This window comes from Mercenaria mercenaria, chromosome 7, assembly GCF_021730395.1.
Source record: "Mercenaria mercenaria strain notata chromosome 7, MADL_Memer_1, whole genome shotgun sequence".
NCBI lineage: Eukaryota > Metazoa > Mollusca > Bivalvia > Venerida > Veneridae > Mercenaria > Mercenaria mercenaria.
In genome coordinates, this window is record NC_069367.1 from 32,544,625 (window position 1) to 32,829,054 (window position 284,430).

Here is a 284,430-nt window from a genome sequence, read left to right on the forward strand (position 1 = left end):
GTTACTTAAGAATCAAAGATATAAAATGTGACAAGACAATATAGGCACTATTGCGCGTAACTAAAAAAACGGTCTAAAATATCAGTTATCATTTCGATCAGATCGAATATGAACTGATTAGCAACTATGTCTTAGACGGTGATAAAATGAATTTGTATCCGAACAAATAAAAGCCTATTAGCATTATTTACAAATGAATAAAAGTCTACGTTGTAAAATATTGTGGCAGGTTTTGGCACAAAAACGTATCATTTCAGGTTTGGAAAATAGAAACTTCAGTTTATCTGATTTTGATAGTGTTACAAAAGTGTCATCCACATTTTTTGCTTTCTCAAACAGATCATGTCTAATATCTTCATAGATAAGACAGTCAAGTAATACATGGCTCTCGTCTTCAATAGTGTCACAGAAAGGACACTTCCGGTCATGTACTCCCAAGCCTTCATAACGCCCAGTTTCTATACGGATCGGCGCCACACCACAACGGAACTTGCTAAATGCGGCACGGTGACGCGGAGACATGATAAGGCGACAATACATATCTGTCCCGTATTCGGTTTTAAAAAGCCGATATGTACGCAACTTATTTGCGCCCCGACCTGAAGGACCTGTTACACTATCTACCGACTCAATCCAAGAAGATTTAAATTTATCCATTAACAGTAATTCAATTCTGTTGACTAAAGTTTGCTTTGGAATTACATTTATGATAGTACAATACTCATGTAAACCAATTTTTTTAAGCATATCATAAACGTTATAGAACCAATTTCTACAAGATCGTGTTGCACTGGTTGAGGCCCAAAGTGCAATTCGTTTATTGAGTCTTGTATCCGGCATCAAAGAGATTCTAGCCAAATAAAGAGAAATGGATTTCCACTGTCTTACATCTGGGGTTATCCAGCCCATTTCACCGGCAACCGCAACGTTTGGCGTATATCTACTCACACCCAAAAAGAACCTCATGGCACGATACTGAACTGCGTTTATGCATGAGTAGGAACGATGACCCCAGATAGCAGAGCCATAACTTATGGTTGGCCAAACAGTTGTGTCAAACAGATGAGTAAAAACATTATATGGAAGGCCACCTACAGCTTTACATTTGGCAATGAGAAGGCCTAGTGCTCGACTTGCACTTTGGGCAACAATTTTGGCCGTTACATTGTAATCTAGATGTTCGTTCAGCATTAAGCCTAGATACATATATCTATCTACAATATTTAAAACATTTTCACCACATTTAAAAATAACATTCGTTTTAATAAACAGATGTGTGTCGAAAATGTACAATTTGACTCTTAACACAATTAATATACATATCATTAGTGTTACACCAATCGTTCAGTGCGTTTATAAGACACTGTAAATCTGTTTCACTTTTAGCCAACAGAACAATATCATCTGCATATAACAATGCACAAATTTTCTCAGAATCAAATTCTATTCCAAGATCAAAAGATTTTAAATATATAACCAAGTCTTTTATGTGCAAATTAAACAATAGGGGTGATAAAATACAACCCTGACGTAAACCAGAACTTACAGTGAACCAGTATGTGTGTCTAGAGTTTACTCTTACACAAGAATATACAGATGAATAGAGTGATTGTACTGCTCTCAACATATAACCTTTAATACCAATATCATACAATTTTTTTCTATAAAAGATCACGATTTATATAGTCATATGCTTTCTTAAAGTCGATAAATGCACAAAATGTCGATTGCTTATGTTTATTTCTAGTCTCAATAATATTTGTCAGTGTTGAAAGATGATCAATGGTGCTACGTTTCTTTCTAAAACCATTCTGTTCATCTACTATGATATATTCATTTTCTGCCCAGGTACTAAGCCTATCATTTAAAATATAACAATATAATTTATATACAGAGCAAGATAATGAGATACCTCTATAAGACAAAGGATTTCTCGGATCCATTGAAGCAGACTTTGGAACGGGATTTATAACACTCTTACCCCATATAGTTGGAATTTTACCAGTTTTGAAACAGATGTTAAATAAAGCGTGTAAAAATACAACAGCTGTATCATTTTGCAAAGCCTCAGTAGGGATGCTATCAATCCCACAAGCTTTTCCCCGTTTACCAGCATCTATTGCCTTTTTCACTTCAAAAATAGATATATCGTTATTAAAACAAAGCGAATTGTCAAACACATTATTAAGTATACTCAAATCTCTATTTACAGTATTTGGATTATTAAGCAATGAACAGAATTCAATTTTCCATTTATGCAAAACGTCACCAGTATCAGATGATATAGCGCCATTATCAAGTACAACCTCATCAGGAACAGCTTTTTTTAGAAGCATGCCCAACCCCAGTCTTTCCAATTGACTTCCAAAAACATGACTTATCGACATTACATTCATCCAACAATTCCTGTTGCATGTTGTACCAGTAAAGTCGCTTTGCCCTTTGTACCTTTGTATCAAACTACTTTCGAAGTTTAACATAAATAGCTTTCAACTTAGTCTTATCAGCTCTATTATTACAATCAAGCCAACATTTTTCTGCACGAGATAAGTTAAACCACAAATCAGATAAAGTGGTAGTCCACCAAGGTTTACCAGGGCGACGTTTTCTTGTATTATTACCAATTAAAATACGTTTATATGGTATATTTGTGTACATAGCATTTTTCAATATATCACACCATTTATCAAATGCAATATCTACATCAGATTGACAATGCAAACCCTGTTCAAGGTTATCAATTGTATTATAAACTTCTGACAAAACATCCGGATTGCTCAAAAAAGAACTGTTAAAATATGATCTATCAAACTTATCATATACATTCTCGTTTTGACTAAAGTCCTCTTTCGGAGTGGTTATAATAGAAACATTGCATAAAAACTTCCATGATAAAAGTGAATGGTCTGGTATACATGATGGTGATAAACTACTGATGCCACCACAATTTGTCATGACATCAGACGTCAATGTAACACAAAAATCAGAATACAAATTTAAAGCATCCTGTGGTACAATGCAATAATCGACGACAGAGGCTCCCTTTGTAGATACAGATGTAAAATCATTTTTTGTAAAATTTCTGCCATTTAAAATACACATGTTTGAACTGACCAAAAAGTCTATAAAAATTTCTCCGTAGGCATTCACTGTAAAATCTTTAACATCTCTTGTTGTAGTCAAGTAATCAATTCTGTCATGTGACTGGAATAATGGTAAGGGAATTAAGGAGGTAACGTAAGTTTGTCTCTTGTAAGTCACAATTTTTTTGTCTCTGAGACAACAACTTACCTCTGCAACTAAACAAATTATTTAATATTAATCTACAAAGGCATGTCCTGTTTAGTACAAGTTTAACACATGGACTCAAATTGTTCTTTTTTTTTGTTGCTGTAGGTGGGTGGGGAGTGCACACAGTTTCCGCATTATCCTTCCGTCCATCCGTTCTGAAATCTTTGTCCAAGGGATTAAGCCCAAATTTACAGAAATGTTTCACTATGAAGTGAAATTGCGTGTAATATCAGCGCAGGAATATACCTACCCTTTTAAGGAGTTACGGGCTTTTGAAATTTTACCGAAAGTTGTATATTTTGCGACACTAATTTATACCTTGTCCGGATACTCCTTCTACAGATTTAAAGAGACCTTACAAAAACTAACAGAAATGTTGTGCTTTTTTATATAAAGTGAACTTGCGTAAATCATGAGGACTTGAATATACCATGCCTGGGTTAGGAGTTGCGGCCCTTGAAATACGTACATAATTAGGTATATTGCTGAATACTTATATAAGCCATGTCAGAATAACTCATCTTACAATTTTCACAAAGGATCGGAGTCTAAACTTACATATAACTTAAGAAGTGGCAAATCATTAGTGTGGTTTGCTATTTACTCTCATTCTGTTCTCGTCAATGAAAATCATATATATTTGAGGCAAAAAAAAGAACACTATATTACCAAAATAAAGACCTAAATATTGAAATGACGTATAAACTCTGTGAAATGTCATATTACTTCTGTTTTCGGCGAGAGAAAATAACGCAAAATTGTCTTAAAATCCGTGTCACTTTGCACAGAAATAGTTACAAAGATCAGTGAGAAATTATTTCTCCGTTAGACTGAAGTCCGAAGTCTATAAAGATTTTGAATGGCAAACTTTGATGCTTCTCTGTTGTGTTGCCATCACTTATAAAATATGAAATCTAATAAAACACGAAAGACGTTATCAAAAATTATTATCAAATGATAGTCTATCAAAAATTATTCGTTATAAAAACTAAACAAAATAGTGTTTGTTTTGTTTGTTTATGTTGGGTTTAACGCCGTTTTTCAACAATATTTCAGTCATGTTACGGCGGGCAGTTAACCTAACCAGTGTATCTGGATTCTGTACCAGTAAAAACCTGTTCTCCGCAAGTAACTGCCAACTTCCCCACATGAATTATATGAGGTGGAGAACGAATGATTTCGGACACAAGGTCTTTTATCAAATCGTCACGGAGAACATACGCTCCGCCCGGGGATCGAGTTCACGACCCCGCGATCCGTAGACCAACGCTCTCCCTACTGAGCTAAGCGCGCCACTCTGACAAGATAGTTTATACACTGACATGATAGCATATACTTATACTCATATATATGTGTGATAGCATCGCATTTCCACACGATAACACGGTAATTAACAAGACATAATAGGAGCATGAGAGGATATTACAATAAGTAGAGAAGATACCTTGTATTCATCTAAACTAATAGAGCTCTGGGGCCGTATTCATAAAGCATCTTAAGTATAAGTTTTGACTTAAGTTGAAGGTTTTACTTAAGTTTGTGGTGATTTCAGCTTAAGTCTAAGTAAAAAACTTAAGTCCTATTCATAAAACAGCTTAAACTTAAGATACGTAAGAAATGACTTAAGTCAGAAAACAAAATGGCTTCGTAAGTACGATTAAAGTGTTGTGTTTTTTTTTCAGATAAAAGCACTTTAAACATAATGGTGCATGTTGTATCTGTATGAAATTAATGGGATTTTTTTATGTTTTCGTCCACAATAAAAGCCAAGAATTACTTATTAAGTTGTTTTATGAATAACAAATATACTTAAGTAAAATAAATTTCTTACCTAAGTAATACTTAAGTAAATAATCAATTTCTTATACTTATACTTAAGATGCTTTATGAATACGGAACCTGGTGTTCGATAAAAATAAGCACATCGATGATATTATATCAGTAGCACTGTAGACCACGACGGCATTACCGAAGTACCAGTTTGTACTCTTATTGTCTTACGGGGACTCTTGAAAACAATATCTCACAAGTTTGACGTCGTTTACAGGACAAAGTTAAACATCTAAATAGGTATCGGTACAATGAATAGAAATGTTTAAAAGATAAGCGGGTCATATTTCAATGGGATAATAACACGATTTATCCTCCATCGATTCTGTTTAACCATGCAATTTTAGTTTACAATTACAACAAAAACAGCTGGCACCGGCTACAAAGAAAAACAACTAAAGATTAGGGTTTGCGTGCGAAGCAATACGTTATAAGACAGGGTGATATGCAAAAAAGGTATAAAGATGAAAATATAAACATCACAAACTGAACACAATGGATCACATGACGTATATTACGGTAAACTAGACGTGTAAAATCAATATGGTTTCCTGGTATGACATATTTGATTTTTCTTAATTTATTTCTGATATCATAAACTAAAGAGATGATCTAATAATTTCCTTGATCCTAAAATATCAAACTTATATTCCCAAAGTCTTAGTTACTTAACCGGAAATGCAATAAACAAGGATTATCTGTAATTCGGAAATCTAATGAATATTAGAATGAAAATGCAAAATTTATATACATATATTTTTTTCTGCGTGAACTTACTCTTACCTAATTGGTAAAGTATAAGGAAGAAACATTCAAATCAGGTACACGTATCTATTAACGAAACGCCGTATTCCAATTTTGATAATGTGGTAATGTGGATCTGTTGATTTTTTTTTGTTTCATAAATATGTAACAAGTAAAATAATTATGTTTATTTTTCGAAAAACGACTTAAGGTATTGGACCCGTAATAGAGTATCTCCTTTTTGAAGAGTATTCAATTCCTACCATAAACCTAATTTGACTGCAATTTTCAGGGGGGCGTAGGTTCAAACCCCACTGGGACCAAATTTTTTTTCTCCATGTTTTCCTTTTTTTCTAGTAGGTTTTTACTTCTTTCAAGACTAATTATGGATGTATTGTACAAAAGTGGAAAATTTTCATTTTATAAGCGAGTTTTTGCTGTTCAATGTGAATTTACCTCTGAATCAGGAGGGGTAGAGTTAGACATCTTTAAAAATACTGAGTTACGTGCGGTAAAAGTTCTCTATTTTGCCTTCATTCTTTAGATTACATATTGTGGAAGAAATGCAGGTAGGTTTTACTACTGCCCCAAGGTTATTTTTGAATGAATTGAGCAAAATTCAAAACAGACCCACCGGATTCGACCTTAATTTTTCAATGTTGAGTTAGAATTCTGTCTCATTAAATCTGTTTACTTGAGGCACCCTAGACAAAAATGGTTTTTAAGGTTTTATTTTGTGTTTTATAATTGTTTAACAATAGTTTGATGTTTCTTTTATCAAAATTAATGTTGTAATGAATTCTCTGCAAACGTTTTAGATATTGGCCATCACATTGAATTTTGTCTCTTCCTGAGCGTGAGGAAATACCATAAATTATACAAAATTTACAAAAAACGGCACGGTAAAAGTTGTTTAAAATTTGCAACACAGTGTGAAACATGGTCAACTTTAAGAATATACCAAGCAAATGCCATTTTTAAAACATTACTATTAGGGGTCCAATACCTTAATTAACGCCACGTCACATGTATATTACTTGGCGCCATACAGGTCCGAGGAAAAAGTACTTCCAATATTTGATCTACCGTTTTATAAAAAAAGACATAAAACAGATATATAACAGACTTTGCACAATTTCGATAATGCATATAGCGAGACTTACCTCAGATATATATGTTTCTGACATTTGTTATCATAAGTCCATACAACGAGAAGGTCAGATAAATAATTGTAGCACGAAATCTAAAGCATTTTACAAAAGCAATAATAGTTACGATCGAACGTTGGGAAACACGACAACGAATCAAAGTGTTCACCAACATGCATCACCCCTCACGCCCTAGCTCGTCCAAAAGCAGAATTTTGTAATATCGGTACATTGAATTGGATCTATGATTCCTAAGAACAAGGATACTCCAAACCAGTCCAGGGGCGTACCTAGGCATACGCCTATACGCCTGTGTGTACAATTCAAAGTCGGCACCATGAAAATTAAAAGACTTGAAACCCTAAAACTGCAATCAAATGTAAAGCCTAAGGATGTTAGTTGGTTCTTTCGAACAATATCATCTGAAATTATTTTTTGTTTTTGAAATATTAGATTCTTTTGTGACTTTTTTTTAATAATCGTGAATTAGAGAAACATAAAAGGTTAGTTTAGATTTCCTGGAAGAGGAGAGCACAGCATACAGCGAGAGAAGAAGCATGCCACAAATAGAAACACGCACGCACGCACGCATGCAAGCACGTACACAAACTGACAACGAGGACAAAAACGAACAGATAAAGGAACACATTAGACACTTCCAATGAACGGCCAATGACGACACATTTGAACGATTCATTTATTTATTTTTTCCTTCTTTTCATTTACTGCTTACAAAGAAGCAATTTTACAGATGAAAGCTGGTTTTACTGACGGTGTTTTTTTCTGTATATTATATTTGCAGTTCTCATAATGATCAATTTGCATCAGTGGAAGCAATATTGTTGTAACCATAGCACAAAAGTGGGAAAAAACCTCGAATGGTGAGGACGGACATAACAATTGATGGCAAACTTAAGTAGAAACATTCGAACAATAAAAGTAAAGCAAGTGTCTAATTGACAAGAGTGGCATGATGACCCTTAATCAATCACCCGAATTTTGTATGTTTGCTTGAACCAATTTCTTTGCCAAAGCTGCAAAAACAAAAATCTAGGTGAGTAGGTCATGGTAAAGATTATTCAAGACAATACTGAAATCTATTATGAAATTATACAAGTGGTTCAAATCTCCTTTCTGTAGCTTAAAACTGAAAGTAGGTCAGTAGGTCAGGGTTAAGAATTTTAAAGATAAGTATTGATATCTGTATAAAAAAATATACACGTTGTCCAAACTTCTATGCTGTACATTCAAAACAAGAAAGTAGGTTAGTGGGTCACGGTTAAGACAATTAATTTAGAAGATGAGTAAGGACATCTGTATCAAACATCATACTTGGGATCCAGATTTCTTTGCCATTGCTCAAAAAAAACGAATAAGTCTGTGTAAAACAAGTGACAACCCGGACGTGGTATATATTGACCCTAGGGTCATGATTTGAAAACTCTTGGTAGATAACCACTGGAGCATATCATATACAAAATACCTAGGCTCTTGCTTATGGTTTCAGGAAAGCATTTTTGAAGTTTTTTTCCCCTATATAAGCCATTGGCCCTGGGGCGCAGTCAATTTTGACCCCAGGGTCATGATTTGAATAACTTGATAGTTGACCACTACCAAATATCTAAGGTCTGGGCCTTATGATTCTGGACAAGAAGATTTTAAAAGATTTTTCATATATAAGTCAATGTAGAGCATTGGGCGTGTCCAGTATTGACCCCAGGGCCATAATTCAACAATCTTGGTAGAGAACCACTAGAGCATGTCACATACTAAATATCTAAGCTCCGGACTTTATGGTTTAAGATGATTGTTTTTAAAACTTTTCCCTATACAAGTCTATTTAAACCATGTGCTCCCACACCCGGGGCGGGATCAGTTTTGATCCAGAAGGATAATTTGAACAATCGTGGTAAAGGACTACTACGCGATGCTACATACCAAATATACCAGCCTTAGGTCATGTGTTTTTTTTTACATGAACATTTTCAAAGTTTTCCCTATATCAGTTTCTATATAAACCATGTGACCCCAGAGCGGGACCGTTTTTAACCCTAAGGATTAATTTCAATAATTTTGGTAGAGGACCACTAGATGATGCTAAAAACCAAACCCTAGGACCTCTGGATTTGGACAATAAGATTTTTAGAGCTTTTCTTTTCGGTTGCCATGACAACCATAGTTCTGTATTGAATTCAATTCTTACAATAGCTCACCCCGAGCAATATGTTCTCAGGTGAGCTAAAAAAAAAAGACACCACGTGCGGCTTTTCGAGCATACAAAGATGCGAGGGGGTGGGGGGGATATAAGCTACATACCATATCTCAAAGTTTAATTTGTTTGTTTGTTTGTTTTGGCTAAACGCCGTTTTGCAACATTATTTCAGTCATGTTACGTCGGGCTGTTAACCTTACCAGTGTTCCTGGATTCTGTACCAGTACAAACCTGTTCTCCCCAAGTAACTTCCAACTTCCCCACATGAATCAGAGGTGGAGGACAAATGATTTTAGATACAATGTCATCACGGAGAACATAAGCCCCACCCGAAGATCGAACTCACGACATCGCGATCCGCAGACCGGCGCTCTCCCTATTGAGTTAAGTGGGCGGATTCTAACTTTTACCAGATTCAAATTTTTTATTTGAAAATATGAACTATTATTAACAGTACTATGAAAAAGGTTTGTAATAAGACAAAATGCATGTATAGCTAAGCAAAGTATAAATATTTATTACTAGTACAAAAAGTCTAGCCACTGATTTATATTTTACATATACAATGTATGTATACTTATTGGATGTTTTAGATTTAGAGCACCACTTCAGTGGGGTGGGGGTGGGGGGCATTTTGCCACAAACTCCAAGTTGCGATACTCTGTCAAAAGAGATGTTATTGTGCATATCATGTGAGGAAGCCATCCAGCTAGCTTACAGAAGGTTGGTGGTTCTACCTAGGTGCCCGCCCGTGATGAAATAATGCACGGAGGGGCACCTGGTGTCTTCCTCCACGATCAAATCTAGAAAGTTCCAATATGACCTAAAATTGCGCCGGTGCGTCATTATACCCAACAAATTTATTGTGAATGCATATTTCATGGCAACGACCGAGCGTACGTTTTCTACAAAAATACCACTATATTATAGCACTATGTATGTCCATTAAACCTCAATGTACAATGGGCGAGTCGTAAATTTTATTTGCATAAAAACATGACATCCGTCTCACTCTGCTGTTCAATTTTCAAATGACATAGCTTTAATTGGTAAATTAAGAGCGCATGATCAGCTTATGTGTTGAGTAAGATAAAAGTTACGCTAAATAAAACACTCTTGGCGTGATATTGAATTAATTGGTTGCAATTAAATCTATCAATCTATATCCAAATCTTGATACCGCGAAATACCATTTAGAAATTTTACGCAGTTTGCCAACATCTGATTTTGTTTATGTAAACTTAATTAAAAAAGGTATGTTTCGCTAGAGAAAACTGGAAATATTTGCAGTGTGTGGATCAAAAACTTGTCAAAATGCAGATGCAGAAGTCATGCATTAAATTAAACATTGACGAAGATTTCAAAAACGATAACAACAAAAACTAGTATATCCTTAATGTGTGAGTACTGCATATGCAGTCTTCACATTGTAGAGGATATTAATACAAACAAACGAATAAATGATAATAACAGTTTTGCACACGATTCGAATATGCAATTTGTTCATTTGTGTAACAGTTGGGATTAGGTAAGAGTTTAGATGTAGTTATCCTAATAGACACATGTTAAGTCCCTTTGGCGATACACAATATGCCTGTGTGGATCTTGGCAGTTGCACAATGAAATATATCATGGAATGACAGTGTTTCGATGATGCAAATATTTTGAAACATAACTAAGTATCTACTGTTATTGTTGATTTAAAGCTTTTGTGTGCATGAGTGTATTGTACAGCAGCTTTTTCAACTTTCTAAGTCTGGCTTAATTCATTTTGCTATTTATCGTTGTATCGAAGAAATTCAAGGGGAAATCTGCGGAATAGATATTAAATATTTTAAAATCTTAGATTATGTTATTAATGGATACTAGTACGGGCCAAGTATTGTGACAGAGCGATTGAGATACTGAAGCACACACTTTCCAGGGTAAAGTTACATAGGACTCTATACAAAAAAATGGTTATATTCCTCAAAAATACGAGGGTCCTGCAAAATACTCAGTCATTGGGTTAAGATTTCTTAAGTGCTACGTTTTATCAAAATTATTTTTATTACAAACCTTCAAAATATTCCCTCTTTTACCGAAACACATTTTTGTACCCCTTTTACCGAAAAGCAGATAAACTGTCTTTCTTTGGTAACTGTTTGAGACACTGATAAATAACGTTTTCAAGAGAACGTCTGGACTTACATTTCTTTCCAGAAAGCATTTTCTCCAGTCTTGAAAATAAACAAGAGGGTCAAGATGGCCCTAGGTCGCTCACCTGAGAAACACACCATAACAGTGTAAACATGTTTGACCTAGTAATTTCATGGAAACAAATATTCCGGCCAATTTGAATTAAGATTGGAGCAAAAATGTGGTCTCTTGAGTTTAAACAAGTATTTTCTTAGAATATGACCTAGTGACCTAGTTTTTGACCCAAGATGACCCATATTCAAATCTGACCTAGATTTTATCAAGGCATTCATTCTGACCAAATTTCATGAAGATCACTTGAAAAATACAGTCTCTATTGCATACACAAGGTTTTTCTTTGATTTGAACTATGACCTACTTTTTGACCCCAGATGACCCATATTCAAACTTGACCTAGATTTCATCAAGGCAATCATTCTGACATAATTTTATGAAGATCAATTGAAAAATACAGCTTCTATCGCATACACAAGGTTTTTCCTTGATTTGACCTAGTGACCTAGTTTTTGACCCTAGATGACCCATATTCAAACTTGACCTGGATTTTATCAAGGCAATCATTCTGACCAAATTTCATATGGATCAATTGAAAAATACAGCCTCTATTGCATACACAAGGTTTTTCTTTGATTTGATATAGTGACCTACTTCTTGACCCCAGATAATCCATATTTAAACTCAGCCTAGATTTCATCAAGGCAATCATTCTGACCATATTTCATGAAAATCAATTGAAAAATACAGACTCTATCGCATATACAAGGCTTTTCCTTGATTTGACCTAGTTTTTGACCCCAGATGACCCATTTTCGAACTCGGCCTAGATTGCATCAAGGTAATCATTCAGACCAATATTCATGAAGATCAATTGAAAAATACAGCCTCTACACACACAAGGTTTTTCCTTGATTTGACCTAGTGACCTAGTTTTTGAACCTAGATGACCCATTTTCAAACTCGGCCTAGATTTCATCAAGGTAATCATTCTGACCAAAACTCATGAAGATCAGTTGAAAAATACAGCCTCTATCGCATACAAAAGGTTTTTCTTTGATTTGACCTAGTGACCTAGTTTTTGACCCCAGATGACCCATTTTCGAACTTGGCCTAGATTTCATCAAGGTTATCATTCTGACAAAAGTTCATGAAGATCAGTTGAAAAATACAGCCTCTATCGCATACACAATCTAAATGTTGACAGACGACAGACGACAGTCGACAGACAGACGCCGGACATCGAGCGATCACAAAAACTCACCTGAGCATTGCTCAGGTGAGCTAAAAAGTCAGAGGGGCTAAGGTCAGGTGAATAAGGCGGTTGGATTACAACTTCCACCTTTTCAGAAGCCAAAAATGTCTTAACAACCTCGCACTTGTGAGAGGGGGCGTTGTCGTGTATAAGATAGACTCCTGACATCCCCTGTTTGGACATTTCTTATTATAACACTATTTCACTTTCTTCAGTACAGAGTTTTTGTACAATCGTCCAGTGGCTGTATAACCAGACGGACAAGGCATTTGAACGACTGGCCCACTCGAATAGAAGAATATTGCCTACAACACCTTTTTCGAACTTACGACTCTCTTGGCAATACAGGGACGTTTTTGATCTTTTCGCTTATATTGCTTATTATCAGCTCTTCTCTGTGGCTCAAACGTGTGTACCCAGGTTTTGTCCCCTGATAGCAAGTTCGAAATAACCCAACATTCACATCCTTTGTGTGTTTTAAAAAGTTCCCGGGCACATTTGTGGCGTTGTTTCTTTTGCTCCTCAGTGAGCAAATGAGGTACCCACCTAGCGCAAACCTTTCTCAGGTCAAAACGCTTTTTCAGAATTGTTTATACACTGTCTTCTGATATGCAAGTACAATTTGCCATATCTTTCACCGACAATCGCGCACCCTGCTCGGCCACAGCTTTTACAGCAGAGATGTTTGCCTTGGTAACAGAGGTTTTAAAGCAGCATGCCTCCAGGTTTGGCTAAAAATTAATCTTTCTTTCGAATTGAAGTTTGGTCATATTATTAACATTAGAATAAGAATGTTTGTTTCTAACATATTTTTAAAGTTCCAAATCAAGAAAAAAAGATGACCGCGTCGGGAAGCGAACCCCGGATGCCGCGGCAATAGAGACATTTTCCCGTCGTCATAACCAATAGCGCTATAGCTGAAGTAGTGAACAATGACTTCTAAATATAGATATTTATAATGAAGACAGTTTACCTGGAGTAAAAGCGTGACAAACGCTTTTTCGATTTTCATAGCAAAAGGTAGTAAGAACAGCAAATTCTCATGTGTTTCCGTAACATAAAGTTTGTCAGTAATTAAGTTTTAAAGCCTTCTTAAGAAATATAGCATTTATTTCAAGATATCTAAAAAAATATTTGTTGTTGTCGAACGATCTGGAGGCATGCTGCTTTAAGCCTACCAGAAAGGGAATTACCTTCGACAGATATTTCCCCCAGCTTTAAAAGCTAAACTGAGTACACTGAAATGGACTGATGTCCATATATACCACACAGTTCATCTGCTTTAATCTATACCAAGCCTAATGCGGCATTTAATATACCTGCATAACCTTTTTGTCCATTTTACACACTGGATAACCGGCTGGAAATGTAACCCAGCTGGAAATGTAACCCAGCTGTAAATCGGTTGGTAAAGTTTTTCATTTATTTCTATTAAAACGAAACCAATTCTTGCAAATAAACTTGACAGTTTTGTCAAGGAATGACCATGGCTTACATTTACAATTACTGGGCCAAAAACGATCGTTATGTTTTGAGAAATTCGCTAACAATTTCTTCAGTTTGAAAAATCGAGCAAAAATCCAAAGTTTTGCGCAAATTGTTTTGTTTATGAACAACCTGTGAAAACTTTTGTCATCTGGTTTAACAGATGTGTCCTTTCGGAACACCTGTGTGAAGTTTCCGGATTCTACGTTATTTTTGAAAAAGTATATTAGCCGTTAAATAGGCATGGTCGAGAAAAAAAAGACTGTCGAAAACGGCCGCTGTATTTGAAATAGGCAGTCGTTGAAGTCAGCTGTCGGCTATCGAGAATACAGCTGTATAAAACTAATAAAAAACGCTGTCTTTAGTAGACATGTTACTTATTGCCCCGTTTTGATGTCTCATCTTTCATTGTTAACATTGTATCTGTATCAGTCAGTAAATCTTTTGTATTATTTATTATTATGCCATTCGAGTAAATTGGTTATTTCAGTCTAATTTTTTTTTTTGTTTTTGATTTCATTATCATTGTCCTTTTGGTTTAGAGTCTAGAAGTTGCTTTGTTCCTTTCTTCCATCCGTCCGTCCACCCGCAGTATCTTGTCCGGGCTCTGATTCTACATGCATGGACTGATTTTTAAGTATTTATTTTTAAATTTCAAAAATGTGTTACCGATAATACAAGTATTAATGAGGCCCATTCATTAATGGGCCTCCAATGTCAGTATAACAAAAAAAACTTTAACACAGAGCTATAGATAAGTATTTTGTGTCAGGCTGGCAATTCCTACATGCATATTCAAAATTTCAAATATATTGTGTCGTATAGTAGAACTTTTATTTTCATAAGGTTTTATTTGATAGCTGACTGTGTAAGATCGTAAACAAGCAAAGAAGAGTTCCGATCTACCTTGTTATATGTTAATTAAAGCTACATGTGACTGCCATGTTAAGACATAACTGATTAAACAGTCATGTGACATTTTGCAAAGTTCTGCTTATTTAGATTTGAAACAATCGTTTTCAATTGTTTGCCTCTATACATCAAAAACTTGCAGTTTTAGATCATGAATAAACTGGTATTTGTTGAAAAGGTATTTATGAATAAAACAAAAAGGCAGGAGCCATTAAATAATTATGTATGAGCAAATAAGATTATACTCCTATCAAGCACCGCACTAAGAACACTTTTCAAAACAAGAACGGGCATTTGAGATTCACTAAAGATACTGAATTCTTCAAACGAAATTCAAAGGACTGACGACCAGAAGCAATCATTTGCACTTGTAAAACCCGAGGTGAAATTACTTTCTGTAGTAGCCCGGATGCACCTGTAGTGGTTTTCCTCCACCATCAAAAGCTGGCAAAATGGCAATATGTACTATATTGCTTCGGTGTAACTGCAAAAAATATATGGTTGGCTTTCGCATGGCGGAAAAATGGCAAGAACGCGTGAACTAGGTTAAAATTCAGCCCGGGTGTGAATGAATATAGTCCCAAGGCCTCTTGAAATGAAAGTGCCATTTTAAAAATTAATTACGTTTTCGTCAAATCACTGTCAGTAATAATTTTTACATACAAAAGTATTCAAAATCATCGGAGTTAATGGATAGTCTATAAATGTTAACATCCGAGTTCAACGACAGCACTAGCGGCCGTTTTCGACAGTCTTTTTTCTCGACCATGCCTATTTAACGGCTTATATACTTTTTCAGGAATAACGTAGAACCCGGAAACTTTACACAGGTGTTCCGAAAGGACACATCTGTTAAACCAGATGACAAAAGTTTTCACAGGCCGTTCATAAACAAAACAATTTGCGCAAAACTTTGGATTTTTGCTCGATTTTTTCAAACTGAAGAAATTGTTAGCGAATATCTCAAAACGTAACAATCGTATTTGGCCCATAAATTGCAAATGTAAGCCATGGTCATTCCTTGACAAAACTGTCAAGTTGATTTGCAAGAATTGATTTCGTTTTAACAGAAATAAATAAAAAACTTTACCTACCAATTTACAGCTGGGTTACATTTCCAGCGGGCGTCAGGATAGCCGGTTATCCCACTGGCACCAGACCAGAAAGAAAATGCCTCTGTACATTTTATATCCTACCCCTAGGTATTCTATAAGAACCATGGTCATGAACGGGAATATATACTTTCCCATTTCAATCGTATATTGCTCACTTAAAACGCGCAGATCGGTGAATGCGTACCTAGTATATTGAACAAGCGATAATTTATCTTCCATCGTGCACCAGTCACATTGTCTCAATATTCCATGATGCAGAGATGCGCCACATATTTTATGCTTTCGTCAACGTTACAGAAAAAACTTGCGTGAACTCCCCTAATGAACATCCGGTCTAGAGGTCACAGCAGTGTGCACATGTTAGGCGAAATGTAAACAAACAAAAACAGAATGCAAAATATTCACAGTTATACAATAAAACTCGAAATGATGAATGAAATTCATGTTGTATGTGATTTTGAATTTGAAATCATACATTGGTAAACATCTGTTCTGTTTATTTAATTGATTTTGCACATTTATCCTGCATATACACATTTTAGCATACACGTGTAGTAAAATGACGATTGACATACATTTTCACATCAGCCAATCAGAATGGTTTTGTAATCTAGAACGGAACTTCACCAGGGAAGTTCAAGCATGTTTTTTGAGTAACGTTGAAAAACTGTAAAATACGCGTTGTTTTTCTAAGACAGGAAGTATCGAAGAAATGTGACCGGTACAGAATGGAAGATAAATTATCGCGTGTTTAATATCCATAGTACACATTTACCGAACTGCGTGTTTTAGTTGTGAAATGCGCGATTGAAATGGGTTAGTATATTTTCCCGTTCACGACCATGGTTCTTATAGAATACCTAGGGGTAGGATATAAAATGTACAGAGGCATTTTCTTTCTGGTCTGGTGCCAGTGGGTTATCCAGTGTGATTTTACAATGTGACAAGTAAATTGGTCAGTGTATATGACTGCATGTATTTCAGTTTGAAATAACTTGGTCATTTGAAAAGCAATTTGCAAGAAATAAACGGATATCGTTAGCTATTGGACACGCCTTTTCCAGTGCAATGAAGCGTTTTAAAAATACCTGGGATAAAACTACGAAAGCCCATAAGTGACAGACCTTTTTGCAGGACCCTCGTATCCGGGGCATCTCAAGCTTCAATTTTAGACGTAGTACATTGTGACAAACAAAATATGATAACGCTGTGCGCTTTGGAATATATTCAACATTTTAATGGGGAGGTCCCAAAACCCAATTTGCCTGGAGATGGAGACCCCCTCCCTCACCTAACCCATACACGCAGCGTCACTGCTTGGTTCGTAGTAAATAAGTTGTGTTAATAGGATCGGTATCATACTTATTCTTGTCAAATACTGATGAAATTCAAATATTGTTTTCTTTTTTTTTCTTTATCCATTACAGCTACAACCTAGGAATTGTATGATTTTTAGGTAACTATTTAAAGATTTCAGATATCTGAGTGTGCTTATTGACTTCAAGCCTTATTCTAAATCGGGAAATGCCAATTAAATTCAAGATAATTGCATATCAGACTTCACAACAATGATCTTAATGTGTACGTCAAACGATTACACGTGGGGTTAGTTAAGGCTTGGTTTTAATGTATTTGACGTAAGCTTTATTGATTGACAGGAAGCGGATCCTACGTATCCGCTGTAAACTCATTAAGCATATCCTTATATGCTATTTATATTAATACCTAAACAGTTTTATCAGTGAAAAAGACAACATTTCTACAGCATTTTTGTTGCCTTTCCCACACGCGAGATCCGCAAAAATACTAACAAACTGATCTGGTATGTTGCGGTGGTGTATGGTTCGTATAAATTCTCTATAACGTCATAATACGATCTTGTATCCTCTAGGAAAAATTCAATTACATCTCTTAAGGTTTAGCAGTATATCGCAAAACATCAGTAAATTTAGTAAATGAACAGCATATTGACACACAACTTATCTGTCCAATACATGTTTTACTATTCTGTCCCACAGAGTTGGATACTTAAAATATTCTAAATGAGTTGTCCCCCATTAAATAAGAATGCCGTTTGTAAGGAAATAAATGTAAACAATTGTCAAAAACGATGTTTTACATAGTTATGTAACATGTAACAGCTTTTAAAAAATGGTGAGTTTTAAAGGCGCTGAACTGTCCAGAAGTGTGGCCCCTTCATGCAGTCCCTTTCCGGAATTCAATACATATATGAGTAAATTGACAATGGTTTTGTAGAATAATATAAATGTTTTATACGCTGTTAAATTTTCATGTAAAACAATGCTTTCTTTCTATGATTTGATGACGTTCGAACTTTTTTCTCCGAAACATGGACCTATACCTTAATGCACATTATCTCGATAAATTCATTGTATATGCAAGATCCAATCAGCTTTCAGTGAAAGAATATATTGCTTCTCTGGTCCCAGTCAGTTAAACAAGAGGGCAATGAAGGCCCTGTATCGCTCACCTGACCTATTGACCTAAAGATCATCGAGATCAACATTCTGACCAAGTTTCATTAAGATATGGTCTGAAATGTAGCCTCTAAAGTGCTTACTAGCCTTTCCTTTGATTTGACCCGGTGACCTTGTTTTTGGACCCCACATGACCCAGATTCAAACTTGACCTAAATATCATCAAGATAAACATTCTGATTAAGTTTCATGAAGATACATTCATAAATAAGGCCTCAAGGGTGTTAACAAGCTTTTTCTTTGATTTGACCTGGTGACCAAGTTTTTGGCCCCACCTGACCCAGATTTAAACTTAACCTATAGATCATCAAGATTATTATTCTGACCAAGTTTCATTAAGATATGTTTATGAATGTGGCCACTACAGTGTAAACAAGCTTTTCCTTTTATTTGACCTGGTGACCTGATTTTTGGCCCCAGATAACCCAGTATCAAAATCTTCTAAGATTTTATTGAGAGTAACATTCTGACCAAGTTTCATTCAGATTGGGCTAAAATTGTGACCTCTAGAGTGTTAACAAACTTTTCCTTTGATTTAACCTGGTGACCTAGTTTTTGACCCCACCTAACCTAGATTTAAACTTGACCTATAGATCATCAAGATAAACATTCTGATTAAGTTTCATTAAGATATAGTCATAAATGTGGCCCCTAGCGTGTTAACTAGCTTTTCCTTTGATTTGACCAGGTGACCTAGTTTTCAACTCTACATGACCCAGATTCAAATTAGATCTTGAAATCACCAAGTTTAACATTCTGACTAAGTTTCATGAAGATATAGTTATAAATGTGACCTCTAAAATGTTAACTAGCTTTTCCCTTTGATTTGACCTAGTGACCCAGTTCTTGACCCCGGATGACCCAATGTCCAGCTTGTCCAAGATTTTATTGAGGGTAACATTCTAAGTTTCATTAAGATTGGGCCAAAATAGTGACCTCTAGAGTGAGTGTTAACAAGCTTTTCTTTTGATTTGACCTGGTGACCTAGCTTTTGACCCCAGATGACCCAAAATCGGACTCGTCAAAAATTTTATTGAGGGTAACATTTTGATTAAGTTTCATTAAGATTAGGTCAAAATTGTGACCTCTGGAGTGTTAACAGTCAAATTGTTGAAGACGGACGGACGGGCGGACGGACAACGACGGACACAGGGCGATCACAAAAGCTCACATTGAGCACTTTGCGCTCAGGTGAGCTAAAAAGACTAAACTGACACTGCCGAATGTCTAAAATAAAGCCTCCTAACATAGCCTGACCATAACTGATATAATGTAGGCGGATCGAAAGTATCTTTCTTTATAGCTGCGCAAGTTAAAATGAAGTGCTGCATTTTTTGCACAGTAATTAATACACTAACCCTGGGCGAGGCGTATGTTCTCCGTGACGATTTGATAAGACCTTGTGTCTGAAATCATTTGTCCTCAACCTCTGATTCGTGTTGGGGTGGGGTGGGGGAGTTTGCAATTACTTGCGGAGAACAGGTTTGTACTGGTACAGAGTCCAGAAACGCTAGTTAGGTTAACTGCCCGCCGTCACATAATTAACTAAAATACCGTTGAAAAACGGCGTTAAGCCCAAAAACAAACAAACATCATCAAAGTGGTACAATGACTTGATTAATAAAATCTGTCATGCTTTAAATGTACAAAACGGATAGAAATATCCGTCCCGAGGTCACCTGCGCATTCGGCGGTAACCAGTCATGCACTTTTAGTATCTACATGTTTATCAGACAAATTAATTCTTTGAGACATATGCACAATGCTGAAGTTGGTCGTTGATTTGCATGTTTTAAAAACTGGTCTGTATACTCGATGATGTCATAAGTAAGGAATATCCATCTTATTAATTTATCTACTCCATAACGTTCATGATTTATAATAGCCACATTGGTTCATCGCGACTGATGAATCGGTCAGTTTGCAAAACAGTTGTACAAAGAAGTGGAATCTTAGCTGGCATTAAAAAGATGAAACCATATTATTATTTACAACTTTTGAATACCTGAAAGAAGCAAACACATTTTGCAGCTTCAGCTACTGCGCTATTGTTTTGCGAATACAGTTTTTATAAGTACATAGTAAGCTATATTGTTTATTGAAGCACAGAGAAACTTGAATATGCTTTGTGACTGTTGTTTGTAAACCTATAGTTAAAATATAGTTAAATTTCATATATTTTGAAGTATAACTAAATAAAACTATATCCAAAGCTCCTAGTTAAAAAGGCGTTTCAAAGAAAATACATATATCATTTACGAAGAAAGGTCATTGATAAGTATTTCACAAGACCTCTTTGGCGAAGCATAAACACTAGAACCACAACCGTATTATTTTCGTATGATCTAACGAGAAATTAAAGAAGACCAATCTTGCATTATATATAGTTCTATTTCAACAGTTGAAAATATCATGCTGATTGTCATACTGTTCTGACAGAGTTGTGTTGTCTTGAGTTCATGCAATATATTATTTTAAACTGCGAGGATTTTCCCTTAAAAATGTGAATTTCTTCTAACTGCATCCGTTAGTATTTGTGACAAATGCTATGTAAAATGAAACGTATTTGATAAACTGTTAGAACCAAAACGGCCGAAATACTGCATAATATCATATATATATATTAACATTGCAAGTAAACGATACGCAATGACTTCAAAAATGATAGCATGTTTCACTGGTAACGGGATATAAACATTTGAACCAATTCTAAAATGTTATAAGTTTTGTCAGTGTCCTTAATTCGCGTGATTCAAGTTTAAAATAGATTGTAAATCAAAAGTGTAAAAGGTTTCCAATGCCAGAGCTGTTTTACAGGCATTCTTCCGTTGCTAGGTTACAATTGAAAAACGTAGGAAGTGTTCATGAAGATATAATTATTCCGGTGACGTTTAAAAACACATTTTAAACAATGTAAATTAATATAAACTGGAGACTTCGAAACAAAATCCGTTATTATTTGGTGTCTGTATAGATATATCTAATTAAAAAAAATGAATTAGTCAACAAATCTTTCGAACGCGTCTTACATAGTTATTCCTACGAATGAAGTTGGCAAAATTAAACAAAAGCAGCGTGGATATGTCTTAAATACTTTAAATTGAAATGGCAACGTTTATGTGCTATTTATATGCTGTGACTGATCCAGGAAAATAATGAGGCTGACATATACCTTGAATACCTGCTACCTCTAAGACAGGAGGACCTGTAATTGTCTATCATTTTAGCACTTGTTGTTTGATTAAACCGCAGTTTACTTACTTTTATGTCAATGTAAGCTTTGGATGTATGTCTGAAAAGTTTGAAACATTTTTCGCCCTAAGATCGAATGCAAAAGGGCAGTACATGTCGTGCTAATAGGTCTTACAATAACCTCTATAGAAAACGAAACGTAATAGATATGTTTAATAAGAACGAACATGGAAAACTAATGAATGTTTAAATCTTATCTCGAAATGATTGTTAATTTGTATGCGAAGCCATACTGATTATTTGGAACTACTTTAAAACTATTTAAGGACTGGTTCATTTATTTTAAATTAATTAAAATATATCCGTTCAACATTACATAAGGATCACGTTTGTCACTTGTTAATACCAACGCGGTGATATTGAGTTTTTGTTGTATATTTTTCAATATACTTATATATTCAAACAAGACTAAAAAGGTAAGAGAGGACGTCTGGAAGCTCTTAACACAGCAAACATAGTCACAATCGCATATCGCAAGGCAGGCCAACTACAAATAGACAAATATATACTGTAGTGGAAATAGTTTTGCTTCAAATATCAATCAAAATGTACAGTGAAGTTACAAGTCAAAAAGTACAGTGAAATTATATTTATATGAAAGATATAAAATTGACTATAGAGTAAAAATGAGGGAGGGTAAAAGGGTAAGTAAAATATGGGGACATAAAAAGGGAGGAGTGAAGGGGGAAGTAGTAACACCAACATACAGGACGATTTTATAACATATAAATCGAAACGGTCCATAAGCAATTTGAAAATGCAGTATTTTTGAGGTCGATTTGAAGTTTATGTTTGATACCTTTTGTAACAGTGGTGTAAAAACAAACCGAATATATATATATTAATCTCGATAGAGTTATACCATGCAATTTCGACCTTACCATGTAAGTCGTGCGACTAAGCAATGAACAGCTTTTTGAAACATTGATTGCAAAGTGTATGAAAAGGTCTATCAACAAATACTAGCAGAATGACATAAAATATGCTCATTTCGCTAAATGTTGAGGAGCTGTTTTGTGTACACAAAATTTTACTTGTGTACATAGTTTCAATTGCCTTTACTTTTGAACGCGTAAATATATTCCTTAGGCTGTGACAAGCATCATTTAGGCAAACAGACTGTATATTTTTGTACATGATTATGGTTTGTCATATGCCTTCATCTAGAATCAAAGTCAGGAGTTTCTAATATTGTACGAGTGATGCTGAAATTTGATAAGCTTGAACATGCTTATACATGTGATAAGGAGACGTTTTCCTGATAAAGTCTGTAAACTTATTATTGATCGCGGCTGATGACGATCATTTTGAATAGGACAAGTATATGCGCGCTGGGGAAAATATTTCATGATTGACCTGTGAATTCTTTACTTGTGGGTGAAACAGGTCTCATAAGCGTAAATACGACTAGCTTCTACTGATTATAAAACATACCGTACGATTTGTTGTGAATTAACTGTTGTTGTACTTTTAGTAGTTCAACCGCCACCCTTGTTTAAGAGCAACATTTGAAAAACACGTTTTTTTTTTCATCCTCAAGTAATAAGTAAGTAGACTCGCCCAGTTTAATCAATCTAGACGCATAATCTAACTATACATAGAGCGCTTACTTCACCCGATTTACATTCGGAACATTTTCAAGCGTTTCGGGCTTTATCGTATGTTTAACAAGGGATTTTTGAACCGTCCAAAGATGTTGGAAATGTTTGTCTCATTGTTTATTTTTTTTTAATAAAAATGTTACTGCTTTCATTGTCTACCACTTTTTTTCCACCCTTGCCTGAAAAAACAGTAATGAGTTTGTACACTGTTCAGACAATTGTGCTCTGTTGAAATTTAACCAAACACAAGTTTACCTGCATAAACAGAAAGCATAATATGTCACCATGCGCGGATCCAGAGGGGGGGGGGGGGGGGGGGACCGGGGGTCCGGACCACCTCTGGAAAATCTTTAAAAAAGGAAAGAAGACAAGAAGGAAAGAAAATGTTTTTCGAAAAAGGCGACATTAGGACTGCATGTAAAGTATATACGGCTGCTGCTACATACGACCCCGACATAATTTATATTATTTATCTAAAAGAAACTAAGAATTTTACCTTCAAGAAAGCTTGATTTTATCATTTTCCCAAATTTAACAGGTTAGTCCATAAAACTGTCCCAGAATGCAAAAAATGAAGTGCTAAATTTCAAAATTTCCAGGGTGTGGGGGGGGGGGGGCAGGGGATCGGACCCCCTCTGAGAAAATTGGCTGTGTCCGTGCATGGTCACTATACCTGTCCAGTACTGGACATTATGGTAAACGCTTCTTTCCTGCACAAATGACAATTTCGCAACTTCTATCCGGTTTGTACAAATTTCTGGCCGCGATAAACCATTTGACTTGTGTTTCATTTTGAAAGGGTTTAGTTAATAGTCAAACTGAATACAGGCAAAATAGAGGAAACGAAATTGAGCACAAATAATTGAGATGAATTTTTATAGGGAGAATTGTTTATTGATACTCCCTTGTACACAAAGATCAATAAATATTTATGATTACTTTTCTTTTACAATCCAGAAGTTAAAACAGGTCTAACATCACATAGTGGAGATATCCGTGTCTCATTCACAGACACTTTGGGTCAGGGCACCTTCCCCAACCCTCCTCCTCCCCTGCCAACTGTTAGCCAGTATGTTTAAGCATTTGTAACACGCACTGAGCGTAGGTGATGATCATAAAACAGGTTTTGTTTTTCAGCGTGTTTTAAAAATGCACTTTTTTACCGTCAGTGCTCTTTCAAACTGAAGATTTGCATCTGTGAAACTGACACTGGGAACACTCGACCACCGCTTTTACCGCGCGTGTCATAAACCGAGTACAAAATTAGTACATTTTTTTGTATCACTTTCTATGATTTAAGTCCAAATTTGGTACCCGCCTACGATTTGCGTAGTATAAAGCAGGGATAAGTCCGCAGTGAAGTGTTCCATACAGGTAAAATTGATCAGTTTATGATAGTTATTGAGTGGTCTTATTGACACATATCTAGGTTATTGATATGTGATCTTTCATTCATTAATATGTGAATTTTCCAAATAACTACAAACTTCACAGGAACCTTTAAACTGGTGAAAAAAAATCGTTTTACCCATTTCCCCGCACAAATATTGGGTTGCTTTGTGGCCAGTCAATGTAGGTGGTTTAACGATTTTCAGTCATTAATATATGCGTTTCGGTGATATACTTCCTAGTGACTGTACAGTTTGATAACAGTTTGTAGATTGGATTTACAGTGCACAGCAGGTGTAGTTTTGACAAAATTCGCAGTTTCATACCGTTCAGTTTTTGTTTTTCGTTTGCTACAACTAAATAACACAAAAAGAAAACGATCCGTGCCACTGCAAAGAAATATGCCGGTTCGTAAAGAATCAATGGAAAATAACTTCTAAACCGCAATAAGTACTTCAAAAAAGGAAGGAATGTATAGAGCAGACAATTGGGTAATACCAGTTCTTTTAATTCTTTTCGGCATAAATGGAAGCCTAGTCTCGTTCGTGGGATATGTGACTTACCAAGAAAGGGAATCACTGCATTTAAATAAGGCAAGTATAACCGAATTTCCAGTGCCTTGTGAAGACCTCTCATTGAGTGCGGACGAAGATTGTCTAACGTTTGATGTGAAGAAAGGCGATTTGAGAACTTTCATAGATCACGCAGGAAAATACATATGTAGCAAAGACAACGCAACAGAAACCGTTCAAACGGTAATGCATTTTTAAGTTTATAATTTTGTCATATGAATGCAATTGCAGTAAAACCGTGAAGCTTGAAACAGAAAGTTTCTTACCAAGAATGTGCTCACAAAATACTTGGAATTTGAAATAACGATTTTTTTGTGAATATTCTTAATTTGTGCTATTTTATCATTTGATAAGTGCATTATCATTAGATGAACTAACGTAGAAGAAAAGCGTATCATTCTTCCAGTAGAATATTAAAAACATAAAAATGTCCATGCCGTCATAAACGGGAAAAGAAAATCCTGATACTTAAGACATATTTACGAAATTGAAATGAAATAAATTTTGAACAGGTGGGATATGTTCAGCATTTGTTGCAAATTTCCAAATTTACCGCTAAGTTATCTACAATGAACAGGAAGCTTATAACATAAGGCACTTTTAAAAAAAATCAAAATACTTTTTAAGTATATATTTTCAGTCATATTACGGTAGTTTCTGTTTCAAAAGTTGGATAAAGGTAGCCTTAAGCGGGATTAGTTTTATAAAAAAAAGATTACCGGTACTGTGCTAACATGCTTCATCAGATACGATTTATTTCAAAAGTAAAATCAGGTGTATAATGTTATCCTTAAATTTTATAGATAACCTAGTGTAGTAACTAATTCATTATCGGAAACGTGTCGAGACTTAAATAGACTTCCTGTGAACCGAAATTGAACACGTGGCAACGTGAATAAAAGTCGGAGAGCTTACCACTAATCCACCAAGTCATTTATTGATTAGATTGGATTTTTAATTATGTAGATATTTTAAGGGTACAAATAATACGAAAGCGCCTGAACATGTTGGCGAAGATTAATAAGTGCCAGCTCAATACTTACGAATAATGAGACACATTATTATAAAGGTTGTTCAAATTTAAAATCATACACCAGTCGTTGCAACCATAAAAGTGTTAGCTAAGTTCTATTGTTAAAAAAAGTTTTTTAAAAGTTTTTTTTTTCGAAACATTACACAAATATTTAATCACTGAAACATCGATCTTTATAAAAAAATATTACAATATATAACAACAGATCTTACTTAAAGTGGCTCAGAAAACTCTTGATTAAAAAAAATGTCATATAAAGAATCCAATAAAATCTAATGAAAATATTAAAAGCTTAACACATTTTCACAAAATTCTAATGTAAAACTTAGTTTATAAAGTTTATACAAAGTAATGGCTAAAGGACAAGCAGGTCAATGATTACCCTTAAAAATAACATGCCATTATTACGGCAATATGTCTTCTCCTCATTTTTTTGTGCTTACAATATGTATTAGACTGGCATCAGTAGTTAGAGTCATTTAAAATAAATATCTGCTTTATAATCTTCTTTATATATACATATAATCAATTTACAGTGACTCTTATCTCTGACTCTAACATAATTCTAGAGAGAAAATGGTTTTCTGAGATAATTTCATCGTCCATATGTAGAAAGAAATAAACAGTATTACAGATTAAATGTACTTGATCTCAACAGACTTTGTTAGTTTAAGTCTGTATTTGATAGCCTGATAGTAAACGTAACAATATGTAGAAATAGCAAAGCAAAACTATAATACCTTACAATGACTATAACTTATCTATATTGTAGCTTGAATCCATAAGCAGATGTAACTTACATAACCTATAACGTATCTGTAACGTACATTTACATTTGATTTTTATTCAGGTTGTAGAAAGGGAAGCCAGATTTCGATTAGCAAAAGGTAAATGCGTTTGTCTCTTTGTCGTCATTCTTTTTAAAATTGATAATTACAGAATGAAATTACATATGATAATATCGTATGATCGTTTATCTGATAATGCATATTGCGCAAAATGATACTACCATGCTCGTAGATATACTTGTAGTAAAGTGTCTTTATATGCGAATCATAATATTTAGAATACTCATTAGCTTTATCTTTATCGCTTAAATTGTTTAGACACAGTTTTTGTTCCCGGCGTACATGGAATATTCATGGATGGTCTGTCAAGGATGGCTTGGAAACGTTAGGCTGTATACAGCAATATATGTCAATAAGGTGATACGATACATTTGAAATGGTTGTTTGTTTGTTTGTTTGTTTGTTTTGGGTTTTAAGACGTTTTTCAACAGTCATGTAACGGCGGGCAGTTAACCTAACCAGTGTTCCTGGATTCTGTACCAGTACAAACCTGTTCCCCGCAAGTAACTGCCAACTTCCCCACATGAATCAGAGGTGAAAGACGAATGATTTCAGACACAATGTCTTTTATCAAATCGTCACGCAGAACATACGCCCGCCCGAGGATCGAACTCACGACCCCGCGATCTGTAGACGCTCTCCGTATTGAGCTAAGCGAGCGGGTCAAATTTGAAATGTTTAAATGTAAAAGGCAAGGTACTATAAATTATATCTTTTAACCTATGTGATGTGTGTGAGAATGATGTCAGATTAGGTACTTTTCTTATATTATTTATGATAAACGGTTATTATCCATTCGAACAAGATGTGGTGACTACTGATCCAGCACTCAAATATTCTCGTTAATCCAATAATGGAATCACTTAGGTTTTCAAAATACAACAAAATTCTTATTTAAATGAAACAGTTGATGTTTCATGTATGCGTGCATTTTGCATGTCCTGTCAGAGTGTCAGAGTGGTACACGTTTATAAATGAATTTCATATTCTACAATTAGGTTTAGATGAGCAATATCTTTCCTGTGGAAATGAAAGCTTAGCGGAGAAGTCTGGATATCTGACCGTGTTCTTCTCAGAAATATCAAAACATCAAAACCTTTCAGGTATTGTCGTTATGAATCTTTTATGTTCAAAGATCTTTATGTTGCTCACTTTGTTGATCACGTACAATTAAAACTCGTACACAAGTCCATTAGATTTAAAAAAAAAACCCAGAAACATCGAGTTCTTCCAATTTATTTATATTTTCTTAGCAACAATGTAAGAAAAAATGTATTAGTAGTGTGCGTATAAAAGCACTCAAAGAATTCATATTTCGTACACTTTAAAAGGTAATTTAATTTTTCGAACCTGAAAACTTTAATTCAGGAGCGCATTCTAAAAAGAAAACAAGTAAAAGATGTTGTTTTTGAAATCTATACAAATTTTTAAAAGAGAATGGAAATAAGTATTGGTTAAAGCTGGGAAGACAGCTAAATTATTTTCCATTTTGTGATATGTAGGAAAAGATTTCACTCATATTTTTCTTTCACCGTTAGTTCTTGTTTAGTTATATAGCTATACAGTTATAAAATCGGCAGAATGTTTCTGGATAATAGAGCCTAATAAAAGTTTGTTATTTTACAAAAGAGCAAAACAGGAATAGTCTGATTCTTTATTGAGAATAAAGTCTTCATGGTTAATTCAATAAAACATTGTGTGTATATAAAGCCTTTTTTTTATAGTTTTTAAGAGATGACTTAAGGATTAATCAAAAATTATTCGGTTCGTTTGAATGCACATGATACTATATACAAAAAAACTTAAATGGCTGTATTAGTATAACTTAAGACAATTAAAACATCTAAGAAAAACAATGTTGTACTTTTAACAACAGAATTCACAACAGAACTGACATAACATTTCAGGTGTAAGTTCTGATACAAAACTTCGCTGGAATCAACATTCAGCAAACTGTCATATTGACCCTTCAGTGTATTATGACAAAGGGGAGGTGATCACACCAGAAGGAAGGACATACTTTGTGTACGCATCTGCACATTTCAACATCAGCCGACAAGGAGAAAATGGGATCAAGAATTTTGGAAGACCGCGAAAATTTTCAATCCGAATTTGCAAGAGCGTGTACGGATATGAGCAAACATTACTTGGAAGAAGAGCATTGTTCAACACGACCAAAACGGAAAATGTTGTGTCAAGTTTACGCATCGGAAGCCATTTGGAATTGTCACGAAATGATAAAATTTATGTCCGTGTTAGTAACGCAGATATGATGATACATAATTCAACAGGAAATAACTTTGGACTTTTCCCATTATAGATTTCTGCTTGTGAGTATGCTTTTTAGTTTATGGTTTGAATTTCAAGAAAAATGTTTGCCGTGAATGTTTCCTAAACATGAGAGGTATTGAATGTGCCATAACGTTTACAGATGATAGAGCGGAAGTCTAGTTGATGGAATAGAAAGAAGTTCGAGCTAGCCATACTGCTAGAGATGTTATGCAGAATGATGACCAGTGTCCTTATTCATCAGCGTTTTAAGCCTGAGATTTGACTTAGATTTTAAAAGTAAAAACAATCGAATTGCCATAACTTCCTTCGTAATAACGGTATACTGCAGAAACTGTGCGTACCTTTTTTTTGAGTTGATGCCATATTCGTGCTAAGTATCATTAAATTAAATATAGGACAAAAAAAGTTTAGCACTTTAAAGTCTAAGTCTATTTTTTTTTTACTTTAAACGTTAATGGAAGATAGATAACTGGAGATTTGTTTAACAGATTTTGTAAACGCTACGTTAGGAAAAAGGCAGGTATGAAGCTGCTTCACAGTCAGTTGAAAGATTTAGTGTGCCCCATCCTAATCTCAGGTCATACGTATGTGTTAAAGTATTGACATTAAGGTGTTAAAGAGGAGAGTACCGGCTTAAAGTATACATTGCGGAGAATTGAAAGATCGTTTTGATTCACAAAGAAAAGAACTGGGAATATGAAGAGCATTAAATAGACAGTAGGTGTCGAATGCAACTCGGGCTTTGTTCTTCCAGGACAGTCCTTATCGGTCTTACAGTGTACAGAGAATTACGGTTGGAGCATTAAATTGCGACGTAAAATTAGTGAGTTATTAATTTCAACAGAAGCACGAAATTCAAGAGCAAGCGGATAGAAAGCTATATAACATTTGTAACTATCAATTGAGGTGGGCATGGATACAGTTTGATTTTGTTTCCATTGTTGAACTTATCTTTTCATCGTTACTTGTGGGGTTTATTTCATCACTAGTTCATTGCTACATTCAATTAAAGCTGATTCACACCATATCCTGAAGATTATAAATGATAAAATCTCTCAGAAGGTCATTTGCAAAGATAGAATCCAACCAAGCAAAATAATAGCAGACTCGGTTTGACAGAGTTAAAAACACATTCGACTTGACACACGTAACCATTACATCTCAATACAAACAGTTTGGTCAGCGATTTCATGTAAGTATAACTGTGATACAAAATGGGATTTCGATGATTTTTATGATTCAACTATGTTTGTCAACATCTTCTGAGAAACTTCAGCAGATTTTTGGATTCTTTCTGTAGGCTTGCTAAAAGGTATTATGTTTAACATCTTTTTTGTCAAACACATTGTCTAATTAAACATTTAAAACTGTGTATAAAGCAACTGGTATTAAGCATATCATCAATTTACCTGTTTTTCCTCTTCAAAGCTTAAAAACTCAGTAATTTATATCATTTACATTGCAAAAAGAGCGATTTAAGATGACGAATATTACCTGATTGACAGTTGATTTGATACTTGGTTTAAACACCAAGTTAAATACTGACCCAGATTCAGTTTCGGGATACGTCTTCAAAAATAAGTTTTTATATCCAGGCATACACTCGGCTTTATATGTTCCTATGCTTTTTTTCTACATGTATCTGAACTAACTAAACCTTTTGTTAAATACTATGAATATAAACCAAGACGAAATAACGTAAATGATATGTTCTGAACATAAGAGATTCACCTGGCGGGGATTACTTTTATTTACATGTCCCGTGGCTTTGGAACATGGTGGGGGTAAGAGTGAGGTGGGGTAAGAGTGAGGTTTGGTTCACACCAAAAACCAGTTTAAGCTCCCCAGTGTTGTTTTTGTCGCTGACCGTTCCAAGGCGGTGCTCACTGTGTCGTTTTGTCCTCGTGTGATTGCTTTATATATATGTGTGTGTGTGTTTGTAGTATGCACATCTGCGTGTTGTGAGTTTCGTTTTTGGGAGACTGCGATTTTGGAACGTGGCATTCCCTGTTTGATATTTATCCAAGCTGTTTTAATATTAACTTAAAATTGAATTGCTGTTTCCTCTCACGTTTCTACAAAAGCAAAAAAACGTGACACAGAAATAAGTTTACAATATTTTACAGAAATATTTCAATTATTTAAAGAATATATGCCTTAACCATAATTTTACTATGGTTAGTTTCAAGAAATGCAATATCTGCAGTCAAATGCATAAAAAAGTAAGTGATTATCAATAATTATTTCTCTGATTTTAAAACTTCTGAGCTTTGTATACTTTGCTTTAAATTCTTTTCTGATTTTTGTCAGACATTACAATTTATTGCATATATTAGTTGTATATGTATAATATATATAATCATTATATAAGCAACTCGTAAGGCCAATGGAATTAAAAGTGAGATGAAAACATTGGTTGAAGGGCTATTCAGACGTGATTCAAGACATCAGTGAAAGTACACCAAAAACACTATAAGAAATAAAACAATAGCAATAGAAAAATATATATGTTTGTTGCTAGCAAAGTGTGTATTGTAACTGTATCGATTTTGTTCAAATTTAGGTTTGTGAAATAAAGCATTTGAATGACTAAACTTTCTCATATTTCTTTTGAACATTTAATGCCACATAACAAAGGCGTTTCAGTGACTTGTGAAACAACAAAGAGTTCACATGGAATTAAAATTTCATCTTTGTTGATTTCAATCTAGCAATATGATATTTCCTTTGTTACATTAATGCCCTTGTGTTTTGCAGATGACAAATAAATTGCCTTTAGTCTAAATGAAAATGAAAGCAACAATTAGTGAGTGTAATTGCGCATTTGAATTACAAGCGGTATCCTGCATATGGTAAATTCATTATTGCATAATAGCGTCCGTATAAAATAATGCTTAGTCACTCGAATTTCTGTGCTAAAACGACTAAAACCATTATAAAGTTTGCTTTCAAGTCACATTGACTATTGCCTTTCTAGCTTTCTATCGTTGAAAAAGACCCAATATGCTAATGCCCACATGATTTTAGGGCCGTCCACAAGCCAGCTGGAAGGATGGCGTTTCAATGCGTTGCCTCACTGTGTTTTCTTTTATTTGTTCCGATCTTCCTCATTGTTTATATGTTTTACTATGTTCATACATTTTTGCGTATGTATTATGTACACATCTATGAACTGCTATAGGGTCGTGTTCTTATAAACAGGTTTTTCCCCACAGGACATGTAATACATGTATTGTTATTCTTCTAACACGAGGTCACGAACAAAAGCTCGAGCCCAGAATATTTAGGGATAAGTGATTGAAAGTCAACGGCCTAAACTACTCGACCACGGACCACTGATATCGAGATTTAGCAATATAACTTAATACTATTACTCCATCAGTCACAATATATGTTGAATCTAAATTCACGCGATTATCTCTTGGAAAAGAAACAAAACTTGACTAAACTAAATTTAAAATGTTTTGAGAAAGCTGTGACAAAATGCAATTATAATAAACGGTTCATTTCTCTTCATTTCATAATCATTGCCATCTGTTAAAGCAGTTTTCTCAAATACATGACAAACTTTAAGTCACCCTAACTTATTTTCTGGGAGAATAAATGATCATTAAAGAAAGCCAATCGTCCGTTGCGTTAAGTGACAAAGCATCTACAGCAGCACCCAATAGATAGTAAAATTTTGATATAGAGTATCACAGCAGCAAAGACAGTGACATTTAATATATAGTGAAAACAGGTTTATTCGGTGGGATATAATATTGAGGACCCAAAATTATGATGCAATTATCTCGAGTACTCAACATATCATCATGAATCAAAATAACTCGACTTGTAATCTTGAGCGCAGGTCATACTAATTTGCGCGTTTCATGCAATGCCTCGTGCGTCCGACTCCTCATCCTCTGTGCTGAAGAAAAAAAACAAACACAAAGCATAATACTTGACACAAACCACAAAAGTTCGTGGGCTTTACGTACAACACGATAAGCTGTTGCATTGTGGCAAAGGCATTAGTGACAAGATTCTGATCCTGCTAGGATCCGTTGTGATGTGATCAGTTATGTAGCCACCAGCTAATCATAGAATGAATTATATTTTAATACGCGCCTGTTTCTTAGCATTAAAGATTAAAGAACTGCATCCAAGAAGTTAAAATATACGTGGTAAAGGCATAACTAACCCATTCAAAAGTGGTTACTTTATTAGAAAACAAACAATTTTCCTTTAAAAGAGATGCACAATATGACAGTGCTCGAATAAATATGTCGAGAGCTTAAAAGATACTAAATCGAGGCGAGGCGACTAAATGTGAAGCCCAATTGATATTTTAATCGTTTAAAAGTAAGTATGTGTTTTAAATCATAAAACGCACAAATGAACAAACGAAACTAGTATTCGGAGGTTCATACAAAATACAGATCTACGGTTTAATCAAGTGTAATGCTTTTATAAACGTGTATATCTTTCCCGTTCAATGCAAGTACAGTTTCCAAGTATGAGGACACGCATTAAATGGTTATATATTTGTGTAAATGCCACGAACGTGGTATCTTTGAAAACGTAAGCGAATCTTGCTTCCCGGCAGAAATCCACGAAAATCATTGATCTATCAGGTTCACAAACAGTTCTTCATCAGATTCTCACAATTCTTTCTAATAGTAACAAGGTCGGTATGAATAATGATTTCTCCACCAAGTAAAATTACAGAAACCCTAGAAAAGTGAAAAATGAATAAAAATATGATACCTAGGACTTAATCATCATATAAATTATGTGCAAAAATGCTATCTACGACCACGTTGACTGTACTATTATTACAAAAATTATTACATTATTTCCTCCTTTTCAAATTTAATCTATAGTGTTATTCATCGCTGGAACATTAACAAACAGAACATCGGCCTTTATGATGAAATCACTATATTTTGGTAAAGTATTGCTCTTTCCCCATATCGGTTTCTACTAGAAGGTGGTTTATTTTATTAGCCATTATACATTTGTTCCTTTTGAAACAAAAACACTGAGATGCCATATTCAAAACAAACATTAAACAAATAGGTCCGTATGCTTGCTATTGAGATATTTGCCCATGATTAAAGTAATCCGCTCATTTAAAGCTGGTTTTAGGACATTATTAAACGTGTCAGATGTTTTGATATCTAAAGAATGTAACTTTAGAAAGGTAGTAACGTTGCCATTGTAATTGTTTTACGCATGGGTAACCATTAATTCATAAAACGGTTTTCATTTCCGTACGCCGAATCCAGGCTTTATTTTACGTTATCCGGATAAATGATGTTCCTCCATCACTTTCGGTATGTCAAACGTGCAGAACTACCTTAAAGAGGTGGCTAAGACAAATATTCAATTTGCTCTATATCTGTTTTAAATATCGTACAAGAAAGACAAATATTAGAAAATGTGCAAGTTTTGTTTTGGTAATATCCTTTGAGATCATATAATGGTATATAAAGTTACAAAGACATTAATCAAATCGTTGTTATGACGTCTATGTTAAAATTGATAGTATTACCATAACGAAATAGAATCTGTTATCCGGATATTAAAAGGACAATGCGACAAGATATTTTAATAATGATACAAACATGTGCATACAGTAAAAGGCTGAGTTAACGAGACCTGCAAAAACTCCTTAGTCTCACCTTTATATTGAATTAGATGGGAATTTGTCCATTAGATTTACATATCACTTGGCCCTTGTCTTTGTCCTCTGTTCCTTTTAATTAGTTTTAAAATAAATTTTAGTGAAACCTTTAATTCTAAATCAACTTCTTTCGGCGAATGTTATGCAAAGCATCAGAATTCTACTTGCATGTATTATGATTCAGAATGGTTTGTTAAGGTTAAAATTCAGTTGCGGGAAGGGAACCATGAAATGAAAGTTAAAAAGAATATCTGCAAGTAAATGCAGACGTGGTATGTTCAATCATCAAGTCATATAATCTATTGCACTTCAACCTTTTTATTTTGACTTGTCACAAAATAGTTAATTAAGATGACTTTCATTTTCTATTCCATGAAGCCTCTAGTGCCGGTATCAGCCACCTTTTAATATCGGGTATTAGTTACAAATAAACTAAGCAGGTAATATAACATACTACAAATGCTTTCTTTATGTAAAATTTTGAAAGTTTTGTTAATAAAATCTGTAAAAAGATCCTTTAGAAGCATAGAATGCAACCCTGCAAAATAATAGCAGACTCGATTCAATTGAGTCTGTTCATGACCTCTCACGCCCGACCCCTCCCCCACCCCGCTCTCCGACACCGGCTTAAGCGGAACTCTATTACACATATACTGAATGGACTCCATGATCCCAAAGGGCCAGGAAATATAACAACACTGAATCCAAGTACGGGAAGACATTTTATAGCCGCCACACGGCACTTTTGTCAATTTATTAGTTCTCAAGGTTCATTCACACAGAAGAATCATCGTTAAAACATACGGGATTCTATATCAACCTTTTAGAGGAATATTCTGTCTTTTGTGAGGATTTATCACCGAGTCCATATGAGGAAATCGACACATTTAAAGCAAAGAAAAACAGATTCAAATACGTTTTGTATAACAGTATTACAGTAAATACGTTTGCAGTTACACTAACCGTAAACTGGTTGTAGAAAAGGTAGATAATGAGTATGAGTATTACATTTAAAATTTACAAAGTATTGAAAAAAATATGTGGAATCCTTATTTCTTAAATATGAGGTCACATAAGGAGGAATGCGACCTATAGAACTTGCCTCGAAATACGTGAATACCACTTGAGCAATTCATTCTGTCAATTAAAAGTTTTTGAAGTTTTTCTTCTTTTCTCTGTTTTGTAAATCTTTTGAATGAAGTACAGAGAGGACATTACTAGGATGCTACAACAAGGTTTGGTCAAGATCTATCAACTGGTTCATGAGGAAAAGTCTTTGAAAATTCTCTGTTTTTACATTAGTATTCCCTAAATGGCGCCGACTACCCCCATTAAAAATATGGGAGAATACCTCATAATGATGGTATAGACTATGTTTGATGAAGATCCACCAAGCGGTTGATGTTAAGAAGTTATTTAAAGGTATTTCTATTCATAAAATTAAATGACCCCTTAAAGGGGCAGATGTGAAGAAAGTTGGGAGAGGCTCTACAGTTTAGGTTAAATTCTGATAAATTAAATTCTTACGCCACCAGGAAGGTGTTTTACATATCCAATTATCGCCTGGATAACACAAAAGTCAGTGTGAAAACTTTTGGTTGCCAAAATGTTCTTTTCTTAATAGAAAGTTCTTGTTATATCCGTCTTGAAAAGGGTGATAACTTGGTGGCGTAATTAACACGTCCGTCTACTACACGGTTATTCGTATTCGCATTTAAAATTGTAAGAAAGTGTTGAAGTCAGGGAAAACCAAAACCTTTCAAAAACTCAAAAATGTCCTGTCAAATTGGTGGTATAACTTTAGGCATGTCTTCGTCTAGTGCATAGAATATTCTTAACGCTGCCTACCGCAGGTTATCTCAAAGTCATTCAAAGTTTAAATATATACATGTATATTTCGAACAGTCAGAAGTGTTTTAAAGATATATAAAGTGCAATTCATTATTTGGTCGAATCTATGTAAGACAACATACAAACAGAAAAGAGAGCAGTATACCTGAAAACATGGGGCAAAACATCACATCAAACAAATCCGACCACTTGCGAACTGACACTGTATAGAAAGACGGTTATCAATCATTCCTCCTACTTCAAATTGGTATAATATCGCAGAAAAAAATCTTGTTTTGGATCAGTCTTTTAGAAAGAAAAAGATTCTATTTCTTTGCAATGATAAAGTCAGTTGCGTGTTGGAGTAGCTTTGTAAGACAGTCAAGTATTGAGACAGAAACCTTAGAATAATTGTGAGTACGAGAATCTTTAATGCACAGACATGCATGTCATTGTGCAGAAACGAATCTGATAAATACTCAGAAAGACATGTTATGATGTTCAAAATATCCAATAATTGGCATGCTTTATCTAATCACGTTCAGAACATGATGCAACCGAAGCCTTATAAAACCTTCAAACATGGCCGTATCAAACATTGTTGAGTGTAATTAAAGGTAACCCATGTAAAGGAAATTTATGTCCATCGTTAATAAATGTAGTAAATAAATACGGCAATGCATATGAAACTTTGATTTTTTAAAGAAAGAAATATGATAAATACGGAAAAGAAAATGGTAGGCTAAGGGTATATGGTTTCTGCAACCACTGACATTTCAAAAGCAAAGTAGATGAGTTCTCAACATGACGTCACGAGCAGAGCTGAAGCCAACGGCGATGGAAGAAAAATGTTCCGTTACTCAACCAAGGAGGCCCAAGAAGCTGTCTATATTACTGGCCTTTGTGGAGTCAGAAATTTTCAAATTTGTCATTCAAGCCACCTTTTATTTAAATACAAAATTGTGAGGATAAAATAAAAACAAAGACGTTCACTTAAAAAAATATTTGAATAACGCCTGTTGAGACACAAGCTGTTGAACACGATTCTCTTTGTTTGCGACACATGTTAACATCAACAGCTTTATAACAAGATCCAAGATTTCATTACTTTAATTTGAATCTTGTTGACAGATGGTGTTTACTTTCGTTTCCTTCTTCTAAATTAAAAAACAAAAAAAAAACAAATTGACATGTCATTCTATTTTTCAAATTCATTTAACAAGGTAGATTATTTTAGATTAAACCTTGTCAAAAGGTTATTTACAATGGACAACATTTTGAATTAATGATATGTTAGAAAAGCTTACAAATATGTTCGAAGAGTAAAACGCAGGAATATCACTTACATAAAATAGCAATAGGTGCATTTATAGTTTTATTTACATAGTTTCTGCCGCTCAATGTCTTAGTGTTCAAGTTTCAGTCAGAAGAAGCACCATCAAAAATACTGGATACTTTAGAAAACTTTTAGAGGAATATTTTGTCTTCTGTGAGGATTTATCACTTAGCCCATACGAAAGTTCTGACACATTTATCGTGAAGAAAAACAAATTCAAATACATTTTGTGTAATGATAAATAAATTTTCCGTAACACGAACCTTACACTAGTTGTGGAAAAGGTATCTTATTAATAACGAAATAGTTCTTATTAGACCTTTCTAACGTAAACGTAATTACGAAACGGAATACTGAATTCGTAAAATTTTAGGCTAACTTGTGGTCTAGGGGAGACAATTTCATCCAATAGTAATGCAATAGTATCTCCCTTAGACCATTATTTGCAAATAACATTTACGGATTCAGTAATCCGTTTCCGATTTACGTTTACGTTAGAAAGGTCTATTACAGGTCTTTACTTCTTACTTAGATACATTTATCTTTAAAACATGTTTTCAGAGAATTTTCGAAATATTAAAAGTATACCCGATATTTTCAAAGTGAAAAATATCAAATACATTTTATTTCAGTGCAAAGGTACTATAAAATGAGTGAATTTAGTCAGAACATGACATAAAATGAAAACTTGTTTTATATGAACTCGAAGACCATCAGACAGTTCCGAACCTTTCATTGTTGAGTGTGGAAGGGATGTTCGTCTTCTCCATCCTAGCCAAGCGAATGACGATCTACATGATAGGGAACGATTATATCGACACCTCTGTACAGAAAGGAGGAATTCCTTGATTCTCTGGTTGTGTCGAGAATACCAGCGCACTGACACAACTGCTACATGAGGCGAGAATCAATCAAAATGACCTTACAGTAGTATGGGTTAATCTAGCTAACGCCTATGGCTCCATACCCCACCAACTAATTAAGCTGGCACTATAGCACTTCCATGTCCCACAGCACACTAGCAACTTGATCATGAGCTACTTCAACAACATTCATCTAAGGTTCTCGTGCAACAGGTTCACAATAGATTGGATTCCACTCGAGAAGGGGATTGTCACAGGATGCAACATCTCTGTCATCTTGTTCGTTACCCGAGCAGCAGAGAGGGAATCAAGAGGCCCACAGACAAACACTGGGATTCGTCTCCCATCCAATGACTGTCACTACAGAAACACATATTCATGCGAGATGGATCCTACAAGCACTTGACGAGACGGTGTTATGGGTGCGGATGCCGTTTAAACCAGGAAAGTCGAGGTGTTTGGTAGTTACGAAGGGGAAAGTATCGGACAAGTTCGTCAACAACTCAGTTAAATGTTTGGGAAAGTGGTTTGATTCCACGCTCAAGGACAACACCCAAAGTCAAGACAGGTTAAAACAACAGGTTGAAGAAGGGCTGAGGAGGTCAGTGGGGTCAGAACTCCCCGAGAAGTACAAAGCATGGATTTTCAGCATGGTCTCCTGGCTAGACTTATCTGGCCATTAATGGTCAACCTAATCCCTATCAGCATAGTCGATGCGTTGGATCAGTCGGTTAGCAAGCATCTAAGGAGGTGGCTAGGCCTGCCACCATCATTCACCAGTATAGGCTTATACAGCCGGTCAACAAAACTGCAGATGCCATTCAACTTCCTGGTCGGGGAGTACAAAGTTGCTAAGACACGCCTGCTGCTGACACTCGGGGACTCAACTGACGAGGTGCAGGTATAGAAGTTAGAACTAGGAGGAAGTGGTCAGTGAGCCAAGCAGTGGAACAAGCTTAAAGTAATCTCAAACACTAGGACATAGTAGGATCAACAAACACGGGCAGTAAAGGACTTGGTACCAAGCACCATCAACGATGGAGGGAGTCTGATAAAGTGGAGAGAAGATTAATGGTACTGAAAAAACTAAGGAGAGCAGAAGAGGAGACAAGGTCACCAAGATAAGTCCAACTTTGACCAAAAGGGGATTGGATGAAGTGGAACTTACCAGAGAGGAAGATTGACTGGCAGGAGCTGTGGAGATACGAGCTACTTCAACTGAGTTTCCTTCTTCGATCTGTATACGACATGTTGCCCTCTCCGACAAATTTGAAGCTGTGGAAGTTATCGGAAGATTCCAGCTGCCCACTGTGCGGGAACATAGGATCATTACGCCATATGATGTCATTGTATAACACCGCACTTTCTTAAGGTCGGTATAGATGGCGCCACGATCATTACTTTGCGAGATGGCAGACATTCTGGAGAAAGAGAAGAAGGAAGAGAGACTCCTAAATCGGACAGGACCACAATTTATCAACTTTGTGAAAGAAGGAGAGAAGAAATCTTCAAAATTAATAAGTACCGGCATTCTATATGAATCCAAGAACTGGGAATTGTTGGTAGACCTTGGGAAGAAGCTAAAGTTCCCTTAGGAAGTCAGCCACACATCTTTACGGCCAGACATAGTTATGTGGTCCAGGTCTCCGAAGTTAGTGGTATTGGTGGAACTTACTGTCCTTTGGGAGGAGAGAGCAGATGAAGCGTACGAGCTCAAGAAGAGAAAATACCAAGATCTTGCGCACACCTGTAGAGATAGAGGTTGGAAGACTTTGGTCTTCCCAGTAGAAGTTGGATGCAGAGGATTTCCACCACAGTCAGTGTGGAGAATGCTAGGAGCAGTGGACATTAAAGGAAGAGCCCGAAAGACCGCAGCCCATGCACTTAGAAAAGCTGCAGTGCAGAGAGAGAGCGTCAAGTTGGCTCCGGCTACGACGCATCTTGTAGTGACTGATCAACACTCCCTGCCCCGCTATCTAGACGGTGTTTCGAGATAAGGGGCGAAACATCCGGTGACAGATGCAGACTCGGCTGACAACGTCTACATTTAGCAGTATAGACTGTATTTACACAACATGCCCCTTTTTATACTAAGAAAATTTTGGTAAACGTTTGAATTTTAGCTTGTATATCATATGTTGAATATTTGGATTTATGTTGCATTTGTGCATAATAAATCTGCTTATGGACCCCTGCAAATCTGTCCAATATTGGAGGGTCGTAACGACAACGGTTATATCATAGCGTTTATTCGTGTGAGAACATTGGTTGCTTCCCTTGGCATTATGAAACAAGAGCGCCGCCAAGCGGGGCAATATACGCCCGAAGGCTTACATTATAGGATGGGAGCAAAATTTTAAGAACTTGACTGTTTTAGCCCCAAAGGACTGGAACAACAAAAGGAAAACTTCAAAAAACAAATCTAAGTCCACAAAAAAAAATATTCAAAGTCTACAAAAAATCCTTATCAGGTAAAGGTATGTAAAATACACCTTAAAATTGGAGGTAATGTCCATGTTGTACCACAGAAAAGTGGTCTCGGTTTTTCCCTACGGCCAATAATAAAAAAGTTTTAAAAAAAGCTATTTATAGTAACATAAAAGGGAAGTAATTCAAAAAAAATTATTGTAAGTATAAAAAAAAAGAGATCTGCCAAATAAAAACAAAAGCACTGCAATGCAGAGCAATACACACAAAGCAAAGTCATATATGAACCCTGACCCTTAAGTGTGACCTTGACCTTGAAGCGAGTCATTCGGAACATGCGCTCTGCACATTGTTACAATGTGGTGAACATTTCTGCCAAGTTTCTTTGAAATCCTTCTAGCAGTTCAAGAGTTACAGAGCGGACACGAAACAAACTGATATGACTTTTGACCCCTAAGTGTGACCTTGACCTTGAAGCAAGTCATCCGGAACATGCTCTCTGCACGTCGTCTTGGTGTGGTTAACATTTGTGTCAAGTTTCTTTGAAATCATTCAAGGGGTTCAAGAGTTACAGAGCGGACACGAAACAAACTGATATGACTTTTGACTCCTAAGTGTGACCTTGACCTTGAAGCGAGACATCCAAAACATGCGCTCTGCACATCGTCTCGGTGTGGTGAACATTTGTGTAAAGTTTCCTTGAAATCCTTCAAGGGGTTCAAGAGTTACAGAGCGGACACGAAATTGCTAACGGACAGACGGACAGACGGACGGACAGACGGACACCAGCGTCACAACATAATACGTCCCTTCGGGCGTATAAAAAGCGTGAATTTCGTTCTTTGGATTCGAAACGTTTGCTCTGCTATTTCAATTCTTGTTAGCGGCAGAGCAACATAAAATTTCACCGAATTTATCTTGACCATAAATGCTGACCACGTGTTCTCCAGTCAAATTGGAAAATCAAAATAGATCGACTTAACAGCAGGTAAAAGTGCAGATTGTTTCGGAGCGATGAATTACCCACAACTGCAGTAGACACACAGAGCAAACTTCGCAACCTAGGCACAAGTTTTCGGCAGTTGCGGATCCAGCAGCCATCGTGATCCTCGGAATGATAGACTAAAGTGCTTCTACACCGTTTGCAGCTCTTAGGCTCAAAAGAATCACCCGGTGAGTTGTTTTCTTTAACTTCATTAAACGTTAGAAGACTGTCATACTCTATACACAGTACACTGGCGTAGCTCCATGTAGGAACCGTACATGAAAGAATGCACAGAACATGACAAGTGTTTGTAATCAAAATTTATTCGTTCGGCCAGAGATATGAAAACATGTTTCCCTCTCATTTGCTAGAATAGATCATTGTACCGTCTAGCTTGCATACTTTAATATGCTCTTGTAAATCTCGGAGGTATTTTTCCCGACTTTCACGTAGTACTACTTTTGAAAAATGTAAAGAAAAACAAGAGCTGTCACTAATGGTAACAAATGACCCCACAGCGCCTTGACCTTTGACCTGGTGACCTTGACCTTTGACCAGGTGATCCCAAAGTCAACAGGGGTCGTGTACTCAATAAGTACTATCAGCATGTGAAGTTTGAAGGTCCTGGGCGTAGTGGTTCGCGAGTAAAGCGCCTTCATGCAAAAAGTTAACGTTGTGACGAACGAACGAACGAACGAATGAACTAACGGACGGACAGTTGAAAACTATTATGCCTCCCTTCGGGAGTTATATCAGCTCTCTGACCTGGTTATTGTTTTCTCTATTCGTTAATCTAATTTTAGCAGATATGGATATACAAGTGTCTTTTGTTCTTTTTTCGAATGCTCAAAGTAAATATTTTTATCCGTCTGTCTATTTTACGATATACCAATAAAAGATGTTGTTCTTTGTTTTGTATAAATTCAGCTACTTCAGATCAATTTGAATACAGTTCCTAGATTTTCACTCGTTCTTGGGCCTATTTTCCACAAGGTAGCCATAAATTTGCTTCCTGAAAACGAAAAGAAAAAAGGAGCTGAATAGTATGCAGTAAAATGCGGGTCGGCTGAAGTCGGGTGCCTTCGTGTTGCTGCGTTTCGGAAGGTGCACCGCTGGATAGACGCCCCACTTTAGTTTTAAAGCAAACTATTCAAAAACATGTAAATATCAGCATGAACGGTGTCTTGTTTTGTGCAGGATGCATTCTGCGGGTGGAGTAATGCCCATTTGACGCCCGGTTTAGGCGCAAATGCGCTAAAAATGGGAAAATCGAGATCTGTTAATTGATACGAATATCTGGCTATTAGCTTTACAGATCTTATCTACACATGATATTGGCATTTCAGAAAGGTGCCCCAGATACACAAGCATCGCAACTTCAGGCGTTGCCCCTTCTGGAGCAGTCGTAAAATATTAGATCAATACCGCATATTACGTCCTGTGTGCGGCATGTTAAATTTATACTTTCAGCGCCATTGGCTATATAGCTCATGGTACCTGTGATTGTCTAGTCGGGATGCAGCGTCGGTTGAAGTCGATCGAAATCAGAATGAGCATGCCTGTGGGTCGCAGTTCCCATCTATTACAGAGAAAGTTATGTGTTACAGAAAAGGCAAGTATCTTGTATATATATCTTTTGATACAGGTAAAGAAACTTGTTTAATTTTTCGTTCGCCACAATGAACTTGTTAACATTTTGCTCCTTCGTAGTTTATAGCAGGTCAATTTCGGTAGGTGCATTATTAAATAAGTATGCCCACAGGCAGAATGTCGAGCCTGCCTGCTGTCAAGTGTGACCTTGGCCTTGGACCTAGGGACCGGGTTCTTGCGCAGTACACTCTGTCTCATAATGGTGAACATTCATGCCAAGTTACATCAAGATCCCACCATGCATGAAGAAGAAATGCTCCGGACAAACTTCAACTTGACCTTTGACCTCTGGCTGTGACCTTGACCTTTGATATAGGAACATGGGATTTGCGCATGATACGCCTTCTCATTGAGATATTCAGGCTAAATGTGAACAAGATTGGTCCATGCATGTCAAAGTTATGGTCCGGACAAAATCGGATGGACGCACGGACGGACGCACACACGCACGAACGCACGCATGCACGCACTTACACTGAACCGCCAAAGTGACGATTATATCGAGCTCACCGCAAGCGGGCTCGACGAAAATGACCTTAAGCTGTAAAGTTGGCTGTTATGATATGCAATGTTGAAATGTCTGTAGTGCCAAAATGTATGCACTGTTCATTATAGTTCATTATTCGTTATAGTGGGTTACGTGTATATTTATTTGCAGACTAACAAGTATTTTTATGTGGATTTGACTTGAAATATTATGTCCAGCAGTCATTCTTTTCTCCGACTCTGAACCATATGTGGAGGTTGTCAGATAAGCGTGCAGTCATTCATTTTCTCTACATCTGTTCTATACGTGGAAGTTTTGTCAAGTACAGCTAAAGTATAAATGGTACAGAATCAAGGAATACTGACCGTCTCACTTCAATTAAATAAGCAGTGAATACAAGTCACGTTCACTTGTAGGAGTGCTTGTGGTCTAACCATCACACTGGTTATTCGGGTACCTACTCGTGTGAGCGATACCGCCCTCGTGTGATTTATGTACATGTTGGTGAACAGGAAATTCACACCTTTAACAGGTTATTATTCCGTATTTAACTGAAGATTTGAAAAGTTTTAGTATTGAATGTGTAAGATCATACCTTAACTATATCCATGTCAAATATCTGTCTAATATAATCTGAATAACTGTGAAAAAAATACGTTTTTTTTGCTGCCAAAATGAAGATATTTTAAGGCGATGGTATATATTTTCACGATTGATGGTATTATTTCGGATTATATGAGGAAATGTTTGTAAGGAAAATGAAAAACAGTCATTCTATGTGTTATCCTTTACTTTCATTTCACAAAAGCTAGAATCACAGTAAAATTAAACCGATTTTTTCGAAGACAGTGTGTAGAAATAAAGATACCTCTGACGATGTACCATGGTACCATCCTCGTTGTTTCTTTCAATCGAGCGGATACCGTCCTCGTTATTGAAATGAGCATTACATTGAGGCAGACCCATTTTCTAATTAAGCGATAACATGCAATGACCAGCCAAGATAAAGATAAAACGTTGGTATTTTATGCCCTCCAGCTATTGTAAGCAGCCTATCCGGAGAAAAATTTCTCACATCGCTTCAAATTCGCTATCAACTTAGTATCAAGATCCATCTACATAGACACATTCTTATGTGTATTTTCAATTGAATATTGCTTCCGTACATTTTGTCTTGTTATCTAAGTTGTTACGGGGTATAAAATGTTCATAGCAAAAACAAAATTGAATTTGTTCAGAAATTCTATGATTTTTGTCAAATATTTTATTGCGATCGACCCATGTTTCTAAGCTTCCTTTTCAGAAATAAAGCCAGTAATTCGGTCGAAAATGTTTTTCGTCAAGAGTAGTCGAAAGAAGCCAGTAGTAAACAGATCCTAATTTCTGCATGTTTTGTTTTTTTTGAAAATTCGCATGGAACAAGTGCTTTAATCACACATTTTACTGCAAGAATACATCATGCTTGCATGAAATAAGATGGTTTATGTTTATAGGCCTACACTCCACACTGCAAGTTTTGCGGATCGAAACCGAAAGTAGGGGTTTATTGTGCGGACATTAGCATATTTTAGGGTAGCAGACCACAACTGACTGGCATTTTACTAGGAACTATTACACTCCCTCTTTATTTTCATCGTTACCTTAAGTTATGATATAACTTTCATGAAAAATAGGTGTTGGAAAAAGTGATGTTCTATTAACAGGCGCGTAGGTAGGGCATTCTTCATAGTACGCAGAGGTAATGCGTATGGGTCTTGGTATCCTCCCCATAATAGTTTTTCATCTGAGAACCGCAAATGGTGCATTTTGTATTTGAAGCTAAACATTGCACGAAAACCTTATTCGTTCTTATTCGTTCTTATTCGTTTATATAAAATGTATTATTTTACTAGGTATGCGTGTAATATTGCACGTGCAGTTTGTGGTTCATTGATCCATGTTATATGTGTGCAGTATTCAAAACAGATGGTTGGTGGTAACACTCTTTCAAAACATCATTATGATTGGATAACAAGAGATGTGTGTATAAGTATATATTCGAGAGTTGTTTTGCCATAACTCCAAACTGAATACTAGTCAACAAAGACATGCTAAGTTTCATGATATTGTTACAAATGTACCAAATAAGAAACTGATGCCTTGCATAGGGAAAATATTTCGGCGAATGTCATCGACGTCTGCATTATGTCAACTTCGTTAAAATGTATTATTATCTTTTCTTCAACTAAAACAGTATTCTGCAAAATGTTTCTTACTCCTTTTAAATTATTTTGCAGTTTGCCATCGTGACCTTGCGCTTAGCGCTTCATGCATCTCTTTCTCTGGCGAGCTGTAGGATAAAGCGCGAGATAGCGATGGTGAAGCCATCGTGATTTCGCGCTGTGAACACTTTGCGTATTGTGAAGCGTAAAGTGCGAAATCACGATGGTGAAGCTAAACATCACGCTGGTGAAGCGAAAAATTTCGAGAAAAAAACAAACAAACAAAAAAGCTTTGTCATTTTGATCTCGCGCTTCGGGTATCGCCTTCCAATGACAAAGAAGCGTGAAAGACGAAGCGCGAGATCACAACGGCGAAGTGCGAAACTATGAAAATTTCAGGCTTTAACATTAGCAACTGGGCAGATTTCGTACCAACAATATTGAATCATAAAACAAGTATTTAAACGTAGCGGGATTGTTGATATAATATTATCTAAACGACATCTAAAACCAAGGTTTACACTGAAATCTTGTTTTGATGATTTTTAAAAATGTTGTTTAAGGTCTTTCGAAATATTATACATATAATTTAGTTACGTTATACGCATTGAAAATATTAAATCACCAATTACATAGAAAGAGCACATTTATCTCACTGTGAATTGCTTGTCAAATACTGTAATGTCGTATGACTTGTACCGGAGTCAATAGCGTAAGATTAAACTAGGTGTAATGAATGGATTTCTATTGAATTTTATTTTCTATGGAATAATAGTTGATAATTTCATACACTTAAGTACAATTATAACATATATCTATAATATCAAAGGCTGAGCCTGAAGCTATTATATCTTTTTTATATTTATATACCCGTACAATAGTTTCGCGCTCAGCTCAAGATTAAGTAAATATTATGCGAGACAAATTACGTCTGCAGTGTTATACAAAAAGTCGTATTCAAAAGCTTTTAGCCTTGAAAATGTAATTTTTTCCGATTTCTCAACCAACATTTTATTAATTGTTAACACTGTATTATAATTTTGTTATAAAAAATTCCTCCTAGACAGCGTATGATTGTAATATTTCACATGGTCAGGATTATTACAAAATAAGCAATCAGATAGTAGGATTATGAGATAAATTGCAAAACTGTACCTAAATTGTTATAAAACTACAAAGACAATTGGTGAATTTCAATGCACGTTAAATCAATTAATCATAAAAATACGTTTGCTATACAAATACATGTAATGTCTATAAGAAACAGGTTCGCTTTAATTTCATTACAAACTCAGGTTATAACGAAAACGCACTTGCTTGTCCCGATGAGTTCGCTAAAACCGGAGTTTACTGTACTTCAAACACAATATGAAGTAAGCAATGGTAGTGTATGAAGTCATCTCCGTTGCATGACACTAGCCAATTAATTGTGTATGGTTGCCGGATTTTCACTACGCAACTGCGTATTTGCGTAAAGGTAGCTACGCGCTTGATTAAGGTAGGTAAAGAGGACATGAAGTTTAGTAGGTTTGCAGGTTTGTCGAACAATTCAAGCATCGAGAAATTTGCTTATCATTAAAATGTTGAAAATCAGAGCTAAAAGGATGGGAAATGAAAAAAAAAAAGAAAACGACGAGAAATTTTGGTGAACTGGGTCCACCCTATGCTTTTTGTAGGTAACATTTTGTACATCATTTCAAAGTTATTACAGCTCGTCTGATACTTAAACTTTAACAAAATATCATCTTACCTGTCTTATCGTCTGTTGCTAATTCTGTATTGCAAATGGTGATTATGAATCTAAAGGGAGTTAATTAAAGTATATACAAACCAATCTGCTCTTATATTGTGCCTTAAGTTTGTAGATTACAAGATTAATAGTTATTATTATTAATAGTAAACAAAAAAAGAAACTGTATACTTTACAGGTTCATGTTGAGACCCCATCAGAAAATGTAAATTATTGTTCTTGGATTTCATATGTAAAAGAACTTTTAGAACAAGTTGGATTTGCTGAATACTGGTTGAATCAATCAGTATTTTCACCAGTGTATTTCCGCAATATTGTACAACAGAGGTTGAAGGCCAGTTTATTTAATCTTGGAATGAAAACAATTTTGCAAGTTTCCAGAAAATGCTTGTGTTACAGAATATTTATAACAACCTTTGAGTTTGAAAAATATTTTTAAGTTTTACCAACAAATCTCGCAATATCCCTGTGTCATTTCCGATGTAGGAACAATTTGTTTCGAGTTGAAAGAGGGATATTTTTAATATTGAGCTCAATAACAGGACTTGTTATCTGTGTAATAATACATCTTCAGGAGATAAATTTCATTACATTATAGAATGTCCGTACTTAAATTTAGACAGGGTAAAATATATATGTAGTTACTTTCAACAGTCAAATGTAATGTCATTTCAACGTTTATTTCATAGTAATGATAGTTCTCTTCTTTTTAAGTTAGCATTGTTTGTACAGAAAAGACTTCAAATGTTTTGGGAGGAATAGGTTTTTGTCACTGGCAGTTATTTGCTGGCCAGTTAAAACACTGTTTTCAAACCTGGTTAATTCTAAATGTACACCGTCTTTTATCTTTAAGCTTACAAAATATTTGTATCAGATCTATTATGACCGTAAAACTACTGTTTTATTTTATGTAGACCCTTTAAATGTTTGTTTTGTTAAATTTGTTGTTATTATAATACTGATGCCCGTATGGGTCCAGTTATAAAGAAAATCTTGAAATCTTGAATCTCACAGATTTTCTCCCTTGACGTACATTTAACGTTTACAACCGCTGTGAGGAGTGTGTGAACAAACATTAAAAAGAGATTGGGGCTGAAAACCAGACTTCCATATCTGCTTCGTTTTCTTCAGTTAGTCACCTGTAAGACACTTATACAGTAGTGTATATTGTATGCACTTGTAAATAAGTCGCATACTTAATGGAGGGTGCACCTATGATTACAAGATATTGTAAAAACACTGTTCGTCCTTTTTGCCGAGGTCCTTCGCCCTTGGTTTATATTGGTTTAAGAGGCTTTATATATCCCTTAATCACTGTTCAGGTAGCCTGGACGTAGTATGTCGGCTTAGTGTCACATTTATAGATCTTCACTTACATGCTTAAAGAATTTGAGCAAATCACTGAGTGAGTAAAGCGCACACGTCAGTGACTTGTTTACCCTTAGTCAGTGTAAAAAAGTATCAGTATACCGCACTGAGTCAATAAAGCGCACAAGTCAGTGACTTGTTTACCCCGAGTCAGTGTAAAAAGTATCAGTAAACCGCACTGAGTCAATAAAGCGCACACGTAATTAACTTGTTTACCCTGATTCAGTGTAAAAAATATCAGTAAAGCGCACAAGTCAATGACTTGTTTACCCTGAGTCAGTGTAAAAAAGTTTCAGTAAACTGCACTGAGTCAGTAAAGCGCACAAGTAAGTAACTTGTTTACCCTGAGTCAGTGTAAAAAAATATCAGTAAAGCGCACAAATCAGTGACTTGTTTACCCTTAGTCATTGTAAAAAAGTTTCAGTAAACTGCACTGAGTCAGTAAAGCGCACAAGTAAGTAACTTGTTTACCCTGAGTCAGTTTAAAAAAATATCAGTAAAGCGCACAAGTCAGTGACTTGTTTATCCTTAGTCAGTGTAAAAAGTATCAGTAAACCGCACTGAGTCAGTAAAGCGCACAAGTAAGTAACTTGTTTACCCTGAGTCAGTGTAAAACAATATCAGTAAAGCGCACAAGTCATTGACTTGTTTACCCTGAGCCAGTGTAAAAAGTATCAGTAAACCGCACTGAGTCAACAAAGCGCACTAGCCAGTGACTTGTTTACCCTGGGTCAGTGTAAAAAAGTATCAATAAAGCGCACAAGTCAGTGACTTGTTTACCCTTAGTCAGTGTAAAATGTATCAGTAAACCGCACTGAGTCAGTAAAGCGCACAAGTAAGTAATTTGTTTACCCTGAGTCAGTGTAAAACAATATCAGTAAGGCGCACAAGTCAGTGACTTGTTTACCCCGAGTCAGTGTAAAAAAGTATCAGTAAACCGCACTGAGTCAATAAAGCGTACTAGCCAGTGACTTGTTTACCCTGGGTCAGTGTAAAAAAGTATCAATAAAGCGCACAAGTCAGTGACTTGTTTACCCTTAGTCAGTGTAAAAAAGTGTCAGTTAAGCGCACTGAGACAGTTAAGCACACAAGTCAGTGACTTGTTTACCCTTAGTCAATGTAAAAACGTATCAGTAAAGCGCACTGAGTCAGTAAAGCGCACAAGTCAGTGACCTGTTTACACTGAGTCAGTAAAACGCACAAGTCAGTGACCGGTTTATACTGAGTCAGTAAATCCCAAAAGTCAGTGACCTCTAACGACTGGGTTTGCAAAGTTTGCTTGACCCCCTTGAAGTGTCCCTATAGTTTTCTGCTTTGTTTTGAACTATCCTTTGGATCGAGTACTTGTCTTTAGTGGTGCAAATGAATATTTAGTAAATATTTCAGCATATCACTATTTTCCCAAACATTTATGTATATCTCGGTGTGGCGATCCGTGATACCTAACAGAGCAAAAGAATGAAATAAAATAAAATAAGATAAGAAAAAAAAGTGCGCCTATTTGTAAACATATATTTGGTACTCTTGCATTCATGGTACACATATTCATCGCATGGTATTTGAATGTCGTGAATTTACATTCTAAACTATCTCTCTCATTCGTTATATTTTGGGGCAATTATTATTTTATGTCGACAGTTAATATGTACATATATGTTTATAAAATAATATTTTTAGTGGCTCTTCAGCACACATAAGTGCTTTTCAGGTATAGTACCTGGCAGGGGGTGGGGGCGGGGGGGGGGGGGGGGGGGGTAATGAATAACTACAAAAATGCATTCGGTTTTAACTAATTATGGAATGTGTATCCTCAAGGCAAGTTTCCCCATGCAGTCATTGCTCGGGATAATTGATTTTTTTCGCTGGGATACAAATTATATTGATTCATTTATTCTTGTTCTTTATCAGTTTTCACTTTTATGGTAAATGAAATTAAGTAATTTCCAGCATATATGTTGAGTTGTATGTATAGTGTATTCATTTTAAACATTATATCACCTTACCATCTGCCATGATAAATCTGTAAATGAAGTCGCGGCCATTTACCACTTAATTGTGTTTTAGTTTTCATTTATACTGATGAAATAGTTGTGTCATGTATGACGGGTGTATTGTGTTGGACGCTTACTCACGTGCCATTTCAGTGTTGAAATAATAATTTCTTATTAATTATTACTCTTTTCTTTCTCTAAATAATGGTTTGTGATTTTGCGTTTACCAGATTGCTGCCTTCGTACCTGATTATATATGGTCCATTGATAAAATAAAAATGGCATATACAGTATAACCTCTGTTAAAGACACCCTCGAAGGTTAAAAACCCCTCTTCGAAATCAGATAATTTCTTTCCTATTGTACGCACGCCTTAGTTCAATAATCCATCAACTGATCGCGTACAAAGTGTACAATAAAACACTTTTGTTACAGATCAGCATAGTTTCTGTGTTCACAAGTTGCGGTTCTAACCAGATGCCCGCTCGTGCCTGAAATAATGCACTTGGAGTCTTCCTCTGCTGTAAAAAGCTTGATTTCAAGTCGCCAAATGACTTCTAATCGTGTCGGCGTGACGTTAAACACAACAATAGCAGCAACATTCATTTGTACATATATGTACATGTACATGTGCTCAGTCGGCATGCACATGTATACATTACATTTTCAGCTTTTGATACGGTGAGTTCAATAGATGACCGCGTTCTTTGAATGTGGCATTTCCTGCTGACTCTTGTTTTATCGGTGGATAGTATGGACCTCTCTAACTGTTTCTAACATCTTTGGTAAAATCATATAGATGTCTGCTTAACATGTACTCTCTTTACTAGATCTAATAATGTTAGAAAACTGTTTATCAAACCTACGTTAACATTTTATCTCGAGCGCTCGTGGTAACAAAGCTACGGGAAATAATCAGCCTACTAAATGAGTGCGTGTCCTAAACATATCACCGTACTTATATTGTGTCATTATTGATACACAAAAACAAATATCTATAAGAAATTTATTTATATCATTCTTTCGACAAAGTTTTTTTTAGCCAATTTATTCTTTTACTTAGATAACTGCAGCAAGAATAGGAAAATCAGATTTTAAGAACACCATCAGTGAATATATTTATTGGTACTTGTGCATTATATACAAAAGTTTCGAACAGAGTTTGATTACCACCCTGAAACACACGGCAATGGAGGTCCCTAATCGAACAATAAATTAACGAATCCGACTCGTAATTATTGCATTTTGTTCTTAATAGTTTAACGTTTAAATGTACCCGTGATCCATTAATTACAATTTAATGGATCAGTCGTAGGTTATAAGATTGTGGCACAATTTGCGTGCAGACGTTTTACAAATCATGTTACCGGTATTTTGCACGATTGACTGGTTCTTTTCGAGACACAATAATATTTATTGAGAACAACAAGATGAGATTACAATAAGATTACACGTTTCGCATGCCATTAACACTGATGAATGTAAACAGTTAAAAGATAATCGATTGAACACTACATTAAATGAAACATGATATCATTCATTGTGTTATTACCACATACTACTATTAAAGCCGCCATATTTATAAAAATTGGTTACAATTTGTTTTTCCGTGTCGTCGAATGTTGTAGAAGAATTTACAATCGGATATTTGAAATGCATCCTGAAAAAAAAGCCAAACAAACATTACTCTTCTGCAAAAAAAATCTTAACTTGTAACTGTCGTCTCTGTAGTGGTATGGAAACGAGAGCGGGTGTTCAATAAATTCCCGGAAAAGTGCTGTCATTCCTTCATGTATCACCAAAACTCAACGAGGCTGTTATATAATGTAGGTTAGGGAATACGTAGTTGATATGTCAAAATCTTATTTTCTTAGGACAATAATTAGGTAAATCATTGTTCAGTGTCCTTTTTCATCAACACGATGGATATGTCATATGAAGAGTATAAACATTTTATTTGTTCTTAGGAAGAGGTAGGAAAAGCATTTAATGGTTAGAAACAATCACGAGCTGTATTGATTAATTGTGTGTGATGATGACATTGCCTTAATAGCATTCTGCCGTTGCCATAGAGACGATAAACAAGTTGTATGCTAGTTATGAAATCTGTTATTTAAATATTCACATTTGATATGTTCCACTTTATCATATCTTTAACTTTTAGCAAAATAGGGCAGAAATAAATATATTAGAACACTTTTCCAGGTAGTTTTGAACACCCTCGAACGCATATACTGCAGTTACTGTAAACTGTATAGACAGTAAAGATAACTTTTATTTCTTAACCATCCTTTAAGCGGTCGACTAACTTTAGCATTGTAAAACAATGAAATTTCCTGATCAAATAAAAGGAAGTCGATCATGAACAAAAATTGAACATAAAGTAAACGAACATAATTTTATCACTGCCATATTAAACATCCGTAATATGGTGCTTAAATCAGATTTTCTTAAAAAAAACCCCCAAAAAACAACAACAAATCATTGCATATGTGCTACAAGGAACCTTTTGGTCTGCTAAATCCGTAGTAATTCATTTGTAAATGAATGCCCGTTCTTATTATGACCAATTTCTAACACCTCAGGTTAGTTTTAGCCCCGGTCGTCTGTAGCTCGGCTATTCAATTTCAGCATTTATGAATTTTACACAAAGTGCTCTTACAAATGCAAAAACTATTATGATATGTAACCAATTGAATACAAGTGCCAATAAATACATTTATGACCCTTACTGGGAACGAAAACTCAACACGTTGGTTGTTGTTAAATTTATGAAACATGACGGAGATAATCTTTTAAGAGCAAGAAAATATTTTTTTGCATTAAAACAGTCGGTAAAACCTATAGGTAAGGGAGATCACTGTGTAGAAGATCGAAGAAAAGAACTATTATTTTATTTGCTCGATTTCTTTATTTTCTAAAGCATTAACTTCAAATACATGTGCGGCATTATTGTTAATGTAACACATATTTTAATGCACAACAACCGAAATTTTCTTTTATAAAACATTCACTAAAACACACTGTGCCGTAAAAAGGCGCATAATGCCACTTTAAGTATAAATGTTTAAACACCAAGAGCGACATATTAATCTAAGTGTAATATTTAATGTCTCTAAATATATAACAAGTTTCAGTTTCTTATGATCATTTTGCACTAGTGTAAAAACTATTAAACCGTAATTTATTTAAATTGCGTATCTGATAAGAAAATATATAAAGTTACTTATTGCAATGCACAGTTTACACCTGACAATCTTTCGTTTACAGTACAAATGCGTGCAATCTGTAATCAAAATTGTATACAACAGGATCATGGTGTATATAATATTGTCAAAGTGATAATAGTGCTGACGGTTTTGTTAATTTTGCTTCTGTCACTAAATATATTAGTTTTTAAATTTCAAGCAGAAGAGGCTCATTTTAAAGACACTGGAGACTACATTACACACTTGGATCATTATCCAGTATTTTGTGACGAGTTGTCACTTAGTCCATATGAGGATTATGACACTTTTAATGTAAAGAAAAATCAATTCAGATACTTTTTGTATAAAAATAGATACGTTTGCAGCTGCACAAACTTGACGAAAACTGTAGAAAAGGTAATTATAAAAAGTGTTTTAACAAATATTTCTTAAAATAGTATGACCGATTTATAAATGGTATCTTTTATTGATATAGCTCTATTACCCGTTAAATCTATCATATTTGTATGCACTGTTCTATTATATAATTCAATTTTTCAGTTATAGTCCTTTTGATGACGTCATTTATTTCAAAGACGAGGTGGCAAGATGACAACTTTGTACATGTGTTATCATATTATGTTTCTGCTGCTTATACCATCATTCTGTTTATCTTTGATAAGATTTTAATTTGAGAGTGTCAGATCTTTAATTTTTTATTCGCTCTTTATTCATTTGTGCTTTTGATAACGAAAATAACCATAAAACGTCCAATTATGTCATTCGTTAAGTTTTATATACAAGGCATAAAATACCACATTTAATGTTTTCAACGTTTTGTCGTCTTCAGGGTTTCCATTTTATCTCCAGGAGCCACAAGTAAGGAATCATTTTACTTTAAGGATTTCTTTTGCAGATTGTAGAGCGGAAATCAAGACTAAGACTATCAAAAGGTATCTATTTAATGATTTGGAGTCTGAAAGTTTAATAGCCACTGATCATCATTAACATTAAAATGCATTTGAATTATATGGAATTAAAATGATAATAGAACAAACTGAACGACACAGAGCGCATAATTTCATTTCTATAATCAATAAAATGCTTTTTGAGAGTACCTTTTCGTAGTACCTATTTACCGTCATAGTACGAACGGATATAGAAACAGTAACACTTCCAAAATTGAACTCATCTGGGTTGAATATTGAAAGCATATATTTTTCAGGACAAGTACAACAACCCTATTTACAATGCGGGATCGAAAGTCTAAGAGAGTCCTCCGGTTATCTGAGCGCCTCTTTTATAAAATTTGCAAGTCACCAAACATTCAAAGGTAAATATAGATGAAGTGTTAAATGAAGAAATATCAAAATATTTTGACACAGTATTCAAACCGTGCTTAAACATTATTAAGCATCTCTAATAATAAAAAATATTAAATTTACAGAACAGGTTTTTGTCAAAACGAAGGTAACTGTCATTCCTGCTGCTATGTCCTTTTACAGGTGGCATGTGCAGTATATAGTTCTTCATTTCAATAAACATTTGCAGCTAAAATATACAATATGCCGAGTTTCCGTTCCATTTATCAGGCCTAAGAAATTCTGTGTTGCTAGGAATCCGGCCCTTCCTGCTGAACCCCATCACCATCCAACGACCCTAATATTTATTACAACTTTACAATTTTTTTTGTTGTTGCCGTTTCGTGAATTAGGAAACCGTTGCGTTTTAATTAGTAATCATTCGGATACCCTGAGCTATTTTTCAAAACTGTGCAATCCATATTGAGAACGCGTTTTAAAACAAGCGTCCGTGGATCGCATCAAATCAGCAAATTACCGACATTCGTCTTAAATGTTTTTGGTGGAGAGATGCATCCACTCCAATGGATATGAGATGGTTCAGGGCGCTCAATGCCAGCACCTCATTAGATAAAAAGTCGACGTTAGATGCCACGTAAACGATATGTTGGAGGTATCGCTCGCAATGCACGAAGGTTTGTGTAGAAATGGGTGGGGTATAATAAACATATTAAAAATATCTTTGAAGGTCTTAGAATTCAAGTGTTAGCTATCTTCGTGACTGTGATTTTAGATACATGCAGAACATACAGAATTATAATCTTAATTCACATGTACTTCTAATTGCATGGTTTATCCGTGCACTTGAGCTCTAAGAAAAGAAACAACACGATTATATATATTTATTATGTACTCTCTTTGCAAAAAGATAAAATATGTAGTTTAAAGATACATATTTGATCACAAAGGCATGTCATCTTAGGCATTCGCGACTGGCTCTGTCGTTTGAACTCGACAAAAGAAGAACAAAATGTTCAAAACCCATTCTACTTAGCTTTTATTGGACCGTTCCCCGAAACACAATTTTATTTCTGGCCTCTGTTAAACGCGAAAGCAATTTTCATTTTAAATTATAATATATTAACCATCTCAGATAAAGCAAATAACATATTTGAGCATGTACAAGAAAAGGTACAAAATAGTATATAATACTAAGTCTTTGTCTTTGGGTATATGCTCCCTCATAGAAATATTTAAACTCTTGAAATGAGTTACACATGTATAGATATACAATATAAAGTAATGTTCACTCCACCAACATAAATACAATCTTCTTGAAAAAAACAGGCTTTGACATTTTTACCTAATTCAATCACATTTGTATTGAAGGGCACGGAAGAAATGTCAAAATTCGTTGGGACAATCACCCGGAAAATGCGTTCATATCGAAACAGCTCGATTTCCAAAATGGCGAACTGAAAGTTCCGGAAGCTCGATTTTACTTTATTTATGCGACAGTATCAATGAACATAAGCGGTACCGACAGCCAAAACGGCCAGATTTGCAGATTCTATATACGGATATGCGCCAAAAGACGCGGGCACGAGCGTATACTGCTGCAAAGAAAGGCGATTTACAACACCACAGACAACAATGCTGTTTCGACCCTTAACGTCGGAAGCCATGTTTTCCTGGCAAGAGATGAAACTATTTTCGTACGAGTGTCAGAGGCAAGTCGCCTGATTTCAAAATCTGCGACAAACGTTTTTGGTATCATTCCGTTGAGGTAGTACTGTGGTTATGAACAACACTAGAAATATTTAATAACTAACATAAAACTTGAAACATTTGTCCAGGTCTTCCTCAATAAGGTTCGTGTTGCTGTTTTATGTATCTTGCTTTAATCGTCAAATTGTTCACGATAAGGTAAACATCTGCTATTATTATACAGCCAGTCTTAGAGATATGAAATTATGTCTTTTATTCACGTTTTCGTTGCTACTGAAATGTGTTATTTTTTCCCGATGTTTATGCAAGAACTAGAAACTTATATATTGAATAGTTTCTTTTAATTATGTTTACGATTAAAGATATATTTTAAAATGTAGTGACAATATTAATCAAGAAGCGGCAAATTATATTTCACTTTAACAGTGTGGAATTTTGACTTCTCTTTACTAAGCCGAAGACTTTTATCTTTTTTTTACTGGCTTTCAAACTCACAGATAGAATTGTGTTCATTGGACACGGATGCCACCTTATAATGTGCCAGTTTTGGTACAGGCCATCTTCACATGAAGGATGTTTGATTAAAAGTTTAATGCAAATTGTAATCAGATAAGACTGAGCAACACTGAATCCATTCTTTCAAAAAGTGTAAGAGTGAGGAGTTGAACACATAAAATTTCTTCACAAGGGCCTATTTTGTGAAACTAAGTCACAGAGAAAAGTCAATCATTTGTGATCATTATCACATGAATTTCCTCCATCCGTGCAACATCAAGCATACCCATTCAAAAGAGTCAGAGGACTTCGACACGCGGATTTTTTTCTATATTCTATATACAAAGTAGCAAAACTATCATAGGGTCATAACTGCAGTAAAAATAGTCACAAAAAGTCCCTCCCTTTATTATCATCTGCACATCAAGCTTGTTCATCTATGAAAGTTTGAAGCAAAACAAGCTGATAGTATTGGAGGAGTTAGACACACAAGATTTTTTTATAGTCTGTATAGCAAAACTATCAGAGGGTCATAAGTGAAGTTAAAAAATCACAGAAAAAAATCTTTCCTCTATTTAAAAAGCAGTTAACTGTTTTGTAGTCAATTAAATATGTATAAAATCCTAAATAGCGTTGGTGACGTCATTGAAAGTTGATACAAGACAGATGGAATTAAGCTGTTAACGTTAGTGATGCTACTGAAATTTGATGTTAATAGATGGAAGACAGCTATACCTTTCCATACATATAAAATATTGGTTTATCATTTAGAAAATCAATGTTAATAATTGCAATATATTTGGAAAGCAATTAGTAGTTTTAATGCATTCAGTACCACATTTATGGCCATTTCGTTGCACATCAAGCTTGTTCATCTGTGAAACTTTGAGCCAAAGCAGGTGGATAGTATGGGAGGAGTTGGATAGCACATGATTTCGGGACGTAAATACGGACGGACGGACGGACGAACGTATATATTGGACGAACAGACAGCAGCAAAGCTATATGCACCCATATAAATGTCAGGGAATAACAGGGACAATATATAAGAAACAATATTATCTATGGATTTAATAGAAAAAAATCGTAATTTAAAACCACAGTCCTCTCAAGATTTATGTTAAGTTCTCCGAATTTCGTTACTTAGAAATTGTTGGTTTTTGTAGGGGTTTAACGTCACATCGACACAGTTGAAGGCCGTATGGCAACTTCAAAGCTTTTCATGGAGGATAAAGATCACAGGTTTCTTGCATACCAGACGGGGATTTCCGGTATTTTTACCGGTGGTGGAAAAATCCATCTTACACTCCTACACCCCGGGGTGTAAGATCGCTCTCTCGGTTTAAATGATGTATTACGAACTACACATATGTAGAAGATTTATGTAGTTTTTATATTTAATTTAAAAAAAAAAAAACGGAATAGAAATCCAATACCTTGACAGTTCCTCTTTGTTCCTGAAAGTATATTTCTCGATTAAAAAAAATGTTATTTTATCAAAAATACATAATGTTACGCTGAAACTGATGAAACAAACCGGAACTAAACATTGTTATTTGTCTTTGAAACGTCATGGCGTCTTTCCTGTTTACGGACGTTGCTTTCCCGCGCTTTGTTTAAATACGCTGCTATAGGAAATAGTTCTAAAAAGAAAGCCGTCCGATTGATTTTATTTTCATTATAATTTTTTGATATCGGTATGCAAGAAAAAGATTCTGTCACTGGTTATAGGTGCAGATGGGAATATCTTGGGTAACTGTTTAGGCGGTAACTCGGCTGGAGCCTCGTTACCGCCTCAACAGTTACCCTCGAGGCCTGAAATTCCCATCTGCACCTACAACCAGGGAAAGAATCATATAATCTTACGAGCAACACGGGTGGGCACCTGGGTAGAACCCTCTTTCGTAAGCCCTCACATGAAAAATGTCTACGCCCTAAGCGAGGCTCGAATCCCCATCGATGAGGGACAAGTAATTTAAAATAAGCGAATTTAACCACTCGGCCACGGAAACCCCTACTTAAAATGGGATCAAAAAGAAACTTTACTTGGCTCAGTATGTTTAAGTAGTTTAATTGATTAAAACTTCCTTTCATTTGATTCAAACATGTCTTGCGGTCATATGCCTCTAGCAGTTCTATTCTAACACTGAGAACTAAAGAAAACTCATCAAAATTAACGCTCAAAATAATCGACGTTATAACCATACAAAATGTATATCATATGTGTGACCTAACGCTAGTTTCAATGTAGCTCAGTGGTTTTATCGACGGCCAGCCCTGTATACGGTTGAAGTACACTGGAGAAACGTAACAAGCACCCGGCAACAGCAACAGCAATGTAAAAGTATCGGACACGTATTTCTACATATGATTTGTCGTTTTCGTACGAATAGACGCTTTCCTTAATAATTTACAAGTGGAATAAATGCATGAAGATCATTTCGAAATGTCACGCATAAATTCCCAGGCTGATAAGCTGCACTTGTGATGTTTGTGTCAGCATGAGCGTGATCTGACATATGCCTACATGCAAATGTTATTTGTTTTACCGACAAAGATCAAATAAAATAAACAACAGCCACAAAGTATAAACACGCGCTGAAGATAAACAGCCTGTTGAGACAGCGGTTAATAATAATTTGATAAATGATGACACATGACTAGAAGCAACGTTGCAGATATAGTTGAAAAATCGAAACAACGAGATCTTATTCAGATTTATTCATGCCGAGTCAAGAATTCCACGTAAGATCAAATTCGAAATGAATTATGTACGGTGTTCCGTTAGGGCCAGCGCTTGCTCCCTGTGAACGCGAAGCGCGAAGGTACGACGGTACGATGGCGAAGCGCGACAGTACGATGGTGACAACACGACAGTGCGATGGTGAAGCGCGACAGTACGATGGCGAAGCACGACACTACGATGGTGACAGTCCGTCGTACTGTCGCACTTCACCATCGTACTGTCGCGCTTCACCATCGTAGTGTCGCGCTTCGCCATCTCACTGTCGCGCTTCACCATCGTAGTGTCACCATCGTACTGTCGCGCTTCGCCATCGCACTGTCGCGATTCACCATCGTAGTGTCACCATCGTAGTGTCGCGCTTCACCATCGTACTGTCGCGCTTCGCCATCGCACTGTCGCGCTTCACCATCGTAGTGTCACCATCGTACTGTCGCGCTTCGCCATCGTACTGTCGCGTTTCACTATCTTTTCTCTGTTGTCTTAAACTCTGTATTGTATAGTATTGTCAACTCTGTCCAATGATCAAATAATTGGACGGGTATTATTGAAATGAATATCACCAGACCTGATGTTATTCAAATGAAAATTCCTCGGCTGAGTGTCACTTAAATGAATATCATCTGGCATGATGATATTAAAAAATATCATACCTTAAGATTGTTTAAAATGTATTATTCCAAAATAGGTTCCGTTGATCTATGGCTATTTTACTTTGTTTACTTGAGGGATAACAAAAACGAATATCACCCAACCGCGTGTTATTTATGAACAAAATACCATTGTATTCAAAATTAACCTCCAGAGCCGGATCCAGTATTTTTTTACTGGGGGCGGGGTGGGGTGGGGGGGGGGGGGGCACCAGTCTTGAACGCATTAAAACGTCACCGCAGAGGCGCATAACAAGGTATTGGAGAGGGTGCCTTTATACCAATGTTAGGGATTCAGGGGTCTTCCCCTGGAATATTTTTTTGAAATACAGGGATGAAATGGTATCCTCAGGTGCATTTATTAGTGGGTGTACTCTTCTCATATTAGGGGAGCGTTGGGATCAGGGGGCTATTCCCCTGGAAATTTTTGAAATACAGGCATAAAATGGTGTCCTCTGGGGCATTTTTAGGTCTAAACTTTGAGATATTGTAGGGGTATGTTACTCCCCTCTTGATTTGGTGGACAGGGGTGCTCTCCCCCTGGACAATTTTGAAATGAAGGTATGAAATGGTGGCCTCTGGTGTGTTTCTGGGTCTAAATTTTGAGCGAAAAAATATTCCTCTGCCAAAATAGTAGGGTGCATCTCTGATGAGTATTGGTCACTTCTCAGCCAACTGGGGGATGGGAGGGGGGGGGGGGGGGCACGGGCCCCCTCGGCCCGGCACTGGATCCGAGCCTGTCCTCTCTGTGGAAAAATAAATGTTAATGTATTTACATGTAATTAATTGTTTTGTGAGAAAATGTTGTTTAATCAGCTCATATATTTCAAGCCATGAAACTTTAAAAGTATATATTGTCAGCTAAAAATAATACAAATACACTGTTGTATACATTTTGCTTATAAAGCTTTTGGCTATGTTTTATGCAAAAGTGTTAATTAGGTCTGGAATACAGTTGTTTGTTTCCGCTTACCCGACCGACTTGCCTTTTTACCACTGACCCTATAGTTTTAATTGAAGAAACGTATTAAATAAAAAAGTAGATTTATGTTAAAAAAGATTATTAGTAAGTATATCCAAAGCACGTCCCTCCGTCTGACCGTACAATTCTGAACATTAAAGTCGGCCCTTAAGTAAACAGAGAAAAGTTGGTGAAGCGCGACAGTACGATGGCGAAGGGCGACAGTACGATGGTGACACTACGATGGTGAAGCACGACAGTGCGATGGCGAAGCGCGACAGTACGATGGTGAAGCGCGACAGTACGATGGCGAAGCGTGACAGTGCGATGTTGACACTACGATGGTGAAGTGCGACAGTGCGATGGCGAAGCGCGACAGTACGATGGTGACACTACGATGGTGAAGCGCGACAGTACGATGGCGAAGTGCGACAGTACGACGGACTGTCACCATCGTAGTGTCGCGCTTCGCCATCGTACTGTCGCGCTTCGCCATCGCACTGTCGTGTTGTCACCATCGTACTGTCGCGCTTCGTCATCGTACTGTCACGCTTCGCCATCGTACCGTCGTACCTTCGCGCTTCGCGTTCACAGGGAGCAAGCGCTGGCCCTAACGGAACACCGTAATTATGAGTATCTTTGTTATATATAAAGCACTCTTCAAGTGTCAGTTTTATTGTGTCAAAGTAAATACTACACAATATTTTATCTCCTTTTATGTTCAAGGTCGTAAGAGATAGCTAATGAAATTTGTAAATTATTTAGACAGTGAAAAGGTAGTAAAATGACAGAATCGGAATATAATGAGCCTTTAAGGGAAACGAAAATGGTACGGCGAGCGTTTATAGCATGGACGCTCGATTGTCGCTACTCGTTTGAAAGATCATTATAAAGAATAATAAAAAGAAAACACGCGCCTACGAATAAAGTGTGAATGAAATAATACCTGTTTAAACAGATGTCGAATATTTTCTGATTCATTGTTAGCTCAAAATACTTGTATATAAAATCCAGTTTCATACAAGTAACAATACGTCTGAATTTATCAAGTAGCCCAGCTAATATTTCATTTTATTATACCTCAATTTTATCTACAATGGTAAAATCCCATTACCAGAAAAACAGATATTTTGACTATCAGAAACATTTTCAACATTTTTGACACGTGACCAAGCCGGAGTGACTGTCAGGTCATGTGACCACACTGATATTTTGAATGTCATATAAGGGCAAATAACTGCTTCAGGTTTTTAGTCAAATGATTGCCTCCCTTGTACACAATGTCATATAGTAATGACGTCACTATATTAACTGTGTACACAGGCGATTACCGCACTTAAGATGAAACTGTTTAATTAAATGAATTAAACACATTTTTTTAAAAAAAAATTGTGCTTAATTTTGTTCGGTATAATAAAATAAATATCATATGGCAGCGTGTGTGACATTGATATTGTCAACCCTCGAAACAGAATGTCACCACTCGGCTTTCGCCTCGGGTGACATTCTGTCCTCGGGTTGATAATATCAAAGTCACACACGCTGCCATATGATATTTATATATTGTCAGGGTACAACATTCTTCCTATGTGATAATTAAAGTTGAGGTTACTTGATTGTACGGATCTGAACTAAGACACTTTACAAACTTTAGGTTATAAATGAACTGCATTATGTGATATATAATAAAGAATGATTTTGGTTACATAAATTGTAAAAAGTATGCTTTTAAAGATTGTCAGTCAGATCAAGTATTATTGTTCTGTGAATTTAAGTGTTAAGAATACGGAAGAGCATTAGTGCCAGGTGTATGTTATTTATTAACTCGAAATTCCAAGTTATTAAGTCGAAATGTCGAGTTAATTATATCGAAATTTCGAGTTACTAAGTCGAAATTTCGAGTTACTAAGTTAATATCTCGAAATTCCGAGTTACGTATCTTGAAATTTCGAGTTACTAAGTCGAAATTTCGAGTTACTAACTCGAAATTTCGAGTTACTAACTATAATTGTTTACGTTAATGTATAGGTCCTTGCCAAGGTTCGGTACCTGGTGTATCTGTTGGGTAGCCCTACAGGGTCATATGGCAGCGTTTGCTCATCGAAAATATCACTTTTTAAACCATGTTTCTTTATTTATTGATTTTGTTGGGTGTAACGTCGCACCGACACAGGCGACGTTGGAGGAAGACCTCAGGTGCCTAAACCATGCTTAAGTCTGAAAGGTTTTCAACCTAGTTTGAGCCCATATATCAATGGAATATAGTTTAATATAGTTTGAAATCTGGAGTAGCTCTAGAGGCTATGGTAGGTCATACATTGATGTATGGTAGTATATGTTCAAGTCCCTACATGTTCGGTACAATATATGGATGTGTATAAAGATGATTACACTTTGAAGAGTCAAAAGTCGTCCATTACATTTTTGGCCTTTGACAGACGGACAGACGTTCAAATTTTGCGGATAAAAGGGCAAGATAGTAACTCGAAATTTGGAGTTGATAAGTCGAAATTTCGAGTTAATAAAAAAACGCACCTGGCACTAATGCTCTTCCGTATAAGAACGTTTGTTACACAAACTTAAATAAATCCGCTTTTTTGCATAGCGTGTAGAAATATGAATATTTATATAATTTTTTATAACATTTTGAAATAAGCAATGATATAAAATTTTCAATAATGACTTGTTTAAAAAAGACACCATGGCAACTAAATCAAGAATTCACGAAAACCAGGAGTCTAAAACCTTAATCTTTTTCACCATTTTTTTTAGGTAAAAAGGGCCATAATTCGTAAAAAAAAACGGTAACAGGGTTACTGTACTCATCTAATTGTACATAGTTTCAAAGCGATGCTCTTAAAGTATTAACAATTTTACCTAAATGAAAAACGTACAGTAACGGATAAAGTTCTGACAAAAAGCATCAGAAGTTCTCGTTCTGGTCTTCTCAGTAACAAAACGGTGGTTGATAAATTTAGAAAGTTTCTACACCATATCTCTTAAACTATACGTAAAGATGGACCTTAATAAAAAAAATACCAAGAGGTACCGATTTTCAATGCACAAGTAGCCAAAATTTTCAATTTACCCCAAATTTTAGTTACGTTTACTATGACTTTGATAAAGTGTGGTTCTACTTTCTTCTTACAATAATAACAGACAAGTCGTCATCACTGCGGTTTGAACTGATGCTTATCTAAAACGGGTTCTGAGAAAAATGCCCACTGCGTCCCTTTGTTTTATTTTTCAAAACGAGGCTTTTTATTTGGAATACAGTATCGTAACATGATTGGAATAGAACATTTTTATTGCATCCGAAGTTGTTTACGATTCATTTCAGAATATTTTTGAAACCATTTATCAGAACACATACTTCGATGCATGGGCATATAGTTTGTTTAACTACCGTGACTTGTTTATGGTACCATTATATAGTTTTACTACGTGGCAACAACACAATATGCCGTCCATCTATGACCTCCCCAGATAATCTTACTGGTTCTTCAATATTCGTAGGCATACTTCCTTGTCGCGAATTATACGAAGACATTTCTTTAAATCTCCATGGAACACAAAAGGCCAGTGAGCCGTCGACAATAAATTGCTGTTTTTTTTACTCAAGCAGCGTGTTATTTAATCACGAGTGAAGTCCGAAAAGAAGAACAGCTGGCTCGGTATTTTTGCTTGTCTTTGTCACTGCAAAACATATGGGATACTTTCATTGGTTATAGGAGCAGTTAGGAACATCCAGCTCACAGGCAACTGTTTACGGCAGTAACGAGGCTGTGCATACCATATTCAATAAACTATAGTAAAAACAAAATCAAACGAATGACTTTCTTTTTGAACTAATTACATATAGCAGTGTATTTAAACAAAGGGCGGGAAATCAATGTCCGTAAACAGGAATCGCGTCAGGACGTTTTAAAGACAAATAACATTGATTAGTACTCGTTCATCACCTGCAGCGTAATGTTATGTATTTTTGATAAAATAACGTGTAAATGAAACCACCCTCTAGCGCAAAGTTAAGCAGAACTCAATATTTGCATAAGTTACAAATACAAAAATACAATCTAGAGACATCCGCAGATATCTTCATATGGCAGTGTACGTGGAACCTCAAATGATACATTGAGTTTTATCTATTAAAACAAGCCGAATGCTTCCAAGTTGAAATAATGGGCTAGTCCGTAACTAGATAACAATGTCTGCTATAAGTTTGCTTGGTTGCGTTTTTCCTTCCTTCGTCATTTTAAAAGTACACCAGGGCGTATGTATATCTTTAATATCATAATCCTGACTGAGATGTATGTTTATGAAGAACACTGTCTATGCATCACACGTTCCTTCCCGATAAAATATAATTATGGACGAGAATTGATGTATGATCAGGCCCGCTTAAGAAAACTCAGTCAAACACTTACCAAACCTCTCCGAAGTAGAACAGGATTCAAGAGCATTAATATATTTATCTCCATAAATGCTGCACATTATTGGAAACCCAAAGTCATTTTATTGTTCAAGCCAACGATATAACGTTTACGTAACGCATGGGAATGATGCCAGTTGTTGCAGAAACAAATAAGTAATGTGCAATATTCAGAACTGCTAACCGAGTATCAAGTCACGGTTATTATCTTTTTATGAATATATATGGGCAACTACATGTAACGTTTGAACTGCTTACGTTATGCAACAAATGCTTGTCACACAGCTTAAAAGACGACATAAAGTTCATTGTGATATAAGAGTAAATAATATCATTTCAATATATACACAACAAAAACAAATCTACGCTTTAGATTTGCACCCAGATAGCAATTTGCGCAGAAATATTTATTTGAAGGTTATTTTACGATGAATAAGATAGTTATATCAAGGTTATCATGATTCAAGGTCAGCTGGCACATGCTGGTATTTAACCCATTGCATTGAAGACGCTTACAAAACGTTCAACTACCCTTTATTATTATTTTAGTAATGTAATCAAATAAAGTGAAAAAATAGGCACAAAATTTAAACATCAATGTTGCAATTTGAAAGGAAATAAAACATGTATTTGTTAGAGAAAGTTTTACTGAAAATTATGTTTGAAAAATGTTAAAATGTTACCTATTATATATCATGCATAAAAAATATGTCGTTACAAAACCTTTGCGAAATAAAGTTGACAGAGAATTCAGTCTTTCAACGTTCAGAAGTTAAAAGTTTATAACATTTGGCAGTTTCAGGCGGTTAAGTGAAGATACAACAAAAAATCACATTTCTAAGGAAACAAAACATCTACTACATCTAATTACCCTGTATAGTGAGAGTGAAATACAAAATATATTTTAAGTATTATTTGATGTAATTCAAACATTATTTGTTAAATGAAATAAAATACGGTCACCAAAATTAAAAAAAAAAAATGGGTCATTAAACGACAGTACTCGTTATTGTCCAGTGAGGACAAATATTAGTACATTCATAAATATATGTATTGTATTAAAAATAAAGCATGGCATTCTTGACCGGTAATTTAAATACACCATGTTTAATAAATTTTATGACAGACAATTGTCTCACTGATAATAAAACATTCTGATGAGTTAAACAAGTGTGAAATCCCAAACCTACAAATCAACGTTTAGATGTTTTTAACCATATAACAATTGCAATATATCAGATTTAAAACATTGATTATCTATATATAGATCATTTACACCATTAAGATAGCTATTTCGTCAAGGTTTAACCTTGACATAATAAAGTGGAAATCCAATATAACATTTATATTTATATCAGCAAGTAATCTATAAAATGGCGGACCAGGAAAATGATTTTGTTAAGGAAAAAATGTTGTGTAATATGGAGAAAACGAACGTCGAAAAAATGTCTTGGAAATCGAATGCGGTATGTATAGCATTTAATATTTGAATTGTCATTTTTACTTACTATATCGTTAATGAATAACGTGTAATTTATATTTTTAGATTCATATTGTTGACATAGAATTTATTCATTATACATATATATTGTAATAAGTGCATCATCTCAAATGTAAGTATGCATACAGTAATCGGAACGACCGTCTGTCTATCCGTCCGTTCCCACGGTTTCTGAACGATAACAGTAGAAAGCTTTGGCGCACGAAATTCAAAATTTTATACAGGTTGATCTTGAGCGACAGATGATCCCTATAGATTTTTAGGTCGGTTACTAAGGGCAAAGTCGCAATGACCTCGAGCTGAAATTATCGAGGCTGGTACTCTCGACCAGCAGATGACCCCTATAGATTTTAAGGACAGTTGTTCAAAGGTCATGGTTGTAGTGACCATGAGCAGAAAATCAGTTTCTGATCGATAACTTAAGAACGCTTGCGTGTAGAAATCTCAGACTTGGTAGGGATGTTGCTCGTTATATGACCTCTCTAGATTTTGAGGCTGGTTGCACAATTGTTGCTCTGATCTTGAAGTTGTTTTCAGATCAATAACGCAAGAATACTAGTACTTCTACTTAAGGACCTTAAACTTCCTAGGCAGATTGGTCGTGACCAGCAGATGATTTTGCGGTTGGTTACAAAATGGTTGCAGTGACCTTGAGCTTAAGATTGCTTTCTGATATATAACTCAAGATCACTTGAACTCGGAACTCCATTGATTAAGAGTCATCACAGGCAGATGAAACCATTTGAGGAAGGTAGCCCAAAGGTCCGGATTATGTTGATCTGGAGCTGCAAAAGAGGTTTCTTGTTGATAAGTGAAGCATTCTTCATCTCAGAAACCTCAAACTTAAAAGACAGGTGGCAGGGAACAGATGTTTCCTATCATTTTTCAGGTCAGTAGGTCAGTGGTCTAAATTATGTCCACCTTGAGCTAAACCACGTTGTTGCAATTATGTATATTTTCAACATTTTTCATACATAATTCATATGGCACCTTTCAAACGATGTATATCTGATTTTTTTGTTCAGTTTTTAATAGATTAGGTCTGCTTCGGGGCATACGTTGTACATATTATTGAGTATTCATTTTATTAAAAATAAATAATTTTCATGTAGGAAAAGAAGACTTCAAAACAGACAACAAAATATTTGGTTGTCATCCTAATATTGCTGAATATTGGGCTGATGATGTCATTGATAATCCTTGTTGTGAAATGGCGAGTAACTAGACAGATTGCACTTGAACCACGTGAACAAACGATGTGTCTTGCGTGTAAGGAATTGGGTCTGCTCAGTGAAGAACTACCAGAGGAAGTGAAAGGGAAAATATCGAGAACACAAAGGGAACAGTCAGAGGAATGGGTTTGCTGCGGATACACAAGCAGCATTCTGGACTGGATGGTGTCTGAGGTACATGTGTCATAATGATCAAGCTAAAATTCATTTAAATTATATTTTTACTGCTTGACACAAAATCAGTCATAGGTTTGTCATGAGTTTCAGTTTTGAATTGCAAGATATAATCCTCATTAGATATCCTGGTAGTACATAAAGAATTCCATTATGATGTATTATCGGCAAATAAACAAAGCGAAAATGAAATTTCATTACTTTTTTATGTCATTAATAAATGAAATTTAAAAGAATCCTACCATAAACTGTTGGTTTAAGGATTAATTTCAATCTAATCAGGATACTTAAAATGCTTCTCTTGCCATCTTAAGATGTCTTTTTATTGATATGATACACAATTTGATTATTATCATTTTTTTTATTTAAAGAGAGATGAAAGAAAACAGAAAGGGGGACCAAACCGTAAAAATGTAAAATTAGAACATAACCCCTGCTAAGTTTCAAATTTCGTTTTGTTACCATAGCCTCTAGCTAACAATATTCAATACATTTTACTACCGAATTACCAATAGCACACTGTTTCAAAATCACTGATAAGCATAATTATTTACTTTTTTAGTTGTAACATTTTTCTTGTTTCTCTTTTAAAGAAGTGAGAATATTAAATTTTTGACTCAAAGCTTGAAACACAAAACTATTTAATTCATTTGAGTAAAAATGCTTGATGTCGACCAATAACCAAATTACTTACTTAATTATCTCTATCAATTTTAGGCAATAGAAAGTAAAGACACAGGAGTTAAGTCAAGTAAGTGTTGATTTAGACATTATTTATACAATTTTGAAGTTATGCTAATATCAAAGAGCTTCAGGGCTACAATTTGTTTTGTAAACTTCAAAGAACTCCTTTGTACATTTTTAAATTTATATATTTACTAGTATTTATTTGGGTTTTACGGCGCACTAACACAGTATAGGTTTTATGGCGAGCCAGAACCACATGGGACCATTTTTAAATTAGAAGAAAAGATGCAGCTTTTTATACCTGATACATATGCCTTTTCTGTGTATTAAAACAATCTCTTTCGCAGGTTTATATCCCTTAGTATCGAAAGAATGCAAACATACAACAAAAGTTCTTCCTTCTGCTCAAATGAATGGAATATCCATGTTTGAAATGGAGAATGAAGGTGTGTATAAATTATTATTAATATCTTTCCAAAAGTTATTTCTGCGAATTTTGTAAAACAAAACGTTGTATATGACAAGGCAGTCTGAAATACAGCTAAATCCCCCGCCACTGTGATGGATAGTGAAAGGGTAAACCTTTATTTAACCTTGAACTGTGCCTTGACCTTGAACGGACATGGTGAGGTAATCATTTGACCCAAGTTCCTTGAAAATCCTTCAATGGTTTAGGAGATACAAAACTCAAACCTTTGACCTTGCGTTGTGACCTTGACCTTGAGTTGGCATGGCTGACTCATGAGTTCTTGATGAGGTGATCATTTGACCAAAGTGTGATGAAATTCCTTCAATGGGTTTCGGAATACAGAGTAGACACAAAATGGAAGGCTCAAACCTTTGACCCTAAGTTGTGACCTTGACCTTGAACCGGCATGGCTGACTCGTCAGTTCTGCACATCGTCTTGATGAGGTGATCATATGACCCAACTTTTATAAATTCCTTCTAGGGTTTTAGGAGATATAGAGCGGACACGAAATAGAAGGCTAAAACTTTGACCTTGAGTTATGACCTTGACCTTGAGCCGACATCGCCTTGGATAGGTGAGCATTTTATCCAGGTTTCATATGCATCCTTCAAGGGCATTAGGAGATCAGAGCGGACACAAAATGGAAGGCTCAAACCTTTGACCCGGAATTTTGACCTTGACCTTGAGCCAACATGGCTGACTCATAAGTTCTGCACATTGCCTTCATGAGGTGATCATTTGACCAAAGTATGATTAAAATCCTTCAAGGGATTTAGGAGATACAGAGCGGACACAAAATTGAAGGCTCAAACCTTTGACCTTGAGTTGTGACCTTTAGCCAACATAGCTGACTTATAAGCTCAGCACATCGTCTTGATGAGGTGATTATTTGATCCAAGTTTCATGATTATCCTTCTAGGGTTTTAGGAGATATAGAGAGGACACGAAATGGAAGGCTCAAACATTTGACCTTGAGTTGTGACCTTGACCTTGAGCCGACATGGCTGACTTGTCAGTTTTACACATTGTCTTGATGAGGTTATTATTTGACCCAAGTTTCATGATTATCCTTCAAGGCGTTTAGGAGATACCGAGCGGACACGAAATGGAAGACTCAACCCTTTGACCTTTAGTTGTGACATTGACCTTGAACCGACATGACTGACTCATGGGTTCTGCACAACGTCTTGATGAGGTTATCATTCGAAAATCCTTCAAGGAGATACAGAGCGGACACGAAATATTACGGAAGGACGGAAGACAGAAGGACGGAGGAACGGAAGGACGGACGGAGACTATTCCTATAACCCCCACCACTCGTGGCGGGGATTAAATATATATTATATAATTCTTGATATATTTAAAAATCTATACCTTTTAAAAGTTCATTCGCTTTCTATATGAAATGTTTACTTTTCTTTTAGGTGTAGGAGATATAATTCGCTGGCAAACATCCGAGTCATTTCTGAAAGGTGGTATCACCTACAAGGATGGAAAACTGACAATAAAGGAGCCAGGCTACTATTATGTATTTTCACAAATTATGTTTAGAAATGTTCAGAAAACCACGCCAACTGTGGTCACATACGAAGAAAACCCTACACGTCTAGACCACTACATGCACCACTATTCCAGGAAGGATGGAACTACGCGAAAGATCCTCGAAGCCTCAAAGTCACTGTGTGAAATGCCCTCTGCAAATGATAAAACCACAAGTACTATAGGAGCTGTGTTTTACTTGGAGGAACACGACGAGATATTTGTGAACACTTCGTACCCAAAAAGCCTGGTACCAAGCCAGGAGGGGAATCATTTCGGGTTGTATCTGACCTAAATGCAACAAAAGAATAATGCATCAAGATATGAAAGAAATATATAAATCTGTAATTTCTTTGTATGCGTGATGTCAAGTATTTTTAGAAATATGGTTTGTGTTTTTTTATGTGGAAGAAACCTTAAAGGCCTAGATCCTCTATTATATAAGTGTCCCCCCCCACCCGCAATCCAATATACAACTCCCATTTTATCTGCTGATTATCAGCAATTATGTAATAGTAACTGATTAGAGGGCAATTAGCACAGCAAGGGTCCCAACTAGACCAAGAAGATGTGTGCAGTGGAGTTGAAAGAAATTAATTTTCCTTCAGTGAATGTGGAATAATGATAATTATTATTATTTTGATATTATATAGATAATAATTTTTATTATTTTAATGTTATATTGATGATAATAATAGTAATAATAATAATAATTATTACTATTAATAATAATAATAATAATAATTATTATTATTATTATTATCTAATATTACATATTAAATAATAAAACATACAGTAATAACATTGAAATTAATAATGATAATAAAACACGGTTTAGTGAAAACTCAGTTCTTTGTGTTGACAAACAATATTTTCCAATATCATAAAATGGTCATAAGGATAAAAGTGATCCTTCCATTATATTTATATAGAATACTTATAAAAAGAATGGGAAAATGATTTTCTCGTATTCATGCAATCACCATTATTTGAATATAATACTACTGGGTATATTGTGTTCCATCTACTCTGAATATTCAATTTCAGTAAGTTGCAAAAAGTATACTTTTTTTTATGCATTACTTTGTAACACGGAAATGCACATTTGGTTTTCAAGTTTAGACAAATGTTATTAACAGTATTCTGCAAGCTTTAGATGAGTGAAAGTCATATTTTTCTGAAATATCACAATTCTCCAGACACAATTTGAAAAAATAAAAACGTAGTACTACTTATTTCCTAAAGAGTTATTTCCTATTAAAGTAAGTTTCTCGTTATTTTATTATTGTATAAATAAGTTTCTTATTATTTTATTATTGTGTTTGATCAACATAAGAAATGCAAAAAAAAAAGAGTATAACTTGAAAAGTTAACAATATTTATTGAATAAATTACACTATTTCCCCTTCTCACTAACTGATACACTTGTAAGATAGACTGACTCTCCAAAAAAACAATGACCCTTGTTTATTGGAACCATACTGTGATAGTCATTAGCCCCCAACTGTGCTGGTGAAGACAGAAATCCCTTGGCCCACTGTCAAGATCTAGGCCTGAACAACATTGAAATCTGTTTTACTTAAACTGACATAAAGAAATACCGAGAAGGGGTGTGGAGCGGCAGGCAAAATACTTTTTTATCGTAAAAGGATACCTTTATATTGTTTTTGTTTTGATAATCATTTTAACATATTTCTGCCATTAAAATATCTACAAATACTAGATGTTTACTGTCTTGCACTTCTAAAATGTGTGGCCCAATCCATTGTCTTTCAAAAAGAATGATTTTGCTTTTGCATGTATCACTTTGTATGGCGTACTCGATGTTGTGCTGTGCTGCAGGTGCAGAAGGAATAAAATGTTTTAAAGCAATTCATTTTATGCACCCAAAACTATTCTTTTTCTTTTGTTTTAAAATACCATTGATATAACTATAAATAAAGTTTTATCGACAAGAGACATTGAATTACATGGATTTAAAAAATAACACTTTATTTAGTTTAATAACATTTTTTACTGAGAATGTTCAGTTAAATTTTAAAATAAACGACTAACTGATTATGACCGAAATGCATGGAAAATAATGGAAAATCATTTGTATAGATAATATAATCTCAACATGATTTTTTTTGTATCTTAAGTGTTGAAACAAAACAGTTTACTTTGTAAATCAATTTCATTTAAAATACAAATGAGAAAGATATCGCATGTAAAAGAATTGCACATAGCACGAATGCTAAATGGATGAATAAGATATTTTCGTTCTTTTTATCTGTTTTTAAAAGATATTTGAAATATAAAGACAGTACTATGATATGTAACCCCTGTCTAGGATTTCAATATTTTTACGAAAACAAAGAGCATAATTAGGTTGGGTTAACTAATTGTATAATCACTTAAGGTATTGGAACCCTAATAGTAATGTTTAAAACATGGCATTTGCTTTGTATATTCTTAAATTTGAGTTGCAATTTTTAAACAACTTTTACCGTGCCGTTTTTTATAAAAAAAAATGTAAAATATATGGATTTCCTCAAGCTATAGAAGTAATCAAATTTCACAGTGATGGCCACTATCCAGAACGTTTTCAGAAAATTCATTATATTTAACCTACGCCCCCTAAAAATTGCAGTCAAAGTAGGTCATGAACAATTTAACATTGGTTTGATCATATATAACGGCAATAAATTAAAGTTGGGAGTCCTCTAAATATTTAATTACCAGCACTATATATGAAAGGCATTGCGATTAAATATATGACTTTCTTTGTACTTGTTCTTATGCTTCTGTCATCATAATTGGTACTTCAAAATATTATGGACAAAATGCAGGAATCAGTTCACAAGGCGCATTAATCTCCCTTTATTCAGTCACATATGCAGTTACCTTTAAATGATATGAATATGCATGTGCAATGTGACCTAGTTTGTGCTAAAACGCATATCATCTCCGAAAATAGCTACCCAGTTAGGTGCAAAGTAAAACTCTAAAATGGCAAAAACTGCGAATAGAAACTCGTCATTCTGTTGTTTTTAAGTCACTTCAATGTTAAATAATGTGTAGATTTGTTCATGAATTCAACAGTTTATTATTTATTATGTGTCATGACACGCTAAAATAAACAAGATACATGTTTGATTGTGTAAATATTGGGAAACCTGTATAAAATGCCACTTCTTGCGTTATCCCTAATTATATACATTTTAGGGTTTCCATTCAATAAGTGTTTTATAACATGATAACAGAATTAATTGTTATGGTATTATTCTTAAAATGTTGACTTATTAGCCGAGTTGATATTTGTTAAATACAGGCCCGTCATATAGAACGAAGTATGGACCGGCGATTTATATAACGAGTCATGTTATAACTTTAAATATTCTGAAATGACATTTATAATTTGTTCCTTATACTAAATACATTTAAATACAAGTAATAGAAAGTAAAACCATTATTCGAGTGGCCCCTCCGCCTTCTGTTTTGTATCATGGTCCGCCAATATGAACAACGCATTCGGCTACTGATTTTGATTGACAAGTTAACATTCCATTTAAAGCGTTGGTACTATCACGTGACAAGCGTACTCTAACTGAAATAGAGAACGGTTTCAGAAAGTTCAACATTGGCCACGCCTCTTCATCAGCTGAAAAATATTACAGATAGAAGTTAACAGTTATAATGACAGGTTAACCATGGTACAATTGTGAAAGGCTTATGTGTAGACATAAGCATAATGTAAAACATATATAGAACAAAAGGAGATCGAGATATTTTTATCGTATTAACGCAAAAAGCATATTTCCACGAGTGAAAATTTAAACTAGCTGTCCATGAGTGTGCACTTTTTATCTCAGTCTTTTTTTATCTTGTTTTATATATGATGTGTGATCTGGTACAAATAACTAAATTTCAGCCGAAATAGTGGATCTGAATTTATTTATTAGGCTTAAAACATTTTCTGATGTTATACGATATAAATGTATTTGGAAATTATTTTCGAAGTAAAATAAGCTCTCTCTATTATAATTCAATCATCACTGGTAATTGAATATTTATCAATAATTAGTTAGGTAGGACTATCCTGCGATTGCTGATTTCTGCCATTTTCGCGTTTTCACACCGCGATCCAGCCGAGCGAAAACACGAGGACTAACAAGTAATCAAAGCACTGAGAGTACTGATGGGGCGGTGCATTTCAGCTGTTTTTGTAACATTCTTAGATGAAAGTCAAATATTGAGATAGGAACCTGTGGTTTGCGCAAGAGACTTTGTCTGACTGACGATGACACTCATGCCAAATATAAGATAGATTGCATGATAAAATGTGAAACACCACATTTTATCAATTATATTCAAAGAGTTTAATAAATTCAACGTGGATAGTCACAAATGTAAGATGAATTCTTTTTATCACATGTTAGCCTTTCTTGTCGAAACACCAAATATTCGACTTTCTTCTGCTATATAAACAAGTCAATTTGATCGACGTCGCCTATACTATAAATGACGTCAATGTCAAAGCTTTATTACAATAGTGTAGTATTGTTTTTATTTAATGGCTGTATTACACTCCTGCAACGTCAAATATGTAATAAATAGAGAATATTAGGTTACTGTCATATAAATTTAAATTTATTAAGCGAGTCAGAGAAAATATAAACAAGAGGGCTATGAAGGCCCTGTATCGCTCACCTGAGCTATTGACCTAAAGATTATCAAAATTTACATTCTGACCAAGTTTCATTAAAGGTGGATAATCAGATTTTGGCCATGTAACGGATTTGTTCGAAACTTTAGCATCTGATCATTTACACTCATTTATGTTCACTTAACACTTAATACAAATTAGATTTTTACTGGACATGCTGGAGGTATTTTTAAAATTTCATTTTCCTGTCCTGGTTGCCCAACCAAGATAGAGTTATTTTATCATAAGTATAAATTTGATAAACATACTTTGCCTAAGGAAATGTATAAATATTAGACATATTGTAATATATTTGTAAAATATTTGCATTAAAAATTATGTATTTAGATGGAATTCATTAGAAACGCAAGTTTGAAAAATTATTATTACCTCCCTTTGCCTATCTTGGTTTTAACCAAGATAGATTGGAAATATATGAATTCAGAAGCTACACACAGCTTTTAAACTTGCATTTTGGTTCAGATTGTTCAATAGTTGATATGTCTATCAAATGCAAACGTAAAACTAGATATTGTATCGAAATAAAATGAATTACTCAGCTTTTTAAATACTTTTATATTAAAGGGGAGTAATTACAAATTTTTATAAAAACTAATAAAACATACATTTCTAATAGGAATCTAACTCTATGTAATGGGTCTTTTTGTTCCTTAAATAAATCTCTACCAGAATATAAAAAAAGTAAAAAATGGCATTAAATGTTGTTTAAATGTGATTGACCACCTTTAAGATATGGTCATAAATGCGGTCTCTAAAGTGTAAACTAGCTTTTCCTTTGATTTGACCCGGTGACCCAGTTTTTGACCTGACATGGCCCAAGTTCGAGCTTGACCTGAAGATCACCAAGATTAACATTCCGACCAAGTTTCATGAAGATACAGTCATAAATGTGGTCTCAACAAGCTTTTCCTTTGATTTGATCTAGTGACTGAGTTTTTTACTCCACCTGACCCAAATTTGCACTTGACATAAAGATCATCAAAATTAATATTCTGACCAAGTTTCATTAAGATATCTTCATAAATGTGGCCTCTTTAGTGTAAATTAGCTTTTCCTTTGATTTGACCTGGTGATCTAGTTTTTTTTATTCTAGATGACCTAGATACAAACTGGACCTTACGATCTTTAAGATCAACATTCTGACCAAGTTTCATGAAGATATAGTCATAGATGTGGCCTCTACAGTGTTAACAAGCTTTCCCTTTAATTTGAACTAGTGACCTAGTTTTGACCCAAGATAACCTGATATCAAACTCGTCAAAGACTTTCTTGAGGGTAACATACTGGCCAAGTTTCATTAAGATTGGGCCCAAATTGTGACCTCTGGAGTGTAAACAAGCTTTTCCTTTAATTTGAACTGGTGACCTAGATTTTGACCCCGGATGACCCAACTCTTCCAAGATTTTATTGAGGGTTCCATTCTGACCAAGTTTCATTAAGATTGGGCCAAACATTTGACCTCTAGAGTGTTTACAAGCTTTCCCTTTGATCTGACCTGGTGACCTAGTTTTAGAGCTAAGATGACCCAATCAAGAACTCATCAAAAGTTTTATTAAGGGTAACATTCTGACTAAGTTTCATTGAGACTTGCTCAAAAGTGTGAAAAATTTCTGCGTGATAACTGTTCAGATTGGGAAAAAATGCCATTTATGGAATGATGTTGTTAGTGTAAAATAACTTATGGTGTTTTCCTAAAGGTTGAGGGCAACTACGGCGCTATTTAAATCATATGACATTTAAAACGGTTATTTATTTTCAAAAGATATTTGAATAACGAAACATTAATATCGTCAGCATTTCGAAACTTTTTTGATTTTTTAATATCTAAAAATGAACGACATTATTAAGAATTAACAAGAGCGCCGCCAAGCGGGGCAATATACGCCCGAAGGCTTACATCATAGGATGGGAGCAAAATTTTAAGAACCTGACTGTTGTAGCCCCAAAGGACTGGAACAACAAAAGGAAAACTTCAAAAAACAAATCTAAGTCCACAAAAAAAATATTCAAAGTCTACAAAAAATCCTTATCAGGTACAGGTATGTAAAAATACACCTTAAAATTGGAGGTACCATCCATCTTGTACCACAGAAAAGTGGTCTCGGTTTTTCCCTACGACCAATAATAAAAAAATTTCAAAATAAGCTATTTATAGTAACATAAAAGGGAAGTAATTAAAAAAAAATATTGTAAGTACAAAAAAGAGATCTGCCAAATAAAAACAAGAGCACTGCAATGCAGAGCAATATGCACAAAGCAAAGTCATATATGACCTTTGACCCTTAAGTGTGACCTTGACCTTGAAGTGAGTCATCCGGAACATGCACTCTGCACATCGTTACAATGTGGTGAACATTTCTGCCAAGTTTCTTTCAAATCCTTCCAGCAGTTCAAGAGTTACAGAGCGGACAGGAAAAAGACTGATATGACTTTTGACCCCTAAGTGTGACCTTGACCTTGAAGCAAGTCATCCGGATCATGCGCTCTGCACGTCGCCTTGGTGTGGTGAACAATTGTGTCAGGTTTCTTTGAAATCCTTCAAGGGGTTCAAGAGTTACAACGCGGACACGAAACACACTGATATGACCTTTGACTCCTAAGTGTGACCTTGACCTTGAAGCGAGACATCCAAAACATGCGCTCTGCACATCGTCTCGGTGTGGTGAACATTTGTGTAAAGTTTCCTTGAAATCCTTCAAGGGGTTCAAGAGTTACAGAGCGGACAAGAAATTGCTAACGGACAGACGGACGGACAGACGGACACCAGCGTCATAACATAATACGTCCCTTCGGGCGTATAAAAATTCTAATCCAATACACAAACAATGTAAAATTATTTTTTTTGCCCACCACCAGATAAACAGGTGTTGATGCGTGACGTCAGGGTGATCAGTATCCTATTTGATAATGAAAAACTGTGGCTACAAACAACAGCTGATTTCTTTCTTAATTAAGATTTAATTCGACATGGAAAAGGTTGTGAAACCAAAAATCGGTCATGTGGTGTACGGAATACCTAAGTTATTATCGATTCCGAAAATGGCAAATCAACAGGATACAGTTAATTGGAGTGGTATTTGTTGCACAAACAATTTGTTTTTCAGTGTACACTAATAGAATGAGGTCCAACTGATTGGATACCAATTTGTAAAAATGTGGTTGGTTGGTTGGGTTTAACGTCGCACCGACACATTATAGGTCATATGGCGACTTTCCAGCTTTGATGGTGGAGGAAGACCCCAGGTGGCGCTCCGTGCATTATTTCATCACGAGTGGGCACCTGGGTAGAACCACCGACCTTCCGTAAGCCAGCTGGATGGCTTCCTCACATGAAGAATTCAACGCCCCAAGTGAGGCTCGAACCCACATCGATGAGGGGCAAGTGATTTGAAGTCTGCGACCTTAACCACTCGGCCACGGAGGCCCCCTGTAAAAATGTGCGTTTTGTAATATTATTAAACCGAATGTGACTGGAGCCGTACACCTGTTGACTTTCAAAGAACAACTACCTTTGACGATGTAATTTAATGCTCGTTCATGATCATCATCAAATACATTCGACTACCCAGGGGTGGCAAATTCAATTGTCCGTATTGCCCAGGTTGTCCCAAAGCTTGTACGGACGAGGCTAATTTGACTAGAATTTACTATATAACTTCTATACGGACAAGTACAAAATAGCAACTGACAAAAAGGACAAACAAGTCAAAATCAGATTTTGCCACCCCTGCTACCTTGCATAGAAATCTGAAGATTAATACATCAAACTGTTACAGTGTACGAAATTCAGATTTGAATCCACTAGCCCGTTCGGGCTACCAGATTGGAAATTTTCCAAGCCCGACACCAATTTCACTAGCCCGAACTTTAATACCTTAAAATACATATTTTTTGCACCATATAACATTTTGTTTTACAGACATCTCTATGCATGTTTGAAGTAATAAAAAAGACATACAGTACATGTTTGCCATGTTTTTGAAAAAATTAACTCTAAATACTCCAGTCCAGATCAGCATCGTCAGAGTCCAAAAGCATCGGACATGACACTCCTTGCCAAAACAAAATCTAAACTGTTACGCCCGATTTTTTAGGATCCGCACTCGCCAATTACTGCAACTCGGACTGTTGACAATTTGCAAGATATAATAACGAGTGCTGAATACACATTTACACACGCGCTGATAGCATAATTTAAGCTCCGCCTACTGCAGGTACTTGTGAGATTTTCGCGAGAAGTATGAAAGCTAATCAAATTATCCTTTACGCTAGAGGTGATTGTATTCAGCCAGTTAGCGCTACGGTTACGTCTTTGACACTGTGTTTGATTGTCAACACATGAGAGTGCAAATCCAACAATAATTCCATTTATAAGCGTTTCTCAGTCTGGATGCAGTACTCGTTTAATTAGCATGATTTTTTAAACAAATTAGGAAAATTCGGTAGCCTGGTCGGGCTTGTACCTGTGGAAAATCAATAGTCCTAGCTGAAATTTGGTAGCCACGGGCTGTCGGACTACCGCGAATTTCGAACACTGCGGCGTTATCTATCTATTTACAGTGGTTGGGAAAGAAATTTTTGAAATGTGAAAATCCCCCTTGGCCCTAAAATCAATGGGGGATGTTCAAACTCCATGGGGCTTTTTATTTCAATGAAAAGTATCGACTAGAAAATAAGAAAAAAATATGAATTACTAAAATATATTTGGTTAAGAAAAGAGACAGCATGGTGGCCTGTAAAGTCCACATACGACAGCACAGCATACAATTATGACAATTGTAGTTTACTTATATAATATTAACAAAATCTGGCGCAAACACGTACAGTACACTTTTCTAAAAAATTCTCTACTTTCACTTTCACTTATAAAATATTGTTACAGTTCAACATACCATAATTTTTTTTATAAAGAAATACAGAAATGAGAACGAAATGCGATTTATTTATATTCAAAATCTTATTCTTTCTGTTGCTACTGTTGTGACAAATGAAATGTCAAACTTAAATAACAGCGATGAACGTCGGCCATTTCTTTGACACCAGTAAGTCGTGCAACAGTGGTCTTTTTCATCATGCTTTGCTCTTTTCATTTCAAATGCAAATCAAAGACAAACTTATCGTGGCAATACTAATAAATATACATTTCTTACGATACCAAGCCGAAAATAAATTCACATTTTTTACTGGTGAAAATCGTCAACACATTTCTTATTTTTATAATTTCTCAGCAACTACAGAACACAGAAAGGCCAACCAATGACGTAGCAATTTTTCTAACGAAAATTTTGATTGGATTGCTGCATTCAGTCATAACTGGAAACACCTCGGAACGTGATATAAATTGCATAGGTATCCCTGGAAAGTACCGCTACGACGCATCAATGACTCAGTCTCGATTCGATTCTATTAATAGTCCATTGCACGTCCCCTTGTCAACAATTGTAAAGTCGTCGTGCGGTATATTTTTACCGATTTGTGTGATTTCTATTGTTCTTTTTCTGCTGGGATTTTCGCGCATTTTATTGGAATTTCAATGGGTTATTTTTTGACTGAATGTGTGAAATCGCGCATCGCGCCCTCCTTTCCCAACCACTGTATTTATACTGCATTACCCCTCTTTACGAGTATTATGTGCAGCTGCGCGCCTGTACAAGAAATTTAAAAGTAGAACTGACAGTAGAATACTAGAATACACAAACAGCTAAATTATTGAATAGAGCTTTTGAAATAAATCAAAAATATTATAAAATAAGAGTAGTCCAAAATATTAGATGTGTACATGCTCATTTTACCTTCAACATTCATTAGGCCTAAAAAAATTCTTTGTTTCCGGTAACATGCTCAAAACAATTAGGGTAGGTAGGTCGGAAATTTTTTTTTTTTTTGGATTTTTTTTTTATTAATTTTGATTTGCTGCCATGCAAAATTTTGTCCGAAGTTCAGTTGTTTACCGAATTATCCATCTTCACCAAGCAAACAAATGACGTGACTTATACACACGCCATAAGTTAACGCCGCTTGACAAAACAAATAGGCAACCCGTATCCTTGATGATTTTATTCAATAACACTCCATTCCAGATGCAATATCTTCCTAGATTGAATTGCAGAAAGCTAAAATCCTGAACAAATGCTAACATGAATCACTTTCCCTTTCCTCAAGCGTTTCCGTTATAAAAACTTTTATGTAGTAATTGCAAATACGGTATGCATACACTATATACATTTGTACCATGGTCTCACGAACCTAATAAAAGTCCAGTTTTTAATAATAATCGCGTAGATATGTTTTTTTACAGTTATTCGAAAGAACAAGATGGCGTCGTTTTAAGAAAAATCCGCCAGGCTACAAGTCACTGACTTGTATATTTTAGACAATTCAGATTAAAACCAAGTGGGGTTTTCCCTCATGACGTCAGAGTGTAAAAATAGTCTGGTTTACCTGCCCCTCCTTCACTGTCGTACTAAAATACATAGTACGACGGGAACCAGACAAGTCTAAAATAGCCGCAATATAGGTCATATTCATCCGCTTTGTAGGTGCTCTTCTTTATGAGAGGATGTAGAAAGTGGATGCGCTTTGCCGTTTTGCACTAAGAAGTGACGGGCTTTCATTTTCCCGTCTTAATTCCATTGGAGGCGGAGCTTACGCACCGCCCCAAAAATGGCGGGGGCGCGGGGCGAAAACTCGCTATTTAGCGTGGGTGCGGAGCAATAACTCGTTGTTTAGCGGGGTCGCGCGGCGAGATTTAGTAACTGGTATATCGAGGGCGCAGGGCGAATACACGATAATTATCGCTGCTAAAACGTCGAGTTTATTATTGTATTATTTTGTGATATGGACGCACATGCCACTATGATAAACATTTTTTTTTCTATCTTATCTTACATAAAACTATGAAACTATTGATAAAAATGACGTAACGAAATTCTTGAAAATCGCACTATTTTTACTTCTACAGATAGAGACAGCAAACACAAGGTACATGGCAAAGTTATAAATATTGCAGCAAAATCGCGCAGTTATCAATAATACGCCGCATGATGTAGTGTAAACTTCGTAACAAGCCGTTAGTATTCAAAATGGAAAATGGGGTAAAGCTTGGAGTAACAATTACTATTGCTGGGGTTGTAGTAGGTCTGGTGGTTATTCTTGCGCTTGTCACAACAATGCCTGACCTACCTACGACCACGCAAAATGACCAACTATGTTTGCCCAATGAATCTGGAAATTTATCATGTGGATCTTCAACAGAACTACTGCACAACTACCTGCAGAGAGTGAGTATATATTTCATAATACCTGACATATATAATTTCATTACTACATCTCTAGGGCACATATTTGTAGTTCGAGAGGCTCTTAAATCAGCATTTTTAAGTTTCTGTTTCGGTATCTATTTATTAAACCACAAGTCGTACTTGACCTAGACAGTAGATAATCGTTGTAGATGAGTCATATCTTTATTTTCGTCGAATATGACCAAGCAGGAAGTAAATCGGGCACATGTAGGAAACGCTAAGAGGTATACTGACCTAGATCTAGACGTAGCGTAATTGGGCTATTTACAAAATAAATCGTTATACTGATAAAGGCTTTGCTAATATTGAGGTTAAATGTCTAAACTCTATGTGATATCATCATAATTATTTCAATAACACAGTTGATATAGATCGTTAGAAATATTAGCTAAATCTTTAAATGTAAATACTGGTTTATTGCACTACATTGCAAATCAAATGACATGCATTTGATATTCTTATTAAATGAATCTGTTTGAAGTATATTACTAAGTCTTTTGCTTCTCAGGAACATACCTAAGAAAACCGAGCTTACTATCATTTTGTCAAGTTACGTTCTATGCTTTCAAAGGATGTTCTTACAGATATTATTTACGTTCTATGCTTTCAAAGGGTGTTCTTATAGATATTATTTGATATTTTCTTTGTTCTGTCTTGGGCGAAATCATATTTTGTTTAAGTGCCTCTAATTTAAACGAGAATAAGAGCTTCAGATCATGAAAAACTGATATTTTATATTTTCTTTATTTTAGACTGTCACTATCAATGAACAATAGAAATTACTATATTAAGGGAAAATGTTTATTAAAGTGTCATTTATTTAATTATCATGATTTTTCTCTATTTACCATGGCTGTTCTATACTTTCTTGTTTTATAGTACAGAAAAGTCAGAACATGTTACATGTTTGACACCTTCAATTTACAGATATTTCATTCTCAGGGATTTTTTTGCTCAATTAATCTAGGCTGTTCTGGACTTTCCTTTTAGAATACAGACATACCAGAATATGTTACATGTTCGGTACCGACGCAAACGTTGATATGTTTGATAAACTAAGCAGCTAAACTCCAAGGAAAAATTCTTCAAGATATTTGAAACAAGAACTCGGCTAATTACTGCTCATTTAAAACAAATCAGTTTGGTAGCAGAAACAGTTTGGATGTAAGACCTGGAGAAAGTTTTTATGAACTGATTACAATAATTTGCGATTATTAGTTTTTGTGATCAATATACCTTTTACTAAACATTTTTTAACTCAGAGGTTTAGAAATTCAAATTACAAATTTGGAGAAAGAAAATCTTAATGTTGTGTTTTATATTGTATAAAAAAGTTTTAGATAAAAGAAACATCAAAATATTTTTGTGATACCATAAGAGTGGCGCATGTGTGTAAAGTCGGATCATGGAAGATTGTTTTCTAATTCCTAGATATAACTATGAGCAGATAAAGCTGCTCCAGAAAAATAAAAAAGAAATAACGCATTCCGAAAGCTGTTATTATTATAATTATTATATTTAAAAGAACACACACCAATATCGTAAGATTTATCTATATGTTCAATATATTTTCACTATATTTGAAAGTTGGTAATTTCAGATTATTTCCTCCAAGTACGACGAGATCCAGAAAGAAGAAGAAGATCGTCAACAGAAGATTCTGGATGAAAACAGAGTTCGGCTAATGAGCATCTACGACAAGGCGTACTGGGAAATGAAACCGGCTGCCAAGCTTACGGGGATGAAGCAACCTGAACTAAGACCAAGTAATATTATTTCTATAATGATGTTATACCTCTACGTTTAGAATAACCTGTTAGGTGCCAAATTCAATGTTCTGATTAACCACACATTGGTTATTTTGCATTAAGGCAGTGGCTGTTGTTTTAGCATACAGCCTAATGTGAACAGTATTTCGTTTAAAGGGTAGACTAATATGTTAGACTAATAAAATAATAGTGTTATCTTGCGTTTTAAACATTTAAGGACACCAATTAAAAGAACTTTGACAACTATTTGCTAAATTAATTCCTTTATTAATCTTTGAGAAATGCTATCACTTACTATTGTTTTATGGTTTGGAAGTAATATGCGCAATGTTATGATTGTGGCTCGGCAACCTATCCTTGCAATATGCACAGTAAAACAAAATTTGTATTTGTTTTGCTTTACAGATGATATTGGGGCAGAAATGACTCCAGTAAGAGCATGGCGCCATGGAAGAGAACTGTACGGCACGGACGGTTTTGAAAGATACGGAATACTGTACAGAAACGGGCGTTTAGTAGTACCAGTATCTGGCACGTACCTCGTATACTCCTATCTTGACATGTTCGAGCCTTGCGATCCTTCTACCGGTAAACCGAATAACAACAATGGTAGAAGTAAAGCAATAAAGCACGGGATTTTCAAATTTAATATTCTCGATGGGGAAGAAAATGAAATAGTTTCGAGCGTGCAACCGCATCAGGTTTCAAGTAACCGATTATTCAATTCATACAGTAGTTACATTTCTTCCCTCGCAAACCTCAAAGCTGGCGATGAATTATTGGTAAAAGTCAGCAATTTAACCTATCTAAGATACACGAGAGGTAACTCTTTTGGCGTTAATTTGATATAAACTTGATTTTTGCAAAAACAGTAAAGGTTTTAAAAGAATGAAATAAAAGGCGATTTGATTCATTCTTTCCTTGGTGCAGGTTGACAAACTAGCCCAAATATCCAAATCGGGGCCAAATTGTCAATTGGTTAACGGAAAATGTTGAATAAGGTGCCAATGTTTAAGTTAATATGTAATGTTTATAAAATGGATAGATATGAAAATATCTACATATTATGTATTTTAAATTTCTTCTGTTGATCTTAAAAATAAGGCGCTCATGCAGCTTCGCATTGTATATCTTGATTTTATCAAGATTTCGACCACAGCTCAAAACATTATCAGAAACATAGGGTGTGCTTTAACAAGTAAGTTTGAATTTTAGATAGATTTCTCCCAGAAAGAAGGCTCTTAGTCCAGTATTCGGCGCTCAGTAAGATCGGATATATTACATGATAGAGCGCCATTAAATGCAAGTTTATACACAATAGTACGCAAAAGACACGTGCCTATCCAAAAATGAACTATTGTTGAAAACGGCCCCGTATAGAATTGGCAAGCGTTGTTTGTCCAAATTAAATCGCGACCAAATTTCTCAAGAAGAGACTTGCCGAAGGCAATAAAAGAACAGAGGTTTGTGAACAGAAATAAAGCTTTAAAAGCCGCCTTCGCCAGTATTGGCTGTTTGGATTGATAAATGAAAAAAAGTGCTGAATGGAATGGTAGTTACATGGATTTCTATTAACTTCAATTAGCAGTATCAAGTTTCGAAAATTGCATAAAACTTTCTATCCATTGCTTGAAATGTTAACATTACTGTCCGATTTCTTTATCTGGCGAATATGACTCAGGTTTTTATCATATCGTGTACATTAGTGTTCGTGATTTTACAATATTGTCACATTTTATAACCGATTCGGAGTGATAAACATATTAAAAAACATGAACCTGCCATCATAGCATTTCGATTCTGATATGTCTTTTATGTAGGCAAGTGGAAGCAATAGGGAAGGACTATTTCTAGACGCATGTATGATGTCAAATATGATAGGTCGACGTCACGTCCACGTAATCGTGTTTTAACAATTATTTAAACACGGGAGTAAAGACATCCCTCGAAATTATTTAGGAGTGCGTAGACGTCTAGTTAGTTATTATGCGCACCTAAATAATCGATTTAGGTAGTGTGAAAATTTAGCGTTACACCGCTCTGTTGTGCATTTCGATCCTGAAAAATGTCTTTTATATAAAGCAATCAATCAGATATGGTAGCACTCTTTCTTGGTGCATGTATGGCGCTAAATAATATGTCAGTGTGACTTCAATATCCATATTCTTTTTCATGTTTGTTTATTATAGAATAGTATACAGATAAAGCAAGAAAGAGCTTTACAGATAATAATTTGAAATTTGTTGAACTTTCTTAACTTGGTCAAATTCCTGACGCTAGGTCTAATCAAGAATTTTAGGATTGTATCTGGCAAAATAACGTTAGTTGATCAAAAAGAATTCCTTAATAACGCATGCTTTCCTTTCTTTTTTATTACTTTAACTCTGAAACATGCAGTTATTTTCAAAAAATATAACTCGATCCGATAACAAAATGTTATTTACGTTAATAAAAACGAATATTTTCTATTGTTTGTATGTTTAATAAAAATTTATATGAATATTGTTTTAAATAAATGTAAGTATTTTAGAAGATAAACATGAAAAAATGTTAATCAATATTTATTTTGTACGCACATGGTTATGTAAATGTTGAGTTCTGCTTAATCCGTGGCTAGAGGGCGTGGGCGGTAGCATGCATTTCCACTACCGTCCATGAACAGGCTCAATCAAACCAAGTCAGTAACATTTTCATGTTTCTCGTGTTGAGCGATCTATTGAGTTTCCATATTTTCTATTCCTTAATTCATCAATAGTCATACTAAATACAATAGAATTATTCTTTCGTATACAAAAGTTACACATATACATTGATTCAAATTTGGTTAGAACAAATGAAAGACAAAATCTTTTTCATTTTCATTTAAAGCTGTAAAAAAGAAATTTGTCGTTTTTTGCTTGAAAAGAACCTTTGCATTTTTGATAGAAATATAATTATTCTTCTTTATGTTCAGTAACTTGTCTTTTGTATATTGTTTGGTGTATTTAACATGCTTTTTTGTTTGTTTGTTTATTTACTCTGTAATATTGTCTGTGCTTATACATATATATATATCCCTTTTTACCCTTTAAGTTTTAGCTTTGGGGAGGTAGCGTTCATTGACCATTGTTCCTTAATGTCAGCACGTTTTTAATTATAGGTTTTATATAATATTTTAGATTTCAGTTCAAGTTTTTGCTATGCATATGCTGTGCGTATTAAATCGTTTTCTATAATATACATTCTGTAAAAGTGTACCAGAACAATTTTTTTATATTATTATACTTTCTTTAAAAGCAGAATGTTCTTGGTTACAAGCCCGGTGACTTTATCGTTTTTTTTCTACCCTGTTATGGTTTTATCCCTTTTGTTGTTATATTTCATCTTTTTTTTGCCATACATATTACTCACATTGCGTTTTATATCAAACTATATTAAAACTCTTTGTGCGCGTAGGGGACAACCAGACTTATAAGCAGACTGTAACAGCAGAGTTTGATAAGTCTGCTTTTGAAAAGTATAATAAAGTGCAGCATCTATGATGCCTTTTGGCACTGCAACTGATCGTTTTTTTAAAAAAAAAAAATGTAACAAAGATCTGGGAGCTGTACATCATCATTTACATCATTAGATATATTCATTAAATTATGATATAGAAAATACTCCTTAAATGTATTTAACAATATGAAATATCTATATTTATGCATGTATGATTCTAGGGACAGCCATACAGTTACAGTGATTTGTAAGAAAATAAATCTTCCACTTTTTTAATGTTAATATACATTAATACTATGTTTAATTATACAAATATTAAGAAATTTATACTGTGTTTAACTATAAACTACAATAACATCGTATTATTCTAAACCTTTTATATAGTACAGTAATTACATGAACTTGTTAATTTTATATATACATAAACTATATGTAATAATATATAAATATTTTATATGACAGCGTGTGTGACATTGATATTGTCAACCCGAGGGCAGAATGTCACTCGAGGCGAAAGCCGATAGGTGACATTCTGTTTCGAGGGTTGACAATATCAATGCCACACACACTGTCATATGATATTTATTTTATTATACCGAACAAAATTAAGCACATAAAATGTTTTTAAAATGTTTTTAATTCATTTAATTCAACAGTTTCATCTTTAGCGCGGTAATCGCCTGTGTACATTTTGAATAATGACGTCATTACAATATGACATTGTGTGCAAGGGAGGCAATCATTTGGCTAAAAAATTGAAGCAGTTATTTCCCCTTATATGACATTCAAAATATCAGCGCGGTCGCATGACCTGACAGTCACTTTCGCTTCGTCACGTGTCAAAAAGGTTGAAAATGTTTCTGATTTACCAAAATAAATTACCCGATAATTTGAAAAATACTGCAATGCCATTGGACAAAAATTAATTTCAAACACTAAGTTGTGACAAAGTAAATGGGTAGAATGAATTAAGATGGAATATTCTTGATCAACACCAAATATAGGAGGATGTGGACGACGTCCTATTGATACAAGAAATTATGACTTTGTTGGTAAATGAATACATAGTGCACATATTTTTTTTTTCAACCCGATTCTTTTTCTTTCTTTTTTTAGTTTTATTAATACAATTTACTTTTTGATTCAAGATTGGACTAACATTACTTTTAACATGTTTAATGATTACTAATATTAAAAAACCCCAAAAAACAATATGTATCTCGTCTTCAAACTCCTGTATTATTCACCATCACACAGATTTTGGTTGATATATTTTATTATAAAGTTGAGGTCAGCAGTATGTGTTTTTACAGAGATGTATAGAATGATACTGACCGAGGACGCAGTCCGAGGTCAATATCATTTTTACAGGTCCGTAATAACACATATTGACCGGAACGTAAGTCTATAATTGTTGTATTATTTGCCCTTCTCAAATACATTCATTTGACTGGCTCATATTTCATACATATGAGAAAATGTGATATAGTCATTATCACTTATGCAGGTCAATATCGCTTTTTGCGGACCCGCGCGTGCACTTATTTCGACCAATCAAATTAGCACATTTGAGAAGGGTAAATAATGTAAAGAAATAAATACATGTTTAGTTAATATACTAATATTAAATTATTAGATATTTCAGATATTGCTAAAAAAAGCCTTTGGGTATTTAACATAAACATATTCATTTTTAGAATCAGATATTTACACAGAGATTTCCAACAAAAATAACACTTCTTGTACTTGAAATTAAAATAATCGTACATATCTTGAACTGATATATAATTTGATTACATGTATATCTGGGCCATCCAAATGAATAAGATATCCAAGAAAATTCCGTTTACTTATTTGAATAATCAGAGTGTGATGTGACAGGGAAATTAATCACGAACTAAATCTGTACATAAGTTTTTAAAGAATATGTTAAGCGTTTAAATCAAAGAAGAAAAAATGACCTAACGTATTTGTCTGTATGACAAGTGTTTTCTCAAGCTTCAGAACAGCGTAGATTTCTTATTCCACACTGTTCCTTGGGTTGGTTCGGAAAGCCAAGTCTTATACGGGTGGACGGATAGCTCAGTGGTTTGCACACTGGCCTTCCAATCCTGAGGTTGGGGTTCGATCCCCGGCAGCTACTCGGGAATTTTCAGAAACGCTTTTCAGTGTTTCCCACCCAACTAGAGGTGTACTGGTCAGGAACCCAGGCAATCCTTGCGTGTATCAGTGCTATACACTGGGCACGTTAAAGAACCAGGCTATCTATTCGAAACGAGCTAGGCTAAGTTAGCCGGACAAGCCTGTATCTGATTTCTAATCTCTCAGTCGTTGGGGCTTTGTCTCACTCTGTCCCTCTGGTCAGATCGCTCTGTCTGTACTAGTAGAGGATGAATTATGCGCCCTGTGTGGCTGCATTTTGAACTCTGTTAAGCGCCTTTGAACGTGAAATTGATCATGAAAAGGGCGCTATATAAATCTGGTATAATAATAATAATTATACAAGCAGGCATGCATTGTTTTTAGCCAAGTTTCTTGCTTTTAGGATATCTTAGAAACAGGAGAAGGTAGACGAAGCTTGTTTAGTGGCAAGTTATGATAACAGAATATCTTGCACTTTATTATATAGTGAACATATTCCATGTATTATTAATTCATCAGTGTTAAGTTAATTTTCAGATGCTTTTTACGTACTTATTGTATTATCATGTTATCATACTTGTTTTTTCGTAAATTTAAACTTTCCCTACATGCCTATAAATAAGCAGCCTGTTTTTATATGGATCTATATATTCTGTTGGAAAGTACGGTTATGATGTATTTTAAAGCACAAATATTGTGCATGTATCTTATTATTGGACTGATTTCTGTCTAAGGTGTATGATACTGAATTTCAGCAATGACAATGATTTCTGTATATTTGTTTTCATACTTTTTAGTGGCAGCTATCAATTCAAGTGCAATATAATTTACACTATTGATAAGTGATTTCAATAAAATATCTATAAAATACACGAAAAGATACATATTTTAATTAAAAGCTTTCTTCGGGTGTAATGTTCAATAAATCTCACGCTTTCTTAATATTTTGACAATGTCTAAGATGTCTTAAAATATTACACCAAGAGAAAGCTTCCGATGTTGTGTACATGAGTGTATTCTAGTGTACAATTTTGATATTTCACATTTTTGTTAAATTTTTGTATTTTAAATATTTCAGCATGTTGAAGTGAAGCAAAACTGTTTCGTTGGTAATAAAAATAAATATAATATGATTTGCTCGTAAATAAAAACAAGTTTTAGGTAACGTAGTTTGATGAAAGTTGTTATTTAATATAGCCATGTACATAATGACTTTGAAAGATATAGCATTTGAGAAAGATTGAATTTGTTCTTTTATTACTCCTAATAGTCAGAATTATATCCTAGAAATTATTTCAAGTTATGTCAGAGAAGTCATCTAATTGTTGTTCCTTAAACCAGGCTTATAAAACACAAAAACATTAGTTATGTAATCACTTGATTTGAATATGTTTGTTCAGAGAATTCATCTAATTGTTTTTCCTTGAAACAGGCTTCTAAAACACAAAACGCATTAGTTATGTAGTCATTTGATTTGAATATGTTTGTTCTTCAAGTTGCAATAATTATGAAGACAGTGAAATTCTACGAAAAGACATTCAATTTGATGTCTTTTTAATGTCTGTGCAAAATAAGTTTTATTCAATTTTCATAAGGATATATTAAGTGTTAACTGACGAAGACAAGGTGTGGCTTACAAGTTTAACTTAGCAAATTTGTTAAGCTATCAAATGCTGACTTACGGTATTGGTAAAGAAAATAATATTAGGAAATAACTTGAAACAGTGAAAGACAATAAATGATATAAGCAAACATTTTTGAAGTTTGTTTTCTATTAAACCGACTGGAGCCTCACCAAGACAATTAAATCTTTTATGTCAAACCATTCGACTAGATAAGACAACCGCCAAAATTAGTAAATATACAATCCATTCATAAACAAGTCAGTCAGTGCAGTGCATTTCAACGCCGTCTAGTCTAAAACTCCATCCCATCCAATATATTTGCATTCAACGCATTGTATTTTGAAACCATTTAATGCAAAACTTCATTACATCTGTTTAAACATGGAACGATGCATTGAAAAACTTGTTACGATGCACCGTACTATGAAATCATCCAACAAAACATGATACCATGCAGCTCAATGTGAATCCGTTTAACACAACTTCAGTACGTGTAGTGTAAAATGAAATGATTTATTACAACTTGACGCCGTCTAATGCATATTGAAACCGTGTTGTGTAATTAAAAGCCGTGTATGAAAACTTGACGCCATGCAGTCCAATGTGAAGACGTTTAACGAAACACGAGTTCGTGCAGTGTAAAGTGAAACGATTCATTAAAACTCGGCGCCGTCTAATGCATACTGAAACCGTGTTGTGTGATTTGGAGCTGCGTATCAAAATTTGATGCCATGCAGCTAAATATGAAGCCGTTTAACGTAACACGAGTACGTGCATTGTAAAAGGTTAATACGACTATCAGTTCATAAGTTTGACCTGTTATAAATATAGATTCTGGACCAGTTTTATTTAAAAAATATCTTAAAATTTGTCGTAAAACCGACCTTGTGGTAAAATTCTAACATTTAATTTTACACAGCTTAATGTTTGTTTGTTTGTTTTTTCGGGGATGGGTGGGGGCGGAAGATTTTATGCCGTTTCTCAAGTCCTGGATTTCATACAAGTAATAACTGCCGTTTCTAAACAGTATTTCATTTAAGTCCTGGATTTCATACAAGTATTAACTTTATCTCACCAAGTATAAGCTACGCTCGCTCGGTTCACAATTCCCCTTAAGGTCGTATGAAATCCAGGAAACCGACTGTCCAACTTCAATGAAATACTGTTTGAAAATGGCATAAGACCTCCTGCGCCCCTCCCCCACCCCCACCCTATCACCGTAAAAAAATACTTTTGCACTGTACAGTGAAGTACATGTAATTTTGACATACTGTCTAAAAACATAAACATGTAAACCCTTATTTGATATAAATGATAATTAACTCGGGCGATTTTTAGTGTTTGTTAGAAGTATAGGGGCCGGTTTGGGGAAAAAACAAACGGGCGCCATCTTGGATGACCTAGTTACTATAAAAAGTAACTCATTTGCATATAAGAAATAAATTCACTGCGCATGTGCGGCGGCCATTTTGAATTCTAAGTTTAAAATGACGTATTTATGAAAATGTTTAGGAATGACTTGTATACCTATCTAGGGCGTGTTCGCGCACATTGAGGGTCAGCCCTACACGGGGAGATAACACGAAAACAAAGCTATACGCATGCGTAAAAAAGAACCTCTCCTATAAAAACCATTCGAAAGAAAATGTATAATATAATTACGTACTGTCTACGACTTGACCAATCATTAAAATAAAAACTATATGAGAATAACTATTTATACATGTAAAATGAAATTATCAGACAAAATATTACCCACTCAACAGATGTAAACCCGTCGATATCCCACGCTAAAATGAACCAACACTTGTACGCCTCTCTTTATCCATTTAGAATACAGATTAATACCGTCGTTTCTAAACATAAAATAGCCAATCAGAAGGCAGGAAAACGAACAAATGAAACATCTCCAATAAAGTCGTTTTGACCAATGAAAACGTCGAAATTTTAACTAATCAACTCTCAATATTATTGACGAATGACATCGCGAATTCAGAACGCGAATTGTATATAAGAGAGTGCACAGCCGTTAATCGTCATCCTTTAGAATTCATACCGGTGACATGGAAAACTTTGACTTTATCGTTAACACTTTCACCGGCGCAGATGAATTTTGCGGGAATACAGGATTTCAGTCAAATGCCACGCTTTCTCTTCTGCATCTTACCGTCAAATTACAACGGTAAGTCTGAAGACTGATCAGAGAATAAAATATTTTTGACAGGCTTAAACCCGTACACCGCGCTATAGCGTACGAATATGATTATTTTACATAGCGCAGGATTCGATTTATGAGCGCATTAATATAATTATAGAAATGATTACAATTTCTTTAATAAACCAGATACGAAATACAATAGAAATAATTAACTAAATTATTCATACAACTTACCAGTCCGAAAATATTCGCCTAATGACTCAAACTCTAGATGGTTGAATAGAAATATCGTTTCACTACACAACCATAAATACGTCATTTTAAACTTAGAATTCAAAATGGCCGCCGCACATGCACAGTGAATTCATTTCTTATATGCAAATGAGTTTTTTTTTATAGTAACTAGGTCATCCAAGATGGCGCCCGTTTGTTTGCCCCCAAACCGGCCCCTATACTACTTTTGTTAATTTTGTCATTATTATTTCCATTACTGAGTCTGTTTCACGGAGCATACTTCTGACAAAGCTTAAACTAAGAAGAAAGATGTTTCTCGAAAGTAAGGTCCCTTATAATATTCAGATAAATCGCAGGAACAGTGTAAAATTATGAAAGAATTTTACCACAAGGTCGGTTTTACGACAAATTTTAAGATATTTCTATATAAAACTGATCCAGGATCTATCTTTAAAACAGGTCAAACTTATGAACTGATAGTCGTATTAACCTTTTACAATGCACGTACTCGTGTTTCGTTAAACGGCTTCACATTTGGCTGCATGGCATCAAATTTTGATACGCAGCTCCAAATCACACAACACGGTTTCAGTATGCATTAGACGGCGCCAAGCTTTAATGAATCGTTTCATTTTATACTGCACGAACTCATGTTTTGTTAAACGTCTTCACATTGGACTGTATGGCATCAAGTTTTTATACACGGCTCTTAATTACACAACACGGTTTCAATATGCATTAGACGGCGTCAAGTTGTAATAAATCATTTCATTTTACACTGCACGTACTCAAGTTGTGTTAAACGGATTCACACTGAACTGCATGGTATCATGTTTTGTTGGATTATTTCATAGTACGGTGCATCGTAACAAGTTTTTCAATGCATCGTTCCATGTTTAAATAGATGGAATGAAGTTTTGCATTAAATGGTTTCAAAATACAATGCGTTGAATGCAAATATATTGGACGGGATGGAGTTTAAGACTAGACGGCGTTGAAATGCATTGCACTGATTGACTTGTTTATGAATGGATTGTATATTTACTAATTTTGGCGGTAACCGCCGCCCATAGTGTTACGTCAACTGGAAATAATCGATTACCAAACAAAATGTCGGTATTTGCCCAGTTCAAAGCTATCATAATTGATGAACACTTGATTGGAATCAAATTTCTAACATTTAACAAGAACGTAGCTATAAATGGACACTCATAAAAAGATGTAAAATAGTTTCTGTAGCTCTAGGACAAAAGGAGCACTGGTTATCATTAACAATACCAATTTTGTAACAAAGATGATTTGTTCCTAAAATTCTGAGATTCTTTCAGTACTGTAACCACAGTAGTTTTGAATCTTTTGTAACTTTAAAAGGTAAACTATATATCCTTTGCCAATCAAAGTTGACCAGATTGATCTCATTTATCCATCTTTGCTGAGATACTGGTTTGTGTATCGTACATAAACCTACATCCCTGTTTTTGTTTCAGAATAATTGTAGACAAATGAGGTTGTAATGGGATGTTTTCCTTCTTTGCTTTATGTGAAACATGTAAGGTTTGTAAATAAGTTCGGATTGCAGCAACAATATTATTATAAAGCGAAATGTTACTTTCTTCTATTTTATATATTTCTTGAAACACATCAAACTTAAGGATAACAGATTTCCATCTTTGCCAATAAAGTCATTTACTAAAACATCACCTTTACAAATGTAATTTCTAAAACAAAATGGTTTCCTGCCTTTCTGAAATTTATGACTACTACTAAAAACGGGTTCTAAAAGAAAATCATCCCAACTTGCTGGAGTATTTAGAAAAGGTAATTGGTGTATTCCTGAGAACACATCTTTCCAAAATGGGTTTTTAACTTCTGTTACTTTGTTTTGTAAAAACAATGTGTGCCATATTTTTCAATAGAGTAAATCCATAGGTATATACTACTTACTAGATCATAATAAGAGGAATTACTTTTCAAATACCTCCTAAACCATGAACATTTCATGGCCATTATGAACTTTTCAATTTCAATTACTCCTAATCCTCCCCCTTAAAGTGTTGCTTTAATGTATCTCGTTTAAATTTATCTGGGCTATTATTCCACAAAAAAACTTAAAGAACATATCCTCTATTTCCTTTATTATTTCACGTGAGGGGATAGGAAGACTAGCAAAAAGATGATTAATTTTTAAAACAACTTTTTTCCAATAGGAATTAAAATCCTTTTATACCAAATTGTCAAGAGGGGTTTAATTTCTTCAATTTTTGGCCAGAAATTAGTTGTACAATATCTTCTAAGTCTGTTGTAAAATCAACTCCCAACAACTTAGAGGTACTTTCCCACTGAAGAGACATATCTGGACAAATACAGCGATAACTGTTCCTTAAAGCACCAAATCAAATTGCTTTAGTTTTATCTCCATTTACACGAAGGCCTGAATTTTCTGCATAGAGCTTTGACATGTTTATAGTTAATGGAAATGCAAGGAACCGTCCACGCCCTCTAGGCTCGAGATAAAAACATAATGACAAAAATTTGCAGAATAGTAAAATAAAAAAAGTTTAAAACCAAAGGTCTCCCAATACGATATAAACGAAAACTCGGTTTGATTGGGCCTGTTCATGGACGGTAGTGGAAATGCAAGCTGTCGTCCACGCCCTCTAGGCTCGAGTTAAAAACATAATGACAAAACTTTGCATTAATAGTAAAATGAAAAAAGTTCAAATGTCTCCTAACATGACATAAACGACATAAAAATAAACTCAGTTTGATTTGGCCTGTTCATGGACGGTAGTGGAAATGCAAGCTACAAAATAATTTAAGTAAAATGAATTGCAATAATGATAGTAAATTGAGTCGCAACTAGTTCTAGCAAAGAATAATGAAAGTAGATGGGTTATTTCTGGTCTTTAACAAATATAATATAAGTATTAACAGGGGCGGATCCAGGTTTTGAGTTTAGGAGGGCGCGCAAAATTTTTAGGGTGTTTCGGTGGCATGCCTTTTCATAAAACTTGGCAATTAAACCTCAAATGGTGCTACGTATCTGAATTATAGTTCACGTACAGTCAACATTGAATAATGTAATCTTTTAAATCTGTAGATTTGGAAAACATGGGGTCTCAGTGGCTCACCTGAAGGGGACCTTGGCCATCTAACCTTCTATATATACTGCTGTGACGTCCGCATGCCTAACCATTAAAACAAGGTGACTCCTAAAAAGAACCAAGCAGAACCATTAAAATGAAGCTACAGACCAAGTTTAAGGTAGACTGATGAAACGGTTCAAAAGAAGAAGTGATTAAAAGTTTTTTATCCCCCGCCATAATTGGTGGGGGTATAGGAATGGTCTCCGTCCGTTCGTCCTTCCGTTTGTCCGTCCGTCCGTAACAACTGGGCTCACTCGATATAACTGAAACTCAAGGTCAAGGTCACAACTCAAGGTCAAAGTTTTGAGCCTTCCATTTTGTGTCTGCTTTGTATCTCCTAAACCCCTTGAAAGATTTTCATGAAACTTAGGTCAAATGATCATCTTATCAAGACAATATGCAGAACTTATGAGTCAGCCATGTTAGCTTAAGGTCAAGGTCACATCCCGAAATCACATTATCAAGACGATGTGCAGAACACAAAATTCACCCATGCCAGCCATGACCATGTCAAGGTCAAGGTCACAACTCAAATGTTTAAACCTTCTATTTTCTATCTCCTCCTTTTCTGCTAAACCACTTGAAGGATTTTCTTCAAACTTTGGTCAAGTGTTCACCTTATTGAGATGGCTTGCAAAAGCAATGAGTAAGCCATGCAGGCTCAAGGTCAATGTCTCTATAAACTTTGCTTAACAACGTCGATGTTTCCTCCCAATACCATCAATCTTTTCACTAACCATAACAGCGGCGGGGGGATAAAGCTGTCTTTCAGACTGCCTTGTTTTTTTATTATTTTAATCTTAAGCGGTTCCTAAAAGTGACCAAGTGCTCCAATCTGTACAAGCTTGGTAAAGACCTTACAATAAACTTACTAACAAAGTGTGATGAAGGTCCAGCTAGAGGTTCGTCAAGAAAAAGTAATCTAAGTTTTTTTTTCATTATTTTAACAGTAGCGGCCCCTAAAAGGATCAAACACTATCAAACAAATTGGAAGGGGATAGAGGACCATACAATGATGCTACAAACCAAGTGTGATGAAAATCAATCAAGCGGTTATAATTCATGAAAAGTCATTTAAAGGTATTTCCATTTTTAGCAGTAGTGGCCCCTTAAAGGGCCCAAGTATCTCCATTTGATGAAAATTGGGAGGAAACCTTACATTGATGCTACTTCATTTTATGAAAATCCTATCAGCGGTTCATAAGAAGAAATCGTTTATAGGTATTTCTATTTTTACCTCCAGTGACCCCTTAAAGGTGCCAAGTGACTCCATTTGAACAAATCAGGCACAAGAACCTACAGTTATGTCACAGACCAAGTTTAATGATCCGTCAAGCAGTTCATGGGAAAGGTCATTTAATAGTATTTCTATTTTAAGCTTTAGTAGCCCCTAAAAGGTGCTAAGTGAACAAATTTGGGAAATGTTCTTATAACGATGCTCCTGATAAAGTCTGATGAAAATCCATCTAACATGTTCATGAGTAGAAGTCAAATAAATTACTTTTAGTTTTAGCTCTAGCAGCCCCTAAAAGGGACCAAATACCTCTAATAGAACAAGGGTGGTAAGGAACCTTAAAATGATTGTGCTTCAAATCAAGTTTCATGAAGATCCATCAAGTGGTACATTAGAAGAAGACATAAGAGGGTTTTTTTTCCATTTTTAGCTAAGCATTCCCATTTGAAAACAATTTGGGACATCCTTATAGTGATGCTATAGACCAAGTTTGATGTGAAGTTACATCCTGTTGTTCATAAGAAGTTGTTTGAAGGTATCTTTATTTATAGGTGTAGTGGCCCCTGAAAGGAAACAATCGACCCTAGTTCAGAAAAGTAAAAGAGAACCGTATAGTGATACTACAGACCAAATTTGATGAATATCTATAGAGCGGTTCACGAGAAGAAGTAGTTAATAGATACTTCTATTTTAGCCCTAGTGGCACAAAAGGGCCTACTGCCATCATTTTAATAAATTTGAAAAAGAAAAATAATGTTACAGACCAAGTTTAATGAAGATCATTTTTGTGGTTCATGAGAATAAGTTAGTTAAAGGTATATCTGATCTAAGCTCTATCGGCCCATAATAGGGTCCTATCTGAACGAAATTGGGAGAGGACCTTATAATGATGCTACAGCCCGAGTTTGATGAAGATCCATCATGCGAGCTATTTGAACAAACATGTCAGGATGCTGTTGACCAAATTTAGAGAAATACTAACCTGTAGTTTCAGAGAAGAAGATGTTTGAGTAAAATTGTTGACGCAGGATGAAGGACGCCGGACTATCCAGCTTTACCAATAGCTAACCCTGAGCAAAGTTCAGGAAAGCTAAAAAGGATTTTCAGCCATGTTTTTAATTTAACTGTCGCTCGGTCTTTCCGCTACAACTCATATATACTACTAGAGAAATGGTTTTCGAGCGAAGTAAAACTGTATACTTGTCGGATTTTAGAGGGCTAGTGACGGATGCGCCCTGCATCCGGAATTCAAGTATTGCCGCCATTGAAACTTTTGGTAATAATAAAATCCGATGAAATTGATAAATTTCTGCCAAATGTACGTTTTCAACAATACTATTACGGTTTTCAGATTATACAAAAAATATTCATAAACATAGACCAATTCTCATATGATGTACTTACGTTTAACCGTGCATCACCTTTCTTCTGTAGGACGCTTGCAGAACTTGCCCCGGAAACCAAAATTTCAGAAAATTCCTATTGTATATGGGGTTATGTAGATGACAAACATTATTTTACTTCTATAATTGCTCCCATAAGTCTTAAAATTAACTGAGATTGTTACGATAAAAATATTTTCTTCCGGCCTTCTATAGGTTATCTGCAAAGCGCATATTTCGTAATATGCGATGCGCAGGCTTGACAGGAAACCATTTGACAACTTGGAAGAAAAATGACATTTGTTTCACAACTGAAACAGATTTTACACATGAGCTTGTCTTTCAATTCCTTTAACTCTTTCTGCAGATTTTGCTGACCTAGATCTTCTTCACAATCTCCCATATTGCGACTCCCATTAGGCCGGTCATTTCTTTGCTTCGGAGATTTTTTAAGCAAGTCTGAAAGTGAAAAAAGGTTTCAAATGTTTCGAATGAAATCATTTAAGTTCCTTAAGGTTTTGAATTTTATGTTAAAATCAGATAGAGCAGTATCCAACTGGATGTTATACTTTATAACATGGTCAGAAAAGCACTGCTTTCAATATTACACATAGAGACATAAAGGGAGAGAAATCAATGAACAATGGGCTCAACAATGTTTTCTTCTATATTAATACTTTAGCAAATAAATAAGAAAAAAGAAATGTGGAAAATGATATTTAATAAGAAACAGACATGCTTCATGTCCATGACAAAAATGTGGCAGCAACATCATAAATAAAGGCATTATGGGCCTTGGACCTGGTTTTGGATGCAATTAATCGAAAAAATTATTTCTTTTACTCTTTAGGCGTAAAAAATGTTTGTTTCCGGTATCCCGACCTACCCTAAAGTTTTGGCCAGACCCTAAATGTTTTATGGCCTTGAAGAATATTTTTTTCAACTTTCTAACAAAAAATTGCAAAACTGCACTTTTTATGCTTTAAACATGGTCAGTGATGTTAGAAATCAACTTACTGATCCTCTAAAGGCATAACTAATAAGTATTCATTTTTTGACAAAAATAATTTCCGAAAAGTCTCCTAATAAAAAAATTGCAAAAAACCCAAATAATTTCTGATTACCTACGCTATTGTTTTTTTAACATGTTACCGGAAACAACGATTTTCTTGGGCCTTAGCATAGGTAATAAACTACTTTATTCCAAGAATACATCTAAACAATTACAAGGCTTATTAGCTCACCTGTCACATAGTGACAAGGTGAGGTTTTGTGATCACCCGTCGTCCGTCGTCAGTCCGTCCGTGCGTCCGTGCGTGCGTCAACAATTTCTTGTCTGCACGATAGTGGTTTCATTTATGATTTTATTTTAACCAAACTTGCACACAACTTGTATCACCATAAGATCTCGGTTCCTTTCTTGAACTGGCTAGATCCCATTATTGGTTCCAGAGTTATGGCCCCTGAAAGGGCCAAAATTAGCTATTTTGACCTTGTCTGCACAATAGCAGCTTTATTTATTACTTGATTTTTACCAAACTGGCACACATATTTACCATAAGATCTTGGATCTTTTCTTGAACTGGCCAGATTCCAATATGGGTTCCAAAGTTATGGCCCCTGAAAGGGCCAGAATTAGCTATTTTGACCTTGTCTGCACAATCGCAGCTTCATTTATGATTTAATTTTAACCAAACTTGCACACAACTTGTACCATCATAAGATCTTGGTTCCTTTCTTTAACTCTCGAGATTCCATTATGGGTTCCAGAGTTATGGCCCCTGAAAGGACCAGAATTAGCTATTTTGACCTTGTCTGTACAATAGCAGCTTCATTTATGATTTGAATTTAATCAAACTTGCACAAAACGTGTGTCACCATAAGATCTCGGTTCCTTTTTTAAACCGGCCAGATCCCTTAATGGGTTCCAGAGTCATGGCCCCTGAAAGGGCCAAAATTAGCTATTTTGACCTTGTCTGCACAATAGCAGCTTCATTTATGATTTGATTTTAACCAAACTTGCACACAACTTGTATTACCACAAGATCTTGGTTCCTTTCTTGAACTGACCAGATTACATCATGGGTTCCAGAGTTATGGCCCCTTAAAGGTCCAAAATTGGCTATTTTGACTTTTGCAGCCATATAGATACTTCATTTATGGTTTTATTTGATACAAACTTCCAAAGTATCTTCAACAACAATAAATCTTGGATTCCATGACAAATTAGATCCAATCGTAGGTTCCAGAGTTATTTTATATCTGATTACCTCCCCTGATTGTAATCAAAATGGATTTATATCAGTAAGTACTTATAGGACTTATTTGAAATTTCATTATTGTCATTAGTTGGACTGAGCCAATCAGGGTAGATAACTATGGACTGATTTTATGTCAATTTACCTCTCTTTATTTCAAATTAAATTGGGTATATCTCCGTAACTAATGAAGATACTGATCTGAAATTTCATTTATGTCAACAGATTTATTTGGCAGATCCTTCTTTTGTTCACTTACAATAATTTTTTTTAATTACTTCCCTTTTATGTTACTATAAATAGCTTATTTTTAGTAACTTTTTTTTATTATTGGCCGTAGGGAAAAATCGAGACCACTTTTCTGTGGTACAACATGGATGGTACCTCCAATTTTCAGGTGTATTTTGACATATCTGTACTTTGTAAGAATTTTTTTTCTTTTTGGTTAAATTTCTTCCCTTTATTGTTCCTGTCCTTTGGACTTAGATATTTTCTCTGAGGACCTTCTTGTCCTCAAGTGCAATGATAACAGGTGAGCGATATAGGGCCATCATGGCCCTCTTGTTTTTCATTTAGATATCCCAGAGTTTGCTTTGTATTTCATTGCATGAAAACTGAAGTGATTCAGACTTTTCACTATTAAAATGGAATTAATGAAGATTATTTACGGCAAAAGACCCGTTTTTAATTGAGAGCACGGTGTTTTGGCTGATGAAGTTATTATTATTATTATTATTATTATTATGTATGACGATATTACTTATTACTGGTACAATCGTGTCACGGATGCAGTACTTAATTAAGGATAAATGCAGTTTAAAGGGAGATCAACAGGATAAAGTTTATTAAATACCTCGTCCTTTTCTGTGAGAGATTCCGTTGCTCTTCTGTTTTCCACCTTCAATCGTCGATGAAGCATTCTAAAACACAATTAACTTGGTAGTATCATAAACAGAACAATGCTTTAAGTTTTTAGATCTACATGTAATTGGTTTCGAATATTTTTAAACTGTATGTTTAAACAGTTAAAGTAGCTGTCCAAATAATGTTGCGTAGAATTACATCGTGAGAAAACCACTACTTTCAATATTGCACATGAACTTAAACAGTTAAGAATATTAAGTGGGGTGGGCGGGGGTCGGAGGAGGTAACCAAAACGATAAATTTGCCGGTGTAAAACAATGATTTTTACATCACCATAAAGGAAAAAATAATTCTCGTCGAATAATGTATAATTTAAGAAAATATATTGGCTGGTGTCGTTGCAGTACTCGTAACAGTTGCCAAGGATACGCGGCAACGTCATTTTCAAAAACGGGCTTTGGTGGTCAAATTTGACGTCTCGTGTACAAAAACTGGTTGGCTCTATTAGTATAAAATAAATGCATCTTGTTTGGAATATTGTCAACTTTACACATGCCAAATTTCAAGACGCTACTCGAAAGTTCGCAAAGTGTCGTGTTCTACCTTAATAGCTTGTTAAACATTTTCGTCAGTAAAAAGTGACGTCAGAATATAACGCATATAATAAAACTCTATCTTATTAACGTTGTGTAAATAGAATAATATGGATGAATAGACACAATACGTTTTCACTCACGGTTTGTTTGTATGTGCATATGACAGAAATACCAAAGTATCAAGCTTTAAGTATTTTTGTATTATGTATTATTTTTTAAACGATTACTTTTTGTTAAATGTGTATATGCATGTATAACATATTATGTACTCTTCCTGTGAGGAGGTAATAAAAGAATACTATAATTCTACTTTCTATTTAGAAGATGTTTTACTGCAAAAAAAAAATGCACGCAATATCGATGCAGTCCCATACTGTTACACGTACGTGCAGTGAACTTCTAATGTCTTGCATATCACAACTTTGTTTTTAGAATATATAAAAAATGGCTATTGAATGAAAAGAACACAACCAGTATCTGCATTAACTCATTTTTAAAGTAGTTGGGAAAAGTGTATTATTGTATTTGATTAAACATTCGATATAGGTTGTTCCACGCAACATCGATGCGATCCCATACTGTTACACGTACGTGCAGTGAACTTTAATGTTAAAAAAACTTGCACATTTTTTACAAATAAATTCCATCTTTTTTTTACCGTTACACATAGCTACAAGTATAACTTATCAAATTTATGTTTTACAAGTATATTTTGAAGCGTGTACAATGAATTTGTACAAGCTGTCATATTCTGAATTCGATAACTGGGAGTTTAAAGAACTATAATATTTAGACATGAAATGCTACTCGATATGTGTACTTACAACAGCACTGAAACGTATATTGAAATTGCATTTTTGCTAAAGTACATTTTCATTTCCTGTCAAAATATGATGACAATGAATTTATTTTTGACCTGTTAGTTACACTAGCACTTTTTCCGACCTTCTCAGTTAATATTGCGCGTATTCCCTGCTCACGGTCGCGACAATGTGACAATTAAATCATTTCATCCTGTTGGAAAAAAAGCTGCAAATAATTTTAATGTTGACATACTTTAAATATCTTTATTCTTTATAGAAAAATCCATGTCTACAAACAAGAACGAACTTTTAAGGATACCAGCACTGTTTTATGCGATGTAATGTTTAGAAAAAAAGACAGTGTTAATAAATGAATCACAAATGTACGCTTACGTCTGACTTTTATTATGAAACTGAAATGATCAAAACTGCAACATCTCTGATGCTCAACAAAATAAAGCACGAAAAGTACATGTATAAAATCTAAACCTCTGTATACTTACACCTATCACTACAAAGAACTATAATTTTAAAGGAAAACAAGGTATTGTCAACCACTTTAAATTTGAAAATCATTTACGAACTTAAGAAAATCTTGCTACTCATGCATTACTGGACAAAATCTATAATGGTATAGGGTTTACAAAAAGCTAGGTAGTGTCAGGCTACATTAAAAAAGAAGAAGAAGATATTTACCGCCTGCGGAAAAGTCTTCCTGTAAAACATTGTCTGTGTCACTATACTCACATGAATCTGTTATGTCACATGTTCTTGTGACCTCACTGTAGTCGTGAGATTCTTCTGTTGCTTGTTTGTCTTGGGTTTTTTCAACAGCATTTCAGTTATGTAACGGCGGGCAGTTGACCTAACCAGTCTTCCTGGATTCTGTACCAGTACAAACCTGTTCTCCGCAAAGTAACTGCCAACTTTTCCTCATAAATCAGAGGTGGAGGACTAATGATTTCAAACACTGTCTTTTATCATAATCGTCACGGAGAACGTATGCCTCGCTCAGGACTCGAACTCGCGAAACTGCGATCCATAGATCTGCACTCTCTTTATTGAGCGAAGCGGGCGGGCTCGAGATCTTTCTTTACAGTTCTTCAGCTTTTAAATTTTTAGAAAATTTCCTTTTCATGAAAACTGAAGAGTAAAAATGACCTTGATTGCCTACATGACGGCACATTTTTGCCAGATTAAACAAGACCTGGAAACAGAATTGTTACAAAATTCAGTCATAAAATATTTTAATTATAAAACAGTTAAAATTGAGAAAATACAAGTACATGCATACGGCAATATTCAGTGCATACAATACATGCCTTTTCATGTATAAAGAATATTCTTACGAAACCATACCCGCATTGTATCTTTGACGTCACTTTTTGTTCGTCGGATAGGGGACAAAATCAGTGATTTAAAAGAATACTAGGTGGTAAAAGTTACCAAGTTTTCGAATTGTTATCAAACATAAATAAATCTTGAATATATAAACTTTTGGCAACAAAAAATTCGAGCCGTTTTCCCGATAATTAAACGAGTGTGCGATTTTTTCAATAAAACTAAAATTTTGAGAATGTCGTTTTTCTTCATTTTTTCCATCGTTTTGAAAACAAAAGTGACAAATACTTATAGCGCCGTTGATCTTTACATAATACACATAAAGATGTAAGTTTCATTGCTGTAAATTGAAAAGCAAACAAATAAGAGAAAATAAACCGATTTTTATCGCTTTTTAACGTGGCGCCAAAGCAGACGTGCATGGTAATGTTTGCGACGTCACAGCTAAAAAGATTTCCTTTAAACCTAGAAAACAGTTACACATTTATAATGGGGTAACTTCTACTTTAATATGATATCAAAATCATACGCGGGTTGTAAAAAAAGAATATAATTTTTAAAACAAATTGCTGGAATTCTGAAATCTTATAAGCTATTTAGCTCATTTTTACAAAAAAAAAATTGTATACTAAGTAATAAAATTGATTGCAACTGTTCATATTTCTAACATATTTACATTTTGCAAAACAAATATCATATATTAACTAAAACAACTTTATTTACTTTTCAAAAACTAGAATGCAGTTATTAATTTTACAGAATATTGTGCTTGACATTACAATATCGGTGATTGCAATAACAAGTTACAAATATTCCTATTTGATTATGAAGTTAAGCTCTACATGAAATCATTTTCATAGCGGTGTGTATCAAAGAAATATTTAAGACTACTAATTTGTTGAAAAACACTGTTTATTGTCAACAATCATGAAGATAAGAAATTTAAATGGTTTGATTATAAATAAGAGAAAATAAACCGATTTTTATCGCTTTTTAACGTGGCGCCAAAGCAGACGTGCATGGTAATGTTTGCGACGTCACAGCTAAAAAGTTTTACTTAAAACCTAGAAAACAGTTACACATTTATAATGGGGGTAACTTCTACTTTAATATGATATCAAAATCATACGCGGGTTGTAAAAAAAGAATATAATTTTTAAAACAAATTGCAGGAATTCTGAAATCTAATAAGCTATTTAGCTCATTTTTACAAAAAAAAAAATTGTATACTAAGTAATAAAATTGATTGCAACTGTTCATATTTCTAACATATTTACATTTTGCAAAACAAATATCATATAACTAAAACAACTTTATTTACTTATCAAAAACTAGAATGCAGTTATTAATTTTACAGAATATTGTGCTTGACATTACAATATCGGTGATTGCAATAACAAGTTACAAATATTCCTATTTGATTATGAAGTTAAGCTCTACATGAAATCATTTTCATAACGGTGTGTATCAAAGAAATATTTAAGACTACTAATTTGTTGAAAAACACTGTTTATTGTCAACAATCATGAAGAAAAGAAATTTAAATGGTTTGATTATAAATAAGAGAAAATAAACCGATTTTTATCGCTTTTTAACGTGGCGCCAAAGCAGACGTGCATGGTAATGTTTGCGACGTCACAGCTAAAAAGTTTTACTTAAAACCTAGAAAACAGTTACACATTTATAATGGGGGTAACTTCTACTTAAATATGATATCAAAATCATACGCGGGTTGTAAAAAAAGAATATAATTTTTAAAACAAATTGCAGGAATTCTGAAATCTAATAAGCTATTTAGCTCATTTTTACAAAAAAAAATTGTATACTAAGTAATAAAATTGATTGCAACTGTTCATATTTCTAACATATTTACATTTTGCAAAACAAATATCATATAACTAAAACAACTTTATTTACTTATCAAAAACTAGACTGCAGTTATTAATTTTACAGAATATTGAGCTTGACATTACAATATCGGTGATTGCAATAACAAGTTACAAATATTCCTATTTAATTATGAAGTTAAGCTCTACATGAAATTATTTTCATAGCGGTGTGTATCAAAGAAATATTTAAGACTACTAATTTGTTGAAAAACACTGTTTATTGTCAACAATCATGAAGATAAGAAATTTAAATGGTTTGATTATAAATAAGAGAAAATAAACCGATTTTTATCGCTTTTTAACGTGGCGCCAAAGCAGACGTGCATGGTAATGTTTGCGACGTCACAGCTAAAAAGTTTTACTTAAAACCTAGAAAACAGTTACACATTTATAATGGGGGTAACTTCTACTTTAATATGATATCAAAATCATACGCGGGTTGTAAAAAAAGAATATAATTTTTAAAACAAATTGCAGGAATTCTGAAATCTAATAAGCTATTTAGCTCATTTTTACAAAAAAAAAAATTGTATACTAAGTAATAAAATTGATTGCAACTGTTCATATTTCTAACATATTTACATTTTGCAAAACAAATATCATATATTAACTAAAACAACTTTATTTACTTATCAAAAACTAGAATGCAGTTATTAATTTTACAGAATATTGTGCTTGACATTACAATATCGGTGATTGCAATAACAAGTTACAAATATTCCTATTTGATTATGAAGTTAAGCTCTACATGAAATCATTTTCATAACGGTGTGTATCAAAGAAATATTTAAGACTACTAATTTGTTGAAAAACACTGTTTATTGTCAACAATCATGAAGATAAGAAATTTAAATGGTTTGATTATAAATAAGAGAAAATAAACCGATTTTTATCGCTTTTTAACGTGGCGCCAAAGCAGACGTGCATGGTAATGTTTGCGACGTCACAGCTAAAAAGTTTTACTTAAAACCTAGAAAACAGTTACACATTTATAATGGGGGTAACTTCTACTTTAATATGATATCAAAATCATACGCGGGTTGTAAAAAAAGAATATAATTTTTAAAACAAATTGCAGGAATTCTGAAATCTTATAAGCTATTTAGCTCATTTTTACAAAAAAAAAATTGTATACTAAGTAATAAAATTGATTGCAACTGTTCATATTTCTAACATATTTACATTTTGCAAAACAAATATCATATAACTAAAACAACTTTATTTACTTATCAAAAACTAGAATGCAGTTATTAATTTTACAGAATATTGAGCTTGACATTACAATATCGGTGATTGCAATAACAAGTTACAAATATTCCTATTTGATTATGAAGTTAAGCTCTACATGAAATCATTTTCATAGCGGTGTGTATCAAAGAAATATTTAAGACTACTAACTTGTTGAAAAACACTGTTTATTGTCAACAATCATGAAGATAAGAAATTTAAATGGTTTAATTATATTTTAAGACTTAAATATCAGCTCAATTATGTTTTGAAAAGTCCCCTAAATATTTTCGAAGTACATTAATCATGAAGCCAAGTGGTTTATAAATAGCGCTGTCACAACGTTGAGCCTTAATGCTAGTAACAGCGGCGTACATTAGAATTTCATAAAAGAGACTTTTTAAAACCAGCGCATGGCCACCGTACAAGTTAAAGCATGGCAAAAGTTTCTTCAAGGGCACATCTATATGAATATATAATGATAATCTTGTAAAATTGTGGTTGCAATGTCTGTTTTAAATATTGGTAATCAGTGTGCGGAACCTCAGGATCGGACACAAGGACATGACCATTCTACCTTGTTATTGACATTCCATATCTCCCGTTTAAGCGCCCCCGGTGGCGTTACAGTTTGCACCATGGGTGCGTTTATTTTTGTACCAAAATACAAAAAAAACCCTAAAATTTTGAAAAAGAACTATATGTTGTTTCCTACTGCCTAAAATGTCAAGACCGCTATTTCCAAAGTATTTAAACTAATATAGGAACAAAGTAAATCCGTTTCCACTTTCAGTTGAGTAAATACGGCAAGTAATAAAACTGACTACTGAGCACAATTAGGGAGTCGCAATGAGGTTTGTTTTCACATATTGACCATGCATTCGAAGGTAACGACGTGTGTTAACCTTTATGATAAATAACATATTTGGCGTGTTTCAACAAAGCCACTTTTCCATCATCGGGTTTAGTAATAATATGTAATTCGCGTAGCTCGTTCAGCCAAAGAGTCGACTCAATTAGGAAATAATAATTTCAACGTCAGATGTTAATGTGGCGGTATTATCATATATTATAGAGAAGAGTACTTGAATAAAATAGAGTTAGTGAGCTTAAATTCAAACGGAATTGTATGGTTATTGAAAAGGGAATGTTTTGGGACTATCAATGATTTATATTTTTGTACGTGCTATATACCACCTGAAGAGTCCAGCGTGTATAAAAATGTTTCCTCTAGTTTATATGAATATGATATTTTTGATCAGCTGAATTCTGATATAAGAAAGTATAGTTTTCACGGTGACGTATTTTTGACAGGTGACCTGAATTCAAGGACAGGTCAAAAACCAGACTTTGTGCAAAATATTAATCTTGACCGTTATGTCGATTTACCCGAGAGCGATCAGTCTGTACTAGATATCCCGACACGCATTTCTCGTGATAACCAAGTGAATGGTTTTGGTAACCGTTTATTATCACTTTGTAAGGAAAATGAGCTTATTATTGCTAATGGAAGGCTCGAGGAAGGAGAATTTACGTGTCGTAATGTAATTAGAAGTAAAAATGCATCCAGTGTAGTTGATTATCTTATAACAAGTTTTAATAATTTTCCTTTTATTTCTCACATGAATGTGCATAGTTTGACTGAATTTTCTGATCATTGCCCGGTAACTTTTTCACTAAATATTGAGAATAATTTTTTCTATAGGACTGATATTTTAACATATGATAAGATTGTATGGGAAGACACAGACTTACAAAAATTGCAAACTTTATTGGATGAGAATAAACATGTATTTGATGAATTGTCGTATAAGTTGAGTACAGGTGATATTGATATTGATGTATGTATTAATGATTTTTCCAAAAAAGTGTATGATAATTCATATCAGGTAAATGGCAGGTGCTACACTGGTCATAGACGGAGGCGTACCAAGAATAAAAAAGTGCCGTGGTTTAATGATCAGTGTAGGCAGGCAAAGTCCGTTTTTCAAACAGATAAGAGACTTTTCCATTCAAATAGTAGTGAATTAGATAAAAATAAAATTTCTTACCAGTAGAAGAGAATTTGCAATAGTAAAACGAAATGCAAAACGTTCTTATTATTTTAAAGAAAAAAAAGAAACTGAGTAGTATGAGCAGAAAAAGTCCACGGAAATTTTGGAAATATATTAATCAGTTTAAGAAAAAAAAAAAATGAAATCGGCTGATGTGAGCCCACATGATTTTGTTGAACATTTTAAGAATCTTTCAAACACAGCTCATAATAAATTTTCAGCTGAGGATGTCTATGAGGGACGAAATGAAGGAATTAGATGGCCTGTTTAATGTTGAGGAAGTTTAAAAAAACTGTTAAATCTTTGAATAGATATAAAAGCTGTGATTATGACAAGAATGTAGCTGATTTTTTCATTGATTCAAACTATTTCATATCTCCATATTTGGTAACAATTTTTAACAAAATATATGACTCGGGTATATATCCTGAGGCATGGTGTAAAGGTATTATTGTACCAATTCATAAAAAAGGTGATGTTACAAACCCCTCAAATTATCGAGGTATAACGCTGGTAAATGTTATGGGTAAAATATTTTCATTGTTACTTAGAAAAAGATTAAACAAATGGTGTGAACAGAATCATGTTTCCAATGAATCGCAATTCGGATTTAGAGATAATCATTCCACAGTAGACTGTATATTTATACTTCATTCTTTGATTCAAAAAATGTTGTTTAGCAAATCAAAATTATACTGTGCTTTTATTGACTATGAGAAGGCTTTTGACACAGTTATTAGAGATGCTTTATGGGTAAAACTTTTAAAAGAATGTGTCAGTTGTAAAATGATTAATATTATCAAATCAATATATGCAAATGTTAAATCTTTTGTTCAGATGTCTTCGGATATGAAATTGTCAGAGTTTTTTGATGTGTCCATCGGATTAAAATAAGGGGAGCCACTCTCGCCTCTACTTTTCATCCTTTTCGTAAACGACATAAATGAAAATATCGATTTTAATCAGTTAAGTGAAAATGACCTAAATCAGTTGAGTATGTATATGCTTCTTTTTGCTGATGCTATAGCTTTATTCACAACAAATTTTGAGAGTTTGCAAGCGCATCTAAACATTGTTCATACTTATTCTACTAAATGGGGTCTAAAATAAATGTAAACAAAACAAAAATATGTATTTTTAAGCAGAAAAAATAAGTAAATGATTTTATATGGACAATAAATGGCGAGAGAATAGAGGTAGTTGATAACTTTACATATCTTGGCGTTGATCTGACTTACACAGGAAATATGAAAAATTCTGTTAAAACACTTTCAGATCAAGCTCTTAAAGCCTATAATGCCTTATTATCTTTATTTGATAGAGTTAACTTAGATATTAAAGCCAAGATGGCACTGTTTGATTCAATGGTTGTACCAATTATTTTATATAGCTCTGAGGTATGGGGCATTTATGACTTTAAAGAGGTCGATAAATTGCACGTGAAATTCTGTAAAAATATGTTAGGAGTAAAACAACAAACTCCTAATTTTGTAGTACTTGGAGAATTGGGTAGATATCCACTGTCTTTAATCTGTAAAGAAAGCGCTATTAATTACTGGTTGAAAGTTATGAAAAATCAAAATTCACCGATGTATAGATTATTTATAGAACAATGCAATGGAAACAATGAAAAAAGTTGGGCTTTTAAAATAAAACAACTTGTAGATAATTTTGGTTTTAGTGATATTTTTTATTAACTTTAGACCAGATGTTAATTATTTTCCTGTTTTAAAACAGCGTTTACCAGATCAATATTTGCAATCATGGCACGAATCAATTATTAATGTGTCAAAATTAGATTATTATAGAAAATTTAAACTCTTTTTTGGATATGAAAAATATTTAGATACAATAACAAATGTTAAACTAAGAAAATGTTTTGCATGTTTTAGAATGTGTTCTCATAATCTGGAAATTGAATTTGGAAGATTTCATGGAACTCAAAGACATGAACGTATATGTAAAATGTGTAACTCCAATATGGTTGAATCCGAGTATCATTTTTTGTTAAGCTGTCCTGTATATGCTAATTTAAGAAACAAGTACCTTGGTCACTGTGCATGGCCTAGTGTGCAAAAATTTGTAAACATTACGTTATCTAAAAGTAACTTTAGGTTATATAAAACTGCAAAATATATTTATGAGTCTTTTCAGTTTAGAAAGACAACCCTTGAAACAGAAGCTGCTTCTTAAAAGCTATATGTATATGTTTGTGTATATTTGTAAAATACTCTTCAACACGTTATTCAATTCTGTTTAAGTGTATTTTATACATGTTGTTGTATGCCTTGGCCATATTCATCATTGAAAATTGTTAAACTGGCCAAAGGCATGATGTATGCCGATTTGCCAAATAAAAACTGAACTGAAACTGTTAATTCCTAATGTCACGGAGTTTGATTGTCCAGCTTGTAATGACAACAGCTTTTGATCTCAGTTGCTCCGTCAAGTGTGACTTACCAATTCTAAGTGTTCCTTCTCAAGAGAAGGAACAATATACTCTCGTACTAGGATTTAAAGTATTTAAGAAATAATATATCTCATCCAGTGATTTGTCGTTGAATAAATCATTGTTTGGAGTTCAGGTGCGAAGGAATTAAATCACGAGGGCGCAGCCCGAGTGATATAATAATACGCATCTGAACGACAAACAATGTTTCATTCAAGAACAAATCACTAAATGAGATATATTACTCCGATTCTAACACGTTACCAAGGAGTTTAAAGTACATCCTTGACGACATTCATTAAATATTTGCCCGTTTTCAATCGGTTTCTTTTCCAGCGCGCCGCTATGCCGTTTGACGCCATGACGTAATAATTGTGACGTCAGAACAGTGATTTGTTGTATAATAATTCACTGTTTTCTGCCTTCTTTGTTTAATAGGAAAATGAATCGGATCGTGTTAGAATGTTATATATTCTGATCCTTCTGTTCGATACTTCTGAATATAAGCCGATGATATATCTAACGAATGCACGCTCAACCATACCGAGTGAGCTATGAGTTTGTTTGACTACATTATGCTTCTAAAGTTTAATCCGAAGTCCAATTTGGGGCCGCCACATAGATCAGTAGGAACTTAACACTTCTTCGATATGTTGTACTTAAAAGCCAATGTTTCATGACAGGGAATCAAGATAGTTTACACGACAGTAAGGCTAAGTAGGTCTTAGTGTCTGGGTCGACATAAAATACATCTTTTCTGAAATACAAGGGTATGGCATGTAAAAAGTTGATAAATTATAAATATTCAGCGTGACCTATGTCTCCGTCGTATGTACATATATGCACAATCTGGAATGAGACTCGTAACGAATGGACCTGTGTTTTTACAACTCGCCATTATTTCTAAGTGTAAGTAATTCTTACAATGTGTGGGCTTTTGGCGAAATGAACAGAAAATGGAGAGAATACAGATTGTATTTTTGTATAAATTTATCATCATAAAAATTCAAAACACGCCTACAAAAATGCAATTAAGGTGGTTCGTGGGTTTCCTACGAAAATTTCGAAGTATGAAATATAAGACTGATATTAGGTCTGTATGTACTAACATCTCCTGTCTTTCATTTGGAGAAAAAAGAAAATTGTTCCGAGTCAACATTTGAAGAGCGACACCTGGCGGCACATGTATTTTTCAAGGGAATCGCCGTTTTACTGTAATAATCGCATTAAAATTAATGTTATAACATTTTTCCAAAATCAAGAATAGAGCTAATTTCAATGTTATTGTTTACATGTTGCGTTTTGTAAATTATTTTATTTGGAAAATGCTTATATAAAGAGATATCTGTAGTAGGGGTGGGGAAAATAGCGAAAATATTCATTGTATTTCATGGCCGTTTAGCTGAAATGAAATAAAACGGAACGGTCAAAGTTCTTGGTTTTCAAATATATTCTTCTTTAATCATTTCTGAACAAGAAAATATAATAAAGATAGGTGGTCTTCACGGCAGATTTTTTGTAAATTTACTTTTTATGTGTTTGGTAATCTAAATTTTGTGACGTTGATACACAATGACGGCGTTAACGTCGCGCAAACGCTGATTTCATTATGTCTTTATTGATATGAACAGGACCTTCAAAGTTCACAAAAATCTTTAGAATCGTTTTTATTTGAAACTATTCAAATGATGTACATTGTTGCGTATTTTAAAGTCAAAGTATATTATCTAGTAATCTATATCAGAGTCAGTTAAAGCTACTTGCCCACAGTTTCGGTGAAACTGTTGGCACAAAATGTGAGGGTTAGTAAAATGGTGGGGGACGGGGTAGAAAAAATCTTATCAGTTTAGCCTCTATGAATTACAACGGAGCGATCAAAATTCTTTATTTTCAAAGATACGTTTCTTTAATTATTCCCCGACAAGAAAATAGAATAAAAGGAGCGATTTGCAAATTTACATTTGAAACGCGCCATGTGAAAACCAACATAATGCTCTTGCAACCAGCATGGATCCAGACCAGCCTGCGCATACGCTCAGTCTTTTCAGGATCCATGCTGTTCGCTTTCAAACCTTATTGCAATTAGAGAAATTGTAAGCGAACAGCATGGATCCTGACCAGACTGCGCGGATGCGCAGGTTGGTCTGGATCCATGCTGGTCGAAAAGCCACTATGTTGGTTTTCTCATGGCGCGGCTCATTTTACCCTTTATATGAAATGTTTAAGTGCGAAACTGAACGACATTCCTTATTGCTTTTCAATATTTCAAGTGACTAGCTAACAACGAATCTACTGTTTACAAGATACGAAATGTGGTGAAATTGCTTTCCAGACAAAAATGAAATACATTTTTAACAAAAGGAACATTTTGAACGGTGACAAAAACATCAATACGTTTCTTTTTTTTTTTTGTTATAATATATAACTTTATTTAGAGATTTTGATTTTCATTGTATTCTAATTGTGTATTGTGTTTATTGCTTTTTAAACCTATATTGAATATTTTCAATAAATAAAATCATGGAATCTCAAGCAGATGATGGATAAATGAGATAATGCCTCTTACGGTAAAAATATACTTCAGTCTGTGAACTTGAAACAGTTTCTTGAATAAAGCTCATTTTGGTGCCGCTTAGTGCATCAAATTTATAACGTCAACGTGAATGCACAATGCAAACCGTATTGAGGGAAAACCTGCTTCAAAACGACAGAACAAAGGATGAAAAGATTGAAGAAGAGTAGTTTAATTTAGGCTGCTTGCCAAAAGTTTAGAGGCATGCATTCATTGTTCAGACCCGCTGTGCTGTCAGATGTTTTCAAGGAAACGCACTTTCGACATGGTACGCTGTTGTACATACAAAAAGTTTCGATTATATAATTTCGGCGGCAAATTGAAATCATTCTAATCTGATGAAGGTTCTATTCCAAAATCAAGTATAGTATTCCAGTGCTGAATGTAATATCAAAAAAGTAATCACTATGATTTCATCTCGTGCATTTCTTTTGGTTTTTTCAAAAATTAAAAAAAACGGATAAAACTAAGAAATAAATAAAACCACCATTTACAAGTACTTTGAAATGTTTTCGCCAGAATGCTGAAAACAAAGTATTTTACTGGTATTTAGTGTAAAAGTGCATTTTGACGCAGATGCGAATAAATTCGGATACTTCAGGACCGCAACTCACTGCAGACCTGGAACGCCTGTATAAATTACAGAGCCCGGTATATACCGGATTCAAGCAATTTGAATGAAAATTATCTTTAATGCATATATTTTGTGACCATTGTAATACTAACCCTAACCTTTTGTCAGTATATTATACATTTTATACACTAAATGCATGCTGTCGTACAATAATTTGCGTATTTTTGCCGTGCGCTCCGGTTGATAATCACTTCAGGACATGCACAGAAGACCGCTCCAGCTATGACAGACTGCAATGAGCAACATCGCTTAAAGAATGTCCATGACATTGAGCGCAAAGTGAACAGAAGTTACGATATGCATGATACAAGCATCAAATGGGGATTTTACATTTATGCGTTTTGATGCGCCTTGTCAGATTTTTTCTGTTGATATTTTTTTCACAATTTTGCATATCATTGATCACAAATGTACCATAATCAAAATGATTATAGTGAAGTCTACAAGCAACCACCGACTGGATATATTCCTTAATGAGTTACTGAGATCATTGCGTTGGAGATGCACGGCTTAAAAATGTAACATGAATTGATTACAGTGAAGTCTATATGCATCATGTTAGCTCTAAAACTGTTTCAAAAATGAATAAAACAATTTAGCAGATGCGTATTGGTTGCACACAATGCTAATTACGACGCCAGTATTCAGAAATCCATGTGAATGTACACCCTGTTCTTGCAGACAGTCTAATAGAATTTGAGACAGCACGAAATTTTAATACCCTGACAGAAACGGCAAGGGTGTCCGTGGTCATCATTAGTAAATGACATTTTACATAATAATATAAACAAAATAATTAGCGTCTTTAAGGAAATCGTTGAACTGACATTGAAGTATATTTGTAGATTATACACTTAGATTGTAAATTATTTAACATTGTAAATAATGTGAATCTATTTAGTAAAAATATTTCATTTTTGTGTACTTTCATCATCCTGTATATACCAAAAATGTATCTTTAAAGGACATAATGAACAGATTCCGGATTTCCCGGCCGAGTCTTTCTATTTTCTTTGTAAAATTATTTCGATTATAGCGAACTAGCTTCATACGAATTTTCGGGAGATACGAACACATTTTGGAAGTTAGATACAAACTAATTTTAGAAGTCGGCGGCCATTTCGCCCTTGCTACGCTTGATTTTTTAAATAGTTTGAATCTGAACATTGCTGATATTTAATCGAAGTGATTATCATCTGTAATCGATAAATACATAATAAAGAGATTAACACTATGTATGCAGTTATTTTATTTATTACAATCGAGTCCAAGCAATAATGTCTTTGGCAAATGAGCGATGATCACTTTCATTTGTACAACTGTCCATGAAAATATATTTTCATTGTACGTATTAGGGCAATGTAGTGCAGTTCATGTATCAAAAATAGCTATGCCTAAGTCTGGCATAAAAAGACAAGAGGGTCATGATGACCCTGAATCGCTCACCTGAGTATGTTGAACCACTTGTTTCAAATGGCAAACAGATGCTTAAACGTTAGAAAGTAGATCAGTAGGTCACATTTATGGTCACTGAAAGACAATTTAAAGATTGGTGTGCAAAATTGTACATGTCATCCAAATTTCAAGGCTGGATCTTAAACTAGAGTGGTCACAAGCAAACGTTTACGCACGGACACACGGACGACGTAGACCTACTGACCTAGTTTTTGGCCGCAGTTGTCCCAGTTTCGGACTTGACCTAGATATCATCAAGATGAATATTCAGACCAACTTTCATACAGATCCCATGCAAAATATCGCCTCTCAAGGTTTTTCTATTATTTGACATAATGACCTAGTTTTTGATGGCACGTGACCCAGTTTCGAACTTGAACCCGATATTATCAAAGTGAACATTCTGACTAATTTTCATGAAGATCCATTGAAAAGTATGGACTCTAGAAAGGTCAAAAGGTTTTTTCTACTTTTAGACCTACTGACCTAGTTTTTGACTGCATGTAACCCAGTTTCAAACTTAACCTAGATATCATTCAAATATACATTCTGACAAATTTTCATGAAGATCCATTGAAAAATATGGCCTCTAGGGAGGTCACAAGATTTTTCTACTTTTAGACATACTGACCTAGTTTTAACGCAGTTGACCCAGTTTTAAACTTGAAACAGATATTATCAAGGTGAACATTCTGACAAATTTCCATGAACATCCATTGAAACATATGGATTCTATGGAGGTCACAAGGTTTATCTATTTTTAGACCTACTGACCTAGTTTTTGACCGCAGTTGACCCAGTTTCAAACTTTTCCTACATACTATTAAGATAAATATTCAGATCAACTTTCATGCAGATCCCATGATAATTATCGCCTCTAGACAGAACAAGTTTTTCTATTATTTTACACAATGACCTAGTTTTTGACTGCACGTAACCCAGTTTCGAACTTGAACTAGATATTATCAAGGTAAACATTCTGACCAATTTTCATGACGATCCATTGAAAAGTATGGCCTCTAGAGAGGTCACAAAGTTTCTCTATTTTTAGACCTACTGACCTAGTTTTTGACCGCTCGTGACCCAGTTTCAAACTTGACCTAGATATCATCAAGGTAAACATTTTTTTCCAATTTTCATGAAGCTCCATTGAAAAATATGACCTCTAGGGAGGTCACAAGGATTTTCTATTTTTAGACCTACCGACCTAGTTTTGAATCGCACGTACCCAGTTTCAAACTTAACCTAGACATCATCAAAATGAACATTCTGGTCAATTTTCATGAAGATCCATTGAAAAATATGGCCTCTAGGAAGTTCACAAGGATTTTCTATTTTCAGACCTATTGACTTAGTTTAGGAACGCACATAACCCAGTTTCAAACTTAACCTAGATATCATCAAGATAAACATTCAGACAAACTTTCATTAAGATCCCATGAAAAAATGTGACCTCAAAAGTGGTCACAAGCAAAAGTTTACGCACGCACGCACACGCGCACCCACGTACGCACGGACGACGGACGCTGTGCAATGACAAAAGCTCACCTTGTCATTTGATACCATAAAAGACATAAAGCACATATTTATCGGAAGCTATTGGAACCTCCATTCAAGAGCACATGTTAAAAAGTCTTTCACATCTGGGATTTGTGAAGAATTTCAAAAGACAAAAATATTGTATAGTTGCCATGTGTTTGCTTTCAAATTGTATTAAACCAATTCATCTTCTATATTATATAATTCATTCTTCACGATTCGTATAAGTCTTTCCTTATTAAAGGGTAGTATATGATAGCTGTATAATTTTCGAGCTAAGTGAAGAAGAGTTTTGGGCTATAACTAGGGGTAGCCAATTACATTCTAAATTTTCTCAATTTTGTAAGATTATATTTCCTTTTTGACATTTATTATTTATATCATGATATCATCTGGAGGGTAAATTCCACGTAGCGAGCAAGCAAAAAAGTCAGGTAAAAAACTTTCTTAATTCTGATTAACCACTAAAGTCGTTGTCAGACGAAGCAGGGTTGACAGAATGGTGAGCTAGTGCTACCCAGTGTTATTGTTAAAATTCTTAATAGCTAAAGTAAATGAAAAGTAAAAAGTCTGAATGACCACCAACCGGAAGATACACATAGTCGTTGTTCAAACTAACCAATACAAAGTTCACAGTGTAGAAGCGATTGAACAACCAAAACAGAAATAGCGATGTGATTTCAACCATTTCTTGAAATGTAATAAACGTGGTCTAACTTTTTCGATTGATTTTTGGATAATTACCAAACAAAGGTATGTTTATTCCTTAAGATGTCTTCGAAAGGCATGTTTCAAGTGTTCCCCAGCCAATATAAGTCAAGAATGACTTACATGAGCAGTAGGTATGGTAAAATCAGTTGATTTAAATGGTGAATGTTTAGATGATGCATACCAAAGGCGAATGAGTTTTATCAATAATAAGGCAAATTTTCTGAATGCATGTCACATTATAAGAATTTAGTATATTTTCTTTTTCATTGATCTCGATTTCAGCCTTTATTCATTCCTGATTTCGTTTAAAACACGGTGCTTTGTATTGTATAGTATTGTAAGCCCTATTGAAATGATAGTGAAAACGACCTATTTTGATTTTTACACACAAGATTGTACTACTTATTGCAAATATTTTGATACGATTTTGCCCATACTGAACGGCAGATTGTTATTACTAAATATGATTAAATTCTGATTTCTACCTGTTTAGGTACAATGAAGCAATACAAGTGTTATAATTGCAAAGAAATGACACTGGTCAGACTTTGAAAACATAATTAAACACAGCTTAATTCAAAACTGACGAAAACATAGAAATATGGATCGAAACACACAACATTACAAATAAGATAGTTTTATTCACAAATTTTAAAGATTTTCAAGTAACCCCAAAAAAGTTAACAATAGCAATAGAATGATGATACCATTTATAGAAAAAAAACTATAAGCATAACAAAATCCATTAGTAAAATGGAATCGCCCTTGAAAAGGTACCAAATAATACTAGTGCTCAGCAAACGAATACAGACACTTAGGCAAATTAAGCAGTCCAAATTAATGACACTCGAAAAAATTAAGGAGAAGGATTCTATAAGACTACATGTATTTCATTCTTATCCTTTCCTACTCATCTTGTTCAAACTATGATGTACGTATTTAATCTGTACATGTATTACTGGCAATAAAATATGTTTAAACTAAAAACTTATTGACACTCGAAAAAAGTAAGCTGCTTAATTATAACCTGTATAACCTGAGTAAAAAAAACAAGAGGGCCAAGATGGCCCTAGGTCGCTCACCTGAGAAACACACCATAACACACCATAACAGTGTAAAAATGTTTAACCAAGTGATTTCATGGAAAAAATATTCTGACCAATTATCATTAAAATTGGAGCAACAATCTTGAGTATAAATAAGTATTTTCTTTGATTTGACCTAGATTTCATCAAGGCTATCATTCTGACCAATTTCATGAAGATCAATTGAAAAATACAGCCTCTATCGCATACACAAGGGTTTTCTTTGATTTAACATAGTGACCTAGTTTTTGACCCCAGACTACCCATATTCGAACTTGACCTAGATTTCATCAAGGCAACCATTCTGACAAGATATTTTGAAAATCCATTGTAAAATGCAGCCCCTATTGCAAACATAAGGTTTTTCCTTGATTTGACCTAGTGACATAGTTTTTAAACCCAGATGACCCATATTCGAACTTGACCTAGATTTCATCAAGGCTATCATTCTGACAAAATTTATTGAAGATCAGTTGAAAAAATTTAGCCTCTATCGCATACACAATGTTTTTCTTTGATTTAACCTAGTGACCTAGTTTTTGACCCCAGATGACCCTTTTCTGAACTTGGCCTAAATGTCATTAAGGTAATGGCCTAGATTTCATCAAGGTAATCATTCTGACCGAAATTCATTCAAGATTAATTGAAAAATACAGCCTCTACCGCATACACAAGGTTTTAATTTGATTTGGCCTAGTGACCTAGTTTTAACCCCCAGATAAAGCAGTTTCAAACTCGGCCTAGATTTCATCAAGGTGATCATTCTGACCAAAATTCATGAAGATAAATTGAAAAATACATCCTTTATCGCATACACAAATTTTTTCTTTGATTTGACCTAGTGACCTAGTTTTTGATCCCAGATAATTCAATTTCAAACTCGGCCTAGATTTTATCAAGGTGATTATTCTGACCAAATTTCATGAAGATCAATTGAAAAATACAGCCTCTATCGCATACACAAGCTAAATGTTGACAGACGACAGACGCCGGTCGCCGGACATCGAGCGATTAGAAAAACTCACCCGAGCATTGCTCAGGTGAGCTAAAAAGATGAGAAAGTGTTTTAAAATGACTTAAATTGATGTATATGTTGTATCATTACATACTCGTTTCTATTTCCCGTTAAGTTACACTGGTAACGGAAACGTCAATAATTTTCCATACACTGACGCCTGAGTTTCATATCGGGTGCTTGACGTAATTCAGTGTGTGTTGTTGCACTATTTTTTTTCTATTTAGTTCAGTATTGTTAGACTATTGAACAAATTCATGATATTTACATTATATTTATACGTGTAGATGCGTATGTAATAAAAAGGTTATTATTTCTGCATCGGGAAATATGCACTCGTTCTTTTGCGCTCCTAAAGTCGCGCAATATTTCCGCTGAAGAACTCGTGCATATTTCCCGATACAAAGCTAATAACCCATAAATACCACTCATATTGAAGGCTATATTACCCGAAAGTGAGGTGATGCCAGCGTTTACAGGGCGTATTTTCGTCATTTGATTAAAATATTAACCCAGGAAGAGAAAGAAAGCCACTAAGCCCTCACCCCAAAACAAATAGATGACAAACACACAAAAAATACTGTCTCATATCAAAGATTATGGAAGGACATGGACTTAAAGCACAGAAATGTATCCACAGTTTACACATTTCAAAACTTTGAAGATATTCAGTCGCCAGTTGATAGAATTGTTATTACCGGTTAGATTGTAAGGAACAACAGAAAAGTGAACAAACCGGCCGAAGAATCTAATTTCTATTTTGTTCTTACACATTTACACTATAACTATATCCAAACTATACCCAACATAATCATGAATAATTGGCACTCAAACCAAACAGCTGCCAAATTACAAACAAATATTGTACAACTTAGTTATTGTATGTGCATTAGTATTTGATAAAACTACATGTAAATGTTTTAAGTTTCTTTTAGGTCCAATACCACTGGCAATGTCCACACAATTTCTCCCCTTTCAACAGTTAAATGAAAAGGAATTACTATAATCACTCCTATTAATCACTATAAATTTTCAATAAAATTGCAAAAAATCGTTCACATCATTATAGTCAGTTTTCAATAAATCGTTCAATATGAAAATGAAAAATGATAAATATCTTGTAACGTATAAAGAACAATTTATTGACAATGCTGGACATATCTTATACGCGTCCATTATCAATTTGAAGGGAAAACTATGTTTATTCATGTGACACTTTCTGAAGTTTCAACAGAAATTGGTGATTGCTTTTGATTACGGTAACATAACGACGGTACTTAACACACTTACTGATAAAATCTTAGAGGTTTTATCTCTTCAATATATAAACTATTGACTACTTACAGACTCGTAAACTCCTTTGAAAGGTAAAAATAAATGAAAATAACAGCGGCATGTAAACCCAGATACTGTGTATTTCATATAATCACATTGCTATTTCCGCTTTGGTTGTACACTGTTTCTACACTGTGAAGTTCGGGTCTGAAACTAAAACATTTTTATGTACCAACAAACTAATTTCTAATTCAGCGCTGATATCTAACCAAATTGCATTAATGTATGAAGATGGATTCTTGTTTTCAATAAGCTTAGACTGTAGCAAAATATTTCTTCAATTGTTAGTTGTAATCATCCGAAGAATCACAATGTTCGTTATTCTGTTGAAGCCATTGCTTTGTAAATGCCCATACTCCCATATTATCTTCGTATGTTTTGAATGTTGCATACATCTCTATGAAATATATGTTGAGAATGATATGCTTTAAAGGTTCATGTGTGCGTTATCACCTGCGGCGAGAGCAATAAACTGATGAAAACTATATACCGATATAGACTGGTGAAAGTTATTAACAGAGGAAAACTATAAACCTACATAAACTGGTGAAAGCTATAAACTTATGAAAGCTATAAACTGTTATGAAAGTTCTAGATATACAAGAATCTCACAAGAATCCGCTTCCTCTGGACAAATGCTAGTGTCATCTGAAGAGGTACGCAATCCTTAACCCAAAAGAATTGAAGCTAACGGCGACACCTGATTCCTAAACCTCTCATCTCAACAATAAGGCCACTACTACCCTCTGTAATAAAATATCCTTTAGTTCAGCAATAATGAACACAAAGAGTTGTCAGTTTTACTGTTTATGGGCCAACTTAAAAATGCTGGATAGCATGAACTGTTGTTTTTTTGTTCCTTATGAAGATTTAATAGAAATTGTTTTTCCTTTTGAATCATTAATTATTGGGATTTGAAATGGGATATCTCCTACCGTTGAATGTTTCAAATACGATCTTAAGTTTTAGTTGAAATTATTGTGAGCGCTCGACATGCTATCCTGAGAACAGAACATAACGTCTCAAACGCTCCACTTGTTATCTCGAAAACAGAACATAGCGTATCAAACGCTCCCCTTTTTATCTCGAGAATAGAACATAACGTCTCGAGCGCTCCCGTTATTATTTAGAGATCAGAACATAACGCCGCAAGCGCTCTACTTGTTATCTCGAGAACAGAGCATAACGTCTCGAGCACTCCCCTTAATATTTAGAGAACAGAACATAACGTTTCAAGCACTCTACTTGTTATCTCGAGAACAGAACATAACGTCTCGAGCACCCCCCTTGTTATTTAGAGAACAGAACATAACGTCTCAAGTGCTCTACTTGTTATCTCGAGAACAGAACATAACGTCTCGAGCGCTCCCGTTATTATTTAGAGAACAGCAGATAACGTCTCAAGCGCTCCACTTGTTATCTCGAAAATATAACAAAAGGTTTCGAGCTTTTCGCTTGATTTCTCGAGAACATAACATAACGTCTCGAACGCACCACTTGTATGATATTGTAGATGGTTGGAGTTTTGATAACATCATTGCTCTCTCGAAGTTCATAAACAGGTACATTTATTATTTATGAAATGCTTCGTGCTTTATTATGACTTTTGTAATGATACATATATTTAATATATTTCAGTTGAGATACAAATTTTCAATACTTTGCTTTATTAAAATGTAAAGAAAGCTGCCCTTAAATATCACCTAATTTTCAGAATATTGCTTGGATTTCTTTTGAGGACTTTTCCTGTATTGCTTAAGTAACTAAAGAATACAAACGTTGATGTTGGAATTAGTTTGAGGTTTTGATATTTCTGGCAATATTACCAGCCTATCATAATAATTAAGTTAAATTAATCCCAAAATGTTTATTTCTCCGGGAGAAAGCCAGAACATAATTCAAACGTAATTTCAGAGCAAAACGGCGTAGACAAAATGACATCATCAAAGTGTACATGAATGTCCTAGTGTGGTGGAGCTTATATGATACGACATGCATACTTATAGGTGGATATAAAAAGTTTGAATTGGTTAACATACTGGCATATTTGATTTAAGAAATAATCAAGAATTTCGAGTGGTTTGGCGACTACTTTTCACGGTTCAGAGGTATGATGCGCAGGAATTGAACCGCAAGGGCGTTAATATCTAAGCATCTAAACAATGAACCGTGGTTTAGACGACAGATTACAAGAAGGCATTGATTGTTTTCATTCTTACACGCTCAATGAAATATTTTGACAAAATTTAAGCTGGGCTTTATTATTCGAGTAGTAATGAATCGGACGTCATGCGGCTGTTTGACGTCATAATTGACGTCATAATCCTCTCTTAACGGTCCGCCGCGCGTCAACCTTTGTTTATCGTAGAATATACAGAGCATGACTTTCTTATTTGTTTAACTGGCAATAAAATCTAGACATGTTAGAACAATCTATTATCAATAATTTTGAAAGCTTTGCCGTCTGAAATACATGTTTGTCTGACGTAAATGTTGAAACGCCCATTAAAGAGCTGTGCAGAATTATCGATAACGCGAGATACAGCAATTTCGAAGTAATTAAGATATACATAATGGATCTTAGACTAGCTCCTAGACTATGATATATCTTTTTACAATTTTATGATTGAAGGTAGTGAACTGAGCCAGTCTATATCCTATGTCCAATATATAATTTCAACATCAGTCCTGTGTGAAAATCTCTAAAATAGACTGGCTTTTGTCTCTATGAAATTGAATTTGTCAAAAAAGGGAAAATATAGAAATATAGTTATTATCAGTCTAGTGGCTAGTCTAAATGGATCTCAGAAAGTTAAATGAGGTAATTCAAGAGGTGAAATCGTGAGAGGAATGCATTAAGATCGTTCACCGTAAAAATCCACATAGGCTTAGAGCATAATACTAATATCTAAATAAACCATATGGACACGTCATACTTAGCGGCAGCACGGATTGTCAAGTAATACCATACTCCAAACAAATCAAACGCAACGCAACGCAACGTCACACAACACAACACAACACAACACAATACAATACCATACAATACATATGCAAATACAATATCGCATTAGGGAGAGCGCAGATCTACGGATCTCGTGGTCGCAAGTTCGATCTTCAGATGGGTCGTATGTTGTCCGTGACGATTTGATAAAAGCTGCAATTGATTGTGTATATTTCTTAGTAATGTATATATGATATTTATGCTTTATTATTAAGTTCTGTCTACAATATTCAATTTACAGAATTTTGAATAAAACAAATTTATTATTTGTAATATTGATTAGGGTCCAACCTTCAATGTGTTTTATGCTACATTTTACCAAAATAAAATTTATGACATTTTATGATGAAATGGTTAACTCATGAAAAATTCTGATTTTGTGGGGCCGTGTCCTACATGGGGCCGTGTCCTGCAAAAATTACTTTGAACCGTGGGTAGGTGGGCCGGTGGTCTAGTGGTAACACGATTGACTGCCAATCCAGAGGTCCGGGGTTCGAATCCCGGTTCATGAACTCGAAATTTCTGAGATGCTCTTGAGTGTCTCCCACCTGACTAAGAGGCCTGTACTGCTTCTTCCCAGCAAAGACGGCTTTGCATGTATCGGTGCTATACACGAGGCACGTTAAAGAACCAGACTGTCTATTCGCAAGGAGCTAGGCTAAGTTAGCCGTACAGGCCTGTATCTCTCTCTGTTCTCTCTGTCTGTTCTGGGGGCTTTATCTCTCTCTGTCCCTTTGGTCAGACTGCTCTGTGTCTGTACAAGTAGAGGATGAATTTCGCGCCCTGTGTGGCTGCGTTTGCTATATGTAAAGCGCCTGGGAACGGGTTTATCATGAAAAGGGCGCCATATAAATCTGGAATAGTAATAATAACAATAATTATAATAATAACCGCTACATTACAGCTATACAAAACCAGTAAGTTAAATGTTATGTACCCTATAATTATCATTCGAAGACCTATTTACACCGGTTAATTATAAATACTCAAACTTCATTTAAATTAGGAAATCTTCAGAATTGGGAGCGGTGCGTGCCCTACACACTTTTTGTGGACATCCCAACTGTTGTTTTTAACCACAAACGTCTTAGTTATATGTGTACATAGACTTTCAAAACCATTGACATTCTTCAACGTCGGTTTGTGTGCTACATTTTATCACACTGAAAACATTCATAAAGATTACATGTCATCCGATATACATTGATACCACCATGTAAACGTTTTCATTGAGAGAACGTTTTATACGCATCACACAATATGCTGTTTTTTTATTCTGTTACTTCCCAGGTTTTGTCGTATTCTGGTATTCCCGTGACAGTAACTCAATAACCAAAGACCATATCTAATTTGTTTTGGCAAGCTTGTGTAAAGGTCTGAACTTTTTTCTTATTTTTATTTCATAGATCTGTGATCGTATTCTATCTAAGTAACATAGTAAGTCCACTGTGGGTCGCAATTTAATAGCTTAGTTCTCACAATCTTCATCACGGCAAAACCACTGGACCTGGTATCACCTGAAATATATCAAATTCGAGTGTTTTATAATTATCATTCATCATTTTCCTGTAAATTATATAAAAATGCAAAAACAGTTTTGATAATTAAAGTACTGATAAAACAATTAATGGAAGCATTTAAAATATTATCAATATTTTCTGATTAAAATATCCGACATAGTAAGTATAAGATATTTTTAAGAAAAATGCAGATTAAAAAAAACTAATGATGTTAAAATAGATATTGTATAGATACATCAGTCTTTTAAATATAATTTCATTGACGAATATAATTATCATGTTATTATAATAATGTTTAAAGTATTGCACTCACTTTCTTTGCATCACCCTTCTGTTAGACTGGCTCCCGTCCCTATGTTTGTTCTTATTTACATATATATGTTTATTCATTAAGAGGGAAGTAACTCCAGCAGGTTGTTTCTACATTGACATTTTTATTGCCCCTGGCTCCGAACATAGGCCATCAGATAAAATGTGCTATTTTAGAGGCTTAAGATTTTCTTATTTTGCTTGCAGTATTTATATAAAAAAAATAACCATGCAGCCAGGGAGCCATGCTACCGTTCTGTATATGATGTATAAATTAATTGTTCTGTCGTACAGCCTAATTAACTGAATATTGTGGATACAGTCGTGTCTAATAGATAACATGACATTGTGTAGAGAGAGACGGACCCTTTGTTACCATGGTTACACTCATGTATTATAATTGTTCCCAATGAATTCCAGTTTTAATCATTATACTATCGCATTCATGAATACTCAAAATGTATGAATATCATTATTAAAAGTAATTACACCATTTTGAAAATAGCTAGACAACAGTCCAATTTTAATGATAATTAGGAACATTTTCAAAAGTGTAAAATATATTATTTACATTGTCCATAGTCCATTGTCATGCATTTTGGAATCTAGTAAATACATTGTAATTTGGAATTCATCGAACTTTCGATCCAGCTTATATCAAATATCATTGTTTTTCTAACACTTTATGCTATAGATGTTATTGCAGCTTAGGAGAACGAAAGCTTGCATTTTCTCGTAGACAAAAACGTTTTTATTTTGTAGGTAAAACGATATCAAAAAGATGTCTTTTTCTTGACACCATAAAACAACCAAATAAAGACACAGACTTAATGACCATAAAACAACCAAATAAAGACACAGACGTCTCGACCATAAAACAACCAAATTAAATCGTCTTCAAGACATCTTTTGTTTGTTGGGTTATTATGCACTATGAATATACCTTTGTAGCTTAATTGAGGTGAACGTCATTTTTTTTCTCTCAGGATTTATGCAGGTTTTAAGCTCAATTGTTTGAACTGAATCCTATTAAAATAACATCAAGCATATTTAAGATGATTTGACAAATACCGGATGTCAGGAATCTCCACAAGTGATATTATGTTTTTTATGTATTCTGATATTGTTGATAATCTCACATTTTGTTATTTCAGTTATATAATTATACGACTGATAGTGTCACATCTCAATATTTCACCCATCGCTATAAGCTTTTTTGTTCTGTCCGTTCATTTGGTACCTTATTCTGTCACTTTTCTGATACGCGGAACTCTTTTATTATCAGTATTTTTTATCACAAATGTTAATAAGCAGCTAGCTGTTCATTAGATATCCAGTAGCAAAATCGTTGTCGTTTTATTTTATGTCTATTCACGTTTTATGTACATTTCATATAAATTACAGTTTTAAAATGATTTTTTCTTTCTCAAATTTGTTATTGCCCTTGCCTCCTTGATTATTTTGGAGTATAAAACCAATTCAGGGCTATAAGAAGAAGCACTTGTTGAAAGGTAAAAAACATGCAAACCTCATATTTTGTAAGTGTTGGGTATGCTTATAATCACTTAGGAAAGTTATCTGGCATTAGTCATTGTGTTATATATCATCATCAGTATCTATTGTGATAAGTCCTAAACGTCTTGCAGCATAAAGAGAAAAAGACGTATCTCTAAAGTGGCAGTTTTGTTACTGACCGTTTCTAGGCGGTGTCCGACTTGTAATTTACGTGTTTTCCCCAGCTTGCCTTTCGTACTATGTCTATGTAATTTCAAAGAAGTTAATATTGTTTGTTTGTTCTGTTTGTCTGTACGTCCGTCAGTTAGTAAACCATTCGGTTTGCTATCAATAACTAGAGAATATTTGGTCTTACTAAAGAAAATTTGAACTCAAACTGGTCAAACTTAATAAGACGGTTGTTTGTTGTCAGTAGATCAAAGACTACAGTAAGGTAGAATGGACAAATATAATAACGGTTTCCGCTCGCTTTGGCCGAAAATCATCAAATTTCGTAAGATGATTTCCTGTTGGCAGTAGTCCAGGTAACAATATAGAGACCGGCCATTATGGAGGCATTTCTGTTTTGTAAAATGTCTATTGTCTACACATCACTGGGTAGTCATTTTCCAAATCTGTTCAACGAAATACATTCCATGCAGAATTCTTGTTTCTTGTTGTAGTGCTGATAGAAAGGAAAAGGAAATCTTGGCACTACTTCAAAATATCCTAAACTAAGAATAATTGTTCTTTATTGACCCTCTGTCATGATTCTTCAATATTGCGAATCATAAACATACAACATGGCTGCCATGGGGCGTGGTCACTTTCCCCATATATTTGTATGTTTTAAAATTTAAGAATCTTCACTTTAAAAACCGCTGATCCGATTTTAAATCAATTTTATAGAAATGTTCGTTTGTCTACCACGACTTTTAAAATTACTTCGTAAAAATAACCAACAGAACTAAAAAAAGTTCTTGTCATCGGACAAAAAATCTCCCAAAATTGTGTAAGATTTAAAAGTAATGAATAACAGAAAATGTAAATAGAATGCTTCACTACACGTACTTTATCACAAAAAAAAAGAAAAAGAAACAACTATCAAAGTGCTTTTGTTTGTATTGTATCGTATCTCTTGTTCAGTCACACTTAATTTTTGCAGTGCGATAACTTGACGATGCTCGACTAGCACAAGGTAGGTAAACTAGTCTGTTCAGTGAGGTTATATTTTTGTAAGGATATAGAATAATGTAATTTTATGAAAGTTATATGGCAGTCCAATTTAGCATGTTTCATATTTAAAACATGTTTAACATACTGCAATCGCATATATATTGATCCTTGTCCCTTTCTTAAATGTTCAGAAAGAACAGCTTTTGTGAAATACCCGAAATTAAACACTATAATAAATGCCTGTAAATTCACATGAAAACGTATAAACATTCACGATAAGGTCTATTGAATCTATATCATGTTTTGGGAAGGCAAAATCTTTGTGAATGATGTCAGTTTTTTTTCGGTCTATTACTACTTCTTTATAAATGAATGATCTGCCATTATCATCCATTCGAGAGACAGTGAGAAAATGCATATTTTACTAACTGTATGTATTAAGTAATGTAATAACAAGATTAAAAAAAAAACGCACCGACTTGAGAACCTTTCCTATAAGTATTTCTAATATCTGAATATCTGCATATCTGAATACTCTAGTTTTTTTTAACACTAAACAATTGGAACATTGTCAGTTTTGGAACAGTGCCACAGTAACACTTTATTGAAAAATTGTCCATTACTGCGTACATCTGTTTTTCTAACTGAATTTCGGTACGTATCCGCACGAAGGTTATGGTAGATAACCGGAACCGCTAGATTAAAATTAGTTAAACTTGACTCGGTGTTTGACGTGTTGTTTCCCACTTTTATTATTTCCCAGTTTCTATAAGTATTCAAACCAGTAGTGCAATTCTCATCTCCAAATAAGACGACTCATATTTTACTTTTAGGCAATATCTTTCCTGTGGAAATAAAAGTTTAGCGGAGAAATCTGGATATAGGACAGTATTGTTCACGGAAATATCAAAACATCAGAATTATTCAGGTAATTTAATCTGTTCCATTTCATATACAAATACAATGTATCTTGACACAATGGTAATTTGTCTTAAAATGAACATATACGAATTCCGTGAAATATTTTATTTTTCAGACAAAAATGTATAATGTACACACGTAGGGGACTTTACATTACTCATAATTCGTATAGTTCGTTATCCTTAAAGGACATTTTTATCTATATATTAAAGATAATTTGTTTATGAAGAACGCTTTAAGACTTCCCTGAATTTTAATATATAAAGCGAAATCGTGAAGTAAAGCCCATATGAACTTAATGATTTACGCTCCACTCATTCACGACTTATAATTGCAAAGTATGACATCTTTAAATTCGTTTGTTTTTACACGTTACGACTTTATATTTCAAAAACTGTAAATCGTGACATCACAAGGCAAGCAATTTTTAATTTATAATTTCTAAAATCGTATAAAACCTGACATTAAGGAGCACGAGATATTTATATCACGATTTTACCTATAGACTTTACGGTTTTGCAAAGTTGATAAAAACTTGAAATAGAAAAATACACTTTAAAATTTCAAACTTACGATGCATATTAGAAAAAGTAACACGTTTTAATTATCTAGGAGTGGTGTTCAGCTCATCTGGAACATTAATATTATTCAGAATTAGCTAACATCTAACGGGTTGAAAGCAATGAACTTTCTTCTTAATAACATTAAGCAGTATGATTTAAAGTGTATTGTCAACTTTTTGATGCATTCGTATCCTCTATCTTATGTTACGGGTGTGAGATATGTGTGGTGGTAAAATCTAAAGAAATAGAACGGATTCACATTTAGTTCTGCAAAAAGGGTCTTGAACATTAAGTTAACCTCCAGCAACGCGTATTTATGGAGAGTTAGCGGGTACCTTTTGTACATTAATCGCTCTGGCGTGTCATTAAGTATTGGCTGAAACTTATTAATTCTGATAACTGTCTCCTAAAACCTTTATATAATGCATCATTAAATGACTGTTATGTTTTAAAGAAGAATAACTGGTGTAGACAGGTTAAGAGATTATTGTGTAATAACGGCTTTTGTTATGTGTGGGAAAATCCATACAGTATCAATGAAAAACAATTTATTGTAACCTTCAAACAAAGGTTTAATGGAGTGTGACATTGTTAAGTTCATCAAATTTGTGTCGATAAAAAAGTTATGAAGATATTTCAGATTCAAACGGCCCCTAAAATTAATATGCTTACAGGCCAGAGTCTTTCCCGAATTTTTATTTGCTTATTAATATAATGGTTTTAAATTGTGTACACTGTTTATTACATAGAGGTTGATGTTTTTGTAATTTTTTGAATGTTTATGAATTATTGTATTTACATAGTATGTTCATGGGCCATAAATGGTTAACAATGAAATAATGATATATACATTGTATATTAACTCATATTTTAAACTAGGGACCTCCGTGGCCGAGTGGTTAAGGTCGCTGACTTCAAATCACTTGCCCCTCATCGATGTGGGTTCGAGCCTCACTCGGGGCGTTGAATTCTTCATGTGAGGAAGCCATCCAGCTGGCTTACGGAAGGTCGGTGGTTCTACCCATGTTCCCGCTCGTGATGAAATAATGCACGGAGGGGCACCTGGGGTCTTCATCTACCATCAAAGCTGAAAAGTCGCCATATGACCTAAATTGTGTCGGTGCGACTTTAAACCCAACCAACGAACCATATTTTAAACTGATGTAACATAAATGACATGTAACGTAATGTTCCGTACATTACATCTGATTATTTTTTATCCAGGTCGTTGAAAGAAAAGCAAGATATCGACAAGCAAAAGGTAAATTAGTCTGTCTGCACATTATCATCTGAGTGGAAGTTGTACAACGATATAAAATATATGTTATGTGATAAAAGTCATATGACAGTTTAATTTAGCATGTTTTATTACCGTATTACCCAGTTAAATGATAGTGCCGTGCGCACTAATATAATTGAATATGATTGTATCATAAAGTTTCATACTGCAAACAGTTATATTTTTAACAGGATATGTCTTAAACATAATACTAATAATTGCATTAGCATATCGTGGGCTTGGCGCAAAACTATTGTATCTTGTTCTTTATTTATATACACTTACAATAGTTTTGCACCAAGCCCTCGATATGTTATAAATCAAATTGTATATTGCTATCTAATTGTATGTTTTGACTGGGTTACATTTCCAGCGGGCGTCAGGATAGCCGGTTATCCAGTGTGGAGAAATTCCAAAGGAATAATTAAAAGAACCGTAGTTTCAAATATTGGGGACATATCGAATGATTCTTTGTAAAACTGTGTGGAGTGAAAAGTTTTAAAAGATATTATAGGCCGGTGTAATGAAGTATTTCGACCCCCATAGAATAACGACCCCCCGGTCATTATTCTATAGAAAATGTGACTCCTTTCCTGTTAAATATTGACTCCCCTTATAAAAAACTGACTCCCTTTGAAAACTCTATAGAATAACGACCCCCGGCCATTATTCTATAGAAAAACTGACCCCTCCAAGTAAAATTCTGACTCCCTAAAGATGACTCCCTTCGAATCTCATAGAATAACGACCCCGGTTATTATTCTATAGAAAAAGTGACTCCTTCCATGTAAAATACTCACTGCCGAAATTACTACATTCGAACTCTCATACAATATCGATTCCCGGACATTATTCTATTTAAAAAAGTTACTCTTTCCGTGTAAAACACCGGCTCCTAAAAAGACTTTCCACGATAATATCTATTAAAAAGTGATCCCCACCAAACCTAACGGACAATTTTACTAGATCTACAACTCTAATACCCTCCATTGCCAATAGTTAACATTTTGATTGTACTACTAATACTGGTGCCGCTACTTCTATTGCTATTACTACATGTACTTCTTCTTCTTCTACTACTACTACTGCTACTTCTACTACTACTACTACAACTGCTACTACTGATACTACTATACCTGCTTCCACTAATACGTCTTGTACATCTACCTCTTCTTCTCCTGCTGCTGTTGTTGCTGTCACTTATTCCTCTCCTGCTGCTGCTGCTGCTGCTGCTGCTACTGCAACTGCCACTACCACTGCCACTACTACTACTACTACTACTACTACTACTTTCTATTGTTGCCGCTACCGTACTTCACTGCCACTGCTAAGTATTGCAACTTCTATTAATATTAAGTTCTATGCTAGCGGTTTCTTGTGCAGTTTTCTTCTGAAGAATTACTTCATACCGAAGTTTGCAGGGATTATTGACACTGGTGTGTTTTGTGAACGTATTGTGAATTGTTATTTTCCTGAAAAAAAAATGTATACACCAAGATACAGCGTCTAGAAACAGAATCCCTTTTCCCGTTGCGGAATGCTCTGATCTCTGTGTCAAGTGATGGTATCTGGGGCTAATGGTCAAATGGAAGGTCGGACGGACGGACGGACAAGGGCAAATCTATATGCCCCCCTCCCCCGCGTTGGGGCATAAAATGCAGCAATTAGGCCTTAGATACATGAGTTATCACTAAATTTGACCAAATGACCGGGGGTCGTTTTTTATGGGAGTCAATATTCTTCGTGAGGTTCAGTTTACTTCACGCGGGGGAGTCATAGTACTATGATCTGGAGGTCATAATACTACGACCGGGGGTCATTTTTTCTATAGAATAATGACCGGGGGGTCATTATTCTATGGGGGTCGAAATACTTCATTACACCGGCAATTTAAGTGGAAGAAGTGATCGAAATAGAACGGATCCTCCGCAATACGGGAAGTAAACCAACCTATCTAGAGTTGTATTTAAGGTTCCCTACAATTTTGATCATTTAGCATTTGTTAATTTAATTACAGAATGGATTCAAACAACTTGCTTATGAGTCACATATGCACAACAACCGATTGTCTTTTAACAACTCGGCTAAAGCCTGAACTTCAGGGAATAATTGACCTTATACAACGAGGGAGACAAAACAACCAAATTGAGTTACATCCTGCCTGTATGAACTACGAAATGGTTCGACTATCTACATTCGCTACATACCCGAGGCAGGGAAAACCTGACATCAGGGATTTTGCTTTTGCTGGGTTTTACTACGCCGGGTATGGAGACGAGGTTATATGTTTTTGTTGCAATATAACTAAAAGTGGCTGGAGAGTAAATGACATTCCAACGGCGGTTCATTCCAGAATATCTCCAAATTGTCCATTAATTTAAGAAATCCAGAAGTAAACTTTCCATATTTTTGATTTGATGAGAGATCTTTCGATCAGGAGCATTCACAAATAAACGTATTTTGAACAAAATTTACATATCTGCTTTTTCGTTATTTAGACGGAACTACATGAACTTACTTTAATTTATTATCTGTACGAAATGATAAAATCCATAAGAGATTATTTTGGGTTGAGGAACATTTCACAGATTCCACTGATTCATGTGTTACATTTTATGAGGTGTATGATTTTGGTGTGGGTTATGGGCGTTTTTATTATAATGAATATTATAACATTTATAAGTAATCATTCAAGATATTTTTATGACAACTGGCCTGGTTCCATGTGCATTAAAATATTTGAAAACAACCTGGTGAAGCTACTTTCAAAGCGAAATGAAAAAAAAAAAAAAAAAATGAAAGCAAAACATAGAGGGAGGTACCAGTCTCATCAGACCGAGCACTGAACCAATTATATCAAAAGCCTGTGATTTTTGTTACTGATTTAACAATTATTCCGGGGTGTTTTATTATAATCGCAGGGAAAGTGAATGTTAATGATGTGGCTTTAGCAAATTATTTTGTTGAACTTTATTGCTAATTTTATATGTAGTCTTTAACCTACAAAGTGACTGTGATATTATCATATATAGTTCTGTTTTTCATCATGTACTTTCTGAATTGTGGTTTATTATCCCCGTCAAAGGGCGGACGGAGTGTGGTAATGGTAGATGTTCGGCCGTTTGTCCGTTGATGCATCCATAACATTTTCTACCGAAACATAATTATAAAACTATGAGAGAAATGCCATTTCAGCCTAATACAAACACAAAAACATTGAAAGAAAGTGCACTTTATCTAAACCATAACTTCACATCGCTTAGTTTTTTTTCCCTTTCCCTACGTTCCGTCATTTTGTCATAACATTATACTCTAGCGCATACATTTTGTAACTGCAAAACCGTTTGCGTGAGTTTGATTATTATGGTGGCTGATTTGTCGAGTTTTCGTGTTTTCGTGTTGTCGTGTCGGCGGGGCGAAAACTCGAGAACACGACAAATTTTACGCGAAAACCCGACATATAAAGGGCACCGACACGACAGATTTATCTGTCGAGTTTTCGTGTTGGCGGGTATAAATTTGTCATGTCGGCGCCCTTTATTTGTCGAGTTTTCGTGTCGGCGGGGCGAAAACACGACAACACGAAAACTCGACAAATTAGGTATTTGTCGTGTTTTCATGCTGTTGTGTTTTCGCCCCGCGGACACTAACACACGAAAACACGACAAATACCTTATTTGTCGAGTTTTCGTGTTGTCGTTTTTTTTCGCCCCGCCGACACAAAAACACGAAAACTCGACAAATTAGGTATTTGTCGAGTTTACCTTTGTTGTGTTTTCGCCCCGCCGACACGAAAACACGACAACACGACAAATTCTTTTCAGACATCTCTTATAAAAGTAAGAGTAATATGAAGTGTATGTATAACTGACCTGGTTCCAGAAATATTTCACTTGGTACGGTGAGTGGCAACAGTTAAAGAATGAAGGCGGCATGGGGTTAGGTATTGAAAGGGTTAAACCCTCCTGTTAGGTGGGTCAGGGCGTATCTGCCTTTAAATGTTTGAAATATATGTATAAAATTTTGGCCTCTGCTGCATTTTTGAGCCCAAATTTTGAGGTAAGGGGGTTGGGTATTTCGTGTGAATAAGTTAATCTTCATTGAGGCTCATGCATATACGTAATTATTTTTCTGTTTGTACAGACTCGGGTCATGGGCAGGGGCCGATGGCCGTGCCATTCCCCAACCCATACCGAAACCTCAACCCCCAAAGTGACCTGTACTCGTCATAGTTGCACCCAACCCAACTATTTTGGCAAAGGAATTTTTTTCTCATAATTTAGACCCAAAAATGCAACAGAGGCCATCATTTCATTCCTATATTTCAAAAATGTCCATGAGGATACCCTCTGACCCCCTAAATCGGAGGGCATGGTCCCCTAACGTATCTCAAAATTTGGAAACAAATGCAGCAGTGACCACCATTTTATACCTATATTTAAAAAATGACAAGGGAAAGACCATGTGACTCCACTGTCAGGAGGGGATTAACCGTACCTCAAAATTTGCAGCAGAAGCCAACATTTTATATATGTATTTCAAACATTTAAAGGTAGACACGCCCTGACCAGCCTACACAACTCGGCTCGCCGATGCCGATTCTTTAACTGTTGCCGCTCCCCGCACCTCAATGAAATATTTCTGGAACCAGTTCAGTAATACATACACTTCGTATGCTTAAAACGATAACTGACATCTCACATATTATTTTACTGTTTTATAATCTCAAAATTCCTAATGCAGCTTTAAGGAATATAAATAAATTTCGAATTGGCGGTTCGTTCGAATAGAAAGAGAAATACTTCTAACACCCTTTACCAATGGCTTCAGAATAACTCAACATTTTATGAGAGATGTCTAAAAAGAATTTGTCGTGTTTTCGTGTTGTCGTGTTGGCGGGGCGAAAACACGACCACACGAAAACTCGACAAATACCTAATTTGTCGACTTTTCGTGTTTTCATGTGGGCGGGGCGAAAACACAACAACAAAAAAAATCGACAAATAATGTATTTGTCGTGTTTTCGTGTTGTCGTGTTTTCGCCCCGCCGTCACGAAAACACGACAAATAAAGGGCGCCGAAAACTAGACAGATAAATCTGTCTTGTCGGCGCCCTATAAACGTCGAGTTTTCGCGTAAAATATGCCGTGTTTTCGTCCCGCCGACACAACAACACGAAAACTCGACAAATTAGGTATTTGTCGTGTTTTCGTGTTGTCGTGTTTTCGCCCCGCCGACACGAAATGGCAGAAATCAGCCACCAAAGATTATACTTTAAATAATGAAATCATCGCATGTATTAAGACCGGCTGCAATCTACAATGATGATTAAAGCTTTCTCAAATCAGTAAATATACTTGAACCTTTTAAGAGGTTATCAGAATATTACGCAAAAAGATAGATTTGGAGGAACGGACTATAGGACTATAACACTTCAGCTGTTAATATTTTATCCCGCCAAAAGATCATGATTTCGGCTTTTGATCGGAACCAGTCCAAAAAAAGCTTTACTTCAATTTATGGATAAAAGTGAGGAACACACGCGTTAAAAATATGGACGGTTAACTTAATTTTAGAAAGGAATTTACTCTGATAATCAAAAAATGCTTATTGGTAGCTATTGAACATGTTTGGGAAAACGAAACTTCATTAGATATCTTTTTAGAAAATAAACATATTATGGATATATTAGTTATATATTAAGTAGTACCTAGGTAAGACAAAATAGATCGGTTTTAAAATATCAAAGCTAAAGGTCTCACATTTGCTAATCCTATATTAATGTGCTTTGCCACGAATATATTCAGCAGTAACTGTTAACAATGGCAAGTCATCAATCGTCCAAGATAGCATATTGTACGCAAAAGCATTTAATAAAATCAAAAATGAGTTTACAATTTATATAGCAAACAAGTTTTGTCGTATACTACTATGTATTATTGTATTATTAAACCCGTACGTTCCGCTGGAGTAACGATATCGATATTTTCATTCATGTTATGAACTACTAAAGTACACAACATTCCATTCAGAAAAAATAAGACTACAATTTAGGTCACCTATCTAAATATTGAATGACTAATACAGAAATACGTGGGTTGATCAGGAAGTATTGTCACTTCGTTCATTGCGCACTTATTCTTCGTTGTATTGTTATAGAAATGTAAAGATGTAAGCTAAATTTAATTCATTTATGATAACGTTTGAGTATTATTTTCTATGACTGTTTCGTTTTGAATATATTGAATATATCCACCCCAACCTCCTGACGACATTTCGCAAAACAGTGTTTCTTTCATTAGTTGGCATCAGAATAAAACACTTACTCTAATAAATTCGGTGATGTGCAGTTAAACAGTCAACCGTGAAAAATATTGGTGCCATCCCCGCAGATTAAAGTTTGTTATAGGGTATGTTGTATTGTATTTGTTTGTCTGTTTTTACTGTATTTTTTCTGCATGCATTTTTGTGTCTAAGCTTTCCTTATTAACTATAAGATTTTAAAATGTCTCCCCGGACCTTCAGTCAGAGCTGTTATATTTTGATCTCTTCAGATCGTTCAGCACGACATTTATGTTGTGTTAGTGTACTGTTTAATTTTTCAGCCTGGATGGTTCCAATACTTCCGCTTTAAAAGCTTTGGGTATTGTATAAGGTCATGTAAAGCTTTTGAGACCACCCCTCGGGTAAATTTTCTTTTTGGAAATTATACCTGACAGACCCGTAATATTCATAACAATATATTCGGAAATGTTCAAAAGAAGTAGAAAATAATTTCATTAAAGGGTAGAGATACGGCATACAATTGGCCCAATTTGGTGACATACTTTGCATTTGTTACAAGAATTACATCAAGTAACAAGATGTAACATTACGTAACATCCTTGTTACATTTGTATAACACGACTAAAGACATTTTAGTAGTGCTTAGTAGCATGCGTAACATTTTGACTACAAATAGTCGCCTCTTCTCAGACACACATAACATATGTAACATCCATGTAACATCCTTGTTACATCTATAAAACACTACTAAAGACGTTTTTCAGCCAATTTTAAGAAATGAGGTGTAACATGCGTAACATTTAGACTACAAAAGGACGCCTCTTCTCCGACACACGTAAAAGAAGTAACATCCATGTAACATCCTTGTAACATCCTTGTTGTTAAATCTATATAACACTACTAAAGACGTTATTCGGTCAATTTTAAGAAATGAGGTATAACATAAACGCCTCTTCTCAGACACACGTAATATAAGTAATATCCATTTAACATCCTTGTAACATACTTGTTACATCTATATAATATTACTAAAGACGTTTTTGGCCAAAGTTAAGAAGTGGGTGTAACATGCGTAACATTTTGACTACAAAATGGAACGTCTTTAACATCAACAATAATTATAGCAATGACACCATGAAAAGGGAATCAAGCACTATCTGTGCTTATGTGTTACGTTATCAATATATCAGATATACAAAATATTCTGACATAGTGTTTACTTCAAAATTTGTGTTAATTTTGGTGTCTCTGTTGAGATCAGTGCAATGAATTTTATTCATTGCTTTTTATTTCTTTTAGCAATATAGATATACACATGCACTTTCAATTTATCCGTCTTTGAATGTCTTTGTGTCTGTTTTTGCATGTCTTTGTAATTTAAGGATTTAGTCGGAATTTTCTGAACCAGACCCTTTAAATATCTGACAATTCCATTGGCCATGTGTAGCAACGCCAAACAATATTTTTCAGCTTAAAATGCCTGACAGACCGTAAATGTGGGCAGTTGTGAACCGAAGTAGAGTTTAACGATATTTGAGCGGCGCCATGAGAAAACCAACATAGTGCGTTTGCGACCAGCATGGACCCAGACCAGCCTAAGCATCCGCGCAGTCTGGTCAGGATCCATGCTGTTCGCTTTCAAAGACTATTGCAATTAGAGATACCGTTAGCGGACAGCATGGATCCTGACCAGACTGCGCAGATGCGCAGGCTGATCTGGATTCATGCTGGTCGCAAATCCACTATGTTGGTTTTCTCATGGCACGGATCATTTTATAAATTTGTAATTCGGATGGAAAATGTTAGGAATTTTAAAATCCTTACGATTATTTAGAAAGATGGTAAAATACTAAAGTAGCCATACTAGTACTTTACTTACTTCTTGAAACATCTACTTTTCTAATATTGGAACCAGACGTAACGTAACAATGTAAACCCTTTAAGAAGAGGGACAATTTCCCCTTTCTCTGTGGCGCCTTACAAAGTAGGTTGTTTCCCTTCAGTAAAAGTCATTTAACGATTTTAGTCCAAATGTATATGAGAGACATTTTGAGGCATTAAAATATTTCGCTGGTTTCATTATAACCACAATTATTTATCGATAGCGAAAGTTAAAATATATGTTTAATGTGTACATTTTGCATGTAAAGGGTGTAAAGAAAGTTCGTTCCGGTGAAGCAAATAGCAAATAGCGATATTATCTTACTGAGATGTAAAAATAGGAAAGGTTCATACCATTTACTGAAAGACTACCAATGACCATGTTTTGGGTTTTTACACTTGTATATATTGAGATGAATATATGACATTCGGAGAAAATATTCCTTTACTTATAATTTGTTATGTAGAAAATGGCATTTTTTCATTACAATTCAAGAGGGTATGCCACTTCGTACACATACGTTGCAATATACATTGTATTTAGAAGTTATTTGTTTTGTTTTACATTGTAGAAGTTGAATTTGTATTGTACAAATAATAATTCAGAACTTACATAAAAGGTTTGTGTTTGGATTCAATGAAAACAGAAATTCTTGTTTATGTTCAGAAGTTGAAAATTTCTGAACTTAGTACACAGAACAAAATGTTTTTTTTCTCCACTAAGAAAATCTGAAATTAACCAAAGTTCTATAGCAGCATTACATCAACATATCAGCATTTAACATGACTGAAAACTATATGCGTCATACTTTCCATGTTTTTGATATGCTGAACTACTTTTCCGTTTGGAACGAACTTTACTTACACCCTTTATTTCCACTTGAAAACCGAAAGGTATGGTGGCTGATTTGTGCCATTTCGTCTTTTCACCCTCCCCCACCCCGCGACTCCGCCAAGCGATAACACGAAATTTAAACAAACATCAACCGCCACAGAAAACTTAAACCAATGTCTTTGTGAACATATTTTAAACTGGAGCGGGGCAATTCACGTTCAAAGTTTAAGATCAAAGAAAACACAACTACAAAGACTCAGCCGTATGCGCAGGCTAAGTCACGAGCTTAGAATTATTAATCCCGTCAGTTGAACACATATAAATGGGAAATAACATCATTCATTAAATAAGTATTCATATTGAATTTTACTGTATGCAACTATCAGACAATCCAGCACATCGTGAGGTCAGTTAACTAAAAGTGTAAAAATGGAGGATAGGAGTTTCGGGTGGGAGGGCAAGTGATGTGTGTTGTTACACATTTCACATAGTCTCATTACAACCTATAAATATTCCATGTTCCCTAACCCTTTGACCTACACGGTTTTCACGCTCTGTACATTGTCTCATCGCCACCTACCTATATTTCAAGTTCAAAGTTTTTTTCTATGGACGACATATTAGACCCTTTGATTTACTTGAATAGTTTTAATAATTTTTAAATTACGCCCCTGACACGTAATATGAGGGACGGACGGACAGACGGACGCATAATTTCGAAAACGGGCGTATAAGACGCGATCACAGTGCCACTGAAATATTGTGTTACTCTGCTTGTGATAATCTTTTATTGAGATCTTTACTAGTCTGGTAACCCACATTTCAGTTCTATTTATGGAAACAACTTTACCTGTGGTTTTTTTTTTTGAAAATTATACTGAAAGTTGCTCAATAAATTTCATTAGTTTTTATTATCACTTTTCTAAATATTTGAAATGATCTCGTAAATCCAAGTTCTGTAGCATGACATATAAATTAAGTTGCTTTATAAGATAACTGTTTTGTTATTTTCATTTTTCTGTAGAGAGATGGTCTGATAGCTTCCTTTGATCCTAAAATACTTTAGTTGTTTTCCCAAATTCTTAATTAGCATTGAAAACAAAATAAACATGGGTTTTCTAAAAATAAGAAGGACGTCAAAGGAGTGATTATTTTAGAATCGTGAAACAATCATGCGCTATTATTGCGAAGAAGTAGTCTTTCTTCTTTAGAACTTTTGCTGTAACCTAATCAAAAGGGTGACTCATTTTCTTAAACAATTGAAAATGAATGTAATATTTTTATTCATCATTTTTCTCGTAAGCACGAGCGTTCTATTAAGCGGTCTGATATCGTTAATTGGATATATTTTGTATGAAGAAATGATGTCAGTTTATTCTGAAACACTTGTGGAATTTTCTGTACCGTGTGACGATCTGTCACTTAGCCCTGATGAAGATTTTGAAACATTTGATATCAAGAGAAACGGATTGAAGACGTTTGTGAGAGGTGATAGATACATGTGTAGCTATGGAAATGTTACAGAGCTGGTTCGCTTGGTAAATCTTTGTTTTTGTTCCACCAATATTATACCAAATTTTACTAATTGTTTTATTAATCCATATTTCCAATGATACGCATGATACCCTTTAAGAAGAAAGTAAATGACAAAGGTGTATTTCTATTTTTGCTATAAACAAAGGAATAGGTTTAAATCCCACTAGGGTCGTACTTACATACCCTCATATCAGGATGTTTCAGGATGTAGGTTCAATAATAATTCAAAAACATTAGCAAATACATGTACCACTTTAACTTATACTGAGAAATACCGATATTTTTAGTAAGAAATCTTACTTCTGTTATAAACTGTCAGTGTTTCTTTCACAGGTTGTCGAAAGACAGTCAAGACTACGACTCGCAAAAGGTAAAAACTTGAGTTTTATTAAAAAGTTGAGTTTTATTTACTCGGCTGATATTTGTTTTAAGTAATTGTGACATATACATCTACTGAAATGATAAAACGCTTATTTTAAAATGTTTTCACAAAAAAATCTAAACATTCACACTATTTAAATGTACGTGCGGATAAGAGTAGCATAATCTTATTTTCACATGAAGCAAGAGCTCGTCTGCTGTATAAATATTCTTATCTAAAAAATATATCCGAAACCAAAAGTAACAAGTACATGTGTAGTATTTAGCATAATCAAATATAATCGTCTATAAAAAGAAAGGTTAAACATTCTGCTTAAGGGAAAATAACATTCCTTTTAAATGAAGTATTTTTCACTGAATTTCAATGCATGAGAGATTTAAGCTCAGATGTACTTTTGTATTCTACAGTCACGGTAAAGGTTTAAAAATATACAAACATAAGACAGGTCAGATATGGGATCACATTTGTGTAAAATTTAAGTTAGAAGCATATACTAACAGAATGAATGTAGTTTTAAATGAAAATTGAATATTATTGAATTTGCCATAGCTTGCAAATTTCTTCAGAAATTTTTAGGCACCATGTAAAATATGGAGTGGAGTCATGGAGTGGAGTGGTGGAGTGGAGTCTGGAGTCGATTTTGGAGTCAATTTTGGAGTCAAATTTGGAGTCAGTTTTGGAGTCAAAAAAACTGACCTCAAGAAGATTAATTGAACTATTTCAATAATTAATAAAACCTAAAAATTCATTAAATGATCCTTCGTTTATATGTCACCTCCAAATAATTATCCACATTTACTTCACACTTACATGTACTAGTAAACTGTTGAATCATGAATGGGCTCAATATCTTACTCCTCTAGAAATAACAATAACAGTTACTGATGTTTTCTCAAATGACCCTTATCAGATTGGTAAGAATAACTTGCCATTACATTGGATAGTTAATTACAACAAATCACTCTCTACTTTATGACAGATTTCTACAAAATTCTGCTGGAGAAGGTACTGGTACAGCACCTCAGCATGATATCTCATTCTTATCAGGACTTGACCCCTAGTTCCTTCATGGTTTGTTATTTATGATGTTGGGTCAGATGTTGCCTGAAGATTACTCAGAGAGAATTGATAAACATTTCTAACTTGAAATGTGAAATAATGAGAAAGTATTGTTTTAAGTTTTTAAAATGAATCCGGAAAATGAAAACAAGAAAAAAAACTTAGGTAATTAAATATTTACTATCTACTACAAACGGCATAATAAAATTAGACACATAATAAGACATGATATTACTTGATGAAATTAATGAAGGATAGAATACTGTGTGTTATGCATATGTTTATAATAGACAATAGTACAATTCACAAAAAAAAAATACATTTGCACTAGTCTGGTTCTTGATTCGTCTGCTCATTCCATACAAAATTTGCTTTCAAACCATATTCGAGTAAGACAAATTGTTAAAGAACTATATGAATTCTGATCAACTTCATGCCTGTGCAGGCCATTCTCGCATACAAGAGCTCTACCACCGTTCTCGGGTACCATGTCGAACATCAGATGAATGAGAATAGTGCAGGCTGATCTAGTTCGTTGCAAATGCAGTAAACTATGTAGGTTTTCTCATGATGTGGCTCAACTATGAATAAAGACAAAACATCTGCATTTTTAAAGATTTGCATTTTGTAAATTTTAAGTTCAGACTGTTAAATAGTAAACATGTAAATAGGTCTGCCTTCTGCAAACAATGCAGACCATGATCAGCCATGGTCTTCGCTGGTCAAAATTCAAAATTTATAAACGATACCTATATCAAATAACGAATGGCGTATTGAGAAAATAACAAGGTCAGAATTTATAAATGTCCATGTTACTCTCGAGTCAGCTATAAAGATTGCAGGCGAGTAGCCAGGACCTTGTTCATAGTATGCAGGGGTGGTGTTGGGGGTACGGGGGTATCCTCCCCCAAGAATTTTTTAAAATGAGAACAGCAAATGGTGCATTTTGGGTATATTTGAAGTAAATACAGTGAACGTAAACCTTGTTCTTTTTTTTTGTTTGTTTTGTTTTTAATAAATTTCATACAAAATGTATTATTTTAGTAGACTTACACACATGTGAAAGAGACATTGTTATTACAGATATTTTTCAGTACATACAATAGGATCGAGCCAGTATGCACCCTAAAACAGAGCAAATCACCTATCCCTTTTCTATACAAACTGACCGATCATTTGGTCCAATCTCTAAAAACATTGGTTTAAAAAACGCAGGCTTTTGTTGTAACTTTAAAATAAATCAACAAAGGCATATTGATGGGCGATATCGAAAAAATGTTCTAAGTGTTTATTTAGAATTATTGCTATTACGTTCCCTTTCACGTTAAGCCTGCAATAACCCTCATTGTTTTCAGTAGTTTGGAAATTTCTATGCTTAATTTAATGGTTTGATCAGATTTCTACAGACGTTCTTATGAAAACAATGCTAAAGACCGAACAAGATTTGTAGAGAGGCTGATATCTTTGAATTCTTACTTCGTGAAATAATTGCTACTTGAAATTATAATATCCAAAGTGTTTCTGGGACTTTAATACCCTTGGTAAACCATAATATTACCAATAATGACATGACTCTAACAGAAATTTTATAACCAGGAAAACCGTGATGAAAACAGTTATAACCAGTGTTGTTGTTTTTTTTCTTCGACCATAAATTCAAGGAATTCCATTCCTAAATTCACCACAAAAATGATAATAGTAATTAATATAGACCAAACACTTCAGTAACATTAAGCATCAATGAGACTCCACTCACAAAATCCCTTAACATTTAAAAAAAAATCCTGCTTGAGAGGCCGCATAAAATTAGAGACCATTTGTCTTAAGATCCATTTTATCAATCAAGACTGTTTCAATAAAAGACAATTACATATATTTAGTGTCTACAGGCCTGAGAGAAATCACCCCCATGCCTCCAATCCAAAAATTGCTCCACTCCAAATTTGACTCCAAAATCGACTCCAAAACTGACTCCAAAATCGACTCCAAATTTGACTCCGAAAAAGACTCCACTCCAAAATCGACTCCAAATTTGACTCCAAAAAAGACTCCACTCCAAATTTGACTCCAAAATTGACTCCAATATTGACTCCAAAATCGACTCCAGACTCCACTCCACCACTCCACTCCACGACTCCACTCCATATTTTACACGGTGCCAAATTTTTAACTGTAATTTCATTTTCAGGAGGGTATCCTTTAATTTCCTAAAATTAGTAGCGGCCCTTTCTCATAAATTATTCTTACACGTTCTTCAATGCAACTTGACCTAAATCGAGTGGATGAAAAGCATCAGATTTCACCATGATCATTATCAAAGTGATCTTAATATCGTAATGTTTCAAATATGCCTACATGTATATACATACTTTTATTCGTATACTTTTACAGAAGCTCTAAATAATTTAAAACTCGGGTTGGTTCACTTGTAAACGAAACAGTGTGTCCATTATTAGGTCCGTACCATTTTCAAAGCAAGTAAATAATCCGTCATATAAATTATCGAACCAAAGCCAAATTGGTCGATCCTTAATATAATCATAAATACTATCAAACTCAATGGTGTTAGTTCGGAAAATTATAATAACTGTATGTACATAAAAACATTACATAACCGTTGTCTAAACAATGTAAGCGACTCATGTAGAATTTTCTCTTATCAAAAACGGAACACGCATTTATATAAAGATTTCAGGGCATTTAGCAGTCTATCAAAGTATATTTTTTTCTTATAAATCAATTGGCAGAGTACTGCATATAACTACTTGTCCCAGTAACATGCCTCTTTAATGATTGTATAACACTTATTTAGTGAAAAATTATTTACTGCCAATTTATTTATTCAGAAACATGCCCAGTCTGATTCTGGTGCCCTGGCTAACTGCTTATACTTCTGAATGACGATTTATAACGAACGCATTCTTATCACATGATTCACGTCGCGGGAGTGTAATAAAGCAATTCGAGGGCTGAGCGCGAAACTATTGTATCTTGTTCTTTATTTATATACAGTTACAATAGTTTCGCGCTCAGCCCACGAATTACATTTTGATAATACACTTAATAAATAATCAAGGCCTTCGAGTGGTTTATCGTCTGATTTACCGCGGTTCAGAGTTCAGAGTTCAGATGCGTAGGAATTGAACCACGAGGGCGTTAGCCCGAGTGGTTTAATACTGAAGCATCTGAACGCTGAACCGTGGTAAATTAGACGATAAATCATAAGAAGGCCTTGATTTTTTCATTCTGACATGCTCATTGAAGTATTTTAATAAATATTATGCTGGACTTCATGATGCTCATTTACTGGTCCGCGCGTTAATCGTTAAATATCGCAGAATATACAGAGCTTGACTTTCTTCTTTAACTGGAAATCAAATTGAGCCATGTTAGAATAGTGTAATAAGGCTTGGACGTCGGCGTCGTTTAAAGTATCGGAGACGTTGGTTAAATTGACTTGTTTATAATAGTAAAAGAAAGTAGACTTTTTTATGTTTCGACTGGAAAAGCTTACATGTGATGAAAAAAATATTACATTTGTGCCTTTCCACATTGAATTTATTAAACTCGTTGAATAAAATTGATAAAATGCTAGACATAGCCTCGCATTTTATTAGTCCGTCCGTCCGTTAACAATTTCTCGTTATCACATCTCCTCAGAAACTACTGGAGGGATTTTGATCAAACTTTGTCAGAATGATGTATTGCTACCCTAGTTGTGTCTCCCTGAAAATCAAACTGGTTCAACAATTTTTGAGTGAGTTATGGCCCTTTGTTTATTTCTATAATTTACATACATTTATATAGGGAAAAACTTTGAAAATCTTCTTGTCGAAAACCACAGAGCCTAGGGCTTTGATATTTGGTATGAAGCATCATCTAGTGGTCCTCTACTATGATGATTCAAATTATTTCCCTGGGGTCAAATATGGCTCCGCCCCGGGGGGGGTCACATGGTTTATATAGACTTATATAGGGAAAAACTTTGAAAAACCTCTTGACCAAAACCACAGGGCCTAGGGCTTTGATATTTTGTATGTGACATCATCTAGTGGTGTTCTACTAAGATTGTTCAAATTATCCCCCTAAGGGTCAAATATGGCCCCGCCCTGCGGGTCCTTTGGTTTACATAGACTTATATAGGGAAAAACTTTGAAAATCTTCTTGTCCAAACCACAAAGCCTCGGGCTTTGATATTTGTAATATAGCATCATCTAGTGGTTCTCTACCAAGTTTATTCAAATAACCCCCTAGGATCAAATATGGCCCCGCCCCGGGGGTCACATGGTTCATATACACTTATATAGTGAAAAACTTTTAAAATCTTCTTGTCAATAACCTACAGTATTCAAATTTGGACCACATGTATAGTTTTGAGTAGCAAGATGAACCTTGACATGAGTTGACCTTGATTTTGACCTAGTGACCTACTTTCACATTTCTGTAGGTACAGCCTTCAAATTTGGACCACATGCATAGTTTTGTGCATCGAAAAAACTTTGACCTTGACATTGACCTAGTGACCTACTTACACATTTTTGAAGGTACGGGCTTCAAATTTGGACCACATGCATAGTTTCGTGTTCCGAAATGAAGTTTGACATTGATTTTGACCTAGTGACCTACTTTCACATTTCTCAAGCTATAGCCTTCCAATTTGGACCACGTGCATAGTTTTGTGTACCGAAAAGTACTTTGACTATTACATTGAACTAGTGACCTACTTTCACATTTTTGAAGGTATAGGCTTCAAATTTGGACCACATGCATAGTTTTGTGTTTCGAAATGAAATTTGACCTTGATTTTGACTTAGTGACCTACTTTCACATTTCTCAAGCTACAGCCTTCAAATCTGGTCCACATGCATAGTTTTGAGCATTGAAAACACTTTTACCTTGACATTGACCTAGTGACATACTTTCACATTTCTCAAGCTACAGCCTTCAAATTTGGACCACATGCATAGTTTTGTGCACCAAAAAAAAATTTACTTTGACATTGACCTAGTGACCTACTTTCACATTTTTGAAGGTACATGCTTCAAATTTGGACCACATGCATAGTTTTGTGTTTCGAAATGAAATTTGACCTTGATTTTGACCTAGTGACCTACTTTCACATTTCTCATGCTACAGCCTTCAAATTTGGACCACATGCATAATTTTGTGCATCGCAAAAAACTTTTACTTTGACATTGACCTAGTGACTTACTTTCACATTTTTGAAGGTAAAGGCTTCAAATTTGTACCACATGCATAGTTTTGTGTTTCGAAATGAAATTTGACCTTGATTTTGACCTAGTGACCTACTTTCACATTTCTCAAGCTACAGCCTTCAAATTTGGACCACATGCATAGTTTTGTGCACCGAAAAAACTTTTACCTTGACATTGACCCAGTGACCTACTTTCACATTTTTGAAGGTACAAGCTTCAAATTTGGACCACATGCATAGTTTTGTGTTTCGAAATGAAATTTGACCTTGATTTTGACTTAGTGACCTACTTTCACATTTCTCAAGCTACAGCCTTCAAATTTGGACCACATGCATAATTTTGTGCACCGAAAAACTTTTACCTTGACATTGACCTAGTGACCTACTTTCACATTTTTGAAGGTAAAGGCTTCAATTTTGGACCACATGCATAGTTTTGTGTTTCGAAATGAAATTTGACCTTGATTTTGACCTAGTGACCTACTTTCACATTTCTCAAGCTTCAGCCTTCAAATTTGGACCACATGCATAGTTTTGTGCACCGAAAAAACTTTTACCTTGACATTGACCTAGTGACCTACTTTCACATTTTTGAAGGTACAGGCTTCAAATTTGGACCACATGCATAGTTTTGTGTTTCGAAATGAAATTTGACCTTGATTTTGACCTAGTGACCTACTTTCACATTTCTCAAGCTTCAGCCTTCAAATTTGGACCACATGCATAGTTTTGTGCACCGAAAAAACTTTTACCTTGACATTGACCTAGTGACCTACTTTCACATTTTTGAAGGTACAGGCTTCAAATTTGGACCACATGCATAGTTTTATGTTTTCGAAATGAAATTTGACCTTGATTTTGACCTAGTGACCTACTTTCACATTTCTCAAGCTACACCCTTCAAATTTGGACCACATGCATAGTTTTGTGCACCGAAATGATCTTTGATGTTGAGAATGACCTAGTGACCTACTTTCACATTTCTGAAGCTTCAGGCTTCAAATTTGGACCACATGCATAGTTTTGTGTTCTGAATTGAAATTTGACATTGACCTAGAGACTTACTTTCACATTTTTGAAGGTAAAGGCTTCAAATTTGTACCACATGCATAGTTTTGTGTTTCGAAATGAAATTTGACCTTGATTTTGACCTAGTGACCTACTTTCACATTTCTCAGGCTACAGCCTTCAAATTTGGACCACATGCATAGTTTTGTGCACCGAAAAAACTTTTACCTTGACATTGACCTACTTTCACATTTTTGAAGGTACAGGCTTCAAATTTGGACCACTTGCATAGTTTTGTGTTTCGAAATGAAATTTGACCTTGATTTTGACTTAGTGACCTACTTTCACATTTCTCAAGCTACAGCCTTCAAATTTGGACCACATGCATAATTATGTGCACCGAAAAACTTTTACCTTGACATTGACCTAGTGACCTACTTTCACATTTTTGAAGGTAAAGGCTTCAATTTTGGACCACATGCATAGTTTTGTGTTTCGAAATGAAATTTGACCTTGATTTTGACCTAGTGACCTACTTTCACATTTCTCAAGCTTCAGCCTTCAAATTTGGACCACATGCATAGTTTTGTGCACCGAAAAAACTTTTACTTTGACATTGACCCAGTGACCTACTTTCACATTTTTGAAGGTACATGCTTCAAATTTGGACCACATGCATAGTTTTGTGTTTCGAAATGAAATTTGAGCTTGATTTGGACCTAGTGACCTACTTTCACATTTCTCAAGCTTCAGCCGAAAATTTGGACCACATGCATAGTTTTGTGCACCGGAAAAACTTTTACCTTGACATTGACCTAGTGACCTACTTTCACATTTTTGAAGGTACAAGCTTCAAATTTGGACCACATGCATAGTTTTATGTTTTCGAAATGAAATTTGACCTTGATTTTGACCTAGTGAGCTTCTTTCACATTTCTCAAGCTACAACCTTCAAATTTGGACCACATGCATAGTTTTGTGTACCGGATTGAACTTTGATGTTGAGAATGACCTAGTGACCTACTTTCACATTTCTGAAGCTACAGGCTTCAAATTTGGACCACGTGCATATTTTTGTGTTCTGAATTGAAATTTGACATTGATTTTTACCTAGTACCTACTTTCACATTTCTCAAACTGCAGCCTCCAGATTTGAAGCACATGCATTGTTTTGTATACTGAAATGAACTTTGACCTTGAAATTGATCTTGTGACCTACTTTCACATTTCTCAGGCTACAGCTTTCAAATTTGGACCACATGCATAGACCACATGCACAGTGTTGTGTACCGAAATGAAATTTGACCTTGATTTTGACATTGAGCTAGTCTTGTAATAGGAACACTCAAAAATGGCTCAATGGTGGGCGCCAAGATCACTCTGTGATCTCTTGTTATTTTATTCAACTCGTTAAATAAATTCAATAAAAAACCACTTATGTAATATCCTCTATTCATGAAATTATTCGAGTTGTGAAGATTCTGTAAAAACACAAGCTGTTTGGACATGCGACATATCCATTCCACATTTTGTTAAATCGTCAATATATTTATATTTACTAGGATTAGACGCATACCCATACCTGTCATGTGGCAACGAAAGCTTAGTTCCAAAATCTGGACACCTGACAGTAGCTTTTTCGGGGATATCACAGCCTCAAAGATTTTCAGGTAATGAATGCAACATTTAGGAACGTATTTTTAATAGACATATAGCAAAATCCAATAATATGTTGTCAATAACATATTTATAAAAAAAATCCATCTTATAAAATTGGAAGTTAAGAAGATGTGTTCACCTAACAAAGTTTGGCACATTAATTATACGATGGTGATACCTTTTTTCTTATCAATTCTACAGACTTTTTCTGCACTACATTTAATGTGCTAAAATGTCTGTTATGTGTATAAATCCAGTAAATTTTATGAATTACTATTAATTAATTTCACTCTTTTACAGACGAAGATTCAGACAACGTTATCTTTCATTGGGACACACATTCAAGTAATTCCCATATTGATCCTTCAGTTTCTTATCATAATGGTAAGATTACTATTCCAGAGGGCAGGACTTACTTTATATATGCATCAGTACATTTCAACATCAGCCGACAAAATAATACACAGTTCCAAAACTTACAACAGTTTTCAGTACGGATTTGCAGAAGAGTACACGAGTATGAGCAGACTCTATTAGGAAGCACGAAGATGTTTAACATCAGCAACGCCAACACAAGTTTAAGAATTGCAAGTCATTTGAAGATGTCGAGAGATGATAAAATATACATAAAAGTATCGGATGCAAAACGACTAATACCTTTCTCAAACGGCAATAGTTTTGGACTTTTCCCAACATAGATATCATCTCCTTGGTGAGAAACTAAACTCGATATAAAATAAGATACAGAAGTGATTGACAAACTGCATACTGTTCAGAGGCGATTAGCTTGTTGAAGTGGACTGTGTATGTCTTAGGTCTTGTGCATTTATCATGAATGCTTTCAACTGCCGAAGATGTATGCCAGTCTGGTGTTGATTTTCAATTAAAAATAACCAAAAAATATTGTGCTTTTGAGATACTTTTAAATTATCATTTTAGTGTCATATATACATTCTATGTCAAACTTGATGGATGAAAAGATTCAGCCAAAATTGTGGGCGATTAGATTTAATAAATGTGTAGTTTTTATTACGAGATAAAAATGTTAACATTGTAACTACGTACGATTTACTTCCTCATTTTAACTGCATCGTTTTTTTTTTATAAATATGTTAGAAAAAATGAGGAAGTGAATGCATTTATTTTCGGGATTGCCTTTCTATATGAACAATCGGTCATGTTGTTGCACTGTTTGAATTATGATCTTTGATATCATTTTAGTTTTTGATGCGCCGTACAGAATTTAATCGAGATTAGATGCATGTGATTTCATTGTGTAATGTGTATCCTTTGTACTTTGATAGTTTAAACATACAATTTACCATATGGTCGTTATATTAAGTGCTATTATGACTACTATTGTTTCACTGATAACAATTCAAGCCGGTCATGCAAATGACATATAGTTGTTACATTTCTATTTTTAGAACACATTAAAATCAAATTACGTAAAGCTAGCTAACTGGTTTAAAAACATTCCTTCTAAAAAGGAATGGCTTTGCTAGTTGAGGAAATATAGTCCAGAGAAGGCAGCTAAACGTTGTTTCAAGCTTGTGTTAGTGTCCGTTGCTTGAAAATACATTATTCGTACACGATATTCCTGAAAATACAAGTTTTGTAACCTACTTGCTCAAGCCGTATAATTTTTGTTTGTTTGTTAATGAACACTACCCCTTTACACCCCCTCCCCCTTACAGACTACTGGGATCGGCCACAACAAAGCACAGAAATGTGCGGCAAAATTTCCTCCGCGATACTCATTTAGCAGATTTTATTACTTCACCGCTTCGATAAATTTGGCAGATTGTATTACTTCATCGCTTCGATCAATATTGTCTTCTTCATATTCAAAGGCTCAAAAGTCAACGATTGTTTTATTTAATCAAAGTTCCTTTTTAGGCTGAATGGTAGTAGACAAAAAAATTAATTTAAAAACATAAATTACTTAATTAGTATCAGAAAACAGTCATATGTAGATCCATAGTTGCTCGTTTCTTCGTATCTGAAGAACATAAAGTTACATACATTTGAAAAGATTCCTGGCGTATGTTGCACCATTTGAAAGTTTTTCAGCTTAGTACAGAATAATGTAGGCCAGCTATTTAGTATGTTTATGCCTATCCTATAAATATTATAAAATGAAAATGCAACGAGACGTTGTTTCATATTTTCTGATAACAGTGGCGGGAAAATTTACAGCTGCAAACTATCGCTATAAAAGATGAGAAAACAAACAAACAGTAGCGTTTTATAACAAAAAAAAAAGATTAAAAGGGAAATATGCAGTTTGCGAGTGTTTTACGTGCATTTTTGTCGCTTAAGATATCGCTAGAAAATTTTCAGCTGGTTGTCTTTTTGAGCTCAGGTTGCTGACTGCATGGGAGTAATTGAGCAGCTGCTGTGCTGCTGTGTGATCATTTCATTTTTTCCATTTGTTTAAGTTATTTCATACCTTAATCACGCCGACAACGATACGTTATTCTAAAGAATTTAAACCTAATGTCTTGTTTCTTTACATTATTACTATATGTATTTAAAGATACCGGTTCAGATTATTCAAATGGTAACCCTACAGTTAAAGCAGTGTACAATGTTGAGGCCTGCAAAATAGTTTTTGCAGTTAAGTAACATGTACTGTAAGTTCTGAGAAACGAAAGTTAAAGTTTGCAAAACTACTTTATTCAGTGATTGTACGTACATGTATATGCATTTAAATTAGACTTTGTTAGGATGGACACGTTCAATATAGAAATTAAGCAGGGTAAGGGTTTCATGTAACCGCGAGTTCGCGCATTCGAACCGACCACATGTCATACGACACTAGTCAAGATCTATCCTAGAAAGTATAACCGAGAATCATTCAAATGAACATGATTTCCCTAGTTAGTGATTAGGTGCTCCACATCAAAGATGACCAATACATATAGCTTTTAGTGATTTAGATTTGTGATGGACGTAAATTGCTGTTCAGATTTTTATATATTTTGTTTGGAGACTTGAAATATTTAGGAAAAATTAAGTCACACTTGACAATAGTTCAAACAATAAGTGTCAGTTCTGAAAGGGATTTATTAAATCCACATTTAAGAATTTTGCAATATGGACTTTTTTTAAAAGTATAAATATGCTATCCGAACAGATTATATAATTGTAGGTAAAGTAAATGTTAAATTTCTCAGTAACACACCACAATATTTATTATTTCCATGTGATGATTCACATAACATGTCGGTGGTGATTCATGAGTTGCTGTTTTTCATGAAAACGATACATCTGAAACCTGGCTTGCGAATACATCTTACGAGAACCAGCCCGTCAATGCAACTGTTATTGAGATTATCAAACAACACGAACGAAGCAATATACATTTAATGTTCGCCATTGCTTATTGAGAGTCGTTTAAATGTATTTATCGATATGCTTTCATGTTTGTTTAGTAAAATATTGTTGACTTGAAAAGCTTGAATATGTCTGGAAATCATAAAACACAACAATAAGGCCTATCGCACGCAAATGTTACAACGATAATGCCGCAACCAAACGTTTTAACATGCTAATGATTCTGAAAATAACATAAAGAGGTAAAATCGATACGGGAATGTGAACCTTGATTAATTAGAGGAAAATGTATCTCATCTACACACGTATGCTTAAAGTCATATAAGACTTTGCGATAAAATATGCTCAAAAGGTTGTTAACAGAATAGCCCTCGCATAACCTGAGCGAAATATTGTATTTCTAAATGAACCATAACAGTAAATTCATATACAGATCACATTGTATATGTTATATTCCAGCCCTACTGTTATATTCATGTGCTGAAGCCATCCAGCTAGCTTGTGGAAGGTCGATGGTTTTACAAAGCTTTCAACCGTGTTTATGAATATAAAGATACTGGAAGGACTTTCTCCAATATAAAAGACTGAAAGTTGCCATGATCTAATTTGTGCATGTTAGACGGCCAGAGAGGTGTTGCACAAAATTTCAATACTAGAATCTAATAACGGACATAGGAAAGTGTGTTGTACTCAAAGTTTGTTGCTACCTCTACATCGATGCTTTATTCTTCATGATATAATTTTACTCACTGGCCCACATGAAATGCAGTTGATCAGGTACACTCTGCAATGACACATCATTATTGTTGCTATCGTCTATGGGTTGCGTGACACATGCTCCATCGATTATTATGAGATATGACCACGCTTTCTTGTCTGAAGATCAATATTGACACCTATTGTTTTACGGACATATTTATGGACCTATTTATTTATGGACATATGATTCTTTCTCATCGCTAAATGACCCAACTAGCATATGAAATCATCACTGAGTTTGTAAATCTATAAGAAGCCAAGTTTTTAAAAGTAGGCGTATCCTAAGCTATGAAATAAAACTCGAATTCTAGAAGTACTGTTCCCGTATTCATCAAAGTTTCGTTTTCAAAATGCTACATTTGCTTTTTCCGCTTTGGTTAAATTTGCACCGAGCGTGATGCAAGTTTGCTTCAGTGTTGTTTTATTTTCTGGTCCTTTGGGATCATGGACTCCATTCAACATATAAGTCATAGAGTTCCCCTTAAGCCGGTGCTAGGGGGCGTGAGAGGTGTTGCACATTTCATTACCTCTCATGAACAGACTCAATCAAACCGAGTCTGCTATTATTCTTCTTGATTGCATTCTTTGCTTCCAAAGGATCTTTTTACAGATTTTATTACTTATTCCATGTTTTATCTTTGTTATCCCGATCCTCTATTCACTACTGACTACAGACCTCCTCAAAAAGGAAAATTTTCAACTGGTTTCCCAAAGTTAAGTTTAAGTTGTGACTTCAAATATTTTATGTTTGTTTCTTCTGCAAAAGATGATGACTTAGATGTGTCGGTATGAGACAGCAGTCATCGACACTTCTTCATATAAAATGAGCTGTGGCTTTTCAGTTTGTTGAACAAACAGATTAATAACCCAGAAATCCACTCCTTTCCTATGAAATGACTTATTTTAAGAGGGTCTCATTTGAAGGTCGGGATTTTTTAATCTTCTATATAAGTTACTGTCCTTATGACCTTATTTGTTTGAAATGCTGGTTACAAAAGGTTATCTTTTTATATTTGTGAAAGAAATTTTGTTAGACAAGATTACATATGAGTCTTGAAAAATAAATTTTCCTGTAAACTGCTTTTAAAACATTTATTTGATATATTTTAAAATTAAACAGGGAATAAAATCGTATGTTTATTCAAACATAAGAGGGTTAATCTTAATTTATAGTGTCGATCAGATAAATAATACTATTTTTTCTGAACATTATTTATTTACAATTATACAATTAAAGACCATCCTCATATTTTTTGCAGGAAACCCTTTTTTTACAATGTATAGTTATTTCTATAAAAAAGAATATATCAAAGATGAAGCATAAATTAAAGCAAATATGCGGAAGTAATATTTACAGGATGTTTTTACTGACTTAGCTTAATGCAACATTTATTTTCTCTGTTTTAAGATGTCGAGAATGCTTGTAATAATATGCTCTTAAATTTGAGATTAATGAAGTTTTACGAAAATATGCCGGAAGTTGATTTCATGTCAGTGTCAAGGCAAATGAATAAAATATAATTAAATATAAAATTTGTTTCAATGCAGATAGGAAGACCTCAATCATATTACTTTCAATAACTTTCATTGGACAGAAAAAAAGTTGCCCTATCAATAAAACACGCAACTTTTATGTTAGTTACTTCCTGAATTTAAAGTATTCCCTTATATGATAACATTTATTACTTCAATTCCTTGTAAAAGGGAAATACATGCTTAAAAAGATCACTTACAGCAAACAAATGATAAAATTTATTTCATTTTTTATAATCCTTTTGACCCTTGAAGTGAAATATTATGTATAACGTGTCATGTTTTTTCTTGTATTTATGTTTGACAATGAAATAAAAACTTGGGGCAGATTTTGAGGCCCCAGTAAAGAGTATTTAATCGTGTTTGTTTCTCAAAACATGTACATACAAAAATAGCACAATTTCAACTCCCAGTGACTAATATTATGTATCTGTTTTCTTAGTTTATGCATAATTTATTTTAGGTCGATTGTGAAGGAAGTTCTACAGCTTATATTAATCACTCTCGACACCTCATTGCTACGGAATCCTGTTGGGGCCATTTATAATGTCGCCGTCGCGTTTGTGGGGTCGACACACGACAACGCGAAGTGACATAGCGACATTACGAAGTGACACCCGACACAATCCCAAACGACAATGTCGCGATATCCACTTTGAAATGTCGCCTTTAAAAAGCACGATATATCGCGATGTCACTTCGCGTTGTCTGTCGAGCGTCATATCGCATTGTCGCTATGTCACTTCGTAATGTCGCGATGTCACTTCGCGTTGTCGTGTGTCGACCCTGCAAACGCGATGGCGACATTATCAAACGACATGCGATAATCACAAACGACGCTCGACAACGCGAAGCGACATTTTCCAAATGTCGTATCGTATGTCGCGTGTCGCGGAATTGGGTGAGGGTCGACGCGCGACAATTCCAAACGATACACGACACGCGAAGTGACACTCGACAATACGAAGCGACATTTTCATAATGTCGTATCGCATTGTCATGCGACGACCGGTGTTCACTTGAATAAATACCGGCTAATATTGACCGATTTTTTTCGAACAATTCATCAATTTCATTTTATTATTAAAAGCGTTAAAAGTAAGGTATCAAAGTGAAATTTCTTTTAATAAGTAGTATTGCCTAATCGAATATTGAAAACAATGTTCTTCCCCGACGGGCACGTCGCCGGGAACATTTGCTGAACTTTGTCATTTTTGGCTTAAAATATTAGCAGTAAAATAAGGAAAAAGTGCACATTGACTTTAATATTCGATAAGGCAATACTACTTATTAAAAGAAATTTCACTTCGCGTTGTCATGTGTCGACCCCACATGTGTCGACGGCGACATTATAAATGGCCCCAACATGATTCCGTACATTGCTGACGGAATCCATCATCACGAGGATATGCAAGAAGAGGCCAGTTTCTCTTTTAATGCTGAGCGCCAATCAAAGGAGCTACTTGTCTTTGGTTTGACGCGGCCGGGGATCCTGATTTCGTATAAAATACTGAAACAACTTTACCGATACAATGTATATAACAAATACAAAGCGTTAAATAGATATATATCATATTGTATGCACAAAGATAGTTAAGCGGGATTATGCAAATTTGAAAATGGTGCATCAAAAATTAATATGGGGTTCCTCTGACCGAAAGATTTTCATTAATCTTTGTCTAACTTTTAAATCAATAAGCTGTCGTTTGTGTAGTTTTGTATACTTTCTCCGTCGATGTTGATTCACAGGTGACTGGTTCAGCTGCATGGTATAAAAATATGTCTCCCATTGCATTTTTCTGCAGTCTTTAGAAACCTTCATATGAGAAAAGAATGAAATAATGTACTTTACTAACATAGCTGTCGGATGAAGTCATGGGGAGAAAATGTTGTGGTAATCAAATTCCTCGCCTGACTTATTACATTTGACATATATGTATTTTGATAGCAGTTTCATAGGATTATTTTTAATAGTATATCGCATTTTTTGCATCTAGCAACTTTATTTTGTTTGATCAAGTAACCCGGTAATTTATTACAGAAAATTTGATAACCTGAGGAAGACTAATTTTAGTCATTTCTTTTTAATTTAAGATGTTAATCAGTATGATGTCATCCCAGTCTGACCTGTTTTTCTTGCCTGGGGAAATACATAGTGAAATAAAAAGAATGTGTCACAGATGAATCACAATTGTGAAATATTTACTAAACTACTAAAACGGAAAGGGAAAATCTGGAGGTGTAAGTGTGCTACCCATAAAATATCTGTGTTAAGCAGTTCTTCAGATTTGAAAGACATATATACATTATATATGTGAAGAGGTTTAATTCAAATTTCAAGTATCAGCTTGAATCTCATACAGCAGAAATGGTTTTGTAAGTTGCGAGAAACTGGCGTTTGAACACATGTTAAAATCTATATTTTAGAAAGAATATTTAGCAGAACAATGTTTTAATATACTTGAACTTATAAGCCTACAGAATAGCTTCGAGAGGGCGTGTCTTATAAATTCTTATAGCGCATGTTCCTATCATGTTATAATATCTGAAGAAACTATCGGGATACTTTGTTATCCTCGCCTTACTTGGTTCTAGCACCAACTCTTAGAAAAAAAAATGCGTCATCACTACATTGAAACAAACATGTTCACTTTGATATCAGTAATGAACAATTCTGAAATGCTGGATTGTCCATAAGATCAGTTTAAAGTCATTTATGGAACTTAAAGACATATCCATCAGGATTTAGTAATCATGCTATGCAACTAGAAAAAAACTTTTAAGAGCGCTTCTGTTGTGTTTCAGGATTCTGCATACACCATAGGCTATTAGGGCTGTGTACAGGGACTTTGGAATACATTTCTAGGGGATAAGGAAATTGACTTAGTTTCTTAGTTTTAAGATTTAAGTTAATCCAGTGTCCGTTTAGATGTACGGCAAGATGCACTTTGTTAAAACACCTAGTACTACTCCGAATCTATAGATATATATTTTGTTGACAAATTTTACAAGAATAGTTCTGATTCCCACAGAGACACATAAACCAACTGACTAATATCATTATATTAACATTTGGGTTAGGGTTAGATCAAACAAAAGATATATACATAATAGCTGCAGGTATTCCTTTGGTGTTCCTATTATTTACATATTATAATCTCGTATTTAGAGAAAACAGCCTAACTATAAGTTGTTTCTGTCGCCAATTGTCTGACAATAATAAATGCATTATTATTCATTTTAAATGAATAAGCGGACAACAGTAAAATCACACCTAAATCCCTTGCTATATCTAAGTTTAAAAAATCATTTTGGGGTAACAATTCTATATATTTGATAGAGAATTTCATGGAATCGCACTTATTGTAAGAATTCCTTGACTAATCTGTAGCAGATTTTATGTCAGGAATGACCCTAAAAATGCCGGATGGGGGAGATAATTTGTGCTATGTGAAAAGTACCAAACAGATCCCTTGTGGACATGTGCTTTATCATATATAACCATGTTTTCCATCATAATGTTTGTTACTTTTGTTCACAGTTTATCATTTCCTTTTGACTCAATCTGTATATGAAAGAGTCATTGCTCGTGCTTATGATCTGCAAAAGAATTCATTTATGACGTATTTTTGGTTGTTTTTGAAAGGTGCGTTCACGACATTTAGAAACGTCTTAAAGGCGTCTTTTTGGAGACGTTTTACGTCTTTTATGAGACGTCTTTATTATGTCTTTTTTATTGTTTTTGAAAGGTGCGATTACGTCTTTTAGAGACGTCATTTTGACATCTCTTGAAGACATCTGTGTCGTGCATTATAATGATATCTTTATGACAAGAAAAAATAAGACATCATCTTTTTGAAATGTGAATCCCAACCATAATTTTCTGATCTTTATTTCATAGATCTGTGATCGTTTATTATCTAAGTAACATAGTAAGTCCAATAGGTAATCCCATAAGTGAGTCGCAATTTAATAGCTTAGTTCTCAAAATCTTCATCACGGCAAAACCACTGGACCTGATGTCACCTGAAATATATCAAAATCGAGTATTTTATAATTATCATTCATCATTTTCCTGTAAATTAAATAAAAATGCAAAAGCAGTTTTGATAAAAAATGTACTGATAAAACAATTATTGGAAGCATTTAAAATACTATCTCCATTTTCTGATTAAAATATCCTCTGAGACTCCGATCTTGTAAGTATGAGATATTTTAAAGCAAAATGCAGATTTAAAAAAAGTTAATGACGTTCAAATATAGATATTTTATAAATACGTCAGTCTTTTAAATATAATATCATTGACGAAAATAATTTATAATAATGTTTAAAGTATTGCACTCACTTTATCTGCATCACCCGTCTGTGCATGATGTATGAATTAATTGTTCTGTCGTACAGCCTAATTAACTTAATATTGTGTATACATTCGTGACTAATAGATATGTGTAGAGAGAGACGGACCCTTTGTTACCATAGTTACAAACATGTGTTATGAATGTTCCCAATGTATTCCAGTTTTAATCATTATACTGTCGCTTTCCGAATAAATTAAAATGTATGGATATTATTATTAAAAGTAATTACACCATTTTGAAAATAGCTTGACAATTAACAGTCCAATTTTAATAACAATAAGTAACATTTTCGGAAGTGTAAAACATATCATTTACATTACCTATAGTCCATTGTCATGAATTTTGGAACCCTAGTAAATACATTGTAATTTGAAAATATAATAAAGATGCTATACCCGTCAGTAAGGAATTCATCGATCTTTTGATCCAGCATATATTTAATATCATAGTTTTTCTAACAGTTTATGCTATAGATATTATTGCAGCTTAGGAGAGTGAAAGCTTGCCCTTTCTCAGAGAAAGACGGCTTTTTTTTGTGACGGCTTTAAAACGTCTTTTAAATGACGTCTTTATTTTGTAGGGATAACGCACGTTTTTTTCGTGTTATAACATTTGTAGAATCCCGAGGGATTCTACAGATGTTATAACACGAAATGAACATGCGCTAGCGCTATTCTAGCATAAAACGCGTAGAAACTGCTGATAAATGGATAAAATGCCTCTCAACGTCATAAATATTCCACCAAATGCGCGGGAATGTCAAAGTTGTTTTTTACGTTGGCGTCATTTTCGTTTTGAATTATCCGTTTTGGGGCCGAATGACGTTTACGCTTTGCCACAGAACGCGCATATATAAAAAGGTGTTATAACAGCACGCGAGCGCGAGAATTTCTCTGTTAACACACGTTTTCTCTCCTGTTAAAACACCACCGAAAAGTGACAAGAATAGCAGTTTTATGCTACAATGTAGGTAAAATGATATCAAAAAGGCGTCTATTTCTAGTCACAGACCCGTCGTGACCATAAAACAACCAAATAAAGACACAGACGTCGTGACCATAAAACAACCAAATAAAAAACGTCTTCAAGACGTCTTTTGTTTACTGGGTTATGATGCACTATGAGTATACCCTTGTAACTTAATTGAGCTGTACGTCATTTTTTTGTATTGATTACAATAATCAAAATGTTTATCTTAGACTCGGAGTGTAAAAACAACTCAAGGCTGTAACAAGAAGCACTTGTTGAAAGGTAAAATACATGCGAACATCATATTTTGTAAATGTTGGGTACGCATATAATCACTTATGAAAGTCATACGGCATTAGACACTATGTTATATATCATCATCATCAGTATCTATTGTGATATGTTCTAAACGTCTTGCAGCATAAAGCGAAAAAGAATGTGGCATTTTTGTTACTGACAGTTTCTAGCCGGTGTCCGACTGTAATTTAACGTGTTTTACCCAGATTAATAAGCATAAGATATTATGAAATATCATGCCACTATTACATCCTTGTAGGATATATTTTAAGTAAAATGAATTCTCTTATATGTACGTTTCTTCTCTTTCAATGGTAATTGATCTTTTATTTAGCGTAAAGAACTGCAGAAAAAATGTTGCTGCATGATTTGTATATATATTAAGCTTCCTTTAACGACTTTATTGTTCCTTCTCATGAGAAGGAACACTTATGGTGAACATGTCACACTTGACTGAGCAGGTAATGGATACAAGGGTATCATCAAAGGCATCCGAATTCCAGTAGGCGCCGCCATTTTGTACTCATGCATATTCATTACAAATAGCCTCTTTGCCAATGTGTTTTTACGCATCTTTAAGTTAATCTTTAGTGAAATACAACTACGTAATAAACACTGTCCTACAAAAACAATAATTTAGTTTAAACTATCTAACTCCTAAATCTTACATGTCATATTGTAGAATCGAGATTAACTAAATGAATATTCATCATCTAAAAATAGAATCCCGCCTAAAATAACGTCTACTAATATTCTTCTCGGTTTCATTCTTTGCTGCTTCCAGAAGTTCTTTTTACGATTTTATTTCATACCAACTTTAATATTTTAACATTTTAAGTATAACCATCAAAACATACTGTACTAATAAAGTTATTCGAGATTTTTTACTTGTCTGTGAATGCTATTGCACGACACGTACCGTCACCGGATAACAACATTTCAATTACTTCCCTTGTTTTTATCTAGAGTTGCATGTATAATGCATTTCTTCACTTTACTAAGCTATAAATATTTCGAACTTGGTAATTTCATATCTTTTGATTAATTGTTTTGTAATGGTCAAGTTGTGAACTTTTTATATGCACTTTTTTAAATCCATCAGTTTGTTGGTGCCGACTTCTATAAAAGCCCTTTTTCTCATCCATTCATGCAATGCAATTAGTGGCATATGGCAGAACTATTCTTCCATTGTGTTGCTAATTAAAATTAGGCAAACATACGACAAATTCTTGCCACTAGGACAGGTGTCGATATTGGTTCCCTAAATTTTGACAGAGTTATGGTATTTATTGTCCGCTAATAATATTTAGGTAGGATCGCTCATCTAAAGGTGTTTGTTTATTATTTTAAGTTAAATAAATGTTTGTGTGAAATAACTTTAAGTATTCTTAAAATAAATAGATAAGAATGCACGTAAACTAGCAAAAAACATAATTCATAATTATTTTATTAAAGATCCCTTAAAAAGAATATTTAATGTATGCTAGAAGGAACCTTTTGGTAAGCTAAATCTTGTTACTTTAAAGATTCAGCGTTATGTTTAAACCAATATTCTTTATAAAGCAATCCACAGTATTGCTATTACACTTGGAACGCTGTGATTCGCTGATTATGTACACGTTTCATTTCAAACAACTTCCTTTTAGCTACACTTTGACAGCGGTTTAGCCGTCGTACGTTTTCAATGCGGAATTAAATCGTTAATATACACTGACAATATGTTGGAGAAAACTTTTGGCTATGTGACAAATACGCGCATTTTTTCAAAGCTGTTTCTTATTTTTGTGAATCTGCATTTTGTGACTAAAGGCTGTTTACGTTCTAAAGTTGTCGAAAAGAATGTCTCAAAGTGTCGGAATTCCAAAAAGCGAAGAAAATTTCAAATTGAAAATGGTGTAATATTACTTCTTTTGATTTTTATTGGCAAAACTGTTTGTCTAGTATCATTTGTGGGATATGCGCTAAAACATGAACCAGACTCAGTTTTCTGGGAAAGAATTAAAGAATTTCCAGTGCCTTGTGATGATCTCTCTTTGAGTGCGGACGAAGATTTTCTAACGTTTGATGCCAGAAATGGTGATTTGAGAACTTTTATAGATGAAGAAGGAAAATATATATGCAACAAAAGGAACATCTCAGAAACGATTAAAACGGTAAATTAAATGCATTATAAAACTGACTTAATTGTGGTACTGTCCGGCGATTATAAGCTTTGTTGAGGCTTGTCATGTTAAGGCATATTATCTTTCACGCTATCAAAATTTCAGTTAATTTCATGCAAACATAAACTCGAAGGAACTAATGCTGAGTTCAAGTTTTATAAATTTGTCGAAAGAAATCAGTGGTCTGTGTCATAGGTGGTTGTGGAAATAAATTCATAACGGCGGCGTGCCATTCTTGGACAAACAAAATTATTTTAACCACTTAACACAATTCAAACATACGCCTTGACCAGGAATAATATGAGAAAAGGATTTATTATTAGCAATTACAAAAAAAGTCACAAAAACACGTGTAACCCGTAAAGAACAGAATTACCATTTAAGTATCGTGAAATATACCGAAATAGAATTGTGATACAAGTTAAAGTATATTTTTGTTCAGATTAAGAATATCTATTTGCAGTAGTAATGAAATGAGATACATTTTCAAATGTAACTTATGAAATATTAATAGACTTTTAGTAAGAAAAGACGAGCGATTTTTTTTCAGGATATCCGTCATTGTAAAAAATGTGTCTTTGAATATTTCTTCCTAACAAAATTTATGCCGAAAATATCTGATGCACGATTGGGTAAATGTCTATTTAAAAAGATCAGGTTTGGTTCTGATATTTTCTGAGATAAGACTTTATAAGATCTAGGAAGTATTATGAAGTAAAAATATCAAAATTCACCATTCCATTTTTAAAACTTTTTCCCTAACTGTATATCCTAGATGCATGGTGATCTTTTCATTTATATTTGCAGCTTCGCACAGCTTCTTAAACTTGATGTGTTAAAGTGTATAAAACGATAGATAAAAGGACAAGCAGGCCAATGTTTACTCGTAAAATAGTCCTGCTGTGACACGTCTTAAACTTTTTCTCTGGTGTGTTCGTCTGTGCTTATTTGCCCGATGGTCTACGTAACAAGTAGAGATATGGAAATGAAACAAACAATCTAATAATTATTCTTACTTATCTATAGTGTTGCTTAAAGGTGGATAATCAGATTTTGGCCATGTAACGGATTTGTTCGAAACTTTAGCATCTGATCATTTACACTCATTTATGTTCACTTAACACTTAATACAAATTAGATTTTCGCTGGAGGTATTTTTAAAATTTCATTTTCCTATCCTGGTTGCCCAACCAAGATAGAGTTATTTTATCATAAGTATAAATTTGATAAACATACTTTGCCTAAGGAAATGTATAAATATTAGACATATTGTAATACATTTGTAAAATATTTGCATTAAAAATTATGTTTTTAGATGGAATTAATTAGAAACGCAAGTTTGAAAAATTATTATTATCTCCCTTTGCCTATCTTGGTTGCGCAACCAAGATAGATTGGAAATAAATGAATTCAGAAGCTACACACAGCTTTAAAACTTGCATTTTGGTTCAGATTGTTCAATAGTTGATATGTCTATCAAATGCAAATGTAAAACTAGACATTGTATCGAAATAAAAAGAAATACCCAGCTTTTTATATACTTTCACATTAAAGGGGAGTAATTATAAAATTTTATAAAAATAATAAAATATACATTTCAAATAGGAATCTAACTCTATGTAATTGGTCTTTTTGTTCCTTAAATAATTCTCTACCAGAATATACAAAAAGTAAAAAATGTCATTAAATGTTGATTAAATGTGATTGACCACCTTTAAATATTTCAAATTTATGTAACGTACGTCACGTGTAACGGTATGTTCCGTACATTACATCTGATTGTGTTATTTTTCTTATACAGGTCGTTGAAAGAGAAGCCAGATATCGACTAGCAAAAGGTAAACTAGTCTGTATTTATATTATTATCATCAGGATTGAGGTTATATTTTTGTAAGGATAAAGAGTAATGTAATTTTACGAAAGTCATATGGCAGTCAAATTTAGCATGTTTCATATTTAAAACATGTTTAACATACTGCATCCGCATATATATTGGTCATTGTCCCTTTCTCAAATGTTCAGAAAGAAAAGCTCTTGTAAAATACCCGAAATTAAACACTATGATAAATGGCTATAAAGTCACATGAAAACGTATAAACATTCACGATAAGGTCTATTGAATCTAACTTGTTTTGGGAAAGTAAAATCTTTGTGAATGATGTCAGTTTTTCCAGTCTATTACTACTTCTTTATAAATGTATGATCGGCCATTATTATCCATTCGAACTATACAGTGAGAAAATGCATATTTTACTAATTGTATGTAGTATAGGTTTAACAAGATTAAGAAACGCACTGACTTGAGTAATTTTCTATAAGTATTCAAACCAGTAGTGCAATTCTCATCTCCAAATAAGCCGACTCATATTTTTACTTTTAGGTTTAGATGAGCAATATCTTTCCTGCGGAAATAAAAGTTTAGCAGAGAAATCTGGATATAGGACAGTGTCTTTCACGGAAATGTCAAAACATCAGAATTATTCAGGTAATTTAATCTGTTCTATTTAATATACAAATATCTTGATACAATGGAATTTGTCTTAAAATAAACATACACGAATTCCGTGAAATATTTCATTTTTCACACTTTTTTACTTTGGGAAAAATCGAAAAATGTAAAATATGCACACGTAGGGGACTTTGCATTACTCATAGTTCGTACATTTCGTAATCCTTAAAGGACATTTTCATTTCTAATTCAAGAGTGCTCTTTTCCAAGAAAGCAAGCAAGCAGAAGTGGGACACATTTTGAAATTACACAGCCTCTTTAAATTGAAAGGACTTAAGTGTTTGTTAACACAGCCAACAAGTCTCTATTTGTGACTCCAAAGAGCACTAGGGGGGTAGTATGTTAGTAAACATATTATAAATGTCACGTAGATTGTACATAGGAAGTACTATTATTATAGTTATTTTAAAAATGACTATAAGATAAATCTCAAATTTAGATTTTGTATATATGCAAACATGATTTGCCTTACTTATTAAAAGGTTGAATTTATAAACGCAGTTAATTAAACATGTCAGAAAAGCTATATTCTATTTTTAACAACAAGTATTTATAGGAAAGTTTACGTAACATTGCAGGTGAAAGTTCTGATATAAAACTTCAATGGAATAATCGTCCAGGAAAATGTCATATTGACATTTCAGTCCATTACGATAATGGGGAGGTGACCATACCAGAAGGACGGACATACTTTGTGTACGCATCTGTACATTTCAACATAAGTCGACAGGAAAATATTGGGATCAAGAAGTTTGCAAGACCGCAAAGAATATCAATTCGAATTTGCAAGAGCGTTTATGGATATGAGCGAACACTACTTGGAAGAACACAGTTGTTCAATATGACCAACACTGAAAACGTTGTGTCAAGTTTAAGTATCGGTAGTCATTTGGAATTGTCACGAGATGATAGAATTTACGTGCGTGTGAGTGATGCAAATAAGATAATACATGACTCAAAGGGCAATACCTTTGGACTCTTTCCACTGTAGATTTGAAATGAAAAAAAGCTTTCAACTTCATCAAATTGCTTTGTTTCAGATTTGCATTCATGTTGAAACTACGTCAATATACGCCAAACTACACCATTTGAGGAATGCTCGCGAACACTTTTCTGGTGATAGGCGGTGAGGCATCTTAGAAAAAATGCCTTTCTAGACTAAAATCCTTAATCCGTCCCTACTTAGGTTGAAAATATAAATGTTTGTTGTGTGAAGACATATTTGTCAGTTTCTGTATTCTGAGTAGAGGAAAAAAGAATCTCCCTGACTGCATAGATGCTTCCACGTTTTCATATAAATAACCAGCCATTAATAGCAGTAGTGTTATGATTTTCTCGACTGATAAGGTTTTACGTAATAATTATATATTGTTAGTTTCTCGCACAATAATTGGAATTTTATCTAACCAATTAAGTCTAGCAAAAACCACTTCCCCCACTGACACTTTTTCAATGACTGTTGAAAATGAGGTCAGGAACACAAGGAAGTATGAGCTGTTAAAATACTCGCAAGATTACTTAACTGAATACAAGGTTAGCTTTTTAAATCTCGCACGATTCACTTCTTTGTCTTAACTGGATACATGGTTAGCTTTTTAAAATACTCGCACGATTACCTTCTTTGTCTTAACTGGATACATGGTTAGCATTTTAAAATACTCACACGATTTACTTCTTTGTCTTAACTGGATACATGATTAGCATTTTAAAATACTCGCAAGATTACTTAACTGAATACAAGGTTAGCTTTTTAAATACTCGCACGATTTACTTCTTTGTCTTAACTGGATACATGGTTAGCATTTTAAAATACTCGCACGATTTACATATTTGTCTTAGCTGGATACATTGTTAGCATTTTGAAATACTCGCACGATGTACTTATTTGTCTTAGCTGGATACAAGGTTAGCATTTTGAAATACTCGCACGATGTACTTATTTCTCTTAGCTGGATACAAGGTTAGCATTTTGAAATACTCGCACGATGTACTTATTTGTCTTAGCTGGATACATGGTTAGCATTTTGAAATACTCGCACGATGTACTTCTTTGTCTTAGCTGGATACAAGGTTAGCTTTTTAAAATACTCGTAAGATTTACTTCATTGTCTTTACTGGATACATAGAGGATATTTGTTTGTTTTGAGTGAATATGGAATATATCTCACTGAGAAGTGAGAAAATTTCAAATATTTTCACGAGCGCGTAGCGCGAGTGGAAATGTGAAAATTTTCTCACTTCGAGGTAAGATATATTCCATATTCACGAAAAACAAACAAATTTTCTTTTTATTTTATGCTCAGTTACGTTGAGAAATGCATTTTGCAACTGTTTTAATCTCAGCGCGGGAAACAGACGCGCATAAACAGACATGACGTCAGACGTGCTGTGACGTTATAAAGACGCACGCAACATAAAGTTCCATTTTGTTTTATATTTTGCTGCATAACGGTATGAAATTCTCTTTAAGTAAAATAATTTGAATCGAGAAATATATTATAAAGAACAAAGTGCGACTATAATTTTCTTCCTGTTTTAAGCAAATAATTTAAAATTCATACACAATGTATGAGGGGGCGGAGCTCATATCTCTCACAGTGTGAAAATATAGATTTCATATTTTCACAGTGTGAGCGATTAGATATGAAAATATTTAACTGATAGAATACAGTATTTCGTTAGTTAGCATAAAATAAAAGGTTAGCTTTTTGTATAAGCCAGTCAATGCTAATGCTCAATATAACTGAGATAGAAAGATTTGTGAAGTATATGTACTGGTACCATCACCCAGTTCGAAAAAAGGAAACAACGTTCATTTAAAAGGAGTCTCTTTTAGTTTACGTAATGATATAGCTGGTTCTGAGCTTGACATTTCATTTGCAATTGCTCGCACAGAATGCAAGGAAAAATAACCTCCATCAAACTCGAAAGCTTTGGGACTGGCTTGAAGAAGGGCAGCGATAAGAAATAAGAGGCGCAGTCCCGTTAAAACGGAACCAAACAACAGTGTATTTATGCACAAGACCCTGACAGATATAAGTACACGTTGACAAAGCTCAACATACAGAAATAGCGAACAAATACTGGAACACAGTGTATACCGCATTCAAATTGTCAGTGGCAACAAACAACAATGGGTAGTTTGTTATATTTACCTGTGCACTTTATCTGAAACACGAATAGAAATCTTAATTAATCTAAATTACAAACAGAAATCTGAATTTAATTATGTGCGTTTTTAACGCTTTTGATCGTTACCTTAGATATGAAATATAAGTTTTATGTTTTTAATGCTTTTGCTTGGCCTAAGATATATGTTTGAACGATCTAAACTGTAAAAAGCACAATCACTGGCATATTTCTTACAAAAGGACATCATGATTGTTTTAAATGCTACTCTACATATAATCAAATTTTAAAAGAAAATTGAACCGAACTTTTTTTGGTGTGTGTGTGGGGATTGGGGGAAGTAACATAAGACTAGTTGCACTATTGTCGCTTGAACAGGGAAATTAAAAACAACTGAGCGTTATGTTATAAACTACTCGTAAGATTTACTTCATTGTCTTAACTTATTACAAGGTTAGTTTTTTTGCGACCTGTTTAATGTTCAACATAACTGAGACAGAAAGATGTGTGAAATATATGTACTGGTATACCATCACCCAGTTACGCAAAAAGGTGAAGCAACGTTTATTTAGAAAGAGTCTCTTTGATGTAAAATACAGCCTCCAGCAAACTCGAAAACTTGAGGGTGTTTCTTCCAAAACAACAATGGGAGATTGGTTACCTGAGTGTGTACTTAACCTGAAATACGAATACTTTCGACAAATGAACAGAAATCTTAATTTATCTAGGTGCATTTTTCAACGCCTTTGATCGTTACTTTTGACATGAATTATTAGTTTTATGTTTTAAATGCTTTTGCTTGGCGGAAAATGTGTGTTTGAAAGATCTAAACTGTAAAAATCACTGGCACTGGCACATTTCTTACCGTAAACGACATCATGATTTTTTAAATGGTACTCGTCGTATGTTCAGATTTTAGAAGAAAATTGAAGCGAACTACTAGTAACAGAGTAGGAGTAACATAAGACCAATTGCACTATTGTCGCTTGCACAGGGAAATTAAAAAAATGTGCATTATACATGTCATTGACGAGAAAGTTTTAAGTTTATTTATTTTATTTTAGAATTTCATGTTCAACTTGGTAGATTTGTCCCAGGTACCTCTCAGAAAAAAAGTTCAAACATTGGCGGATTCAAACACAGCATTCTTCTTTAAGTCAGCCGCATAGCTACATTCATAAGCTTGGTTTCAAACACATAACAGCGAGGGGCAGTAATTTGAAGACAGCTTTCACACCAGTATTATGCTCTAAATATTGATAATGACATCGTTCTAAATATGGTTTCAATTTTGAGATTTACATTTTACAATTTTCAGTTGTCGGGTGCAATCCAAAACATATAACTTTGTTAGTCTGGGTTACCTGCCCGTGTAACTTTGTTACCGGCGCTATGCAGTAGTACGCCTGGAACAAGACGAGTTCTTTGTTGTACATTTCTGACAAACAGATCTGCGTAGCTTTGATACTTTTGTGCTGTTGTCGTTTATTTTCGATGTTTCCCGAGTCCTTACCTTTATTTTGCATTATTGTAAATATAATAGCTATACAGCTGCCTACACAATGACTAAACAATTTAAATAATGATTTGTGCGATGATTATGGAAAGAGGAGAAAGGTAATTAGTTACCTCCCTCTTTCCTTTCAATTTAGACTGATTAAAGTTCCATTGTATTGTTAATAATTGATATCCTACACTTTGTAGATATGTCACATAAATTCTCCTTGCCTTAGAGCGAACAAAGAAATTTTACAATGTTCATGACTTGGAACAAATGCAATACATTCCAGACTAATTGCAAGCCTCGCACAAAGCTTTAAAAAGCAAACCAATTCTTTAGACTTGTTTCTAGAACGTTTATCTTGGTCTTTAATTTTCGCGTATTTAAACAATTATTTTACAATGCGTGTGATTTTAAGCCATTCTAAAAAGAAGTTAACGCAATTGAAAGGTACGTCAGGACAGTCATATGTCATATGGCGGCTTTCCAGCTTTTCATGTTTGAGAAAGACCCCAGCTGCCTCTCTGGACATTTCACCTTCCGTAGGACAGTTGGATAGCTTCCTAATATAAAAAAAGTTATACGTCCTATAGTGAGGCTCGCACTCAAATTGGTGAGGAGCAAGTGATTTGAAGTCAGCAACCTTAACCAAAAATAACTCTTCAATCATCCATGTAAGTACTTCACACCGTACTCCGAATCCCTCAAGGGGTCATTCGTTCTCTTGATCTTGCCTTGCTGGGTATTAAGGAGCAAAATGTGCATGGCTTTACGGAACAACATGGCACTGCTAGAATAAAACGGCTAGGCAACGTAATCAGTGCAAATAGTATCGTTTTTACTTTTGGCATTCCGTTTCTTCCTTCATTTATAAAATTTGGCTACCTACATACAAAATTGCCACATTATATTAAATCCTCGTCAGTGCTATAATTGTTTTAAACTTGGTCACAATGAGACATGGTGCAAAGGAGAGTACACTTGTTCAAAGTGCAGCCAAAAACAGTCATTCACATGAACATGACATCTTTACTCATCAAATGCGTTGTGTGGATTGCGACGACAAACACACAGCCAAGTCTCGTGGCTGCAAGACATAGAAGATCGAAAAAAGAGGTTCTTTATGTCAGATTTATATAAGGCATTGGATTTCAAGAAGCCAGGAAAATTGCAAATGCCAAATTTACTCCTCTATTACTAACACCAACTTATCTATCGACGACAAAACCTGTCTCAAATATAACAACACAGTATATCGCATTCACTCCAATTCATCCAATGATTGTTCCAAAAGTCTCTCCTCCAGCTTCAGCAGTCAGTAATTAAACAACCAACAACTAGTTTGAAAAATCTTGGAGCAAAGCTCCAGCTGCTAGACAAAATATTCTTAATTACAAACCACAACCAGAACGTACTGGCAGTTCAACTAGCAGTAAAACGCCTAGTCTAAGAGAAAAATTGATTTGAATTCTTGTGGTGTGCGGAATCCCATTAAAGTATTAGGCCCCTAATAGTAATGTTTAAAAAATGGCACTTGATGGGTATATTCTTACAGTTGACCGTGCAAATTGCAAATTTTTAAAAACTTTTACCGTGCCGTTTTTTTTTTTTTATAAATTTTGTGTAATTTATGGTATTTCCTCAAGCTCAAGTAGAGACAAATTTCAAAGTGGTGGCCTTTATCAAAAACGTTTGCAGAGAATTCATTATACCATTATTTTTTATGAAAGAAACATCAACCTATCGGTAAACAATTATAAAACTTAAAATAAAAACTGTCAGTATCATTATTTCTAGGGTGCCTCGAGTAAACGGATTTAATGAGACAGAATTCTAACTCCAACACTGAAAAAATAAGGTCGAATCCTGCGGGTCTGTTTTGAATTTTGCTCACTTCATTCAAAAATAACCTTGGGGCAGAAGTAAAACCTACCTACATTTCTTCTACAATATGTAATCTAAAGAATGAAGGTAAATTCACTTTGAACAGACATGTGTTTTTTTTTAAATTATACTTGTTTTCATTCATGATTTTTGTTAATGTGGAATGCATTATCTTTGTATACGTATTTGTTTGTATTTTTGCAATTTATTCTGTAAAGCACTTTTGAACGTGTACAAGTGCATGAAAAGAGTGCTATATAAATGTGGTATAATAATAATAATAATAATAATAATAACAGCAAGAAATCACTTATCAAATGATTTTTTTCCCACTTTTGTACAATAAATCAATAACAAGTCTTGAAAGAAGTAAAATCTTACAGGAAAAAAAAGAAAATAAGGGAAAAAAAATTTGGTCCCAGTGGGGCTTGAACCTACGCACCGTGAAAATTGCTGTCAAAGTAGGTTTATGGTAGAAATTGAATACTCTTCAAAAAGGAGGTACTCTATTATGGGCCTAATACCTTAACCGCTACAACAGGTCTGAGCATTTACCAGCAGAATATAGATAAAGAACATTCGTTTATACCTACTACAATTCACCCAAACAGTCGATGCAGATAAAAAGATTATTAAGATTCCTTATTAAGATTAATGTTTTTACCATATTTTCAAAACAAGCTATATGTAGTCCATATAAGGCTTAATTAAGTGAACAATATCCTTTCTGATTTTTTTTTCATTTTATTCTGACTTTTGCAAGTAAACTGGAATACATTGAACAGTGAAAATAGATATTCGAGTATGCACACAAAACTTTGGTCAAGTTTAGTTTTTCATAAAAGCCGCTATCAAGTGATATATATAGAGGTCTACGTCTGAAAAGGTTAAGAACAATTTAACAAAGGGTATTGATATGCATAATTATTCACAACAATTATAATATAGTAAAAACGCGGTATTACAAAAGAAAAATATTGTAAAAGATGACGTAGACAAAGTCTGTATTGTAATAGATTTTGTATAGTTTTGGATTCTGAAATAAAGCACTTACATGACTCAACTCTACTGATCATTAACTGCCTTTTGATTAAGGCGTTTGAGTGCTTTGTGAAATACCAAACAGAGGGGAAACAGGCAATTAATCATCTTTTGTTTCTCTTTCTATTTCAGATTAGCAGTTTTATATTTCCTTAGTGATATTAATCATTGATACCCTGTATTTTGCAGGTGTAAAATAAATTTCCCTCTCTCTGAATGATATATTAAATGAACAAATAAAATGAAATTAGTGTATTTGCGCATATTAAAATGCAATTCTGACATGACCCGATTTGTTTTCCTATTAAACAAAGAAGGCTGAAAACTGTGTGTAATTATTCAACAATTAATTTTTCTTACGTCACAATTATTACGCCATAGCGTTAGATGGCATAGCAAAGTAATCAACAGAAATTGGGCAAATACTTGATGGAAATCGTAAAGGACGTACAGGATGATCCTTGATAACGTGTTAGAATCGAAATAATATATCTCAAACAATGATTTGCTCATGATTAAATCATTGTTTGTCGTTTAGATGCGTATAATTATATCACTCAGGCTGCGCCCTCGTGATATAGGCCTAGATCTAGTTCCTTCGCATCTACACTCCAAACAATATTAAAATTATTCAATGACAAATCACTGTTTGGGATATATTATTTCTTCAACAAAGCACATAGATTCGTTTTCTGCATAGTTGTTATAGGCTATTTGTTACATGAGACGGGGCTATTTGATACAGTTTATTATTCATTGTTGCGCAATTACGTAAGCCGTATACGTTGGATATACACATGTTCTTTACAGATAGGTCTGTCGTTTTAATTTACGTATATAGCTTCCATGGTCAGTATTAAACATATTTATGACCATCATCGTCGTCGTAGTCGTAAAAGTAGTGCTAGAAGCAGCAGCCATAGCAGAAGTAGGAGCTGTAGGAGCAACAGTAGTAGGAGCAGTAGTAACAGCAGCAGTAGCAGCAGCAGTAGTAGCATAAGCAGCAGTAGTAAAGTAGCAGTAGCAGCAGTACTAGCAGTAGTAGCAGCACCGGTAGTAGCAGTAGCAGAAGTAGGAGCAGTAGTAGTAGCAGTAGCAGCAGTACTAGCAGTAGTAGCAGCAGTAGCAGCAGCATTAGCAGCAGCAGTAGTAGTAGCTGTAGCAGAAGTAGGATCAGTAGTAGTTGTAGCGGTAGCAGTAGCAGTAGTAGTAGTAGTAGCAGTAATAGTGGTAGCAGTTGCAGTAGCATCAGTACTAGCAGTAGTAGGAGCTGTAGTAGCAGTAGTAGTAGTAGCAGCATCAGAAGTAGCAGTAGTAGGAGAAGTAGTAGTAGTAGCATCAGTAGTAGTAGTAGCAGTAGTATTAGCAGCAGCAGTAGTAGTAATAGCATAAGTAGGAGCAGAATTAGCAGCAGGAGTATAGTAGCAGCAGTAATAGTAAGAGCAGTAGCAGCAGTAGTAACAGCAGTAGTAGCACCAATAGTAGTAGTAGGAGCAGTAGAAGTAGCAGCAGCAGTAGTAGGAGCAGCAGTAGTAGTAGTAGTAGCAGCAGCAGTAGTGGTAATAGCAGTAGTAGTAATTGCAGCAGCAGTAGCAGCAAAAGTAGAGCAGTAGTAGAAGTAGCAGCAGTAGTGGTAGTAGCAGTAGTATTAGCAGCAGCAGTAGTAGTAGTAGCAGTAGTAGGAGCAGTAGCAGCAGCAGTAGTAGTAGCAGCAGTAGTAGGAGCAGCAGCAGCAGCAGTAGTAGTAGCAGTAGTAGGAACAATAGCAGCAGCAGTAGTATCAGCAGCAGTAGTAGTAGCAGCGGCAGTAGTAGTAGCAGCGGCAGTAGTAGAAGCAGCAGTAGTAGTAGCAGCTGTAGAAGTAGTAGTAGTAGCAGCAGTAGTAGGAGCTGTAGTACCAGTAGCAGCAGCAGTTGTAGTAGCAGCAGTAGTAGAAGTAGTAATAGCAGTGGTAGTAGTAGCAGCAGTAGTAGTAGCAGCAGTAGTTGTAGTAGCAGTAGTAGTAGCAGCAGTTGTAGTAGCAGCAGTAGTAGGAGCAGTTGTACCAGTAGCAGCAGCAGTAGTAGTAGCAGCAGCAGTAGTAGTAGTAGTAGTATCATCAGTAGTAGCAGCAGCAGTAGTACTAGTAGCAGCAGTAGTAGGAGCAGTAGTAGCAGTAGTAATAAAAGCAATAGCAGCAGTAGTAATAGTGGCAGCAGCAGTAACAGCAGCAGTAGTAGTAGCAGCAGCAGTAGTAGAATAAGCAGTTGCAGCAGTAGTAGGAGCAGCCGCAGCATTAGAAAATATTTAATAGGTTGAAAGATCTCATGGTTAAGTAAACAGATGCCTAAAACTTCAAAACCTTTGACGAGGTTTGTTGATACTGAGGATTTCGGCCATGGTTCTCTTACGACTGACGAAATGTTGTAAATTGTGAGGCATTGGCCTGGATTGGATCACATCTATACAAAATTTTGCTGTGGCAATATTGCGCTTAAAAGGTCCAAATACAGTTCGATCAAGTGGATGCAACTTATGACTGCAGTGTAAGCGGAGGGAACGATACCATAACAAAACCATTACTTCTGGCAAAGTTTAGGATGTCAACAGCTAAGTGTGAATAATGGTTATCTAACAAAAGAAATAAAAAGAAAATTATCTGCTGTCATCCACCCAGAAGGATGAGCACTACCAATACAACCAACTGGACCATCACGCACAAAATGTTGATTGAAATGAGTTCTTGGGAAAACAAACATTCGGGGAATAGTATTTCCTGAGGCACTCACAGCACGTACCTGGGCATACGCCGATACTACTGTGCGTACAGTTCAAATTCGACTTTAAGGAAACGAAAAAGCTTACACTGTGAAAAAAAATGCAATAAAATGTAAAGCCTAGAAGTGTGTGTGTGTGAGGGGTGGGGGTGGGGGTGGGGCGGTTATTTCAAGTTCTTCGTTTAACAAAATCATCTGAATAAGATCAAATTCGTTTTTGAAATAGTAGATTTATTTGTTATTGTCATAATCTTAGAAAGGTTTCTAATCGCCCAATAGGCCCCTCACAAATAAAAGCACAGACGCACACATGCACGTACACAAACAGACAGCGATGACAAAAAGAACACTGTAGACAACGCACAGGGACGAGCAGTGGTATCGACTTCGATATTTCTCTTAATTCTAAATCATATTTCGGTTACAAAGAAACAATTTTATTTATGAAAGTTTGTCCAGTTGACAATTTGTTTGGTTACCAGGTTATTGCACCACGGACGGGCACCTGGGTAGAACCACCGACCTTCCGTAAGCCAGCTGGATAATTTCCTCACATGAAGAATTCGACGTCCCGATTGAGGTTCGAACCTACATCGGTGAGGTGCAAGTGATTCGAAATCAGCAAAATTGACCACTCGGCCTAGAAGCTCCAAGTAAAACAGGCACGGGAAGAACAAAAATGCTCATTCGAGGTCTCGAGTAAAAAAAAAGCTTGGCCTTTATATTACATTTCACGTGAATATTGATGTGCAATTCAATCTACCAACATATATCCACATCCGTATATCGAAATCGAAATCGAAATTTACACAGTTTAAACTTTCGTTTGTAAAAATTAGATGTTGTTTAAGTTGCCTAGAAAATGTTTATTTTCGTGTCAATGATTATTTCATAAAACCTGACAAATTCACATGTGTGGGTAGACGCATTTACCAGAAACCTGTCAAAACGCAGATGCAGAAGTCATGCATGAAAATTAAACATTAAGGATGATTTCAAAAACGATAACAACAAAAATTAGAATACCCTTACACAATCCAAATCTGCGAGGAGATGGAGACTCTCACCTACCCCATACTCACAGCATCGCTGCTTTGTTCATAGCCATGCTGCCTGTGTATCTTGCGTACATTCCAAAATCATCCAGGTACGCCCCTGATATTTTATGTAAACATCAATAAACAGTTCTATACAATAGGTTTAAATGAAGACAAAATGCATGTATTGCTAAACTCAGTATAAATATTGTATATATAAAATGTCTAGACAATGATTTATATTTAACATGTACATGTATACTAATTGGATGGTTTAGATTTAGATCACCACTTCAGAGGAATCATTTTGCCACAATCTCCGAGTTGAGATATTCTATCAAAAAAGAGATTATATTGTGCATATCGTGTGAGGAAGCCATCCAGCTGGTTTAAGGAAGGTCGATGGTTCTACCTACGTGGCCGCCCGTGATGAAATAATCCACGGAGGGGCACCTGGGTCTTCGTCCACCCTCAAAGCTAAACGTTCTTATATGACCTTAATTTGTGTCGGTGCGTCGTTATACCCAACAAATGTATTGTGCATGCAAGTTTCACAACAACGACCGAGTGTTCGTTTTCTACAAACATACCATGTATGTCCATTGAACCTCGATGTACTCAATTTGGTTATGTCAGAAAATGTGTTTGCACAAAACCAAGACATCCGTCTCACTCTGCTGGTCAAGTTTCAAATGACATGTGTTTTATTGGAAAATCAAGAGAGCATGATGAGTCGATGTCTCAAGTAAGATGAAAGTTACGCTAAATATAATACCCTTCACGTGATATTGAAGACCTTGTAATGATTGCAATTAAAATCTTTCAATCTATATCCAGATCTGGATACCGAAATTTCATTTAGCAATTTACGCAGTTTGAGTTTGCTTTCGCCAATATTAGATGTTGTTTACGTTAACTAGAAAAAAGTTACGTTTCGCGTGAGAAAACTTGAAATATTTGCAGTTTGTGGATAAATACATTTATCAAAAACCTGTCAAAATGCAGATGCAAAAGTCATCTTGCATTAAATGAAACATTGACAAAGATTTCAAAACCGATAACAACAAAAAACTCGTATACCCTTAATGTGTGAGTATTACCTATGCAATCTTCACATTGTAGACGATATTAAATAAATAAATGAATAAATAAATAATGATAATGATAATAAGAGCTTTGCATAATGATTAGGAAAGGGTTTAGATGCAATTACCCTAACAGACACATTGTTAGGCATTGTAAGGTCCCTTTGGCGATACACAATATCGCTGCGCTGGTCTTGGCAGTTGCACAATAAAATATATCATAGAATGACACAGAGTTTCAGTGACGCAAATATTTTGAAACATAATTATATATCAACTGTCACTGTTGATTTAAAGTTGTTGTGTCCTGGAGTGTATTGTATAGAGCAATTTACAGAACTTTGATTTTTCAACATTCTCAGTCTGGCATCATTCATTTTGTTATTTGTCTTTGCATCAAAGTAATTCAAAGAAATATTTGCTAAACAGATATTAAAGATTTTAAAATCTTTGGAAAAAATATTAATGAATTATACTAGCACGTGCCAAGTATCGTGCCAGAGCGATCGAGCTATTGGAGTACACACTTTCCAGGGTAAAGTTAAATAGGAGTTATACGAAAAATGGTTATATTCCTCAACATATCCGAGGCTGCTCCAGCTGCAATTTTTGAAACTGTCATAAGTAGCGGTGTAATTACTAATATCTAACGCTTACTTTCACTCAGTTTATCATTTTAGTGTCTAATATTCTATGCCAAAGTTGGCAAAAAAGAACATGCTGAAAAATTTCTATGGGTGAGAAATTCTGACAATTGAATTTCATGCAGCATTTGAAATAAATGACTAAATGCATCCGCAAATTCAGTGAGGAAAGTCATAAATGTAATATTCTTTTTATCACATTTTAACCTTTCATGTCGGAACATCAAAAAATCTACTTTCTTTTACTATATAAACAAGTCAATTTGACCGACGTCTCTTACACTATAAATGACGACGACGTCAAAGCTTTATTACACTAGTGTATTATCATTTTTATGTAATGGCTTTATTACACTCCCGAGACGTCAAACATGTGATAATCGTCTTTTTATTATTGCCGAAATGTATTTTAATGCAGGTAGCAAAGCTACAATCCCTTGCTAACATGATGTATTGAAAGGACTCTAAACTGGCTGCCCATACCACTGCAGTTTAGTATCAATATGAATATCTTTATAGCACAAGTACTATGTTGTTCTTAGGTAGGGGGTCAGAAACGTCTAACATGCATCCCCCCACTCCCCTAGAATTTTTTTCATAGGTACCATATTATTTGGCAGGACCAACTCTTTCAAAATAAAACAAAAATGTTCCCATAAAAAATACTCTTTTGAACTATATATGATTTGCTAATTTGCACAAAATGAACCAGTGCCGTCTCAGGAAACAAGATACCACTAAAACAGAATAAAATGATATAGTTAATTGTTATCAGTAAAATAGCGCTTATGTGAGCTTTATTGTTTGGAAATATAGTTTAAACACCTATTTGAAGGAGGAATCATAATGTAACATACTTTACAAATGTTACGTTACCATTTCTATTACCTTGTTTTATTGCATCAGTTATTTAGAAAATATATATCAGGCAGTTCTGATTTGGTCTTAAAGTCTCTCAGTGTTTTCAAAATTCAACACAACTCAGATAGTTTATTGCATTAAACATACAATTATATGCTTATAGCAAATTGTATTTTTGTTACTCTGAAGGTATATAAATGTTACCACTTTAAGTAATTTAGCAAATTTGCATAAAATGAACCAATGCAAACAAACATCTCTGGAAACAAGATATTACTACAGGAGCTGTCACAGGAGACAGCGTGTTCGACTATTTCGAGGCTTGAAGTTGAAACTAAGTAAATAAAAACAGTAAGTGTTCATGCAACTTAAACAGTTTGAGGACAGTTAATCAATAGAAAATGAAACGTTTGAATTCAATGAGTAAATCTTTAGACAAAAACAACTTGTACGTGAACAATTCACTCTACCATTTAATAAAGTTCATTTTTTTGTGTCTGTAAGGATATACCTAATTTTAAAAGACACTTGTTAGTCAACAAATGTTTCCAACGGCTCTTACATAGTTATTCCTACTAACGAAACTATAAAAAAATCGGCAAAATTACACAAAAGCAGAGCGTGGATATGTCTTGTATACTTTTAAATGAAATGGCAACGTTTATATGCTATTTCATATGCCCTGACTGATACAAGAACATAATGAGACTGACATATGTCTTGAATACCTGCTACCTCTTAAAGATGGAGACTTGTAATTGTCTTTTGTTTTAGCACTTGTTCGATTAAAACACATTTTACTTACTTTTATGTAAAGGTAACCCCTGGACGTTTGAAACATTTTTCGCCTTAAGGTCGAATGCAGAAAGGCAATACGTGCTTATAGTAATTACAGAGTAATTATTCGTGCTAACAGGTTTTAAAATAACCTAAAAAGGAAACGAAGTGTCACTGATATGTTCAGATAAGATCAAAATAAAGAGACGAAAACGAAACAAACCTCTTTTATTTATACTGATCAGTTTTAAAATCTTAACTTGAAATGATTGTAAATTTGTATGCACTAAATATATCTTTTGAACAAGTAATACTGCTTATTTGCTACTACATATACTTTAAAACTCTTTAAGAAATAGTTCATTTCGTTTAGATTAATTAAAATATATCGCGTTCAACATTAGATAAGAATCACGTTTGTCACTTTTTAAATACCAACGCGGCGATATGGAGTTTTTTTATATTTCAAATATACATATATATCCTTTCCGCAACTGTAACGTAATAAAACATATTAGCGTCTGATGGCCCTTTCACGCTTCCGTAGAGTCAACATTTATCACACGAAATTCATTTTGAAGTTATTTCTGAAATGTCTAGGTATGGAGCTCTCAAATACGGAAATATCTTTCATCCGAGGCATATACTGACACTTTCAGACAACATCAAAATGGACCTTTTAAACGAGCCGACGAAGTTCCAAATATCTCCATTTATTCTTGTTCCGTTACGGACCCCAGTGGGATTTGTGATTATTCCGAGTTCAAATATTTTTTTCCTACACGAAAAGCTGACAAGTCGTGCTAAAGCCCAGGTATTTTCAAAGCGTCAGAAAATGCTGAAAATTGACTCCCCATTAGAAAAAAAGTCCACGGGCATACATTTTGACGGAGTGACCCCTGCGCGTGACCCCTGACTATCGACCAATGCAAGTGCGACTTTCGTTGTCTACTTTCATTTTCTTTACTTCCGGAAACAGCTGCCGGTCGAGTGACGCCATTTTCTGTGTTATCAAAAACATACCTTTGCCTGGCGAGATTGCATGAAAATGTGCCCGGTGTCCTAAGGATCTGCAACCCATATCTGAAAACAAACTTTCAATGTAAGAGAAGCCTTCCTGGAAGCTTTTAACACAGCAAACATAGCCACAGCCGCACATCGCAAGGCAAAACAATCACAAATAGACAAATATAGAGGATATTTGTTTGTTCTAGTGTAAGATCGAAATGTGTTTCACCGAGTGAACACTGTAATGCAATATGTTCACGAGTGAAAATGTACATCATGGTGTTCACGAGTAAAAAACATTTCGATCTTACACTGAAACAAACAAATTTTCTATTTATTTTATGCATTTTTAATGATAACAAAATTATGTCAAGTTTGGCCGTGCAACGTCACGTGCATCGCATCATGACGTCATAATGTTGTGACGTCAGAATATCTTTGTAGAAAAACTGTAGCTATTTCTCTATTACGTTTTCTGATTTTTGTTTTTACATTTTATAATGAGAGAACGTAAATATTTATGATCCTGTTATCATTTCTATACATCTATACCTGAACTGAAGTATATTTTGCAAAGAATTTATATCATTTATAATTCATATTCTTTCACATTCAAGTGTAGTTCCGTACCAGTGAAAAGTAAAAATGATTTGTATGCGGCTAATCAAAGTTAAAACTGGTAAACATTTTTTTAAAAAAAACATTGATTGCAAAGTGTACAAACAATTCTGTAAACAAATACTGGCATAATGACATAAAATATGCTCACTTGGTTACATGTTGAGGAGCTGTTTTGTGTACACAAAATTTTACTTGTATACTTGTCTATTAGAAACTTGTCAAACAACCGGACTATTAATAGCAAACGGTCGCTTATACAGGGACAGCCACAGGGGGCATTATACTTTCTGCTCACAAAGGGGACTTAGTACGGTTGATTATTTGCTTTTAGATTTGGCTGAGTTTGATACTTTAACCGATTTTGGAATAAATGTCTTTAATGAATTTTCTGACCACGCACCCGTAACATTTACGTTTGCTCGGAAAATTTGAAATCCACCGCGAACATCAGCAAACTCAGATAACACTGACCGTAGAAATAATTTATCTTGGAATGAAAATAAAATACCCTTGTTCAAGACAAAGCTTATGAATAATAATGACTCTATACAACAGCTACTCCGCAATGCGACAGACGAACCTATTGATCACGTGGTACATACATTTACTCAACTTTTGTCTGACAGTGCGTATGAAGTATTCGGTACGAAGGGGAACAGAAATGTATCAAATAATCACGGAAAAACAAGTAATAAATGGTTCGACGCGAACTGTTTTGAATCAAGAAAAGAATTTAAACAGGCTAGAAATGCTTTTAATAGAAATAAAACAAACGAAACGCGTACTTCCTTTGTAAGAGCGCGTACTAGTTATAATAAAAATAAGAAAAAGGCGAAACAAAAATTTAAATTAGACGAAGGTAAGCGAATAAACAATTTGGCAAAAACTCAACCTCGCAAATTTTGGAAAAATATTAAGAATACATTCAAAAAGAATAACGACAAACCTGATACTTTAAATATTGAACAACTTTATGATCATTTTAAATCAATGTTTGGGGAAGAATATTCGAATGATAATCAGAACTTTTCTATTGACGAAAATATAAACGATGAAGACCTTGACGCTGAGATTACAGAACAAGAGATACGCGACGCGGTATTTGGGCAAAACTATAAAAAATCTCTAGGCAACGACGAACTTATAAGTGAAATATTTAAATCGACTTATGATATTATTTCCCCAATTTTACTAAAATTATATAACAGACTGTTTAATAACACTGAATACCCACTAACTTGGGGGGAGGGTATAATAACGCCAATTTTTAAAAAAGGAGATGTTAATGACGCTCAAAACTATCGCGGTATAACTCTTATCAATATTCTTGCAGAAATTTATTCGCAAATTTTGTTAAATAGACTTACCAAATGGACAGTCAAGAATGAAAAAATTTGTAAAAATCAGTTTGGTTTCCAGAAAGGCAAATCTGTAGTTGATTGTATATTCATTTTTCACACAGTTGTATCAAAAGTACTTGACTCTGGGAAGAAACTGTATTGCATCTTCATAGATTATGAAAAATGCTTCGACCGAATAGATAGGTCCTTTTTGTGGCAAAAACTTATTTTAGAAAATGTTAGTTCAAAATTTGTCAAAGCAGTGAAGTCGATGTATACCCAAGTTAAGGCTTGTGTAAAATATAATTCTTCTTTTTCAGAGTTTTTTGAATCAAATTTCGGCCTAAAACAGGGTGACCCAAGTTCGCCTCTTCTCTTTATGTTATTCGTCAATGACCTTAACACTAGTATAAATACAGATCTAAGCGATATTTTCACCATAAATGAGCTTAAACTCTTCTTGATCCTATTCGCAGACGATCAAGTACTGTTTGCACAATCTCTTGAATCTTTACAGTCAATGCTAACTGATATAGAGCATTATTGTCAACAACGGGGATTGAAAATAAATACGTCTAAAACAAAAGCCATGATCTTTGAAAAGGGTAGACATTCCCATCATGACTTTTTATACGCCCGTTTGAAAAACGGGACGTATTATGGGAACACCCCTGGCGGGCGGGCGGCGTCCACAGACTTTGTCCGGAGCATATCTTCTACATGCATGGAGGGATTTTGATGAAACTTGGCACAGTTGTTCACCATCATGAGACGGAGTGTCATGCGCAAGAACCAGGTCCCTAGGTCTAAGGTCAAGGTCACACTTAGAGGTCAAAGGTCAAATTCAAGAATGATTTTGTCCGGAGCATATCTTCTTGATGCATAGAGGGATTTTGATGAACGTTGGCACAGTTGTTCATCATCATGAGACAGAGTGTCATGCGCAAGAACCAGGTCCCTAGGTCTAAGGTCAAGGTCACACTTAGAGGTCAAAGGATACAAGAATGAAAACTTTGTTCGGAGCATTTCTTCTTCATGCATGAAAGGACTTTGATGTACTTGGCACAATTATTCACCATCATGAGATGGAGTGTCATGCGCAAGAACCAGGTCCCTAGGTCTAAGGTCAAGGTCACACTTGGAGGTCAAGGATACAAGAATGAAAACTTTGTCCGGAGCATTTCTTCTTCATGCATTGAGGGATTTTGATATAACTTGGCACAAATGTTCACAAGCATGAGACAGAGTGTCATGCGCAAGAACCAGGTCCCTAGGTCTAAGGTCAAGGTCACAGAGGCCAAAGGTCAGATACAAGAATGACTTTGTCCGGAGCATTTCTTCTTCATGCATGGAGGGATTTTAATGTAACTTGGCACAATTGTACACCATCATGAGACGGAGTGTCATGCACTGGTCCCTTCTTTTAAATTACTTCCCTTTGTTGTTACTATAAATAGCTTATATTGTAACTTTTTCATTACTAGTCATAGGGAAAAATCGAGACCACTTTTCTGTAGTACATCATGCATGTTACATCCAATTCTGAGGTGTATTTTGAGCTATCTCTACCTGGTAAGGATTTTTGTACGGACTTGCAATTTTTTTTTATTATTATTTTTTTTTCTGTAAAGATTAACTTCCCTTAGTTGTTACTATAAATAACTTACATTGTAACTTTTTTATAATTGACCGTAGGGAAAAACCAAGACCACTTTTGTGTGGTACAACATTGATGTTACTTTCAAATTTTGGGTGTATTTTAAGGTATCTCTACCTGGTAATTTTTTTTGTGGACTTAGAAAAATAAAAGAATTACAATAATTTCTAAAAAAATACATTGTAAACAACTACAAAATTAAAATTCCATTTGCAAATACAGGTGCTAGTGTAAAGAAATTTGCTGTGACGGGCGTATATTGTGACATTCTGGCACTCTTGTTTATATATGACACTCCAATCGAAATTGTAGACTCATTTAAGTATCTTGGAATTACTCTATTTAAAAATGGTAACTGGTATAGAACGCAAAAACGAATTGCACAACACGCGTCATTTGCACTGCATAAGCTTTTTACGGGTTTTCAACATATAGATTTACCAATTAATCAGAAATGTAAATTGTTCGATTCTTTGGTAGGGTCCATTTTAAATTTTAGTTCGGAAATATGGGGGGCACACGAGGCCACAGATGTAGAATTAATACACACCAAGTTTTTACGTAGAGTTTTAGGTGTAAAAAAGTCTACAAACCTAGCAGCACTTTATGGCGAATTAGGTCGTGTTCCCCTAAATATTTTCCGCAAATTCAATATGCTTAGATATTGGACAAACATACTTAAACAAAATGATAACTCTCTTGTTAAACAGTCTTACTTACTTCTCAAGTCTGACGCAGATGCTGGTCGCACTTACGGTAACAGAAATTGGTCTTTTTATATAAAGGATATTTTGACAAGTCATGGTTTTATGTACATCTGGGAAAATCAGTTTAATATTGAAATACCTTTTAACGCTATCAAACAAAGAATAATAGACATATTTTTGCAAAAATGGTATACTGAGATTAATAACTCGGCTCGATTACAGACATATTGCATATTTAAACATAATTTTGAATTAGAAAACTATTTAGATTTAGTACAAGAAAATAAATATAGAATAGCTTTAGCTAGATTTAGAACATCCTCGCATAATCTTTATATTGAAACAGGGAGATACGACAGTATACCGCGTGAACAGAGGTTATGCAAATCTTGTAATATGAAACAAATCGAAACAGAATACCACTTCCTGCTTGTTTGTCCGCATTATAGAGATATGAGAATGAAATATTTTAAACCGTATTATTGTCATTGGCCGTCTGTGTCTAAACTGGATAATCTTTTGTCGTCAAAATCCAAGAAAACTGTTTGCAATCTTTCTAAATTTTTATACTTTGCAAATAAGAAACGTGTCACTTGGGAAAAGTTATCTGTTCTAATACCATTGAAAATTATTTATATTTGTAATGTTCCATTTGACTAATGTACTCTTCAGAAAAATGTTAAATCTGCCATTTTCTCACTGTATTGTATTGTTGTAATGGCTATAAACATTGTAATATGTTTTATGCTCAATAAAATTCGTATTTGTATACAGAGTTTTAAATGCGCGTAAATATATTCCTTAGGCTGTGACAGCTTGTGACATGACTCAGAAACCTGCATCATTGAGCAAACAGACTTGCATATGTTTGTACATGATTACGGTTTTTCATATGCCTGCATCTAGAATCATTTCTAAAAGTGTAAGAGTAAAAAATGTTATAACAGTGTTGCAGATATTTGATAAGCTTGAACATGCTTATGCATGTAATAAGGAAACGTTTTACTGATAAAGTCTGTAAACTGAGTAAGACGATTATGTTTCATTTTGGAAGGGTTTAGTTAATAATCAAATCGAATACAGACAAATAGAGGAAACGAAATAGTATCGAGATGAATATTTATAGGGATAACTGTAAATTGATACTCCTTTGCACACAAAGGTCAATATTTGTACAGGTTAGAAATGATACCGATTATGTTAATTTCAGTCAAAATAAAAACGGAAGGATTTGCACAAATCAGAGCTTTCATGTTTTGATGGACTGCCATTTATACCAGAGGAAGATAAAAATGTATTTCGGCAAAAAGAGTTTTATTGGGTTGTCTGCTAAATTTCTTCTACATATAATGCACGTTTAAGACTTTTCTAAGTTAGTATTCCTGAAATAATATACACGCGTAACAGGTGATTTACAGATGTTACACTTATTTTCATTTGCTGACGTGCAAGAGATACATTCACCTTAGCAAGACGCGCATGCAAGTCCCCCCCCCCCCACCCACACCCCTCCCCTATTTAAAAATAGGACCACACTTCGAAATCAAATATTTTGCATAATTTTTGTGTCTTGCCTAACTTTGTATGAATAAATGAGGTATGCAAGTACCTTGACACAAACTGAAACCATACCTAGACAACTTTTGTGAAAAAGGATGAATATTCATATTACTTAGTACAAATATTCAACATTATAAAATGACGCGACACATGTATAAGATCTAGACACTTAGTTTAAAGGTCAAGGTCACACTTAAAGGTAAAAATATATTTTTCTTGTCCGGACTATAATTTGTGGATTTTTTTTTTATACAAAAATGGAAACTTAAATAACTTTGCTCCCACATTTACCATAATAAAACGACGTGGCAAGTCCATAGATCACCCTTAGTTGTGAAAAAGTCTTTTATACGCACAGAAGGATATTCAAATAACTCGGTACAAACTTTCATCATAACAACATAATCTAATATTTAGACATTTAAAAGTGAAATAAATAGTTATGGTTACTTTTCTTTTTCAGTCCAGAAATTCATAATACGTGTGCCACTTTAGTATAGCGGAGATACCTGTATCTTACTGACACATATCTAGGTCATTGGTTTCAAGTTGCTCTTTTTTCATCAGTCATGGAACCTTTAAAGTGGTGTATCGATGCGGCGTTATGACTGCTTTGCCTGACTGGCTAAGTTTAAAATCAATGAAGTTACTATAGTGTGCATAACGTTTATACTTCCTGGTGTACAATTTGATAAGTTTGTGGATTGGATTTAACAGGGAACGCAGGGGTAGTTGCGAGAAAATGTTGAAAACCGTTTGCAGTTTCAAACTTTTATTTTTTTGTATATTGTTTACGTTTGCTACAAGCAAAAAGCACAAAAAGAAAACCATCCGTGGCACTGCGAAGAAATATATCAGTTCTAAAAGAATAAACGGGAAAGAACAGCTTAACCGCCAACAATACTTCGAAAAAAGAAGGAATGTTAAAGCAAAAAATTGGATTATATTAATTCTTTTTATTCTCTTCGGCATAAATGGGAGCCTAGTCTCGTTCGTGGGATATGTGACTTACCAAGAAAGGGAATCACTGCAAAGAGAAAGTATAACCGAATTTCCAGTGCCTTGTGAAGACCTCTCTCTGAGCGCCGATGAAGACTTTATAACGTTTGATGTGAAGAAAGGTGATTTGAGAACTTTCATAAATGACGCTGGAAAATACGTTTGTAGCAAAGACAACGTAACTGAAACAGTTCAAACGGTAACTCAATTTTAATTTTTTAATTTTGTCATGAATTTAATTGCAGTAAAACTGAAATTCGTGAAGTTTGAAAAAGAAAGTTTCTTGTCTAGAATGTGCTTAAACAATACTTGGAATTTGAAATATCGATTTGTGTGTTAATATTTTGTGCTATTTCATCATTTGATATGTGCTTTATCATTAAATGAACTAACGTTAACGTGTATTGATAAATCATGACGAAAAACGAATCATTCTTTGAGTAGAATGTTCAAAACTTAAAAATTTCCATGCTGTCATAAACTGGAAAAAAATTCCTGATACTTAAGACAAATTTACGAAGTTGAAATTGAATAACTTTCGAAAGGGTAGATATGTTCAACATGTGTTGAAAATTTCCCTTTAAGATACAACTACCGCTAATTCATCTACAATAAACAGGAAGCTTATACCATAAGACACTTTTTTAAAAAAATCAAAATATTTTTAAAGTATATATTTTCAGTCATCATACGGTAGTTTTTGTTTCAAAAGTTGGATAAAGGTAGCCTTAAGCGGGATTAGTTTTATAAAAGGATTACCGGTACCGTGCTTACATGATAAGTTGAATGTACTTCATCAGATACGATTTATTTTAAGAGGTAAATCAGGTGTATAATGTTATTCATGAATTTTATAGATAACCTAGTGTAGTAACTAATTTATTACCGGAGACGTGGCGAGACTTGAATAGACTTCCTGTGAACCGAAACTGAAAACGTGGTAACGTGAATAACACGGAGAGCTTACCACTGCGCAACCACGTCATTTATTGATTAGATTGGTTTTTTTTATTATTTAGATATTTTAGGGTGCAAATAATAACGAAAGCGTCAAGTAAAAGAAAGAGCATTGAAACTCGAGGGTAAACGATTTGTACGAGGGGGCGTAGCCCCCGAGTATAAATTGTTTACCCGAGAGTTTTAATGTTCTTTCTGTTTTATATCATAGCCATCCATATATGAAATACACATCGCTGTCTACTGTTCCAGACAAGCTGGCATACTTTCCTATCCAACAGTGCGGTAACTAGCGTGCGGGTATCAAATACCTGCACACTTTTAGTTACCGCACCCTGTAATCAGTGTATACGATTTACCTGCACCAAATTTGTTAAGAAAAAACACCGAGTTATGATACAACATTTTTTGTATCATAGCTCGGTGTTTTTTCTTAACAAATTTGGTGCAGGTAATTCGTATACACTGAGTACAGGGTGCGGTAACTAAAAGCGTGCAGGTATTTAATACCCGCACGCTAGTTACCGCACTGTTGGATAGGGAGGTATGCCAGCATGAACAGTAGACAACGAAGTGTACTTTATTGATTTTCTGCTCTTAGACTAGCATTGGTTTATTTTACCTGGGCTTTACACATTTGTAAAGCAAGGATTTTAAGTACTCACTGAACTGCTGTATATGGCAAGGTGGAACGCCTACAACTACCATATATGGATGGCTATGATATAAAACAGAAAGAACATTAAAACTCTCGGGTAAACAATTTATACTCGGGGGCTACGCCCCCTCGTACAAATCGTTTACCCTCGAGTTTCAATGCTCTTTCTTTTACTTAGCGAAGATTAATAAGTACCAGCTCAATACTTACGAATAATGAGACACATTATTATAAAGGTTGTATAAGTTTTAAATCATACACCAGCCGTTGCGACCATTAACGTGTTAGCTAAGTTCTATTGTTAAAAACAAAAGTCTTTTTAAAGTCTTTTTTACGAAACATTATACATTTATCACTGAAACATCGATCTTTGTAAAGAAACATTACAAATATATTACAAAAGATCTTAATTAAAGTGGCCAAGGTAAATCGTGATTTTGAAAAATGACATAAAGATACAAGTAAGAACTAATGAAAATATTAGCAGTGTAACAGAGTTCCACAAAAACAACGTACTTTATAAGGTTTATTCAAAGCAATATGGCTAAAAGACAAGCAAGTCAATGGTTACACTTAAAATACACATGCCATAATTGCGGCAATGCGTCTTCTCCTAATTTTCTTGTGCTTAGAAAAAGTAATAGACTGACATCCTTAAGAACAACTATCTGCTATATAATCTTCTTTAATAGCACAGGTAAACAAATTACGGTTTCTCTAATCTCTGACTTTAACGTCGACATAATCCTAGAGAGAAAATGGTTTTCGGAGAAAATTTCAGTGTCGATATATGAAGAAAGAAATAAACAATATTACATATTGCTTGATCTCAAGTTGTTAGTTTAAATCTGTATTTGACAGCCTGCTAGTTCACGTAACAATGTGTATTCTTGCATAAAAACTACTTTTTTTACTAGATTCACCCATATATTAACGGGAGAAAAGTCGTGTGCAAACAAGGTAATTCACGTGCTGTTAATACATGATTTTTATTTTTGAAATCCTTTGTCAGGGATTTATATGTATTTCTGCACAGGTTGACATCTGGTATCTGCGGCTTGATTCTTCCACAGTAATCTCTTCTTGTAGCATAAAAGATGCAATCTAATCCATAGTATATTTTGCTGTATCAGTTACCAAACCCAAACGTACTACCCCCCAAAATCGACGTACTCGCTCCACCCTTCTTGTTTTCACCCCTTTTAGAAGTCGTAGTCGATTCATTTTTTGTTGATAACCGTGAATGTATAAGAACTGCGCGTAAATTGTGCAATTGTTTGTTTTATGAATTATTTTAATGCTTTTTGTACGTATTAATCGGAATGCCTTCATCTAATTTCGCGAAGAATTTTGGCAAGAGGGCCATGGTGGCTCTATGTCGCTCACCTGAGTAAGATTGCTCTTAATGATAAGATCAAGTTTTGACATAGGCTACATAGGCATACACATTAAATATCAACGGGATAAACATTTTCTTGTAACAGCCCCTTTTGACCTATGAGTCACGTACTAGTCAGGGCCAATCTCCATGCCAAGTTTGAGAGTCCTAGGCTCAAATGCTGCATTTTTGTACTAGCATTACTTTTCCTTACCCTGTAAGACTTAAATAACATTTAAGACCAATCTCATTAGATGCTGCTTAGGTATTTTCATTTACATAAAATGAAGGGAGGTAATTTGTCATAAATTCAGTAAAAAGTGATGTATTCTGATTGTCCGAGTCCATCTGATGGCATAAATGACATTTCAAACAGAATCTTCATTGGTTATTTTAATTTGAAACAAAGGGTGTTAATTTGACATAAAACTAGTCTATAGTTATCTTCCCTGATTGTCTCAGTGCAACTATTGATAATAATGAAATTTCAAATGAGTCCTATAAATACTTACAGAGATAAATTCATTTTTATTAAAATCAGGAGAGGTAATCATGCATTGGTATATGCATGTAGAAGATACAGAGTACAAGCCTTTACAAAAACATATTAGAAAAATAAGTAAATTTAAAGTGAAATTTCTTACCATGGAAGACATTAATAACGTTTCAAACCAGTATCATTAGAAGATGCTAGGTTTATTCATTTGAATGAAAAATAAATGGAAGTAATTTGCCATAAATTCAGTCAATGTGTATCTTCACTGATTGTCCAAGTCAATCTGATGGCGTAAATGAAATTTCAGATCAGTATCTTCATTAGTTACAGAGATATACCCATTTTAATTTGAAATAAATGGATGTAGTTTGACATAAAATCAGTCCATATTTATCTACTCTGATTGTCTGAGTCCAACGTATAACAACAATGAAAATTTAAATGAATCCTATGAGTACTTATTGATATAAATCAATTTTGATTAAAATTAGGGTAGGTAATCAGATATAGAATAACTCCAGAACCTATGATTGGATCTGACAGTTTCATCATAGAATCCGATATTTATTGTTGTTGAAGACGTTTTGCAAGTTAATATCAAATCAAACCCTAAACGAAGCCTCTTTAAGGCTGCAAAAGCCAAAATAGCAAATTTTGGACCTTTAAGGGGCCATAACTCTAGAACCCATTATGGGATCTGGCCAGTTTTCTAAAGGAACCAAGATATTATGCCAATACAAGTTCTATGTAAGTTTGATTAAATTGAAATCATAAATGAAGCTTCTATTGTGCAGACAAGGTCAAAATAGCTAATTCTGGCATTTTCAGGGGCCATCACTCTGTAACCCATAATGGAATCAGCCCAGTTCAAGAAAGGAACCAAGATATTATGGTGATTCAAGTTGTGTGCAAGTTTGGTAAAAATCGTATTATGAATAAAGCTGCTATTGTGCAGACAAGGTCAAAGTAGCTAATTCTGGCCCTTTCAGGGGCCGTTACTCTGGAACCCATAATGGAATCTGGCCAGTTCAAGAAAGGAGCCAAGATCCTATGGCGATACAAGTTGTGTGCAAGTTTGGTTGAAATAAAATCATAAATGAAACCATCTTCGGGCAGACAAGAAATTGTTGACGGACGGACGTTCCTACATATGGGTATTTATGTGGCTACTCTTTCGTTCTCTCTATTGTTCTTTTAGCCACCTAAAAGAAAAACAGCCACAGAAAAGCCTTACGGAATGAATGACATCAAAGAAAAAGTACAGTTACCTATTGTTCGTATAGCCACTTAAGTATGCAAATGTGGGCACGTACAGACGACGGGCGAATGGTGATCACAAAAGCTCACCTTGTCACTATGTGACAGGTGAGCTAATAATACAGTTGAAAGATTTTCACTACGTTCATACTCATCCGTACTCTGAATGTGTTCGTACTCAAAATAATTCGATTGTAAAATTATTACTTTCGAAACAGTATTACTGTGTACCAAAATTTTAAGTGAAATGCAAAAATAAGGGTAATTTTATGTTTGTAATAATGACAGATAAAATAATCGGTTAAAAACCTTTTGGAAGTGTTGTTGATTTCTGGGCCCTGGTTATAGATATTTAAAACATGTTTACCGTTTCCAAGAACAACAGAATGGAAATTAAAAATGTACCGATATCGTAAAATCATCACATATGAATACAATGCAAATAGATGTCATGTATTGTTTTTTTATGCAAGAATAGCAACAATTAACGTTTGTTTTCGGTCTCGGTCACAAACAATCCCGCGGGCTTCTGCAGACGTTAATAAACAAAAACGTGTATTATCCGTACAGAAATAGAAAATCAAAACTAATGCCTTACACACTACTGGATGCACATGCCATTAAAAGGGTCATGAAATTGGCCTTAATTTTTTCAAACGTTTTTAACAGAGTTTTAACAGGTCACAATTAAAATTCACCCATTACTTCTTACTATTTAATGGGATTTTCATGACCACAGTTTTAATGCCATACATTAAAAGCCATGAAATAAGTATATTGAAACCCTGGTAAAATATACCTTGTTAAAATGACATTGATGGCCATGAAAAGCTGCTTAAAATAAACCATTAAAATAAGTTAACAGGCTCCTTAAAACTCCATGAAAATTTTTAGTTGGCATGAAATTAATGTGCCATTAAAAAAATTACCCCTTAATTCCACATTAATTAGTAAGAACTAATGGGGCCATTAATTTTTTAATACTCTGTTAATGGCCGTTAATTATTAAAAAATTGATTAATGGTCTCATTGAATATGTCAGATTCAATTTTAATGGGCTCGTATTATTTTAATGGTATATCAAATTAAGGGCCATGAACATTTGCCATCAGAATTAGACATCAAAAGAGAACTAACTTCATATTGATATTTGCCGTATTGATTTAAACTACGTATTACTACACATGTAATAGTATCTATACATATGTACTGTTTTGTAAAATGCTAGAAGAACATTTGTTTCTTCTTTTTTCTCTCATTTTTGTAATGTTAACACATGTAACAGCCTCTTACAAACATTTGTCATATTGTATCCTTATTCTGTCATGTTCATATGAAATGAGAAAATAAATGGATATTGTATTGTATTGTGTTGTACTGAGAAGGGTTTACAGGTACCGGTTTAATAGATCAAGTGACCATGTGGGTAGTTTTAACTATTCAATATTATAATATTGAAAAAACGTTCCGACCAAGTTTTTATTGGTACACACATTACGCATCAGGTGTTTTCAAAAAGTAACTGTTTATGACAATGTCAGCGCACAATAGGCAATCACAATTTAGCTCTACGTCAGTACTTTGAGCTCAGGTGCATGCACTTAAACAGCTAAACAGCGTAGGTTCAAACCCTACTGGGACCAAATTTTTTTTCCCATGTTTTCCATTTTTTTCTAGTAAGTTTTTACTTCTTTCAAGACTAATTATGGATGTATTGTACAAAAGTGGAAAATTTTCATTTTATAAGCTATTTTTTGCTGTTCAATGTGAATTTACCTCTGAATCAGGAGGGGTAGAGTAAGACATCTTTAAAAATACTGAGTTACGTGCGGTAAAAGTTCTCTATTTTGCCTTCATTCTTTAGATTACATATTGTGGAAGAAATGCAGGTAGGTTTTACTATTGCCCCAAGGTTATTTTTGAATGAAGTGAGCAAAATTCAAAACAGACCCACAGGATTCGACCTTAATTTTTCAATGTTGGAGTTAGAATTCTGTCTCATTAAATCTGTTTACTTAAGGCACCCTAGAAAAAATGATTTTTACAGTTTTATTTTGTGTTTTATAATTGTTTAACAATAATTTGATGTTTCTTTTATCAAAATTAATGCTGTAATGAATTCTCTGCAAACGTTTTAGATAGTGGCCATTACACATAATTTTGTCTCTTCTTGAGCGTGAGAAAATACCATAAATTATACAAAATTTACAAAAAACGGCACGGTAAAAGTTGTTTAAAATTTGCAACACAGTGTGAAACATGGTCAACTTTAAGAATATACCAAGCAAATGCCATTTTTTAAACATTACTATTAGGGGTCCAATACCTTAAATGTAAAAACAATCAAATTTCCAAAAGTTCCTTTGTAGTAAATCTATACTGCTAGAGCTTTACATACCTTTTTGTTAGATTTGACGCCATATTCGCACCAAATATTATTGAATTCAGTAAAATATTTGCATAAATATAGAACAAAAAGAAAAGTTCAGCATTTTAAAGTCTTGGTCTAAGTCTTTAAATGTTGATGAGTATGGGTCCAGTATGGTAACTAAAATTTGAATAGAGGAACCAGACACCAAATAGCTGAAACCTTTATGTAAAAACCTTATCTTCAGGACGTTTTATACAGGATAGCGTCTTTAAAAATCTATAAAAAGATCCTTTGGAAGCAAAGAATGCAACCAAGAATAATAGCAGACTCGGTTTGATTGAGTAAAAGTAAAAATATAACATTATGTACTTTTTGAATTATAATTATTTTAAACGAGTTTTAAATTTTACACAAATGACTTCTTAAATACATAATAGGATATCTGTTTTGATGTTTTTGAAAACATTCCGTTAGAAAGGGCATGTATGAAGGTGCTTCACAGTCAGTTGAAAGATAAAGGGTGCGCCATTCGGATCACGAGGAGAGTACCGGACTAAAGGCTGCATTGAAGAGAATTGAAAGACCGTTTTGCAAAGAACAGTACAGGGAGAATATGAAGAAAATTGAATCGACAGTATACGCAAAATGCTACTCGGGATTGGTTCTTGTAGGACAATAATTACATAGAAAGTTAAGGTTGGAGAAATAAATGGAGATGGTTAACAATTACCACAGTAACACAAATATCTAGAGAAAATGGATATAAAGCCATATAACATTCAATAACTATCATGCATTCATCGTTTGAGGTAGGCATGGATATATTTTGATTTTGTTTCCATAGCTGAAACTTATCTTTTCACCGTAACCTATGCATTTTATCTTATCACTTTGCTACATTCTATTAAATCTGATTCACACGATATAATGATAAAATCTGTAAGAAGATCCTTCGCTAATCTGGTTCCCTGTCCAATATTGGTTCCCATTCAAAATGGCTTCCAATTATTGGATCAGGTAACCACTAAGCAAAATAGCCAAAATTGTGGCTAACAGACTGCGTCGTATAATGATATTTGAACAAAGCTGATTCCGTAATCAAAATATATACCAGTCGAGCACCTGAATAGCTCGGCCAATGAGATAGTGTCCTAGATTTTACCAACCAATGAAATCGTATCCTTGTTTCCAAGGTAAATAAAGAATGACATATCGACAACAACAACATGAAAACTTTTTCCCTCGATTCATTCGGAAAAATTTGAATTTCTATGACGAAAGTACTTCATTTCGTTGTATTTTATGCATGATCATCAGAGAAAAACACAACTTATGCCTCAAGTAATAATGTCTTTGTTCAACAAATGAAGAAAAGCTGAAACTACCAGAAAATGCTGCCCAAAAAGGGACACCTGCACTTTACCGGTACGCACATTTAATAAATACACCCCATTTTTTCCTACTGCCCTCACAGCCCCGTTTTTCTTTTTTCTTTAATGAATAAATTATTGTTACAATTTATTTAAATGATTGTAACGAGCACGTCATGCCTTTTAAAATCATATATGGCTCAAAATGTGCATTCTAGCCTTCCCCCCCCCCCCACCCACACACACACCAAAAAAAAATAGGCATGCCAGTGACACATGTTGACTCTTGTCAGTCTTGAATTTTGCCCAATAAAATTTATTATATTAGATATTTACAAGTCTTGTCTTTTCAAAATAAGTTCATTGATAAATGTGCAAAGTCAAAGCTTGTCAGTTTGTTAATGCATAAAACAGTCTCCCAACATTTATAATCATCATAAATTATATTTGCCAAAATGTGACAAAACCCTTATTTATTTTCATTTACACCTGCAATAAATCCCCTCCCCAGTCTCCTTCAAAACAAAACCAGGGACTTGCAGTTATAACTTGTCTTCAATACTGAATGACCATTCACTTGAAAATGCATATTTTGCATAAAATGCCAATTAAATGTTCATGTACTATTAAATCACTCTCAACTAGAATCACTAGTCATGATCAAATACACCCATAGCTTAATTTATGTGTGTCATGCATCTTCACTACAGGAATGTGCATGTCACATGAAGGCTGAAGACTGACAATTTTCAATGGAATGCAGTTTATCATAATGTGATACCTGCTATAAGGGCCACATTCAGTATTTTGGTTTATGAAGTTGCAAAGTTTCTTGAGGATTCCAAGCATATGACCGCTTGGAACATTGTGTAAGCATACCTGAAATGGTGCAAACTGACTTATATTTGAGGCAGTTTGAGCATGAGTTTTTTTTTACAAAATGTCACAAGTAAATTTTCTATATAAGCAACTTGACTAAGGTGATGGCTTTGACAGTCAGCAATAATAAAGAGTAATGTAAATAAAGTTCTGTGAGTGATTCAATGAAGCCAGCTGAACTTTTGTCTAAAATGATCGATGTATTAATTTTAGGCTGGTAAAAATCAATGCTTTTTGTATGCTTCCCCCAATAAACATCACAGTGAGATGTGCACTTACAGCACAGCTATAACTACTGAACAAATTTTGCAGTCTTGACTATCATTTCAAAGAGTATTTTTCTTTTATATTTTTTTTATTCATTTCATAATTATGACTTGGCCATATCTAAAAGATTTAACAAAACTGTCTCTAATCAGAATGTAAGTCAATATGTCAAAGTAAAAATAAAATGTTTTTGTATATTTACAGTTATTTTCCTTTCAGTTACCTATAATACATCTATATAGGTACTTTTAAACTATCTATCACAAATATTTGGTACTTGTACATTTTTAAGATAAAGAAAAGCAACAATAATTTTATTAAGGTACATAATGCAATGAGGACAGTCACATTTCATGGTGTGAGATCCCTTAATTGTTATAAAAATGTATTGAGACAATAATGTACATTTTGGTGATTAGTATGCAAGTATATGATCTTGAATTTATCATGTACTGTATATTAGTCTTTCATATTGTCCTTGTACCAACAAATTACTGTGTGGGAAATTTAGAGAAAGCCTGTTATGTTTTATGGTTATCTATATTATTTCTCAAAGTGTATACCAAAACAAAATTGTACAAAAATACACAATTAATGACAAAAAAACCCACAATGTTTTGTAAATTGGAAGTCCAAATAAATATTTCTCATATACAAAGGCTTAGACCTCACATATAAGTTGATTTCCTTTTTCTGAAATTTGGAGACTCGATGTTATTTCAAATCAGGAATTTTTAATGCTATTTACTCTGGAAAAAATGTTTTTATCAAAATTAACTAAAACTATCTGTTTGAGATTTTTCTGTATGAATAAATAGCACTTTTGGGTAAAATTTACTTTTATGTTGCTGTGCTGAACCATGATATACAAGAAAAAAGGACATGTCAGGAAAGGACAAACAGCAAAGTATGGGCTTAAAGTAGTATAATTTTCTGAGTAATTGTAAAAAGTCTTTTATACCTATTCAGTAAAAAATGGGGAAAACTGGATTTCTGTGAAACCAGGCCTCTTCCTACATTCTTACAATTATGGAGTGTGGAGTGTAGCAGGCATTTTTTTCAAACTGGAAAATATATAATTTTTGAAAACATTTTGGCACAATAACCTTTAAATTTCACTCAGAGTATATATTAACTGTTTACATAAGTAACAGATTGGTCAACACATTCTGGTGTTCTCCAATGAAAAACTTGCATTTGGTCAATCTCATTTAAGAAACATGTTTAAACTGAAAAATAGGCATATTCTTATACAACTGGCATCAGTTCCAAGAAATCATAGAAAATCCAAAATAATTTTTATGTCTCAGCTGCAAAAAAAAAGAAGAAAAAAACCTATTCCACTATTTTCCATATACTACATACTCTTATGCATTCCTAAGTTTCCTCAAATATGAATCTTCAAAATTTACTTTGTCTGCAGTGCATATAAATTAAAACCAAAATGACTTATAAAGGGAAAATAAAATGTTGTTGTTTTTTTTTAATAATAAAAATTATAAAAAATATTGTTTGTTTGCAGTGATCTGATATAGATGCTTTTCCCCCATTTCTGCCAACACAGACATGACAAAAATACAGACAAAGAAAATTCGAGCTGTCAATATTTAGGTTAATAATGAATAAATTATTACATTCTACAGAAATAAGTAAATAGTTAATACAATTTTTTCTGTATGCCAGGGCTTCCTGCTAGGATTTGAACCTAGAATTCTTACAGAAGTAAGTGTGTTTCCTTACACTACAAGAAGTAACCCCATAGCAACACAGACATTTTAGAGCATCCTAACACTTTCATTTATATATAATATAAAAGTGCAATTAGTTCCCAAATCTGCAATAACAGATGACAACTGAAAAGACATATACAAAACGGCAACCTATATTATATATGTGACGGGTGATACTTGTAAATATTTCAACGAAACAAAATTAAATACATCATGAACTGTTGTGATATGTGCTGATAAATTAGCAACACTTGGTAGTATGTACAAGTAAAAATAGCAAAATGAACCGCGCCATGAGAAAACCAACATAGTGTGTTTGCGACCAGCATCCGTGCAGTCTGGTCAGAATCCATGCTGTTCGCTTTCAACGCCTCTTGCAATTAGAGAATCCGCTAGTGAACAGCATGGATTCATGCTGGTTGCAAAATCACTATTTTGGTTAGATCTATACATAGATCTCTGAATTCGGCTACCCCTGTCGGGCCTCGGTCAGATAAAATACATGCGATCAGCTGTTTAGATGGCATAGAAGCTATGAATATATTTTGGTCTTCTCAATCTCATGGTGCAGCTCAAATGAAAGTGAATTTTGTTGTTGTTGAATCTATAAGTGTCAAAATTAAAAATATGTTTCATATTTATAAACAAACGGATGCGGTAACCGGATCCCTTGACCCTATGTCTACCGGTCTGGGTATGTTATAATTTACTGGTAATTGCTATTGGGAAAAGCTGAAGTAAGTTATCATCAAAATTGCCTCTTTCCATTTGTTATTAAAGAATCTATACATTTGTATGAAAAACAAGTATCTACAGTATGAGGCGTTAGACTTGAACTTAGATTATTAATTAAATGATTAAATCAATTATTTGGGGACGAACTGTCAAAACAAGAGCGAGTTGACTGGAGGCGAATCGGCAGTATGCCATCATTTACGCGTATTTTTAAGACCTTCGTCTACTTAACATTAAACAAACAATGAAGAACAGTAAATCTATAACATTTAAATGAAATGGGATTTGTAACTGCCTGTATTGATTTGAAACAAATCTACATTTCGTCAGAAAATAAAATCTCTCGGTAGCTTACCTCGCAGCCGCCGCCATATTTGTTTACCAAAATCCCATCAGCCAATCAGGCAACAGAAGTCGCTGGAGGTTACCTGTCGTACTTTTTTGAAGTTCGCAGGGGACCAGTCTAATCCTTCGCAAAGGTAGAATCCAACCAAGCAAAATGATAGCAGACTCGGTTTGACAGTTAAAACGCATTCTACTTGACTCACTAAACTATTACATCTCAATAGAAACAGTTTGGACAGCGCTTTTATGCAAGTACAAAATGGAATTTCGATGTTTTTTATGATTTAACTATATTTGTCAAAGTTTTCAGTGAACTTCAACAGATTTTTGGATTCATTCTGTAGAGTGGCTGAAAAGTTATTGCCACTGTCATGTTTAACATATTTTTGTCAAACAAATTGTCTAATCAAACAACTAAAAATGTATATAAAGCAACTAGTTTTAAGCCTACCATAAATGTACCTGTTTTCCCTCTTGAAAGTTAAGAACTCAGTCATTACATCCATTTACATTGCAAAAAGAATGATTAAAGATGGCGAATATTTCCTGAATGACAGTTGGTTTGATACTTAGTTTAAATACCAATACTGTTTAGTACTGACCCAGATTCAGTTTCAGGATACGTCTTCAAAAGATCATTTTTCTATCCAGGCATACATTTGGCTGTATATGTTCCTGTGGGATTTTCTTATATGTATTTGAACTGACTATTTTTTTGTTTTGCGGTGTATATGTTAAAGTCTATATAACAATAACATACACAAAACTTTATAATGATTTACTGAACTGGCATCTGTAGATACCTGAACTCTTATTTGTAAAATACTATGAATATAAACCAATGCCGAAATAACGTAAAAATTAAATAATATGTTCTGAACCTAAGAGACTGACCTGGTGGAGATTTCTTTTATTTACACTGTTCCCTGACTTTGGGACATGGTGGGGGTAAGAGAGGTTAGCTGCGCACCACAAACCGCTTTAAGCTCCCCAGTTGTATTTTTGTCCTTGTGTGTGAGTGTGTGTGTGTTGATGTGTGCACATCTGCATGCTGTGTAAGTTTCCTTTTGGGGAGACTGCATTTTTTTGGAACGTGGCATTCCCTGTTTGATATATATCCATGTTTTTTCTTTTATAATGTACTATATATAATCATTATAAAAGCAACTCGTAGGGCCAATGGAAATAAAAGTGAGATAAAATCAATTGTTGAAGGGCTATTCCAAGTGATCCAAGACATCAGTGAAAATACACAAAAACACTGTAAGAAATAAAACAATAAAACAACAGCAATAGAAAAATATTATATATGTTTGTTGCTAGCAACGTGTGTATTGTAAGTGTATCGATGTTGTACAAATTTAGGACTGTGAAATAAATCATTTGAACATATATCTTTTGAACATTTAATGCCACATAACAAAGGCGTTTTAATGACTTGTGAAACAACAAAGAGTTAACATGCAATTAATGAGATTTCATTTCTCTTTATAATTCCAATCTAGCAGTATTATATTTCCTTTGTTACATTAATCATTGATAGCCTATTTTGTGCACTTGACAGATAAATTGCCTCTTTTCTATATGACAATGAATGCAACCATAAGCAGTAAGTGTATTTGTGCATTTTAATTACAAACGTTAGGGTTCAGTACTGCTTAGCGTCAATAAAATAATGCTTAGTCACTCAAAGTTTTAGGCTTAAACAACTACAGCCAATATAAGGTTTGTTGTTTTCATGTCACATTGACTACTGCCTATCAAATGGCGACTTTCTAGCTTTGTATGGTGAAAAAAGACCCAATATTCCAATGCTCGTCTGATTTCAGGGCCGTCCCAAGTCATATGGATGGATGGCGTTTCAGTGCGTTGCCTCATTGTGTTTTCTTTTATTTGTTCCGATCTTCCTCCTTGTTTATATGTTTTACTATGTATACACATTTTTACGTATTTATGTATTATGCACACATCTAAACATACACTGGTTTAGGGTCGTGTTCTTATAAACAGGTTTTTACCCATAGGACATGCAATATTGTTATTCTTCTAACACGAGGACACGAACAAAAGCCCAAGCCCAGAATATTGAGAGAAAAGGGATTGGAAGTCAACGGCCTAAACTATTCGGCCAGCCACGGGCCCTTGGTATCAAGATTGGGCTAATACTGTTAAACCATTTGTCACAATATAAGTTGAATCTATATTTTAGAAAAGAAACAAAATATTGACTAAACTAAATTTAAAATGTTTTGAGAAAGCGGCCATTGATGATGTTGTAATGCTATTACAAAATGCAATTATAATAAACGGTTCATTTCATAATCATTACCATTTATTAAAGCCGTTTACTCAGATACATGACATGAACTTTGAGTCACCCCTAACTGACTTTCTGGAAGAATAAATGATCGTCGTCCGTTGGGTTGAGTGACAATGCACCCATCTCAGCATAAAAAACATTGGCATTTAATATGTAGATAAAGCAGGTTTATTCGGTGGGATATAATATTAAGGACGCAAAATTACTTTACGATTTGATTATCTCGAGCACTCGAAATATCATCGTGAATCAAAATAACTCGACTTGTAATCTTGAGCGCAGGTCATACTATTTTGCGCGTTTCATGCAATGCCTCGAGCTTCCGACTCATCATCCTCTGTGCTGAAGAAAACAAAACAAAAACAAAGCACAATACTAGACATACAGTACAAAAGTTCGTGGGCTTTACGTACAAATTCTACACCATAAGCCCTTTCAAAGTGCAAAGGCATTATTTTTAGTAAATGTAGGACAAGATTCTGATCCTGCTAGGATCCGCTGTGATGTGATCAGTTAGCTAGCCACCAGCTGATTATAGAATGAATTCTATTTGACAACGTGCCTGTTTCTTAGCATTAAAGAACTGCAACCAAGAAGTTAAATGAATATGTCGAGCGCTAAAAAGATATTAAATCGAGGCGAGACGACTAAATGTGAAGCCCTAGTGATATTTTAATCGTTCAAAAGTAAATATGTGTTTTAAATCATAAAACACACAAATGAATAAACGAAACTGGTATTCGAAGGTTCATACCATTACAGATCTACGGTTTAATCAAGTGTAATGCTTTTATAAACGTGTTTATCTTTCCCGTTCAATGAAAGTACCGTTTTCAAGCGAAACAGTAGTATTTTGCGGACACGCATTAAAATTTGGTTATATATTTGAGCAAATGCCACAAACGTTCTCTCTTTAGAAACGCAACCGAATAATTACACGTTCGAACCTATCTCTTGCTTCCCGACAGAAAGACACGAAAATCATTGATCTATCAGATTCACAAATATTTCTTCAGCAAACTCTCACAATAATTTCTAATAGTAACAAGATCGATAAGAGTAACGTTTAATATTATAAAAATATCATATTACAGCGTGTGTTACATTGATATTGTCAACCCGAGGGCAGGATGTCACCCGAGGCGAAAGGGTTTCGAGGGTTGACATATCAATGTCAGAAACGCTTCCATATGATATTTATTGTTCCTTCTCATGAGAAGGAACACTTATGGTGAACATGTCACACTTGACTGAGCAGGTAATGAATACAAGGGTATCATCAAAGGCATCCGAATTCCAGTAGGCACCGCCATTTTGTACTCATGCATATTCATTAGAAATAGCCTCTTTGCCAATGTGTTTTTACGCATCTTTAAGTCAGTCTTTAGTGAAATACAACTACGTAATAAACAGACCTCCAAAAAACAATAATTTAGTTTAAACTATCTTACTCCTAAATCTTGCATGTCATATTGTAGAATCGAGATTAACTAAATGAATATTCATCATCTAAAAATAGACTCCCGCCCAAAAATATCGTCTACTATTATTCTTCTCGGTTGCATTCTTTGCTGCTTCCAGAGGTTCTTTTTACGATTTTATTTCATACCAACTTTATTACTTTGACATTTTAAGTATAACCATCAAAACATACTGTACTAATAGAGTTATTCGAGATTGTTTACTTGTCTGTGAATGCTATTGCATGATACGTACCATCAACGGATAACATCATTTCAATTACTTCCCTTGTTTTTATCTAGAACTGTATAATGCATTTCTTCACTTTACTGAGCTATAAATATCTCGAACTTTGTAATTTCATGCCTTTTGATTAAATGTTTTCTAATTTTTAAGTTGTGAACTTTTTGTACGCACTTTTTTTCAAACCCATCAGTTTGTTGGTGCCGCTTCTGCTGGTTTAATGGTTCTGGGGCTGTATCAATTTATACAATGCAATTACTGGCATATGGCAGATCTTTTCTTCCATTGTATTGCTGATTAAAACAGGGAAACATACGACTAAATTCTGATCTGTGCCACTAGCACAGCTGTCGACATTGATTCCCGAAATTTTGACAAAGATATGGTATTTATTGTCCGATAGGATCGCTCATCAAAAGGTGTTTTTTTTTTAAGTTAAATAAATGTTTGTGTGAAATAACTTTAAGTATTCTTATAATGAATAGATAAGAATACACGTAAACTAGCAAAACACATAGTTCATAATTATTAGTTCATAATTATTTTATTAAAGATCCCTTAAAAAGAATATTTAATATGCGCTAGAAGGAACCTTTTGGTAAGCTAAATCTTGTTATATTATACCGAACAAAATTAGGTACATAAAGAAGTTTTAAAATGTGTTTAATTCATTTAATTCAACAATCCCCATGAAAAAGTGCAACAAGGTAAACAAAATATCACATTAAATAATGACGTTAGTACCATATGTGTTTGTTTGTTTGTTTTGGGTTTAACGCCGTTTTTCAACAGTATTTCAGTCATGTAACGGCGGGCAGTTAACCTACCCAGTGTTCCTGGATTCTGTACCAGTACAAACCTGTTCTCCGCAAGTAACTGCCAACTTCCCCACATGAATGATCAGAGGTGGAGGACTAATGATTTCAGACACAATGTCGTTTATCAAATAGTCACGGAGAACATACGCCCCGCCCGAGGATCGAACTCGCGACCCCGCGATCCGTAGACCAACGCTCTTACCTACTGAGCTAAGCGGGCGGGCTAGTACCATATGTGTACAAGGGATGCAATCATTTCAGGATTTGGCTTAAACTAGAGGTGTACTGGTCAGGAACCCAGGCAATCCTTGCGTGTAACAGTGCTATACACTGGGCACGTTAAAGAACCAGGCTGTCTATTCGCAACGAGCTAGGCTAAGTTAGCCGGACAAGCCTGTATCTGATTTCTGATCTCTCTGTCATGGGGGCTTTGTTTCACTCTGTCCCTCTGGTCAGATCGCTCTGTGTCTGTTCTAGTAGAGGATGAATTATGCGCCCTGTGTGGCTGCATTTGAACTATGTAAAGCGCCTTTGAACGTGAAATTGATCATGAAAAGGGCGCTATATTAATCTGGTATAATAATAATAATAATAAAATTTGAAGCAGTTATTTGCCCATATATGACATTTAAAATATCAGCACGGTCAAAGGCCTGACAGTCCATTTTGCTTGGTCACGTTTCAAAAAGGTTGAAAATGTTTCTGATAGTCAAAATATCTCTTTCTCGGGTTATGGAATTTTATCATTGCAGACAAAAGTGAGGTATAATAAATCTAATTTCTCCATAAAGTAAAAATATCTAAAACCTAGAAAAGCGAAAAATGAAGAAATATTATTATATCTATGATGCACATATATAAATTATGTGAAAAACAAAACCGAATGTTTAAATACTGGCTGCTGCCCCATTCACTCTACTATTATTAAGAAAAAAAATAGAACGTTATAATTATCCACCTTGTAGTGTTATATCGGCCTTTATGATAAAACCAATATATACTTTCAAATTGGTAAAGTATTGCTTTTCTACTAAAAGGTGATCTATTTTACATGCCGTTTAAACAAAACACTGGGATACCATATTCAAAACAAGAGAACAAAAGAAAAACTTAATCGAGAAAACACTGCATTCATTAAAAAGATATGACGCGAGTCTATAATTAGACAAGTATCTTAAGGAAAATTGTGGTAGTACGTCTTTTTTTTTAAACGAAACATTTGTTAATATGTCACTAGTTTTCTTGTTGCTAAAAAAGAGATATTAAATGGTGGCTGATGCAGTTATCCGGTTTTGCTCTATCTATATCTGTTTCAAATATTGAGTAGAGGAAAGTCTGTGTAAATGGACAAAATTAAAAAATGTGCAGGTTTCGTCTTGTTAATCTCCTTTAAGATAATATAAAGCTATACAAAGTTACAAGGACATTGATCAAAACGTTATAACGAAGTCTGCGTTAAAACTTATACCATAAATAATTTGAATCTATTATCCAAATATCAAAAGGGACAATTTTCGATACATTATGCGACAAGATATCGACATGTGCATATATACAGTAAAAGGCTGTGCCAGTAAGACCTGCAAGAACTCGCTAGTCTCACCTTTATGTTGAACAAGATTTAGCTTACCAAAAGGTTCCTTCTAGCGCATATAAAATATTCTTTTTAAGGGATATTGTTTTAGCATAATGTTACAAATGTTTAATAATGCAATGAGAAAAATATGTGCTGTCATTATTGGTGCAAACTTAATTAAGAACTAATCTAAGTATTAACAGTTTTATCATAACCCAAAATTGTTTTTAATATAAACAAGTGCAGTACATATTCTGCTATTTGGAAGCATTTGTCTTGCAGTCTGTGTTCCGGATATTTTCATCACGAGACTACACCAGCGAGTACCTGCACACTTAACACAAAGAAATTTAATACATGCATTTACGATTCGAAAAACAAATCAGGAAGAGTAAAAAAGTACGCAAAAGAAAGCACCTGCAAATCCGAAACGTTAGAAGCTAAAAAAATCATGTGACCAGGGACAATTTCATTACGTAAATTTTTTTTTGGCGGGAGTCTATTTTTAGATGATGCATATTCATATTCATTTCATTAATGTCGATTCTTTACTATAATATATTCAATTAAGGAGTTACATGATTTAAACTTTATTATTGTGTCTTGTTGTTCTGTTATTGTAGTAGTTGTATTGCACTATAAAGACTGAAATAAAGATTGTTTATGCGTAAACACATATTGGGCTAGAGGCTATTTGTAATGAATATGCATGAGTCCAAGATGGCGGCGACCTACGGGAAATCGGATTCCTTTGATGATACCCTTGCATCCATTACATGCTCAGTCAAGTGTGACATGTTCACCATAAATCGCTGGGATTGTGATAACCCATTTGATTTATATTTAAATTGGTCCTTATTTTTGTCCTGCGTCCCTTTTAAATGCTTTCAAACAGAATCTCAATGGATTCTTTAGTTCAAAATGAATTTGATGCATAGTGTCAAAATTCTGTTCGTATGTGTTATGATTCAGAATGGTTTGTGAAGATTAAAGTTCAGTTGCAGGAAGGAAACCACAGCTTGACAAGAATCTTAACACAATTGTAATACAATGCAAGATCAGAAATAGCTGCCAGGAAGATCAAATGGCAATAAATGCAGACGTGTTTTGTTCTGATAAGCCAGATTTTATTATGATATAAAAAGTTTTGTCACCAAATACATGTAGATAATAAAAATAACTTTCAGTTTCTATTCCGAGAAGCCAATATTTTTAGTGTCGATATCATTACAAGCCATTTACTTCCTTCGGGGCACTTTTGAATGTATATGATTTATGTTAAACAGCGGTATGTATGCCGGCAGTTTTGTTAACATTGCTTGTCAGCTCAAGTTTAAGTCAGAAGATTTACCTTTTACAGGACAGGATTCTATATCAGCCTCTTAGAGGAATATTCTACTTTTAGAGAATTTATCACTGAGTCCATACGAAGAATTTGAAGAAGAAAAAATCAAATACTTTACACGAACTTTACACTTGTTGTAGAAAAGATATCATATTAACAATCAAATAGACATTAAGTATTGCATTTAAAATTTACAAGGTATTGACAAATATTTTTTTGTTGGATTTAACGTCGCACCGACACATGATAGGTCATATGGCGACTTTCCAGCTTTAATGGTGGAGGCAGACCCCAGGTGCCCCTCCGTGCATTTTTTCATCACGAACGGGCACCTGGGTAGAACCTCCGACCTTCCGTAAGGCAGCTGGATGGCTTCCTCACATGAAGAATTCAACGCCCCGAGTGAGGTTCGAACCCACATCGATGAGGGGCAAGAGATTTGAAGTCAGCGACCTTAACCACTCGGTCACTGACAAATATATAGAATATTTATAGAATATTTATTTCTAAAACAAGAGGTCACATAATGAGGACTGCGACCTTTAGAACTTGCCTCTAAACATGTTCTGTGAATACTACTTAAGCAGTTCATTAAAAGTTATTTAAGGTTTTTTACTTTTTCTGTTTTGCAGTGGTAGACCCTTAAAATGGTAAACATGAATTATTTGAATGAAGTTCAGAGAGGACATTAATAGGATGCTGCAGAATAAGTTTAATGAAGATTTATCAATTTGTTCGTGAGAAGAAGTCTTTTTAAAGAAAATTTTCTATTTTTACCTTCAGTAGTCCCTAAATGGGACCAACTTCCCTCATTAAAAATATGGAAGAATACCTCATAATGATGGTACAGACCATGTTTGATGAAGATCCATCAAGCGGTTCATGTTTAGAATTTGTTTAAAGGTATTTCTATTCTTAAAATTAAACGTCCCCTTAAAGGGGCAAATGCGAAGAAAGCTGGGAGAGGCCCAACAGTTTAGGTTAAATTCTAATAAGCTCTTACACCAACAGACAGATATTTTACATATCCAAATATCACCTGGATAACACAAAAGTCAGTGTGAAAACTTTTGGTTTCCAAATGTTCTTTTCTTTATAGAAAGTTTTTCCGTCTTAGGATGATAACTTGGTGATGTAATTAAACACACCCTTCTACGTCACGGTTATTCGTATTCGCATTTGAAATTGTAAGAAAGTGTTGAAGTCAGGGAAGGTTACACTCTTACGAAAACCTTTTAAAAACTCAAAAATGTCGTCATATTGGTGGTATAACTTGAGGCAAGTCTTAGTCTAGTGCATAAAAATATTCTAAACGATGCCTACCGTGTGTTCTCTCAAAGTCATTCAAATTTAAATATATACATGTATATTTCGAACAGTCAGAAGTGTTTTAAAGATATATAAAGTGCAATTCATTATTTTGTCAGTTCTTTTTAAGACAACAGACAAACAGAAGAGAGAGCAGTATACCTGAAAACATGGGGCAAAACATCACACCAAACAAATCCGACCACTTGCGAACTGACACTGTATAGAAAGACGGTTATCAATCATTTCTCCTACTTCAAGTTGGTATAATATCGCAGAAAAAGATCTTGTTTGGAATTAGTCTTTTAGAAAGAAAAAGATTCTATTTCTTTGCAATGATAAAGTCAGTTGCGTGTTAGAGTAGCTTTGTAAGACAGTCAAGTATTTTCCAAGAAATGTATGTAGTTGTTGAGACAGAAACCTTAGAATAATTGTGAGTACGAGTATCTTTAATGCACCGACACGTATATGTCATTGTGCAGAAACAAATCTGAGAAAAACCCAGAATGACACGTTATGATATTCAAAATATCTAGTGATAGGCATGCTTTATCTAATCACGTTCAGAACATGATGCAACCGAATACTTCAACCTTCAAACATGCCCGTATCAAACATTGTTGTGTGTAATTGAAGATAACCCATGTAAAGGAAATTTATGTCCATCGTTAATAAATGTAGTAAATAGATACGGCAATGAAACAGATTTTTTTAAAGAAAGAAATATGATAAAGACAGAAACAAAAATGGTAGGCTAAGGGTATATGGTCTCTTGCAACCACTGACATTTCAAAAGCAAAGTAGATGAGTTCTCAACATGACATCACGAGCATTGCTGAAGCCAACGGAGAAGGAAGAAAAATGTCAACCAAGGAGGCCCAAGAAGCTGTCTTTATTACTGGCCTTTGTGGAGTCAGAAATTTTCAGATTCGTCATTCAAGCCACTTTTTATTATGCCCCCCTTCGAAGAAGGAGGGGTATATTGTTTTGCAGATGTCGGTCGGTAGGTCGGTCGGTCGGTCGGAATGTAGACCAATCCGTTTCCGGATGATAACTCAAGAACGCTTGGGCCTAGGATCATGAAAGTTGATACGGAGGTTGGTCATCACCAGCAGATGACCCCTATTGATTTTGAGGTCTGTATGTCAAAGGTCAAGGTCACAGTGACCCTGAATAGTAAAACGGTTTCCGGATGATAACTAAAGAACACTTGGGCCTAGGATCATGAAAGTTGATAAGGGCGTTGGTAATGGCCAGCAGATGACCCCTATTGATTTTGAGGTCAGTATGTTAAAGGTCAAGGTCACATTGACCCTGAACAGTAAAACGGTTTCCGGATGATAACTCAAGAACGCTTAGGCCTAGGGTCACGAAAGTTAATAGAGAGGTTGGTCATGACCAGCAGATGACTCCTATTGATTTTGAGGTCAGTACGTCAAAGGTCAAGGTCACAGTGACCAGGAACAGTAAAATGGTTTCCAGGCAATAACTCAAGAACACTTGGGCCTAATGTCAGGAAAATTGATAGTTAGGTTGGCAATGACCAGCAGATGACCCCTATTGATTTTGAGGTCATTAGGTCAAAGGTCAAGGTCACATTGGCCAGGAACAGTTAAACGGTTTCTGATCTTCTTGTCCAAAACCATAGGGCCTAGGGCTTTGATATTTGGTATGTAGCATAATCTAGTGGTCCTCTACCAAGAGTGTTCAGATTATTTCCCTGGGGTCAAATATGGCCCCACCCTGGGGGTCACATGGTTTATATAGATTTATATAGGAAAAAAACTTTGAAAAACATCTTGTCCAAAACCACAGGGCCTAGGGCTTTGATATTTTGTATAATTATGACATCGAGTGGTCCTCTACTAAGATTATTCAAATTATTCCCCTAGGGTCAAATATGGCTCCGCCCTGGGGGTCACATGGTTTACATAGACTTATATAGGGAAAAACTTGGAAAATCTTCTTCTCCAAACCACAAAGACTATGGCTTTGATGTTTTGTTATGTAGCATCATTTAGTGGTTCTCCACCAAGTTTTTTTCAAATTATCCCTCTAGGGTCAAATATGGCCCTGCCATAGGGGTCATATGGTTCATATAGACTTATATAGGGAAAAACTTAGAATCTTCATGTCAATAACTTACACCATTCAAATTTGGACCACATGTATAGTTTTGAGTGGCAAGATGAACCTTGACATGAGCTGACCTTGATCTTGACCTAGTGACCTACTTTCACATTTCTGTAGCTACAGCCTTCAAATTTGGACCACATGCATAGGTTTGTGTACTGAAAAAAACTTTGACCTTGTTATTGACCTAGTGACCTACTTTCACATTTTTGAAGGTACAGGCTTCAAATTTGGACCACATGTATAGTTTTTTGTTCCAAAAAAAAAATTTGACCATGATTTTGACCTAGTGACCTACTTTCACATTTCTCAAGCTACAGCCTTCAAATTTGAACCACGTGCATAGTTTTGTGTACTGAAATGAACTTTGATCTTGAGATTGACCTAGTGACCTACTTTCACATTTCTGAAAGTACAGGCTTCAAATTTGGACCACTTGCGTAGTTTTGTGTTCCGAAATAAAATTTGACCTTGATTTTGACCTTGTGACCTACTTTCACATTTTTCAAGCTACAGCTTTCAAATTTGGACCACATACACATTGTTTTGTACCGAAATGAAATTTGACCTTGATTTTGACCTTGAACAAGTCTTGAAATTTGGAATGGCGCCAAGATCACTCTGTAATCTCTTGTTAGGTTAATAGGTTAAAGGTCAAGGTCAGATTAAACCAGAATGAACTTTTGTTTACAGTGAGCATATAATTTCTGTTCCTTGTGCAATTACTGAATGCATCAAGGGGGGCATTTCGTGTTCGACGAGCTCTTGTTTAAATACAGAGTTTTGAGGATAAGATATAAACAAAGACGTTCACTTAAAAAAAATATTTGATTAACGCCTGTTTAGACACAAGCTGTTGAACACGATTCTCTTTGTTTGCGACACATGTTAACATCAACAGCTTCATAACCAGATCCAAGATTTCATTATTTTAATTTGAATCTTGTTGACAGATGGCGTTTACTTTCGTTTCTTTCTTCTAAATTAAAAAAAAAAACAACAAAAAACAAATTGACATGTCATTCTATTTTTTAAATCCATTTAACAAGGTAAATTATTTTAGATTAGACCTTGTCAAAAGGTTATTTACAATGGACAACATTTTGAATTAATGATATGTTAGAAAAGCTTACAAATATGTTCGAAGAGTAAAACGCAGGAATATCATTTACATAAAATAGCAATAGGTGTATACATAGTTTAATTTGCTCCTGCCGCTTAATGTCTTAGTGTTCAAGTTTCAGTCAGAAGAAGCACCATTAAAATACTGGATACTTTAGAAACCGTTCGGAGGAATATTCTGTCTTCTGTGAGGATTTATCACTTAGTCCATACGAAACTTCTAAATCGAAAAACAAATCGACATGTCATTCTATTTTTCAAATTCAGTTAACAAGGTAGATTTTTTTAGATTAGACTTTGCCAAAAGGTTATTTACAATGGACGACATTTTGAATCAATGATATGTTAGAAAAGCTAACAAATATGTTCAAAGAGTAAAACGCAGGAATATCATTTACATAAAATAGCAATAGGTGTATACATAGTTTAATTTGCTCCTGCCGCTTAATGTCTTAGTGTTCAAGTTTCAGTCAGAAGAAGCACCATTAAAAATACTGGATACTTTAGAAACCTTTTGGAGGAATATTCTGTCTTCTTTGAGGATTTACCACTTAGTCCATACGAAACTTCTGACACATTTAACGTAAAGAAAAACAAATTCAAATACATTTTGTATAATGATAAATAAATTTGCCCTAACACGATTATATCTTCACCTCTGTACATAAAGGAGGAGTTCCTGGATACTCCGGTTGTGTCGAGCATACCAGCTCACTGACACAACTGCTACATAGGCGAGAATCAATCAGAAGGACCTTACAGTAGTATGGCTTGATCTAGCTAACGTCTATGGCTCCATACCACCCAAGCTAATTAAGGTGGCACTGCAGCACTACCATGTCCCAGAGCACGCTAGCAACTTGATCATGAGCTACTTCAACAACATTCACCTAAGGTTCTCGTGCAAAAGGTTCACAATAAATTGGATTCCACTCGAGAAGGGGATTGTCACAGGATGAAACATCTCTGTCATCTTGTTCGTTATCCGAGCAGCAGAGAGGGGATCAAGAGGCCCACAGACAAACACGGGATTCGTCTCCCATCCAATGACTGTCACTACAGAAACACATATCCATGCGAGATGGATCCTAGACGGTGTCATGGGGGCGGATGCTGTTTAAACCAGGAAAGTCGAGGTTTTTGGTAGTGACGAGGGGGAAAGTATCGGACAAGTACAAGTTGTTTATACAGAACGAGGAGACTCCACCGTTAGTCAACAACTCAGTTAAGTATTTGGGAAAGTGGTTTGATTCCACGCTCAATGACACCTACCCAAAGTCAAGACAGGTTAAAACAACAAGTTGAAGAAGGGCTGAGGAGGATAGACGAGTCAGAACTCCCCGGGAAGTACAAAGCATGGATTTTCAGCATGGTCTCCTGGCTAGACTTATCTGGCCATTTATGGTCAACGAAATCCCCATCAGCAAAGTCGAGAAGTTGGACCAATCGGTTAGAAAGCATCTAAGGAGTTGGCTAGGCCTTCCACTATCATTCACCAGTATAAGCTTACACAGCCTATCAACAAAACTGCAGATGCCATTCAACTCCCTGGTCGAGAAGTACAAAGTTGCTAAGACACGCCTGCTGCTTACACTCAGGGACTCAACTGACGAGAAGATCAGAGGTGCAGGTATAGAAGTTAGAACTGGGAGGAAATGGTCAGTGAGCCAAGCAGTGGAACAAGCTGAAAGTAATCTCAAGCACCAGGACATAGTAGGATCAACAAACATGGGCAGAGAAGGACTTGGTACCAGGCACCATCAACGATGGAGGGAGTCTGATAAAGTGGAGAGAAGATTAATGGTACTGAAAAAACTAAGGAGACCAGAAGAGGAGACAAGGTCAACAAGATAGTTCCAACTTTGACCACAAGGGGATTGGGTGAAGTGGAACTTACCAGAGAGGAAGATTGACTGGCAGGAGCTTTGGTGATACGAGCCACCTCAACTGAGGTCTTCGGTCTGTATACGACATGTTGCCCTCTCCGACAAATTTGAAGCTGTGAAAGTTATCAGAAGATTCCAGCTGCCCACTGTGCAGGAACATAGGACCATTACGCCATATGATGTCATCGTATAACACCGCACTTTCTTAAGGTCGGTATAGATGGCACCACGACCATTTCTTCGCGAGATAGCAGACATTCTGGAGAAAGAGAAGAAGAAAGAGAGACTCCTAAATCGGACAGGACCACAATTTATCAACTTTGTGAAAGGAGAGAAGAAATCCTCAAAATTAATAAGTACCGGCATTCTACATGAATCCAAGAACTGGGAATTGTTGGTAGAACTTGGGAAGAAGCTAAAGTTCCCTTAGGAGGAAGTGACCCACACATCTTTACGGCCAGACATAGTTATGTGGTCCAGGTCTCCGAAGTTTGTGGTATTGGTCGAACTTACTGTCCCTTGGGAGGAGAGAGCAGATGAGGCGTACGAGCTCAAGAAGGGAAAAGACCAAGATCTGGCGGACACCTGTAGATATAGAGGATGGAAGACTTTGGTCTTCCCAGTAGAAGTTGGATGCAGAGGTTTTCCACCACAATCAGTGTGGAGAATGCTAGGAGCAGTGGACATTAAAGGAAGAGCCCGAAAGACCGCAGCCCACGCTCTTGGAAAAGCTGCAGAGAGAGCGTCAAGTTGGCTCTGGCTACGACGCAGTGAACCAAATTGGCAGCCAACGTAGACAAGGTAGTGACTGATCCCTGCCCCACCATCTAGACGGTCTTTCGTGATTATAGGCGAAACATCCAGTGACAGATGCAGACTCGGCTGACAACGTCTACGTTTAGCAGTATAGACTGGTTTTACACAACATGTCCCTTTTTATACTAAGAAAATTTTGGTAAATGTTTGAATTTTAGCTAGTATAAAAACAAAGACAAATATCAAACAGTGAATGCCACGTACCAAAATCGCAGCCTCCCCAAAACGAAACCTACAGCACGCAGACGTGCACACCACAAATACACACACATACACGTGCACACACACAAAGCCAACACACGAGGACAAAACGAACAAACAAAGGAACACACACACATACACGCGCACACACACAAAGCCTACACAAAAGGACAAAACGAACAAACAAAGGAACACAGTAGGGCACCGCCTTGGAACGGTCAGTGGCAAAAACACCACCGCACCCAACCTCACTCTTACCCCCACCATGTTCCAAAGACACGGAACAGTGTAAATAAAAGTAATCCCCTCCAGGTGAATCTCTAACATACGTAATGGAAACAAAACGGCATGGCATGTAAAACACAAAAATGCTCGTGTATAAAAATATAAAAAGCAAACCTTTAGAACCCAAAACGCATGTACTCAATGCCTTTTCAGAAGACAGAGCAACAAGAGAAACACCCTTAAGGGCCCGACGAAACAGGCCAGAAGACAGATATCAAAACAGTTCAGTCCTGGTAGGATTTAAAAACTGCTTATCATAGAGTCATCCCCCTCTTCCGTCAGACACAATCAAAGAGGGAAGCGTAGTGTCCAACTGTAAACGGGTTGAAAACTAAACATGCGGTATGTCTCAAAACAGTTGGGTCGTAACCTCTTTTAATAAAACGTTTTATAATTTTACCAAATACATTTGGAAAATTACCATGACCCAAGATCTTACGAAGTCTGTAAACCACATCCCCATAAAAAACGGATTTAGAAATACCTCCTCGCAGAAGTGTCTTTAAATTACTATTGAATTTTAAAACTAAATCAGAATTACGATAGTAAAATTTAGCAAAATATTTACGCAATTTGTAATAACGGTAGCCTTGCTGAAGAAGTTTACTTGTAATATATAGATTACGTTCATTGAAATGCTTGACATGACTACACGCTCTATATCATATGTTGAATATTTGGATTTATGTTGCATTTGAGCATAATAAATCTGCTTATGGACCCCTGCAAATCTGTCCAATATTGGAGGGTCGTGACGACAACGGTTATATCATTGCGTTTATTCGTGTGAGAACGTTGGTTGCTTCCTTTGGCATTATGAAAAAAAGCTTGAATTTCGTTCTTTGGATTCGAAACGTTTGCTGTGCTATTTCAATTCTTGTTTGCGGCAGAGCAACATAAAATTTCACCGAATTTATCTTGACCATAAATGCTGACCACGTGTTCTCCAGTCAAATTGGAAATTCAAAATAGATCGACTTAACAGCAAGTAAAAGTGCAGATTGTTTCGGAGCGATGGATTACCCACAACAATTACTGCAATAGACACAGAGCAAACTGCGCAACCTAGGCACAAGTTTTCGGCAGTTGCGGATCCAGCAGCCATCGTGATCCTCGGAATGATAGACTAAAGTACTTCTACACTGTTTGCAGCTCTGAGCCTCAATGAATAACCCGATGAGTTGTTTTCTATAACTTCATTAAACTGTCATACATAAGAATGTTTCAAATGTAATTCAGTTTCATTTTTTTATTTGACGGAAAATAATCGTTTGATATTACATGACTTGTTCAGCTTAATTCGACGCCGTTCAGATAAATAATTATATATAAATTTCACACTGCATATATGCAGATATGAATATACTAGTTTCTTTTTCTTTTTTCTTCGAATGCTCAAGGGAAATGTTTTTGTTCGTCTGTCTATTTTGCTATATACCAATAAAAAATGTTGTTCTTTGTTTTGTATAAAATTCAGCTACTACAGGTCAATTTTGATACAGCTCCTAGATTTTGACTAATTTTTGGGCCTATTTTCCACAAGATAGCCATACATTTGCTTCCTGAAAACGAAAAGAAAAAGGACGTTGAATAGTATGCAGTGAAATGCGAGTCGGCTGAAGTCGGGTGCCTTCGTGTTGCTGCGGTTCAAAAGGCGCATCGCTGGATAAAAGCCCCACTTTTAGTTTTAATTTAAAAAGGTAAACTACTCATAAACATGTAAATATCAGCATGAAAGGTTTTGTTTTGTGAAGTGTGCATTCTGCGTGTGGAGTAATGCTCATTTGGTCCCCGTTTCAGGCGCAAATGCGCAAAACATGGGAAAATTGAGATATGTTTATTAAGAACTTTATCGACTACACTACGCGACACAACAGAACATTTTTGACAGAATTATGCTGTATGGCTATATAAGCTTCTAAGTATGGGTTGTCACAGGAACTTTACAACTATGATACGAAAAGCTGGCTATTAGCTTTACAGATCTTATCTATATATATATATAACACATGATATTCACACTGCCATAGCTTTCGCAGAAGCGGTGGTTCCAACGCCGCGGCGGTGAAGGATTCGTCGCAGAAGTGGTGGAGTAAAATGGCCGACTGACTATATTTACACTCTCATCGGTACTTTTCCTAACGAGTGTTTCACGTTTGACTGAAAACAACCAGTGAGACAGGAGCCCACACGTGTACTCTTTCAGCCATAAACACTTGTTCATTGCAATTCTTTGTAATTAATGTAAACACTTCTGTACAGTTTGACGAGGGAACAATATCAACAAAACCGATAACCGGTTAGGAATTTTTGACAAACACATTCCATGATATTTATATGACCTACAAATGATGACACTACACTTGATGTCATGTTTTGTCATTCGGAAGGAAATGATTGCACGGAATTTTTAATATCTAATCAGTCATTTTGCTGTAACGTTGTAATGTTTAAATTCGAGTATAAATGTGAGATATTTTGCTGTTTGACTCACCGTAAGACTCAGTTTCTTGAGTGATGTGTCACATATATATTTGATTGTGTGTACTTTGATAGATTTAACTCACAATACACCTTATAATCGTTATATTAAGTGACATAATTATTTCAAACTGGTCGCGCAAATGACCAATCTTCGTTATATTTCTGTTCTTTTTTTTTTAGAACAACTTCAGTGTAAATTCTGAATCGTTAGACTTAAGTGCATATTGGCATTACGCGAAAGAACAGATACGTCATTTTGTTCGCACCACACTGAGCTATAACTGTGTGAAGAAATGGCAGTAGCATAGTGGCAGAATTAAATATTTCTGTTTGTTTCTTTTAGCTCTGTAGAGCATTTTCTGTTTATTTCATCGCAACACTTTGCTGAAACCACATAGAGAATACATGCCTGGCATTTTTGTAGAAGTTTTATTTTGAAATAATTGCAATACGGAATGTTTATGGACACATAGGTCATACACCACTACTACAATTTCGGATCTCATTTTAAAGAAGGGGTCTCTGTTGCCGGGTGGTTAAGGTCGCTGACTTCGGATCACTTACCTCACACCAATCTGGGTCCGAGCCTCACTTTGGACGTTGAATTCGACATGTGTGCAAGATTCAGCTGGCTACCTAAGCACCCACCAGTGATGAAAGAATTTGCGGAGGGGCACCTGCGGTCTTCTTCCACCATCAAAGCTGGAAAGTCGCCATATGACCTTTAAAAAAAAGCAAAAACGGATAATTTACGTAAGATCAAAAGGGTCATGGTGTATATTGCAGACCATGTGAACATTATACAGAATAAAGGACAACTCTTAAGTCTGTTTGGGTTGAGCGCCGTTTTTCATGTAATGGCGGACAGTTAACCTAACCAGTGTTCCTGGGTTTGTACCAGTACTAACCCGTTCTTCGAAAGTAACTGCCATTTTCTCTACATGAATCAGAGATGGAGGACGAAAAGACTTCAGATGCAATGTATTTTATCAAATCGTCACGGAGAACACACGCCTCATTCGGAATTGAAATCATGCTCCCATGATATGTAGATCTGCGCCCTCCCGACTGAGCTAAGTGGGCGGACTTTATATCAATTTGATAAATACTATAATGTGAATAGGCAAAATGTAACAAATATGACAGTTGCAAATTATTATCAATAACCAAAAGATAAAGTCACACGGGAAAACAGTCGTGTTTATAAAACCATTTTCAGACTAAATGGTAAATATACGTTTGTCGCTTACGATATTTAAAACGTATTTTTATATGAAATTGGCGTCTTTACAATATATAAAAAGTACTCTTTTTGAGCGTAGTTTGTTTAAGCCATTAATAAAATATTGCAGATGTGCTGCTGAACAACATTCCATCTTATTTATAAAAGTATATCTCATACTTCTGACATGGCAATAATTTACTTTTCTTGCTAAATATTATACGCTTATTGAATGATTTACCGGTCAATAGTCAAAACTTGGAAACTTTGGAAAGGAATTTACGTAAGCTATCAGCTTGTTTTCCAATCCATATATTTGACATGTAAAAATTTGTTGTACATGGTATATGTATGTTGCTTAAAAAAAAATAATAATAAAAATATTGTTTAAACTAAAACTATTGTCCAAGATCCGAAGGACCGATGACAAATACATTATACGCATAACAATAATTATGTTTGGACATAGAATAACCATAAAATGCATATTTCATTTTATCCGGTGCACACGCAACTTTTGCTGAAGTTGTTATATCTGCCTGATTGGAAAAGGCATGTATTACGTTGCCAGGTTAGTTTGCAAACTGATTCTTAACATACAATATTGTCCAGTATTTAACAGAATTTCATATAAAATCATCAAAGTTGACTTTAAATATTTTTCCTGAAACTTATAACCTTCCCTCATAGTGATCTCAAACGTAAATGAAATTTTGAAAAAGATCCTTCAGAAGTATTAAATGCAACAAAGCACGAGATGTTATGGAATCTGTAACACCCCTTATGTCCCTAGCCTATTCCACTTAAGATGTTTTTCTCACTAAAATTATATTTAGATGTCGCTGAAGGGTCCATACGTCGAGTACTTTCGCTGTTATCGAATAGGATGACAGCGTTTAACTACGATTTACTTCCTCATCTTTTTCTGCATGTAATTTATTAATATATTAAAAATATAGGTATAGAGTACGTATTATAAAAAAAAGGAAAAACAGGAGACCGGTTAGGAATTTCGGACAAACAAATTCCATACGTTTTATGACAAGTATCAATAACTTCAAATGATGTCACTATATGTTATGTCTTGACACTAGGAAATGATCACATGGGATTGTTTATATACAATCGGTCATACTGGTGAACTTTTAAAATTTTTGTTTTTTAGGCTATTTTGCTGTTTGATGCGTTTTACTCAACTTCTTCGAGTTTTGATGGTTTAGGTTGTGTGTCATTAAACTTTAATAATTGAGCCGTGCCATGAGAAAACCAACATAGTGGGTGTGCGACCAGCATGGATCCAGACCAGCCTGCGCATCCGCGCAGTCTGGTCAGGATCCATGCTGTTCGCTAACAGTTTCTTCAATTCCAATAGGCTTTAAAAGCGAACAGCATGGAGCCTGACCAGACTGCGCGGATGCGCAGGCTGGTCTGGATCCATGCTGGTCGCAAACCCACTATGTTGATTTTTTCATGGCACGGCTCAATTTAATTCAAAATACACCATACGATCTTCATATTAAGTGATATTATGACCTTGATAACAATTCAAGCCGGTCGTGCAAATGACGTATCGTTGTTACATTTCTTTCTTTAGAACATCTTTGAGTATTATGACATACGCATATGAACAGGTATGTCCTCTCAGTTTGTTCTTCACCGAGATATGATTGAAATAGACAAAAAAAAAAACAAAAAAAAAAAAAAACACAGTTTTCAGTTTGATTGTTCCGTAGAGCAATTTCATCGCAATCACTTTTCTCTTGATCTTTGTTCAGCATCTACACTATTCTTTACATACATTTTGAACATTTTGAAAAGGCTCCTGATGTGATTTGCAGCACTTAAAAGTTTTTCAGCTAATAATAGAATAAAGAAGACCAGCTATTTCGTATGTTTATGCCTATCCTATAAATATTATAAAATGAAAAGGCAAAGAAACGTTATGCGCAGATAATTTATCATACTGCCTAATAACAGTGGTGGGGAAAAAAAAAGACTGATGAGAAAACAAACAGTAGTGTTTTAAAACCTGGTCTTTTAGATTTAAAGGGAAATATGCAGTAAGCACGTGTTTTACGTGCCTAAATGTCCCTTACGATATCGATTGAATATTTTTCACAATTTTTGACATAGTGCAGCAGGGCTGCTGTGTGATCATTTTAATTCTTGTACATTTCTTCAAATTATGTATACCTTAATCACGCCGACAATTAAACGTAATTCTATGGAATTTAGCTTGTTTGTCAAATTGTCAGTATTTAAAGATGTCAATCCTGCCTATTGAAGTGTAAACCCTACAATTTATAAATGTTATTCTCATTATTCTGTTGAATTTGCTGATTTACATGAGGTAAAAGAAGTGTGTAATGTTGAAGTCCTGCATGGCAGTTTTAACTTAAAAAGACCCACCACAACCAAGTGACCTACTTTCCCCCCAACATGAACTTTATGCAAATAATTCTAATGACAATTTAAAGCCCTTTACGAGTTTTTGTATTTTCACAGCTTTATTTTCAAATTATGTTTATCTTTTTTATTTAGTCAATCGTGTTTCGATACATATTAAAGTTTTGAAACAAGCTAAAATGTCTTACACTGTGGAATAAACATAGCTAAATACATCAAGTGCTGATGTAAAACATGGACTTCGTACGAGTCAGAATACTTCAATCATACCTAATTTTCACTAACCTCACTTTTTCATGAACTTTGGTTCTTTGTCTGCTATTATTATCGTGCTAACCGTAATTTTAGGTCAAGCGTTCCCCAACACGCCCCAGCTCGGCCTTAAGCAGAATTCTGTTATATAGGTACATTGAACTGAATTCATGATTCCAAAGTACGAGGACACTCCATACAGCAACCACAAGCAATTTGTTTTGGTTTTATCAAAGTAATTATTGACCATCGACTGTAGGAAATGTTGTGTTAATAGGTTTTACATCATATTTTTGTCAAATAATGGTGAAATCAAATTTTTTTTTCATTTATCGGTTACAGCTACAACTTCGGTATTACACGAGTTTTTATGCCCCCGAAGGGAGGCATATTAGTTTTCAGCTGTCCGTACGTTCGTTAGTTCGTTCGTTCGTTCGTCACAACGTTAACTTTTTGCATGAAGGCACTTTACTCGCGAACCACTGCACCCAGGACCTTCAAACTTAACATACTGGTTGATAGTACTTATTGAGTACACGACCCCTATTAACTTCGAGGTCACCAGGTCAAATGTCAAGGTCACCAGGTCAAAGGTCAAGGCGCTGCGGGGGCATTTGTCACCATTATTGACAGCTCTTGTAGGTATTCAAACGATTCAGATAGCGGAGTGTGCTTATTAACTACAAGCTCTGTTCTAAATCGGGATATGCCGATTAAATTCCAGATAATTGCTTCTTAAAATAACCTTAGGAGAAACGAACGTGACAGATATGTTTGAATAAGATCAAAATCAAGACGAAAACGGAAATAAACTCTTAAGAATGATAAATTTTAACTTGAAATAATTGTAAGTTTGTATGCACTTAATATATCTTTGGCTAAGTCATACTGCTTAACTCTTTAAGGAAAAGTTCACTTCGTTTAGATTAATTAAAATATATCACGTTCAACTTTAAATAATGATCAAGTATACCAACGTGGCGATATGGAGTTTCTGTAGTCTTTCCAATATACTTATTCATTCAACTCATTTGTATGCGTCTAAGCAAAACTGAAACTGGTAGACAAAATGTTTTTGAAACACCGATTGTAAAGTGTACGAAAAGCACTGTTAAAATACTGAAAGAATGCTCACTTGGTTGTTTAGCTCAGCGGTCGGTCATTACACGTGGAAGAGCTGTTTTGTAAACATAAAAATTTACTTGTATATATAGTGTCAATTGCATTTATTGCATTTACCTTGGGATGCGTAAATATGTTCTTGGGGCTGTGATAGCGTGTGTCACGACTGAGAAACCGGCATCTTTAAGGCAAGTATTTGTTTGTACATGATTATAAAGTCAGAGTTTTATGTACTGTCAGTAAACATGGTTTTTACAGATTCGATAAACTTGAATGTGTTTATACATTGTACAATGTCATGTAATAATGAAAAGTTTTCTAAGTTAAAATCTGTAAACTTAGTAAAACAATTATGTTACCTTTTGGAAAGGTTTAGTTTATACTCAAATAGAATCCAGTAAGAAATCCAACGAACCAAATTGCGCATAAATGACTAAATGCTTCGTTATGATGAATCTGGTATGAAAACATTGACACAGGTAAGCAAATCTTATGCATTTTTCTAATATTACTTCAGATGGCAAATAAACAAGGCAGTCTGAAAGACAGCTAAATCCCCCGCCACTGCTATAGATAGTGAAAGGGTTAACCCTTGACCTATAGCTGTGACCTTGACCTTTAACTGACATAGCTGACTCATGAATTCTGCACAATGTCTTGATGAGGTGATCATTTGACCCAAGTTTCATGAAAATCCTTCAAGGGGTTTAGGGGATACAAAGCTCTAACCTTTGACCTTGAGTTGTGACCTTGACCTTGAGTTGACATGGCAGACTCATGAGTTCTTGATGAGGTTATCATTTGACCAAAGTTTGATGAAAATCCTTCAAGGGGTTTAGGAGATACAGAGTGGACACAAAATGGAAGGCTCAAACATTTGACCCTAAGTTGTGACCTTGACCTTGAGTCGGCATGGCTGACTCATTAATTTTGCATATCGTTTTGATGAGGTGATAATTTGACCCAAGTTTTATAAAATTCCTTCAAGGGGTTTATGAGATAGAGAGCGGACACGAAATGGAAGGCTCAAACTTTTGACCTTGAGTTGTGACCTTGACCTTGAGCTGACATGGCTGACTCATAAGTTCTGCACATTGCCTTGATAAGGTCATCATTTGACCCGAGTTTCATATGAATCCTTCAAGGGAATTAGGAGATACAGAGCAGACACAAAATGGAAGGCTCAAACCTTTGACCTTGAGTTGTGACCTTGACCCTGAGCCGGCATGGCTGATTAATAAGTTCTGCACATCGCCTTGATCAGGTGACTATTTGACCCAAGTTTGATGAAAATCCTTCAAGGGGTTAGGAGATATAGAGCGGACACAAAATAGAAGTCTCAAACCTTTCACCCTAAGTTGTGACCTTGACCTTGAGCCGGCATGGCTGACTCATGGGTTCTGCCATTGTCTTGATGAGGTGATCATTTGACCCAAGTTTCATGAAAATCCTTCAAGGAGTTTAGGAAATATGGAGCGGACACGAAAGTGTTACGGACAGACGGAAGGACGGACGGAGACCATTCCTATAACCTCCACCACATGTGTTGGGGGATTAAAAATCAGGAATGCTTGAACAACGGTTACAGACAGACAGGATATGTCGTGCATGCAGCGACCAACTATTTGCTTCCTGTTAACTTTAAAGTTATACACATGATGATATCTCAGATGTTCTGTGCCATCTATATCGCGTTCTGCTAGTGTTTTTGAACACATAATAATTATTTTTAGCAAATAGTCGACGTCAATCGATTCATGATACACAGACGTTTCAATTTATTCTCACAAAAAGCTATGGGAGCCTAGTTTACGACGGAAATGGTGCAGTACATTATAATTATGATTCTTCGCATGGGGTTAGGATTTATCGTAGCATTTAATTGTCGTTGGAAGTCTAATCTAAAAATTTTCAAACATGGGTGTGTAGAATTCCGTCTTATACCATGTCTAACTACACACACGCAGACATATGTAAATACCTGTACACGGCTACTAAACGCTAGCCCCGCCACCAAACGAAAAGAGCTATCGACATTTCCGTGGTGCAGCTATCGCCTGTTTCTACTTGTAAACACGATATTTTATCTTATATTTTTATTGCTAGAACTTTTTCCGAAAATCGGAGAATGTAGTGCCGTGTAACAACATTTTACTATAGGTTGGCCGTAAATTCTTTAAAATATTATGCAATAATATTAAAAATGAATCATTAGTGAAATCATTGATTGGGAAAAACTCTAGTTGAAGTTATACATATCCAGTTGAAGAACAAAGTTACTTAAATCAATGTTTTCACTGATGATTCATTTTTTGAATGTCTAAATATTTGATCTTTATAAACACTTTGTATGATTTCGGCCGTCTTTTTTATTTACCTGTCATGATTTCCCTCCATTTTAAATTAATGTGTGTTCCAAATTCAAGAAATATTGCAGCACACTAATGGCTTATACAAGAGATAAATTATTTAGTGATTTATGGGCCCTACAAGATTTTCTTGGAGTATGTAGACGGGGCTTTACCTGTACAAAGATCATAAGGATTTTTTCTGATGCTAATGTTAGTGATGAAGATTTAAAACTTACATTCTAATATACACTTATTACATTTAAGTGAATTATTACTTCAAAACAAATGTTTTAATTACACTTTCATTATCACAAACATCAATAATTTTCATAAATAACAACAATATAAATTATCATCATTATCAAATACATGACATTTTTATAATAGTGATATCTTTAACACTATCAACATCATCATCAAAAACATCCTGTTATCAAAATCATCATCATTATCATTATAATCAGCAGAAGCAGCAGCGCAGCAGCAATAAAAAAAACACAAAAACAAAATCATCATGAAGAAGTGGCATAACTACATGTCATTCTTTTCCCTTCTTTTCTCAATTCAGCAAAATAACAACAACATCATCATCAGTGCTATTAACATCATCAGCTGCATTTTCATTATCAGCATTAAAAACATTGCCAAAGGTAATATCAGCATACTTCGCCTTAGGACTGGGACGATTACTCGGTTAATCCGATGCGATTCGATTACTGCGTGAAACCGATTTCAATTTTGCAAAATCGGTAATCGCTCTCAAACATACTTTTCGAGTCGTACGTAATCTTTATACATATTTTTGACCAGCACATAGATCCACAGTATATTTCCGCTAAAACACATCAAGTGAACATAATCAATAGTGTCAGATTTGCCTGTTGTGATATAATTAAAATAAAATACACCAATATATGACTTATTAATTGACCTTACGCCAGATAGCCTGTAGCCACGCCTACCAGTTTTCAGGGGGAACAACTCATGCTAGGTCCGACAAACAAAGGAATCAAATGGCGACGGCAGAAATATTTTGCCGGACATTCTAGTTGATTTCGGCGTACGCTACCTCAAATTCACACGTATTTCTAAAGTGAAAAGACAAAACACAATCGTTAATAAGTGGATGTTCTGTAGCGAAACATAAATTCTACAAAAAACAACGATACGTTGTTGTTAAAAGCCGGGAACTGCACCCGAGTATGAGGAAAACTAAACAAGGCAGGGGGCCGAGCGGAAAACACGTAAAAAAGACGGAAGTCTCTGAAACCATTATAGCTGATTTTGTGGGGGTTTTTTTAATTGTCCGTTTCTTTTTCATTATAGAAACGTCAAATTTCGATCTCCCGGAAATCATGTAGGGTATGACTATATTAAGCAGACTAGAACATTGATTTTTATTAATTAAGGTTGAAATCAGACTGTGGATTCTGAATCCTATTCCAAAATAATTAGATGAATTAAATAAGGTAATTTACATGTAAAAATTGTCACTTGTGTCATTTAAGAAACGTCGGATTTCGAAATACCGGAACTCATTTAAGATGCTCATATCATTGTTCAACATTATTCAGACACATAGCATTTAATGTCTAATACTTAGACAGGATGTGTTTTAAGTATAAGTAAAGAAAGTTCTCTTATTAGAATTAAAACGTATAAATGATAAATAAATAAGATATAGTCCAAGGCGATGATATAGTCCATACTCATATTTCAAGACATATACCGGCGCATCGCAGCTTAAAACAATTATGTTTGAGCCTACCAAATTTCTTTATAAAGTATACAGAATAAATGTATAATTTTTTGTTTAAGAACATATCTTCTTTATACGAAATATGCTATTTTTTCTGGAATTTTAGACGAAGTTTACGCTGTCTATTAAAATGAAATTTAGAACGAAAGCACACACCGAGTGCTAAGTCAAAACTTTGAGCGCCTAGAAAATTGTTGATTAGACTCATTAAAAATAATCTTATATTAATCATAGTTTTTTTATCATGTTTATTATTTGTTGTATTATCACTCAGGTATGACTTAACATACACCAGTGGGAGATTAATGTAAACCTTAAAAAATGCATAAATCATCTTTCCGTTACATTAAGGCATAATATTTACACGTTACCAGTCAAATAATATAGAACATCAAATACTTGTGTTTTATCAGTACATACCAGTTACTCTGGTAACTGATGGAATATTTTTACTATTGAATAAAGAATACTAGGCACTTTTGTTAAATAAGAAAGTTGATTTTCATAGAATTTTACACTGATTTAAATGAAATAATTAAAACGTTATAACACAATGAGTGCTAAGTCGAATAGCTTTGCTTTTAAACACCCTTATAAGATTTTTAAGATCAACCATTCTTGAGGACGTCCACAGAGCCTGATACATCGTTGACAATATTCGAGGTCTGAGAGTGGATTTGGAAAAGGGAAGCGCCCTAGTATTACACTCTCTTCCCTGTGTCTGATGTAAAGGTGTCGTAACGTCACCTTTTTACCATTTTGGACGATTTTTCGGTGGTATTTATATTCTTTGACTGGCGAGTCCGGCACTAAGTTTGACGGACAAAATGGCGGCTAACAACAAGGCTTATCAGTTCTGTTATCTGTGTAGCGTAACACAAACACAACACGACACGAAACGAGTCTGAACGTTTTTGATGTTTATTTGCACAGTGGAATATTTCGTACATAACTTTCATAATTCATTTTGTAACTTCTTAAGTCTTAACAAGTGTCATATTTAAAACCTAACTTAATATCTACGAGACCCATTCCTAGGTCCAAGTCCAGCCGGACTTCTAAGCCCTTCTGACTCGAGATATCTAAACATCAATATATAGTAATTCTCTAAGATCAGTTGACAATTTGACGTATAAAACGTGTGGGTTTGATATAATAAACTATTACATAAATGCACCAACAATATATCAACTTGACAGGTGTGTAGCTGGTGTACTGTCTAACCTAACTGATTATTTTACACTCGTTACCCACCGAAAGAAAAAAATTTGAATTACAAATTTAAATTTTTTTAGACTTGAAGTACTATCTCTCGCCTTACAATATGACATGTAGAATGATATTTAATATGATCAAGAACATTAGAATACTATCCGACGGAATGATATTAAAGAACAGTGTTAAAGAAAAAATCTTAAGTCATTTATACAATTAATGTAAACAAGAACAAAGGAGAATAGAATTTTAAACTAAACAATTTTCACAATTCATAGAAAGTCTTTTTTCATATTTTATATCGACCTTTGTAGTGGCACTTCTCCTTTCTTCCTCCAAGACTTTTTCTTTAACCCGTGTTACATTCATATTTCACAAAACCAATATCTGTAAAATAAAGCAAAACACAGGTGAGTATCTTTTAGAATATATGCTATATAAGAGTTAGGAAAAAGATAATAATTTCGTTTAATAACATTGATAAATTGTCTGTAATTATTGTCGCGTGTATAGAAATTTATCATGATATTTAAATTTCACTTATTTATACAAAGATTTTATTCAGCATATTTATCTTACTTTCGAAATATTTTGATATTTGACTACAGATCTTAAATAAATAGTAAAATCGATATGTAATGACCAAAATGTATGAATTATGTATTGATAAGCAGAAAGAGAGAGAAGATAATTAGTTTTTTTAGTGTTCTGTAATTTCCCAACTGGACCATTTTCTTCGCCAAACTTCACAGGCTCACAGCTTGCAGTCCACTTTCGCCATTGTCGCTTGGTTTCGCCATCTTTCTACACATTTGTCCTTTGGTTCCGACATTCTTATACAGCGTAATGCATCACCATCAGTCTCAGTAGCTAAAAATCTCCCGTCATAGGCCGTAACGTTGCACCGCACTATCCAAGTTTATAATGTTCATCCATCTAATTTCATTTGCTAACTTCTGAAATTATCTAGAGTTCTCCAAGTTATAATATTATTGTTTCATTAACGAAATGTTCAATATTTCAGATGCATTTTCTAGAGTTCTCCAAGTTATAATATTACTGTTTTATTAAAGTCATGTCCAATATTCCGATGACTTCCGAAAATACTTTGTTATTCATTGTTCCCATTTGTCATAAATGACAGTTTATGACAGATAAAATCAAGTCTGCATGTTTACAAATTGTCACAAAACATTGAATGCTATGTAATTATTTGCTTTGACAGGTACTTCCCAATATGTAACCGTTACACGTAATTAGTCTCCCTTTGGCTATTATATAATGACAGTCCACAATATGACAAGACTTATAATGTTGACTTGGAATACACTTTTTCCCATGTTAATTTGACAGTTTAATGGTATTTTCCCTGTCAGTGCGTAGTCTCCTTTTTTAAGTGATCTGTACTTCGCATAAACCGTTATGTTACCGAGAACCTTATTTCTGTGTACGTTTTAGCAAGCTATGTCCTACGTTTTACATTATTCAAAAAATAAAGATATCACCCAAAATATGTTCCTAACAAAAAGCAAAACATGTTCTCAACATAAAAATATACTTTTTTAAAAATGTATAAGATAGCTATAAAATTCTACAAAATAAAGCATTTAGTCATTTCCAAATACAAACAGACATACATACAAAACCAACACCAATATATGAACAGAATAACTGGTAATAATTTCTTCCATGATTATATTTACACAATGTAACCTTTCTAGATGATTCAACAGAAATATTATGTCGTCCGCGAGAAAAATATAAATTTTCCGGCAAAATACCCTGCTTAAAACCCATGAAAGGTAACCTAAAAGTAACAGCACATTCGACTGTTTTTGCAACTCTTTGACAAAAATACTACATCAGGTCTCATAAAACAAAAAGCTGTTGAACTTGATTTATCCGGTACACACACGTACCTCATAATGCAATATATGCATCGATTTCACGCTATGATAGTAAAACTCCGATTAAATATTTCGGAAGACAGTATCTGTGTTTGTATAATAGTATACATCTTACAAACAACTGGGATCACAACTTCCAGTCTCACAACACAATATCAAGTAACTCTAAGTATCTCACAATATATATAAATTCAACCTTACTGGAATCCACATGTTCCGGCGAAAATATCAAGTCATTTTTGCATAATAAACATATTCTTGTGCCATATCAGGCTTCAAAATAATTCCAGCACAACAGACCAGACCAACCTTTTAATTTACTGATACCTGAAGTAATCATATGGTTAGAAAGATAACCATGTACACATTTATTCAGCAATGACAATTTAACCCAACAATGCATTATCATGCATAAAACATCTTAAACACGAATTCCACGTATTTAACTAGTTTTCAGCCATTCCTTGTATTTTCACATATATTCGTGATGAAATATTACCCATAACCTCAACAGAAACTATTTACAACTCATTTTGCGCATATCTATGACTATACACAAGTTTCATAGGACAATCCATCTTCCTTCATTTAAACAATTTGTCAATGCGGGAATGCTCAAAACTGTTTAAATGTGGCCATAAGGGAAACGAATATCATATGGAACAAGTAAAATAAACATAATATGACAAGTAAAATTTTTGAAAAACAAATATTTTCACATTTGCATTTCTTAATTCAGTCTCTTGAGTATTTTCCTCAATGCATTGTTTCTTACTTTTTACGTGTATTTTTTTCTAACTATATTTTACTCTTTTTTTTTAGAATTTTGTTTATAATGAGTTAGGCTTTATCCTTTATAATTTTGTATTTTCTTTTCATGTATAACAATTAATCAAAATAAATTTACCTTGAAATTTTGTTCAAAAATAGAAACAAAAATTTAATAAAAGAAAAGACTAGCTTGCAAAATTGCACTAGAAGATAGGTAAAATGGCAACTCACAGTTTCTCTTCTTTCGTTTTGGCAGCGTGTCGTCGTTGGCAGTAGTACTCCGCTTGGTATTGTCGCAACAACCCATCTTGAAATTCGACATCCTGGTCACGGCACCAAAAATTTAATAAAGTTGTGTAGCGTAACACAAACACAAGACACGAAACGAGTCTGAACGTTTTTGATGTTTATTTGCACAGTGGAATATTTCGTACATAACTTTCATAATTCATTTTGTAACTTCTTAAGTCTTAACAAGTGTCATATTTAAAACCTAACTTAATGTCTACGAGACCCATTCCTAGGTCTAAGTCCAGCCGGACTTCTAAGCCCTTCTGACTCGAGATATCTAAACATCAATATATAGTAATTCTCTAAGATCAGTTGACAATTTGACGTATAAAACGTGTGGGTTTGATATAATAAACTATTACATAAATGCACCAACAATATATCAACTTGACAGGTGTGTAGCTGGTGTACTGTCTAACCTAACTGATTATTTTACATCTGATTGGTCAGTTGGAACCTGTCAATCAACACTGGCGTAAGGTCAATTGTCACACTGCTTGCAAACGATAAAGATGGTAAGTTTCTAATGAAGCCAGCTGCTGGAAGTACCTTTATACTGTCGTCAGTAAAGAAAACAGCATAATCAATATGACGGCCGATTAACCGGTTCGATTCGATTTCAAACAAAAGATTAACCAGTTTCAAAATTTTGAAATCGTCCCAGCCCTACTTCGCGTAAACATCATCATCAAATAACGCTGCAAAAACACTCATCATCATCATCATCATCATCATTATCGGTACTTGCACTATTTTAACAACATTCTTATTCCACCACTTCCCTTCTTTATGACCTTCAACACGTAATCAATATATCTGATATGAAAAAATAAACATGATTTTGACTCCGAAATCTCATTCCACTTTTTCACTCAAAGGTCACTCCAAAATCTCCCTCCAGAGTCTACTCCATGACTCCACTCCAAGACTCCACTCCATATTTTGCCGTATGCCCCATTCTCAAGGTATAACGATTTTCGATAATATACTTCCTGGTGTACAATTTGATAACAGTTGGTAGATTGGATTTACAGTGAACAGCAGGTTTAGTTTTGATAAAACGATGAAAAATGTTCGCAGTTTCATACCGTTTAGTTTTTGTAATTTGTTGACGTTTGCTTCAACTAAAAAACACAAAAAGAAAACGATCCGTGCCACTGCAAAGAAATATGCCGATTCTAAAAGATTTAACGGAACAGAACAGCTGAACCGCCAACAATACTTCGAAAAACGAAGGAATTTAAAAGCAAAATATTGGATTTTAATTCTTTTAGTTCTCTTTGGCATAAATGGAAGCTTAGTCTCATTCGTGGGATATGCGAGTTACCAAGAAAGGGAATCACTGCAAAGGGTAAATATAACCGAATTTCCAGTGCCTTGCGAAGACCTCTCACTGAGTGCGGATGAAGATTGTCTAACGTTTGATGCGAAGAAAGGTGGTTTGAGAACATTCATAGATGACTCAGGAAAATACATATGTAGCAAAGGCAACAAAACAGAAACAGTTAAAACGGTAATGATATTTTGTCATATGCATGCAAACGCAATATAATTGAATTTAAGTGAAGTTTCCATAAAACTGGAAGTTTGTTACGAACAACGCGCGCAAACATGTTCAAATATTGATCAAAGCTCTTGTGAATATTCTAATACATTTTATGTATTTAGCTAGAGCTTTGTTTGCACAAATCATGTCAAAACAAGGTCAGTCGGTTTATCAGTTTATCAGCAGGATGTAAAGATATCGTGCAGTGATCTGACAGCGTTTATAGTTCGTTTCAAAGTTTGTAATCCACATGTCCTAAGGCATACTTTAACCCAAGTCCTTTATTCGAAAAATTGCACAAGTATATATAATTTCGATAGTCTGGACGAATAAATCTGTTTGCATATAAACGGCCACGTAAATACAATATTGGCAATGAAACGGAAGTACAAAAACATACGTTCTCTCTGTCTGTTCTGTGGGCTTTATCTCATTCGTCCCTCTGGTCAGATCGCTCTGTGTCTGTACTAAAGAATGAATTTAGAAATAATAATAAGTATACTAAGATAGTCATGGCATATAACGTTAATTACATTTTTTGTTAGTATATTCAATCGTCTGTTTGTCTACATAACTATTAGCCAAACATAATTGTGTCTAAAATTACATTTGATCATTTTTGTACAGATCGTGGAAAGAGAATCAAGAATTCGGCAAGCAAAAGGTAAACTTGAGGTCGTTTTCTTACCGTCATTGTTTTGATCTTGATCGATAAATGTTTTTTTTTCTTGGGGAGCGGGAGTGGGGAGAATGGGGCGAAGGGAGTGGGGAAAAAAGTACACATAAAGTGCTCAACTGTTTGTGTTGCATACTAATATATCTTAAAAATATTTAAAACAGAGGCATGAAACCATGTAGAAATGTCATTCAGCAAGTGAATTTGTGGACCTGATTTTTTTTTCTATTTCACTCTGCAATACCAGAGTTGTTACCCATGAATTAGACAAACATATACATTGAGGGCACCATGTCGCTAAAAATTTACCTGACCAAGATCCATAAAACGTTAAAAGATTGTAATATACCCTTTAGAAACTATGTACAATTAGTGTTCTCCTTGTGATTTCACTCACCTAGACTAGAGTTACGGTCCTTGATTTAGTGGAAATTACACATAATGTGCTTAAAAGTTTATGTTGAAATTATCTTGAAAAATATTTCAACTAGAGTCATGAATGGAAAGGAAGTAGAGGCCCCTGTTTACTATGGAGACACATTTTTTTATTTACCTCTCCAGAGGTTAGGTTTAGTAAAATGTACACTAATATTACTATCATGATTATGTAATACGATTATCACATTGTAAACACTAGAATATTCTTTAAACAGTGTGAAGTATGCATATGACATATGAATAGGTTGATTAGCTGTTCATGCACGCTTGCACGGTTTTACATACATTTATCAAAAAAAAAAGCATTGATTATCCTTAATCAATGATATATGATTTGTCAAGTTAAAGCGTTATATGATAGAATGATTCGATTACCCATTCTCTACAGTACTTCTCTGCGCTGGCAATAGAAAAGGTTCTGACAATGAATCATGAATCTTTTAGCATAAATATGGTGTGAAATTACAGTTTCAAGAAAGTAATTCTTAAATATTAATAAATAATTTAAAACTGACCCATGACGTGTAACACTCGCATTAACTCACTTAAGTTTTATATTTATTTATTTATTTTATAATGCTATAACACACACAAAACGATACTTTTTGCACTAGTTTATATCCCTAATCAATTACTCTGTAGTTACTGCAAAACATACAATTATTGCCTTTTGGTGGGGTCGGAATGTGGATTTATCGGCCTGATAAAAGCGATATCTGAGCCCTCGGTCGATATCGATTTTATCAGGTCGATAAGTCCACATATCAACCCCACCAAAAGGCAACAAATAGTTAATTATTAAATACAGTCTACTTATAAGTACAAAAATTAAATACAAATATCTGCAGCCTTCGGTCATTTTTCGTAGTAAATTGTGTACGACGTCGTATTGTTTTGACGTCAAACCGTAATGAGGTCACAGCTGGAGGTCAATTCGTGTTTTTGGCTCCGCCTTTGAGTCAATACGGCTTTTTATTATTGATCATGTGACTACATCTAGACCAAAGGACTTGTAATATAAATTTGATAATGATATTTATTGCAAAGAGTTGCACCATCCAATCACTGCATTTGTTTAAAATAATCTTTATTTACTAGTTTAAACAAAGATATAAATTCTCAACTTGTAACGCCCCCAAGTTTAGTAATACTTATATATGTAACATCATTTTAATACAGACGAGTCCGAATCCGTAAAAAACTTTTTTATGACGATGTATGTAATATGCTCTGAAAATAAAATACACCCAAATTATATAACAGTTGCAATAACTTGTATTCCAACCCATTTGCTTTTGTTACTTATTATGTATATGTGCTATGTATTATGTGTTCAGAAGCAATAAAATATGATTAAATCAAAAACCCAAATTCTTTATTTTACATTTAGGTATAGAGGAACAATATCTTTCCTGTGGAAATGAAAGTTTAGCAGAGAAATCTGGACGGCTTACAATTTCTTTCAGGAAAATTTCAAAACATCAAAACTATTCAGGTATTATCATTTAGAATATTACTTTTAAAAAAATCTCTTCTGTTTCTGTCTTTGTTTTACTTTTATGTAACAAGTTCAATTAGGTTGAAAAGAGTAAGATTAAGGACTTCACATTTTGTCTTTTATTTTGCAACAAAAATATGCATTTTGCAATCTTACATGAAAACTAACATATTTTGATTCAAGAGAGCTTCCTTCAAGAAACTAGAATCAGTGTGTGTGTGTTTTTTTAAATGTTCAAGTCCCTAAACAGGAAGATGATATATATAAGATATGAATTGTATTAAAGATATACTATGCTCAGATTTCGTTAGACTGTTTTGTTACCAGATATCAATTTTGAATCATGAACATCTCCATAAAATGGGTCCAACATGACTTAATATAATTTAGATTCATTATTGTTGTAGCGACATTCACTATGAAATGTCATGTTGTAACAGTCACTTGTTACTGCTAGATTTTAGAGGTAGTACACATTCATACCGTCTTCACTAATCAAACCTAGCACATATTAAAAAGTACTTTTTAACAACTTATGTTAAAAGAGGTACTATTCAATAACTGTGCTAATGTTTTCAAATATGAAAGCTGGGCAATATATGATTTTTATAAAATTTCATAAGGTGAGGGCAAACTGTTCACTAATGTTCTACTTTCGTCTTTTTCTTTTGTTTAGTTAATAGCTATACAGATACAAAACCGACAGGGTGCCCATGTCATATTTGCAGTTTACTCGAGAGCACCAGGATAACAGTCCGTTGACCTTTTGCCGTACAAAAGTATCTTCATAATTTTTTACCAGTCATCTGGAAGTTGATGATTGTTTTAGAAATTATTTTAAACTAAATTTCAGATCTGATTTATATATGCTAAAGTACTTTGCCAGACGCAATTTGCTTTGAAAGTTGTTACCCTATTTCGATAACTCGATGAATGAAAAACATATGTTAGAAAATTAGTACTATCTTGGCATATAAGTATTATACTGGCCTTTCCAACATTTGATAACTATTTTTATTTCGTCAGATATTTTAATAGATATCAAGGTATTGTTTTCACTTGAACTTCGGCGTCGGTGTTGAATTTAGTGTTGATTAAGATTTTGGGTTAGGTTCAGTTTTTCACACAAACTGTAAGAGCTATAAATTTGAAACTTGGTACACTTGTTTACTATCAGTAGATGACAAGTAGGTAAGAACATTAACTTTAAAATGCATTTTTCAGAATTTTTTGTACTTAGAAAATTAAAATTTATTGGTTAAAAGTTTTGTGTAGGTACACTTCTCTTGAATATTGTAAAAGCTGGAGATTTGAAACTTTGTACACATTTTGCGTCATAATTAAGTTTGTAAGATGGCAAAGAACGATAACTTTTTTCTTGTATAGTGTCTTATGTCAAGCTCTCACAGACGAGCGTTGGCACTATCGGGCGGTGCTCTTGTTTAAAAAAAGAACTGCCATAACTTTACAGGTAAAAGTTCTGATACAAAGGTAGACTGGGATAATCATCCAGGAAAATGCCAAATTGACCCTTCGGTGTATTATGACAATGGAGAGGTGACCATCCCAGAAGGAAGGACATATTCCGTGTACGCAACTGCACATTTCAACATCAGCCGACAGGAAGAAAATGGAATGCAGAATTTTGGAAGACCGCAAAAATTTTCTATCAGAATTTGCAAAACTGTTTACGGATATGAGCAAACACTACTTGGAAGAACAGTATGGTTCAACACGACCAACACTGGAAGTGTTGTGTCAAGTTTACACATCGGAAGCCACTTGGAATTGTCACGAAATGATAAAATTCATGTTCGTGTGAGTGATGCAAATAAGATAATACATGATTCAACAGGAAATAACTTTGGGCTTTTTCCATTATAGATTTCTGCTTGTGTGTTTATGGTTTGAATTTAAAGAAAAATGTTTGCCGTGAATGTTTCCTACGCTTGAGATAGTACTAAATGTGTCAGAATGTTTACGGATGATAGAGCGCAAGTTTAGCTGATGAAACAGAAAGGAGTTCGGGCTTTTAAAGCTACATCCATACTGCTTGAGATGTTTTACAGAATGATGACCAGGGTCCTTATTCATCAACGTTGTAAGCGTGAGATTTAGACTTAGATTTTAAAAGTAAAATTGCCATAACTTCCTTCTTAATAACAGTATACCGTTGAAACTTTGCATAAGTTTTTATTGGAATTGATGCCATATTCGTGTCAGGGTTCATTAAATTCAGTAGAAGATAGGACAAAAAGAAAAAAATATTGCATTTTAAAGTCTTTGTCTAAGTTTCAGACTTTAAACGTTGATGAATGCCGACCAGGCATGGTAACTGAATTTTGAATAGAGGAACCAGACACCAAATTAGCATTATATAAAACCATTATCTTAGGACGTTTTTACGGGATGACGTCTGAAAAAACATAAAAGGAACAAGAAAGTTAAAAATCTAGTAGTATATTAGTATACTTTTATTTGAATAACAATTATTTTAAACGGTTTTTAAATTTTATTCAAATGACTTTCTACTATTGGAAGATACATATTTGGAGAACGTTTTAGAAGGTTTGAAAACGTTTCGTTAGAAATGGGCAAGTATGCATATGATTCACAGTCATTTGAATTATTCAGTGTGCGTGATACGAATCACAGATCATACGTAAGTTTAAGTATAGACATTAAGGAGTTAAGGAGGAGAGTACCGGTCTACAGTCTGCATTGCGGAAAATTGAAAGATCGTTTTGATTCACAAAGAAAAGAATAGGGAATATGGAGAGCGTTAAATCGACGGTAGGTGTCAAATGCTACTCGGGGTTTGTTTTTGCTGGACAGTCTTTACCAGGCTGGCAATGTACAGGGAATTACGGTTGGATAATTAGATTGAAACGTTTTAAGAGGTATATTTAATGAGCTATCAATTACAACAGAAGCACAAAAAAAATAAGAGAAAGCGGATATAAAGCTGTGTAACATTTGTAACAATCCTGCATGCATTGTTTGAAGTAGGTATGGATACATTTTAATTTTGTTCCAATAGTTGAAATTACCTTTTCACCGTCATACTAATGCGTTTTATCTCATATCTATTGTCTTTGCTACATTCTATTAAATCTGGTTCACACGATATAATGATAAAATCTGTAAGAAGAGCCTGCGCAAAAATAGAATCTAACCAAGCAAAATAATAACAGCCTCGGTATGACAGTGTTTAAACTCCATTCTGCTTGACACACTTAACAATTACATACCAATACAAACAGTTTGGTGATGGGGCTTTTATGCAAGTGTAACTGTTATACAAAATAGGATTTCGATGTTTTTATTATTTAATTATATTTGTCAAAGCTTTCAGAGAAACAGACTTTGGATTTATGATTTAGACTTGCAACTGTTATGTCAAACAAAACAACTAAAAATGTGTATAAAGCAACTTGTATTAAGCATACCTTCAACGTACCTGTCTTCCCTCTTGAAAGTTAGGAACTCAGTCATTACACCCATTTACATTGCAAAAAGAACGATTTAAGATGACGAATAGTTCCTGAATGACAGTTGGTTTGATACTTGGTTAAACACCAGTACTGTTTAGTATTGACCCAGATTCAGTCTCAGGATACGTCTTTTAAACATCAATTTTTATATCCAGACACACATTCGGCTTTATATGTTCCTACATGATATTTTGTTCTATGCATTTGAACTGACTAAGCTTTTTGTTTTGCGGTGTATATGTAAAAGTTTATATAACAATAATATACACAAAACTTTATGATGATTTACTTAACCGGCAGCTGTAGGTACATGAACTCTTATGTAAAATACTACGAATATAAACCAATGCCGAAATAACCTAAATAATATGTTCTGAGCTTAAGAGATTCACCTGGCGGGGATTACTTTTATTTACACTGTGTCCCGTGACTTTGGAACATGGATGCGGTGGGGGGGGGGGGGGGGGGGGGTTGGGGTTGGGTGCGCATCACAAACCGGTTTAAGCTCCCCAGTGGTGTTTTTGCAACTGATCGTCCCAAGGCGGCGTCCCTTTATTTGTTCGTTTTGTACTTGTGTATTTGCTTTGTGTGTGTGCGCGCGCGCGCGTGTGTGTGTGTGTTGGTAGTGTGCACATCTGCGTGCTGTGAGTTTCGTTTTTTAGGAAGACTGCGTTTTTGGACAGTTACATTCCCTGTTTGATATTTATCCATGTTTTATTAATTTTTAATTTCAAGCTGAATTTCTGTTTCATCTCACAGTTCTACGAACACAAAAACGTGACACAGAATTTAGTTTGCACTATTCTACAGAAATATTTTAATTGTTTAAAGAACATATGCCTTAACTATAATTTCGCTATACGTAGTTTCAAGAAAATGCAGTATTTGCAGTCAAATGCATTAAAAAGTAGATGATTACATGTATCAATAACTTGAAATAATTATTTCTCTGATTTTAAATGTATTTTGCTTTATTATTTTTCTATTTTTTGTCAGACATTACTATTTACTGCATACATTATTCATATATGTACAAGATATATAATCATAATATAAGCAACACGTAGGGCCAATGGAAATAAAAATGAGATAACAATTGTTGAAGTGCTATTCAGACGTGATTCAAGGCATCAATGGAAATACACCAACAATACTGTAAGAACTTTAACACTAGCAATAGAAAAAAATATTATATATTTTTGTTGTTAGCAAAGTGTGTATTTGTAACTGTAAAAGATTTTGTACAAATTTTTAACTGTGAAATTAAGCATTTGAATGACTAAACTTTCTCATATTTGATTTGAACATTAGATTTTAATGCCACATAACAAAGGCGTTTGAGTGACTTGTGAAACAATAAAGAGTTAACTTGGAATTAACCAGATTTCATTTCTCTTGATTTCAATCTAGCAATATGATATTTCCTTTGTTACATTAATCATTGATACCTTGTATTGTGCAGATGACAAATAAATTGCCCTTTCTCTACATGACAAATGAATGCAACAATAAAGCCTCGGTCACAAAATCGTACGATGTCCGTACGGTTTTAAAAAATCGTACGAGTTCACCAATTTTAGAATCCTTTCGGTTTCTGTACAATCTTAGCGTCTGGACACAGCACCTACGGGCCCCGTACGATCTTAAGAAAATCGTAGGATATCCGTATGGACATCGCAGGCAAGTCGTGCGGAGTTCGCGAGGAGCCCGGTCGCACCTCGTACGGTGCTCGTGGGTTCGTACGACGCTCGCACGGTACTCGTACGGTGTCCGTAGGTACTGTGTTTTTATTCCACCTTGAATCACCTATGAAATCGTACAGAGCCCCTACGGCGATCGCAGCGCCCTGCAACCCCGTACGGACATCGCACATTCTCTGAACGGTGCCTTAATATCGTACGGACATCGTAGGCAAGCCTTGCAGTTTTCCTAATCCGCACGAACAACGTGCCATGCCCGTACGTGCTCTTCCGGGTCCCGTGCGGTTCCCTTATGCGGCACTTGCGAGCTGCTCCCGACTTCAAAAATCTCTACTAGCTCATTGAGAACTCGGAACTCGGTGTAACATTTTCACTTAGTTTCCGAGTCCTTTACGAATTTAAAAAATACGTACGACGCTTAACGAGTCAACGATGTCCGTACGGACGCCGTGCGAGTTTGCCAAAATTGGACCGAAAACCTACTCGCACAGAGCTCGTAGCGTTCTTGTATGACACTAATTCCGTTCCTCCTTTATTCCAATTAAACTATTTACATCAACAGACGTCTTTTTAACACATGGAGAATTTCAGTTACAGGAACACAATATATGTTTTCAAAATATTTTAGAATACCGAGGTGTAATGTTTATTTAGCTATAGCAGCGTCCTGGTGCAAGCAGAGAGATTTAATTTTGTTTTACGTACGACGTACTATCTTCTACGTAGGACTTAGTATCTTCTACGTGGGACATAATATCTTCTACGTAGGATATACTCCGTCCTACGTAGGAGATAGTAAGCCCTACGTAGGAGATACTAAGTCGTAGGTAAGACAAATCTAAAAACCTGTGCTGACACCAGGACGCTGCCATATTTAGCTAAAAGTATGTCACGAAAAAGAACACGTTTGCTTAAATAAGCAGTATTTTATGCGCTCGTAGTGCCCACAGTAGTGTTCACGGTACCCATGTATTTAAATTAATATATCATTTCGTCCTTCTTTTTGTCCATTTTCCTTATCAAAGAGTTCTATTAAAGGAACTTACCAATACTTTAAGGCGGAAAAGTAATTTCTTTCAAAAATCAATAAAAGTCGAGTACTCTGAAAATGACTAGTGGTACAAACTTATTGACATAAGATTTTTGCAAGATATTCTCATAAATGATAAAAAATACATTCTTCTTGCATTTCTGTCAATATCTAACTTATAGCTTCAACCACTGTGTCATTTTCAGTGTGATATATTCATTCTATGCCAAACGTGGCGTTCTTTTTGCTATAATAAATCTTAGTGGATTTTACAGAGAAGAAAGGTAGTCATGCCATGAATATATTACCACTTTAGATTCCCTACAGTTTGTTAACTCAGCGCCGGGTTACAGTAATGAGTACAGCCAGTCTACCTACCCCTCTGATCCGTGACATTACGTGCAAAGCATAGTTGTAAATACATGTACACTACTGACTAGTGCACAAATAGAACCCACTTGAGCTTATGCAGCATAATATATTATGTTATTATTAAGTTATTAAGCATATATTTATTTCGTGAATTTTAACACAAACATAATTTAAGGTTTATATTTAGCTATTAATAACTCCCTTACATCTTTAAACGATGTTTCAGCAAATAACTGTTTTTATTTACACTACAGTAAGTTCTTTGATTTTTTATGCCCCCGAAAGCATATTAAAATCGCACTGTCCGCCCGTCCGTCCGACCGTAACTTTGTGAAATCTTGTCCGGGCTGTAACTCTGCCATCCATGATGGAATTTTGATATAGTTTGGCATAAATATTTACCTTAATGAGACGACGTTTCATGACGTTTAAGACCCAAACCCCTAGCTCCAAGGTTAAGGTCACACTTAGAAGTCAAATGTTGATAGGGTCTGTTTCGTGCCCAGTTCGTGACTTTGCCATTCATTAAGGGATCTAAAATATACTTAGCAGAAATGTTTATCATAATAAGACGACGTGTCATGTGCAAGACCCAGACTCTTATCTCTAAGGTTAAGGTCACACTTAAAGGTCAAATGTTAACACGGTCTGTTTTTGTGTCCGGTCCATAACTCTGCCATCCTTGAAGAGATTTTAAAATTATATCTTGGCATAAACGTTAATCATAATAAAAAAATGTGTCATGCGTGAGACTAAGATCCCTAGCTCCAAGGTCAAGATCATACTTAGAAGTCAGAGGTTAATAGGATATTTTTCCTGTCCGGTATATAACTCTGTCATCCACGAAGGGATTTTGAAACAACTTGGCATAAATCTTTACCATAATGAGACAATATGTCACGCGCAAGACCCAGACCCCCTAGCTCCAAGATCAAGGTCACACTTAGAAGTCAAGTCAAAGGTCAATATAGTCTGTTTCATGTCCGGTTCGTAACTGCCATATATCAAGGGATTTTGAAATTACTTGGCATAAATATTCCCCATGACGGGAAAACGTGCCATGTACAACAACTAGACCCCTAACTCTAAGGTCAGTGCCTCATTTTGAGGTTAAAGATTAACATGCCCGTTCCATAACTCTTCCATCAATGGAGAGATTTTAAAATTACTTGGCATAAACGTTCCCTATATTGAGATGGCGTGTCAGACGCGAGACCAAGACCCCTAGCTTCAAGGTCTAGGTCACACTTAGAAGTCAAAGGTTAACATTGTACGTTTCCTGCCCGGTCAATAACTCTGCCATCCATCAAGGGATGTTAAAATTACTTGTCACAATTGTCCCCTATAATGAGTTGGTGTGTCATGCTCAAGAACTAGACCCATAGCTCCAAGGTCGAGGCTACCTTTGGAGAACTTTTTTTATCTGGTCACAAAATGATTCATACCTAAACTATTCTGGCATATTTTGCGCAGACAACTGAATCATTCTTTGGCACACTTCGCGGGCGTTTGTCACAAACAGTGACAGCTCTTGTTTGAGGTTCAATATTAATTACATAATTTTGAAAGTTATAGATACTTGCATTTTTTCCTTATAAAATGTCAAGGTCAGTGGTGGCTGTTACCACCAAGTTCCCTTAAAGAGGCATTCCAAAATAACTGTATTCCTTTGTATTTTAATGATGGTAATCATACATTGTTTGCATGGAATGAAAAATATCAAAGAACCTAGTTACAAATTGACAGTGACATATATAAGGCTACGACAATGTGATCAATGTCTAAATATATTATTGAACTAATGTAGTACAGTTCGATTACTAGGTCATACGTGTTTACACGTTTTCAAACCAAAATGTCTCTACTTACAAAATGACCTTTCTACTTTTTGATTATGTTTTGTTTTAGCTTGAGCTCACGTTTTCCTTATACAAGATACACAAAAATATGGAACCCTGAGTTTAGCTTACAAAACGCAATCGTTAATGTTTACAAACATGATGTTTACAAAAACGGACTGTAGTACGCACGGTATTAAGATGAGTTTAGACCAAACTTTGTTTCTACTGTGTAAGATAGTTATTAGACTATATTTATAAAACTATACTGAGAAGAGAATGACTGAATAAGTTTGCAGATGAAGTTGTGAAAACAGGGCCTAAATTGTCCACCTATCATCCTGTAGAAAAGCTGAATTATTTGCACCAAGTTCATGTTGGAGGAAAAAGTAGGTTACTATGTCGTGATGTGTCTTTAACACTTCAAGTAATTTCTTGAATATCGATGGTTAAAAATAAATACGAGAGCCTATTTACTAACAGTTAATGCGAATGCAATAATGTTACACATTGACAGCCACACGAGACCTACATGCAGATGTAGACTTGTCATAGTACGCTACTGCGAGAAGAATAAAGTGGTAGTATTGGACTGAGAATTCATGGCATGCTTTAATTCTAAATCACATCAAACTTCTAGTTGTATGTTTTATAATCCGCAGTGGTTTGTGAAGGTTATTATTCAGTTCTGGGAATGAAACCGTGACATTTCATGAACCTAATTATCATTTTGATAAAATGCAAATTCAGAAGTAGCTGGATCCGGGCTCAGTCAGGATTTGTTTACCCAGTAAGATCAAAATGTCAATAATTGCAGACATGTTTACTTGTGATAAGAAAATTGCACTTCAGTGTCACTAAATAAATACTATAAATAACTTTCGGTTTCTATTCCACGTAGTCTCTCTCCTTTTAGTGCCGATATCATAGCTCCCATGTATAGTATTACAGAAACAAACCATTTTACTTCTCTTGATTCTGACTACAAACTAACAGGACAGAATAACATGCTACAAATGCTTTCGAATGTACATGATTTATGTACAACAGCGATATGTACTGTGACAGTTTTGTTAACGTTACTTCTGTCACTCAAGTTGTTAGGGTTCAAGTTTTAGTCAGAAGAATTACGGTTTAAACATACATGATTCTATAACAACCTCTTACAGGAATATTCTGTCTTTTGTGAGGATTTATCACGTAGTTCATACGAAGATTTCGACACTTTAAATGCGAAGAAAAACAAATTCAAATACTTTTTATATAACAATAAATACGTTTGAAGTGACACAAACATTACACTGGTTGTAGAAAAGATATGATCGTATTTGTAATAAAATATTTATTAATCATTGCATTTTATTATTGCATTTGAGTATTGCATTTAAGATTTAACAAGTACAGGAAAAAAATCTTCATTAATTTCTGAAACAAGAGGTCACCTGATGAGGACCGTGAGCTTTAGACCTTGCTTCTAAGCAAGTATGATGAATATTAGTAAGCAGTTCATTAAAAGTTATTTATTCTATATCTTTTTTATCTATCCAATCGTGAACGTTTATTTTCAACACGTGACCGTACAATTGCACACAGGAAACCTGTATTTTTTCCGTATTTGGACGGTTCAACAGTCCATGTTAATGTAACAGACTGAAAATACTTCAAGTCTGGCCGGAAATCGAACCTGGGACCTCTCACACCTAAGGCGAACACTCTACCGCGTCGCTATAAAAGCTAGCTCAATCGCAAGGAAGTATAAGTACACCCTTCTACTCTATCCTACTACATACACCCCCTCTATTTTAGAATTCGTCCTCGAATTCCAGGAGTTTGGACCTCTGTGGGACGTTCCAAGGTGTTCATTATATCTTCTCGTGAGTTATTTACGTTGGGCGCCAAAAGTCACAAGATGAGAAAAAATGTCCCAACCAGACTGGGACTCGAACCCGGGGCCTCAGAATACCGTTCCGATGCTTTACCGACCGAGCTACCCGGCCGCCTACACATTTTCTCCTCGTTTAAATATTCAAGTTCTATTTCGGGACATATTTGCCCACCATTTTGTTATTCGTCCTCGAATTTCAGCGGGTACTTTATATGTAAGCAATTACAAGGGCCGTAGTCTAACCAGTGTAATGCCGTCACGGTCCCACGTTGGGCACCAAATGTAACAGACTGACAATACTTTAGGCCTGACCGGGAATCGAACATTGCTATAAAAGCTGGCTCAATATCAAGGAAATAAAAGTGCACCCTTATACTCTACCCTACTACATTAAACATACGATAAAGCCCGTAACGCGTGAAAATGTTCCGAATGTAAATCGTGTATGCGCCCTATGTACAGAGTTTCATTATGCGTCTTAATTTTAACTGAAATAAAATAGGTATAGAATAAAAAGGTTATTTAACGTCGTACTGTACACTATGAGATATATTTGGACTCGTACCCAGCTGGGTACTCGTCCAAATATATCTCCGTATTGTACAAAACAATGTTAAATAACTTAATATTATCTAAAAATCGTCAGGAGAGAACATTGCAGGGATACTGAAGACCAAGTTTGATCAGGAATTTTTCGATTGGTTCAAGAGGAGAAGCCTTTTTAAGACTTTTTTTCTCTATTTTTACCTTTAGCAGTCCCTAAATGGGACCAACTACCCCCATTAAAATATGGGAGAATACCTCATTATGATGGTACGGACCAAGTGTGATGAAGATCCATCAAGCGGTTGTTTAAAGGTATTTTCTATTCAAAACAAGAAACATCTTTAAAAAAGATGGTCGGCGTGATGTAACTGAAGCACAAATTATACATGGGCAGAAACCTGTATTTTAAATCTTTTGACAATGTTGAAAGGGGCCTCTGTGAAGTTTTGTATAAATGAGGACAGTAGTTCTGAAGAAGACTGTGTTTAGAAATTGTGGAGGGACACACGACGTACACCAAACAATCACAAAAGCTCACTTTGAGCCTTTGGTGCTTAAAAGATGGTAACAGTAAGCAAACATTATTGAAATACGTTTTATACTTTATTTATGGAACTGTTGGAAGCAACATGAGCCCTTACCCTACTTCAGCTTATTATCAAATTTGTCTATCATTCAGAATATGTACAGTACTGTTTTCTCCGGAAAGATTGATTTAAAAATTAGAGTCTAAAATCTAACAGTATCGGACATGTTGTTGTAGGCTAGTAATGATTTGCACTGGTTAGAAATTGTTGCTGTAATGCAGGGTACATGTAAGAGTTAATGACTGTATAAAACAAATAACCTTTTTGTAAAAACAAAACTTAAGGAAAGGAAACTTAACAAAACAGAAATAACTTAACAAGAAAACTTAACAAAACAGAAATATCCGGATGAGCAGATGAATATTTGGTTACGCACACCTGTTCAAGTGGTACGTATACAACCTGATGGTGCTGTACTTATAGAGGATATAGATGACGAACGCGATGTCATTTCACTCAGTGTCACATATGACTCCGAGTGAAGCATTTTCAGCATTTGCTCCAATCAGCGCCACTCTAACAAAATCTCTCATTATGGCTGAAAATACCGAGAATACCTTACCAAGCAATCCGATTGGTACATTATTCAAGTGGCATAAGGTCATACGAGGTCATAAAATCGTGCTTAATATGGCACGCCGAAAAATAAAGATGTGAAGAAAGCTTGGAGAGGCCTAACAGAATAGGTTAAATTCTGATAACCTTTTACACCAACAGACATATATTTTACATATCCAAATATCACCTGGATAACACAAAATTCAGTGTGAAAACTTTTGGTTGCCAAAATGTTCTTTTCTTAATAGAAAGTTTTTTCTTGTTATATCCGTCTTGAAAAGGATGATAACTCGATGGTGTAATTAAACACGTCCGTCTACATCACGGTTATTCGTATTCGCATTTAAAATTGTAAGAAAGTGTTGAAGTCAGGAGAAACCAAAACCTTTCAAAAACTCAAAAATGTCTTGTCATATATTATAACTGGAGGCAAGTCTTAGTCTAGTGCATAAAATATTCTAAACGATGCTTACCGCGCGTTATCTCGAAGTCATTCAAAGTTTAAATATATACATGTATATTTCGAACAGTCAGAAGTGTTTTAAAGATATATAAAGTGCAATTCATTATTTTGTCGGTTCTTTGTAAGACAACAGACAAACAGAAGAGAGAGCAGTATACCTGAAAACATGGGGCAAAACATCACACCGAGCAAATCCGACCACTTGCGAACTGACACTGTATAGAAAGACGGTTATCAATCATTGTACCCCCCGACAACAAAGTTGTAAGGGGTGTATAGTGGTTTCTGTTGTCTGTCTGTCTATCTGTCCGTCTGTCCGTCCGTAGACACAATCTTGTGCGCACCATCTCTCCTCATCACCTTGACACAATTTAATGAAACTTCACACAAGTGATCACTAACAACAGTAGTTGTACATGGGACATGTCAGGTTCTTTCAGAAAAAAATTGCAGAGTTATGGAACTTTGTTTTTTGTTACTGTACTATATACATAGACACAATCTTGTGCGCACCATCTCTCCTCATACCCTTGACACAATTTAATGAAACTTCACACAAGTGATCAGTAACAATAGTAGTTGTGCATGGGGCATGTTAGGTTCTTTCAACGACAAAAATTGCAGATTTATAGAACTTTGTTTCTTGTTAACATACTATGTACATACAGTCAGCATATGCAATCTTGTGCGTGCCTAATCTTCCATACCCTTGCACACAATTTAATGAAACTTCACACAAGTGATCAGTACCAACCATAGTTGTGCATGGTCCATGTTACGTTCTTTTAGATAAATATTCTGCATAGTTATCGGACTTTGTTTTGTTTTTTGTTACTATACTGTATGCACACAGTCTATATACATATAGTCCACATAATTATGCAATCTTGTGTGCGTCAAATTGCAATGTACTGTGTCAGTGCATGCGGGGGTACATTCATCGCCTTTAGTGATAGCTCTCGTTCCTCCTACTTCAAGTTTGTATATTATCGCAGGAAAAGAATTTGTTTGGGATTAGTCTTTTAGAAAGGAAAAGCTTCTATTTCTTTTCAATGATAAAGTCAGTTGGAGTAGCTTTGTAAGACAGTCAAGTTTTTTCAAAGACATGTATGTAGTTGTTGAGACAGAAACCTTAGAATAATTGTGAGTATGAGTATCTTTAATGCACAGACACGTATATGTCATTGTGCAGAAACGAATCTGAGAAATACCCAGAAAGACATATTATGATGTTCAAAATATCCAGTAATAGGCATGATTTATCTTATCACGTTCAGAACATGATCCAACCGAAGACTTATAAAACCTTCAAACATGTCCGTACAAACATTGTTCAGTGTAAACTTGAAGATAACCCATGTTAATGATAAACGAATTTAAGTTCATCGTTAACAAACGCAGTAAATAAATAAGGCAATGAAATTTTGATTTGTTTTTGAAAGAAAGAAATATGATTAATAGGGAAACGAAAATGGTAGGATCACTGACATTTCGAAAGCAAAGTAGATGAGTTCTCAACATGACGTCACAAGCAGAGCTCAAGCCAATGGAGGTGGAAGAAAAAATGATTTGAAATCAGTTACTCAGCCACGGAGGTCCAAGAAGCTGTCTTTGTTACTGGCCTTTGTGGAGTCAGGAATTTTCAGAATCGTTGTACAAGTAAATTTTCATTTAAATACAGAATTTTGTAGATAGGATAAAAGCAAGGACGTTCACTTAAAAAATATTTGAATAACGCCTGCTGAGACACAAGCTGTTGAGCAAGATTCTCTTTGTTTGCCGACACGTGTTAACATCAACCGTTTAATAACAAGATCTCATATTTCATGTTGTGTTTACTTTAATTTTCTTTTTCTAAATTTTGAAAAATCAAGGACAGATATTTCAGTTTATTTTCGAAAAAACATTTAAGTAACGTAAATCGTTTTTCAAAAACGATTGTCCCATAATAGTATCTTCACACACAAGGTAAAGGTAAAGTATTTCAGATTACACTTTGCCAAAAGGATTTCTTTACAATAGGCGATATTTAGAATTAAAGATATGGTAGAAAAGCTTGCAAATGTGTTCGAAGAGTAAAACGCAGGAATATGATTTACATAAAATAGCAATAGGTGCATCCATAGTTTTGTTTACATTGCTTCTGTCACTAAATCTATTAGTGTTCAAGTTTCAGTCAGAAGAAGCACTATTTAGAAATACTGGATACTTTATTAACCTCTCGGAGGAATATTCTGTCTTCTGTGAGGATTTATCACTTAGTCCATACGAAGATTCTGACACTTTTAACGAGAAGAAAAACAAATTCAAATACAGTTTGTATAATGATAAATACGTTTGCCGTAACACGAACCTTACACTACTTGTAGAAAAGGTATCTTATTTATAATGATTTTTTTTTATTTATTACGTAGAAACATTTATCTTTATAACATGTTTTCAGAGAAATATCAACATATGAAAAGTATACCCGCTATTTTCAAAGTGGAAAATGTCAAATATATTTTTAATTGGAAAGGAATTATAAAATAGGTAAATTTAGTCAAAACATGAAGTAAAGCGAAACCGTATTTGTTTTATATGTAAGTTCAATTAAAAAACTATATCTTACGTTTTCACTCGTGACTACGCTACTCTTGAAAATACTGCATCTAGTGTTCACTCGTGAAAGATATTTCAAGCTTTTTGGTGGTACTGTTCAGCTTCATAAATTTGAAACTAACTAAATAGAAAAACGTTATATCCTTTCCGCGGTCGTAACGTAATAAAACTTATTAACGTGTGATGGCCCTTTCAGACTTTCGTAGAATTAACATTTATTACACGAAATTTATATTGAAAATATTTCTGACATGTCTAGATCTGCAGCTCTCAAATACGGAAATATCTTATATCCGAGCATATACTGACAACAGCAAAAAGGACCTTTTGAACGATTTGACGAAGTTACAAAAATCTGCATATACTCTTGCTCCGTTACGGACCCTGTGGGATTTGTGTGTACTCCGAGTGCAAATACTTTTTTCGTAGATGAAAAGCTAACATTCCGTGCTAAATAAAAGATCTAGGTACTTTTAAATCGTTGATTTTGATGAAAATTTACTCCTGATTAGCAAAATATAAAGCCCACGCGTATACATTTAGAGACGTTGTGCCGGGCTGCTCGTGCGTGAACTCTGGCTATTGACCAATGAAAATGCGACTTTCGTTTTCAAGTTAGTCTGTGTACTTTTGTTTTACTACCGGGAGAAGCTGAAGGTTATCAGACGTCATTGTCTGTGTTATCAAAAACATACGCATGCCTGGCGAGATTGTATAAAATGTGCTGGCCGTCTTAAGGATATGACTAAATAAATGTACACCAACATCAATTGAAACCAGGTATTTTTCAAAGAATATAAAGCTCTTAAATGCCTGCCTGATACGTTTTCCCTATCCGAGGGACAGTGTAGAATGAGAAACCGAGCGTTCGCTAGGGTTTTTGTTCCTTCTGTCCCGAAGATAAAAAAAAGATACCGTCTACAAGTAGACATGTAAGATATATTGTCCTGCCTATTTCGTTAAACTAGACAGCGATGATACAGATATTTACATTTCTTGGCTTTAGGTCTAAAGATTTTGACGTCATAATACAGCTACAATGTAGTCATTTAGTGGCGTCACTTACTTGCACACTATTGTAGACAACAGTTTACCCGTTTACAGTTGGACACTACGCTTTCCTGTTTGATTGTGTCTGGCGGAAGACGGGGTGGACTCTGTGATAAGCAGTTTTTAAATCCTACAAGTACTGAAATGTTTTGATATCTGTCTTCTGGCCTGTTTCGTCGGGCCCTTAAGGGTGTTTCCTTGTTGCTTTGTCTTCTGAAAAGGCATTGAGTACATACGTTTTTGGTTCTTAAGGTTTGCTTTTTATATATTTTTACACGAGCATTTTTATGTTTGTCATGCCATACCTTTTTGTTTCCATTACGTGTGTTAGAGATTCACGTGGAGGGGATTACTTTTATTTACACTGTCCCGTGTCTTTAGAACATGGTGGGAGTAAGAGTGAGGTTGGGTGCGCACCATAAACCAGTTTAAGCTCCCCAGTGGTGTTTTTGCCACTGCCCGTTCCAAGGCGGAGCCTCACTGTGTTCTTTTGTTTGTTCGTTTTTTCCTCGTATGCTGACTTTGTGTATATGTGTGTATGTGTATCGGGGGAGGGAGTGTCTGTGTATGTGTGTTTATGGTGTGAACGCCTGCGTGCTGTTGGTTTCGTTTTGGGGAGGCTGTGTTTTTGGTACGTGGCATTCCCTGTTTGATATTTGTTTTGTCCTTTTGCCTAGGGAAATGCAGGAATATCTAACTCTGGAACGACACTATACAAAAAGTGTTATAAACTTCATCCCGCCAGGCAGGCAAAATTATCTTTTTATTATTTACCTATATAAATTCTGTGAAAATACGTCTTTTATTTCACAAGCAGTTGTACTATGTTGCCTCGTATTTTAATACCTTTTCAACTCGTTTTATTAATTCAATATTTAAGGACAGTCGTGATTTAGCCTATATTAAATTTTGTAAACGAAGCGCGGGATTCTAACTTGCGTAAACAAAGATGTCATCATCACGTTCCAAAGGCGTACTAAAGAAATAATTTCAAATTAATATATCGACCATAACACGTTATGGTTTTGGTAAAATACTTTTAGCACAGGTAGATCTATGTAATGAAAGGAACATTAAAGCAGAAGCTGCTTGATCCAGACCTGGAATACACTCGGCGTTTGCTCGCCTCGGGTGATCCAGTCTGATAAAATCCAGTCGGGTCTAATACAGCATCCCTGATCAAGTTACTGTTAAAATAACATACTATCTTCAGTCAACTTTAAATATTTAAACCAAGATAATACTATAGTATATATATATATGTTTACAGATTGTCGAACGTGAATCAAGACTAAGACTCTCAAACGGTATTTATTTCATAATATTTCTTTATATTTCTTTTAAAATTTCAGCGAAAAGAACATCATAAAAGTATAGACAGTAACGTGTGTTATTCAGTATTTATTTAATCATAATGGCAGAATAATGAACTTGTTATTGCTTCTCAGACTTATTTTGTTTGATTGAATATCATAAGGTGGAACTGGTTAATGTTTTTATACAGGACTAGGCAAACAACCTTATTTACAATGCGGAAACGACACTCTGAGAGAGCCGTCAGGATATCTCAGTGCTACATTCCTACAGGTTTCCCACCACCACACTTTCAGAGGTAACTGGTGTGCATGAGTTCAAAATGCGTAACTATTTAGTTTCCTTAATTTTCTTGTAGTATACATATTCCTGTTTAATATGTGGGCATAAGATCCATGTTAACTAAACCACTTAAATCTGTGGCACATTTTGAACGAACATGTCAACGTAATGTCCTATTAAACACACATTCAAACACATAATAATCCGAATATATTTATTTATACTAAGATATGTTATTAGAGAGACATTAAATTTTATCGTTCTTTAACAACGCAAAGGTATTTCTCTTTGAGGATTTTTACTGATATAATGACATTTTATTTTAATTGAAGGGCAAGGAAAAGACAGTGTAATACTTTGGGACAAACACCCGAGAAACTCGTTCATCTCAAAAGATTTCCATTACCCCAAAGGCGAACTGAGAATACCAGAAGCCCGTTTCTACTTTCTGTACGCCTCCGTTTTAATAAACGTAAGATGCCTCGAAAGCCGACCAGGACAGTTCTGCAGGATTTATTTAAGGCTATGCGCAAAAAGCCGCGGATACGAACGCATTCTTCTACAGAAACTGGTGGTTCACAACACAGCAGGCAACAATTCTGTGTCAACCCTTCATGTCGCCAGTCATATTTTTCTGGCAAGAGATGACACTGTTTTTGTACGAGTATCAGAGGCAACCCGCGTAATTTCCACATCTGCAGGGAACGTCTTTGGAATCATACCTTTACGTTAGAACTGTGATTATAAGCAATGCAAAACATCTTACCCTTTACGCGAAGTTCTTATTATTTACAATGGACGATAATAATATCAATCGATCGAGAAAATGCTACTATTCTGGTTTAAATCATACATGGTTAATTCATATCTACAGTGATATATAGTTATATCACTAATTTACATTATGCTGAAATAAATGGATCAAAGGCAGAAAACAATCATAAAAATATTGTCCGAAAATCTAGAAGAATAATTCTGTTTCTTTTTGATGGAATTCATACTCCATATTTGTTCATGCTACGGGATTTACAAAGTTGTATTCATTGTACATCATTAGACCCCCCTACATCTGTAAAAGAACAGCCTCTATACACTTTTTTTCTGATTCTAAGTCACATTAATTTTATATTTAAAATATTGTAAATATTAACGCTGGTGTTATTTTTTTTAACAAAATGCTTATAATAATCAGAAATTAATTGCTGATGTACATAAATGTATTTTATTACTGTATTTGTATTTTTACGAGGACAGTTTCATAATTCGAGGAGTAAAAATTTTCTAAGTAAGATTTGTGTCTTTTTAAACATTTGAAATATAACCTGAAGATGATTTCTGGTTCATTTCTATGAAACGAAAACGACAATTTTGTTTATACATTATTTTACCTAAAGGGAGCCTTTTTCTGTATTGCTAGTGCTTTGTTCTGTAAATAAAGTTAGGTGGATTCGTGAACCATTGAGTCAAATCTAATTTATACATATTTCAATGTGCTTTAGTTTATAAAGCATAAGTGACTACAGGATTAGCCCACTTCTGTTCGTATTCAGAATAAATGTACTAACATATTTTATGCTCCGTATGAGAGACCCTAGGCCACTTCTGTTCGTATTCAAAGTTACTAGATTAACATAATTATATTATGCTCAATTAAACTTCTTCATTTCAGATAATTTGACAAAATGAGACTAGTATTGTTTTTAAATACCTACAGGTCCAGTCATCGAAAAGGGTTCTGAATGTGACTCCAACTGCACACAGGTTTCCATAAGAGTTGCATTCGTTCGTAACGCTACTTAATCGTTGCAAACAGTGTCCAAAATCCCATTGTCATTACCATTGTGTAGATCTTTTTTTAAATTCTCTACCAGTCGCCTTAGAAGAATGAATAAAGTTTCTTTTATCGTTTCATTCAATAAGCAATACTTGTAATACTATTTAATAGACAGTAAAAAGAAAATATTGTTTGGATTCAATGTTGTTATATGTTCTGGTCCTATGGGATCATATAGTCGATTCAATTGATGTGTAATAGAGTTCTGCTTAAGCTGGTACTAGGGGGCTTGAGAGGTGTTTCATTTTTCATTACTTCACATGAACAGACTCAGTCAAACCGAGTCTGCTACTATTCTGCTTAGTTGCATTGTTTGGTTCCAAACGATCTTTTTACAGATTTTATTGCAACTTATGTTTACGAATACAAACCAAAAAAAAAACTTTTTTGTTACGTGTAGTATAGCTTTACGTTTAAAATCAATCTCTGACAACTGTGTCAAGGAGTCGACTTTTTGGCTCAGCGGTTAGAGCATTGGCCTTCCACCTGTGCGACCCGGGTTAGAATCCAAGCAGAGGCAGTTGGGATTTTTCATTATGAAATTCTCTTCTCTCTCATTTCTGTTACGCTTTGAAATGCGTAAGATTCGGGCTTGGCCGGGATTGGACACTCTCCGACAACTGCGTCAGGGAGTCGACTATTTGGCTCAGTGGCTAAAGCACTGGCCTTCCATCCGTGCGACCCGGGTTCGTTCGAATCCCAGCAGAGCCAGTTGGGATTTTTCATATAAAACTTTCTCTTCTTTCATTTCTGTTACGTTCTGCAATGTGTAAGACTTTCATTTTAAGAATTTAGATTACGAAAGTCATTCACATTTACCCTATGTCTCGATATTTACACCAGCACTGTAGAAAGGGCGGTCTAGAGGTGAAAAGCGAAGCTAGAAGAAGCAAGAAGGAACTTCTCGATCATCAAAGATCATAAGCGGCGCTTTTTACCGCGCATTTTGGATAGCTGTATCATCTTTGTTTACTGACATAATTAGTTAGCATCACAATGTGTCCTTTATCTGTTTAATGTACAAAATTAAACACTCTAGTTAGCATCAAAAGTTTAATAAATTAGACCTAAATTAATATTTGTTTTTGTTGGGTTAAACGACGACACATTATGGCGACTTTTCAGTTTTTATGCCGGTTGAAGACCCTATGTGCCCCTCCGTGCATTATTTCTTCCGTTACCCAGCCGCATGAAGAATTCAACGCTCAGAGTGAGGCTCGAACCCACATTGGTGAGTGGCAAGTGATTTGAAGTCAGCGAACGTTACCACTCGGCCACGGAGGCCCCTTTAGAAGATCCTTTGGAAGAACGCAACTAAGCAATAAAATAGTAGGTTCGGCATTATTGACGACACCCCTCACGCCTAGTTTTGAAAAGCAGAGGTAAATCTCCCTTATATATACATATTTTTCATCAAGAACAAACAAACGATGATCATCTACCCTGATTTTAGTATTTTTTTTCTCATATGTGCTATGTTTATTTTCCAACTCATTCTGATTGATGTGTCTTTAGTTTCTATTACTCTGAAACCCATTTTGTTATTTTTCATTCATATATGCACATAGAGTGATATTCATATACGTCGATAATATTTTGTAAAGTCCCCTATAAAAATTAAAATGTCTAGTCATAAATTAGGATCTGCCAATTTTATTTACAATTTGATAAAGAAAAATGTAATATAATCTACACTGTTTGTCGTATTTTGACTTCGTTTTAAATAAATGTCAAGCTTGCCATATCACGTTTGAGACAAAGACATCCCCTGCCAGTACCGAATAAATTACGCCACATCATAAAAAGTCAAATATCTTATCTCGCTATCTTGCATTACTACAGTGTAAGCGCCTCAAAATGTCAATAAGACACTAAGATGTCAAGAAAAAAAAAGCTCCCGCCGAAATATCTAGTTTATCAAATGATAGGCCAGGAAGTGACCTTGAAATTTTAAAACTATCTAACGCACATAAAGCAGTTACAGGGACAAAAAAACGCAAACTGGCATGAATGGGCAAGTATGTTTGATTATATCATGAACTATTCAGTCAAGTAATTGTATTCAATTTTTACACCGTCGTGATTTTATTTTTGATAAAGCCGGAACAATGCAGGTTAACATCATTTATTTAATGTGCATGATACACAACGTTACGCAGAATAATTATCATTCATTGGCTACCATACGCGCGCGCAGATTTATGAATATTCTCTAGTGAAGGCAATAATAAAATAAGTTCATTGAACTTACAAAGAAATAATATATTTTAAAACACTAAGTTTTATTGAATTTAGAACGAGAAATACGGCTCTTTCATAAAATTTGCACGCTAACACATGTTCGAATTGACTCAAAATTAGACTATTGATTAAGCATAATAAAAGTACCATACAAAGGATAAAAGATATAATAATTTTCAATATCAAAGGAAAATACATTAAAACGTGCGATAAAGAACATGATTTTTGTTGTAAAAATAAATATACCGTTTGTATTCATGTTCAGAATTTTTAAAGTTCTCTTCTTTAAAAGAGAAGAACTTTTAAACCGCTAGAGAGACAACAAATGAAACAGACTATAGAAGAAAAAAATATATACGCTTTAATCAAATTACACAGTTTTGTCCTGAATAATAAAAGAATTTGCAGTACGATTTAAGGGGGATTTACTTTGGCAATACAATACATTGACCTTCATTTATCTGAAAATACATCTTGATTGTATTACATGACATAACTGATAATAATGGTGACAATCATTATTATTCTGCGTTGAACATGCTAGGAAATTGATCAGTCCTATATACAAGTTAATGCAGACAAAGAAATTAAACGATATGAGCCGCACCATGAGAAAACCAACATTGTGCGTTTGCGACCAGCATGGATCCAGTCCAGCCTGCGCATCCGTTTTAAAGCCTATTTAAATGAGAGAAATTGTCAGCGAACATCATGGATCCTGACTGGATCCTTGCTGGTCGCAAAACCACTATGTTGGATTTCTCATGGCGCGGCTGATATCATTCGTCAAATCTTGTTTATACACGAAAACATACCTATGTTAATGAATATGATACATCTGTATTCTTGCAAACAGAAACGAAAGTTTTAATATCTCCTGTAATTATCTGCAAACTATAAAATATAAACAGAAATTAATTTATTAAAATAACACAAAGAGGTTATGTATTCCGATAAATCTTTCACAGAACTAAATGAGAACTATTCAGACCGGAAAACGTGAAATCCACGTTTATGTATCTCCGGTAATGTACTTATTTTATATTTAGCTTATCAATATAACTACGCAGTAGGTTTGCTAACTAACTTGATAGGTTTGTACTATTAATAGATCTAATTGTATGTAAATAAATGGATTGGCAATGAGCCACAGCTAGCTGATTATTGAAAAACCAATGTCTATTTATATCAACAACGCAATTTCGAGACTATCGAATATGGCGGACACTAAAAGCCACGAGAAGGCAAAAATGTTGTATGAAAAGGATAATATTGATGCCGAAAAGCACACAAGAAAGGTGAAGTGTTTTTGTGTGTTATAGTCATAATAGTATTATAGAGAATTATTGAACTATTAAACTAAAACCGTTTATCTCGTAGTAATCGTCAACTCAACGTAGAAGGTTATAATCAGTAACCGACTTTTTGTTTGCGTTGAGTTGACGATTTATTATGTTCCTTAATGTATAGTGTTTATAATACACCTTACTTTGCAGTGTGTATTAGGATATTTTATCCGATTTTATTGGGTTTAAATCATGACACAAATATAGGTTAACAGCCGAATTCTAGCTATTCATAGTGAAATTAGACCATAGGTGCCCCTCCATGCATTATTTCAGGGTCGTACCATTAATTATCCGTAAGGCAGCTTGATCGCTTCCGCGCTTGAATGATTTCTACCAGTGGGGTGTCGAACCAAGGGTGGTGAGGGGCGAGTAATTCGAAATCAACTCGGCTAAGGAGGTCCCTAAACATACAGCTGAGAATGTATATTTAGCCCATCTACCGATTTATGTGATGCCCTGTGATGCCCTTTTCGTTCTTGTTCATTCACAGACACGCACACACGCACGCGAACACACACGTCTGTTGATATTTCAATGAAATGTACATTGTAAATATTTCAACTATACGAGAAATGCATCTTTACTGTAATAATATTTTCTTATACCGTGTTCACACTAGCAGAACGGTTTTATTTTTATTAGGCACTAATTGGCTATATTTGGTATTTGACATTCAAAACCCATCAAAATATAATCTAGTTTGCGTCCACACTAGGCAAAGAAATGTGGTTTAAATATATACATGCAATGTTGGAAATTAACAAATATCTTGCAATAAGCAAAAAAGGGTTACAAAGAATTGAGGCTAACAGAAACAAGAAGGGGTCATCAATATTTAAACTTCTGTTTTCATCTAAGAATTTCTGTTCATTCCATCTATTGTCCATTTTGAGCGTCAGCATGACTCCATATCGCAATTTAATGTTTTTGTTTCAACAACAGTCCAGTTACTTTTGCCAGCCACAGCATCAATTGTTTGAAACAAAGGAGATCGAAACACATGGTATTCTTCCTCCAAATGGTAAGATCTGTGGATTTGGGATTGTAAAACCAGTTATAACCCACATTTGCGTTCACATTTGTAAAATAATGTAGCATTACTTTTTAATGTAGTATTAAAACCACCTCCCGAGGAAGTTTTAATGCTACACTACAGAAACCACTTGACCTTTACAAAATTCACGTTTTACACCACATATAGTGTGGACGCAAACGAGTTTAAAAAATAAACCCAAGTTAATGTAGGATTAAAAACGTAGTCTGAACACGGTATTAAAGTTTGTGGTTTTAATAGTTTCAGTGCACATAATTTTTATCATAAAGTATTTCATCTATTTATTTGAAGCCTACAAAAAAGTCAACAATATATGTGGTAGTAGGCCTAATACTGCTGAATCTTGTTCTGATGACTACATTGATAACCCTTGTTGTGAAATGGCGAGTGGCCAGACAAATTGCTCTTGAACCACGTGAACAAACAGTGTGTTTGGCGTGTCAAGAACTGGGTCTGTTCGATGAAGAACTACCAGAAGAAGTGAAGGGGAAAATATCGAGAAAACGAAAGGAAAAGTCAGAGGAATTGGTTTGCTGCGGGTACACAAGTAGTGTACTTGAACGGATGGTATCTGAGGTATATGTAGCATAACAACCATTTAAAATAATTCATTTAGATTATTTTTCTACTGCTTAAACCACAAAATCCATAGCAGTCATTTTCGTGAATTTTAGCTTTGTATTGCAAGATAAAGATATCCATTTTCATGTCAAATTCATGGTAAAATGTGTATTTTCTCTGCCCAAAAGATTTCAAAATATTTTTGTTCAAAATATTACAAAAAAGAAATAGATAAAGGGAAAAATTTAATATATCCTGAAACTTTTTTTAACAATCCCCAAGCAAACAAAGCCAAAATTGAAGTTATTTCAAAACTTCTGGATGACCTTAATAAAGGATATTTGAAGGACTCATACCTTAAACTCTTTCTTTTATGATTATTTTGAAACTATTCAGGACATTAAAAAAAATTCTGTTACCACACATTGCATTTATTTTGATAATGGTATTGTCATATATTCAGACAGAAATCAAAGTAAATCCTTAGTAAATTAAAGGTGGCTTAAACAAAAATGAAACATTTGAACATGATTTTTTCATAAATCTTAAATTTCAATAGGAAGTTTTGAAACTTGAAGATTAACTTTGTTTTGCTATAATGTGCTATCGAATTATCGGTAACTTAAAACTATTTGAATAGCAGTATACGTATAAACTTATTAATAAGCATGAATATTTACGTTTTAGTTTTAATCTTTTTTAAAACAAATTCTCTTTGAAAGAAATGGGAATGTTGATAATGTTGACTCAAAGCTTGAAACACAAAACCTTTCAAATCATTTGACCTAAAGAATCTTGACCAAGAGCTTGATTTTGATATTCGAAATACTTTATTTTAGGCAATAAAGCAAAGAGGCACAGGAGTTAAATCAAGTAAGTGTTAGTTCAGATTGTATTCATCATCAGTATAAAATAGCATCAAGTGCACTAGTATATATGTATATGAATAAACTTCAATGTATTGCTTTGTACATTTATACATTAAAAGAAAAGATGCAGCTTTTTGATATCTGATACATATGCCTTTCCTATGTATTAAAACAATATCTTTCGCAGGTTTATATCCATTAGTATCAAAAGAATGCAATTACACCACAAGAATTCTTCCTTCTGCTCAAGTGAATGGAATATCTACGACTGAAATGGAGAATGAAGGTGCGTATAAACTATTATTGATAACTTTCCAAAAGTTATATTTTAAAGACAAGGTATTTTTCGCGAATTTTGTAAAACAGAACTTTGAATATGAATATACTTTTTATAATTCTTGATATATTTAAAAATCTATACCTTAAGTTTATTCGTTTTCTATATGAAATGTTTTCTTCAAATGTACTTTTCTTTTAGGTGTAGGGGATATAATTCACTGGGAAACATCCGACAAGTCATTTCTGAAAGGTGGTATCACCTACAAGGATGGAAAACTGACAATAAAGGAGCCGGGCTACTATTATGTATTTTCACAAATTATGTTAAGAAACGTTCAGAAAACCACGCCGAATTTGGTCACATACGAAGAAAACCCTACACATCTAGATCACTACATGCACCACTATTCCAGGAAGGATGGAACTACGCGAAAGATTCTCGAAGCCTCAAAGTCATTGTGTGAAATGCCCTCTGCGAATGATGAGACTACAAGTACTATAGGAGCTGTGTTTTACTTGGAGAAACACGACGAGGTATTTGTGAACACATCGCACCCACAAAACCTTGTACCGAGCCAGGAGGGCAGCCATTTTTGGTTGTATCTTACATGAACAAACTACTGCAATCATGTAATGAATGATACTTATATACTAGATGTTTCTGCTGAATGCATGAAACGTGTTTACATGTGTGCATATTACCTTAAAGAACGACACTGCAACTGGTTTTCCTTATTTTAATATACATGGTATATTATGTTGTTACGTGTCATCATTTTGTAACTGAGCTTGTGTTAATTTCTTAAAGTAAAAAGCATATATCCTTTGAACCTTTCCAATATATGCACTTTGTGTGGAAAGAATTTGCTCGTAACAACTAGTAACTTATGTCTTTTTGCTTTATATTCGTTGCTGTTAATTCATTTTCTTTACATTTATAATATGCAAAAAAAATTCTTTATATTGGGATGATATTTCATAGTTAGGAAAAAAAAAAGATACGTTTTAGAGTAGCTGTATACATTATATTAGTTATCTTTAAATATGCTTGTCAAGTCTCTGATGGGCAGAAAACAGTATAACGACTAATATCGGCAATATAACTTTACTCATCAAATAATCAGTGTAAAGGAATCTTTACATTTATAAACTAGAAATGCGTCCATAGGACCCAGAAGCGCCTATAGTATGATGTTACGATATGAAATTGTGAGTTTTGTAATGGCACTTTGACAATAGAACACGTATATTAAACTTACGGACTGAAACGGAAATAAATATCTTTAATATTTCTTTCATCTTTAAATGACTAAATATTTCATCCTCTTGTTTAGGTGAAAGTTTGTACCAAGTTATTTGGATGTCTTCCTATGTATGAAACATCTTTGACCTCTAGGTGTTTATATAAAATAGAAATATATCCCAAACAGAGATTTCATTTGTCTTTGAATAAAATCATTGTGTTGAGTTCAGATGCGAAGAAATTATATCATAATAATAAAATAATACACATCTGAACGACAAACAAAGATTTTGTTCTAGAGAACATCACTGTTTTAGATATTTTATTTCGATTTTGACACGATAATAACGATTGCTATGTACATTTTGGCCAACATCCCCCAAATTTTTGTATGTTTTGCATAGTTTCTTTTCCAGCGCACCGCTATGACGTTTGATGCTATGACGTATGACGTTTGATGCTATGACGTATGACGTTTGATGCTATGACGTTTGATGCTATGACGTAGTAGTTCCTACACATTATGATTTGTTAGACAATAACACCCCATTTCAGCCTTCTTTGTTTAAAGGAAAATAAACCAGGCTGTGTTAGAATTTACAATAAATAACTAGTATATATGACGGATAAGTTCATAATAGGATTCTACAAATTTATGACAAATAAATGCACTTTTGTTTGTTTCTTTTGTAGAATTTAAAAAATAAAAATGTAGATTTGATACATAGTTAGTTAGTTAGTTTATTTCTCTGTGATATACATGTACAGTACTTATGAAGCAGGTCGAAATGACCCTTTATCATATACATTCATTATAATGAGTAGCTATAATACAGTTATGACGACATATATACGAGTTGTCTCTCTTTGTTCATACTAGATTTATTATTCCAACTTTTCACTTCCAAATATGAAAGGATGATATCACTTGAATGATTATTACATAAATCTGGATTTTTGTGGTTTAGATGTCATACTGCTAAATTCAATCTGTACAAAAAAGTACATTTTTGCATAAAAACGCGTTTCTCGTCACCATATGGAGTGAAGTTTAGATTTCTCTTTTTAGTTAAGGAAAAAAACGAAAAACAATACATTAATCTAATGTTGATGCAAGAATATCAACATCACAAATATTTTAAGCGTTAACATCTGCAAAAATGGGAAACGTCAATGAAAAATGTATCAAGATAAAATATCAAAACCGGTCCTCACAAAGATGCATATGCAACTCCCCAACCAAAGTATATCAAATTTTACCATTAAACGCTTTAGAGAAGGACCCACCAGCAAATACATTTTATATAAACGCACAATCGCCCGCCGACCACCCAATACATGTTTGTCTGTACAACAATATTCTTAAAACCAACAACATATAACTAGATGAGTCTCTTTCTAAGGTCCAAAGCATGGTAAACATAGCTTGCTAAATCCATATTGATTTTTGTATTACTAGTATTCGACATAAACAAAACTGCATTTTAGCATATTTTGTCTTATTCTGTAAAACGACTGAATATATTCACTTCTTACGTTTTCATAATCTGGATATTCAAGCACAAAATTCATCTAATATGTTACATGCAATCTTTTTAAATAGTTTAGGTACATTATGCAAGAATGCTAACCATCCTTTGTATCGGAAAAAATACTTAAAATAGGATACATTGATCTCTTGAGCCCTCATAATCATCTGAATTTAGTCTTTAAATAGCGTGAATATTTATTTGGAGCTTGATCCAGTGTTTCACTGAAGATCGTCTCCTATATAGGGACTTTCATAAACTGTGTGAACAATAATTCCATGTGCTAAAAAGGGTTGTTGTTTTTGTGCAAAGAAACCACAGAGCTGATAACAGTTTTGTACTTTCGATGCGAATTGATTTCCTGAATATATAGAGTACACGTATTCTATAGGCATTTATTTTCATTCGGTTATTTATGATGATTAAAGGGATTCCATCGAATCAGCTATTTAGTGTAAAATTATGTAATGCGTGCATCAAATGTCTTGGCCCCTTGTGGAAGACCACGTCGAAACAAAATTGAACGGTTATCCATCTATTTAGATTCGGCTCAAATTTGCCAAAGAGGTTATGAGACACATTTCTATTAAGCTACTGCTAACATCTTATCAGTCTCGTTGTAAAATATGCATCCATTTAAATTCGGTCATTTGTAGTTAGTACTTGACAAATGTCGGTCTTCTCCTTGTCAGACCTTACAGATTTATTGTCCCTGAAACAATACAATGTATTAAACATTTCTTTTATGTTGTTGAGACAGCAATACTTTAGAATTAAAACCGTGACATAAAACTATAGCCTGAAAATAATCATATATCACAACTTTTTATTCTAATCGTATACATAATCTCTAGTAAAACTCGGACACAGATCATCTCGTGCATTTAAATTAGATGATAACTAAATATACATGTTGAGGATTTGATGATAATCGGACAGTAGTTTAGACTAAGAACCGTGACATGAAACTTTAATCTGAAAATAAAATCATATATCACAACTTTTTATTTCATTCATACACATTTTCTCTAGTAAAACTCGGGCGCAGGTCATAGTGTGTATTTGAATTAGCCGTTATTTTATTTATTGCTTATGTAATTAACAGTTCGTTTTTGAACAATTTACAAATAGAAAGTATAATTTGCCACTAATGGATATTATTGCAGTACATTTTCAATTATTGCCTAACATTAACTTAGATTATGAGATATAAGTATAAATACAGTAGCTGGTTTCTCAATAAATTTATATCGTCTTTCTATTTTAAGAAACAATTAAACAACAACCAAAATATGCATTAGCTTATATCAAAATGATATTAAATGTAATCAATACTGCATATCAGTAATACAGAATGATTTCGATTTCTTATATTTTGTATCTGCGTTTATGGTTTAAAAATACAAAATATAATAAAAACAATATAATAAAACAATGCACCTTAAGCAATAAACACTATTCTCATGAAATGAGTTTCAAAAATAGTTATTCTAAATATAGATACACATAACATACGCAAAATGCTAATTCGTTGAAATGATGTAGTGCAAGCGTCGATAACGGCCGCATTCAAAATGGAAAATGAGTTTAAAGTGGGCGTTATGATCAATTTCGCTATTGTCGTAGGAGGTCTTGCGACAGTTCTCTCGCTGGTCATTTCAATGCCTGACCTTCCGACAACCATTCGAAATGATCATTTATGCTTACCTAATGAATATGGACATTTAATATGTGGAACTTCAACAGAACTATTGCACGGATATCTGCAAAGAGTGAGAATACTTTCGTTTCAAAATAGATATTTCTTTAAACATTTTGTCGTATGACTAACACTGTAAAATTGAGTTAAACTACTTCTTTCGTTTTCATGAAAATTAAACATTTTACTTTATTATTTTGAAAGTTTAAATTAGTGAGCTGACGTGTTCATGGCGCGAACGTTCATGTCTATCACATGAATTACGAAGTTTCTGTTTCAGGTGAAGTCTACTTTCCTTCTCGGAAGCAATAACTATCTGTGTCGTTTTTGCATTAACAATATAACGTACTTGACCCATATTTGAATAAGGTGGTGTTTATTTAAGCCCCCATTGTTTTGATTTGTAGTCATCAGAGCATAAAGAAAGCTATATTTATTTAACGCAGATGTTTGATATTGCATTCAAATATTGCTTAGATACGCGTGTTGTTACATGAAATGTTGATCAGACAGTATTGATTAGGCTGTGTCCTTGAACACTTTTGTGACGCAAGATTATCCGATTGATAAAGACGTTGTTGGTTTATGCACAGAGTTTTACAGTGTTGCAACAAAATTGCACAGAATTATATAAATCTGGTATAATAATAATAATAATAATAATAATTAAAAAATGCTGGCTCTTTCTCAGATTGCAAAAGCCATTTGCAGCTGCTAGTCTGTTTAAACAAGTATCTAATGATAAGGGACTGATTTCAGAAAAGAAAGTCCCATAACATCGATTCTTGTGTCATTCTCTTAACATGGTTTTTGCGTTTAACCTTGGTATATACAAAGAATGAACACCATATACTTCACGGCTAATTTTGCAACACAAATTGAAAGAAATGAAAGTACACCTTTGCAGTAATGTTTTATGATTTTACCCCCAAACTGAACCACAAATATGACATGAATTGTACATTGGCAGATGATATTGTTGTATGAATCACCGCTTCATTTTTGGACGGAATAACCACATGTACATGAATAAAATTTTGTAAACAACACCTTTATAACTTAGGAGAGCCTTTTTTACCATCTTAAAAGGATGTTACATTAAGTTTCTTTTCGACACAAAATAATTAATTATAGTCAATTAAAGCTTGTTGATCCTTTTTAGGAAAATTTGGACTGAATATACATGTATTCGGTTTTGTTTTTTTCAGATTATTTCTTCCAAGTACGACGAGGTCCATAAAAAAGAGGAAGATCGGCAGCATAAATTTCTAGATGAAAACAGAGTTCGGCTAATGAGTATTTATAATAAGGCGTACTGGGAAATGAAACCGGCTGCCAAGCTAACTGGAATAAAACAACCTGACCTTAGATCAAGTAATTTCATTTCTGTTATGACTATAACTCTACATCTACTGTACCTGTCATATTCTATGATCGTCTTACTACAGGTACCTTGCTTGTTTGCATTAAGTTAATTTTCGTCGTTTTAGCATAAAGTTCAGTGAAATGTAATTCTTGAACGTTCATAATTATAAATAGTCTTTCGTTCAAAAAAGGTAAATTTACAAGTTAGGCAAGACCTTTCCCTATATCAAATTCCAAATTGAAAGTTCAGAAATACAGACATCTTCTATACTGCAAATTAGGATTGGAAGGTCTAAAGAATTTTACGGTCGTTTAAGACTGTTGTTGTCATGTTTGTGCGTTATATGATTATTATCCAAAATAAAAAAAATCTCTTTTTTTTGCTTAACAGATGATATTGGGGCAGAAATGGTTCCAATAAGGGCATGGCGTCATGGAAGAGAACTGTACGACATGGACGGTTTTGAAAGGTACGGAATTCGGTACAGAAACGGGCGTTTAGTCGTACCAGTTTCTGGCACGTACCTCGTATACTCCTTTCTTGACATGTTCGATCCTTGCAATCCTTCTACCGGTACACCGAATATCAATGGTAGAAGTAAAGCAATAAAGCACGGGATTTTCAAATTTAATATTCTCGATGGGGAAGAAACTGAAATAGTTTCGAGCGTGCAACCGCATCAAGTTTCAAGCAATCGAATTTTCAATTCATACAGTAGTTACGTTTCTTCTCTTGCAAATCTAAAAGCCGGCGATGAATTATCAGTAAAAGTAAGTAATTTGACATATTTAAGATACACGAGAGGTAACTTTTTTGGCGCTAATTTGATATGAACTTGAGTAAAATTTATTCTCTACCGCTATTTCATTTCAAATAGAGTCAAACAAATAAGTTATTATTTCCTTAGTAGGCAAACTAGCTTCACTATCAGAATCTTAAAGGCCTCTGCTATTTCATTTTGTCAGTCCAAAACCGTCAGACAAAAAATGTTGAATAGTACACATGTTTTATTTAAAATAGAAATATTATAGAATTGATCAATCTGAAATCATTTAATTGAATATCTTTTGTTGAGCTTTAACATAAGGCGCTCATGCAGCAAGACAAAAGTAGAGAAAGCTCGTAATTCCACGCTCCGCATCGCATATCATGATTTTATCCAGATTTCAACTACTGATCAAAGCATTGTAAGACATATCGGATGTACCTTAACAAGTCCTTTATACTCGTAATACAATTTTAAACAAATATGGCCCAGAAAGTAGGCTCCTTGCTCAATATTTGGCGTTTCGTAAGTCCGAATATAACAAATGATACAGCGTCATTAAATGCGTAATCAAGTCATATAATGATGGTACGCAAAAGACACGTATGCGCCTATCCGAAAATGTACCATAACGATTAAGTATACTATTGGTAAGCGTTGTTTATACCAAATTAGTTCGTGGCAAGTTGGACTGGAAGGGACTTGCTGAAGGCGATAATAGAACAGATGGCAACTGCTGATGTGTGTCCACAGAATTAAAGCTTTACGAGCCGCATTAAACGGATATTACACCAGTATTTGCTGACTGAAAACAAGTGCTGACGAAATCCGTAAATTTAACCGACTGTAGGTCGAATCTAATTTATCGTATCTTGTACATCAGTGTTCGTGATTTGGAAATATTGTCATATTTTATGAAAGATTCGGAGTGATAAATAAATTAAAACATGAACCTGCTATCATATCATTTCGATTCTAATATGTCTTTTATGTAGGCCAGTGGAAGCAATAGGGAAACACTATTTCGTGAGGCATGTGTGACGCCAAGTACAGAAGGTCGATGTCACATCAACATAATCATGTTTTAACAATATTCAAACACGGGGGTTAACACATCCCGTGGAATTATTTAAGACGGCGTAAACGTTTGCTATATATTCTGTGCATATAATATTCGATTCAGAGTGTCTGAAAATTAAGCGTAACACCGCTGTGTTATACATTTCGATACTACAATGTATTTTATGAAAAGCAGTCAGTCAAATATTGTAGCACTGTTTCTTGGTGCACGTATGGCGCTTGGTAATATGTCCATGTGACGTCAATATTGATGTGTTTTGATGTAAATGTCTTAGAATAGTATATAGCTAGAGCAAGAAAGAGCTTTTAGAAATATTATTTTGAAATTTGAGGATTTTTGTATCTGGCGATATGACGTTAGCTGACTAAAAATATCGATATTGCATGCTTTTATTTTTACTAGAATTACTAACCTCCGGATCATGTAATTCTTGTAGATAAGTTAACTCGATCCAATTACAAACTGTTATTTACGTTAAAGAAAACGAATATTTTCCTATTGTTTGTATGTTTGATGTAATAAAAATGAATATGAATATATTGTTTTTAAATAGTGAATAATTAATACACATTTAAATAGTATAAACGTAAGTATTTTAGGAGATAAACATACAAAAATGTTTATTAATATTTATTTTTTTAAGCGCATGGTTATGTAAATGTTCAGTTCTGCTCAACCCGTGGCTAGAGGGCGCGGACGGTAACATGCATTTCCACTACCGTCTATGAACAGGCTCAATCAATCTGAGCCTGCAACATTTTAATTTTTATTGTGTTGAGCGACCTGTGGAGTTTTCACATATTCATTGATAGTCATACTGCATACAATAAGATTATTCCTTCATAATCTATAATTGGTCTTTTGGGTAGAAGAAATGAGAGACAAGATCTTTTTCATTTTTCATCTAAAACTGTATTTGCCATTTTTTTTGCTTGAAAAGCTCCTTTACATTTTTGACAGAAATATAATTAGTCTTTATGTTCTTTAACTTGTATTTTGTATATTGTACGGTGTTTTTAGTGTACATTTATTTAATTTCTCTGTAATATTGTCTTACGTATACAATATATATCGCTTCATACACTGTATGTTTTAGCTTTGAGGAGGTGGCGTTCTTGGACCATTGTTGTTTTATTTTTGTCCTTGATGCCAGCACATTTTAATTATATATTTTTATAACATTTTAGATTTCAGTTCCAGTTTTTGCTATGCAACAAGTGTGCGTATTAAATCGTTTTCTATTATATAGAGCATTCTGTAAAGGTGAACCAGAACACTTTTTTTAATATTATTATTATTCCTTTAAGAGCAGAATGTTCTTGGTTCCAAGCCCGGTGACTTTATCGTTTTTTTTCTACCCTGTTATGGTTTTTTCCCTTTTGTTGTTATATTTCATCTTTTTTGCAATACATATTACTCACATTGCATTTTAATTGAAACTTTATGAAAACTCTTTGGGTAGTAGAGGAAAACCAGACTTAATAGTAGACTGTAACAGCAGAGTTAGATAAGCTTGTCCATGGAGAGTATAAGAAAGTGCAGCATCTATGATGCCTTCTGACACTGAAACTGATCGTGTTTTAAATAATTAAATGTAACAAAGAACTATCTGAGAGGTAAACATCATCATTACATCATTAAATATATTTATTGAATTTTATGTCTATAATTTATGTCTACCTTAGATGTAGAAAGTACTCCTTAAATGTATTTAACATTAAGAAATATCTATATTTATGTATGTATGATTCTAGGTACAGTCAAGCAGTTACAGTGGTTTGTTAGAAAATCTTCCACCTTTTTAATGTTAATACACATTAATACTGCGATTAATTATACTAATGATAAGACATTTATACTGTGTTTGACTACAATATAAAAAGATCGTATTATTCTAAACCTTTTTTATAGTACTGTAATTCACATTAACTTGTTAATTTTATTTTTACATTAACTATATGTAATAATTGTTAATATTTTCAAATATGAAATGTGGGTGTAATGTTCGAAATATGAGTTTATTTCACCTGTATAATATCAAACGTAAAACATCAAAGATTACTTAGAAAATAACATGTACATATACTTGCATATGACAAGTAATTTCAATTATATATTTGAAACGCTGAAATAACTTTCTTAGATAAGTTAGTTATGACAAAGTAACTGGGTAGAATTAATTACGATAAATACTCTTGCCCAACACCAAGGATAGGAGGGTGTGGGCCAGGTCCTACTGATGCAAGAAATAATGTTTTTGTTGGTAAATGTATATTTAGTTTGCACATATATATACTTTTTAAACACGATATTTTTTTTTAGATTTTATTAATACAATTTACTGTTTGACCCAAGATTAGACTAACATAGCTTTTAATTATACTAATATTTAGAAAAGTATGTATCTTGTCTTCAAACTGCTGTATTATTTATCATTGCACAGATTTTGGTTGATATATTTTATAAATACATGAAATAAATACATGTATAATTAAGAAATGAATTTTTCATTTGGTGTTCATGCGAAATGAACGAGAGAATAGGATCGGCTAATCCATGAATCGCGCTAGCGATTCATGTTTAATTTGCCGATCCTATTCTGTCGTTCATTTCGCATGAACACTGAAAAAATACATTTCATTTCTTTTATTTACATTACATTTCCTTTCCATTTGTAAACAATATTATATTATTTAACATTAAAAGCATCTTTCCGGCAATTCTGTTCACCAGACGGAACAACCGCGACGTCATTAAAAGAACGTTCTCCCTGACTATACGCGGACGTCGTCAAAACATCGGCCCGTTATCGCTAAGCAGCGTTGACGTTATTTTCGCGCCTTTCATTTTGTTGTTCATACGAAATGAACGTCATTTTTTCAGTGGAAAAGAATAGGGCGAATGTAAATATTTAATATACAAAATTAGAAGACATTTCAGATATTTCTAAAAAAAAGCCGTAGGGTCGTTAACATGAACATATTCATTTTTAGAATCAGATATTTACACAGAGATTTCCAACAAAAATAGCACTTCTTGTCCTTGAAACTTAAATAATCGTACATATGTTGAACTGATATATAATTTGATTATATCCGGGCCGTCCAAATGAATAACATATCCAAGAAAATTCCGTTAACTTATTTGAATAATCAGAGTGCGATGTGACAAAGAAATTAATCACGAACTAAATCTGTGCATAAGATTTTAAAGAATATGAAAACTGAAATGTTAAGCGTTTAAGTCAAGGAAGAACAAATGATCGAACTTGTCTGCCTGTATTGCTTTTAGGATATCTTAGAAGGAGAAGGAGAAGGTAGACGAAGCTTGTTTAGTGGCAAGTTATGAAAACAGAATATCATTCATTTTATTATGTACTGGTCCTTTTCCATGTCTTACACATTTATCAGCGTTCAGTTAAAATTCAGATGCTTTTCACGTACTTAATGTATTATCATTTTATCACGCATGACATTTTTATGAATTAAAACTCCCTACATGCTTATAAGTGAGCAGCCTGTTATTAAAGAGATCTATATGTTTCCGTTGGAAAGTACGGATATGTTGTTTTTTAAAGCACGAATATTTTACATGTATCTTATTTCTATGACTGATTTCTGTCTATGTGTATGATATTAATTTCAGCCTAGATAATGATCTCTTTATATTTTTCATACTTTTAAGTGGCAGCTATCAATTCAAGTGCAATATAATATACCCTATTGTTAAGTGATTCCAATAAAATATCTAAGTATAAAATACACGAAAATATACATATGTCATTCGAAATATTTCGATTTAAAATCTCACATCTTCTTACTGTTTAGCTATATACAAAATGTCTTGAAATATTACACCAGGAGAAAGCTTCTGATGTTGTGTATTTTAGTGTACAATTTGATATTTCACATTTTTGTTAGATTTTTATATCTGAAATATTTCAGCATGTTGAAATGAAGCAAAACTGTTTCGTTGGTAATTAAATGAATAAACTCTGATTTGCTCGTAAATAAAAACATGTTTTAGGTAACGTAATTTGATGAAAGTTGTTGTTTAATATAGCCGTGTACATAATGACTTGGAAAGATATAGCATTTGAGAAAGATTGAATTTGTTCTTTTCTTACTTGTAATAGTCAGAATCATATCCTAGAAATCATTTCAAGTTATGTCAGAAAATTCATCTAATTGTTTTACCTTAAAACAGGCTTAACACCAAACGCATTAGTTATGTAATCATTTGATTTGAAATTGTTTGTTGTTCAAGTTACAATAATTCTGAAGACAGTAAAATTCCACGAGAAGACCTTGATGCCCTTTTAATGTCTGTGCAAAATAAGTTATATTCAATTTTCAATAAGGATATGAGTTTGTCTCTTAATTAGATATGTAACTGACAAAGACAAGGTGTGGCTTACAAGTTTAACTTAGCAAATTCGTTATACTATCAAATGCTGACTTACGGTATTAGTAAAGAAAATAATATTAGGAAATAACTTGAAACAATGAAGACAATAAACGATACAAGCAAACATTTTTGAATTTTGTTTTCTATTAAACCGACTGGAGTCTAACAAAGACACTTTAATTTTTTATGTCAAACCAATCTACTAGATAAGACAATTTATTAAATATGCTTTGAACGTCTTCACAGCATATACCAATGTGTCAATTATAAGAGAATCATACACCAAAATAACAATGCAACATTCAACAATGTACCAATTATCAGAGGATCATACCCTAAGATAGCAATTCAACATATACATTGTAACAAAGTACCAATTATAAGACAATTATACATCAAGATAACAATTAAACATATACCATAGTGCCAATTATCAGAGAACTTTATATCAAGATAAAAATTCAACATATACCATAGTACCAATTATTAGAGAATTAAAACCAAGATAACAATTTAACATTTGCTATAGTACAATGTTCCAATTATTAGAGAATCATACACCATGATAGCAATTTAACAATCTCTCGGTTTACAAACTATATAAGATCATGGATACAGTTTGGAAGTTATGAAACATCACTGATACTACTGAAGTCCTTTACACTTTATAGATTAGAGAGTTGCTCCCCTCGTTTCGACAATAGCGACAGGTATTTTGTAACAAACGGTTGAGATAAAACCCAAATATAGTATATTCAGAAAAGAAAAATGATCGTCAAGGATAAAAGTCCAACAGGAAAAGCCACATACAAAGAACACAGCCACACATACAACACCCCACAAGGAAATATGTGTATATGTAAATGCATACATGTACACAGTTATTGAGCCCATGTGCATATTAACACAAACGAATGCAACTATAACTTAGAGGTAACAAACAGACGCACACATACATGAAGAAGGGTACCGTCTTGGAACGTTCAGTGGCAACAACACCACTGAGGAGTTTGCTGGCGTCAAACATTACTCTTTAACCACCATCATGTTCCTATATTAAACGTTAATTACTTAAGAGGTATTCTTATTTTCTAAATGCTTATAATGACAAATTAGAGAAGGAAATGGACAGCAGATTCATCTTTTATCACAGTCTCTGTTGTCTTCTTATTAAATATAATAATACAATTTGGCATTTTAAAACCATAGATCGAAACAAATCTTATTGCTATGAATTCTACATCTCAGAAGAAAAACAAGTGATTTCAATAGTACAGAATACTGATAATTCAACATATAATGCACACGAAAGGTGTAAGTAAACTGATAAATAAATTGCGATATCGTCCAGTGCACACATTTTAATGAGATACATTGTAATATTCGTTCATTGTATAAATTTGTTTTCTAATACTTAAGATGCTAAATTAAATTTTGTAGAAACTTTACTTACAGTTCAGATATTTATCAAGGGAAGGAATTCTAGAATCAAATTGAATGTAGTGGAACATTCTGTCGTTAACAATTTCACATCCATCCGAAGTAACACAATGACCAGATATATTGTCATGTGTAAAAACATTGCGATTGAAATAACTTTTTTGAGAAGTCGTGGTCCTGTCGAGAATGTACATAACATACCTGCTGGGAAAATGTTGCGGCTAGCATATTTGCAGCCAACACATGTACATTATGAATTGATAAATTTTGTGCGTTTTAGGTGTACTTCAGTCATAAAAACTCGGTATTGATGCACTCGGTGTTAGACTTTTGATTCTAGGGTTATCATATTGTAAACCTGCATTTTATGTCATGTTCGTTACAGACAAGCAATGCAAATTCCATGTAACACTCATAAACTCAAAGGAAATTGATCGAAAATAGATCAGTACATATGTATATTATAAGTTCATTAGAACTGAGCAAACATGTATTACTGAGTAGACCTTAAGTCAAAGGAGAAATGCAAAGACACTATCTTGGACCTCCTTACGTACTCGTCACAGTTGTATCACGAAAATAGTACAAATTATGATGTTGACATCAGTGTACTTTTATGTCGCGATTTGGCAAGAGGTTGCCGCCTTAAGTGTGTCTTGGCTCAAAGTAATCTAGTTAATCTAATAGAAAAATCAAGGTCATATAGAAGAAAATCACCATAAAATGAAAAATCGCACTTAAAATCTTTAAAAAAATAAACATTTCATCACATCACTGCTGTGAATGGTGGTAGAAAACACTACCTGGCCATCTATACGGACAGAAAGAAGTTACTCATACAGGTATCATTTTCTGTTAATCTCAGCAGTGACATGAATACTGGTGAGCAACTGTGGACCCTTGCAACGATCCACTTGTTTAAAAATGTCTCATAACTTGCCCAACAAATACCGTTATTCTCTCAAACATAACCACAAGATGTAAAATTTAACTACATTGTAAATCCCATGCGACTATGTTCTGAATCAACAGCTAACTTTTCTCCCATGTTTACTTGAAACTACCTTCCAAAAAGAATAACATGAAAACTTTATCATTTAAACAAAACGACTTGAAGAAAGCTAAGCTGATTCAGTAACTTATAAAACGACATTAATTTTGTTATAAGCCCTCGCGGTAAGTAAATTTGACAGCACATTTTCTCTGGAACGGAGATATTAGACTAAGACTAAAGAAAATGTAATGTATTTAGATTAAAACATAAATTCATAATTGTATTTTTATTTTGTCTTATATGGATACTTACACGATATCATTTAACAATTTTGAAAACAAATAACTTTTATATGTAGAGACTTGCCCCAAACATTATTTTCTAAAAAGGAAACAACCTGTTTAAAGACTATACATTGCTGAATAAACATCGTTCGTAAAATTCTAATCCTACCCTGGGTATTTCAATGCAATAGAAGGTATATCTAATTTAACTGCATTACAGAATAACATAGTCATGCATCAAACATTCCTCTGTTTTGTTATTTTCTCATATTTCTAGACATACTTTGAAGCATATGTAAAGGTAGCAGAGACTATTTTCTTCCTATTTGTAGATTTATCAACATCTTTCACCTTGTTTTTCTTATATTATTATTTTTAAAAATCGTCTGTTTATTGACAAATTTCACTAAATAAATGTAGCGAATTCCGCAGGGCGATTCTTGGTTTCATCTTATTATATTTTTCCTTTCAAACCTCTAATCACTGACTGATTAAAGCTCTACCCAAATCCGTCTGCAGTAAATAAACATGTTTTTTTTTTAACAAACCGCATAGTTGGAAGGAGATGAAAAGTACCAACTCACCTAAGCCTAGCGGGCTTATCTCAATTTTACCAAAATCTTTTCAGCTCTATTACTCCTTGTAAGAATACTTAGTCAGGTTATATCTAAAATAAATCGTGCTTGCAAGAGATTGTTTTTATTTTTAGTTTCAATGCCTATTGTGTCTAGGCAGTTTTTTTTTCCAAATGAGGTATTTTAGATGTGAAAAATAAATGTTTGATGTTTTATGACACGCACTCTTGAAATAGCTATACGACAATATTAGA

General features: G+C 34.5%; 11 protein-coding genes across 16 annotated transcripts; all 11 read left to right on the forward strand.

Annotated features, from left to right (window-relative positions):
- Positions 1-25,078: 25,078 nt before the first annotated feature.
- Positions 25,079-204,411, forward strand: LOC123554551 (uncharacterized). 3 transcript variants are annotated; one of them, XR_008371680.1, is made up of 5 exons: positions 25,079-25,680; positions 27,381-27,417; positions 27,637-27,735; positions 28,377-28,481; positions 29,286-32,266. XR_008371680.1 is itself a non-coding variant. In XM_053548026.1 (5 exons), the coding sequence occupies exons 1-4, from the start codon at positions 25,396-25,398 to the stop codon at positions 29,696-29,698; spliced, it is 840 nt and encodes a 279-aa protein (XP_053404001.1). In that variant the 5' UTR covers positions 25,090-25,395; the 3' UTR covers positions 29,699-29,708; positions 202,582-204,411. The 3 variants fall into 3 exon arrangements, 2 of the variants coding, with proteins under 2 accessions (XP_053404001.1, XP_053404000.1); XM_053548026.1 differs by lacking the exon at positions 27,637-27,735 and adding an exon at positions 202,582-204,411 and having other exon boundaries at positions 25,090-25,680; positions 29,286-29,708; XM_053548025.1 differs by lacking the exon at positions 27,637-27,735 and having other exon boundaries at positions 25,102-25,680.
- Positions 40,999-41,364, forward strand: LOC128558219 (uncharacterized). The gene has a single exon (XM_053547089.1). It carries the CDS (start codon positions 40,999-41,001, stop codon positions 41,362-41,364), a length of 366 nt encoding a protein of 121 aa, XP_053403064.1.
- On the forward strand, positions 55,462-58,871 carry LOC123554552 (uncharacterized). Its single transcript, XM_045344782.2, has 4 exons — positions 55,462-55,831; positions 56,331-56,367; positions 56,640-56,747; positions 58,105-58,871. Exons 1-4 carry the CDS (start codon positions 55,502-55,504, stop codon positions 58,503-58,505), a joined length of 876 nt encoding a protein of 291 aa, XP_045200717.1. The 5' UTR covers positions 55,462-55,501; the 3' UTR covers positions 58,506-58,871.
- On the forward strand, positions 69,035-75,049 carry LOC123554550 (tumor necrosis factor ligand superfamily member 14-like). The gene is made up of 5 exons (XM_045344779.2): positions 69,035-69,190; positions 70,338-70,631; positions 71,349-71,382; positions 71,666-71,764; positions 73,213-75,049. Exons 1-5 carry the CDS (start codon positions 69,098-69,100, stop codon positions 73,620-73,622), a joined length of 930 nt encoding a protein of 309 aa, XP_045200714.2. The 5' UTR covers positions 69,035-69,097; the 3' UTR covers positions 73,623-75,049.
- Positions 85,013-94,476, forward strand: LOC123554554 (uncharacterized). Its single transcript, XM_045344785.2, has 3 exons — positions 85,013-85,315; positions 86,937-87,102; positions 87,511-94,476. Exons 1-3 carry the CDS (start codon positions 85,118-85,120, stop codon positions 87,954-87,956), a joined length of 810 nt encoding a protein of 269 aa, XP_045200720.2. The 5' UTR covers positions 85,013-85,117; the 3' UTR covers positions 87,957-94,476.
- LOC123554553 (uncharacterized) lies at positions 146,646-157,359 on the forward strand. Its single transcript, XM_045344783.2, has 4 exons — positions 146,646-147,135; positions 147,467-147,503; positions 156,360-156,467; positions 156,757-157,359. Exons 1-4 carry the CDS (start codon positions 146,863-146,865, stop codon positions 157,152-157,154), a joined length of 816 nt encoding a protein of 271 aa, XP_045200718.1. The 5' UTR covers positions 146,646-146,862; the 3' UTR covers positions 157,155-157,359.
- On the forward strand, positions 169,345-176,977 carry LOC123554549 (uncharacterized). Its single transcript, XM_045344778.2, has 5 exons — positions 169,345-169,865; positions 171,676-171,712; positions 172,255-172,359; positions 172,962-174,453; positions 175,083-176,977. The coding sequence occupies exons 1-4, from the start codon at positions 169,431-169,433 to the stop codon at positions 173,372-173,374; spliced, it is 990 nt and encodes a 329-aa protein (XP_045200713.2). The 5' UTR covers positions 169,345-169,430; the 3' UTR covers positions 173,375-174,453; positions 175,083-176,977.
- Positions 204,412-239,673: 35,262 nt separating the features above from the next.
- LOC123554582 (uncharacterized) lies at positions 239,674-247,663 on the forward strand. Its single transcript, XM_045344829.2, has 4 exons — positions 239,674-240,240; positions 240,901-240,937; positions 242,778-242,882; positions 244,357-247,663. Exons 1-4 carry the CDS (start codon positions 239,791-239,793, stop codon positions 244,767-244,769), a joined length of 1,005 nt encoding a protein of 334 aa, XP_045200764.1. The 5' UTR covers positions 239,674-239,790; the 3' UTR covers positions 244,770-247,663.
- A 9,659-nt stretch (positions 247,664-257,322) lies between these two features.
- On the forward strand, positions 257,323-262,576 carry LOC123554581 (uncharacterized). The gene is made up of 4 exons (XM_045344828.2): positions 257,323-257,732; positions 260,280-260,316; positions 260,514-260,621; positions 260,938-262,576. Exons 1-4 carry the CDS (start codon positions 257,421-257,423, stop codon positions 261,336-261,338), a joined length of 858 nt encoding a protein of 285 aa, XP_045200763.2. The 5' UTR covers positions 257,323-257,420; the 3' UTR covers positions 261,339-262,576.
- A 3,250-nt stretch (positions 262,577-265,826) lies between these two features.
- Positions 265,827-270,758, forward strand: LOC123554546 (tumor necrosis factor ligand superfamily member 14-like). The gene is made up of 5 exons (XM_053548023.1): positions 265,827-265,978; positions 267,375-267,659; positions 268,484-268,517; positions 268,701-268,799; positions 268,992-270,758. Exons 1-5 carry the CDS (start codon positions 265,856-265,858, stop codon positions 269,402-269,404), a joined length of 954 nt encoding a protein of 317 aa, XP_053403998.1. The 5' UTR covers positions 265,827-265,855; the 3' UTR covers positions 269,405-270,758.
- Positions 270,759-273,103: 2,345 nt separating this feature from the next.
- Positions 273,104-281,009, forward strand: LOC123554542 (uncharacterized). Of its 4 annotated transcripts, none has more exons than XM_053548027.1 (4): positions 273,104-273,336; positions 274,472-274,637; positions 275,020-275,399; positions 276,391-281,009. In XM_053548027.1, exons 1-4 carry the CDS (start codon positions 273,139-273,141, stop codon positions 276,481-276,483), a joined length of 837 nt encoding a protein of 278 aa, XP_053404002.1. In that variant the 5' UTR covers positions 273,104-273,138; the 3' UTR covers positions 276,484-281,009. The 4 variants fall into 4 exon arrangements, with proteins under 4 accessions (XP_053404002.1, XP_053404003.1, XP_053404005.1 ...); XM_053548028.1 differs by having other exon boundaries at positions 277,120-281,009; XM_053548030.1 differs by having other exon boundaries at positions 275,020-275,098.
- The last annotated feature ends 3,421 nt before the right edge of the window (positions 281,010-284,430 follow it).

What these genes read in the sequence shown, in the direction of transcription:
- LOC123554551 (XM_053548026.1), top strand. Translation starts at nt 25,396, where the DNA reads ATGTATAGAGCAGACAATTGGGTAATACCAGTTCTTTTAATTCTTTTC. An exon ending in CAGATTTCGATTAGCAAAAG is followed by an intron (nt 27,418 to 28,376) that starts GTAAATGCGTTT and finishes TTCTACAATTAG; the next exon opens with GTTTAGATGAGCAATATCTT. An exon ending in AAAACATCAAAACCTTTCAG is followed by an intron (nt 28,482 to 29,285) that starts GTATTGTCGTTA and finishes ATAACATTTCAG; the next exon opens with GTGTAAGTTCTGATACAAAA.
- LOC128558219 (XM_053547089.1), top strand. Translation starts at nt 40,999, where the DNA reads ATGTGGTCCAGGTCTCCGAAGTTAGTGGTATTGGTGGAACTTACTGTC.
- LOC123554552 (XM_045344782.2), top strand. Translation starts at nt 55,502, where the DNA reads ATGCGTGCAATCTGTAATCAAAATTGTATACAACAGGATCATGGTGTA. An exon ending in TGACGAAAACTGTAGAAAAG is followed by an intron (nt 55,832 to 56,330) that starts GTAATTATAAAA and finishes TTTCTTTTGCAG; the next exon opens with ATTGTAGAGCGGAAATCAAG. An exon ending in AAGACTAAGACTATCAAAAG is followed by an intron (nt 56,368 to 56,639) that starts GTATCTATTTAA and finishes TATATTTTTCAG; the next exon opens with GACAAGTACAACAACCCTAT.
- LOC123554550 (XM_045344779.2), top strand. Translation starts at nt 69,098, where the DNA reads ATGGCGGACCAGGAAAATGATTTTGTTAAGGAAAAAATGTTGTGTAAT. An exon ending in TGGACTGGATGGTGTCTGAG is followed by an intron (nt 70,632 to 71,348) that starts GTACATGTGTCA and finishes TATCAATTTTAG; the next exon opens with GCAATAGAAAGTAAAGACAC. An exon ending in AGACACAGGAGTTAAGTCAA is followed by an intron (nt 71,383 to 71,665) that starts GTAAGTGTTGAT and finishes TCTCTTTCGCAG; the next exon opens with GTTTATATCCCTTAGTATCG.
- LOC123554554 (XM_045344785.2), top strand. Translation starts at nt 85,118, where the DNA reads ATGGAAAATGGGGTAAAGCTTGGAGTAACAATTACTATTGCTGGGGTT. An exon ending in TGCACAACTACCTGCAGAGA is followed by an intron (nt 85,316 to 86,936) that starts GTGAGTATATAT and finishes TGGTAATTTCAG; the next exon opens with ATTATTTCCTCCAAGTACGA. An exon ending in GCAACCTGAACTAAGACCAA is followed by an intron (nt 87,103 to 87,510) that starts GTAATATTATTT and finishes TTTGCTTTACAG; the next exon opens with ATGATATTGGGGCAGAAATG.
- LOC123554553 (XM_045344783.2), top strand. Translation starts at nt 146,863, where the DNA reads ATGAATGTAATATTTTTATTCATCATTTTTCTCGTAAGCACGAGCGTT. An exon ending in TTACAGAGCTGGTTCGCTTG is followed by an intron (nt 147,136 to 147,466) that starts GTAAATCTTTGT and finishes TTTCTTTCACAG; the next exon opens with GTTGTCGAAAGACAGTCAAG. An exon ending in AAGACTACGACTCGCAAAAG is followed by an intron (nt 147,504 to 156,359) that starts GTAAAAACTTGA and finishes TATATTTACTAG; the next exon opens with GATTAGACGCATACCCATAC.
- LOC123554549 (XM_045344778.2), top strand. Translation starts at nt 169,431, where the DNA reads ATGTTGGAGAAAACTTTTGGCTATGTGACAAATACGCGCATTTTTTCA. An exon ending in CAGATATCGACTAGCAAAAG is followed by an intron (nt 171,713 to 172,254) that starts GTAAACTAGTCT and finishes TTTTACTTTTAG; the next exon opens with GTTTAGATGAGCAATATCTT. An exon ending in AAAACATCAGAATTATTCAG is followed by an intron (nt 172,360 to 172,961) that starts GTAATTTAATCT and finishes GTAACATTGCAG; the next exon opens with GTGAAAGTTCTGATATAAAA.
- LOC123554582 (XM_045344829.2), top strand. Translation starts at nt 239,791, where the DNA reads ATGAAAAATGTTCGCAGTTTCATACCGTTTAGTTTTTGTAATTTGTTG. An exon ending in AAGAATTCGGCAAGCAAAAG is followed by an intron (nt 240,938 to 242,777) that starts GTAAACTTGAGG and finishes TTTTACATTTAG; the next exon opens with GTATAGAGGAACAATATCTT. An exon ending in AAAACATCAAAACTATTCAG is followed by an intron (nt 242,883 to 244,356) that starts GTATTATCATTT and finishes ATAACTTTACAG; the next exon opens with GTAAAAGTTCTGATACAAAG.
- LOC123554581 (XM_045344828.2), top strand. Translation starts at nt 257,421, where the DNA reads ATGTGTTCGAAGAGTAAAACGCAGGAATATGATTTACATAAAATAGCA. An exon ending in AAGACTAAGACTCTCAAACG is followed by an intron (nt 260,317 to 260,513) that starts GTATTTATTTCA and finishes GTTTTTATACAG; the next exon opens with GACTAGGCAAACAACCTTAT. An exon ending in CCACCACCACACTTTCAGAG is followed by an intron (nt 260,622 to 260,937) that starts GTAACTGGTGTG and finishes TTTTAATTGAAG; the next exon opens with GGCAAGGAAAAGACAGTGTA.
- LOC123554546 (XM_053548023.1), top strand. Translation starts at nt 265,856, where the DNA reads ATGTCTATTTATATCAACAACGCAATTTCGAGACTATCGAATATGGCG. An exon ending in TTGAACGGATGGTATCTGAG is followed by an intron (nt 267,660 to 268,483) that starts GTATATGTAGCA and finishes ACTTTATTTTAG; the next exon opens with GCAATAAAGCAAAGAGGCAC. An exon ending in AGGCACAGGAGTTAAATCAA is followed by an intron (nt 268,518 to 268,700) that starts GTAAGTGTTAGT and finishes TATCTTTCGCAG; the next exon opens with GTTTATATCCATTAGTATCA.
- LOC123554542 (XM_053548027.1), top strand. Translation starts at nt 273,139, where the DNA reads ATGGAAAATGAGTTTAAAGTGGGCGTTATGATCAATTTCGCTATTGTC. An exon ending in ACAACCTGACCTTAGATCAA is followed by an intron (nt 274,638 to 275,019) that starts GTAATTTCATTT and finishes TTTGCTTAACAG; the next exon opens with ATGATATTGGGGCAGAAATG. An exon ending in GCGATGAATTATCAGTAAAA is followed by an intron (nt 275,400 to 276,390) that starts GTAAGTAATTTG and finishes TCTTTTATGTAG; the next exon opens with GCCAGTGGAAGCAATAGGGA.